General features: G+C 36.9%; 2 protein-coding genes across 2 annotated transcripts; one reads left to right on the top strand and one right to left on the bottom strand.

Moving 5' to 3' along the window:
• Nucleotides 1-325: 325 nt before the first annotated feature.
• LOC131040034 (photosystem I subunit O) lies at nucleotides 326-1233 on the bottom strand. Its single transcript, XM_057972913.2, has 4 exons — nucleotides 1076-1233; nucleotides 890-965; nucleotides 629-808; nucleotides 326-517 (listed from the first exon to the last, which is right to left on the bottom strand). The coding sequence occupies exons 1-4, from the start codon at nucleotides 1170-1172 to the stop codon at nucleotides 430-432; spliced, it is 441 nt and encodes a 146-aa protein (XP_057828896.2). The 5' UTR covers nucleotides 1173-1233; the 3' UTR covers nucleotides 326-429.
• Nucleotides 1234-194675: 193442 nt separating this feature from the next.
• Nucleotides 194676-199103, top strand: LOC131040025 (uncharacterized). Its single transcript, XM_057972898.2, has 4 exons — nucleotides 194676-195462; nucleotides 197511-197751; nucleotides 198029-198146; nucleotides 198342-199103. The coding sequence occupies exons 1-4, from the start codon at nucleotides 194921-194923 to the stop codon at nucleotides 198431-198433; spliced, it is 993 nt and encodes a 330-aa protein (XP_057828881.2). The 5' UTR covers nucleotides 194676-194920; the 3' UTR covers nucleotides 198434-199103.
• The last annotated feature ends 89255 nt before the right edge of the window (nucleotides 199104-288358 follow it).

Genomic DNA, 288358 nt, shown 5'->3' with positions numbered 1-288358 from the left:
ATTAACTTTGTAATAAATACTTAGCCATTCATGATTTCATGTACTTGCAGGTTTTGTCATATAGCAACCATTCATCACTATCACTATTTGTTTAGACATCCTTAATTATCATAACAACCATTTGTTTACCAGTATTAATAGGAATTGTTTTTAAAAAAATCAAAACATAATATTCATGAAACTCTTGGAATAGAAAATCATGTACATAGCCATACATTTCATGTAAACTTTTACTCTACAGAGATTTTTTTTTATGTTATTACAGCTCTCATGAACTTAAAAGAGGATCATACAATACAAAGGATTCAGAAAAATTACAATCACATAACAAATATTTATATATACCCATAAACTTTTACTTCTTCAGAAAATAGAGATATGGAAAAAGAAACATAGATTTACATTGAAAAGCATATGCAGGCCAAACCCTCAGAAGTAATCACCCCTTCCCTTGAAACCAATTTGCCCAAAAGTGAGGCACACAAATAATCCAAAGTGCCAGCAGACCAACCACAACCTGCTCATTAAATACCATCACAGAAGAAAAAGACATTTTTAACATTCACAAAATTAAACATAATCTATGAGACAACTTATAACAAGATTATATATAGATGAGATATATTACCAGAAAGGAGATGTGAGTGCAGGACCAGTAGGCCAGTGGGCAAGCTCATTGCCAATGCTCTGAAAGAAAAGGCCTGTCAAACTTTCCCCTTTAATGGCTGGAATGCTTGAAGGAGCTATCCACCCAATCAGACCAAATCCTATCACAGAGAAGTCTCTCCTCAGCCAATCTCTCTGAAAACTGTAATAATCCAATATTCAGTACATCATTTAGCTATAAATAGAGTCATATTGATAACAAAAAGCATAGTAAGTTCTCAACCATGTAATTGTTGCAGGTGCCCGGGTCTTTTGCTTTCTTAGAGGACTTCCCAGCCTCATGGAGGATCCTGCAAACTCTGCATAAGAAATGAACCCAGAGTTATGGTCAACAACCCAATAATGTATATTGCGGGTTTTTGAAAGAAAAAGCTTAAAAGGAAAAGACTGTGCTGGAGAAAATTCATACCAGAGGTTTGATGAAGCATGCATCGAGGAGATCTGGCATGGGTAAGGGCGGATGAGGTGGCAAGACCTGCAGGAGATGCAAGAGCTGCTGCCGCCATTGTTGCCACTGAAGATGAGAATGACAATGAATGAGAGAGGATAGCTACCCAATTGTGCTTGTCAAGAAAGGTGAGGATGAGTGGATGAGGAGAGGAGCCAATGGGAGCATTACAATTTAGATAATGCGGATAAGGTTGGGTATGCTCCTTTTTTGGCTCTTAGTCCTCTTTAACCTAAGTAGAAGTATGCACACTAGGGTATTTATAATTATAGGTAAAATGATCTATTCACAAGGGATCGAGGTGGTTGTAGATGTTGAAGGAGATAGCAAGTTATAGTCTTAAATATTGTTCGTTTTATTATCATAGATTCAAATGTTTTTTAATTAGTAATATGAGAATTTTTAGTTCTATTTGAGTCATGTTAGATAATAAATGTGGACGACATTTCAACATGAATGTATAACATTAATACACATAATCTAATCTTGTGAGTTTATTAATCTAGAAAGAGTTTGGAGCATGAAGTCGATCGCATGAACACCAATAATGTTCATACAAATGTTCAAACTTGCAAGCACATAGATCAACAAGGGCACATTGTCCACAATCATAATGATCCAGTGGGGGTTAAAACCTTCTTAATTTGGTTTGATAATTTTTAGTCTAGTTTGAGTCATGTGAGGTAACGAATGGGGACCACATCCCCAACATGAATGCACAACATTAATATGCATAATCTAAATATGTAAGCTTAGTAACCCGACAAAGGCATAGAGTGTGCAAGCATACTAGCCCAACAAGAGTTTGCAACACAAAGTCACTAGCATGAACACCAACAACAATATGAAGGTTCAATATTGCAAGCACAATACTGTCATGATTTAACCATCACATCATTCATGAATGGCATGACTCGAATGTCATTTTAGTTAAATAACTTTACATTACTATTTTACTATGATTTTAATGATTGTCACAACTTTGTTATATAATAGATTACATTCATATAAAATATGTATTTAGATATGTATGAGAGATACAAAGTATTATATGGTGTAATATTACATGCATACATACAAACATGTGAAATTACATTATATTTTGAGTAATTATGTTATGTGTAAATTTTTGACTTTTTAATTAACATTGTCCCTATGAACATTATTAATTGTTACTATACATTATAGTCTACGGAAACCTATTGCATACATTAGGTATAACCAATATTTGTCTTAATATGTTAAGATTTTAAAAGTGTTCTACACATTGCTATAGTCTAATCTACATACATTAGATTTTTTAAAATAAATGTTGATGAAAATCCACCACTGTCATGGTAGATATATCGGATCAAATTGAAATAATAAATTTTACAACTATTTTTCCCATCTAGCTATCAAAAACAATAATATTGATCCATATGTTATACTTGTTTTGCACTATACAATTCATAAATAAGAATATTATATTATATTCATTATTCCTCTCTTGCTTTGAAACGTTGATGAGAAAAATCTACACACAAATGAATCCAGAAATTTACTTATGATCTTCATCGACTATGGAAACTACATGAATTTAACATGGAACCTTACGATGGTTGAGGCATTTACCTAATACTAACATTAAATTAGAGAAATAACGTTCACATTATGCACAAGCACTTATAGTAGTTAAACAAATTGTAACAATATAACATGAAGCAAGAAAATGAGAGCCACAATAGAAGAGATTTGTCCTATAGAAATCTAATTTGAGGAAAATATCAAATAAAGATTTCAAACTATTAAAAGATATATATATATATATATATATATATATATATATATCCAAAGGGCAACTAATATTACCAACATACCATCTTCTTACTTGCATTTGATTTAGTGAACTTGAATGGATATGTATAAATATACAATCTTGAGAAAAAAAAAGGCACAAAATTCCACCTTTAATTATCAATAACCCTAAGACTAGTGTGACTAGAACAAAATTATCAAAATAAATTTATCTCAATATGTGTTCCTTTCTCTCCTTGCAATGGAATTATCTAAAGCATACCTCAATAAGTTTATTTTTGTTAAGGGGTCAATATATGAGCTACGCAAGAGAGAGTGGAAAATCTCCCATGAAAATTTGGAAGAATTATATAAATTAGATTTTGATGAGTCTTTAGTTATTTTGTTTCATCTACATCCAAATCCTTTAGCTATATCCTTGATAACCTCATATTTCTTCATAGATTCTTTGTTTTTCTAAAAGGGGTAAAAATTTATTAAACACAAAAGAGAACTACAAAGCCAAAAGACCAATAGGCCAACAAAGTACGATCAATTATACATTTATGTCCTTGCCAACTAATTTCTCAAACATATGAGATAAATCCAAATGCGATTCTCCCCTAGCTGTAACATTCCAATCCTATATATGTTCAGATGCCCATTTGGCGTAGTAATCTAGTACTCTATTCTACTCTCTAGAAATGTGAGAAAATGTTACAAATTCTAAAGACCTACTCAACCTTAGAATTTGTCTAATAACCACAGATTTAAATGCCAATTAGCTTCATTAAATTGCTTCTCATTCAACATATTCACGACCACTTGTAAATCAGATTCATAGATAATCCTTTGCCAACCCTTGCACATCCTCTCTCTGCATAGCATACAAAATGGAAAGAACCTCCATCAAGTTATTCCTTTGAATCCATTTATAAATGGAAACAAAAAACTGAACACAATGAGAACTATCTCTACCAATACCACCTACACCTACATGACCAGGATTCCCCCTAGAAGAGGCATTAGTGTTTATCTTCAAAACTCCATAAGGAGGAGGAAGCTACTAGCCCACACAATCAATATTCCTCTTAACATGTCGAACCGGTCTACATCTTGCACCAATAGAAGTACCAGGTCCCTAAGAAAAAAAATCAACCTTGTAAAAATATCCATATCAAAAGGATCCACTACAGTAGGAAGAATGTCACTCAATAGTCTCCTATAAGTGTTGAACAACTAATATTGCATCTTGAAAAATCTAATGATACTTTTCTAACCAAATATTTCATATAATGAATGTAAGCTTGAGAACCTAGGCAACCTCAAGAGAAAAGGTCTTAATTGGAGGCTTCCCCAAATGACTTCAAAAATCCACTAATGAGGAGATATGCAAACAAGCCTAATTCCAAACACCCCACCAAAGATGCCAAATATCCCAAGAGAAATTACACTAAAAGAAAAGATGAGGCAAACATTCCTCGCTATTAAGATATAACACTTATATAAAAGGTCCTTGAAAGTTTCACTTGCATAAATTATCCCAAGTGAAGCATCTACATTGAACAATCAACCACAAGAAAAAAATACTCTTGGGACAAGAAAATTCATTCAACATGTATTTCCACCATGGAACCCTTGCTCTCTCATACATCTATCTATCAAGCTCCAAGTACCCCGAAGCCATCAAGTACTTAGTTATTAAATCTTAAACCCACATGAGAATATACTTCCCTGTAAGGGAATTGTATTCCCTACTAGCAAGAATTTGAACTAACTCTTATCGATCTCCCTTTGTTCCTCCAGCTGACCATTCTTGGGGATTTACCCATCTATCCTAAATGTTGACTACTTTTATAATCAGCCACCTTTTACCATCTAGCTACAATAAATCTATCACAAAGGGACTATCAATGCAAACACATTGAAAGGATTAGAAGGTGACCATACCAAGAATCCAACCAAAAATACTCAAAGCCCTTATTATAGATCCAAAACAACCCCTATTTTATTAGCTTTGCCCCAATATTTATAGTATGTCAAATTATAGATCTCTTCTCCTTTAGGTGATATTGGGGGATATCTAAATTGTGAACCCCTATGAGATACTTATTAGTAATAATTCTAGCCTAGACATGATCTTGACTTGTGGACCATCACCAATATAATTTAGTAACTAGAACCTGCCCATTCAAAGTCGCCGAATGAAGAGAAAGCCCTCCCTCTCGATTTAGCCAACAAACACAATCCCATTTAACCAAGCTCCACTTATAAGTGATTAAATTTACACCCCAAAGGAATTTTCAAGAAAGAGCATCAAATTCCTTAATGAAATAAGAAGGATCCACCTAAACCAAGACCTATAAATAGGAAGAGCCTAAATCAATGACTACGGAAGAGTGACCTTACCAATAGTTGAGAGTCATCTATGAGTCCAGTGATTGGCCATCCAACCTAACTTATTCGACATCTCCTACTAGTAACCCCCTTAGCTATATGCCCATAGCCAGATGAATACCAAGATAAACCAAAGGAAGGGATCCAATTTTAAATTTCAAAATATTGGAAATCTGAATTTGAATAATCTCAAGAGTACTAAAAAAATAGATAGAAGATTTGTGCTTATTTACTTTTTGTCCTAAGGCAGCTAAATAAATATCCAAAGTTTTCATAAAATTATTCATGAACTCGAGCAGCACCCATTAAAGTAGTATCATCAATAAACTGCAAGTGAGGATGAATGAGAAAGTCATTAGCTCAATTCTAGCCAGGAACCAAACCTTGGTAAACTCAAGATCTAATTAATATTCATAGGCCCTACCATAATAATAAACAAATAGGGAGAAAGAGGATCCCCTTGGCGGAGACCCCTAGAAGCATCGAATAGCTGATAAGGCTTACTATTTACAATGACTGAGAAAGAGGAAGAAGTAACATGGCTCATAGTCTAGTTCACCCATTTATTACTAAACCCAAACGCTAAAGAAATTTTATGCAAGAAATGTCATTTGACCCTATCATAGGCCTTAGCCATATCAACTTTAATGAACATGGAATTTTCCTTAGACACTACCATAGAGTGAATACCCATCTATAATTTATCTACCAACAACAAATCCCCAAGTATGCTTCCAAGATCAAATAATTAAGCCAACGCTTGAGCCTCTCTACAATTAATTTAGTAATAATTCTATAAACCACATTACAAAGAGCAATGGACCTAATGTGGTCCAAACTAATATCCCCTTCTTTTTTTAGAAAAAGAACAAGGAAAGTATAATTCAAGGCATGTATTTCATTTGTATGCTACATTATGACTCTTGAACCACCTCCAATAGATAAAATTTAATTATAACCCATAACTCCTAAAAAAAAATCTATGGGGAAACCATCAAGACCAGGAGCTTTTTTTTAATCATCCCAAAAGAAAACGCTTCTAACTCTAATAGAGTGAGTGGTTTAACTAAAGCCTCAATCATCTCATTCGATACTAAGGAGGGAATATAATCTAGAATCAAATTCACCTCTTCTCCTATAGGAAGAGAATCATCAACAAACATAGTTGAATAGATTTGCTTAGCCTCCTGTGACATCTCCCTCAGGGATGTCAATTGAATTCCTTACGGGTTGACTAGAGAGGAAATATAACCACCATGCCTATGAGCTATAACAAAGCTATGCAAGTAAGGATTTTGTGGAGGAATTTAATACAATAAAGTAGTTTTTTTTATGATTAGAATAACTATAATATTTATATGTGAATTTACTATATTCATGTTTGAATTAATTTATTTAATATATATTTACTATTGTATGTGGTTTCTTTCAAGTCTTGTGGTCTCACACATATTCACATCTCTATCTAGAATCAATCATTTTCTTATTACCTTGGTTCTTATAGTTTCTTACCAATTATTTCTTAGAACCCATGGGGTTTAACTTTGCATCTACCATATTTATAATATGTTTTGTCGTGTGCTTATGACTTTCTCTTTGTTCTTGAGAATGTGTTCTTTATTTTTTCAATTGCTATCCATAATTTTCAATTATTTTTTCTTGTTCATATTTCATCTATTAAGACTTATGTTTCCACTACTAAGATAAATTCACCTTGCTCACTCAATTTCTTATGTTCATCTCCATGTACCACTACTTGATGATGATATACACTAATAGAGGGACATGGGGAAATATAGGGCTCATAGTAGTTGAGAACATTAAATTTTCATGGGGTGACTTTTGATATTCTAAATGTTAGTCAATAGCTATCAAGAAAAAAAAATAACTTAGTGGATTACACTACTACTATTGATACACTTAAATTCTTGTAAGATTGAAGTTTCTAATATGTAATTTCATCTTAATTCTTTATTAATTTTCTCCATATCAATAAGGATTGGAGCATAATCTCCTCCATTTTCATAAGTCTCATGGTTTCCTTTCCATTTCACTTTTTTTTAAACATTATTTATTACCCAATATTATAAATTTAGGATAAAAGTTGTGGTTAGTGAGACTCTATGCCACCTTAGTCCCTAGAGTTTTCCTAATTCTAAGAATTATATGGTCTTGGAGTTATATTTGAAGCTTTAATGGAACATGTATATTGTACCCCTCAAAGTGTGACCTTAAAATATTCATTCTTCCTCTATGTACTTCTTATGATTGACTCTCCATATAATTGCAGTATTCATACCTTGGGGGAATGCCAAGAACTAGTTTATGTAGGTGTAATCTAGACTCTAATAATAAATTATTATTTTTTACTAATTTTCAATTATCCTTCCTTTCCTCAACTATTAACCCACCTTATAGCTAGTGTGTTGACTTGAATTTCATCATCAGAATACTACCTGCAACATATTAGTTTCACAAAATACAAAGGAAATGCTACAGGAAATCCAAACTCAACCAATGAAACTACATGAAATTGATATTAAAAAAAAACCCTATTATTACCTTCATGATTTAAGTCTCATTGTGTCCTAACTCCATTGCTCCTAGTTGCAGATGATTTTCTCTCAGACAAGCATTGGTAGATTCCAAGATGGCATATGAAGAATGGACTGATAACTGATAGTTAACTGATACTATGATATGCGATGCAAATGATTTAAAGCTAAATGACTATGCTAAATGAGAAATGCTAAATTGCTAAATTGCTTCAAGATAAAACTCACGGATGCATAAGTTTACTCAAATTTTTAACTTGAAGACTAACTCTTTCTCAACTCAAACTCCTACTTTTATAGACTTTTGAGAGGATAAGATGATGTGTCTAAGATCAACAGTAATGATCAGATCTACAAATTTGGATGGTTGAGAGAAAGGGGGAAGGAGAAGACAAGTGTCACTCATCTCACCTTGACTGGGTTGCTGGCTGAGGGAATCTAGGGATGGTTGGAGAAGATTTAGGCATGAGAGGACAAGTGGACTCAAGTCCTTCCTAAGATATAGGGATTTTGGAGAGAATATAGAAGAAGGTTGAGAAATATGTGTATGTACACAATATTTCATTTATTCTGGAAGTTGGAGATAAGTGGCTAATAAATGTTTTATTTATTTTAATTTTGTTGAATTAATTTAGCCACATGATGGATGAGTTGGCAAAGGAAAGATGAAGTGGAGATGGAAGATGAGTTGGAAAAGGAATTAAATAATTTAAGAAATTATTTAATATTTGAGACTATAGGATAGAAGAATAACCATTAAATATTAGATATTTAATTGATTGAAGGAATAATTAAATAGTAGATATTTAATTAATTGATTAGAGGAATAATTAAATATTAGATATTTAATTAATTGGTTAGAAGAAAAAGAATAAATGAATTAATTAATAAAATATTTCAATTAAATTAATTAATAAAAGGACATGAAATGGATTAAATTAATTAATCTTTTAAAATTAACTATTTGATAGAAGAATAATTATTAAATAAATATGAAATATTTATTTAATTGCTCATAGCCATTTTTATGTGTATACATTTTGCCCCTCTTTGAAATGATATTGAGACAACATTGTTTCAAAGATTAAATCAAGTTTTGATAGTGCGCTTGATGGAGATAAAAATCCTGATTGTGTGCCTCCTCGGGAGATTGATCGTGAAATTGTTCAAAATTTTGGATAAGCGATTAATCTCACGATAATTGAAAAGGTCCTTCAATTAATTTCATTTGTGAAAAATAAATAAAATTGTCCCATTCAAAAGCATTAATTACCCTTCCAAATGATAATTATAAAATTAACCTAGGTTAATTTTATTCTCATTTGTATCCTTGTGAAGTGAGAAGAATTGTCTTGGTGAGGTGGCAAAAGGGTGATTCCGTTCGAGAACCATCGATTTGAGCACGTTCAGTGATATCAGCGACCTCCTAAGTATGGTTATCTGGTATGTACCTTATTCCAAGCTTGCTTTCAACTTTTCGTACTAATTTCCTTTCTTTCCAACACGTTTTAGGTTTTGTTTTGAATTTTCCAATTTTCGAGTTTGCATGTTAGCACTTTTGCTTTCTTGGTTTGTGCTTTTGCTTTGTAGATTTTCGCTTTTGTTAAGTTAGCGCATTTGTTGAAAAGGGTAGCGCTTTTGAATGATTTAGCATCTGTGTTTAATAGAATAGCGCTTTTGTTAAAAAGGTTAGCGTTTTTTCTTTAGATGAATTTGTTTGATTTTGTTCATGTTAAAATTATTTGAGATGATTTGATTTAGGCATTTTGATTCTCAAATGTGATTGATAGGTATTCAATTGATGTCTTGATTGATAGAAATTTTGATAATATTGATTGATAGATTAGCTCTAAGAGACCAATTCAGTTTTTGATGAAGAGCATAGCAGAGTTTGATTGGACTCATTGATTGATAGAAAACCATTATTGATAGCTTAAGGTTGATTTGATAGCCTGATTTGCTTCATTGAAAAGATTTATCAATTGTTGATGTGATAGATTAGCGATCACTTTGATTTGATAGATAGATGATTGATGATTGATAGAGATTAAATTCTCTTGTTAAACAGGAAAAAATCGATGTTCTCCAGTGTTGGGAGAAATTCCCGACCATGCACCACTTAGTGCCAGAGCTTACACAGGCTAAGGTTAGACATATAGATGCATGTGGATTATGCCATTTGTTATACATGCTTGATATTACACATAATAGGGGATTATTGACTTCCTTACCAGAGAGATGGCATAGCGAGCATAACACTTTCCACCTGCCCACTGGTGAGATTAATGTGACACTCGAGGATGTCTACAGGATTCTTCACATCCTCGTGACTAGCGAGTTAGTCCAGTATGATTTTCAAGATTGTGGAGGGACAGAGGCTTGTAGAGCCATATTTGGCGATGAGAGCATTTCCAGAGGAGAGATCCGATGGGAGGATATGATCATGTACTACGAGACTCTCCCAGTGATTCTTGCAGGTTTGATTAGCGGATTCATCTATCCAGACAGAAGATCTCGAGGTTTTGTTGTTGGTTGGGGTAAGATTCTTTAGAGCATGATTCAGCATCGGACTCGATATGCATTGGGTGTTTGCATGCTTGCTCATTTGTATCATGATCTTCATCAGGTTGTTTTCGATGATAGTGCTAGTCTGTCTACAGGATGCACACTTTTACAGATTTGGTGCTAGCAGCACAATGCTATTACTCGGCCTATCCATCATAGAGTTTATGGCGAGAGGCATCCATATGTCTATTTATATGCAGGTATCCTTACTCAGCATAAGTTGGGTAAGATGGAGAATGGGCATTGGGTTCTAGATTCATTAGATAGTATCATTTGGAGACCTTATATCAATTGTGAGCCATGGATGGATGATGCACGGACATTACCATATATTCTGCAAAGTAGATATCTGATTGGTCGTACTCCATACATTATTGAGTGGCAGTTGATTAGTCGCATTTTGAAACAATTTGGTATCATTCAGCACATGCATATTGGTGTCATTATATATGCATGACGTTACAAGGATAGGCGAGATTGGGGACATTCTTTGTCTTTTGAGATAGCACATGCAAATTTTCTGGCTACTCCTAGGGTGTCTTGTCATTTGAGATTACACATTCTAGATTCTGGGGTGACTGCGGATTATGTTCAGTACATGCTTGCACACCCTTTTCCTCATACTACTAATCCAACAGACCCTCCTCCTAGCTCAGGAGATGGGGAGGATGATTAAAATGATCCTATCATTAGGAGATGGAGACGGAGACAAGATCTTAGAGGTGCTCAGGAGGCCGGAGGTGAGGGAGGAGATGGAGGCGATAGGAGACCTAGACGGAGAGGTCGATTGAGAGTCTGTGGAGGACCTTTTGGACCGGTTGGCAGGATTAGGAGACCACTTCCCATGGGTGGGAGAGATGTAGGATGGCTTGGGAGGGACACTAGCAGGGAATGTATGAAATCAATGAGAGGATTACCCTCTACAAGAGGAGGCAGGAGCATTGGACTGGATGGGGGTTGCGGGAGAGGCATTGATTTTGGGCAAATTTAGCCAGACCCTAGGGTTATTGTAGCTCATGGTGGAGAGGAGGAGGATTCAAAGGATCATTTTCCTCTCATTAGACGATGGGTTCTGAGAGCTACTTGAGCTGAGATTCCAACAGGTGGAGATGAAGGGATTTGGGATCATGTTCCTCAGCAAGATGTGCTAGAGCAGGATACTTTGGAGTCTTAGAGAATAGATAGATCAGCTTAGAGAACAGGTGCAGACACTCATGATAGAGAGAGACAGGGCTGTTAGGAGAGAGTAGGATACTCAGGGTCTTCTTGATCACACTCAACAGGTTGGATCTAGCACTCTCTCAGCTAATACCATTAGAGCACTATTTCAGGTCGGGAAGGAGACAACACACTGGCGATGATTATATGAGTATTTATTCATAGAGAGCTAGAGGGCAGGTAGCTATCATACTACTGTGAGGATGGATACTAGTAGTGGTGGAGTCATGGGAACTCCTGAGAGGAGTGGTGATCGTGTGGGATAGGCATCTGGAGGATCTTCTCGCTCACAACCATAGAGGCGAACAAAGTCAGGTGGTAGTGGCACAGGATAACCTTGACTTGATTTATATTAATGACGCACTTGTATTATTGATTCGATATCATTATATACTTGGACTTTTTATTGTTTTATGATTATCTAAATGTAGACATGGACTCTATATGATGATCTTTTATTATGCATGTTACTCTATATGATGATCTTTTATTGTGCATTGATTACATGGATGATGATCTTTTCTTTCCTTTTATTTTTATGATAATGATGTTCTATATGATGACGCAATGAAAAATGCTTTTAAGTTTTTATTATTTTGATGATCATGGATGCAAATGAAAATGGTTACTAACTTAAATGATGCAAATGCAATGATCTATATGGGAATGCTTATGAATGTTGATTTTATTTTATTTTTGATGTGTATGCATATAATGATTTTGAAATGCAAATGATCGATATAAAATGTTTTTTATTCTTATATGTAATGCTTTCAATGATTATAATGAATGAATCTAAATGCAAAAATGCAACTAAATGACCTTAATGGATAAAAAGAACTACAATGATAATGATCCTAATGCAAATAGTAATGAAGATATACTACATGATTATGAAATGCACTTAAGGGAATGAAAAATTATGCAACTAAATGAAATGAATGATGATAATTTAAATGATTCTAAAGATGAATGCACCTACAATGATCAAATGAAAATTGTTTTTATGTGTCCAAGTATACTCAATCTTTATTTATGACCATTGATCTTTGAATAAAATGAAATGTTTATAATGCAACTGACAATGAATGCTTATAATGTAGATGAATAATGAGCTAATCTAAAAATGATCTAACTAAAATGATACTTCCATTCTTCATATGTTGTCTTATAACAGTGCTTGATTTCATCATTGAGCTTTAAAATGTTGTAAGAAAATAAAAGCAACTTGACATAATGATTCAAGCTGACCTGAGTATTTCTTACATGGATTATGATATAGAAAGTTTATACAAGCAACTTGATATAATGAATCAAGTTGACCTGAGTATTTCTTGTAGAACAGACAAGGATTATCCCCTTTCATGCATGACTCAGAATGTCCTCCTTGATATTTTGTCTATCATATCCTTAGACAAGTACATACCTTAATAAGAGATAAACCATAGACAACAATCAAAGAAAATAATCATGCCCCATATAGCTTCTCTAGTCATGAACATCCTTGAGTCGCATAGAGTACATGATTAGCAATAAAATCAAGATATAAACATTGAATCTTATATGTCATTCACATGTTCTCATAGTCATTAATTGATATAATCATCTTGATGAATGATCATTGATAATCTTTCATTACTTGTTGGTTGAATCTTTGTTTTCTGAATTTCACGATTCAATTGTCATAAAAGGCCTTGATCTTCGTTGCTTTGTTACTCATTATCTGTTTCAAAACCCTAGGTGTTTTTGTTTTTTCTAAGTTTTCCAAATTTTTGGATTTTCAAAGATTTAAAAGATCATCTTAGCAAAAGGATTTAGGATTTTGCCCCCAACGGAAATAAACTTTATTATTGATGTATGAATTGATCAAGATCCAAATCATGGTGGGATATAATTGCAAATTGATTGATTCTGATAAAATCTAAGACAGTGACTACGACAAGTATGTCAAAAATTTGATAATTGTTGGTAAGCTGCATATTTCCTGCTAGTGGTTCAGAGCATTGAATGTGAAAGTTGAAATGGATAGGTTAGGATAGATGGAAGCGGTAGATGCGATTAGGATGGAGTGGATAGGTGCACAAAGCGATCTCATAGATGGAAGGACTCACTTTTTAAGATAGCGCTTGTTTACCAGGTTTTCACTATCTAAATTTATTGTATTTTTTCCATATTTTGATTTTTTTCTCTGTTTTCACTATTTTATGCTTTTTAGGGATTTTCTGCTTTTTTGATTTTTACTGATTTCTTCAAGACTTTATATGCTTTTTATTGATTTTTTCAAGACTTTATATCTCAAGCATAGAATTTTTTGACATGGGTGGAATTGATAGGTTCATCAAACCAATCACCTTCAGAAGTAGATAACTTGTATGCTCCTAAGCCATATGTTGCTACTATGACAAAAGGACCTAACCAATTTGGTTCAAATTTACCCTTCTTTTCTCAGTCTTGCTGATTTCTTGGATTCTCCCTTAGAACTATATCTCCAATCTGAAAAATGTGTGGCTTGACTCTAATATTATAACTTCTTTCCATTCTCTATTGATATGCCTTCAAATGATCTGCTGCATTTTGACGCCATTCCTGAATCAGCTCAAGTTCTTGAAGTCTAGAGACTCATTGTTCTTCTTCTAGTATAAGACCTTTCAAGGAAACTCATAGAGAAGGTATCTCCACTTCTACTGGTAATATGGCTTCTGATCCATAGACTAAGAAATATGGAGTTGCCCCCGTTGGTGTGCGGATGTGGTTCGGTATGCCCAAAGAGCAGGATTTAGCTAAATGTGCTAGTCTTTTCCAGCTTTATTGATTGTTTTCTTCAGGATTTTCAAGATAGTCTTTTTTGATACCTCAGCTTGACCATTTCCTTGTGGATAATATGGTGTAGAAATCCTATGTTGGCTATGGAATCACTCACATAGTTCCTTCACATCTTGATTCTTAAATGGTCATCCATTATCAGTGATAATGGTCATAGGGACTCCATAGCGACAGATTATATAATTCAAGATGAATGATGATATTTGTTTTCCTATCACTTTCATCAAAGGTATTGCTTCAATCCATTTAGTGAAATACTTAGTAGCAGTCAGAATGAACTTATATCCATTAGAGGATGAAGGATTTATCTTACCTACCAAATCAAGGCCCCATTGAGAAAATGGCCATGATCCTGCCATAGGATTAAATTCTTGTGATGGTGTGTGGATGGTATTCCCATGGATCTGGCATTGTTTGCATTTCTTAGCATATGTGAATGAATCTCTCTCCATAGTAGGCCAATAATAACCCATATGAAGAAGTTTCTTAGCCAGTGTTAATCCATTTGAGTGCGTGCCACAAATACCTACGTGAACTTCGTTAAGAACTTTCTCAGATTCTTCTTGTTCGAGACATCTCAATAAAGTGCTATCTAGACCTCGCCTATATAAGGTATCAGCAATTATAGTATAGCCAGATGATTGAAGGATAAAATTTCTTCTCTAATTGTGGGATAGGTCAAGAGGAAGGATATTCTCTTTTAAGTATTGATAAGTCTGGCCATATAAGGATTGATCGGTTTCGGATATATGGAAAATCATGTGGGTATGTTGGGATTCAATGGTAGGTTTTAAGATATCTTCCACCAGGAATTCATAATGTTATTGATTCTCCTAATTCTGCAAGAGAGATGCTATTGTAGCCATTGCATCTATTGCTTTATTCTCATTTCTTGGGATTTGAGTAAATGATACATCTTCAAAGTGTTCTTTAAACTCTTCTACCAACTATTTGTAGGGTATGAGCTTGTCATCCTTAGTTTGATAATCATCATTTATTTGGTTGATGATAAGCTGTGAATCATCATAGACATGTCATTCCTTGATATTCTATTCAATAGCCATTTTGAGCCCAATAGTCAATGCTTCATATTTTGCAGTATTGTTTGTGCATGGAAACCTTAGTCTATATGATTTTGGAATTGTGTGTCCCTAAGGTGTGATGAACAAAATTCCCATGCCTAATCCATGTTGTGTATAGGAACCATCAAAGTACAACTCCCAAAATTTTGTATTTATTGTTAGAATGTCTGCATCAAAAAATTCAATGTGCAATGGTATGTCATCTTGTAAAGGTGCTTTAGCTAATTGATCAACAATGACCTATACTTTGATAGCTTTTTGGTCAACATATTCTATATCAAACTCACTTAGTACCAAAACCCATTTTGCCAGTCTACCTGTCAAAGTTGACTTGTTCAGCAAATACTTTAGTGGATCTATTTTTGCTATCAGTTTCACAAAATGAGTCAGCATATAATGTCGCAGTTTTTGAGTTGCAAATACAACTACTAGGCATGTCTTCTCTACTGATGTATAGTTCAATTCATAGCCGACAAGTGTTCTACCAATGTAATAGACTGCTCTTTCTTTACCTTCTTCATCATGTTGTGCTAAAAGAGCTCCTAATGATACATTTTTTGCCGAGATATAAAGTAACAATGGTTTCCCTTTGATTGGTGATACAAGTACTAGAGGATTCATGAGATATTCTTTGATTTGCATAAAAGCCTCTTCACACTTCTGATCCCATTTGAATGGAACGTTCTTATGTAAAAGATGAGTGAATGGATGACATCCATCTACTAATTGAGAGATGAATCTTCTGATTGATTTCAATCTCCTTTGTAGAGAACACATTTGACTTATGTTCCTAGGTGACTCCATTTCCATGATAGCTTTGACCTTTTCTAGATCTACTTCAATTTCACAAGTTGATATGATGTACCCAAGAAGTTTTCCAGAGGTTACTCCAAGTGCATATTTCTTTGGATTTAATCTTAACTATATTGTTCAAGCCTATCAAAGATCTTGCCCAAGATGTTCAAATGTTCTTTTCTTGTATGAGATTTTGCAACTATATCATCTACATAATCTTCCATCAATGTATGCATCATATCATGAAAAATTGTTGTCATGGCTATTTGATAAGTTTCTCTTGCATTCTTAAGCCCAAATGGCATAACATTCTAGCAGTCACTACCCCATGCACAGGTGACTATTGTATTTTCTTGATCTTCAAGGGCAATTCTTATTTGATTGTATCCTGAGAATCCATCCATTAATTTAAACATCTCATTTCCTACTGATAAGTCCACAATTATATCAATGTTGGGTAGTGGGAAATCATCTTTGGGACATGCCTTGTTCAAATATCTTAAATCCATGCAAACTCTTATGCTTTTATTTGGCTTTGACACTAGCACAATACTTGAAACCCATTCTGGATAGACAACATCTTATGAAACCCACATCCAATAGTTTCTTTAGCTCAACTTTTACAAGAAGAGCGATGTGTGGATGCATCTTCCTTATCTTTTGTTTAACTGGTTTTGCTTTTAGATCCACATTGAGATGATGCATGATAAGATTGGGATCAAGTCCTGGCATGTCTGCATAGGACCACAAAAAATTTATCTATCTTTGTCTGAAGAATTCTATGTATTCTTTCCTCTCTTCATCTGATAATGATGCAGTAGGATGAAGTATCTTGGGATCCTTTGGTGTGCCAATGTTTATTGTTTTTGTTGGCTCTATTAGAATAGAAGATCTCTCCTAAAAATATGTAGGGAGGATGTCAAATTTTCCATCTTTTGGTGCCTCAAAGAGGTTTTCATTGTCAGATACATCCTTTATTTTTCCTCTTGATTGATCTATTGTTGCCATGAAATGGTTTTCAGCACTAGGTCTTTTTCCTTGTTTTATTTCGATTTTGTGACTGGAAAGTTTGGCATTCTCCTGACTACAAGAAAAGTTACTTGATTCCGCGATGGAATATATATTAGGTGTTATGGGTTCGACAGCATTAAGATACATAGCTAAGTCATGGTCATTGGAAAAGACATCCAATTCAGGGTTTTCTAGGTTATCCCAATCAATTACTTATGGATGAAGAAGGGGTAAGTCATAGTCATCATCATTGTTAGGTGCTTCAAGGTTCATGACATAATAGTCATAATTTTTAGTAGAGTAGATAATGTCATAGATAGAACACTCTTGAGGATAGTCTCTCCCAAATGTTCTCCAATCAATTCTAACAAAATTAGTATTGGTATTTTGTGGTTCACACTCAAGTGAATCTTCATCTGACGTTTGTTCCTCAAACGAATGGATTATATCAACACACACATCTTTAACACCGCAAGTTCCTTCTTGATTAATTCCAATAGATTCACTTTTATTTTGAAGTTGACATACTTGTGTACATGATATAGAGGATTCTTTTGCTATCTTTTGTCTTCTCTCGAACTCAGCTTCTTTTGGACTAATAGTCAATCCTGCTTGACTATCTATTACTTCTTCCATGGATTTTCCATACCTTGGTACGCCTTGCTCATCATTTTATAGAAATCTAATATTTCCTAATACTTTATCAATAACTGTTTGTATTTCTTAGGGTGTTACTTCTTGTTCTTTTTCATCCTCTTTCTTTTGTTGTCTTGTATATGCCTCTTTTCTCTGAATTTCAAGTTCTTGTCTTCTTTCTAACTCTAGCCTTTGTTTTGTAAAAGACAAGTCTTCATTTGTAATAGCTTCTTGCTCTTCATTATTTTATTCACTTGATACACTAGATGATAGATCTGGACCTCATTCATAGTCATTTGAATCTGTCTCTCAACCATTGTCTATGATTACACCACTATACCATATTGGAATATTGTAAAGTGCAAATAGTTCTCTGATTTTGGTCATTTCTTCTTTCACTGCTTCTGGAATATCTTGCTCAGATTTAGCACTTGCTTGTATTCCTTGTTCTTTTTTACAAGATTCTTCTTCTCTTTTGATTGCAAGTTCTTCTTGTTGTTTCTCATATTCTTCTTGTTTTTGTTTATTTGCTACTATTCCTGCTGCTTGGTGTAGCTTTTCTTGCCATGGTTCTTCTTTAGGGATTGACTTCTTTCTCGACTTTGGTTATTGGTAATTATGTTGCCTTTAATTTGATTTTGGATATCCAAGTCCTAATTTATCTTCTTTAGATTGCGAGTGAGGACAAATAGGTTCTGAAATACCTTCTTGTCGCTTACCAATTGGTCAAATCCCATTTTTTGCATGATCTTATAACCATTGCCATATTTCTCTATGGGAATATTGACTTCTGCAACTGTTGCTATAGTTTCATTTTCATCTTTGTACAACCAACCAAGAATGTCCTTGTCTTTAGTTTCTTCTACAAGTGTTCCAGCTCTAACAAATGCTCCATTAAACATTTCTTTTAATTTTTCTGAGATCCGTGGTTGAACGTTTGTAGGCTTTCCATATGATTTAGGTGAAAGTGGAAAGCTATATAAAGAATATTTTCTCATTCCTTCATCATTTAATTTGAGCTTTTTCTCAAAGGTTTCCCATAACATTTTTTGAATTTCTTTTGTAGGATAGACTAATTCTCTATTATGTGGAACTCTTGTATCTTGTGTTGGCTTCAAATTATTGCAATATTGGCCGGAGTCTGCAATTATAGTGACCTCTTGTCCCTCATGAGGAAAATTTACACATTGGTGATATGTAGAAGGAACTACTTGCATGTTGTGAATCCATGGTCTTCCTAGAAGAATGTTATAAGAGAGATTCAAATCTAAAACCTCGCATAATGTATTCCTTTCCACAGGTCCTATTTTGATTGGTAACACCACATTTCCTTTAGAAGAACGTTCTTCTTCATCATAAGCCTTAATGGTTATTTTCTTCTTTGGATCTACTGCATTTTCTGAATATCCCAAAGCCTTTATTAAACTTAATGCACAAATGTTTAAGCCAACTCCACCATCTATGAGTATGCATTTGACATGAGTTTTATGAATGGTGACTTCAATATGTAAGGGAGCATTGTGAGGATGTTTCAAGGATGTGTCATCATTTTCAGAAAATGATAAGCAATGAGGGGCTATAAGGTGTCCCACCATGTTTTGGAACTGATCTACATCCAGGTCTTTTGAAACTATTGTTTCCATTAGAGATTTTTCCAAAATTTCCTTATGCATAGGTGAAACTTTGAGAAGCTCTAAAATTGACATTTGAGTGGGTATTCTTTGCAATTGTTCCACTAAGTTATATTGTCATGAAGTGGATGTTGATTCATTTGTTATACCCGGAAATGTAACCTTCACTTTGCTTCTTGTAATGACGTTGATTGGTTCTGAAGGGGTGTTATCTTTAACAATGATGACATTTACCACATCATCATATGTATAAGTGTAGTTCACTTTAGCTTTGCCTTTGTCATTTTTTATTTAGATTGTTCACCTTTTTCATAGTTTGGAAGCAAAATTTTAAAGGCTAGATGTGATTCATTTGTCTTATGACTATCCACTATAATAGTTCCATTATCGATTAAATCTTGGATAAGGTGCTTCAATCTTTGACAATCATTAGTTTGGTGTCCTTTGTTTTGATGGTAATTGCAAAAATGAATGTCGTTCCACCAATTGGGTTTGACTTGTGGTTCATAATTTCTTGCTTTTGATAAAATAATCAGTTTATTCACAAGAAGAGTTTTCAAAGCTGATTCCAAGGGTTCTCCAATGTTTGTGAATTTCCTACGAGGATTGGTGAAGAAAGACTTGGATTTATTATTTTCTTGATTGTTATTGTTTGGGGTTTGACTTGATAGATTAAAGATTGGTTGTTGTTTTGTAGAATTGTTGTCGTCATTTCCTCCATTGATGGCATTCCTATTCTTTGACCAGAATTTGGGTTTGTCATTGTTGTTGTTGTTGGTGTTGTTGTGGTTATTATTGTAGGAATTATTTTAAAGCTTTAGCTCTCCTTTCTTTACCATTACGTCTTCTATTTTTAAACCATTTTCAATGATCTTGGCAAAAGAAGGAGAACATAGCATTTTTAGACGATAACTCATTTCACTGATAAGATTATCAATGAATATGTCCATTTTTTCTTGATTAGGTACATCTCTTGGATACCTATTAAACATTCATTTCCATCATTGTAAGAAGATCATGAAAGATTCACCATTCTTTTGCTTAACATTGCATAAATCTAGCATTGTTATCTCATTTCTTACATTGTAGGAGTATTGTGAAATAAACCTATTCACGAGTTCTTCAAAAGATTTGATCCCAGATGGTAATCTTGAGAACCATTCCATCAATTGTCCATTTAAACTCCTAGGGAATAGACGTATCAGGTAAGTTTCATCGTGTGCAAATTCCATACTCATAGTACAAAAATCCCTAATGTAATCTTGAGGATTAGATTTCCCATCGTATTTATCATATTTAGGGATTTCGTAATGCTCTGGAAATGGTATCATATTTAAACTTTTATCAATAGGATACAGGCAAATATCTCTTCCAATGAATACTTCTTGGAACTCATTCCATTCTGCATATCTTCTATTTGTTGTTGTAGAGTTTACATTTGCTGAGTGAGATTTAACAAAGGATTATCCATATGGTTTCTCCTTGTCCCTTCATAAGTTCTTCTATCACTACACTCTCTTCTTGTGTCATCATGTTCTTTTCTTGTTTCTTCATGGCTTTCTTTGTTTATATCTCCGTTATTTGGATCATTTGTGTTTTGAATGTTACTTGTCTCTACATCTTGTTTCAAGCCTTTTATGTTAAAGTCTTGTGGCAATTTAGCTCCTGATTTTGCCAACATTAAAAGATATTTTTCTTTTGCTTCGCTAATAATTTTTCCTTTAGTCTATCAAACTTGAAATCTTTCTCAAGGTCTCTAATGGTGTTATTGACCACTTCTTCATCAACAGTCGTATACCCAAAAGTTTGGAACATTGAATTATCTTCTTCTTCCATTTGTTTTTGTTGTTTTTTGAATTGTTTGTATTGAGCTCTAGTCCAAACTAGTATGTGATTGTTTCAAAAAATTTCTAAAGTTTTGACCTTCTAAAAACAACTCAATAGGTGATTATTGGTTTAGGAAGGTATGATTTTTTGGTTTTACCACTATTGTTGGTTTTTTGTGATAAAGCGTCTCTTTGTTGAAAAGCACGTCCTTGCAAAATTTCTCCGTCAAATTATGTCCCGTAGCCATGTAAATAGTGATGAAAATGATGTAGGAATGTCCTATGTTTTAACAAGATCTTGCAATTGATATACAAGAATCTTATCCTCTTCTGAGTAGCTTTATAACTGGGCTTTCTTTTCTTAAGGCGATATTTAAAAGTCATATAAGCATATGATAGTTTACAAGTTTGTTTGATTCCAATGTGAGTGCAATTCTGATTTTGATATAACCTAGGTTCAAAAATAGCAAAGATATATCCAAGATAATGAACACAAGGTGGATTGATCAAGTTTCATGATAGGGGATTTGATATATCCTTATGAGAAACTGATAATGATGTTGATTTTTGCACTTAAGATGTTTGAATCACTACACTAGTACATTTGGGCCTAATTTTCGATGGCTAATTGTTGGATATGCAATGACCAAACGTTGGACTTCCAACAAACTTTACCATCGAAAACTCATCGTCGGGCTTCCCAACGATGCCATTTGCGTTAGTCATCCGACGCTGTTATGATTTCCTCCGACGGCGGCTATCTTTGCACCCCTCACCACAAATATCGACGGATTTCCGTCGAATTTCCGACAGATGATATGATTCCACCCCTCACCACAAATATCGGCAGATTTTCGTCGGATTTTCGATAGATGTTATGACGGCTATATAGGACGGACGTCGGATATACAACATCCTTGTTGGACATTCCATTAGTTGTCGTCGGAATTCTGATGGCGAGAGATGATGTGGGTCAAATGGCCTTGCCATCTGTGAATGAAAGCATTGAACAAGTTCTATTTTTAAAAATTGCATTAAACATTTTTAATTTATTTGATTCAGTGTTATTTGCAAAAAATGATTATCAATGATGTTTCCTTTCTCCAAGAATTGTCTAGGATCTTTCCGTCAGATAATATGTAACATCAAATGACTAAATCTTTTCTTTACAAATGCTTATTTTATTTAATTATTATCTGAGCGTGAATAAAATTTATATATGTACGGAAGCAGAACATACAATCTTTAGAGTCATGTGCAAGCAAATTTCCTAAAAGAAAGCAAGCAAGCATTATCTTGAATGACATGGAAACAAGCTCATCAGCTGCCTAGAAGAGAGAAATTGGAGAAAAGCAGAGGAAAGTGTTAAAGAGTGATAAATAGATAGAGAGTATGTAATACAAACAAACAATGTCTGGAGTGTCTGATGTTACATCTCTAATTTATGTCCGGAGGGACTAACTGGTTTTGGAGTTCCTGTGAAACCTATTGGGCTGCGCTTTGGAGGAAATCAATGTGTTCATGCAAGGAGCACCTTTTTTCTATTATGAGAATGATGCTTTTGCACCGAAGGATATTTGGAAGTCAATATCCAAAAATTCCTATAGTGTGGAACCAGAGTTGGTGGGCTTGAAGTAATTGTCAACTTTCAGAAGACCAAGAGGTTATGTACACAATCTCCCAATAGAAGGGCAATTTCAAGCATTACCTCTCCCCCCCATGACTATTTAGGAAGCACTTCCTCAAACAAAGGACTATTGGCCTCCATGGGATCAAAGAAAAAAATTGAAGCATAGACTCTAGATGATGTGGTGGTGTCCTTTGTGAAGAACTCTGCACTATAATTGAAAATTCATGAGGGAAACTATAAGATAGTGAAGAGAAATACAATCTTGAAAAGTGGGAAGAATGGATCTTGGTTTGGGTGGGGCCAAGTCAGGTGGCTACTCTAGAGGTTGACGAGATAGAAATCATAATAGGATTTGAAAAATATCACACTTGTGGAACTTCGTGTGCGAGTGATCAATTGCAGTGTTTGGGTAATGCATTCCAAATAGATACAGTTGCATGTCATCAAGATAAAAGTCTTTAATCAAGACATTACCCATTTAGAACGCAACTGTATCTATTTGGAATGCATTACCCAAACACCGCAATTGATCACTCGCACACAAAGTTCCACGACTGTGATCTTTTTCAAATCCTAATATGATTTCTATCTCATCAACCTCTAGAGGAGCCACCTGACTTGGCCCCACCTAAACCAAGATCCATTCTTCCCACTTTTCAAGATTGTATTTCTCTTCACTATCTTGCAGTTTTCCTCGTGAATTTTCAATTATAGTGCAGAGTTCTTCATGAAGGACACCACCACATCGTCTAGAGTCTATGCTTCAATTTTTTTCTTTGATCCCATGGAGGCCAATAGTCCTTTGTCTGAGGAAGTGCTTCCTGAATAGTCATGGGGGGGAGAGGTAATGCTTGAAATCACCCTTCTATTGTTAGATTGTGTACATAACCTCTTGGTCTTCTGAAAGCTGAAAATTACTTTGAGTCTGCCAACTCTAGTTCCACACTATAGAAATTTTTGGATATTGACTTCCAAATATCCCTCAGTGAAAAAGCATCATTCTCATAATAGAAAAAAGGTGCTCCTTGCATGAACATATTGATTTCCTCCAAGCGTGGCCCAATAGGTTTTGTAGGAACTCCAAAACTAGTTAGTCCCTCCGGACATAAATTAGAGACGTCACATCAGACACTCTAGACATTGTTTGTTTGTATTGCATACTCTCTATCTATTTATCAATCTTAAACACTTTCCTCTGCCATTCTCCAATTGCTCTCTTCTAGGCAGCTGATGAGCTTGTTTCCATGTCATTCAAGATAATGCCTGCTTGCTTTCTTTTAGGAAATTTTCTTGCACATGACTCTTCAACTTGTATGTTTTGCTTCCATATAGATATAAATTTTAATTCATGCTCAGATAATAATTAAATAAAATAAGCATTTGTAATGAAAATATTTAGTCATTCGATGTTACATATTATCTGACGGAAAGATCCTAGACAATTCTTGGAGAAAGGAAACAGCATTGATAATCATTTTTTGCAAATAACACTAAATCAAATAAATTAAAAAAATTTCATGTAATTTTTAAAAGTAGAACTTGTTCAATGCTTTCATGACCAATGGCAAAGCCGTCTGACCCACACCATTATGCATAATAGAACAAATCAATATAATAGGCTATTATAAAGAATATATATACAAAAATATGAAAGAACATTAAATTACCATTACAAACCCATAAACCATTAAATAGTGAAAATAGATATAAATTTGTAAATGTCTCCCTATAAACACCACAACCATAACCAAAACCAAAAAAATTCTTACCTGCAAAAACTAAGTAGCTGGTGAGTTGCAAGTCTACAACATCTCTCAGATGATCAAACCGTTTCTTAATTTTGTTCTTCTGATTAGTCAATGGATTTAGTTGCATGTACAAGTTTTCTATTTGAAGCCTTCCATTTCCCTAAATTTGAGACATAATAAAATTCTTGTGAGTAGGAAATTGATTCAGGAGTTACGTGTGAAGAATTTGGCAAAGTAAATGATGACAATCAAACTCAAATTTTATCTATCTTGATTAAAGACTTTTATCCTGATGGCATTAAATTAAAGTTCTTTCTCTATTTTTTGGTGATCTCTGGAGCAGAGGTTGCTTTGCATCGACCTGGGATACATTTAACTTGTGTTGTATCTATGGAAATATGTATCCTAGGACGATGCAATGCAACCTCTGCTCCACCAATACCAGATAGAAGAGAAAGTACTTTAATTTAAAGCCATAAGGATAAAATGCTTTCAAGACATATATTAGGTATAAAAGGAAGCCTACCCTGTCATTTGAAGGGGTTTACCTACAATTCAAGTGATGTCTTAATTATAAAATCAATTCAATTCCAAGTGAACAAGCAATCAAGCATTCATCAAGAATTGAAGGAGAAATCAAGTTAATAAAGATATTCAATAGAGGAGATATTTAATAAAGATGTCATCTTTTAAATTAAGAAATGGGCAAGAGATTAAGAGTACAAACCTTCCATATTGCACACTTCAAGGTATATTAAAATCAGTTTAAAGTGTATTCATTTAGGGACCTTTCATAAAATATTCTCAACTTACACATCATAAAAGGATCTTAAAATATTCATTGTTTATAATGATAAGAATTTGGTTGTTCCATACACCTTCCTTTACTATTTTAAAAATATCATTGACCAAAATATTGTGCAGTAGTAGAATGGAGTGCATTTCATCTATTTTATGCCTAAATATTTCATCATATCACTTTCTTTTCAAAGGTGACTGATTGATTGCGGTGTTTGGGTAATGCATTCCAAATAGATCCAGTTGCATACCATTTATCTGTCTTGATTAAAGACCTTTATCCTGATGGCATTAAATTAAAGTTCTTTCTCTATTTTTTGGTGATCTCTGGAGCAGAGGTTACTTTGCATCGACTTGGGATACATTTAACTTGTGTTGTATCTGCGGAAATATGTATCCTAGGATGATGCAATGCAACCTCTACTCCACCAATACCAGATAGAAGAGAAAGTACTTTAATTTAAAGTCATCCGGATAAAATGCTTTCAAGACATATATTAGGTATAAAAGGAAGCCTATCCTATCATTTGAAGGGGTCTACCTACAATTCAAGTGATCTCTTAATTATAAAATCAATTCAATTCCAAGTGAACAGGCAATCAAGCATTGAAGGAGAATTCAAGTTGGTGCAGGTGCATTTGGAAGACCAAAGGACTCAATGAAGCCATTAAAGACTTTTGAAGGTCTTAGGAGTGGAGAGCCAATAAATTATGATGTCTTAAGGGGGCAGCCTTAAACAACACACACTAAGCTTTGACTACTTAGGTGTGTTGTGGGCCCATTCCTTCCCTTGACGTCCCTTCCTGTCCGTTTCCGTTAAAAAGACAATCACCATTAGCATTTGAATTCAAACAGTGTTCTCGCATTTGACTGCATAGAACAAAGCAAATGGCATAAGACACTCTCATCTACCTCACAGCTATCATAAAATACCTCCCCGAGGAGATATTCTCATGTCCTTTCCTACTTTATGTTGTCGATGAAATACATAAGCATCCTCACAATGCAGTCGATGCAACAAATAAATTTCCATTTCAATCTGTTTTATTTGCCAACGTACTCTCTACCTGTACCAAAATGGGAGCTTTGGAATAGAGTATTGGCTTCCATCAAAGTAGAAGGTAAGGGCAATTAATATCAGATGCTTACGGTTGGAAATGCTTTGTTTGACATGTTTGGAAAATGTGGAAGTATAGACATGAATGAATGCCTCATCTACAGAAGCAAAAGGTGCCACTAATGGTTTCAAAATTTGTCAGATTAGTTATGATATACCAAATAATCAAGTGGAATATCCTTTAGGTAACTAATATTATCTTCAAACTATTTATTTTGATTTTCATCATATATGGACCTAATTGCCCCACCTTTAGGAGATAACTATAGGAGATAATTTATTACATTTAAAAGTCCATCATAAATAAATTAATTATACATGCTATGTGAATATTTACTATCACAAATTGATTTTAATTCATTTATCTACATGAATACACTCTTTATTTATTAGTTCTAGGAATGGAGCACTCACATGGGCAAACAAAATGCTAGGTTTGAGAAAAATAGTTAAGAGATTGGATATATTTTTTTATATTTTCCAAATGGCTTGAGTATAATGATAATATAATTTTTAAAATAGGTTTATATCACTTTCCTTTGACTTGGCCATGGAAGATCATCTAAACCCCGAATGCACCTTCATCTTTAAAAACATGTAGTTTAAGGTCAATCATTCATATATATCTTATCAAACATTAGAGGAGTGAGCTTCTAAAAGTAAGAAGTACCAAGATGCGTGGTCTAGTAAAAAAATTGTAGTCCTAAATCACTCAAAATCATAACCAAGGTTTTTGCATTGCATATCTATCATTTATTTCAATTTATTATTGAACCAAAGAAAATAGGATTCATTAAAATCCATAATTCCATTTAAAATATTATTCATATCTAAGAAGGCATGGAGTGGGATGAGTATTCATAGAAATAACCCTTTATCCTTTCCATGTGCATTTCCCTTGGTTTTAGTCCCATTTTTTCTTTATTTTATTCAAAACAAAATTTATAGATGCCTCTACTTGTCTCACCATTCATTAATTGTTTGGGATTTTCATTCCATTCACCAAGGTTGGCATCTATTCTAAGACTCTGTGTCATGGCCAAGCTAAATGATTTGACTCTAGTTTCTCTCCAATCTAGTCACCTAGTAGCATGTGAAATCTATCTCTTCCTAATTATTATTCTCTCCATCTTTCTAATGACCATTTCATTAATGAATCCTTCCTCATAATTTTGGACAAGTGAGACAATGTTAGCTCAAGGAATCTTTTCAATCCTCTTTCAAGATTCTTTCCCAAGTAATAATCTTGCATATTGGAAAATAAGCTACACTACTATTTTTCCAAGCTACTCTTCCTTATAATGTTTAGATTTACTCTAAAGTGCTCATTGTGACTCATGTTTACTACTCTTCCTATTAGTCTCATTCCAATATCTCCTACAAAAATATGGAATGATTACAATTATATTTTATTTGTGTCTCCTAAATATCCACAAAATTTGGAACAATAATACAATTTTTTAATAATATTTAATTGTAAAAGAAAGGATTAAAATGGAACTAAACACTCTAAATAAATTAATCAGGGTTAAAGGGATAAACTAGGATCAATTCATGAAGGCAAGATCTGTTATCTCAAAATTAATAGATTCATGCAAGAAAAGAAATATTAAATCTAGAGAAAATTCTTGAAAAATTTAGCTAACTAAAAGTGAAAGAATGTTGTCAAGCTCTAATTTTCGCACAGACTGGAAGAATGTTGGCAAAGGTTGTTGGTCATTGTAGGGTCTGACTTTATACCCACCGATCAGATTTCGTTGGAATTTTGTAAATCCATTTCAACAAACATTGTTTGTGCATATCCTGCAATCATAGCATTTCATTAGACCACATTTCTTTGAGGCATCTGACCAAACAGTTCATTTCTTAATTATAAAATCAATTCAATTCCAAGTGAACAGGCAATGAATCATTCATCAAGAATTGAAGGAGAAATCACTATTGAACTTACCCCTATCTCATATAACCCTATGTTGGCTAGGCCCCACAATAATTAGAAGATCCTAATTACTACTGTCCTAAACCTTGCATTGACCATCACAATTTCACAGTGAGTTGAGTTAATTAGTCCATTAGAGAGATTGGGAGAGAGTTTGGTATTGAGTTAGGTGTTGGTGGAAGGTTTAAGGAGGTACACTATAATCATAATTAATGTTAGAGAGTGTTGTGTGAAGAAGAATGGCCACGAAAGGAGTGACTATCTTAAGTGCTTGAGACTGTCACAAAAAGTGAGTGTTGCAGCAATAAATCTTCCTTTGACCTTTGTGTGTTTAGGAGGGTAAAGACCCATTGTGGTATATGTTGAGTGGTTGGGAGGGTAAAGATCCACATATCAACTATCTACTTTGACATCCTAGGATGGTGTCCACCTACTGTAAAACCTTGTGGGCACTCTTTGTCTGATACTAACATATACATAACATGTGCCTCTCATATAACCCTATGTTGGCTAGGCCCCACCATAATTAGAAGATCCTAATTACTAAAAACACTATATTCTCCCCTAAAAGGTTGTTGAGTCATAGAAGGCCTAGCTTGATAGCACTATAGTCTCTCATACCTAAAATGAGAGACTTTTCCATAGTTGGTTACAAACTTCTCTCATGCCTCTTGTGTCCTCCCATGTACCTCCTTTTCCATAAGAGACTTTGCCATAGAAACCCTAAAGTCATTTGGATTGGCCATGTGTAGGAAAACTAAAATTTTTGGGCTTTCCACCCCTAATGAAATAATTGACAAGTAACTTGTCTTGAATGTAATATACAAACTACAAGAACTCCAAAAACTAACTCTCATGTTGAGCCACTATGAAACCTTATTATGTAAATTTTGAAACTCATCTATGCATCTCTGTCAAAAATATTTTCAAATATAACACACTTTGAAGCACTCCAAAATGGTATCTGGAGAGGGTTTCCAATGTGAGTTGGTGCATTTTATCCTCCCAGTTTCACAAGGTGGAATCAAGTCCTCTCAAAAATTGCATTGAAAATGATGCCTTTAAGTTTCTCACATATAGATGCAACCCAAAGCATAAGTCCAAGCTAAGTAACCAAGACTTAACCTCAACCCCATTTGTGGATCTTAAAAATGTAGAGGATTGGAGATGAAGCAACTCTCGAATATGATCCTTTGGCTCATGATATGTGCTTGTTATAGTCTATACCTCTTGTATTTATGCATGATGAGGCTAGGTAATGTGTATTGATCAATATTCTATCTCCTCTGTGTATTTCCCAAATTCAAGGTGAACTCCTAATAAGCTCCCAAGATGCAAGTATATGCTCCTCTACTACAAGTTGATCCTCATGGCTTGTAAGATTTGAGGTCCATACTCGGGCTACTCATCTTGGTGAAAACTCTCAAAGTGGTATGACCCTTCCTTCCATTTCCTACACCCTATTATCTATCCCACACCTCAAAACCTTTACCTCACTTCCTATCATTATTACCTTCCATCTACCTTTCATATCCCCTATCTTAACCTCCTCCACTTTCCTACATCCTATCCTAAACCTTAACCTCATACACACTTACTTTTACTTCACCTACCTAACCCCATTCCATCCTTCACATCCTTAATTTATCTCCCCCCATTCACTTTCCTACCTTCCAAACTCCTAACATATCCTAACTCACTCTTTCACCATTACATCCTTCATCACTTAACTCCCTATCTTACCTCCCTATCTTATCATCTTTCACCATTTTATACCACCTTCCTAACGGTACACTTATGCTCCCTTCCAAAATACCAACTGTAGACACCCAAAATTGTCCAGTCTAATTAAATAAATATTTTATTTATTTAATTAATTCATTTATCCTCTTCTAGCCTTATTTCTCATTTAAATAAATACATTTATTTATTTAAATTACCCTTTTTCCTAAATTAAATAAACATTTTATTTATTTAATTAATCCCACTTCTACTATTAATTAAATAAATCTTTATTTATTTAATTAATTCATTAACCTTTTCTACCCATGACACATGTCATTCATCTCTTAATTCATACACTACCTACCCCTTTCATTATTTTATTATTTCTTTTACCTACCCTCTAATCATAGCCGACCTCCTTTTACACCTCTCAATCTTATCCCTCCATTTCATATAGTGTCTTCTATATAAGGAGATGCTTCCTTCATTATCAAACCCTAATCAATCATCCTAGTGACCTAACTACTTGATCAATTGACTATTTGGCATGGGCGATCCTACTTGCAACCACATTTCCGTTCTTTGTTGAGCTCTTGTGCACATAAAATCTGAGAGAAAATATATCAAGCAAGATCAATGGAGATAGGAAGCATGGAGATCCAAACCCTATTGGACATGTGATGGTATAATCTTTGTGATTTCGTTTGATTTGCATTGTCTTAGGTAATCTTCATATGTTATGGTGGATCTTTGTTGTTGTTAGGCTAGGGTTTTGTGGTTGAATCTATTTAGCCTTTCAATATCATTATTATTGTTATCCATTTTCACCATATACATTTTGGTACGCCCGGTGGGACTCTTGTCCCTTTTGCATTTAACATTTTGTTGCAGATTTTGTGTTTGAAGTTGCAGATCTGGCATTTTCGACAACATTTTTGACATTTTCGCGTCTGCGCACTTTCGGGTCGCGTTTTTTATTTTCTACCGCGTTTGTGACATCTGGAACTGCGTCTGCATCTTCAACATTATTTCACTTTTTTTTGCAGATTGCAGGATCGCGTTTGTGTTTCCAAATCGCATCTATGAACCTCTGAACCGCGTCTGTGTTTCTGGTAATATTTTCATTTTCTAGATTGCAGGTTTTCATTATAGGCACGTCTGTGGGCACTTTAATCGCATCTGCAAGATCTAATCATGTTTGTGATCATTTTAATTGCGTCTGTGTCTTGTAGGATTTTTTGTTTTGCATTTTTTTGCAGAAACGCGTCTATGTTGTGGAATCATGTCTGTGGGCAATTTAATCGCGTCTGTGAGATCTAGTCGCGTCTGTGATCATTTTAATCGCGTCTGTGCTTTGGAGGATTTTCTGTTTTGCATTTTTTTGCAGAAACGCATCTGTGAGGTGTTAAAATGCATCTGTGTTGTGGAATCATGTCTGTGTAGGACAGAATCGCGTCTATGTAAGGTAAAATCGCGTTTGTGTTTTCAAAAAAAATAATAATAATAAATTTTTTAGGTTTTCATTTTTCATCATTTGGTCTTGCATTTAATGTTTCAGATCCAGTTTATTTTGAGCTAACATTTTCAGATCTAGCTAACGAAATTGGTGCACCTTGTCTTGAAAGCAAAATCGTTTGGTTGAAGGCCCCTATTTTCACAAAGTCTTTTGGATTTAAAATTTACCCAACTTGTGTGCTTGTAGGAAGGGGTGATTATTTGAAACAATCTAAACTACTAACAACTCTTTGTTGTAGGTCCTTGGCAAGGGTTTTTGGATTTTTATTGTGTGCCTTGTTTTCATAGACTAGCAAACACTTCAATTGGTGTACTAAAATTGAATCATTGTCTTTTGTGTCTTGAGCAATAGGCTCTTTTTGTTTAATCTTTAGAGGGCATGTCTTCCCATGTGGTCATTAGGACTACTAGTGAGAAGAGAATGACCCAAGTGGTAGCGAGGAAAACCCACCTCTTCTGAACCACTATAAACAACTGTATTCATGGTGAAAACTATGGATAACGTGTGCTAATTAATTCATACCGACACTATGTCTCCCCATAAACCCGTTTGATCAAATTTATTTGATCAGTTGTAGGGCATAACCCCTACCGGCTGGGAGCCTTCTGTATTTATAGAATTGAAAGTGTTGCATGTATGGCCACATGAGCGGATACCCTTACTAGCACCTTTTTTTTTTAGAAGCCCAAATCCTTCTAGTTGTTGGGGCAGGAGGTCGGACCTCTGGTAGCGGCCCACACACATACGATTCTTAGTAGAGATACAAAGTTCACCACGGGGAGTTTTCGTGGGGACTGATGCTTGGCTGACCTGAGAAGTGAGTGCTGAGGGTGGAGCCAGTGAGGTCAAGCATCTAAGTATCCGCTCTGAATAGCATAGCCTCAGGGGTAAAACCCCATGTGGGATCAACAACTATTGTCTTGGCCAGCCATAAGAATTGTGCTTGACTTATGTTAAACATTCAGAACATTCCAGACCAAACAGCAAAACATTGTGTCTTTTGTGTCTTCAAGTGTATGCAAAACATTTTTACATCAAACAACACACTTTTTTTTTTGAGTCATTCTGGAGTCTAGACACTTACAAACATTGGGTCTTCATCAACACTGTGTCCTCTTGTCATGAAAAATAGTCAAACAGTCAGATTTGGTCACAACAAAATGATTTCACAGATTGGAAAAAATTGCACAAATTTTGCAGAAATGCGTCTGTGTTTGACATAATAGCGTTTGTGTTGTATAACCACGTTTGTGAAGGGCAGAAACACGTCTGTGTTTCCAAAATCAACATTGCAATTTGCACAAAAATCTCAGAAACGCATCTATGTTGAACAGAACCACGTCTTTGTTAGGAAATTGCGTCTGTGAAGTATACAAGCGCGTCTGTGATCAGAATTGAAAAAAAAAACTGTTACAGTCCAGCAAACAAACACAGTCAGTTTCAGAATTCTTGAGCTTCCTAGGTTATTTCTCCAGGGTTCATTTAGCATTCAACCTGTCTTTGGATCTCACACACTCCATCATTGCTTTACACCTTACATTACATTCACATTTGTCTAAACTTGAGTCAAAAGGTCACTTGCTTGTCCCCATCATACTTTGTCAACACACTACATACAACATTTCGCTAAGTGGTCCCTCATCAAGGTCTATCACCTTTGGGTCTCATTTGGTCTTACTTACAGTCAAGGTCAACTTACCTCATCAAGAGAAACTATCCTCTCTTTGGAAGTCACACCTACTCTACTACATACATACTTGGTCTTACACTTTGGACATTGCAAGTACACTTCAGATTCATTTACATTCCATCCAACTCTTGGTCTTCCATACTTTTTCCATTTTCATCTAGTCTAACACATCTCGGTAAATACCTAGTTCATGGTTGAAACCCGTCTTCAAAAATCTAGGAGAGAAACTAAAGAGGCTCAAGAGTCCGCAAACATGAGTGTCTATGAGTATGACAATGATATCTTTTTCAATACTGATCATAGCACATTACCTGACATGGATGCCTATAGAAACATTCCAAATGTTGAGAACATGGACACTACAAACAACAATGATACACACAATGCCAATATGGACAAATTTTTAGTACATTCAGCAGATGTGGAAGAATCCATTATGAATCCCCATTTCAATTGATTGATTGAGGAAATAATGAGGAGAGATAGACAATACTTCTTACAAATGATGGCACAAAGTGGAGCCAAGATCCCTCATGATTTTGACATGTCTCAAATAATGGAAAATCAACCTTTTCAACAACCTCACTCCAACATGGATCAAAGGAGACCTAATAGTGGAGGCAATAGAGGACCACATATGGTGCCTGAATCACCATCATCTTTGTTTTAAAAACCAGAGGTCCCACATACACATGGTCAAGCATATGATACTCACCTTCGCAGACCATTATGGAAGTCTTATGCAGAAATATATGCTCAATCACATACCAATGCTAGGGATCAATCACCAAAGCAATTGGATATTCAAAGGCATGCTCAAAATTTGGACACAAGGAAACCTCGTGTCAAATTTGGGGGCAACACATTAGAACATGACATGCCTGTAGAGTATGGTATACATGGATAAAATAGATATTTCATTCCTCAACATGAATCTATACCAAGTGGTCCATATACGTAGCATCACTATAGACCTCCTCCATATGAACATGTGTATGATCAATATCATCCATATATGCAACATGCTCCTCCTCCAATTGGTGCCTCAAGCATGGGGTATGGTCCAAGAAGTCGATCTCCACCAAAGAACAATTTGGAGCAACAAATCAGGGACTTACAAAAGAAAATGGAGGACATAAATACACCAAAGCCAACATACACAATGAGAGACATATGTCCCTATCCATTTGACAAAAGCATTCCAATGTATCCATTTCCTACACACTTTATGACACCTAAATTTGATAAGTATAGAGGAAAAGGGGATCCTAAGGCACACATAAGACAGTTTTTCACAGCTTGCATTGAGGTAGCAGCAGAAGAGACATATTTGATGAGATTATTCCCACAAAGCCTAGGTGATCAAGCTATGGAATGGTTCTCCCAACTTCCACCTGGTATTAAGTCATGGGTGACTTAGCAGAGGCATTTATCCAACATTTCTCCTACAACATAGAGACAGACATATCAGTCACTACTTTGTGCAACACCAAGCAAAAAGAGGGAGAGTCTTTTGCATCATTTTTACAAAGATGGAGGAATCTAGCTAGCAGATGCTCTTGTGAAATTTCACAAAAACAAATGGTAGAAATGTTCACCCAGAATGGTAACAAAGACATTGGTTATGATCTAAGGAAAGCTTGTTTGTCCACCTTCAAGGAAATCATTGAAAAAGGCTTAGCAATAGAAAAGGTCCTAATTGAACAAGGAGTCATTAAGATATTCAAGGAAAACAGAGATGACTTTAGAGGAAAAGACAAGCCAAGATTTTGGAATAAAAACAAGAACACAGTCAATGATGGTGTTGTGGATGCTAATACAGTGCGACCCAAATTCATCTTTTTGGGATCAAGTTCTACAAACAATCAAGTGAATACTCAAACAACTTCCAGATCATGAAGGAAGTACACCCCATTGGGAGAACCACTTGAGTTAGTCTTCAAGAAGCTAGTGGCAAACAAGGTAATCACAGTTCCAGATTTTCCTCCATATGAACCAAAGGTTAAACCAAATTGGTGGAACGATGATGAATATTGTGAATTTCATAAGAGCAAGGGTCATAAGATAGGAAATTTCCATCAACTAAAGAACATCATAAAAGATCTCATTGATAGAGGTGACATTGAGATTGAAGGACATTCCTCCAATCAAGAACATGAGATGTTTATGGAACCATTCCCAAAACATGACAAGGGAAAAGCTAAAGCCACAAATGACCAAACCAACTATACCAGAGCATCCTATAACTATGATTCAACTATCAATCACATTTCAATGGACAATTATGTCTCTACCATTATCATAAAGAACAAAATGCCTGAGAACTCTACCCAGAGACCAAAGATCATCCTGAAAGGCATCAGATCTTCTTCCAAACCTACCTCTGAATGTAATGTTACAACCCGTCGAGGTAAAATCACTTTGCAAGGTTCTTTAGCCAAGAACATCGCTTCCTCATCAACCAAACCTAAGTATGACCTTGTAGAACAATTAGGGAAGACACCCGCGCTCATCTCCATTCTTGAGCTCCTATGCATATCCACCGCACATAAAGCCATTCTTGACAAAATCTTGAGAGACACCGCCGTTCCTACTGATCTAAATGTGGACCAGTTTCAAGCCATGGTGGGATACCTTTCTGTTCCACATTCCCTTACATTCACAGAAGCCAAAGACACCTCCGTAAGTCAACCACATAATGCACCATTACACATTGAAGCCTTCATACATAAACATAGAATCAAATGAGTCCTGATAGATGGAGGAGCTGGTCTAAACATTTGTACATTGAGCACAATTAAACAATTGGGATATTTGGATGAAGCTGTGAATCCTACAAACAAAATTACTATCAAAGCATATGATGATGAAGAGCATTCATCCAAGGGTACAGTCACCTTACCTCTCAGAGTTGGGCCAGTTATGAAAGATGTGGTTTATCAAGTCCTAGACCTCACATACAACATATTGTTAGGATGCCCATGGATTCATGAGATGAGCGCAGTCCCATCTACATATCATCGTTGCATCAAGTTTCCACACAATGGAGTTGAAGTGACCATCAAAGTTGACCAAAGCCCATTCATATATTGCAACAATTTGTGACCTAGATTAGAAATAACAATTCTAGTCAATCGACAAGCTATTCCTTCATCAGCATATGTTGATCCAGAATCATTGAAAGCTTCTACATCCAAACAAGCAGAGCTCAAAGACAAGTTCAAGATTAAAGATCTAGGATGCGGTGAGTATATCTTACATGTTGATCAACTCCCACTATCTCCTAAAGTATTCAATCGACAAGAACAATCTACAAACAATTTGCAATGCCAAGGAATTGGGTGTGAACCACCTAGTGTTGTGGCTACTAAGTCTGAATGCAAATCTCCTCTAGTGGTGCAAGCAACTCTTGATATCAATAGTCCTAAGAGTGGCTCCAGTGAAGAATATATTGAGCGTATCGCCAACCCTCTTGAGAACTCACATAGCCTTACCATTTCATCCACTCATTCCATTTCCACTCCACTTCCAGACTTGGATCAACAAGAATCACAAAAGCCCTTAGTCATTGGGGATCAAAAATAAAGCTTTGAAAAGAAAAATATAAAAGTCAATAATAAAGAAAAGTCCTTTAGTCCAAATCAAAATCAAAAGCTACTGGACTCTGCAAAAATCAAAGTCAAGGATAAAAATCCTATGAAGCAAAAAGAACAAGAGTTGATCTCCCGTAATATCAAAATAACTGGGGGCAAAAGTTCTAAAATTTTAAATCAAAAAGCATACTTGTTGATCCTAAGTCTCCATCATGCTATCCTACTCTCACTTCTTTTCGCAATCACAAGCCTTCATTACTCATCCACATGTTCCACACATACTTTTCCTTCTGATGATACATCATGGACCTTTAATGGAGCTTCCTCAAAGGACTTTGTTATCAGGGATGCCCAAACTTCTTCAAGTGACACGCATATGGGCCTGTGTAGTCCACACACTAGTAATTCTATCGTAGTTCCTTCATCAAGGAAGATAGACACTCAAGCTACACATCATTCAGTCAAGGAACAATGCAGCTACAATCATAAAGTCAAGCCTCACACATTCGAGGTGGGTGACTTAGTTCTCAAAGAAAATCCTAAAAATCAGCAAGACAGAGAGAAGGGCAAGTTTGAACTAAATTGGCTTGGTCCTTACATCATTACAGCAGCAAATGGATCTGGGGCATATCAGCTCTCAACTACAGAAGGTGAACCTTTGGATGATCCTATCAACAACATGCACCTTCGTAGGTTCTACACATAGCTCTTTGGAATATCCCAATTCAAAAATACAAAAAAATCAAAAAATTCAAAAATACAAAAAAAATCGTTACTTGGTGAAAACCTGGCAAACAGGCACCTTGTGACACAAAAAACATTGAAAAATCAAAAAAAGTAAAGAGAAATAATTTCGTCCAATGGTGAAAACCACTTCGGTGGCACCCTGGGCAAGTACCATGGTGAAAACTGGGTCACTAGCACCATGTGTAGAGACATTTCTCCTCCCTCCTTCAGGATTCTCTTTCATCCTTTCACTTTGCACACACTCACAACCTATTCGTTCATAATAAACTTACCCATTTCCATCATGGCTTGTTATTGATCTACCCAAGATTGGTTAGCCATTCATAATAAATCTCCCTTTTCACCTCCCTTTCCATCCATAATAAATCAAATCATATCTATGGCTAAGGCAAATCCTATGTCTAGTGATGGTTGTGGAACTAAGAACATCACATGTTTCGAGGAGTACAATTTCTTCCAGCTTCCTTCAGTCTATCCGTGCACAATTCGCAATAAAGAAACATTTGCATCATAGATCTGCAATAAAGTTTCACCTTCTTTGCAATAAAGTATCAGTTTCATGGATTCAGTCAGTTTCAGATGAGACACAGCAGCAACAATGGGCTTCAACAAATCAAATCTTTCAACAGACTCAGACAACATATGGTTCAGTGCTATCTATCCTTTCTATGAAAGTAAACATTGTGACCACAATCAAATAAGACTTATACAAGTGACAAGAGACACTAAATTGGAGGAATACAGTGGATGTTGGTGTTGAGTCTTGGTTTTCTTTTGATTTTATCTTTTTGGTGACATGTCTTTTAGCTTTTCTAGGATGTCTCTGACTAGAGATTCTATCTCCGGGATGTCTTTGACTAGAAAGGCGAGGAAGGGGTATCGTCACCTATTTTCTTTTGCTGTCTGTGGATTGTCTCTTAGTAATGCTATGACAAGGATATGAGGACACTGTGAGTCTAGTGTGAACTGGGGCATTCCTTGTTTGAGACTGTCTTGTCTCCATGCAAATGGGTACAATGACTTTCTGGGTCGAACATATGCCTCGATTGTCATAACCTACTTGCCATAATAAAGCTTAATGATGATAACGCACAAGAAGCTCTTTCACTTTCATATCTTCTGTCTTCTATCCCCCTTTCTTGATTGACTTCCATCGTCCTTCTCAAGTCCGCGTAGCCTGCTATCACATGACTGAGTATAATGACACACCAAAAACATTTGCATTTCATGTAGTTTCACCTGCATTACCACATATAAGCATTTCATACATACATATAGATATCACAATTTCATCACATCCTGCACACAACACCTGTTAGCACATTTTACATTTGCATTATCATATTCATCTGCATTACATACATTCACATTTGCATTGGCATAACATTTTAAAACATAAAAGAAAAAAATATTGTATTGCATCATGTACATATTTGCATCCATATCATAAGCATCACATAGAAACATACATCATGAAACATCTCATCACATAGGTACGCATGCATATAGCTACCGCAAAGATGAATAATCTCATATATATATATAAAGTGTCATGATACAATGATGTCAAAATACATATGGCTACAATCACCCAAAGGTGTCTACATCATCATACAAAAATGATACAATACTAATACATAGGGAACCCTCTACAGCTATGATGAGCTCCCTCCCTCGGAGCCGCCTGGCCTCGACGGAATCTGAGCCCTTGAAGGACCCACCCCAGGATCATCCCTCCTGTCCCCTCTATCTGGTGGTGGTGGAGGACCCATAACCCCACCACTAGACGCCTATATCCTCTGGCTCCCTCTCGTAGTTGTCATTGTCCACGATGGTCTATGGAATCTCCTCACCCACTAATCAGCTGGCACCGCACCATAATAGAGATCCTGCCAGTAACCGATCTCCTCCCCTACCCGCAGAATGTAGGCATATCTAGCACCTATGTCCTCTGCCGCCTACCTCCCAGCCCTCAGTGTTGTCTCAACCTCTATGTAGCGCTGAATGGCCTGATCCCGCTCCCACTCAGTATCTTTGAGCCACCTCCTAAGCCTATCCCTCTCTCTCTCTAGGTCTTGGATCTCATCTGCCTATCCCTGGCAGATCTCCCTCAGCTTCGTCAGCTCATCCTCCTCTACCTCAACCCCTTGTGGCTCTACCTATGGCTCCCCCTATATGGGTGCCTACCCCTGTGCCTGTACCTGTACTAGTGCCTATACTGGTGCCTGTCCCTATATCTATCTCTATACCTGTCCCTGTACCTGCACCTATCTGGGACCCTGTGCTGCTGGCACATGTAGCGGTAATCCACTGCAACCCCTCACCACCTGAGCCTGCCTATCCTCTCCACCCTCCCTCCGTGGCACCACCCTCCTCTCTCCAACTGCCCCCCTCCTCCTCCATCGGCCTCTACCACCATCATCTCCATCATCATCACCATCCCCACCACCATCTCCATCTAGTAGCTCTCCTGGATCCGTCAGGCAGGGGAATGGATGCTTGGCCCAATATGCTGTGTACTTGGCATCCATGCCGCCATCCTCAATCTCTGGCCACATGTCCCAGGGTAGGGGCATCATCTCTACTAGCTATGTCACAGCCTAATCATATGATAATAAGGGCCCAAACTACGCCTGATCCCTGACAGTTCATGCATACATGCCTAAGCCCCATGGCATCCGCTGGATCCTACCGAACTGCCTGCCTATCCTATCCACTAGCTGCCTCTCCAGTACATAGGGCATCTGCCCAATCAGATACCTGCTCTAGAAGGTGTAGGGTAGCTCTACTGCATCATCCTCCCACTGCTCACATCTCAGGTATGGCCTCCATATAACCGTATCAATGTCATCAATCACTCGTCGCCAATGCTCTAACCTGCCAATCCGTCGCTACAAAGTGATCATGTCATACAAGTGTATGAAACTGTGTCTGTGACCCCTGCCCCTAAAATGTATCGGTCTCATCACTAGAAGATGCTCATAGGCCCACACCTCTAACAATGTAACCCCGCAGCCCAATCCCACTGACCCGTGGTACACAAACTGATGTAGCTCATAATAGAGGTGTGCCAGCACACACGGTCCCCAGGCATATCTAGTGTGCTGTGTCACCAGTGTCTACAATGCACCTCCCTAGCCCACAGCCAACCCTCGTGTCGCTCTATCAGGACACACGAACCCACTGATTGCTCCTCCTATCACTGCTTGCAGTGCCAATCCTGTAGCAGTCATGGTGTCCCAAGCCACATGTCCTACCCTCATCTCTAGTCCTGGGTCCTGGAACACTCATCTCAATGCATCCCTGTCTCCGTCTCGATCGTAGGGAATCAGCTCCCCATCAATCGGTATCCGCAAAATCCTGTATACATCCTCCAAGGTGACTGTCATCTCACCCATTGGCAAATGGAATGTACAAGTCTCAGAGTGCCACCTCTCTGCCAGTGCAGTCAGTAGTCCCATATTCGCCCGAAACTCAGGCACATACAGAATATGTCTCAGACCCATAGCCTCAATAGCCACTCGGTCCTCGAAGGTCAGCTCAGGTCACAATCTCTGCGTCAACAGGAATCTCTCCCATGACTCCAACATAGGCAAATACTCCTACAGTCAAGCAAATCAATCATGGCAGTCATAGTGGCATTCACTGTTCATCACAAAATGCTATTTTTTATCTAAGTGCATATGGTATTCTATCCTAGTGACACTCACTATTCATCACAAAGTGCTCCTCACATTTGCACTCACTGTTCATCACAAAGTGTTGTTCATATTTTAGTACTCCCTGTTCATCACAAAGTACTACGTGTTTGGCACTCACTGTTCATCACAAAGTGCTCCTCACATTTGCACTCACTGTTCATCACAAAGTGCTGCTCATATTTTAGTACTCCTTGTTCATCAAAAAGTACTCTATCTTGGTACTCACTGTTCATCACAAAGTGCCTTGATCTATTCTAGTCTTCCCTAGAGGACCTGTTTGAGTGTATCCTCTTAGCAGCTTATCCAATCGACAGTGTATGTTCATCACAGAACTGCCGATTTGACCTAGAAGACACAAATTCACATTTATTTATTTTTTTGACATAAACGCGCTTGAAGACTGCATAAACACGCCTGTTTTACACAGGCGCGCCTGAAACACACATACATGCCTATGCTCTGCACAGACGTGCCTGGGTGACACAGACATGCCTTCTTGGCATAAACGTGCCTACACAGCACAAACGCGGCCGCATTTGACACAGACGTGTTTTCTGACACATATGCGCCTGGCACAAACACAGACACGCCTATCGAGCACAGACGCGCCTAGCACCAACACAGACATGCCTGGACATTTTTGACATTTTTTTGGACCCTATTCTAAGCACATTTATTACACTATCTAGCATACATTAATGACAACAATAAATGCAACAAAGTACGAGGAGGTTTTGCAGTACTTACCGGCTCTCCTGCCTCTGCTGGCCTCTGGAATTGGTGAACGCGATTGAATCTGTGAACAAAGGCCATCCCTGCTAACTACTGCTGCTCTATTCTCGCTCTGCACTCTGATCTCTTGGATGTGTAGATGACAATGAGGATGTATTTTCCCTTGTGGTCTATCTTATAGACTACCCTAGCCCTAGCCCTCGTTTCCCAAGTCAGTCTTCATTATCCTGTGACTTTGTCACTTTATCTGGTCAGTCCATTCTAGCCTCTCTTTCTTATCAAGAGATTGTCTACAATCTTTTCAGGCATTTTCATCCAATCTCTCGAGGGGGCATATCATTCCCATCTTGGGGCAACTCTGTATCAGTTCATCTTATCTTCTTTGAAACAACGCGACAAGCCGCATTGTCTCAAAGAGGGGCAAAATGTAGACACCCAAAATTGTCCAGTCTAATTAAATAAATATTTTATTTATTTAATTATCTAAGCTTAATTCTTCTATTAATTAAATAAATCTTTATTTATTTAATTAATTCATTTATCCTCTTCTAGCCTTATTTCTCATTTAAATAAATACATTTATTTATTTAAATTACCCTTTTTCTTAAATTAAATAAATATTTTATTTATTTAATTATTCCCACTTCTACTATTAATTAAATAAATCTTTATTTATTTAATTAATTCATTAACCTTTTCTACCCATGACACATGTCATTCATCTCTTAATGCATACACTACCTACCCCTTTCATTATTTTATTATTTCTTTTACCTACCCTCTAATCATAGCCGACCTCCTTTTACACCTCTCAATCTTATCCCTCCATTTCATATAGTGTCTTCTATATAAGGAGATGCTTCCTTCATTATCAAACCCTAATCAATCATCCTAATGACCTAACTACTTGATCAATTGACTATTTGGCATGGGCGATCCTACCTGCAACCACATTTCCGTTCTTTGTTGAGCTCTTGTGCACATAAAATCTGAGAGCAAATATATCAAGCAAGATCAATGGAGATAGGAAGAATGGAGATCCAAACCCTATTGGAAATGTGATGGTATAATCTTTGTGATTTCGTTTGATTTGCATCGTCTTAGGTAATCTTCATATGTTATGGTGGATCTTTGTTGTTGTTAGGCTAGGGTTTTGTGGTTGAATATATTTAGCCTTTCAATATCGTTATTATTGTTATCCATTTTCACCATGTACACCGACAAGAAATAGCACTTGATCACTACATAGTGCTCTCACAGTTCTGCAGCAGGGACATCACCTCAATTTGAGTAGTAGCAGATATCGGAGCATAGAGCAATGAAGGACAACTATAGTAGTAGTTGCCCACAGGATCACGAGATGGATCTATCACCAAGGTTGCTTTCTTTGTTGCCTCTGTCAGATGAAGGGAAGCAGTGAGGAACAACTAACACCTCTCTAGATGTGTGGTGTAGGTTAGGGTCATTGATTTTGGTCACTTCACCAGTCATGTCTGCGAGAAAAATGATCAATTGATCAATGGTTTATTAGCTAAATGGACGTTGGTCGCTTCTATAGTCATGTTTGTAAGAACAATGATAAATGGAGAGAGGGGTTATGCCGAGGCCCCTACTATTGTATACCCCTACTATTCTATGGTGGAAGAAGATCTATTCCATCTGATTTTTTTCTGGTTGGAGGATTGATCCACAGTTGTTACGCTCCATCCCGAGGAAGAGAGATTGAAGCTGGTCCAAAGGATGGAGGTAGTTCACTCTGGTTGAGGAAGTTAGGTTCTTGACAGTTTAGTTGAAGGGAGGGAGGCTCTTAGGGAACCCCACTTAATTCTATTTCATTACCCCACTGGATTGTTTTCCCTCGTTATCAGTTTAAATCATAAACCCATGCACAGGGCCTAAGCACGGGCGAGTTGCCTTGTGGCAGGGTGATCTTGTGTGTAGAGAGAGGTTTCATAGTAGGAATCCACCATGTGTTGAATCAGAAACTTCCCTCTTTCTTGACCGAGTGTTCTTGGTAAGCTGAGGGATAAGCTCATGTTTCCATGTGTAGGGGCTACACCTGGTTTGGATGCTTTCATGAGATGGTCAAAATGTTTGGAAAAGCTAGTAGTATATACGTATTGAGCGAGCTTTTCTCCTAGTTCTAAAACTGGAGGATTAACCAGCAGTATTTATCGTTTAACCACAACCAGTCAAGCTAAACATCCATTCCATTTCAAGAACCATAGCCCACTGTTGTGGCATCTCCATGCATTCCAATAAGTTCTATTCCAAGATTTGCGAAGGGAGGATCCGAAACTAGCGCAACTACTGATCATGAGTTTTTGGGATATATTTTTATTTTCCAACTCATTCTCGAACGAACTAATACCAACCACTGTATGTGATCTTGAACTAATGATTGCAGAGGAGTATATCACTCAGGCCCAGTTAGATTAATTGCGGGGTGGGGGCATAGTATGGCAGTGGGAGGGATTATAGGGAGTAAAGTTCTGAGAGGGAAGGGTCATGCGTGCCGGTTTTGCCAGGATGCAGTATACCACCCACCCATCATTCAATTGACTAGCTCTCACCCTAACAAAATGCCAAACAGCTTACAAATGGGCCCAAAACATGCCCTTATTACATTAAGTAATGTAGCCCAGACTTGAAAATTCCTAACAAAACACAAAAACAAAAACATAACAAAATTCCTACCATAAAGCTGGAAAGTTTCCAGTTGCCTGGTATCCTAGTATAGCTACTACTGTAGCATCACTTCATTCCTTGGTTGGTTCCCTGCAGAGTCGAGATTTTGTAATGGTAGAGGCAGGAGGAAAAGGCGGGATTTATGAAATGACTTGGTATTTTCTTTTTTTTTTGAAGTAATGCACACGGTCATCAAAATTTTGACGAACGCAAGCACTTTTTCTAAAAAAACCGAAATGCCATTGCCAATTCCTTCTCTATTGAAACCAAATGTTGCATTATCATCAGAATTCAAACGAAATCAGGCATTTTAAAAAAAAAATCAAATTTGATCACAATATACCTTCTCTGTCGGAAACCTCCATCGGAATTTTAGGCCAAATGTATTAGTGCTAGCTTGTTGAATGTTTTATGCTTATGGAAACCTTTTGGAAATAACCTGTTGGATTAGTAACCCAGTTATCGAACTAGTTTGAAGATGTGTGATGGTTTAAAGACAATTCTACTCAAAAAGGGTTTTGATACTAACTTTGAAATTTTGGTTTGATATGCTTTGTCTCAGATGTGAGAAAGCATTTGTGCTAACTTATGGGACAAATGCGCTACTTTGTTGCTTGAAAGCGTTGTTCTGACTGTGTTTCAAGGTTTTTTCAATTTTTCTAGCAAGTTATTAGATTTTTGCTCATTTTTAGATAATGCTTTTTTTCAATTTTTGACCCTTTTGAGCACGTTATAGGCATAGAAGACACAATGTTTGAAAAACAAAATGCACAAGCAAGCACAAAATCCTATGGCATGCTGAGACAATAATTTTTGAATCTCACATGGGGTTTCCCCTGAGGCTACGCTATTTAGAGTGGATATTTAGATGCTTGACCCCACTGGCTCCACCCTCAGCACTCACTTCTTTGGGGCAGCCAAGCACCAGTTTCCATGAAAAACTCCCCATGGAAAACTTTATATCTCTACTAAGAGCCGTATGTATGTGAGCCGCTTCAGAGGTCCGACCTCCAGTGCCAACAATTAGAAGGATTTTGGCAACTAGTACAAGTGGATTTTAGTAAAGGCTTCCGGTCATGTGGCCATACATGTGGCACTTTCAGCTCTGTAAATATAGAAGGTTCACAGCCTATAGAGGTTATGCTCCATAGGGTTTATGGGGAAACATAATGTCGGTATGAACTTATCAGCACATGTTGTTTGTGACTTTTGTCACAAACACGATTTATTTAGAGTGGATTGAAAGGACTCGGTATTAGCCCATTTCCACTTTGGGTCATTCCCCTCTCACTAGCCCCCACAAGGCAGCTCGAGAAGGCAAGCCCTCTAAAGGTTACACATAAAAGAGAGTAGGTCTGGTTTTCTGATCATCGTATGAGGGTGAGAACATACTTACCTACTACTTCATCAAACACGAAAAACACAAGTTTATTTTAGCCCTCTACAATCTAATGTGCAACTACTTTAAAGAAGTCACTCAAAATGCAAGTTACATGTTGTCAATTTATCCCTTAGTTAAGCTAAATGAGCAAGATATGATGTGTTACTTTCCGAAATAAAACTCCTAATTAACTATGTAAGGAAATGCATGAAATTTTCTTTAAAACAATCCTGCACATAGATATGTTAGTAGTTTGAAATTTTTAGTTCTTGGACATTCAGACCTGTAGAAAAAGTTTTTTAGTTGCAAATAAAAGCGCTATTCTAGCAAATGCGATGTCTTCCACCTCAAAAGCACTGACCTAGAGGACAAAAGCGTGAACCTGCGATATGAAAGCACTGCTCTGCGGACTAAAATGAGAGAATTCATTGATAAAAGTGCTAACCAAAATGACAAATGTGTTAATCTCAGAGATAAAAGTGCTAATGTAAGAGTCAAATGCATTGATTTGCCAACAAAAGTGCTAACCTAAATGCCAAATGTGCTAACCTGTGAGACAAAAGTGCTAATATATTAAATAAAAGCACTATCAGAACTCACACAGGCGTGAATCTGGATTACAAATGTGTTAAAATTGTGTTTGCGAGAACTAGACAGGATATTAGAAAGATATATGTGAGGCTCCAGCCCCACGGTGGGCATCAAAAATGTGTCGACATGAATTTCATCATTAGAATACTACCTACAACATATTAGTTTCACAAAATACAAAGGAAATGCTACAGGAAATCCAAACTCAACCAATGAAACTACATGAAATTGATATTAAAATAAAAACCCTATTATTACCTTCATGATTTAAGTCTCATTGTGTCTTAACTCCACTGTTCCTAGTTGCAGATGATTTTCTCTCAGACAAGCACTAGTATCTTCCACGATGGCAAATGAAGAATGGACTGATAACTAATAGTTAACTGATACTATGATATGCAATGCAAATGATTTAAAGCTAAATGATTGTGCTAAATGAGAAATGCTAAATTGCTAAATTGCTTCAAGATTAAACTCACGGATGCATAAGTTTACTTAGATTTTTAACCTAAAGACTAACTCTTTCTCAACTCAAACTCTTACTTTTATTGACTTTTAAGAGGATAAGATAATGTGTCTGAGATCAACGGTCATGATCAGATCTACAAATTTGGATGGTTGTGAGCAAAGGTGAAGGTTGAGAGAAAGGGGGAAGGAGAAGACAAGTGTCACTCAGCTCACCTTGACTGTGTTGCTGACTAAGGGAATCTAGGGATGGTTGGAGAAGATTTAGACATGAGAGGACAAGTGGACTCAAGTCCTTCCTAAGATATAGGGATGTTGAGAGAATATAGAAGAAGGTTGAGAAACATGTGTGCGTACACAATATTTCATTTATTTTGGAAGTTGGAGATAAGTGGCTAATAATTTATTTATTTATTTTAATTTTGTTGAATGAATTTAGCCACATGATGGATGAGTTGGCAAAGGAAAGATGAATGGAGTGGAAGATGAGTTGGAAAAGGGATTAAATAATTTAAGAAATTATTTAATATTTGAGACTATAGGATAGAAGAATAACCAATAAATATTAGATATTTAATTAATTGATTAGAGGAATAATTAAATATTAGATATTTAATTAATTGATTAGAAGAAAATTAATTAATTAAATGTTTCAATTAAATTAATTAATTAATTAAATGTTTCAATTAAATTAATTAATAAAAGGACATGAAATGGATTAAATAAATTAATCTTTTCAAATTAACTATTTAATAGAAGAATAATTATTAAATAAATATAAAATATTTATTTAATCGCTCATAGCCATTTTTATGTGTATACAGCCAGACCATAATGTTAGTAAATAAAGTCATTATACATCTAGCTAGGATACTACCTAAGTGCTAGGATTGACCTATTCACACCTAGCTTAATTTTATTTAGGATTTTTCATGATTTTGTCTCACTTCATAGTATTGAGGTGTGTACTCATCACTTGAGACACCTATTTTACTCATACTTGTCACTTGCTTTCACACTTGTCAAGTGAGTTCACAAGTGTTTCACCTTTGGATAGGTAGTTCCAGATTTTTACTCCTACTTTCTCAGCTCCTCATCTTTTCCTATATATCCACGTTGGCTTTTATATGTGCATATTTTACTCTCTTAATTTTATATTGATAGACATACTATTGTGCTTATTGTTTTCACTTGTGAAAGGTTATCAATTTGCACTTTCAAATCTTGGCTGATAATGACCCCTAGCTACTAGGCCATGTTAGGTACTCGTGTATAAATTAAGATCTCTTAAAAATAGAGAAAAGGAGAAAACCCAATGGGAATAAAACTTCAACTATAAATTTATCTCTTTTGTGAGACACATATTACATTCATATTTGATAGTTTCTCACACACTTTTAAAGTGAGATCACAAGTGTTGCACCTTTGGAAGGGTAGTCAAAGTTTCATTTTCTATGTTAATGTAACTCCTCATCATTGCCTATGTATGCAAGCTTGATCATTTTACTATACACTTTTCATTTGTATATGATAAACATGATATTATTCTCATTGTTTCACTTGTCTAAGGTTATATGAATTCAAACTTTCAGCTCTTGGCTAATTCCAACACGTGTATTTGTTGCCACCACTAGTATTTTAGTAATATAATGTCAAAAATTATATAGCTTTACAAAAAAAACTCACTCTATGTCTGTGTCAACTTTGGTGCACATTCCCTTGATGTTTTTTTAGGCTCACAACCCTTGCATTAGCCTTTTTCTATTCCATGGTGCCTAGACTTTGTTTTTTGTGGTCACTTTTATTTTATCTCTTTGTTTTTCTAGGCTCTCTTCATTTTGAGCTCAAACTATCTCGACACTAGCACATTGTGTGGATGTATGTGTGTCACACTAGCATCTTATGATAGTTTCCCATTTGATAGTTATTTTCAAACATTTTTTCACTTGTCACTTCCTAGGTCAGTGAAAATGGCTTGAAATAATTTCAAACATCTCATTAGAACTTTTATTTTTCCCTCTCTCCCTTTTTGAATCTAATAATTTTTTTTTTCTTTCTCTTGCATTGTCTTACACCCTACAACTTATTACAACTCTCTCAAGCTCTCTATGTCAAGTTGAAGAATGTTAGGATTAAGGTTCCATATGCCTTGTAAATCCTATGACATGGTTCCAACATCCTTGGAAAGTGCTCTATTGAACTTGGGATGTACAAGAAAAATAATTTATAATATTTAATTCTTACCATTATCTGTAATACATTCATAAGGGGTGATGGGTTCCACTAGTAGTAGTTAAAATGGGCTATGAACATAATTATTTAATATTATTTTCCCCACTTATGGATGTCTCGAATAAGATATTTAACGAATTAAGGAAGTGAAAAAAGAGTCAACTATGGGCTTCTCCAAATGGGAGCATGGAAGAGGCAAGAGATATCTCTTGGTTTTCGATCATTTATTACATCTAATATAATGTTTATCTTGCAAGTATAGGTGTTCATGTTGGAGGAAAGGTATTGGAAGCTAAGGGTAAAAGTACAAACCTATGTTACATTTTAGGCTAATTAAAAGATTTTAGATAGAACCCTTTTGCCTAGAAAGTTTTTGGTAGAAAGCCTTTCAATCGAAACCATGTGGCTTATATAGAGCCCACAAGTTTTTGATTAAAACTCAAATTCAAATTTTTTCTTTCATGGAGATTTGGTTGGTGAGAAATTTTCTTATATAGTTTTAGTTGAAAAGCTTCTAGTCGAAACACTTTCGGCCAAAATTATCTATGTGACTACCTACTTGGCAGCCACCTTTCATTTAATAAATTTTTTTTTCAAACTTTCACTTTTACTAAAAATTTTTCAATCAAAATGAGTTTTTCTAAATAAATAAAAAATTTGCCCTTTTGTAGAGCTTAGAGTAAATAATCTAGACATGTAATTTTTTTATGTTTTGATTATTTTTAATAAGTTTTCTTCTAAAGTATTGCAAGTAGGTTGTTGAAATTGAAAAAGAGGCTAATTAGAAATTAGAGGAAAAATGTTAAACCATATTATAATGTTTTACAAAATATATGGTGCACTGGAGGAGAGAATCTTCTCTGAAAGGGTATAATTGGTTTTTTTATAATGATAAACTATTATACAAAACGGGGGGTCAAATGAAAACTATCAAACTGGTATGTTTGACTTTAAAACATTATTATAGATGGAATATACATCAATTTTATTAATTTTTTCTATGAACTAGATATTGATGTTATCTATTTGGAAAATAAGAATCAAGGTAAAATAATCTTGTTTTAATTTGTTTTGGGGGGGTCAATTAGACCACCCTTTTTTCTAAATTTTTCGACAATAAAAAATCTACCTTTAACTATAGAATTTTTTTTCATTTTTTATTTATTTTTAAGTAACAAACATAAGCTTCATGAATATTTTTACATTTCATTAATTTACATCATTTTGGAATTCAAAATATAAATGTCACTTTCATGCGGTCGAAGTTGAACAATTTTTGTTGTGTTGGCCATTTCCTTTATATATGTTTGACACAGGTTTGCACTTTTACCCTTAAACTAATGTCTTTTCAAGTTTTGTGGGGGAATTCTAAGGGTTGTGATGGTGTGGAATGAAGAGTCTTCTTTGGAAACCTTTATTGTTTGTTTTGGAGCTCTTGTCATTCTATAAATACAACCTTTTGGGTGTAGAATTAAGTAGAACAGTTGAATGCAGATTTATCTATAGGAACAAAAATTGGATGAGAGGCATAAGGAGGTTATTCATATGTGCATAAGTTCTTCTATGGTGGATAAAAAGAGGATAATGGAAGTTATTGTATTGTAAGCACATTTATTGTTGTTAATACAATCTTGTCCCCTCTTCTTGGTGTAGTGTTTTTCATAAAGGTTTCTCTATGTAAATCTTGTGTTATGTCTGGATGTTATGTTGATTATTTATTCCTTATTGCTGCTAACTTATGTTTATGTTAATAATTATTTATCATTTTTATAAGTTCACATAAGATAGGTTTATCAAGCATTGTTAACAAGCTGATTTTTGGCATCATAAAGAAGGATCTAATCATGGGTTTTTCATAGTTAAGGAAACTTAGTTTTTATATTTGCATATGAGTTTTATATTTTCATGTTGCTTCTATCTAAGACTTGAATCTCATATTTTTATTATTTTATTGGATAGAGATTGATTTTCAAATCTTTAATACTGAACCTATTTATTTCCCAACAATCTAAATAGGTGTCTCTTATCATTCTTATCACCAATATTTTCATCAATTCCACTACCCATATCACTAACCTTGACTATCTATCACCTAAATCCCCTACTGAGATCAAAAAATGTGCATCATTATAATTATTCCAAAATTATGAAGCTATCACCAAATTCATAGGATTTTAGGATAATATCTCTCCATAAGACTATATAATCCATTTTGGAATTGATTTGAATGCACATGTATATGAAGACATGAGTAGATACAAAAATCAAAGGATTACCATATCACAACACATCAACATATAATAAAAAATAAAAATTAGATCAAAAATTTAAAAACTAAATAGGACCACATAAGAACATCAATAAGAAATTAAAAAAATTAATGTGGGTCACAATGAAAAACAAGTATTGAATCCAAATGGGGCATCCAAATATACATCTCTAGAACATATAACTCCATACCCAAATCCAAAATTTCTCTCCCATATGAATCTAATTTAACCCTCGATATGAATCCAAACATCTTTATCCTAACACTAAAAATTCTAAATCCATTTAGGTCATTAAATCCCAAAATTAGAAATCCAAAAATTCCTCACCCAATCCCAACATCTAAATTATGATACACACAAAACCCCACATCCTAATCCAAAAATTTAATGTCCATCTTGATGTTTGCAACTATTGGTCATCATTATCCTATATCCCATGACCTTTCCTCATTCTTCCATCATCCCATTCTTCCATTCACCTATTTGACATAATCACATCCATTATCTAGCATATTACACCTATTTAAGTCAATAATTTTCCTAATATCTACAATCCCCCGTCTAACTTGCCTTCCATTTTTCTTAGTATCATCTTGCAAAATCAAAACTACATGATTTTACCATGTTCATTTTGGTGAAGCCAACATAGTAATTAACAAGGTTTATATCAACATCTATGAGTGTAATGATATTTGTGTAGCATTGTATATTCTTGTTACTCACAACTTCACACTATGTTTAGCACTTATTTTGGTTTGTTAGCTTGATCATGTTTTAGTGTACTTGTTTTGGCTGCTTCTTGGAAAAATTGGTTGAATTCCCTATTTTTGGGCCCTTTGAAGTAAATATTGTGGCAGGACTCTAGTGCCTAGTGCTAATATCCTTAATAAAAGATACCAAATTTTAAGATCAAAATGTTAGCCTTGTGATATGGTGGAACATGACCTTATTGTCAACCTAACCTTGAATGGTAATTTAAAAAAGGTTCTAGTTGCATATAAAGGTGACTTCCTTCTCATTTACAAATCCTATAAGAATATTATCATGAACCATCTTATCAAATTATCAAGAGAGTAATCGTCAAGGACACTAAGATCTACAATCAAAACATAGCTACACTCAAGCATTGTTTCTTGTTTATTGTTATTATCATGTAATTCAATAACACTTTCAAGACTTTAAGAGAAAACTAACTCATCACCTTGTGTGGGATCCAAGAAAGGGCTTCACATCTAAGGCAACTTTATCAAATTACAACATTTATTTATTTTGCCTCTACTCCCCTAAAAGAACAAACTCTTTATCATCATCATCATTGTTGTGGAGGGTTGTAACACCAACATGGGGTTTGACTAAGGAAAGGCCCTATAAAACAAAACCTTTTCCCCTCTTTCATGTGTACAAGAACATATTTGAGAGATTGTGACTATAATAGTGGTACACATGAACAAAGTGGACTATGATAGAAATCGTCAAACTTTGGATTGCAAAAAACTTGAAGATGCTAGCACCTAACTCTTCTATCCTACTAGTTTTACCTCATATTTTAATGACATGTATCTATATCTCTACTAATTCCATTCAAACTCATGATTCTCATCTAACACAACACTAGGACACTAGCATCTATCACTAAAGTATTAGTTAGTTAGCTCCAATTTCCTCTTTGTATCTCTTTCCTAGATCTACCTTCTATTTTTTCCTTTCTATTCTACATCATTTTAATTTTGTTAAACTTGTTTAATTAAGCCACCATTAGCTTAGTTTGTTGCACACACTCAACAATCCTCATCATACACAATTAGAAGGGGAATTGGATCTAGTCATAGCATCTCTCCTTTGAGGATAATATCTAAACCCATTCACATTCCCCAAATTTTGTATGGGAGAAAGATTGACGTAGGTTAATGGATTCATTAGTCTAGGAGATCTTTTCCCACATAACAATTTGACATGGTTCATTTAAAGTAATTATTTAGCAAGGGGTACAATGAATTAACCACAAAAATATATGCTTAAGTTTGAGTATTCTAAATCAAACGCCTATCCCCTATATAAAATAAAATATAACAATCATAAATCCAAATCTATCCATAGTATCCCAACATCCAAAAAAGAAGCAAGTTTTAAAAAGAAAAAAGAAAAAAAGAAAAAAAAGAGAGAAAAGTCATCCAATAGTGAAAACCATTCTCATGGCACCTTGGGTATGTACCATTATGAAAACTTGTTCTTAAGAATCATGTGTAATTTTTTTATCTGCAAGCACTCCACACATGGGGAAAGATTCCCCCATTCTCTCTATATATCTCATGAATACCCATCCATTACATCTATATGTCTATCCCATCAATATCTAATCCATCCTCCCTTCCTAGATCATATTTTGAACCCTTCATACACCCATCCTAAACCCCTACATCTATCAATTTAATACCCCATCCCTCCCATCCGTTATCTAATAAATCCCTCAATCATTATCCTTGTCACTAGGCTTGGTTTTCCCTTATCATTATTTCAAAGAAAATGACTATCTATGTGCAATCCTATATAGTAGGCCCCAAGAAATCATAATCCATGTCAATCTTTCTAAGAAAAATAACACATCATTTAAAAGCATCTATTGTTTTTTTCCCAATCACATTTTAATCCTTGATCAATTCTAATTAAGACATCATCACCAAGATATATCATTTCCAATCCTTCTATTATTCTTAGGATAAATCATTCTCATGCCAACAACACTATCATCAATCAATTAATCAACCTACCAATCACAACCATTGATCTTTAGCTTGACTATGGGTATAAAAAAATTTAGTATTTGCATTAGTTGTGGATACTACTTGCTTTCCTTTATGTGTAATCCTTTTGTTTGCATCTATAATTGTCTTTGCAACATACTAGGTCACAATGACATCATGGTTTTCCATATTATAGTGTCATATGACATATGCACTTACTTACAACCTTTTCTTTTGAGTCAATACTTTGCATATTTGGCACATGGTCACCATGGTCTTTATACTTTGGTGCATAAAGATAAGTGTGTTAATCTTAGAGGATCCGGTTAATACTGAGAGGGGGGGTGAATCAGTATTAACAACTGCTAATCATTCGCTAAACTAATTTATCATGTCTGCACATTAAGTGTTCATTTACCATGTATTAATTGAAAATAAACATAACAACACATAAGAACATTCACCATATGAACACCATGTTTTTCACGTGGAAACCCAAATAGGGAAAAACCACTATGGGAATCGGTACCCACAAATATTTTGCACTTTCAGAATGTGCCCTGTTAGGAGCCTAGCCTGGTTAGAAGCTTACAATGATGCCCTATTAGGAGCAGACCCTGTTAGGAGTCATCCGGTTAAGGGATTTAGATGATGAGCCCTGTTAGGAGCTATGACCTATTAGGATCAACCTCGCAAGAGGATTTAACACTTAGATGTTGAGCTACCCAGTTAAGGGATTTACACTGTAAGGCCTATTAGGACCTACCCGATTAAGGAATTTTAGTTGTTGCAATTGTTAGACAACAACAGTGAATGATCTGGGTATAGCACTTAACTACTTGCTTGATCAGATCCAATTATACTTCAAATCTGCAACACTCTAGTAGATCTCTTACACCCTGGTTTGGCTTCACACACTTCTCAAAACCACCAACACAACAAACATCAAGTATACCGACCTAAATAACCTTTTCAACTTAGTCGGTTACAAAAACCTAAGACTTGCATCATAGATCAGCACATATCTTTACAACTCATTATAGATCATCATATGAATTATTACAATCAAAACAAATCAATATCAACCGTTGAGTGATCATAACTCATCACAACAACTTGATCTGGTACAAAGTCAAACCCTTAGAACACTCCGCTAAGCACTTTGCATATTCCTAAGAAATTTGCTCTGGATCATGCCAAAACATAATTCAAACACTTCACGTGGGTTGTGCCACGTCACCACCAACATATGAACTTGGTGTAGATCACCACCAAACCAAAAATCATTACCGATTAAGAGAATTCTTTACCGGTCCTTAAACCCTAGCAAAAATATCATAAAAATCATAAACATGATTTCTAGTAACCAAAACATGATGTGATTACAATCATATACATATTACAATGATACAAGATCACATTCCAAACTGCAACACTTCAATCATTGCCAATCATCGAAATCAATCAAAACATCTCCTCATTTACCGATTAAGGTCCTAATTCTCAGTTCACTGTCTATAATACCAGTAAGGCATTTTTGGTAAACCAAAAAGACCTAGATGACCAAGTACAACATAGTAAACATCAATTGCCATCAATGATAACACAAATAACTGATCAAAGTCATCCAATCATTCAATCTCAATCTCTTCATCACAATGTCATCACAAACAATCCTTTACCAGTTTAGTCATCATTCTTCATCTGCATCAATTATGCCAAACATGCCAACATTCTCCCCCTTTGGAATTGATGGCAACACCAATATAAATATCAACATTTGCAACTAAAATCATGCTTCTCAGATCTGGAACTTCTCTAATGCTCTTCACACTTTTGTTGGTTCACTCAATTCATCTTTACCTGGAACTGAATATTCATTTCTTCTCCCCCTTTTTGTTACACATCTTCTCCTCCTTAGGCTAATATATTTCTTCTCCCCCTTTGACAACAATTCCAAAGGTGCATATGCATCACAAATCATCAAATCTCATCTTAGTCACTCCCCCTATGGAGTAGCCACCATTTCATCAATCTTTAGTGAAAAATATACAGTAAGCCCATTGGATTGATGCATCTTCTACATCCTAGTTTTTCATAAGTGGGGTTATGACCCCTAATTTACCTCTGAGGTACTCAAAGGTAGTCTTCGGAAAAGGTTTTGTGAAAATGTCTACCTGTAGCGTCCTAAAATTGTGACACTTGCAATTTCGACTGCATTTGGGTCTTCACGATGGCGATGCAACACGGAACCTGAATGGAGACCCCGAAACTTGTTCATGACATCAAAAGCTGCATTTTTCAGCACCCTGGCCTGATCCTCCTTGCACCCCACTATTCCTGGATGTGGGACCATGGTGCCCAGCTCCCTGGTCCCTCAAGACTAGGGCGCCCAGCGCCCTAGTCCCTGGCCCTATTTTGGGCCCGGTCTCTTATGGGGCTTCGGGTCTTTAAGTTTGCAAATTGGAAAATAACCTTTCCTGGTCGACCTAAGGTCGAGAAAATCAGTCTTTCAACCCTAATTGACAAGTATATAAACTGCATTTCCTCTCCCATTTGAGGAGGGACATAGATGGAAAAAAGGCGGAAACGATATTCAAACATTCAAGCATTCAAGCATTCCTTCAAGCAATTAATCATTCTAAGTCTCCATTCAAGGCTAAGTGTTGCATTCAAGACAAGGATTCAACCATTGAAGAGGAGATCACTTACAACATACAACATACAACAACATTTACACCTTCACATGTAAGAATACAAACATTTTTACAACAAGGTATCAGTACTTGTTTACATTACAAACATTTACATTTACAGCATTCTCATTTCTTGGTTAATTCCAAAATTGGGGTTTGACCTAAAGGCAAACCCCTCATCCCTCACCCCCCAATCATCCTCTCTTTTTTGTGTGTAGGTTGCAGGTACGTGGCTGTAATTGAAGATTTGGAATCCTTGTGCAGAGACGAACAGGTCCACCTTCGTTTCGCGGATTTTTCGGAGGACCGTGTGCACGCCGGGCACCATCGTCCCATCAACTTTCGCTCAAATTTGCAGAACAACACCATCTCGACATTTTACTGCTAATTCCAGGTCCGCAGCTTCATCTCATATCCCTATCTCTGTTTATAAGCGAATCTTTCCTACTTTACATGCATTCCTAGTTCAATCATTCTTTCCACATTTCTTTACAAAAGAGGGTATCCTTGCTATCACAACCCTTGAAACTCATATAGAATCCAATCTTGCATTGCGTGGGATTGGATCTTGTGGGTTTCAACCCCTCTTTTGAATGTAAAGTCTCTCTTAAGTGAAAACCATCAACCCTAGTAACTCTCCCTTCTCTCTCCTTAGAGTTGGGGAGGGGAGAACGACTAGGGTTCAATTTTTCCGCTTTACATTTTGGTGAACCCGACGTGAACATCCTCATTCTGATTATTCATGGTTAGATCTGAAAAATTTGCTTCCCTAATTACATTTCCATGTTTGATCTTTTGCAAATTTTAGAGGTTGATTGCATAAAAACCCTAAAATTTTCTTTTAAGTAATTAAGCTTGTGAAACGTTTAATTGTTAATGCTTGTTTCAGATCTACCCTTCTACTACAAATTGTCAATTCATATTTGTGCTTTAATTTTGAAAATTAAGTGGTTAAATGTCAAAACCCTAATTTTTAAGACCTTCTTGATTCAACCTTTGACTGATAATTTCACTAATCAAAACACTTCCAAATCGGCTGTAACTTTGGATTCCACAATAAAATCACAATATCTCTCATCCCTGAAAATTTAGAAAAAAGTTGCAAGGACCGTGTGCACCCCGAGCGCCATCGTCCTCGACATTTTTTTTGAAATTTCGGGAGCTAGATCTTACTGTATTTTTCTGCTAAAATCTAGAATTTGGCTGATTTTATCAATTTTAACACCTTCAAAATTAAAGTCGAAGTTGGTCTAGTGATTGCTTGGATTGAGGCTTCTAATCATTCAAAAATTGTTGAAATTGAAATTCATATCAAAATTGTGTTTCTTACAGTCCTAAATCTGAAAAGTGTGTTAGCATTCATTCGAAATTTCAGTGTTTTATTCAAATTTTTACAATTTGTGACTTTTGAAATTAAGTGTTTAATTGCAACAACCTTGATTTCCACTTTCAAATTCAAATTTTGCATGAAATCGAGTCAACTTTTAAATTTCGAAACTTGCATTGCTTTTAGTATTCCCTCTAAAATCATAAAATTCAAAATTTCAGTTTCCCTCTCTTTTTCAAAATTCAAATTTTGCATTTTTTCAACAATCTTGGTAGGGTTCAATTTTGAGATTGCAACTTTAATTTGACCTATCTACAGATCGTAAAATCACTCAATTTTTTCATATTAGCTTTAAAATCATTATAACTTTCATCCCTGAAAATTTCAAAAAAAGTTGCGAGGACCGTGTGCACTCCGTTCGCCACGGTCCCAGACATTTTTTCCGAAATTTCGGGAGATTGTCCTGATTGCATTTAACAGCTTAAATCTAGGAGATTGGCTGATTTTATTGAAATTTGCTACCTCTCAAAATCAAAATCTTCTCTCTCTCTTTAGTGCATGAGTTTTACAACAATAAGCCCTACTTACACTATTCCCGTTAGACGAAGCCTTAGAATTAAGTCTTTCCAAGGTTTAATTACTGAGGAGATGGAACCTAATTTGAATGGCCTTTTTAACGAGGACATGGTAATTCCTCTAATCCTCTTAATGATGAAGAAGCTCTCCCTAAGGTTTCTGTAGAACAACTTTCAAAATTGGATAACCAATTTGATGATTTTCGACAATGGATGTCTCAAGAATACCCCGATAGTCAAGCTCTTCCTTTAATTGAGGGTCTAAAACGTATGCTTCAAAGTGATAAGAATGGAATTGATATTTTGCATGGTATTGCACACATTGTGGATTCAAATGTGATGCCTATGAAGAGTTGTGTTGAAACTTTGGGTTATACACAACCTCCTACTCAAGTTAATCATTCTCTTCCTTTGACAACTTCTATTGCTAGTATACCTACTTTTACATCAAACATAATGACTACTTCAATACAAGACATTCCTCCTATGATCACTAATCATGGGGGCAATCCTTCTTCTTCAATCAACCCTCTTCCTTCATTCAATCCAACTTCTTCATTCATTCCTTCAATGAGTGTCCCTATTACATCTCCACAAATGAACATGACGCAAGGGGGCAATTCATTTAACCCTTCCATTCCTCCTTGTAGTGTTCCTCCTTTCCAATCATCTCCTATGACTAACTATCATAGTGTCCCACCACCTTACTCTCTACCTTCTTTCAATAACATAACACCTCCATCACAATCTAACACGTCTAATATGAACTCTTCGACTAAAGTGACCATTAACAATCTTGCACAAACTGTCTCTTCTTTACAGCAACAAATTGCCTCTATGAACCAATCTAAGTTTAGTGTGCCCACATTTGATGTTGCGAGCCCACTTTCTCTTGACATTGTTCGAGCTATTCCCCCTAAACATGTTGAAATTCCACATTTGGAGCTTTATAATGGTAAGGGTGATCCTCTAACACATGTTAAGACCTTTCAAACAATATGTACTGATTTTGCTTATGACCAAAGGTTGCTTGCAAAACTGTTTACTAGAACATTAAGAGATAAAGCCCTACAATGGTATTGCTCATTGCCTTCTTATTCTATTACTTCTTTCGAACAACTTGCAAATGCTTTCATTCAACAATTTCAAAACAATATAAGTCCTAAAGTTACTTTGATTGATTTAATGCATTGTAAACAAGGTGTTAAAGAAAAAGTGACTGATTTCATTGGTAGATATAAGCATTTGTATGCTCAAATTTCTTTTCCAGTGCCTGACAATGATATTCAAAGAATCTTTATTTCTAATTTACAAAAAGATATTAGAGAAAAACTCATGTTTTCTGAGTTTACTTTTTTCCAACAGTTGTGCGCAACTCTTCACAATTATCAACTGACTGTGAGTCAAATGGAACAAGCAAATCCTATGACTCCGAGTGATAAGGGTGATAGTAGTCAACAACCATTTGGGAAGTTTAAACCAAACAGAGAGTCCATTAAATTCAATGAAAACATCATCAACAACAATGTGAATGCAGCATCAGGTGTGCCTCCTATTTCTAAGTTTTTCAAGAAAGAAAGAAAGTTCACTCCTTTGAATGAGTCATTGCATGGTATTATGAATAAGTTATTGGAACAAAATGTGCTTACTCTTCCTCCTATAAGGCAAACAGATCATGCAAAGATTAACTCACCCTATTTTGATAACAAATCTTTTTGTCAATTTCATCGTCATCCTGGGCATGATACTGAAAAATGTTTTGCTTTAAAGGGTAAAATTCAAGATTTGATTGATAATAATACTATCTCTATTTCTGGTGTGAATGATAAAGGCAACACATCTGTAGCTCCTCCTAACCAAAATCTTCAGATTTTTACTGATCCATTGCCTTCTCATACCTCTAATGCGATTGATACTAATGATTCCTCTGTCTCACCTGATGATCTTGTGTCTATGACTCCGAATGTGATTAACTTTGTAGAGCAGCAGAAAATCCCTAAAGAACCTTCCATCACCTTTGATTCCAGTGAGACTATCAGGGCACCTGATGGTCCTTTATACATAGTTGCAAAAGTCAAGAATACACCTTGCCGTGGAGTGCTTATTGATCCTTCTTGTATGATTAATGTCATCACTGAAGAATTTCTTTTTACTTTGCAATTAAATCAAGTGATCTATGATGAAACAAATGTGGTTGTGAAATTATTTGATGCATTTTCTTCTCCTGCAATTGGTTCTATTACCTTACCTATTGAGGTCCATAACAAATCCCTTGATGTGGACTTTGCTATTATTCCATCATCCGAACAATTTCGTGTGAAGCTAGGCTATCCTTGGCTATCTTCCATGAAAGCTATTGCTTCTCCTATTCACAAGTGTTTGAAATTTCCCCATAATGGTGAAGTTGTTACTGTCAATCATAGTCTCTTTAAACCAACTGAAAGAACTTCTAGCATTCCTATTGATTACTTTTGGCCTAAACAATTCCAATCTCTTCCTCCGCGAAGTGATCATCTTTTCAAATCTTATCAAAAGTGGAAAAAAGATATGATCCTATCTCTAAGTGAACCTAGAACACCCAAACTTGACATTCCTATCATTCTTGAGAAGCAAGTTCTTCCTTTGAAAGATAAAACTAATGTCTTTCCTCAAGAAGATTCCCAACCCATCCCTATGGATGTGACTATGCCTATATCTAATAAACTTCCTAAAAGTAGACCTATACCTCCTCGTCATGATGGACTTGGTCTCCTTCCTAAACCAAATATTCCTCCCTTATATGGAGCAGTTCCTCCTCCTTCCTCTTATGGAGAGAAGAGACCTTCCTCTTCTCCTATTATTCAACCTAAGAGACCACAACCTAAACACCCAAGTGATAAGGATGAGAACATTCCTCCTCCTCAATCTTCGCAACTTCCTACTAAGACTAGACGAAATCGTTCTGCACATGAACGCCGACGAAAGCGTCGTCTTAGAGCTCAGGCAGCTGCTTCTCAAACTTTGCAATCCCCAAAAACACCTTCAACTAATGTTATTCCATTTTCTCCTCAACCAACGATTGAGCCGAAATCTCCTAAACATAAGATGCATGATGGTCTTGATCCTGTGCGAGTTAAAGATCCTATTTTTATAAATCTTGATGATGATATAGATGAAAATGTTATTCATGATGAAAATGTTACTCCTGTTCATTCTGATAGTGAATATGAATATGTTGATGTTGATAACTATTTATCCAACGAATTTTCTAAAGCACTTATCCTAGCTCCTAGACAAGAACACCGTGGCTTGGGGTATGAACATAGCCCTTGTTTGGATCTTGTGATAGCTCCATCTGTTGTGTTGGATGTTCCTCCTCTAGCGTGTTTCCTACCTTCCTGAAATATTGATCAGCAAGATCGGGGGGTAGATGACGTGCTAGACTAGTTCATTAGCATAGCAGATTCTCTCCTCCTCTCTTGATTTTTTGTTACTTCTTCTATGTGTTACTCCCATTCTTCTATTTGTTGTCCTTAATGTTGTCTACTTGAGGACGATGCAAAACATTGAGATCTCTTTTGGTCTCTCTCATGTTGACTCAAAAGACACATGTGTTCCCTTCTTCTAGGTGACTTTCCTTGATTGGGGAATGAAGAACAATTATGCATACATACATATGATATACATGAATAATCATACAGCATACTGACCCCGAGGAAAGCGAAGTCACCTTGTGCTTTGTGTTTTGTGTCTATTATCCTTGGGCTTATCTCACACTTGGGGGCTAAATCCTTATGATAACGTGCTCCTTTCTCATTTCTTATATGTATCACTACCTTAAAGCAATCACCCCCAGTGAGGCGTGTGCGATCGCTTTAACGTAGGGGGGCATACATCCCGTTCATATCTTTTCAAGATACTTGAAAATTTCTTGACAAATTTAGCTTTGCCTTGAAAATTTTTGATATCTTTCTTGCATGACTCATAGTGAGGGAACCTTACTACTGACAGTCATGGTTCTCCCTCATGATCTTCCCTTTTACTTTGTCAATCGAAGTCGTAAGATCCTTAGTCCACTGGGGGCTTGGTGTATCTTGCCTCCTTGACGTGGTGAAAGTTTTTCAATGTTGTTTCCTTGTACTTTACCGGAAGTATGAGCGTACGCTTATACTCCCGCTAAAGTGGGGGCTAAATGTAGCGTCCTAAAATTGCAACACTTGCAATTTTGACTACATTTGGGTCTTCACGATGGCGATGCAACACGGAACCTGAATGGAGACCCCGAAACTTGTTCATGACATCAAAAACTGCATTTTTTAGCACCCTGGCCTGATCCTCCTCGCACCCCGTTGTCCCTGGAGGTGGGACCATGGCGCCCAGTGCCCTGGTCCCTCAGGACTAGGGCGCCCAGCGCCCTGGTCCCCCAGGACCATGGCGCCCAGTGCCCTGGTCCCTGGCCCTATTTTGGGCCCGGTCTCTTATGGGGCTTCGGGTCTTTAAGTTTGCAAATTGGAAAATAACCTTTCCTGGTCGGCCTAAGGTCGGGAAAATCAGTCTTTCAACCCTAATTGACAAGTATATAAACTGCATTTCCTCTCCCATTTGAGGAGGGACATAGATGGAAAAAAGGTGGAAACGATATTCAAACATTCAAGCATTCAAGCATTCAAGCATTCCTTCAAGCAATTAATCATTCTAAGTCTCCATTCAAGGCTAAGTGTTGCATTCAAGACAAGGATTCAACCATTGAAGAGGAGATCACTTACAACATACAACATACAACAACATTTACACCTTCGCATGTAAGAATACAAACATTCTTACAACAAGGTATCAGTACTTGTTTACATTACAAACATTTACATTTACAGCATTCTCATTTCTTGGTTAATTCCAAAACTGGGGTTTGACCTAAAGGCAAACCCCTCATCCCTAACCCCCCAATCGTCCTCTCTTTTCTGTGTGTAGGTTGCAGGTACGCGGCTGTAATTGAAGATCTGGAATCCTTGTGCAGAGACGAACAGATCCACCTTCGTTTCGCAGATTTTTCGGAGGACCGTGTGCACACCGGGCACCATCGTCCCATCAACTTTCGCTCAAATTTGCAGAACAGCACCGTCTCGACATTTTACTGCTAATTCCAGGTCCGCAGCTTCTTCTCATATCCCTATCTCTATTTATAAGCGAATCTTTCCTACTTTACATGCATTCCTAGTTCAATCATTCTTTCCACATTTCTTTACAAAAGAGGGTATCCTTGCTATCACAACCCTTGAAACTCATATAGAATATAATCTTGCATTGCGTGGGATTGGATCTTGTGGGTTTCAACCCCTCTTTTGAATGTAAAGTCTCTCTTAAGTGAAAACCATCAACCCTAGTGACTCTCCCTTCTCTCTCCTTAGAGTTGGGGAGGGGAGAACGACTAGGGTTCGATTTTTCCGCTTTACACTACCAACTGTTCTTTGTTGGACACATACTCCATTCTGACTTGCTTCTCCTGGACTCTCTCCCTCAGAAAGTGATACTTCAATTCTATGTGTTTTGTCCTTGCATGTAACATAGGACTTTCGAAATATTAATTGCACTTGTATTGTCACAATAAATAGTTACCAGTTCAGACATATCAAGTTCAAAACATTCTAATACATATCTCATTCAGATTGCCTGTATGCAATTCATTGATGTTGCAACATACTCTACCTCTTCTATTGACTGTGAAACACAAGTTTGTGAAACCAATCTTCCTCCAAGAAGAAAAGCTCCACCGGTAGTGCTTTTCTAGTCATCAACATTGCCTACCCAATCTGCATCAGTAAACACTTCCAAAGAAAAATTATTTTTATAACGATACCATAAACCATAGTCTATTGTTCCTTTCAAGTACTGGAATATCCTTTTCACTGCTACCAAGTGAGTCTCCTTGGCATGCTTCTGAAATCTAGCAACCAAACCAACAACATGTGCAATATCAAGCCAACTATGAATAGCATAATGTAACTTACCAATCATGGACCTGTATTCTTTTTCATCAATAGAGGGTGAATCATCTTGTTTAGACAGTTTACCACTTGTCACCATCGGAGTACTAACCAGTTTACAGTCTTACATACCAAATGTTTTCTTCCTTTGCATACTTACTCTGACAGATAATTATTCCACCATCCAATTGCTAGACCTGCAACCCAATCAAAAACTTGAAATTATCTTGTGAATATTTATTGTTGTAGGTTCAATGGTTCAATAGTTGAAAGTTTCCTTCTTGTTTGTACACCAGCATTCTTATACCCAATAATTTGTTCTTCTAAATGATTCAGTTTGGCATACCTTGGTATTACCGGTTCCGGTGATGTTCCTTCTACTTCACGTTCTTCATCTCTATCTTCATTTACCGACTGAGCATCTATTTCTGCTTTATTTTGCTCATCATTCTTTTGTACCTCTGATTCAATGTACACAAGTTTATCTTCATATTTTTCAGGTTCAAATATGCTTGTCTCATCAGATTTATCAGAGAGTTCATCTACCTTCACAATAGCACTCTGAATGATTTTTTTTGTTCTTTTTTTATAACATTTGAAAGCCTTACTCTTTGTAGAGTAACCAAGAAAAATACCTTGATCACACTTTGCAACAAACTTCCCAATGTAATCATCACATTTAATGAAACATCTACTCCCAAAAGTTTTAAAGTAACTTATAGTAGGAGTCTTTCCATGCCATAATTCATAAGGTGTTTTTTTGTTACCTCTCTTGACAAGTACTCGGTTCAAAGTGTAAACAATAGTGCTAACTGTTTCTCTCCAAAACATCTTCTGTACTTCACCTTGAATCAACATGGTTCTAGCAGCTTCAACAATTTTTATATTCATTCTCTCTGCTATTCCATTATGTTGTGGAATTGTAGGAGCTAACATCTGCCTCTTGATTCCCTGTTCATCATAGAACTTCACAAATTCATCAAAAGTAAATTCTTCTCCCCGGTTAGATCTTAAACATTTCAAATTCTTCCTGGTTTCTTTCTCAACTAAAGCTTTGAGTGCTTTGAATTTACTGAATGCCTTTGACTTTTCTCTCACCCACATCATTTTGGAAAAATCATCAGTGAAAATCATGAAATATCTATCACCAAAATAACTCTTAGTCCTCATAGAACCACAAAGATCAGTATGAACCAAATCAAGAATATTTTCTGAAGAGAAAGACTTACTCTTGAAAGATATAGAAGTCATCTTACCCATCTGACAGTCTTTGCATAACACATTATCCGGTTTAACAAGCTAGGGAAAATCTCTCACAATGGTAGACTTACTAAACTTTATCAAATTGTCAAAATTCACATGAAAAAATCTCTTATGTCATAACCAGTTGTCCTCAATCTTTGCCACCAAACAACTATTCACATTAGTATTTAGATGAAAAATATTACCTCTTGTTTGCTTTCCAGTAGCAATTAATTCTCCATTATTTTCAAGAATCGTACACACTCCACAATTAAATTCTAGAAGATAACCTTTATCATTTAATTGACCAACACTCAAAACGTTATGTTTCAATCCATCAACCCAAAAGACATCATCTGCATTGCTTTTACCATTTAGTGAAATATTTCCTTTGCCTTTAACCATGTAGGGTGAGTTGTTGCCAAATCTTACCACACTGCCATCAAATTATTCAAGTGATAAGAACTTGTTTCTATCACCGGTCATGTGGTGTGAGCAACCACTATCTTGTTAGCTGGATAACTGGTGGACAACTGAGAGGGGGGCAGTGAATTAGTTGTCAATAGATTATATTAATCAAACCACTTTATAACCTTTAACTGGAGCACATAAACATTGAATACCAGAATAGAAGAAACAGATACTGGTAAGCAATAAAACTTAAGAAGGAAACAAAGAATTAACACAATGAAACCATACCACATAACATCATGATTTGTACATGGAAAACATAATAAAGGGAAAAACCACGGTCGGAAGCCTACCCACAGTCAGATGATACTTCTGCACAAAGTATGTGATACAATAAGGGGCCTGCACATGCAGGAAGGCATAGTGCCTAGAGCATACTGCTCATTACAAAGGAGTCTCACTGACTACAGAGAGGTTATAACCACCTCAAGATAATTGGATGACAATCCAAAATAATGAACTGCTAGTGATAGCATCTACCATGCCTAATCACAGTCTCGGTTAAGCTCAATATCAGAGGCCTTTGACCTCTTACATAAACCCAATTCGATCACCTATGATAGAACAAATCTCCTTCGCATATGATATTTCATTCCATGACCATGACCATTGCCACGATCTACAATGAGATCTTACATCAATTTATACAAACCCTAAGGCCTAAACCAATTAGGTCGGCCACCTAAAATATATTACAATAATATCATTACATAAATCCATATTACAATGATATGCCATGTCAGCTTTAGACCAAACAACATTAACCAATCCATAAATCATCCTGGTAGCGTGTAGAGAACATGTTAACATGATACTGGTCTATAACCTAGATAGGTACCGGTCCTAATTTGGGTCCACCACACCAAAGCGATGACTCCATTCAGTCGAGGCATGATCAAGGATCACCTCCCGCATCCTGAATTTCATCTAGAAGTCACACCAACACCACTTATGCATCCTGTCAAAGATTATATGTAAAAGATCTATTGGTAAAACCTTAAACCCTTACCGGTAACACTAGTTCTTCTATCGATAACCAAGATTTGTCTACCGGTAACCAACCATAACAGCTAGTGTTGACATCAATGACAAAACATCGATGCAACACATAATCAATTCCTCCATATTTCTAACAATCTCCCCCTTTAGCATTGATGGCAACACTAGATGTGAAAAAGAATACATCTAAGTGCCAAGAAATGTCAAACATTTCTCATAGAAGATGTAACAATGAAAAACTGAAAAATCCCAGCAACTCCCCCTGAGGAGTGCAGTCCAATCTAAAACTAATATGATTTTTTCACATATAACTCTCCCCCTTTGACATCAATGCCAACGATATGACATAGATATCAAAATTATGTGAATCTCAAAGCTGACTACTCCCCCTGAGTAGTGGCACCACTACATCAACCCTGAGCAAAGGATAAAGTGGATGATGCATATCAGACTGATGCACTACTCCATCAGTTAAGTTTCTGCCAGAGGGGTAGATACCCCTAACCTGTCTCTCAAATATTCAAATGATTCCTTAGATAGTGGTTTAGTGAATATATCTGCAATCTGTAATTTGAGTTCCTTTTCTTCCACCTTTTCCTTCAGAAAGTTATATTTTATTAAAATGTGCTTAGTCTTAGAGTGAAATACTAGATTCTTAGACATGTCAATAGCTGCATACTTATCACAATAGATAACTACCGATTCACTCGAATTTACCTTGATATCCTTCAACATTTGCTTCATACACAAGACTTGAGTGCAATTAGTTGTTGTTGCAACATACTCAGCTTCTGCAGTAGATAAAGAAATGCATGACTATTTTTTGTTGATCCATGAAACCACATTCTTTCCAAGAAAGAAAGCTCCACTAGAAGTTCTTCTTGTCATCTGTATCTCCTACCCAATATGAGTCTATATATGCACATAAAGTGAAGTTATTATCTATAGAATACCATAAGCCATATTTTGTTGTTCCTTGCAAGTACTGGAATATCCTCTTTACTGCACATTCATGATTTTCTTTAGGATTACTTTGATATCTTGAAATAGTACTTACTGTATTCAAAATATCCGGTCTAGTCTGAGTTATATATAACAAGCCACCAATCATAGACTTATAACTTGTCGATATTACCGGTGCAGATGTGTCTTTGATAGATAATTTCTCACTTGTCACCATAGGAGTACTTACCGGTTTGGAATTATCCATACCAAACTTCTTCAACAATTCCCTTAGATACTTAGTTTCATAGATAAAAATGCCTTTGTTAGTTTGAGTAATCTGCAAACCCAAGAAAAATCTCATCTCACCAATCATAGACATTAGAAATTCATTCTTCATATTATTAGAGAATTCCATGCACAATTTATCTTCACCTCCAAAAATGATATCATCAACAAATACTTCAATAATCAGAATATCAACATCAGTGATTTTGTAATATAAATTACTATCAGCACTTTAGTAAAACCAAGCTTCAAAAGATATTTATCCAACCTTGCATACCAATCTCTAGGAGCTTGTTTCAATCCATATAATACTTTCCTTAACCTACAAACCATATCTTTGTCATTTGTTAGTGAAAATCCATCAGGTTGCTCAATGTATACTTCTTCCTCAAGTTCACCATTCAAAAATGCACATTTAACATCCATTTGATAGACCTTATAGTTCTTGTATGCTGCATAGGCAAGAAATAGTCTAACAACTTCAATTCTAGATACTGGTGCAAATGTCTCACCCTAATCAATTCCTTCCATTTAAGAATATCCTTTACAAACTAGTCTAGCCTTGTTTCTTACAACTTGACCATCCTCATTTAGTTTATTTCTAAAAACCCATTTAGTTCCAATAACATTCTTATTTTTAGGTCGAGGAACTAAAGTCCAAGTCTTATTCTTCTCTATTTGATCTAATTCATCTTCCATAGCCTTTAACCAATGTTTATCTTTACAAGCTTCAATAGCATATGTCAGTTCAATTTGAGAAATAAGACATACCTCTTCATTTGCCAATCTTCTTCTTGTCATAACTCCCTTGTTCCTATCTCCAATGATTTGATCTTCAGAGTGATTTAACCTTACATACCTTGGTGTCTTCTGAACTTCAGGTTCACTATTTTGATCATGAGTCACAGTTGAATTTTCTGATTGTACTAGTTTAACTGTCTCAGTGTCTTGTACCAGTTGAGGCATTATAATCTTAGGTATATCTCTAACTGCCTTTGTTGAATTGATCTTAACAATACAATCAAAATTAACATGACACAACCTCTTATTCCATAACCAACTCTCGTCAATATGAGCAATCAAACATGTCTTATTACCAGTGTTTAAGTGAAAGATATTACCTCTAGTCTGAGTCCCGGTTGCAATCTCCAAACCAGTTTTGTTAATGATTTTGCATTTTCTATCTTTAAACTGAAGTTGGAATCCCTTATCCACCAATTGACCAACACTTAAAAGATTACGTTTTAAACCTTCTACATAATAGACATTATCTATATTAGGCTTGCCATCCAGAGAAATAATACCTTTACCTTTGATCATATATGCTTTGTCATCTCCAAATCTGACTTGACCACCATTGTATTCTTGCAGGGACAGAAATTTTGTTTTATCTCCAGTCATATGATGTGAGAATCCAATATCAATTACCCATTCATCCTCCTCTTCAACTTTTGTTGCCAGGGCCTTTTCTTCATTCTTGATAGCCGGTTTTGATTCATCTTCCTTTAAAGCATAGAACACCCATTCCTTTCCATTGTCAGATCCACTAGTAGAGTCTCCTGCCGATTCATCCTCTGAATCATCACTTACTCCTTCCGCATCCACTATGTAGCATTGTTTTTTTTTTCTTGAATCGATATATGTTCTGATTAGGCTTAAATGATTTCTTAACTCTTTCTTCAAATCTTGCATTCCTTTCAGGACATCTAGATGCAAAATGACCAATCTTATTACATGCAAAACATTTAAAAGGTTCTTTTCCTTCATACTTACTTCCTGTTGGTCCTTTAAGTACTCTTATAGCAAATAAGGCTTCAAGTTGCTCAAATTCTTCATCCTCTTTCCTCATATCTTCCAATTCTTTTGCATATAAGGCTTTCCAATCACTTTTTTTTGTAGATGATGATGCATGAAAAGCAGGTTCAGATTTTGTAGCTCCAGAGAGTCCAAATTCTTCAAGCTCAAAAGCAGATAATTTCCCAATCAGAATGTCTCTGTTAATTGAAGTGTTTGCCATTATTCTCAATTCATTAATTGCAGTAGCCTTCATTTTGTAAGCCAGTGGAAGGGCTCTCAAAACTTTGGAAACTATTTCATCTTCACTTAGAGATCCTCCACAACAATGAATTCCCATGAAAATCTCATTTACTCTTTCCATAAATGTAGCAATTATTTCAATATCTTGCATCTTCAAGTTCTTATATCTTACCCGATAACCATCAAGTTTAGCAATTTTGGCAGTAGGGTCACCTTCATTCAGAGTTTGCAATCTATCCCACATAACCTTTGCAAATGATTTATCAGTCAATCCCATGATTTGTTGATTAGTGAGTGCACACAAGAGGTCTTCTCTAGCTCTGCAATCATTTTCAATATTTTTGTCCAAGTCTGCAGGAGAAGGATTGCCAGATGTTGGATCATAAGGTGTATATCATTTCTCAGTGATCTCCCAAATATCTTTTCTAAGACATCTAAGATGAGTCTCCATTCAGATTTTCCATATCCCATAGTTTGTTTCATCAAGCTTATGGATTTCTCTTCTGAAAATAGTTGCCAGTGGATTTGAAGCATTAGTTGCCATAGGATCTACCTCAAGCGGTTAAGCTTCTGCAAAAGAGAACCAAAGCTCTGATACCAATTGTTAAGATAACCGATGGACAACTGAGAGGGGAGTGAATCAGTTGTCAACAGATTATATTAATCAAACCACTTTATAACCTTTAACCAAAGCACATAAACATTGAATACTGGAATAGCAGAAACAGATACCAGTAAGCAATAAAACTTGTGAATGAAATAGAGAATTAACACAATGCAACCATACCACATAATACTATTATTTGTACATGAAAAAACCGGTAAAGGGAAAAACCATGGTGGGAAGCCTACCCACAGTCAAATGATACTTCTGTAGAAAGTATGTGATACAATAAGGGGCCTGCACATGTAGGAAGGCACACTGCCTAGAGTGTACTACTCATTACAAAAGAGTCTCACTGACTACAAAGAGGTTATAACCACCTTAAGATAATTGGACAACAATCCAGAAGAATGAACTACCAGTGATAGCATCTACCATGCCTGATTACAATCCCCGTTAAGCTCAATACCGGAGGCCTTTGACCTCTTACATAAACCCAATTCGATCACCTACAATCGACCAAATCTCCTTCGCATATGATATTTCATTCCATGATCATGACCATTACCATGATCTACAATGAGATTTTACATCAATTTATACAAACCCTAAGGCCTAAACCAATTAGGTCAGCCACCTAAAAGATATTACAATAAGATCATTACATACATCCATATTACAATGATATGTCATGTTAGCTTTAGACCAAAACAACATTAACCAATCCATAAATCATCCCGGTAACGTGTAGAGAACACGTTAACATGATACCGATCCATAACCTAGATAGGTACCGGACCTAATTTGGGTCCACCATGCCAAAGTGATGTCTCTAATCAGTCGAGGCATGATCAAGGATCACCTTCTGCATTCTAAATTCCATCTAGAAGTCGCACCAACACCACGTATGCATCCTGTCAAAGATTCTCAGTAAAAGATCTATCGATAAAACCTTAAACCCTTACCGATAACACTAGTTCTTCTACCAGTAACCAAAATCTATTTGTCAGTAACCAACCATAACAGTTAGTGTTGACATCAATGACAAAATAGAAATGCAACACATAATCAATTCCTCCATATTGCCAACATATCTATTATCCATTCATCACTGCTATCCATGTGAGACACCAATGCCTTTTCATCAGTCAGATCTTCCTTCACAACAACAAACACTATCTCCTCATTGTCATCTTCTTCAGATTCTTCATCAGTCACACCTTCATCCACTACAACATAGCAATATTTTTGTCATTTTCCTTTAAATTTTCTGAACTTCTCTTTCTTATCAATGTTAGGACAGTTAGTAGCAATGTGTCCAATTTTATTGCAAGAGAAACACTCCAAAGGTAATTTACCTTTATACTTACTAGTGCCTCTAGGAAATCTCGTAGCCAATAATGCCTCAAGTTCCATCAGATGATCTTCATTATCATCCCCAGTTCTGCTAGTGCCATGACTCAACCTGTAGTCATGATCATGACAAATATCCTTTCCTTTCCTAACAAATGTACCGGTAACAAAATCTTTCAAAGTGGATTCAGACGGTTTTTGAAACACTGTTATCAAAACTGTTTAACTCAAATGTAGTCAACTTTCCAATGAGAGAATCAATAGTGACTTTATCTTTAGAAATAGATCTAAGTTCTTGAATTGCAGAAACTCTAATAGCATACTATGATAGGAGAGTTCTAAGCATTTTACTAACAACAATATCATCATCAATCTTACCCCTAACACTCTTAATACCACCTACAACTTCTTTAATCCTTTGACCATATTGTGCAATGTTCTCACCATCGAACATTTTCACATCATCAAATTTTCCTCTTAGACTTTCTTCCTTTGTACTTTGAACATGTCCATCTCCTCCATAAATCAATTCTAATTTCTTACATACCTCAGCTGTAGTTTCTAATCCATGAACATCTATATACTCAGAATCAAATAAGGTACTTACAATTGCTTCCGAGGCTTAAATTTTTCTTGTTGTTTTTTAAGCTCATCTAGTGTCAAGGGGTTGGTAGTAGGAGCAACATACTTGTTTACTACATGATTCCAATACTGAGCACCCAATCCTTTAATGTATATTTTCATCCGATCTTTCCATATCTGGTAGTTATCATTGGTAAACTTGGGACCCTCCTTCTTCACCATCTTTATTCAAGGTCTTTCTCTCAAGCTATTAAGATTTCTACACATAGAGGACCAATGCTCTGATACCAATTGTTAATCTTAGAGGATCTGATTAATACTGAGAGGGGGGGTGAATCAGTATTAACAAAAATTTCAAACTTTAAAACTTGACCTTCTAAAACTTCATCTAATCAACCATAAAGCAGTTAAAAAAAAATTTACTAGTACCGGTAACCATTGATAATCATTTACTAAACTGATTTATCATGTCTGCACATTAAGTGTTCATTTACCATGTATTAACTGCAAAATAAACATAACAAAACATAAGAACATTCACCATATGAACACCATGTTTTTAATGTGGAAACCCAAATAGGAAAAAACCACAGTGGGAATTGGTACCCACAAATATTTTGCACTCTTTCAAAATGTGGCCTGTTAGGAGCCTAGTTCGGTTAGAAGCTTACAATGATGCTCTATTAGGAGCAAACCCTGTTAAGAGTCACTCGGTTAAGGGATTTAGATGATGAGCCCTATTAGGAGCTATGACCTATTAGGATCAACCTTGCAAGAGGATTTAACACTCAGATGTTGAGCTACCCGGTTAATGGATTTATAATGTAAGGCCTTTTAGGACCTACCCGGTTAGGGATTTTAGTTGCTGCAATTGTTAGAGAACAACAATGAATGATTTGGGTATAGCACTTAACTACTTGCTTGATCGGATCCAATTATACTTCAAATCTGCAACACTCTGGCAAATCTCTTACACCCTGGTTCGGCTTCACACACTTCTCAAAACCACCAACACAACAAAAATCAATGATACCAACCCAAATAACCTTTTCAACTTAGTCGGTTACAAAACCCTACGACTTACATCGTAGATCATCACAAATCTTTACAACTCATTACAGATCATCATATGGATTATTATAATCAATTATAAATCAATATCAACCATTGAGTGATCGTAACTCATCACACCAACTTGATCTGGTACAAAGGCAAACCCTTAGAACACTCCGCACCAAAACATAATTCAAACACTTCGTGCAGGTTGTGCCATGTCACCACCAACATATGAACTTGATCTAGAACACTGCCAAACCAAAAATCATTACCGGTTCTAGTCAGATACGCTTCAATCATCACCAATTGTCGGAATCAATCAAAAAATCTCCTCGTTTACCGGTTAAGGGGTAAGTTCACAAAGATGGTGGTCAAAAAGGGGGGTATAAGTGGACACTTTTTTTCTAAAATCGGGTGAACCTAAACATGGAGGCAAAATTTGAAAGTCATCCACTCAAGATATGAAGATAATCAAAGAACAAATATTGTAGTACTCTGAATCTAGTTTCCAAACTACTAAACTTTTTCAAAATTGGATAAGATTAAGTGGGTCAAATCCTTCACGCACAAAAAATAGACCCTGATTTTTTTTGAAAAACATAACATAGTGTCTAACATGCACGTCAAAAAAATCATAGTTAGATTTAGTATTTTGACAAATCCTTTGGCAGAAAGATAGTTAAGTGTGAGCACTAGAAGATGTTTATTTTTTTTAATTTGTTGTCAAGTATTTTTTTTTTATGATTTTTCCAATAAAGCACATCCTAAAAATTAGGTACCTGTTCGTGCGCGAAGCATAACTTGCACTAAAAAAATCAAAAATACAATTTTTTTTTTTAAATTGTAAAGAATCAAGTGCACTACAATAATATATAAAAAAAATTAAATTTGGATAAGTATATCAAAAGTTATTAAAAAAATGGTGCATGTATGTATGTGATAACTATGGAGACACTGGTAAAAGAAATTCAATAATAATATATTATTGTTGTTCAAATTTAAAAAAAATTAAATGGTTAGAAAGCTCAGAAGATGGGTGAAAATATGGTGGCAATTTTAGAAATACTCACTTGATGAAGTGTAAACCTGATGATGACAAAGTCGAGAAACCAACTTGATAAAATAAAACATGTCAAGAAGGAGGGAAATGGAGGGAAATCAAACTTCCAAACCGTAGCTTTGTCATCCAGGCCTATTTCCAAGCCTAAACATTCAAAAGCGTGTACAGAGTACCTATGGTATAAAAAGCGCGTATGGGGTACTTATGGTGTAAGAAGTGGGCACGCTCTATCTTAACTATAAACAGTGCGTACGCGCTGTTTTTACTATAAACAACGCGTACACACTACTTTTGTTTAAATTTTGGGAGTGTGTATAATATGATATTGTATATATAATATGTGTATATACATATAATATATAATTTATATATAATATATAGATATATAATATATAATATTTATATATATGTGTGTGTGTGTGCATATAATAATATATAGTATTGTATATATTAATTATATATATACAAACATATGTGTGTATGCATGTGTATTGTCTCACTCTCTCCCCCTCTCTCTCTCTCTCTCTCTCTCTCTCTCTCTCTCTCTCTCTCTCCCCCCATACCCCATCCCTCTCTTTGTTCTTCTCTCCCTCCCTCCCTCTCCTCTCTCTCTCTCTCTCTCTCTCTCTCTCTCTCTCTCTCTCTCTCTCTCCCTTCATCTACCACTCTCTCCCTCTCTCCCCTTCTCCCTTCCTCCATACCCCATCCCTCTCTCTCTTCTTCTCACCCTCCCTCTCTCCCCCTCACCACTCTCTCTCTCTCTCTCTCTCTCTCTCTCTCTCTCTCTCTCTCTCTCTCTCTCTCCTCTCTCTCTCTCTCTCTCTCTCTCTCTCTCTCTCTCCATACCCCATCCCTCTCTATGTTCTTCTCTCCCTCCCTCCCTCCCTCCCCCCTTCTCTCCCTCTCTCTCTCCCTCCCTCCCTCTCTCCCTCTCTCTCTCTCTCCCTCTCTCCCTTTTCCTTCACATTTTGTTTACTACAAATAGCTCGTGCAGGGTACTAAGCCTATTAGTTTGTTCCCCTGCCATAACATTTTTAAGGCGTAGGAGCACATACACGCTAATTATGAGTTCTAAGTGCATACAAGGTGAAAAAAAATATCATTGGGCTTGCCAACATTTTAGAGACTAACAACACGCATGTGGTTATTAATATACCACATACGGGGTACTTAGACATAGTTTTATTTGCCCAAGAGCCTCAACGGCCTCAAAAGAAGTTTTTGAGGTCGTTGAAGACCCCATTGCAACTGTGTCTATAGTTCTATCACTATTTTATACATAGAAGTAAGTGAAGTTTTTGTTTTTGCATGATTTCAAATGATTGAATTGTTGTTCTTATTAGTTTTGTCAATATTATTGTGATTGTTTAATAGTTTTGATTCAAAAAAAAATGATAAGATGAACATTTATGGTTATTTGTTTGTTTATGAACTTTTGTTTACATATATATGTAATATGATTCTATTTAGGACAACCGATATCAACTATGGGAAAGAACAAGCGAGGAATGATGGAACAATGAGAGGCTGAAATGGAAAGACAAAGGCAATGTATGAAGAAATTACATGACATAAGACCAATGGGAGAAGAAGGCATGTCATCCTCAACATCTCAATTCGATTTACCAAATGAATATAATGCACCTAATGAAATTGAAGAAGAGACATTTGATTTACCGTATGAACCTAATGCAATTTAAGAAGATACCACATTGAATAATCAATTAAATGATGAACATATACCTTCTTTATTTGATGAATTGAATGTACACAATGCACCGATGTTAACACCTCCTAGAATCATTCATAGGAAACCAAAGTATCTAATTGACATTGATGAGAATATATTGAAGCCAATGCCTGATAAAATGAATGATTGAACTTTTAGGAGAATGATTAAAAGACTATGGAAAAACTATTTTGAAAACTTAAATCAAACCGCAAGATATCAATTAATTGTTCAAATGATTAAAAATTTGAGACAATGAAAATTCTAGGCCTAAGATCATCTGAAAGTAACAGTGAAAGAACTATTGTGAGAAATATATTTGATGCATATCAAGCTATTGGTTCAAAATCACATACCAAAGATTCTAATGCTACTCGACATGTCATTACATCAACCATAATGAGAAAGAAAATAAAAAAGATCATTTGATAAGCAAAATAAGGAAGTCATTAAATATTAGTAGAACAACATTAAGTAAAGCATTATAGAGGCAAGAAAAAATAGAGGAACCTAACAATAAATCTCTTTGGGCATTCTTGGGTAGACTACCACGCAAAGACAAGGTTGTTGTTGATGCACTAAGAACATTAATTGAAATTTTTTGGCATGACAACACAAAAGTTTCGCCCAACCAAAGAGATGTTGTTAGAAGGCGAATCAAGTCTACAAATTGTGAGCCACATGCCAAACACTATTTGGATATGACTCAAACAAAATTTTATGAAATATTCCTTCAAAAGTTTCCTCAAATAAGAATTTCTCAAAGATTTTTTGAAATGGAAAAACCTTTTTATATTAAGATTAATCATGTATGCACCACATGTTGTTGTAGGATGCATATTGAATTTTCCATGCACTATGATATTTTTCATCATATTTGTTCTACTTTGCACACTAACGATGTTTTGCAAGAATGCAATATACAAGCACCTCCTAAGTCAGTAAGAGAATTTATTTCAAGTGTGCTATGTAATAGACATGATGGTTGCATTTATTATAAAATGCCTTGTTTGGAAGGTTCTTGTGCTATATGTGGTGTTTTGCAACATTTACCAAGATGTGTACATTTGGAGAGCACACATGAAATTGGTAGGAAACTAGTTTCTTTTGGAAAATACAAGACAGTCACATATGGAGTTAAAGATGGAAAATATTTGAAGAGATGTGAGCTAGTGAAAAATGATATATGTGTAGCTGAATTTATGAAAATGTTTCAAGAGAAACTAGTTTATGAGTACATAATGCATACACATAGAGCTCGATGGTTAGATGAGAAATTAAAGTTATGTAAGGACACATTTCCTCTTGGCATCATTGTCTCTATCGTTGATTCTACTGAAAATTATACACTACAACCTGAAAATGAAGTGCAATCTATGTATTATCATTCTACACAAGTTTCTATTTTTGTACACATAACATTCATGCATGCAGATGATAGCACAGAGGAGGATGGAAAGGTTGTAAGAGAGTATCATTTTTACATAAGTGATGATCATACTCATTCATCGGAGTTTGTACAAGGATGCTTTAAAGTTTTCTATGATAATTTAAAGAAAAGAAACATACAATACAACCGACACTTAATATGGTTAAATAATTACACTGCACAATTCAAGAATGCAAGGATGTTTTATTGGTTGACAAGGATGCATATGACAAGCGGTGTACAACATTTTTGGAATTTCACTGAGGCTGGACATGGTAAGGGAGAGCACGATGGTGCAGGAGCATTTGTAAAAAGAGCCCTAGCTAGAGAACAATTGAAGTATGAAGGTGGTGCTGAGTTGATAGATGCAGAAACAATTGTGCGATGGTGTAAGTCTATGATGGGTCTAGGTAATCCAGGTGCGTTAATGGTTTGTAGATATTTTTGGTTGATCATTGAATCTAATATTGAAAACTATATAGATTGTTGTACAGCTGTAGAATCAAGTGACATGCACTCATTTATGAGTTCAAATGCAAGATCACTAGTAATTTATACGAGATAGATGGTATGTTTTTTCTCTTCATGCATGTATTGGTTGTGGGAAGAATGTGAATCACAAGAGTGGATTGACAAATGGTCTTGTAGACCATTGGTTCCCATTGATACATATCAAATTCCCAAAGCACTACAATTGAGCCAGATGGAGACATCAGTGGATTTTAACCATGTATCTGACCTAGTGGATTCAGGTGATTTTTTGAGTTAATTATTTTGCAAGTATTCTTTTTGGTTCATTTTGTTGTACATCATACTTTATTTTTGGTATTAGTTATCACTTTATAAAATTTAGGTCATCTGTATGCAATTGTTGCAGAAGAGAACAATGAAGAAGGAACGAATTCAAGAATTCTGATGTTTGGTTGTTTGAGGACTTTGAACCACAGAGACATATTCTTCATTTCTCTAACCTTGTTGTTGCGACAAATATTCATTTGATAAGTATCATGGTAGACCTCATAACAAGATTTTATGGAAAGTTAGTGAATCTGACCATGAGGCAATACCTGACACAATACGGGTTAGAGTCAATCCTAAAGGCTCACTTGATTGATTCTATGGCTCAAAGTAGAATGATTTTATAATTTTGTATATATCATCGATGAATTGATCTATATTCATTTTTTGTATATATAAATGCCCATGAGCTGACTTTTACATGTTTAGGGGCATAATTTTGTATATTTAAATGGTAATGAGCTGATTTGTACATATTTAGATGCCAAATTTTGTATATTAAAATGGTGATGAGTTGAATCGCACTTATTGTAATGCCAAATTTTATATAAAATCCCATGAGATGATTTGTAAGACATTTTTTTGTATATTCAAATAGCCAAGAGCTGATTTGGCCATATTTAGAGGCAAATTTTTGAATAATATGTGACAATGTTTTGTTACTATTTTTTCTGTCTATGTTTTGCAACTATGTTTTGAGTTTATGTGATTTGATAAGGTCAATCATGAACATTATTGATAAGGTCAATCATGAGCATTCTTGATTCTTGTATAATCATGGAGAATTATTTGAGTCATTATCGGGTCATAGGAGTCATAGATTGAATCTAGATACAATTTGAGCAAAAATTGTCATTATCGAGTGTGACTCTTGATGTTCCGATACTTTGGAATGCACGAGAGGAGAATTCCTAGAATAAACCTTCCCACCCAGATTCACTTGTGACATCAGTTTGTGCACACGATGAATCGAACCAATTCAAGCCTATCTTGCAACTCACGATTTTTGCAGCAGGCGAAAAATTGCTACCAATTGAAAATGGCTCTGAGTTGTCAAAAACTGAGATAGGTCATTGTAGAGGAGTCTCACACGACCCCATAGGTTCAAATGGATTGGTCATATGTGTCCTAGATTTGAATAAACAGTCTGTCAAAGTTTGATATTTTTTTGGACTCAGGGCACTTGAGAGATCGTGTCGGTAGGGTATGACTCTCAATGTTCTGACACTTTGGGATGCACGAGAGGAGCATGCCTAGTGTAAACTTTACAACCCAGATGTGCTCGTGACATTGGTTTGTGCACATGATGAACCAAATCAATTCTAGCCTATCTTGCAACTTTGCATTGCATGCAACTGACAGTTTTTGCAGCAAGCGAAAAAATGCTACCAATAGAAAATGGCTCCGAGTCATCAAAAACCAAGATAGGCCATGTAGAGGAGCCTCATGCAACCCCATAGGTTCAAACATATTATTCATATGTGTCTTGGATTGGAAGAAACAATCCGTCAAATTTTGACAATTTTTTGGACTCAAGGCACTTGAGAGATCGCGCTGGTAGGGTATGACTCGACGTTCTGATGCTTTGAGATGCATGAGAGGAGAATGCTTAGTGTAAAGCTACCCACCCAGACACACTTGTGATGTTGGTTTGTGCACATGATGAACCGAATCAATTCTAGCCTATCTTGCAACTTTGCATTGCATGCAACTGACGGTTTTGGCAACAGACAAAAAAATGCTACCAATTGAAAATAGCTCCAACTCATCAAAAACCGAGATAGGCCATTGTAGAGGAGCCTCATGCAACCCCATAGGCTCAAATGGATTGATCATATGTGTCTTGGATTGGAAGAAATAGTCTATCAAAGTTTGACAATTTTTTGGACTCGAGGCACTTGGGATGCATGATAGGAGAATGCCTAGCATAAACGTACCCACCCAGACATGCTCATGACATTGATTTGTGCACACAACAAACCAAATCAATTCTAGCCTATCTTGCAACTTTGCATTGCATGCAACTAATGGTTTTTGTAGTAGGCAAAACAAATGCTACCAATTGAAAATGGCTTCGAGTCATCAAAAACTAAGATAGGCCATTGTAAAGGAGCCTCATGCGACCCCACGGGTTCAGACGGATCAATCATATGTGTCTTGGATTGGAAAAAATAGTTCGTCAAAGTTTGAGCATTTTTTGGACTCGAGGCACTTGAGAGATCACGCTGGTAGGGTATGACTCTCGACGTTCCAGTGCTTTGGGATGCATAAGAGGAGCATGCCTAGCATAAACCTACCCACTCAGATGTGCTTGTGATGTCGATTTGTTCACATGCAAACCAAAATTTGACCATTGCGAGCGTGAGGGTGCTCTCGCACCACACACATATTGTTGTTTATATTCATATTGTTGATTACATAGGCAAATATTCATTTAAATTTATAAAAAGGTAGCCACCAAATACAGCAAATATACAATAATGAATTGAATACAAGGAGTTTTGTAGGGTTAATTCGATATTTTAAAAAAATTATCAAATCATATTCCATGATTGCAATGTTTTACATCATAGATTTTTGTTATTTATATTCATATTGTTGATTACATAGGTAAATGATCAATTAACTTTATAAAAGGATAGCCATGAAATACAAAGAATACACAATAATGAACTCAGCACATATTTATTGGATCGAATATCAACATTTAATATATATATATCAAAAAAAGGCATGTCTGCCAAGTCAATACAAGTATTACAAAAATGTGGCATATGCCATGTCCAAATCGATATACAATAAAAATGTAGAATATATCTACATGTATTGGTCATTCTATTACCACAACTAACACTATATGATCCTAAACTTGTGGTGGATCATCAAAATTGAGCCTCTTTGATGCAGTACGCGGCTTTGTAGATGGTTGCAAAACCACAATTCAAAAGCCAAGTTAGAATTATTTTGTAGAAAATAGTTCACAATTAACAACATAACAATGCATTTAACTATAATTCCTTTGCAATTGAAATGTAGATTACCTCATCAGCTGATCTCGGAGCTAATGTCATCGTTCTCCTCTCCTTGTCACTCTTAGGAATTTTCTTGAAGACAAACTTAAAAGGATCCATGTTATGGACGAACCGCGAAGGGGTCTATTGTAGATTAAATGTACAATTAATACAATGTACTAACATAAATACATCAAAAACACTTAAAAGCTATAATATACAGAACAATGACATATCGGTGCCTGAGATGCTTCTCCAATGGACTGAGGATGGCTCACCATCGATGGAGAAACTATCGCTATTACCTATATAAAAAATTATCAAAGATTAAATACAATTAATATAATGATAAGTATTGTAGGTTAAAAACAATTAATGTAATTTATCAAACAAAAGTGTACTGGATCCTGAGATGCTTCTCCAGTGCAGGGAGGAGGGCTTGCCATTGATGAAGCAGCTATGGATATTTCCTGTATGAAAAAATTATAAGATTATAATTTATCACAAGTTCACATGTAAACGTGCATATATTCATGAAATCAAGAAAATAAAGTAGAGATACATACCACTTCCCTCTCTTGATCCATGGGCGAATCAGGTGCATTCAACAATTCCACATAGCTCAATGGTCGATGTAAATGTAAAATAGACAAAAAAAACTATTCAATCGACAAACCCCAACTAAGACTTGATTTCAACATTTTCAAACAATTGTACAACTAAAAATATGTTCAATTACCTTCTTCCCACATTTTGGAGTCTTCAAGGAATTCTTTTTCTTAGGACGAGGCCTAGACGCAGAGGGGGTACCCTAAAAAAACAAAATTAACATGAGATATTAGTACAGATAATATATTAAACATAATTTAAAAAATCTAAAATGAAATGACTGGTATATTCCATCAAAAAAATACATTTAAAAGGTTGTACAAAATATGATACCGTATAGCCTTGTAGGCCAAAATCAATCGCTAAGAGCGTGATGTCATCAATTTGGGACATTTGGTCCCTTGTCAACACCTACAAACCAAAAATTGGACCAAGCATTAAAGATAGTTAGTATATCTTGTAATTTTTTTGAATTCAAAGTGTACTATTATATTTTAACATGTTACAAAACTTATACCTCAAGCATCGAAGTTGCAGCTATAGTAACTGCGGGAGGAGTATGGGATACCATTGCTACATCCTGAAATGCATCTTATTTGTCTCAATTTAAATCGATGTATAAATGAAAATTCATTTATGTAATTACAAATTTAAAGTGACTAATAATAAAATCCTATGAATTCAAATCACCACACCTGTGTTTATCGTTGATGGGAAAACACCATGTCCATAAACTCCTCTGTCAGTGCCAAATCCTTAGTCATGCAGGCTTGACATCTACTCCCACAAATCATGCACGAATAAGATATGGATCCATCTACAATGGTCATGTCATCCGTCCCTGAGCATATCCCCGAGCAACTGACACACATATGCTGAATGGGCTCTCTGTCACCACCTGGAGCAACTAATGACTCATCATCTAGTATAAGAGGGTGTGCTAATGACGTCCCATACTGGATGATGGCACCAATCAATGTTGTGGCCACCTGAAGAGTCTGTAGCTCCATCGACTCTTTCAGCTCTACTGGGACAGCCTGATGCACCTTGGGTTTGGGTGCTAGGGGGTGACGACTCTCTGGGGCTACTCACCTATGAGCTTCAGGTCTATCTTGGGCAGAGCTGCCACCTCTGCCATGCAACTCTCTCATGTCAAAATAGTTTGGCCGCACATTGAGGACAAACTCACAGTATACTTTTCTCAAAAAATACAATGGCACCTCATATTTATTACAAGGTGGATCATCAAAGACCATCCACCACCTCTTCCAAAAAAGATTCTTCATCTGCACATTGGTACACCAATGTATGGAAAACCTCTTTGCATTAAGAGGTAACGACTAACCAGTTTTAAGATCAACAAAAAGGGCACATATTTGTTGTTTACTAATATTTTTGTTTTTCACTCCCTCGTATGATAACCCATCAGCATAGTATTGACGATACTTATCCCTAAAGTTTCCCCATTTTGTAATTTGTGTGGAAACTATTGTGGCACCACTAGCTGATGTTTCTAGGCTAGTGGCGAGGGATTCATGATGCTCAAGCTTAGATGTTTTCAATTTATTAATCAGTCTATTTATTTTAGACATGTTTTGCCCAAATTGATTAGTTAATTGCTCCTGTGTTTTAGGTGTGCGGTCAAAAGGAGGAGCTAGAGGTGTATCTTGTGGGTTTTCTTTAGTGTTTTCAGGAGGTGCATTTTGTTGTTCTTTTTGCGGATTATCAGAATCTGGTTTTTGAAACAAAAAATAAAAAAAAACCTAATCAAAATTAACAAAATTAAATTCAAAACATAAAACAAATTGAATAAACGGGAAAGAAAGACAAATTAAGAAAAACTAACCTTGATCCATAGTGTCTAGAGAAGAAATGAGGCACCCCATTCGCGGTTTTGTGGAGGAAATGGAGGAAAAAACGTCGTGGTCACCGGAAAATAAGACCTAGTTTTGTTTTTTTTAACATTTTTTGGTAGGTACCATGTACACGGTTCTTTAGGGCTTATGAGTGTGTATGCACTCACTTTCCTAAAAGTAGCGTGTACGTGCTCACTTTCTTAAAAGTAGTGTGTATGCGCTACCTTTTTTAGGCTCAGGAACAACGGACCTAAGCATGTATGAGGTGATTTCAAATTTTATAACCGCATATGCACTGCTTGTTTTTTCATGTTTTTTTGCTGTGGTGTCCACTTTTCTGACCACCATCTTTGTGCACATACCCTAAGGTCCTAATTCTCAGTTCAATGTCTATAATACTGCTAAGGCATTTCCAGTAGACCAAAAAGACTTAGATGACAAAATACAACATAGTAAACATCAGTTGCCATCAATGACAACACAAATAACTGATCAAAGTCATCTGATCATGCAGTCTCAATCTCTTCATCACAATCAGTCCTTTATCGGTTTAGTCATCATTCTTCATCTGCATCAGTTATGCCAAACATGCCAACAAAGTCTACATAAAAAACTTGATTGCTCAATCAACTAGAATAACTATCATTTTCATCACTCTCCCCCTTCCAATGATTAGGGCATTCTGACACTAGCCCCATCTCTTTCAAAATTCATTATATTTTATCTTTCTTTCAATTGTAGTTATATCTCTTACTTATGATTTTTTTCTTTTCTTAATTCTCTTGTTCTTCTCCTTTGTTTCTTTTCATTGCCTTATTATTTTTATTATTTTTCTTGGAGTCAGTCCATGTTGTATTCTGATGTGGTTTGTTTCCCAACTCTTCTCCTTCAACCTACCTTTCTTCCTACTTATTTATTAGGTATGCAACAATTCATTCTTTCTACTCTCGAGCTCTCTTACATCCTAATGATGTATCACATAATGTGATTCAAAATATTGATGCAAATAAAGACACACAATCAAAGTCTAGAATAGCATACACCAGCATTATGGATTGTGGAAAACTAATATCACTACTCTACTATCAACACCATCTCAAAGAGGGATAAAATGTACCTAAATTTGACCATATCCTAACATCATCATATTCATCTTGCATATATCCTCTTCTAGTTCCTAGAGAATTATAACTATTATTTATGTTTTGCTTAAGTTCACTTAGTTGCACTTTAATTTTATCTAGAGCTGAAATTTTTTAGCTCCTCATGCTTTCACTTTAGTTCTCCTAAATTTATCTTAGGGAATATTTGTGCTCTCTATTAAAGCACATCATTATGCATTGTATCCTTAATCTTGTATTTTTTTCTTTTGAGGAATATGACATATTTTTCTTGTTACTCTTGTTTGTGGAGGGTGTTCTAGTTTATTGTTTTATCTTGCAAGCTTGTGTTGCGAAATTCAACATGGTAAAAATTATTTTGGGACATTTTCTTGGAGGATTCTTAGTCCTTCATTCTCTTTTTTCTCTCTTTTGGAGAGGAGTTTTCTCTCATTGGGCTTTTTTCCATTTCTCCTTTTTGTGATAGATTGCATTGCATTGGTTTGTACATGGGTACCTCATCAGACCTTTGTTGGTGAGACCCATTCTTGCTATAATGTGGTGAAAAATTAGGGTTTCCACCATAGAAGGAAGAAACCACTAATTTTTACTTGGGGACCAATTACTTTAAAAGAGGAGTGTAAACTCAATAGATCTAGCCATAAATTAGCAAAGATCAGGCTAAGAATTCTTATTGGATTTGCTTTTGGGTAAATTTGATTTAATCTTCTTTTAAATAAAATTGTTGAAATTAGGGTAAATGTGTTAGAATTGATGTAAAATCATGTAAATAGTGAGTTGTAGTCATCAAATTGAGTCACGAATCTAGATTTGAGCAATGTAAGAATGGCTGGATTTATTCCTAAAAGGATCTCCCAATTTTTCAGAATCATGGTGGTGGTCACCCTGGTCGTTCACACTTGTTGCACTCTAGTGGGGGATTGATTTGTCACTGTAAATAAAGCCAATTTTAAAGATCACAACTCCCTACCTATTCTTGTGCATAGTAGAGAAGGGAAATATGTTGGGAATAGGGATTTCTGTTAGGTCAAACCTCAGTTTTGGAATTGTAATAGAAATAAAATATGATTGAATTACAATAATGGAAATGTTCTCCTTTTGAGGGAGATGCTAAATAATAAATAAAACACAAAATTTATACATCCTTCTAAAGTTTTGTTTGTCTCCAAATGAAATTAGGGTTTTATGAAGCCTTCAACAACATAGAACATAAGTGTTAACTCAAATGCTTGAATCTTGACCTTATTTTTTGCTCCAATTCTTGAAAGAATATTGATTGCTTTATCACTTGAACTTCAATGCTTGATTGCTTGATGTCAAAATTAAATTAATGTGTATGTTTGAATGTCTCTTTTAAAATGAGAGGGGTAGACCTCCTTTTATACTTGCTCGTCGAAAAACAACTTAATTTTTTGACATGAACCGACACGAGATCTAGGTCCCCACCAAAATGTTATGATTATTAAGGGCCTCAAAATAGGTCCTAATTGGGAGGACTAGAGTGTTGGGCACCCTAGTCCTTGGGGGACTAGGGCACTAACACCCTGGTCCTAACCAATCAAGCACCAAAAAATGAGAGGAAATGAAGTGTGGGGTGAAAATAAAGACAAGTTTGCATAATGTGAGTAGAATCGGGGCTTTGATCAGGTTTCAGGACATGAATGCCAAGGTGAGGGCCCAAATGAGGACAAAATTGTAAGGGAGTATAATTTAGGACTACATTTATCCCCCACTTTAGCAGGAGTATGAATCTACGATTACTCTTGGTAAAGTATAAAAGTTCGACAAGGTTAGTGCAAGATCATGGGGGGCCAAAAAGTGGTGATGTGAAAAAAATAGCCTTCTCCACTCGCCTAAAAACGCGAAAATTCATGTTGACTTTTTGCTTGGCCTGGGTGTCAGTACACCTTGGCATGGTAATTACCTAAGCAAATCGGATATCCGATTTTTATTTGTAATTTTAAATTAAAAAATATATTATATAATATATAATGTAATATAATGTAATATTATATATTACATATTATATAGTATATAATATATTATTATATTATATTATATATTAAATAATACATAATATATAATATAATATTTTAGGCCTTGGAGGTACTACAACCCCCCCATATTTCTCGCTCTGGTCTCGATAAACAACATACTTAATATAATAATTGCAACTAGCTAGCCCCCTACTATTCGCAAAGGGTCGGGTTGGGTGGGACTATAGTTCTGGAGGATATAGTTGAGGATGACTTTAGCCTTTTGGAGCAGTCGAATAAATTAGAATAGAAGGCCATAGAATTGTAGGGCCTCCTAGGGGGGCGAAAGAACTTCGCGATAATTATGCGACAGAATAAAGAAGTAACTTATAAAGATTATAAAATATTATATTATATTATATTATATTATATAATAATATATTATATAATATATTATTATATTATATATTATATTATTATATTATATAATATAATACTATATAATATATATAATGTAATAATATATTATATAATATAATAATATAATAATATATTATATAATACGTATTATATAATATATATAATGTAATAATATATTATATAATTATATAATATAATAATATATTATATAATATTATATTATATATAATATAATATTATATAATATATTATTATATTATATCTATTTGGTAAGCCGACTGTCTGTTCTTTCTTTTGCCTAGGTAGAGACCTTTACACATAGGGCGTCTAGGGGCCTAATATGAGTATAAGAATAAAAGGCATTCGTCCTAGCCATCACCAGTCAAGCCTAGATTCATATTCTTATCCCAGATTTGGATAGCTCCAGCTTAAGTAACGGGTTACCGATATAATATATTATTACATTATACATATTATATATTATATTATTATATTATATATATGTAAAAGATAATATAATATTATATATTATATAATACGTATTATATAATATATTATTATATTATATAATATATTATATAATATATTATATATTATATAATATATTATGTATAATTATATTTTATAATATAATATAATATGTATTATATAATATAATAATATATTATATAATATATTTTTATGTTATATAATATATTATTTAATATATTATATAATATATTATTATATTATATAATATATTATTATATTATATAATATAATGTTATTTTTAAAAAATTTAAGTATAAAAATCGGATATCTGATTTTTATCGGATATCCAATTTTTTGAGACAATATATTTGGACTGTGACAGCCCGTGAGTTATTTTTAACCCACGGGCTGTGCGATTTTGTGGAAATCGGATATCCGGTTTTTCGCCCAAAAATTGCTAAAAAATACATTGAAAGGTAAGATTTTTATTGTTTTCAATCATTTTCATTCAATTTTTGTATTCTTTTAATGCTTATTTGTTTTTCATTGAAAATATGGTTTTTTCATGTAAACTAGGTTTTTTTTAAATCAAATACAAAATTATTTAAATTTGTTAACTAAATTCAATTGTTTACATTCAATTAGGTTAAAAATGGGGGATAACAATGAAAACATTGATCAACCACAACTGCAACAACCAAACCCTCCTTTGCCAAACCCCCCCTCAATTCAAGATTTGATTGCACAAAATTTGAATGAATTGAGGGGGATTGCAGATGTATATCATAGGATCCCTTGTCTAAACCCAATGTTTGATCCTCTCACATCGATCATAAAGAGTATGGAAACCATGACTGAGGAGCACAATGCCACCCTTTTGTGCCAAGATTCTATGAGGGAACAATATGCGGATGGCTTTTTGTATAAGGAGATCAAGGATCTCGAGATATCCAAAGCCACCATCGCCTCATTGTTTGTGAATCCCCGCACTGGTCAACCCGTAGACCCCAAAAAAACAAAACTTTTTATTAAATGGTGCACAAATGATGGTATTGTGAAAAACTTTTGGGATCGTTGGTGGATGGTTTTTGACAAACCACCCAACAACAATCTTGATGTCCCCTTCTACTTCATAAAAAAATTATATGCTGAGTTTGTTTTAGGCAAACATGTGAACTACTTTGACATCCAACCTTTCTAGGGTGTGGGTTTAGGTATGCCCCAAAATAGACCTAGGGTAGTCAGAGTAGTCTAGGGCCCATATGTCCCCCCTCCTCCTGTTGATCCCCCACCTCCAGTGAAGCATCCAAATATCATTTGTGAGGCGGCTTCACAGACCATATTGGCTATTCACTCTTTGAGTAGCCTTTTGGTTTCTCAGGCTGGGTCAGTAGCTCAGCCTACTTTTGATGGTAGCAGTGCATTCGATGGCGCTGACACGTCGTCCTCAGCTCCACACATTTGCATGCCCCATAGTTGTGTCATGTGTGGGCATGTATGCTTGGGTCTAGCTGGACAACCTGTTGATCGTCCTGCGGACAGTGCAGATTATGAGGTGCATGAGATGCACGATGCACTAGATGTTATGACACAGATTGGAGGATACCCTAGGGAGTCCTTGCATGCTAGAGGCGAGGCAGCACCATCATCATACATTCATGATGTAGTGGTAAGATTTGTATTTTCACAGTTCATGCCATATTTTAAATGAATATTTATAATCTAGATATTATTAAGTACTAATTTTTATTTACATGGTCTATTTAATAGTTGATGATCGAGGAGGAGTTGACACAGATTCAAGAGGGCACCTTGTCGGCCATTTCATTTGGCCTTGATAGCTTGATGGTACATATGTTATTGCACCTAGTCGTTTGTATTTTATTGTACATACATGCTCATCATTTATATCGGTATTAATTAGATTATGTAGTAACTTGCATGTATATCTTATTTTACTCTTGTAGGGCACAAGCAGCATGAGTGCGGGGCAATGTGATTTAGGATTTGGTAGTGCAGTTGGAGACAAGGGAAAGGTAATTGAATGCAAATATGATTGAATGAATAGTTTAAATAACCTATAGTGATTATACACGTCTAGAAATAGATTGATAGTTCCATATACTTGTTGTGTATATGTATAGAGAATTGTTGGCTTCACATCCTTGTTGACTACACCCAGTATACCTGAAGATGAAGAAGAAAAAGAAGAGATGCCTCAAGTACATGTGTGTTTATTTTATTTTGTGTTTAGTAGATATAATTTGTTATTATCAGTGACAATTATATGCTAACTTGTATCAATGTCATGTTTGTGAGCATATGTAGGTTGTGTATGAAAATATTGAAAACATACCTCCTCTATCAAAGACATACATCAAGAGTCCTGCAAAGCCAAAGAGAAAATGTGGAGATGAAGCAAACATGAATAGTTCAATTATAGTTCATTTTTATGTTAACTTTTCGAATGTGAATTATATAATATAACTAATATTAATCGTGGTTTGTTTTTTCTTGTGCAGGATCCTTTAGAGTTGAGTAGTGCAGCGAAGAGGATCGATTTTGATGATCCATCAGCAGCTTAGGATGTTATAGATAGTTTTGGGATGCTTACATGTCTAGTTGGCATGTATATTTTGTATATGGACATACATTCACAGATATAGACATACATTTTGCTTGAGTTGGTGTTTATGCCATATTTGTGTATGGACATACATTTGTAATCATTTGACATTTTTATATATACAGAAGTTGATATTCGATCATATAAATTGTTGCTCATCTGTGCATGGTGTTATCATGGAAATATTTAATCTTCATTCCAATAATTAACAATGGTTAATAATGGTTAATAATGGTTATTTAATGAACAATACAATTCATTTCATTTCATCGTAAGTGTTGTTTGTATAATGAATAATACAATTTATTTAATGAACAATACAATACAATTCATTTAATGAACAATACAATTTATTTAATGAACAATACAATACAATTCATTTAATGAACAATGCTTGATACAATTAATTATTACCCTATGCATGCTCCTATTTCCCCCCCCCCACTCGGTCGAACACTCGGGGTCATACCCTACCGGTGTTGTCCCTTGAGCACCCTAAGTGCTAAAAATTGCCAAACTTTGATAGGCCCTAACTTGGAATCCATGGCACCTGCTAACGATCCATTTGAACCTACAAGGCCATGAGAGGGGTCCCTGCAAAAGCCTATCTTGGTTTCCTACGGTTTTATTAGGGCAGCATTTTTTCAGTTGGTGAAAAAACATCAGTCTCATTCAATCGAATGTTGTCGCGTGGCCAATTTATCATTCTACTCATCGTGATAATGAATTGTCAGCTCCAACATGTCTAGTTAGGCATTATTACCCTATGCATGCTCCTATTTTTCCCCCCCCACTTGATCAAACACTTGGGGTCATACCCTGCCAGTGTCGTCCCTTGAGTACCCTAAGTGCTAAAAGTTTTCAAACTTTGATGGGCCCTAACTCAGAATCCTGTGGCACCTGCTAATGATCCATTTGAACCTATGGGCCCACAAGAGGGGTCCCTACAAAATCCTATCTTGGTTTTTCAAGTTTCCCTACAATTTTATTAGAGCAGTATTTTTTCGCTTGGCAAAAAAGTTGTCAGTCTCATTCAATCGAATGTTGTTGCATGGCCAATTTCTTCTGCTCATTGTGATAATGAACTATCAGCTCTGACATGTCATTATTACCCTATGCATGCTCCTATTTTTCCCCCCCGCTCGGTCGAACGCTCGGGGTCATACCCTATTGGCGTCGTCCCTTGAGCACCCTAAGTGCTAAAAATTGTCAAACTTTGATGGGCCCTAACTCGGAATCCATGGCACCTGCTAATGATATGTTTGAACCTGTATATGGTGAAAATGGATAGCAATAAACAACAATATTGAAAGACTAAAATGGATTCAACCACCAAATCCTAGCCTAACAATGAACAAAGATCCACCATAACATATGAAGATAACCTAAGACAATGCAAAATAACTCAAAAAATCACAAAGATTATACCATCACATGTCCACTAGGGTTTTTGATCTCCATTCTTCCTATCTCCATTGATCTTGTTTGATATGCTTGCTCTCAGATTTTTGTATGCACAAGAGCTCAACAAAGAACGGAATGTGGTTGCAAGTAGGATCGTAGTGTAGCCAAGTCCTCCAAAATTAGTCATTAGGGTTTTGGTAATGAAGAAAGCATCTCCTTAAATAGAAGACACAATAGAAAATGGAGGGTTAAGATTGAGAGGTGTAAAAAGAGAGGTCGGCTAGGATTAGAGGGTAGGTATAAGAAATACCAAAATAATGAAAGGGGTAGGTAGTGTAGGAAATAAGAGATGAATGACATGTGTCATGTGTAGAAAAGGTTAATGAATTAATTAAATAAATAAAGATTTATTTAATTAATAGAAGAAGTAGGGCAATTAAATAAATAAAATATTTATTTAATTTAGGAAAGGGATAATTTAAATAAATAAATGTATTTATTTAAATGAGAAATAAGGCTAGAAGAGGATAAATGAATTAATTAAATAAATAAAGATTTATTTAATTAATAGAAGAATTAAGCTAAAGTAATTAAATAAATAAAATATTTATTTAATTAGACATGACAATTTTAGGTGTCTACATTTTGCCCCTCTTTGAGACAATGCGGCTTGTCGCGTTGTTTCAAAGAAGATAAGATGAACTGATACAGAGTTGCCCCAGGATGGGAATGATATGCCCCCTCGAGAGATTGGATGAAAAAGTCTGGAAAGATTGCAGACAATCTCGCGATAAGAAAGATGGGAAAGAATGGGCTGATTGGATAATGTGACAAAATCACAGGATGAAGAATACTGACTCGGGAAAATGAAGGGCAGGGCTAGGGTAGGCTATAAGATAAACCACGGGCAAAAGACATCCTCATTGTCATCCACACCCATAGAAGATCACAGTGCAGAGCGAGAAAAGAGCAGCAGCAGTCAGCAGCGATGGCATTCGTTCATAGATTCGATCGTGTCCGCCGATTCCAGCGACCAGCCGATGCAGGAGAGCCAGTAAGTACCCGAAAACCTCCTCGTACTTTCACGCATTTCAAGTTTTGTCATTAATGCATGTTTAGGAGCAATAAATGCGCTAGAAATAGGGTAGTTTAAAAGTGCAAAAACGCGCAACCGCGTCTGTGTCAGCGCCAGGCGCGTCTGTGTCCAACAGGCGCGTCTGTGTCGGGTCCAGGCGCGTCTGTGCCTGGAACCGCGTTTGTGTTGAATGCGAACGCGTTTGTGAAATGTAGTAGCGTCTGTGCTTTTGAATAGCGTTTATGTCATGCAGGGACGTCTGTGTTCCCTGGTCGCGTTTATGTCTGGCATAGGCACGTTTGTGTTTAGAAAGCGCGTCTGTGTTGCAGAGGCGCGTTTATGCAGTCTATAAGCGCGTTTATGAGTTAAAAGCGCGTGTGTGTTGAAAAAGTGCGTTTATGTGTTTAAATGCATGGTTTTAGTCCTTTAGGTCAAATCGACAGTTCTGTGATGAACATACGCTGTCGATTGGATAAGCTGCTGAGAGGATACACTCAAGCAGGTCCTCTAGGAAGATTAGGATAGATCAAGGCACTTTGTGATGAACAGGGAGCACCAGGATATGCAGCACTTTGTGATGAACAGGGAGTGCGAATGTGAGTGACACTTTGTGATGAACAGGGAATGTCACACACGTAGTACTTTGTGATGAACAGTGAGCACTACTAGGATAAATAGCAACACTTTGTGATGAACAGTGAGTGTCACTAGGGTAGATAGCCATATGCATTTGGGTAGCGAGTAGCATTTTGTGATAAACAGTGAATGCCACGATAACTGACAAGATTGATTTGCTTGACTGCAGGAGTATTTGCCGATGTTGGAGTCACGGGAGAGATTCCCATCGACTCAGAGACTGCGTCCAGAGTTGTCCATCCAGGACATGATTTCCATTGAGGAGATGGGTCTCACATATATGCTCTATGTGCCCGAGTTTCGGGCAAACATGGGGTTGCTGACTGCATTGGCCGAGAGATGGCACTCAGAGACATGCACGTTTCACCTGCCGATGGGTGAGATGACAGTGACACTGGAGGATGTATACAGGATATTACATGTCCCTATTGATGGAGAGTTGATCCCCTACGACCGTGACGGTGACAGGGAGGCCTTGAGACGGGTTTCAACCATGAACTAGGTGTTAGACCAATATGTGAGAGACTTAGACGAAAATGACAAGGGTATGTAAGACCAAGAGTTGTATGGAGTGTAAATGAATCTGAAGTTTACTTGCAATGTCCAAAGTGTAAGACCAAGTATGTATGTTGTAGAGTAGGTGTGACTTCCAAAGAGAGGATAGTTTCTCTTGATGAGGTAAGCTGACCTTGACTCTAAGTAAGACCAAATGAGACCCAAAGGTAAGAAACCTTGATGAGGGATCACTTAGCAAAGTGTTGTAGTATGTAGTGTGTTGACAAAGTATAGTGAGGACAAGCAAGTGACTTTTTGACTCAAGTTTAGACAAGTATGACTGTAAAATGAGGTATGAAGCAATGATGGACTGTGTAAGACCTTAGAACAGGCTGAATGCTAGATGAACCTGAAGAGATAACCTAGGAAGCTCAAGTGTGCCGAAACTGATTTCTTTGTTTGCTTGACTGTTAAACTTTTTTCAAATCCTGACACAGACGCCTCTGTATACTTCACAGACGCGGTTTTAAGACACAGACGCTATTCTGTTTGACACAAACATGATTCTGAGATTTCCTGTTGATGTTTGCTAAGACTGACAGATTTTTGCAATTGTGGACACAGACGCGCCTGTATACTTCACAGACGCTATTTCCAGACATAGACGTGTCTCTGTTCGACACAGACGCTGATAAAAACACAGACGCTATTCTGTACTTCACAGACGCGTTTATCAGACACAGACGCGGTTTTAACAGACACAGACGCGTTTCTGTAACCTTAGTGCAATCTTTCCTATCTGTGAATTTATTTTGCTGTGACCAAATCTGATTTTTCGACTGTTTTTCGTGACAAGAGGACACAGTGTTGATGACCCAATGTTTGCAGACTGTTTAGACTCCAAAAAGTGTGTTGTTTGATGTAAAAAGTTTTTGCATACACTTGAAGACACAAAAGACACAATGTTTTGCTGTTTTGTCTTGATTGTTTGAGTGTTTATCATAAGTCAAGCACAATTCTTATGGCTGGCCAGGACAATAATTGTTGATCCCACATGGGGTTTTACCCCCGAGGCTACGCTATTCAGAGCGGATACTTAGATGCTTGACCTCACTGGCTCCACCCTCGGCACTCACTTCTCGGGTCAGCCAAGCATCAGTCCCCATGAAAACTCCCCATGGCGAACTTTGTATCTCTACTAAGAACCGTATGTGTGTGGGCCGCTACCAGAGGTCCGACCTCCTGCCTCAACAACTAGAAGGATTTGGGCATCTAAAACAATGAGGTGCTAGTAAGGGCATCCGCTCGTGTGGCCATACATGCGGCACTTTCAGCTCTGTAAATACAGAAGGCTCCCAGCCGGTAGGGGTTACGCCCTACAAATGATCAAATAAATTTGATCAAACGGGTTTATGGGGAGACATAGTGTCGGTATGAACTAATCAGCACACGTTATTCATAGTTTTCACCATGAATACATTTGATTATAGTGGCTTGGAAGAAGATGGCTTTTCTTTTGCTACCACTTGGGTCGTTCTCTTCTCACTAGTAGTCCTAATGACCACACGGGAAGACAGGCCCTCTAAAGAATAAACACAAAGAGCCTATTGCTCAAGACACAAAAGACAATGGTTCAATTTTAGTGCACCAATTGAAGTGTTTGCTAAGCTATGAAGACAAGGCACACAAATAAAATTACAAAACCCTAGCTAAGGCCCTGCAACAAAATTGTTAGTAGTTTGGGTTGTTTCAAATGATAACCCCTTCCTGCAAGCACACAAGTTAGGTAAATTTTAAGAAAACCCAAAAAGACTTTGTGAAAAGGGGCCTTCAACAAAAACGTATTTGTCTCCAAAGCAAGCTGCACAAACCAGGTTAGCTAGATCTGCAAAGGTTAGCCAAAAATAAACCAGATCTGAAACCCTAAGTACAAAATCCGAAAACCCGAATCGAAAAACTTGAAAAAAAATTTTGCAAAACAGAATGCACAGACGCTGTTATACCAGACACAGACGCGTCTGTCCGACACAGACGCGGCTCTGTGATTCGCAGACGTGATTTCAGAACACAGACGCCTTTTTATTCTTCAGACGCGATCAGAGGGTTCACAGACGCGATTCGGGATCACAGACGCGACTTTCGGAAACCTGCAAAAATAGAAAATGACAGAAACACAGACGCGATGAAAGATGTCACAGACGCCTCTGAAATACAAAAACGCGATCCGAACACTCGCAGACGCGAAAAAAAAACCTAAAATGTCGTCGAAATCGTCCGATCTGCAACTTCAAAAATGCAAAATCTGCAACAAAATGTTAAATGCAAAGGGACAAGAGTCCCACCGGGCGTGCCAAAATGTATATGGTGAAAATGGATAGCAATAAACAACAATATTGAAAGACTAAAATGGATTCAACCACCAAATCCTAGCCTAACAATGAACAAAGATCCACCATAACATATGAAGATAACCTAAGACAATGCAAAATAACTCAAAAAATCACAAAGATTATACCATCACATGTCCACTAGGGTTTTTGATCTCCATTCTTCCTATCTCCATTGATCTTGTTTGATATGCTTGCTCTCAGATTTTTGTATGCACAAGAGCTCAACAAAGAACGGAATGTGGTTGCAAGTAGGATCGTAGTGTAGCCAAGTCCTCCAAAATTAGTCATTAGGGTTTTGGTAATGAAGAAAGCATCTCCTTAAATAGAAGACACAATAGAAAATGGAGGGTTAAGATTGAGAGGTGTAAAAAGAGAGGTCGGCTAGGATTAGAGGGTAGGTATAAGAAATACCAAAATAATGAAAGGGGTAGGTAGTGTAGGAAATAAGAGATGAATGACATGTGTCATGTGTAGAAAAGGTTAATGAATTAATTAAATAAATAAAGATTTATTTAATTAATAGAAGAAGTAGGGCAATTAAATAAATAAAATATTTATTTAATTTAGGAAAGGGATAATTTAAATAAATAAATGTATTTATTTAAATGAGAAATAAGGCTAGAAGAGGATAAATGAATTAATTAAATAAATAAAGATTTATTTAATTAATAGAAGAATTAAGCTAAAGTAATTAAATAAATAAAATATTTATTTAATTAGACATGACAATTTTAGGTGTCTACAGAACCTATGGGGCTATGAGAGACGTCCTTGCAAAATTCTATCTCAATTTTTCAATTTTCCTTACAGTTTTATTAGGGTAGCATTTTTTGGGTTGGCGAAAAAATCGTTAGTCTCATTCAATCGAATGTTGTCGTGTGGCCAATTTCTAATTTTGCTCATCATGATAACAAACCCTTGGCTCTGACATGTCTAGTTAGGAATTATTACCCTATGCATGCTCCTATTTTTCCCCCCCACTCAGTCGAACGCTCAGGGTCATACCCTACCGGTGTCGACCCTTGAGTAGCCTAAGTGCTAAAAATTGTCAAACTTTGATGGGCCCTAACTCGGAATCCGTGGCACCTTCTAACAATCCATTTGAACCTATGGGTCCATGAGAGGGGTCCTTGCAAAATCCTATCTCATTTTTTCAAGTTTCCCTACAGTTTTATTAGGGCAGCATTTTTTCGGTTGGTGAAAAAATCGTCAGTCTCATTCAATCGAATGTTGTCGCGTGGCCAATTTCTCATTCTGCTCATCGTGATAACGAACCATCAGTTCCAACATGTCTAGTTAGGAATTATTACCCTATGCATTCTCCTATTTTTCCCTCCCACTCGGTCAAACGCTCGGGGTCATACCCTACCGGCGTCATCCCTTGAGCACCCTAAGTGCTAAAAATTGTCAAAGTTTGACGGGCCCTAACTTAGAATCCGTGGCACCTGCAAATGATCCATTTGAACCTACAGGGCCATGATAAGGGTCCCTACAAAATCCTATCTCGGTTTTTCAATTTTCCCTACAATTTTATTAGGGCAACATTTTTTCGGTTGGCGAAAAAATCGTCAGTCTCATTCAATCGAATGTTGTCGTGTGGCCAATTTCTCGTTCTACTCGTCATGATAACAAACCATCGACTTCAACATGTCCAGGTAAGCATTATTACCCTATGCATGCTCCTATTTTCCCCCCCCCCACTCGGTCGAACGGTCAGGGTCATACCCTACCGGCGTCGTCCCTTGAGCACCCTAAGTGCTAACAATTGTCAAACTTTGATGGGACCTAACACAGAATCCGTGGCACCTAAGAACTATCCTTTTGAACCTATGAGGCCACAAGAGGGGTCCCTACAAAATCCTATCTCATAATATGTGGCCCTAACTTTTTCAATGAAAAATATAGATAAACAAGCATTACACTGTAGACACTTGCATGTGACATCCATGAAGGGATATGCAAACATGATTTTTTTCATTATCAATACAACTACACCAATGTACTCATGTACAGATACATTGTATATCACCAATATAACTAAACCAATTTGCTCAAGGACATTGTATATCATCATAACAAAGTTACATCAATTCACATCCATATACAAATACAACATGCCACTTCATTTTCATCAGACATCCTCATGTCCTAAGAGAAAAGCTTACGTACAACAATGCCTGCATATAAATGAAGACCAAAATAAGTAACCTTTTTATTCAGAATGAATGTGCTACAAGAAACAAATTATAACACTTAATACAAATTAGTTTGTCAAATTATAAATAGATCATTTGAAACATTTTTAAGATGTAAAAGATTGTATAATTACAAAACTTACCAGTTTCTCTACAAAGTATACAAGCATAACTTTGAAGAAAGACACATGTTGATTAAAGCCCTTCTCACTGCATTTCTTTACATGGTTGAAGATGATGGTAGATATGGTCATTTCTAAATAGGAATACATTCATTTGACTTAATGTTTATGCACAAAATTTAATCTCATTAATGCACAAAGGAATATGTACCATCACCAAGAGAGGGTCTTGTCAACGGCAAATGATCTAGCATGAACCTGTATTTTTAAGAATTGTTAGTCTACACATAAAATGCATGGATGAACATAAAAGATTTATGATAATCACTTGAATTGAAATGCATGAATAATAAATGAAAAGGTGGGATTATATACCATAAAAATATGTCCCTTCAAATTATATCAACAGAACCCACTATGTTGACCCAAAAATCATATTGTGATATTGTTGTATATCATCAAAAAAGACCTACATGAGCATAAAGGTTCTGCGATAATTATATCATCAAAAATTGTCAAATAGTGGTCTAATAACAAAAATTGTAAAGCTCATCAAATGCATGATAATAAGTCGTGTTGCAAAAATATGTCCCTTCCAATTATATCGAGTGTACTCGCTATGTGCATACAAAAACCATGTTGCCAAAAAAAAACATTCATCAATAGACCTGCATTTTGAACACATCCTTAATATACATGTAACAAACTTGAACATTAAGGTTTAATGATCATTGTTTGACATGAAATGCATGATAAAAAAAATAAGGCACCATTAAAGACCTACTACTCAAGTATACCTGAAGGGTCATCTCTTTGCTTAAGAGTATCCAATATTGCTTCATGATCAGCAATAGTCACTGTCCATAGCTCTTTGTTCTTCATTTTTTCTTGATGCTTCAACAACTTGACATTTGTAGCTATAGTAATGTGTGAATACATTATAATAGTTTTGTGTCTCTCATAGTCTTCAAATGTAGGTATGCCATTCTTTCTAATCATGTATATTCGCAACGAAGTTCCCACAACAACAACTGAACCTATAGGATATGTGAACCCGTCATCATCTATCACTGGTTGTGTTAGCTTTTGTTTTCCCTGTGCATATCGGGCCAACCAATATTTTGATCTCTCTTCATTCCCTTGTGATGCAACAACTACAAAAAACATGTCCTAGATGTACAAGATCTGATAGACGGTCATACTCAAGTGAACTTTCCATGTCATCATTTGACAAGGATATTGTTTGAGATAAAGGAGTTAGATATTGGGGAACCCACGTATCAACCCACTCACTTGACTCACATTGATCCCAATAACACTAAACACAACTTTGACAAAAACAAGCCAATGCTTGTGTCCAAATGGTCCATGTACTTGCATCTGAGCTGAGAAATGAATGCATCTTTGAAGAATCTTTAATTGTTTGACAATCCAATCTATCTCCCATTGTGCCCTCCTCAACCAACCAAAATAATTTGGTCTCTGCTGAATCAAGAGTACCTCCATGTGACAATGTTGAACTACACCAATCAACAATAGAACATGCATCAAAGAAATATGTACCTAAAATCCTCAATTACTCCTTAACTAGAGATCTCTTCAAACATGCACCTACTCCATCATGCTCCCCCTTCCAATGCCCTGCCTCAAAAAAACACCAAATATGAGGTATAAACCTCTCTACATGCATTCTACTCAACCAATAAAACATACGGGCATTCTTGAATTGACCCGTACAGTTATCTGACCATATGATATGTCGATCAATTGCAATATCTTTCTCATGCAAGAACTCAAAAAAAATCTTGAAAGAATGTTGCACATACTCGGAGGAGTGTGATCTATCATCACTCGTATAAAAATGATACTCCCTAATTATCTTCCTATCCTCTTCTATACTATCAGGAGCATGTCTATATGTAATGTGAACAAAAATAGCAATCTGGATTGAATTGTAGTACTGAGACTGTACCTGATTCTATGGTTGCGATGTATAGTTCTCTGCAAAATCAACCACCGATACAATAGTGCCAATCAGGAAAGAGTTCTTACACATCATGAACTATTGATCCAACCACTGAGACCTATGGGTGTGCCTTGCATACTTGTAGAAAATATTTTCCTTAAAATCCAAAATAAAATCAGCAATACTCACTTCTGTTGAGACTAATTCGCATCTAGAACCTTCACCTCCACTCTTCAAAGTATATTTCACTATCTCATATCTTTTTTTCTCAACATAATTCTTTCCAAACTCATGTTCGCTGCCCTCATGAAAACATGAAACAAACTTTGACAACCCACCACATTCTGAGCACTTCTCATTCAAACAATCATTTCTATAGAAATAGCAGCCATCATCTCTAGGGCATAAAAATAGATCTTGGAAGTCTCTTGATGATCTCGGAAATAGCATTGCACCACACTCCTGCAACATCTCATTAGTATGCATTGTAGAACGAATATGACATAAAAGTTCATGGTACATTAAAAACTCCACATGGTACTTGAAACAACAAGTATTATGAATCTTAAGAGGAACACAATAATTCAAATATTCAAAGGCCCTTTGTGATATTTGCAAAGTTGGATGTACTTCACAAATTTTTTTGTACAACATTGTTTGGCTTGATTCCAAGAAATGTTTGGGATGCGGTGTGTGGTATCGGTTGCCGATTCTTAATTTAAAAATGTCCTTTACATTGGGTGACACTCTAGAATTAGAGTGCCAAAATTGTTGAATCTCCTTCTTCACATTGTCAGTCAACTTTCCATCAACACGTGGAAGCCTCCTACCAAAAGCCCATGTATCATGTTGAAGTGGATCATCATGTCTTTGTCTTCATGCAAGTGCTCTATCCAAAGTTTTATGGTTAATGTTAAAATCAACACAAGTTTGTCTCATTTGATGAGCCTTCCTCAATTGATGGCTTACTAAGGAGGTTGTAATCACTCTTAGAGCGGCTCTCTTATCTCTTTCTTTGGTATTCTTTCCAATAGAATTGAGAGCATCAAATAGATTTTTGGAAATAATAGAATTTCTCTCCATCTTCTTTTTCATTCGAATGTTCAATTTGTTTAGCAATGGTCTCATCTTTATCATCTTTAGCAATTGAACAAAGAGTTGGCATTGCTCGGTCAATGTCTTATTGCTAAATTTTTGGTCGAAAAGTTGTGTAGCCCACAACCGAATGGTTCTTGTTGACCTCTTGCCTTCAAGATTCGCAATAATGTTCTGATCGATTTCAAGTAACCATTTTGGGGTTCTTGAAGATCTTGGATTTGGAATTTGTTGGAAATGTGCCTCGAATTAACTTGACTTGTGTTCAGAATGATTGGAGTAACCTATCCCGCTGGAACCCTCTTCTTGTGATCGACTATCAGGTGAGCAAGTCTAAGATGATCCAACGGATGTCGTTATACCATGATGGGAAGATGATCGAAAGCTATTCCCCATGGCTTGGTGACAAAGCACGTGCAAAAAGAAGCGAGCTAAAGACCGAGCAAATCAAGGTTGATCCAATAGTGGTCACTAGGTCGTGATGGGAAACTGCTCGTTAGAATATCCATCGTGACCCAGCAACAAAGAACAACTTCATTTCGAGCGGTTAGTGAGGTTGTGCTAAGGTGGCAGGACAAGGACTCCGGAGCCAATTCGGGAGTGACATGTGGCATAAGTGAATGGCCCATGTGAGATAAAGGTCGTGCAAATTAAGAAGATCCAATGGAAGATCCAAGGAAGATCAATGGTGGAGTAAAATTTTGGGACTATCAGTGAGTTTCATTGTATTGAGGTTGTGAGGTGCCCGAAATGTTATCCCTCGTGACATGGCGACCAAGTGGTGGGACCCAGCAGAAGAGCGGCTAAGGCAAGTTAAAGGTCGAGAAGATAGTAGATGATTAGATGATGATTGCAGAAGATCCGACGGTGGTCTCTAGGTCACGATGGGAAATTGTTCATTAGACTTTCCATCGTGACCCAGCAACAAAGAAGAGTTTCATTCCGGACGATTAGTGAGGTCATGCTAAGGTGGCAGGGCAGGGACCCCAGAGCCAATTAGGTGGTGCCACATGGCGGGGCCGCATTAGTGGAGTCGTTGGTTCATCGGGAGATTGGAGCAATGCTTTTGTGGTCTTTTCGATGATCGATGGAGTAGAGACTGACTACGGGTGTGCGCTCGAACTGGAGTCCAAAAGGTAAACACTTGGACACTGAAGATGGTCTTGTCGTTGTATATGAATATGAACCGACCCGACTTCCTGGTGTATGTGGGATATTGTGTTTCTCATGAATACACACCGACGCACACAGTTAGACTTCAAACTATTGGTGCATTTGCTTAGATGAATTGTTGACAATCTGATATATGAAGCCATTAGATAACTATGGTGAAGTGATCGATAACCAAGAGCCGATTGTAGTGTCGAGTTCCTTAGATTCTGAGAATGAATGCATGTAGTTGCAGACTAAAACTTTACTGTAAATTCATTTACTGGAATAAAGTGTTTCAACTGTTGGTGGTGGGTTTTTTGCCGAAAGGGTTTTCCCACGTAATTCTTGGTGTTCTGTCTCTATGTTGATTCTATGTGTTTTGTCTATGTTATTCTTAACATTCTGTAAAAGTTTGAAACTGCATCCTTGCATAATTTTCCTTGTTAATTGACATTAGGAAGGCATTTCCGCATTGTGCTTTCCTGACAAGTGGTATCAAAGCTTGGCCCGTTTTGTTATCCTTGTTGGGTAGGGTTGATTTTTTGTGTCAGTTTTGTTTCAGTGGGAGTCTTGCAAAGTGTCTACTTGTTTGTTTTACAGGTTAAGATGGCGAGCACCTCAAGGTGCATAGACATGGAGAAGTTTAATGGTTCCATTTTTGAACTATGGAAACTCAAGATGGAAGACTTGTTGGTCGACTGAGACCTTTGGACTTCTATGTCTAGGAAGAAACCTACAGGCATGAAACAAGAGGATTGGGAATTAGCTGACCGGAAGGAAAGGGGTCTAATCAGGCTATGTCTTGCTGATTTTGTTCTATTAAACGTCCATGAGGAGAAAACTACACATCTTCTTTGGAATAAGTTGGGAGATATTTATCAAGGAAAATCCTTGGTGAATAAACTTTTCTTGAGGAAGAAGTTGTACTCTCTGAAGATGGATGCAGGAAAACCATTGGCAGACCACTTGAATACATTCAACATGGTTCTTGCACAGTTAACTTCTATTGGTGTGTCCATTCAGGAAGAAGAATGTTGCATGTTGCTATTATGTTCATTGTCTAACTCTTGGGATCACTTAGTGATGGCTATCGATAGTACTACAACCCAGTTCAAGATGGATATTGTGGTTAATACTCTTTTGTCAGAAGAAATGAGAAAGAAGTCTTCTGAGATGACAAAAGATGCACTCTATGTTCGAGGAAGATCGAAGGACAAAGACAAGAAGAAAGGAAAGAAGTCCAAGTCCAAGTCTCAAGAGAGATCAAAATCTCCAGGCAAGAAGTCAAAGGTGAAGTGTTGGAACTATGGGTGGAAAGGGCATATCTGAAAGGATTGCAAAGAGGAGAAGAAGAAGAAGTATTCTAACATTGAATCTTCTTAGAGTGATGCAGATGCATTTGTAGCAGCCCTGGCAGTGCCTACCTCAGATGACACTTGGTTAGTAGATTCTAGTGCATCTTTTCACATGACCTCCCACAAGGAGTGGTTCTCGAAGTATGAACCATATGGTGGTGGAAAGTTATACTTGGCTAGTGATTCTATGTTGGAGATTGTAGGGAGAGGCAGAATTAAAATTCAATTCCCAGATGGTAGATTGAAGGGGATCAATAGAGTTCTTCATATACCGGGTTTGGCAAGAAACCTTCTCTCTGTAAGTAAACTTAATGATGTTGGAGTACAAGCTACATTTGTATCTAGTAGTTGCAAGATGACTAGGGGTTCCATTGTATTGGCAAAGGGTGATCACATTGGTACACTATATAAGTTAAATGTTGAGCCTATATGTTGTAATGTAACCTCTAAAAAGTCTGTTAAGACAACTGTAATGATGCATAATGCTAATTCATTGGAAGCTAAACTTCCTGCTGAGAAAACAATGCTCTGGCATAATAGGTTAGGCCACATAGGTGAAAAGGGTTTAAAAGATTTGAAGATTAAGAATCTAGTTGAAGGTCTGGATGATTGTAGTTTTGAGGTCAATTTCTACAAACACTACATATATGGAAAACATAACCATGTTTAGTTTTATTTCAGTTCTCATAAGTCTTTTGACATTCTCGATTATATTCACTCTGATGTGTTTGGTCCAGTGGATGTTCCTTCTCTATCTAAGTCTAAGTACTATGTATCTTTTGTAGATGATTATTCAAGAAGGGCATTTGTGTACTTTCTTAAAAGTAAATAACAAGTGTTCAGTCCATTTAAGGAGTTTAAGAACCTTGTTGAAAATCAGACTGGGAGAAGGATTAAATGTTTGAGAACAAACAATGGTGGTGAATACTGTAGTGCAGATTTCGACAAGTACTGTGTTGATCATGGAATTAAGAGACATAAGACTTTACCTTACACTCCACAACAAAATGGAGTTGTTGAAAGGTTGAATCAGTCTCTAATGGAGAAAGCAAGAAGCATGTTGAGTGGAGCTGGGCTGGGCTGGAACAAAAATTATGGGTCGAAGCAGTTGCTACAGCATGTTACCTGCTGAATCATTCTCCTACTTTAGCATTGGTTGATAAAACACCTATGGAAGCATGGTCTGGTAAGAAACCTTCTTTAAGGCACCTTCATGTTTTTGGTGCAGAGGCATATTCTCATGTGCCTGATGTTAATAGATCTAAGTTGGATAACAAAGCTGTGAAATGTATCTTCATTGGCTATGGAGTTGTTGTGAAAGGATACAAATTTTGGAATCTAGTGACTGGTAAGGTTATGTATATCAGAAGTGTGATTTTTCATGAATTGAAACCTATGTCACTAGATCACAACATAGGAAAGCAAGGAGAAGCTGAGGTTGAAATTCCTCCAGCTAAGGAAGAATCTCCAGAGATACCTAAAGATGAGGAGATTTCAAGCAGTTCAAGTAGTTTTGAAGAAGAACATGATGATGAGCCTTCTATTGAACCTCAAGAAGCCTCAACACTAGAGTTGAGAAGATCTACTCGAGAGAGGCGGAAACCTAATAGGTATACACCTATTAACAGTCACTCTATGTTGAATGTTAATTGTGCTTATGCTTTACTTGTAGATACTGATGAGCCTAGGACTATCAAAGAATATATTAAGATGTCAAATTCAGATTCATGGTTGGAAGCCATAAATGATGAAATGTCATCATTGGATAAAAATGGAACTTGGGATTTGGTGTCATTGCCTAAAGGTAGAAAGCCTATAGGCTGCAAGTGGGTATTCAAAAGGAAGTATGGTCCAGATGACAGCATTGACAAGTACAAAGAAAGATTGGTTGCAAAGGGGTATTCTCAAAAGGAAGGTATTGATTATGGAGAGATCTTTTCTCCTATGGCTAAGCTAACATCTATCAGATTTCTCTTGTCACTTGCAGTAGCATATGATTGGGAGATTGAACAGATGGATGTGAAGACAGCATTTCTTCATGGTGACCTTGAAGAAGAGATTTATATGTCTTAGCCTGAGTACTTTGTGGAAAAAGGTAAAGAACACTTGGTTTGCAGACTCAAGAAGTCTTTGTATGGTTTGAAACAGTCTCCCAGAATGTGGTATCAAAAGTATGATACATTTGTTTTGTCCTTGGGATTTGTGAGATTGAAAGTTGATCATTGTGTTTGCTACAAAACTAAAGGTGATAGGATTCTTATCATAGCTTTGTATGTAGACGACATGTTGTTCATAGAAAATACAAAAGGTATGATCTCAGATTTAAAATCTCAGCTACCTATGAAATTTGAAATGAAGGACTTAGGAGCAGAAAATTACATTCTAGGAATGGAGATCAAAAGGGATAGATCTAAGAAGAAGCTCGGGCTCAGCCAGAGAAAATATATAACCAATGTTCTTGACAGGTTTCATATGTCTGACTATAAATCACAGGTTGTTCCCATCTTGTAGGGAACTAAGTTGTCTGTGCTTGACAGTCTGAAATCTCCAAAAGAGATTGCTGACATGAAGAACATCCCTTATACAAGTTCTATTGGCAGCTTGATGTATGCTATGATCTATACAAGACCAAACATTGCCCAACCAGTGGGAGTTCTTAGCAGATTTATGTCAAATCCAGGAAGGCCGCATTGGGATGCTGTAAAGAGGGTGTTTAGATATTTGAAGGGAACTTCAGATTTTGCTTTGTGCTATCATGGTCATTCAGATGATTCAAAGAAAACTCTCAGTGTATATGGTTTTGTGGAATTTGATTGGGCAGGAGACATAGATAGCAGAAGATCCACCAGTGGATATGTTTTTGTCATGAATGGTGGAGCAATTAGTTGGATGAGCAAGCGGCAATCTGTAGTTGCTTTGTCCACTACATATGCAGAATACATGGTGGCCACACATGCTTGTAAAGAAGTTGTCTAGCTTAGGCGTTTGAGTTCAGATATTGGTTTTGATGCAGGGTAGGTTGCAATTTGGAGTGACGATCAGAGTGCCATATGTTTGGTGAAGAATCCTACTTTCCATGCTAGATCAAAGCATATTGATGTTCAATATCACTTTGTTCATGACATGGTGGAAGATGAAAAAGTTTATCTTAACAAGGTAGACACTCTGGAAAATGTTACAGACGGCTTGACGAAACCTATGAGAACTCATAAGTTTAGGTGGTGTTCTAATTCTATGGATCTTGATACCCATGTTTCTTAGTAACGTCTGGAATGGTAATCGGTCCAGTGAATTCCTCATCAAGTGGGAGTTTGTTGGAAATGTGCCTCGAATTAACTTGACTTGTGTTTAAACTAATTGGAGTAACCTATCCTGATGGAACCCTCTTCTTGTGATCGGCTATCGGGTGAGAAAGTCTAAGATGATCCAATGGATGTCGCTATACCGCGATGGGAAGATATCGAAAGTTATTCCCCGTGGCTTGGCGACAAAGCACGTGCAAAAAGAAGCAAGTTAAAGATTGAGCAAATCAAGGTTGATCCAATGATGGTTGCTAGGTCGTGATGGGAAACTGCTCATTAGAATATCCATCACAACCTAGTGACAAAGAAGAGCTTCATTCTAGGCAGTTAGTGACATTGTGCTAAGGTGGAAGGACAGGGACTCTGGAGCCAATCAAGGAGTGACATGTGGATTAAATGAACAGCCCAGGTGAGATAAGGGTCATGCAAATTGAGAAGATCCAATGGCAGATCCGAGTAAGATGAACGGTGGAGTAAAATTTTGGGACTATCATTGACTGTCATTGTACCGAAGTTGTGAGGTGCCCGAAATGTTATCCCTCGTGACATGGCGACCAAGTGGTGGGACCTGGCAGAAGAGCGGCTAAGACAAGTTAAAGGCTGAGCAAATCGCAAATGATTGGATGATGATTGTAGAAGATCTGATGGTGGTCGCTAGGTCACGATGGGAAATTGCTTGTTAGACTTTTCATCGTGACCCAGCGACAAAGAAGAGTTTCATTCCGGGCGATTAGTGAGGTTGTGCTAAGGTGGTAGGGCAGGGGAGCCAATCAGGTGGTGCCACATGGTGGAGCCGCATTAGTGGAGTCACTGGTTCATCGGGAGATCAGAGCAATGCTTTTGTGGTCTTTCTGATGGTCGATGGAGTAGAGACTGACTACGGGTGTGCGCTCGAACCGGGGTCCAAAAGGTAAACACTTCGACACTGAAGATGGTCTTGTCGGTGTATATGAATACGAACCGACTTGACTTCCTAGTGCATGTAGGATATTGTGTTTCTCATGAATGCAGACCTATGCAGAAGATTAGACTTCAAACAATTGGTGTAGTTGCTTAGATGAACTATTGAAAATCCGATATATGAAGCCATTGGATAACTATGGTGAAGTGATTGACAACCGAGAGCCGATTGTAGTGTCCAGTTTGTTAGATTCTGAGAATGAATGCCTGTAGTTGCAGACTAAAACTTTATTGTAAATTCATTTACTGGAATAAAGTGTTTCAACTATTGGTGGTGGGTTTTTTCCCGAAAGGGTTTTCCCATGTAATTCTTGGTGTTCTGTCTTTGTGTTGATTCTATGTGTTTTGTCTATGTTATTCTTAACATTTGTAAAAGTTTTAAACTGCATCCTTGCATGATTTTCCTTGTTAATTGACATGTGGAAGGCATTTCCGCACTATGCTTTCCTTACACAATTTGTCTTTCATCCATGAGAGGGTCTTCATTTCTAAAGTAATTAGGTGTTACATATGGTTCACTTGGGTGAGCAATTCCACCTGCAATGTCAAAGTTTTCCGCATTTTCACCTCCAATGTCAAAATTTTCCACATTTTCACCTCCAATGTCAAAATTTTCCACATGTTCACCTCCAATGTCAAAATTTTCCACATGTTCACCTCCTATGTGAAAATTTTCCACACGTTGAGCATTTTCATTATCACTTTCAACATTTTGAACATTTTCAAAATTTTCACTTTCAGAATCTACATTTTCATTTTCAATAACTTGTGACACATTTCAAATTCAATTTCCTCTTCACTTGAAGTAACATTAGCAATATTTAACATACCTTGTCTTCTCCTCCTATGACATTCTCTATCTCTTTCTCTATACACTTTAATTTGGTCATTTGAAAGTTTTTTTTTGCATTTAGACTTCCAATGACTACTACTCCCCATTTACCTCCACAAAGATGCTCCTAAATGATTGACAATGTAAGAATTGACTTTAAGAATCTCTCAAAAGTACAAATTTGTCTCAACCTATCTGAAAAACCCGTGATCATCAACAAAAAATAGAATATGCAAACTATGGGCTGTTGGAATCCACAAAATGGCCCACAAGGCTCTTTTATATTTACAAAAATTGGATATCTAATAAAATCGGATATCCTATTTTATCGGATATCTGATTTTAATGTATAAATTTGTGGTCCCAAAAAATTTTCCCGTTGCTTCCTTTTTTTTAACTGTTACCACATTAATGGCAATGACAAAAATCGGATATCCGATAAAATCCGATATCTGATTTTATTACTCATATTTTAGAGAGAGAGAGAGAGAGAGAGAGAGAATATGTTGTTCTTAGCAGTCATATGGTGTCGTTAGGGGTCATACGACCCCTTTTGACACCATATGGTGTTGTTAGGGGTCATACAGTGTCCTAAGGGGTCGTTGGATACCATATGACCCCTAAGGACAACATATGACCCCTTATGACACCATATTGGGTCATTATGGGTCCTATGGTGTCCTAAGGGGTCCTAAGGGGTCGTTATGGGTCCTATGATGTCCTAAAGGGTCATATTGTGTCCTACGACCCCTTAGGACACCATATGACCCCTTAAGGCACCAAATTGGGTTGTTATGGGTCATATTGTGTCCTAATGGGTCATATTGTGTCATATGACCCCTTTAAGACATCATATGACCCCTTAGGACACAATATGACCCCTTATGACACCATATTGGGTCGCTATGGGTCCTATGGTGTCCTAAGGGGTCATATTGTGTCTTAGGACCCCTTAGGACACCATATGACCCATAACGACACAATTTGGTGTCTTAAGAGGTCATATGGTGTCCTAAGGGGTCCTAAGACACAATATGACCCCTTAGGACACCATATGATCCCTAACAACACCATATGGTGTCATAAGGGGTCGTATGTTGTCCTTAGGGGTCATATGGTGTCCCATGACCCCTTATGACCCCTTATGACACCATATTGGGTCGTTATGGGTCTTATGATGTCCTAAGGGGTCATATTGTGTCCTATGACCTCTTAGGACACGATATGATCCCTAACGACACAATTTGGTGTCTTAAGGGGTCATATGGTGTTCTAAGGGGTCATAGGACTCAATATGACCCCTATGGACACCATAGGACCCATAACAACCCAATATGGTGTCATAAGAGGTTGTATGTTGTCCTTAGGGGTCATATGGTGTCCTACAACCCCTTAGGACCCCATATGACCCCTAATGACACAATTTGGTGTCTTAAGGGATCATATGGTGTCCTAAGGGGTCCTAGGACACAATATGACCCCTATAGACACCATAGGACCCATAACGACCCAATATCGTGTCATAAGAAGTTGTATGTTGTCCTTAGGGGTCATATTGTGTCCGAAGACCCCTTAAGACACCATATGACCCCTTAAGACACCAAATTGTATCGTTATGGGTCATATTGTGTCATATGACCCCTTTAAGACATCATAAGCCCAATTAGGACACAATATGACCCCTTATGACACCATATTGGGTCGCTATGGGTCCTATGGTGTCCTAAGGGGTCATATTGTGTCCTACGACCCCTTAGGACACTATATGACCCATAACAACACAATTTGGTGTCTTAAGGGGTCATATGGTGTCCTAAGGGGTCATATTATGTCCTACAACCCCTTGGGACACCATATGACCCCTAAAGACACACCCTTGAGGACACCATAGGACCTATAGTGACCCAATATGATGTCATATGGTGTCCTAAGGGCTTCTAGGACACAATATGACCCCTTAGGACACCATCTGACCCCTAACGACACCATATGGTGTCATAAAGGGTCGTATGTTGTCCTTAGGGGTCATATGGTGTCCAGTGACCCCTTATGACACCATATTGGGTCGTTATGGGTCCTATGGTGTCCTAAGGGGTCATATTATGTTCTACGACCCCTTAGGACACCATATGATCCCTAACAACATAATTTGGTGTCTTAAGGGGTCATTCGGTGTCATAAGGGGTCATAGGACACAATATGACGCCTATGGACACCATAGCACTCATAACAACCCAATATGGTGTCATAAGAGGTTGTATGTAGTCCTTAGGGGTCATATGGTGTCCTACGACCCCTTAGGACACCATATGACCCCTAACGACACAATTTGGTGTCTTAAGGCATCATATGGTGTCCTAAGGGGTCGTAGGACACCATATGACCCCTATGGACACCATAGGACCCATAACAACCCAATATGGTGTCATAAGAGGTTGTATGTTGTCCTTAGGGTTCATATTGTGTCCTAAGACCCCTTAGGACACCATATGACCCCTCAAGACACCAAATTGTATCGTTATGGGTCATATTGTGTCCTAATGGGTCATATTGTGTCATATGACCCCTTTAAGACATCATATGACCCCTTAGGACACAATATGACACCATATTGGGTCGTTATGGGTCCTATGGTGTCCTAAGGGGTCATATTGTGTCCTACAACCCCTTAGGACACCATATGACCCATAACGACATAATTTGGTGTCTTAAGGGGTCATATGGTGTCCTAAGGGGTTATATTGTGTCCTACGACCCCTTAGGACACCATATGACCCCTTAAGACACCAAATTTTGTCGTTAGGGGTCATATGGTGTCCTAAGGGGTTATATTGTGTCCTACGACCCCTTAGGACACCATATGACCCCTTAAGACACCAAATTTTGTCGTTAGGGGTCATATGGTGTCCTAAGGGGTCGTAAGACATAATATGACCCCTTAGGACACCATAGGACCCATAACAACCCAATATGGTGTCATAAGGGGTCGTATGGTGTCCTAAGGGGTTAGGAGGGGTCATGGGACACCACACGACCCTTAAGAACAATATATGACCCCTTATGACACCATATGGTGCCATTAGGGGTCATATGGTGTCCTAAGGGGTCATATTGTGTCCTAGGACCCCTTAGGATAGCATATGACCCCTTAAGACACCAAATTGTGTTGTTATGCATCATATGGTGTCCTAAGGGGTCGTAGGACAAAATATGACCCCTTAGGACACCATAGGACCCATAGCAACCCAATATGGTGTTATAAGGGGTCATATTGTGTCCTAAGGGGTCATATGATGTCTTAAAGGGGTCATATGACACAATATGACTCATTAGGACACAATATGACCTATAACAACACAATTTGGTGTCTTAGGGGGTCATATGGTGTCCTAACGGGTCGAAGGACACAATATGACCCCTAAGGACAATATACGACCTCTTATGACACCATATTGGGTCGTTATGGGTCCTATGGTGTCCATAGCAATCATATTGTGTCCTACGACCCCTTAGGACACCATATGATCCCTTAAGACACCAAATTGCATCATTAGGGGTCATATGGTGTCCTAAGGGGTCGTAGGACACCATATGACCCCTAAGGAGAACATACGACCTCTTATGACACCATATTGGGTCGTTATGGGTCCTATGGTGTCCATAGGGGTCATATTGTGTCCTACGACCCCTTAGGACACCATATGACCCCTTAAGACACCAAATTGTGTCGTTAGGGGTTATATGGTGTCCTAAGGGGTCATAGGACAACATATGAGCCCTAATGACACCATATTGAGTCATTTTGGGTCCTATGGTGTCCTAAGGAGTCATATTATGTCCTATGGATGCTTATGACACTATATGACCCCTAACAACACAATTTAGTATCTTAAGGGGTCATATTGTGTCCTACGACCCCTTAGGACACCATATGACCCCTAACAATGTCAGCTTGATGATGATTGTAATGTATTCATCACTTGTTGTCATTGATGAAACACTCTCACACACACATATGATTACATTGACTACCGGTGTAACATCATTGGTTTACATTGTTAACCAGTATATTTAAGGTCTATCTCTAACTGGTACTCTGTGTCAACCAGTATGTGCTTAAGAGATAACATGTGGTTACATTAAGTCGGCATCAAAATGAAGATGGAGATCAAATGGAAGATTCCAGGACAATGGTTCACATGTTTTGTTCCAACTAGTATTGACTATTCTAACCAATATCTGATTTTGTGATGAGTTACCATCACCGTTTTCTTGACGGTCATTTTTGTGATGAGTTATGTTTACTTGTCAAGATACACTACACCTAGGAAATTGTGTTTTGATTTCCTATGGCCGCCATAAGATTTATATGTCTATTTAAAGACATCTTAGTGAATCATTTAAAAGAGCAAACTGATATAGAAGAGGATTTTATGTGAATAGTGATATGCATAAAGAGTGAAAGCTTTTGTTGAAGAGTGATAAGTGTTAAGATGAAGAGCAGTGTTGAATGTACTTAGAATAATCTAATCAAGCAAGTCTTGTGCTACTCAGAACAGATCAAACCTTTCTTGTTGTTTTCTAATCATTACAACATAATCAAATCCCCTAACCGGGTAAGCTCTAACAAGCTTCATTGTACAAATCCTCTAACAAGGTGATCCATTAGTTTGGATTCTCAAATCCTCCAGCGAGGTTACTCTTAACAAGGTAGTACTCTTAATAGGGTATAAGCTTCTAATCAAGCTTGGGATCTCTAACAAGATTCGCTCCTAGCAGAGCACTTTGTAAGACCTTAACTGGTCAGTTATCTATTACTGTAGATATTTAACTTGTGAGTTCCATCTCACCATGGTTTTTACCTATTTGGGTTTTCCACATATAAACACTTGTGTTATGGTGGATGTTCTACTTTATGTGGATGTTGTTATTTCATTTTGGATAGCATGTATTTTGTTTAAATGCTTGGTTAAGTTTATCTACTGGTTAGTCTTTGAAGTTGTGTTTGTTTTGGTGTCACTGCTTCACCCCCCCCCCTCTCAGTGCTTTTCAAGTCCATCAATTGGTATGAGAGCCTGACTTGTTTGAAGCCTAACCGCTTAGAAGGGAATCTTGAAACTACCATGGGGGACAAGAGCTACTTCGAGATGGTTAAAGAGTTAGAAGCTAGCAGAAATGAAATTGAATCCCTTAGGGGCAAACTGAAAGTTTCTCAAGTCAAAAGGAGAGAGCTATTTGAAAAACTACTAGAAATATCTGATAATAGTTCTTCAAATGAAGCCAATATTGAAGCTTTAGCTGATGAAGTTGAAAAGGTGAATGGTGAAAAACTGAATCTAAGAAGAGAGCTAGAAGGTCTCACTATCCACATGAGTCAGGAACTAGAAGCTAAAAGAGTTGTTAAAGATCTTATCAAGGTAAGAGATCAAGAGATCATAAAGATCAAACGGGAAAAGGACACTATACATGAGGACTTGATTGTTGATATAGAAGAAAAGAAGAACCTAAAGCTAGACCTTGAGTTGGAATCATCTCTAAAAGAGAACCTGTCTAAGAATAATGAAGATCTTGTCAAAAAGCTTACTAAAGCCAATGAGAAATTAGAGAAGTTCATCAAAAGTTCTACCATGCTGGAAGAACAAATTTAATCACAGAGAATGAAGGGTGATATCTCTAGACTTGGTTTTCATACAACTGAAAAAGGTGAATCCTCCGATACAAAGAACAAAATTGCTCCTAAAGTCAAAAATACTACCGGTAAGAAAGTTTTTAAACCTGTCTGCTTTGTTTGTCACAAGCCTAGTCATACTGCAAATGTTTGTAGAAACAAACCTAACATAAATGTAAATTACAATACTAATGATAGGTATGTGTCTAGAAAGTTTGAAGATCATCGCTACACGTGGAATGTATGGGCATAGACATATTGAGTGCAGATATGGATCAAACAATCATGTACCACACATGCATCCTAGACCAAATGGTGATTGGATAAGGAATTTTGATAACTGGGTAAACTGGAACTAGCAAAGATCCTATGGCAACTGGTTTAGTCCATTTGAAATGGAAAAGGCAACAAATGTTGTTTGCACCTTTTGTAATAACTTTGGTCATGTGGCTATGAACTATAGAAGAAGAATAGGAAGAGGAAATGCAAGACCCTGGAGATCATATGGTATGGTTTGTTACCACTGCAACAAATCGGGGCACTTAGCAAAGTTTTGCAGATCAAGAAATAATAGACCGGTCAACTCCTTTAAGGATCAGAAAGGCAAGTAGAAATTTGATGTTGAGGAAACCAGTGAAGATATGAATCAGATTTGGAAAAAGAAAGGTGATGACTTGCCTGGAGAAGAAACTGTTTCTTCACCCAGTGAAGAGAATCCAACACCGGTGACTTAAGCCTGTCTAACATGACTAAGGGGAGCTTAACGGTAAAACATCTTCGGACCCCTTGTAAAATGAGCGAGAAAGAATTTTTTTTTTAATTATAAATTTTTAGTGACTTTTTGTTAACGTGTTATCAACTAGTATTTCACTTAAGCGGTAAATAAAAATTAGGGTTTGTAACCTAAAGTGCGAGCATTTATTACAATTAGTAAAGAGGATAAAAAAAAGTTTTACTTTATCATTTTTACCCTAACTCTTTCCAAAAAGAAATTTGAAAAAATTGCAGAGCAGAACAAGATTGTCTTGTTGTCAATTGGAAAATTGTTTTGTGTTTAAAGAAATCAAGTTGAATCGAAAGTTGCAGAGAGGCGAACAGGTGTACATTTAGACATTTCAACTGGGAAACAAAGCAACGTGCAAGATACAAGGTATTTCTTTGTATACCACTTCAAAACTTGTTTAACTAGAATGGCATCTTCTTCTAAGTTTGTAGAAAGGTTGATGCTCACTGTTGAGCCTGAGGAAGCTCTAAAGGTAGATGAAATTATGTCTTATAACGCATTATCACAAATCCCAAGCGGTGTTGTGGTCAAAGGTGACTTGTCCAGCTATATAGATTGCAAGATAGAAGATTTAGGAACTCTACACATCTATACTTAGCTGAAATCACTCTGTGATAAGAGCAGAAAGATTGAAACCAAATATACTAGGGTTTTTGAAAAAGGGTTTCATAATGCCACATATTTTCTTGAAGATTTTGAGGAAGAACACATAAGAGTCATCTTGAGTTGAGTCGACAGAGAGAATATGTATTTGGAAAGGACCCATACAATAACCAAGGAAGCTATTAGGGTTGTAATAGGTTATTGCTCAACCGATGAAATTCTTGCGTTAAGAAGAATTTCAAAGGATACTGCCTTCAAGTTAATTGGTTCTACATCTGATAAGCATGCTTTCTCTATCAACAATATTAGAGACCCTGTGGTGAAACTTGCAACAATGGTGATAGGCTATCGAGTATCTACTCTAGTAGACTTAATAGTGTTCCATCTGCAGCAATTCACACAGCACATAGAATGATTGTTGATAATGCAGACTATGATATTTGTGAAGCCATCAAAGACCAATTATTTTAAAATTTGAAATCCATTAAGAAGAACAACACACAAAAGTTCAAATATGATCAGCTATTAGCCAAGTTATTTTTCTATTTTCAGAACTTCCTACCGGGTATTGGAGATATTGAATGGTCCAAGGAACAACCGGTCAATGCACAGATCAAGAACAACATTAAGGAAGTGAAGAATACTTTTTCAGCTGCTGTGAACAAGTATTTTAATGAATTTCAGAAAAAGATGAGCATGAGAATGAGGTTACCTGAAGATGTTGTAAAACACTTTACAAAAGACATAATCTTCACGTTTACCACTGACTTTTGCTTGATGCAAGCAATTGAACCTAGAGAGGAAGAGATGGAAGATATGAGCTATGAGGTTAATCATGATTTACTGGTCAACTATGCTAATACCCTATTAGCATCACCTAAATATAAAAAGAAGGCAAAATTGGACATTGTGGCAATCCAAGTTGCACCAACTGAAACCGGTACTGCACTTGTAGCTAAAGTGAAAGGAAAGAAAAAGAAGTCTGATGAAAAATATCATCTGAAAAAGACCACAAGGGTGACTCGAAGTGTCCTAACCAAGAAGGAACCAACACCTAAAGTATATGTAAAGAAGGAGAATGCACCTAGGAAGAGAAATCGGAAATTGATTTTGCAACCAGAGTCTGAGGGTACAAATTTTGAAGAAGAACCAAAGAAGGAAAAAGTGACCGACATAACACCCAAGAACATAAAGGTAGTGTCGAAGACAACTACACCTATAGATATTGCTACCTACAAACCTAACATAGTTTTTGAGAGGACAATGAAGACATTAGGAAGAAATAGGTTTGATAATGTCAAAGAATATTTTGATTCTTTCACTGAAGATGAGCAGAAGCAAGTAATCCAACAGGTAATAACTTATTTGGGTCATCACAATAGATTTCTGCATGATTTAGAAAAAGATATTTCAATCCCTTTGTATAATACTTTGTTAGATAAATGGGAAGAAGCAATTCAATTGGAAAAGAAGATTATTGATAAAATATTTGTACAGTATTTTCCCAATCTATCATCAGATGGAATTAGTGCTTTAATTGAGCAATACAAAGTATATTTTGATTTTAAAGTGAGAAGATTGAAGCTTCTTAATGCAAAAAGTTCAGTTGTTGAGTCTGAGACACATCAGCTAGCCCGTGTAATCAAAAAGAGGGAAGAAGTCATCCACTCTAGCAATAAGGATGATACTACAAATGATGTTCCTTGACCGGAAATGGATGAAGAGGAAATTGTTCAAGATGACGTAGTCTATCCAATCAAGAAGAAGGATGATTCCATTATTCTTGTTGATGAAGATGTTCAAGACATAGTAGACCTATCTGGAGACATTACTGCACCAGATATGGATCCTCCTACAATCACTAAAGTACATGTTACATTAGTTGAACAACCAGGTATTTAACTAACAGTGGACAATGAACTGGCAACAGAACAACTGGAGAAACCCCAATCTCCACCGGTCAGTGAAACTACTCAAAAGGAGTCTACTGAGGAAGCTATCACTCAGCTAACTGAAGATACAACAGAGAAGAACATAGAAAGAGCTATCATTAAGAGTGTAGCCCCTAAACCGGTGAAGCAGAAACTACTTGAAGATGATGATGATGATTCTTTAAGTATCTCAGGACCCATTGACATGAACACTTTGAGTGCATCAGAAATGATGAAGATTTCTAATGTTATGCAATCTTGAGCACACAAGAAGAGACTGAAAGAGCAAATGATTGAAGCAGAGACAATCCAAAATGGAATAGAAATTTTGTCTAGTTTACTACTGGAAATAGTTGTTGCACATCTTCCTACACCCATCAGCAAACTTGGTCAGTTAGTTGCAGATGCATCTTATCAAATCAAATCGCTTGAAGATGTTGCTCAAATGTCTACTGAGAAGAGCCACAAGAAGAAATATGGAGATAAACTATCTAAGAACATTGAAAGTGGCAAATTGGCTTTATCGCATAATGGAAGTTTGTTGAAGAAAGCTATTGAATCTAGAGGGGAGTATCTTGACTCTACCTCCAATGTTACTTTCTTTTTCTTTGACATTTCTAAAAGTCAAGATGAAACCGAGTAGGAAATGGAAAGGTTATGCAAGGCATATGTCTCACTCCAAGACTCCATTCATGCCTTTAACCGGTCTATAGATGATTTGCATGATAGACTAAATATGAATGATAATGAGAAGTCTAAGAGATTCTGATCTCTAAGAGAGCTCAAGAGTCAGCTCACCTCATAGGTCAACATTCTTCAGAGAGCCTACTCCAATGCAGAAGCTATTCTTGCTACTCCTAAAACCTACACACTAGACTCAATGGAAGAATTCTATTCCCAGTTGATGTCTACCTTTGAGTATACTGCTAACATACTAGAATCATGGGAAAATGATTTATCCTAGATGAAGTAGAATTTCAATGATATTTTTATGAGACTAGCCAATGCATGAACTTTTTAAAAAAATTATAATATATGTTGAACATTTTGATACAGATTTTCTATATCTATGTATATATTTTACTTTATCATTTTGGCATTATTTTCAAAGGGGGAGTAATAATATGTGTGTGTTTTTTGAAAATTTTGCATTTATGCATGCATTAAGGGGGAGTATTGCAATAAAAGGGGAATATGAGTACATATGTAAATATGTTGTGTATGCACACTTAGCGGTATTGTATTACTCTAAAAAATTTCTAAGTGTTGCCATCAATGCCAAAGGGGGAGATTGTTGGCTTGATGATGATTGTAATGTATTCCTCACTTGTTGTCATCGATGAAACACTCTCACACACACATATGATTACATTGACTACCGGTGTAACTTCATTGGTTTACATTGTTAACCAGTATGTTTAAGTTCTATGTCTAATCGGTACTCTATGTCAACCGGTATGTGCTTAAGAGATAACCTGTGGTTACATTAAGTCAGCATCAAAATGAAGATGAAAATGAAGATGGAGATCAAATGGAAGATTCCAGGACAACGGTTCACATGTTTTGTTCCAACTGGTATTGACTATTCTAACCGATATCTGATTTTGTGATGAGTTACCAGCACCGTTTTCTTGACAGTCATTTTTGTGATGAGTTATGTTTACTTGTCTAGATACACTGCACCTAGGAAATTGTGATTTGATTTCCTATGGCCGACATAAGATTTGTATGTCTATTTAAAGACATCTTAGTGAATCATTTAAAAGAGAGAACTAATATAGAAGAGGATTTTATGTGAATACTGATATGCATAAAGAGTGAAAGCTTTTGTTGAAGAGCGATAAGTGTTAAGATGAAGAGCAGTGTTGAATGTACTTAGAATGATCTAATCAAGCAAGTCTTGTGCTACTCAAAATAGATCAAACCTTTCTTGTTGTTTTCTAATCATTACAACATAATCAAATCCCCTAACCGGGTAAGCTCTAACAATCTTCATTGTACAAATCCTCTAACAAGGTGATCCATTAGTTTGGATTCTCAAATCTTCCAGTGAGGTTACTCCTAACAGGGTAGTACTCTTAACAGGGTATAAGCTTCTAATCAAGCTTGGGATCTCTAATAAGATTCGCTCCTAGCAGAGCACTTTGTAAGACCTTAACCGGTCAGTTATCTATTACTGCAAATAGTTAATTGTTGGCATTATAACAAACAAGGAGAGATTGTTGGCATTTCAATAAGGATATTGAGAAGGTTGTTGATGATTATGGATATAACTGATTAAGGATGTTTACTATCTTAATACTATTATTTTGTCATCGATGTCAAGAAATTGATTTTCTAATTCAGTATGATGTTGCCATATCTTAAGAAGTATGATTTGATGAGTATAAAGATGTCGGTAAAAGACACAGAAAGAATGTGATGAATAAGGGGAGAAATAAGTTATTCAATGGGCAACTATTACCAAGTTAGACAATGATGAGATCATGATGTTTAGATTGTTTTGATATCCTACATATGTTGTTGATTGTAAGGTAATACTATACTATGTTACTGAGCAAAGAACCTAGTCGATAAACCCTAAGGAACCTAGTCAGTAAACCCTAAGGTTATCGCTATCGGTTAATGAAGGTGGAATGTCTACTGAGTGAAGTTAAGTATTTACTGAGTTGCAACCGAGCTGTAATAGAATGCATTAAATAATTAAAAGTGTTATTTAATGAAGGAAGCTGATGAGCTGGAATTAATTAAATGATTGGTATGTTGTCCATGAAGTTTGTTAAAGAATCTATGGCAATGGAAGATCGGCAGGAAGATCTATAGCTCAGATTGAACTGCAATACCTTAGCACAAGTTCCAAGGCAAGCTAAAACATTTTCAGATCAAAGGATACATTGAACCTGGTCAAGTTTGAAGATCTAATGGCTATGATTGATCATGGGATATGTGATCAAGGAGATTCAACGGTTAGCAAATTGTTTATAAATAAGGAACTATTGATAAACAATGCATGCGGGCAAGTGTAAGCACAGGGATGCTACATAGTGATTACCAAGCATAGAAGCTTGAAGACCTGTTTGATTAACAAAGTATAGAGCCTAGCAGAGGGACAAGATAAGTCCTATGACTAGATTGTATTGAGCAAATAAGAATCTGCTTTATCATTTTTAGATGTGAAGTTGCAGATATATTTTTATTACTGTTATTTTGTAAAGTGATAGAAAATCTCTTAACCGAGTGGACTTAACAGTCTTATTTGTAAAACCCTCTAACAAGGTGACATTATAATTGAGTGTTTGAAATCCTTTAACAAGGTCACTTCTAACAAGGTGAAGATCCTAACATATCTGAGGGAAATCCCTTAACCGGGTCACATCTAGCAATGTGTTTGTAATCTTTAACTAGATTTGCTTTTAACCGAGCATACTCTAGAAGAGTATATTTCTTAGTGGGTCTGAAATCCCATAGTGGTTTTTCCCTATTTGGGTTTCCATGTTAAATCTGGTGTTAAATGTGTTGTGATGTTTTCTATTTATGAGTTTGCAAGTTTTACAGTTTTGGTTACTTATATCTGTCAAAGCTATTGAGGTTGAATCTATTGATTTTATGGAAGATTAAGTTTGTATGATTCACCCCCCCCCTCATCTTGTCAACTTGGCATCTGTACTTAACATTTAGTATCAGATCACAACAATATAACATTAACTTGTGATTTCCATCTCACCGTGGTTTTTACCTATTTGGGTTTTCCATGTATAAACACTTGTGTTATGGTGGATGTTCTATTTTATGTGGATGTTGTTATTTCATTTTGGATAGCATGTATTTTGTTTAAATGCTTGGTTAAGTTCATCTACCGGTTAGTGTTTGAAGTTGTGTTTGTTTTGGTGTCATTGACTCACCCCCCCTCTTAGTGTTTTTCGAGTCCATCAAATGACACAATTTGGTGTCTTAAGGGGTCATATGGTGTCCTAAGGGGTCATAGGACACCATATGACCCCTATGGACACCATAGGACCCCTTATGACACCATATGGTGTCGTTAGGGGTCATATGGTCTCCTAAGGGGTCATAAGGGGTCATAAGACACCATATAACCCTTTAAGACACCAAATTGTGTCGTTATGGGTCATATTGTGTCCTAAGGGGTCATGGGACAACATATGACCCCTAAGGACAACATACAACCCCTTATGACACCATATTGGGTTGTTATGGGTCCTATGGTGTCCTAAGGGGTCATATTGTGTCCTACGACCCCTTAGGACACCATATGACACCTTAAGACACCATATTGGGTCGTTATGGGTCCTATGGTGTCCTTAGGGGTCATATTGTGTCCTACAACCCCTTAGGACGACACCATATGACCCCTAAAGACACCAAATTGTGTCGTTATGGGTCATATTGTGTCCTAATGGGTCATATTGTGTCATATGACCCCTTTAAGACATCATATGACCCCTTAGAACACTATATGACCCCTTATGACACAATATTGGGTCGCTATGGGTCCTATGGTGTCCTAAGGGGTCATATTGTGTCCTACGACCCCTTAGGACACCATATGACCCATAATGACACAATTTGGTGCCTTAATCTCTCTCTCCCCCTCCCTTGATCTCTCTCTCTCTCTTTGCTAATCTCTCTCTCTCTCTCTCTCTCTCTCTCTCTCTCTCTCTCTCCCCCTAATATCATATACTAATTTATTTATAAATTAATATATTAAAATATTATATATTAATAAACATTAGATTAATTATGTGCAGATTTAGTTAGTGAATTTACTTATAAAAATTGGATATCTGATTTTTGTTTGTAAAATTTTCAAATTTCAAATTTTGGCTTGGGAATGCTTTCAGATTTGGCTTGGAAGTGACAAGCCTAGAAAGTCAACTGAAAAAACGTGTTTTTTAGTATTCCTTGATTTTCAAGACTTTACACTAGTGGTCGATGACTTTTTTTGTAGCTAAAATTGATAAAACAAAAAGGGTTTTTTAAGGATGTCCTTATCTTTCCAACAATATAAGGCTTGTCTCATTTCGACTTTAATAAATAATTATTATTTATTTTCTAATTGAATTCTGACAATAGTCCCGATTGATAGACTGATTGAAAAACACTCAACTTTCAAACGGTATAACATTTTTTGAATCCGAAACATGCATCACATCCTATGCTTCGTCTACTATAGGGAAAAATTAAAAAAAATTACATTTCATAAGGTTTTGACCAAGTTAAGGTGGTCAGACATAGGAGTTTCTGAATTTCTAAAAATTTGTAGTAAAAAATTCATAAATAATTATTTACTTTATAAAAAATTATAAAAAAATATGTGTCACATCCGGACATGAGTCTAATACTTATATTATAAATATTACAAAAAAATATTATGATTTGATTGTGATTAGGGTGGTCAGACATACATCTACTTCTTATCTTTTTCCTGAAATTTAAGTACCACTGCATTGAAATTTGAAATTTTCATCAAATAGGATTTTTTTTTCTAAAAAACAACTAGTAGCCTAGAAACTAAATTCAATTTTCTATAGATTCTCTTCTTACATATTTTAAAAATAATGTTCACAACTTATTCAAATTTTCATGTCAAGTTGCATAACTCTAATTTTCTGAAAATTCATTGCCACTTAAGGGCCTGTTTTGGTAGACCATGATCCTACACATACCCTTCACATTGAAAAATCTTTCACCAAGATGTCATAGGGACAAGACACTCTAAGCCCCCAGTGGACTTTAGGATCTTACCACTTTAATAATCAAGATAAAAGGGACACCAAAAGAAAGAGAAATAATCATGACTACTAGCTTAGTAAGGTTCACTTAGTATGAGTCATGAAAAGAAAAATACCAAAATTACAAAGAAAAAGACTAAGTTTGAAAAGTAACTTTAGTATAGAGAGAAATATTGAGCCGAGTGTATGCCCCCATGTTAAATCGATTGTGTATGCCACAATGGGAGGAATTGCTTTAAGGTATTATATATTCAACCAAAAGAGAAGCACGCTACCATAATGAGATGCCCCCAAGAAAGGACAAATCAAAGGATAATGATCACAAAACACAAAACACATAAGGGTTCTACTTAACTCTAGGGTTAGTATGCTCTTATGATAGATCATGTATATTATGAAGTATATTTACATTGAATTGTCATCATCCCCCAAAGAAAGTAGCAACATAATGGAAGAAGGGCACATGTGTCTTTTGAGTCAACTTGGGAGAGACCAAAAGAAATCTCAATGCTTTGCATCGTCCTCAAGTAGACAACACTAGGGACAACAAATAGAAGAATTTGAGAAACAAATAGAGGAAGGTTACAAATAAGTAAGAGAGAAGAGAAAATCTATGACACAAATGAAGCTAATCAAGCAAATCATCCACCTCCCAATCTTGCTCGACATTGTTTTGGGCAAGTGGACAAGATGCAAGAGGACTGACTTCAAGCACAATAGATGGAGCTACCACAATTTCCAAACAAGGACCATGCTTTAATGATGGATCACTTTGTCTATTACTAGGAGCTAGGATTAATGCTTGTGAGAATTGTTTAGATAAACCATTGTCAAGGTTAACATATACTCATATTCATCACATGAATCACTAACATTTCCATCATGAACATCATTTTCATCCATCTCTTTGACGTTAAGATTAATAAAAATAGGATCTTAAATTGGAATAGAACATGAACCATAATTTTTCTTAAGCATTTTATGTCTTGGAGATTTAGGTTGAACTCCCTCCCTAGGGTTAGGTGAAGGGTAGACAAAAGAGATTATATCAACATTTGGTATCTTTGAGGAGGAAATTGGTTGAGAAGCAAGTTCACGAGCCTTAGCTCAACATCTCCATCAATGTTCTCCTGCACAATGGTTTCTTTTAGTTTTAGCTGATGGTTATGAAGGTTTAGGATCAATAGAAATAGTCTTCTTATCTTCCTTTAAACAAGGATGCTTTGGAGAAGATTTTTTAGGTTGAAAGATAGGACATGTTGGGTGCTTCCCTTTTTAAGATGTAGGAGGTGGAACTACAACATAAAAAGGGGGAATAAATGGTGTAGGAAGAAGACCAGGTCCATCATGAGGCGGAGGAGGAATAGGTCTAGGATCTTTAGGCTTATTCAAAGATAATATTATATCATTCTTCGATTTTTTATAAGATTTAAAAAGAGCATCACTTCTAGGTTTAAGAGGCTCAAATTGTTTAGAGAAAAAGTAATCAAGATTAACATCTCCATGCCTCACTATGGGTTGGTACATGCTATGATTAATTGTTATAATTTTGTCATCAAGAGGCAATTCGAAACATTTATGAATGGTATAAGGGATCGCTTCCATGGAAGAGATCCAAGGATGTCCCAACTTCACATGAAATTGATCAGATGTAGGAATGATAGAAAAAATGACATCTAAGCATTTAGTATCAACCTCAATGGGAAGAGTAATAGATCCAATAGTAGGACAAGAAAAACCATGAAATATTTTAATCACAACATCAGATTTATCATATATTACTTGATGTAATTATAAAGTGTAAAGATATTCTTCAGTTATCATATTCACCATACATGTTGGATCAATGAGCACCCCTCATGAGAGTATGTCTTTGATCTTCGCACTGATATATAGTAGGCCATTAGGTGCTTCAATAGTCTCACTAGGATCAAAGGTAATGCATAGGTCCTTAGAAGGTGTAGGTTTATCAATAAAATTTACCATATTGTTAGAATCAAGGCCAAGATCATTAGGAGAAAAGGCAAGATACTCAAACTCAATCACATTAGTAGAATGACAAGGCAAAGGATTAGTAAATATTTTGAGTTTTGATTTGGGAGAGCTATGAATTTGTTTCCCTTGTCATTCATACCAACTACAAATATGGTATTGTTATCAATAAGGTCTTGAATTCTACAAGCCTTAAGGAATAACACATTTCACTGTCATGACCTGGTTGATGCTAATATTGGCAATGAGATTTGGATATATCAATGGGTTTAATGGGAGGAAGCTTCAACACATTTTTTCTCAATAATTATGTCATAATGCTATGCAAATATTCAGAAAGAGGAGTAAATTCTTTTCTAAAATACTTGGATAAAGGAGGCATACCTATTGTCACAGTTTCTACCTAGGTATTGTTAGCAGCAAAGAGGAGGAAGACTAAGAGGGGGGGTGAATTAGTCTTCATCGGATCTACAAACTTAATCACAAAAATAGATTTGAAAAACTGCAACAATGATAAAGATAAGAAAATTAACAATACAACACACAAAACCAAAATTTTGACGTGGAAAACCCAATTAAGGGAAAAACCATGGTGGGAACCTACCCACAGTAAGATGATACTCTTCAGTAGTATGTGAAATATTACAATGGGGAATGCACATGCATTTAGACACATTGCCTAGAGCTCATTGCTTAAAAGATAATGGCCTGGAAGGCTACAACCCTTAGGGAAGTCTCATTGACTTACAACAAGATTCAGACTACAATCTGGATGAAATAAACTGAAGGAATAGCATCTCCAAATGCCTGATTACAGTTTCGGTTAAGCACAGTTATCTACCCAGCAACACCAATCTCTCCTTAATCACAACTTCGAAGGATAAATCACTTGTTCACACTTACACCACTCTCTGATAATGTAGACACAACATCAACACCCAAATTACATGTATATATCACCTATATATACAATTCATCAACCTTAACAACAAGGTTGGCAAAACCCTTAACCATCAATTACAAAATTACATCACACGATACAAAGATCGACCACCGAACCAATATAATGATTTACATGACATAACATGGACCTAAATCAAATTCCCAAATGCTTTACTCCACTGAAAATCTCGCCAAGATCATGTTAGACACAATGTACCACTGAGAGGGGGGTGAATCAGTGGTTCTCAACTTTTTCCATTTAACTGACTTATGTGTGCATACCGGTTATGGGATCTAACACAATGCAGACTTACCGGTTAGTGGGGAGACTAAATCAAAAATGCAATCATACAAAAAGGGACATCACATAACACTAGCATGAACGAGGAAAACCCAAGATGGGAAAAACCTCGGTGAGCAATGTTGTTGGAGTCTACTGCTCCAATCTAGCCTCACAATAAATCTTTGTTACAATGTTTAGGGCTACAACCCAAGGAGCTACAACCCCTGATTTAGGGCACCAACCCAAGGAGCACCGACCCCTAATTTAGGGCACCAACCTAGGGAGAACCAACACCTAACTGATTTATGGGCTACAACCCCAAGGAGCTACAACCCCTGCACCGAGCTACAACTTAGTGATCACAATGATCATTCAAATACAAAAGTAATATCCTAGTTACAAAAGAGTTTTGCAACCGCTACTCACAACTTATTTCTTCCGGTGAGATACCTTCTCTACAACATCAGTTCACTCATCTGCTGCTACATTTCCAGTAAACTCTACCGGTTCACCTCTCTTCTGTTCTTCTCTACTGGATCTTCTCCTCACTTCTTTGCTCTTTACCGGTACTATACTCTATTGGTTATATGTTTGCCTTCTCTGTATCTTCATTCACTTCTTCTCTGTCGGTATGGACACTACCAGTTCTGCACTGCTACCAATTGAACACTTCAACCTTGTTCTACCTCACACTCAGTCTCTTCTCAAATACTCATTGAGTACTTGACTGATTTTCTCTCACATGCAGAAGTAACACTAAATCACTTCATAGTAGCACTATCTTCTTCTGTTGTGCAACCCTACTCTCTCATCCAGCGGCAACCTTCTCTGATTTTGGCTTCCATATTTATAAAATGGTTTTCTTGCCAAAACCAATTCAAACCTCACGCGGTTAGGGTTTCCTCATCAACCTCAAGGAAAACCAAATCCAATTAGGTCATATCCAATCTGATCGCCCAAACAATTGTTTCCATACCATCATCATTGGCAGGCCTTCTTCATCATGTCTTATATCTTTGGCAATCTAGCTTTTTACCCTATCAGTTGATTTCTTGGTCAAACACCAAGATTGATCTTGTGGTTTCCTTCATTTTCCTCGATCTCCTCACTCACTCTGAGCTATCTCTTAGTTGTCCTTCATACCTCGAGCCGCAAACCTCTACAACACATCCTGTGATTTGTGGGATCTACCATTAATGTTGACCAACTCTGCAACTACTCCGTCAATGCATACTCCATCAACTATTGTAGCAAGTCCACCACCTTGAATCCATGTGGAATTCATGTTGACCATCTGCCAGCTTGGATCTTCATGTCAGTCCATATAGGATCATCGATCAACCCTGCCAGTATCTTACACTGTACCGATTAACTCCTCGTGTTTGTACTATGTTGAACTGTCGATGGAACTCCTTAAGCGATCATTAGACATGTCTATCCAAAGAATGCTCATCTTCAGTAGGTAGGGAGTCTTCTTCATCTTCAACTTGTCCATATTATAGGTGACCATTCATATCGGTAAACACTCTTGATGACACCATGTCATCAACCTTCAACAAACTCTATTTTCAATCTAGCCCTTCTACTTTGATTAGCTCAGACCATATCTCAATTGGTTTTTCAAGTTGACAAACCCATCACACTTCATTTGTATCGGCATCTCAACATACCTTCTCAGTTGGTCTAGTGCATATCCCTGATTTCATGCACTTGATGCACACCTCTTCTTCCTTATCTCAAAAAAAAATGATGCACACAATGCATAATAAGAGATAAGTTCCACGTACCAGTGGAGTGACACCTTGTCTTCTACATCCTATAATGTACTCATGTGACTTCCCTATTTGTGTAGCATATCTTCAAATAGGCACATGTGATCTGGTGTTGGCACTTTCACTGTCAGTCATCTCTTCCCATAGTAACTACATCTTCATTCGGTGGGAGTCCTATTGTTCTGCAACCTCATAGCATACCGGTGACCTGTTCATTCTTCGCTTCCCTGTGTTGATGTGATTTAGGTAACATTGTGCCTCTTCATCACAAACAATATCCAAGCATCTTGCCCATTGTCAACACTTGTCATGAGCTTTGCAGGATGACAGCCACTCACTTGGTTGATCTGACTTCTCCATGTCAACACATCACTTACCAATTGACATCCTTTCCTTACTGGTGATACACTATATCAATAACCTATCCATCTCATCCACATAAGTCAGGAACTAACTTGTGTACCGGTAACACCAGTGGTCATCCATCTGAATGACATTCTTTCCTTACCTTACCGGTGTCCTGTAACATAAAGTGATATCAAAGATATCTCAACATGTACTCCTGCATGATAGTGTTGCACATACATCTCTCATACTGGTAGTCATTCCATACCGATTGACATCAGTGACAACACAATGCCAACAATCTCCCCCTTTGGCATTGATGTCAACTCATGTAGTATCCGGCATACTACATAATCTTTCTCCCCCTTTCTCTAATCCATGGATTCTTAACACATGTAGTTTGTTGTTTACTATAGAATCCTTCTCCCCCTTTGACAACAATGGCAAAGGGTACTATCAGGGTATCATTCCTCCTTGCATTTTCTAGGCACTGACATAATTCTTTCTCCCCCTTTTTCTTTACCGGATCTCTCTCCTCCTTTGATACCAATTGTTACAAATTATTACATCTTCTCAAGTCACAGCACTTGAGATGGAGGACTCAACTATCAACTGACACCAATTGAGCATGCAAATTTTATACCATTTGTTAAAATACTCATTTGCAGAGGGATGTGTCAGTGAACATTACTCACTTGTCGGTCAAACTGCATCACCTCCCGTTTGATCCCAAATTTCTTTAGAATCAAATGTGATTGTACTATCAATACAACCAACCAAATGACAAGTAGATACCCATAACCATGAAATTCTCCTGGGTACTCCTACTATAATTTCCATCATCTACAGTTTGGGCAATTACTGCACTTATAGTTTCAAGTTCAAGCATGTTGGCCTTGCATTATAACCAATTGAACTCCCCCTGAGTCATACATCTCAGGTCCTTATCTCTGATCAAGTCCAATATCGGGGCACCAATCATCTTCACCATATACTAGTTTAGTTGTGCATAAGTGATCATCTAATAATCTTTAGCTCCATCATATCCACCACAACCTATGACATGATCTTGAATCCACACAATGCCATATATTGACATCACCATACCATAAATTAAACCGGTTAGCCCAAAAGCATGCATGCCTGCATGATTAACCACTAGGCCAACATATGTCACTCAAGTCTTCATCATCACCACCTAAGACATAACTTCACATTTCATGCTACCGGGGCTATTGCAATGATCTCCTGCCTCATTGTCTTACATAACCTATAAGTTCTTGTTAGCATTCATGTCAATAACATCCTGCACATACCGGTCCATCATCACTATCGGAGCACCTTCTTGTGACTCTTGATCTTTTGTGTCACTTTGTATCTAATTCCAATTGTTATCTCATCATACTTTGACACAATAGTAGTGATCCAACTTTCATCTATAGGTGTGTAGTCAAGGCAGCCACTACACACACATATCTTCTCATTTCCATCTTTCAAGCCGGTAGCAGCTTGTTCCTCCAAGTGTCCTTCTTCACTGAGGGGGGGAATTATTTAATCAATATGTTACTCCCCCTAAGGTCCTACATCTCCTTTAAGCCTTAGGAGATATCACTTGTGCATTGAATGCAGAGTGCCGGTCCATGGTCTCCTTCCTCCATACCTACTTGGTCTCATTCTTCTTCCCATTTTCAGATTTGGGAGAAGGTCTTACCATCTTCTCCTAATGGGAGTTTTCTTTTTTGGACTCTGTATCACAACCGGAAGTAGTTCTATAGTAGCACACATCATCCATCCCAACTTCATGATTTGGGAATCTCTTAGTATACCGGTTTGACCACCTTCTCTTGGGCATGTTGTTATGACTAGCAACCAAAACCGGTAGACCTCTTGCTCCTGCTGGGACATTTCTCCTTTGGTTCCATGTAGGGCTCTGACTTCCATATGCTCTGTATCCACCTTTTTATAAAGAAAAGTTTCTATATCGGCCTCCATGTGATTGCAAGTTCCTCTTCCTACAATCAAACTCCCTATGGCCTATTCCATTGCAGTTATGACAAACAATATTTGCATAACCAGAGAGGGGGCATGCATGTATCTACTCCTAGATACATTTTGCTTATATGCATGATGTTCACGAGATCCTATATTATTCTTTCTAGATCTCTTTCTACATTCTCCTACCCTATGGCCATAAGCATTACATGCAAAGCAGTAATCGACAAATGATGGCATATGATTTACAAATTTATTCTGCCATGCATGGGGAGATCTTACCGGCCTAGCATCTCCATTTCTTCATCTTTAAGAATGGATCCTTGGTTGTCCATTTTATGCAGCTCTTCCATCTGGTCTCTTCTTCTCCCACACTTGCTTTGCCCTTTGGTTGGTAGCATTTCTTTGTCCTTTGTCGGTAGGAGGTCTTCTTTATTGCTTTCTCATTTTCTTGCTTCCAGTGAAGCTTTCTTCTCCCATCTTCCCTTTACCTTTGGGATCTGTATTGTTCCTTCTTTTTGTAGCACTGGTCTTCATTATTGTCTACAAGTCTTCACTGGTTGTGGTTAGGTCAACCTTCTTCCAGGGAGCATTTTTAATTGAAAAGGTTTGTCCCTTGTTTTCTCCATTTGAGGAGACAAACAAAATGTCATTATGGGGGACATTCATGCTGGTGGAGCATTCACTGGCACCACAACCTAAACCTTTAGTGTCCTTGGTATGCTTTTTTTTCTTGAGCATTTTGTCCAAGGCATCACTATTGCCATCGAACTGGATTCTTACCTTGAGCTCATCTTGACACTTCTCAAGGTCATTTCAGAGAATCTTCATTTCTCCAAGCAACTATTGATATTCTTCATTTTTTACTTGTAGCCTAGATGCTAGATCTTCACACTGGCACTCCTTGGTGTCTTCTGCCTAAGATTGCAACTCTGAGATGCATTTATCAGATTCCTCAAGGCATTTTGTCAGTCGGTTCTACTCCACTATAGCAGCATTCTTGAATAGCTTGTATTCCTTTCTTACTTTGTTGAGTTCTTCAAGTGCATTTACAAGGTCTCCTCCAAGATCAACTTTAGTTTCATCTTCTTCTTCTCCTTCACTATCAAATAGATCTTGATGGCTAGATCTATCTGCCTTGTCTTCTTCTTATTCATCATCACTCCCAAACACATCATATCGGTGGAATCCCTTTGTCTTATCACTATCAGATGTGTGTCTCTCATCTTCTAATTCTTGAGCCATGAAGAGGTGGGTTCCTTCTTCATCAGTGTAGTAGCTGTTGGCCAATCTGCCTTCATCATCTAGAGATGCATGAGATATTAATCTCATACTATCTTCATAAGATGATCCTGCAGTAGTAAGTTCATTTCCATAGAGCTTCTTCAATCTTTCCCATAAGCTTTTTGTTGATTTGCATCTCTCCACCTATGAGGAGACATCACTAGTAAGTCCACTGAATATAGCCTTCATGGCTTCTTCATTGCATAAGCATATCCTTTCTTCTTTAGATCTGGAGGGAGGACTGACATTCTTAGGGAGACCATTAACAACCGAAATCCATACATCAAACCCTAGAGAGAACATGAAGACTTCCATTCTACAACTCCAAATAGCATAGTTTGATCCATCAAAAACTAGAGTAGGGATTGACACTAAACAAACCATTGTGTCCTTAAGCCAAAATCTACCCAAGCTGGAGAAAGCTCGTCTGACTAGGAACCTATGCTCTGATACCAATTGTTAGACACAATGTACCACTAAGAGGGGGGTGAATCAGTGGCTCTCAACTTTTTCCCTTTAATTGACTTTTGTGTGCATACCGGTTATGGGATCTAACACAATGAAGACTTATCGGTTAGTGGGGAGACTAAATCACAAATGCAATCACACACAAAGGGACATCACATAACACTAGCATGTATGAGGAAAACCCAAGATGGGAAAAACCTCAGTGAGCAATGTTGCTGGAGTCTAATGCTCCAATCCAACCTCACAATAAATCTTTGTTACAATATTTAGGGCTACAACCCAAGGAGCTACAACCCCTAATTTAGGGCACCAACCCAAGGAGCACCAACCTCTGATTTAGGGCACCAACCCAAGGAGTACCAACCCCTAATTGATTTATGGGCTACAACCCAAAGGAGCTACAACCCCTGCACCGAGCTACAACTTAGTGATCACAATGATCATTCAAATACAAAAGTAATATCCTAGTTACAAATGAGTTTTGCAACCTCTAATCACAAATTCTTTCTGTCGGTGAGACACCTTCTCTACTACACCGGTTCACTTTTATAATGCTCTCATCTGCTGCTGCATTGCCAGTAAACTCTACCAGTTCACCTCTCCTCTGTTCTTCTCTATTGGATCTTCTCCTCACTGCTCTACTCTTTACCAGTATTATACTTTGTCAGTTCTATGTCTGCCTTCTCTGCAGCTTCCTTCACTTCAGCTCTGCCAGTATGGACACTACCGATTCCGCACTGCTACTGGTTGAACACTTCAACCTGGTTCTCCCTCACACTCAGTCTCTTCTCAGATACTCATTGAGTACTTGATTGATTTGCTCTCACATGCAGAAGTAACACTCAATCACTTCACAGTAGCACTATCTTCTTCTGTTGAGCAGCCCTACTCTCTCATCCAGTGGCAACCTTCTCTGATTTTGGCTTCCATATTTATAAACTGGTTTTCTCACCAAAACCAATTCAAACCTCAGGCGGTTAGAGTTTACTCATCAACCTCAAAGAAAACCAAATCCAATTAGATCATGTCCTATCTAATCACCCAGACAACTATTTCCTTACCACCGCCATTGGTGTGCCTTCTTGATCACGCCTTCTATCTTTAACAATCTGCCTTTTTACCTTGTCAGCTGATTTCTTGGTCAAACACCAAGATTGATCTTGTGGTTTCCTTCATCTGCCTTGATCTCCTCACTCACTCTAAGTTGTCTCTCAGTTGTCCTTCAGACCTTGAGCCACAAACCTCTGCAACAGCTCTGCAACACGTCCCGTGATTTGTGGGATCTGCCTTTAATGTTGACCAACTCTGCAACTACTCCGTCGGTGCATACTCCATCAACCGCTATAGCAAGTCTGCCACCTTGACTCCATGTGGCATTCATGTTGACCATCTACCAGCTTGGATCTTCATGTCAGTCTAGATAGGATCATCGATCAAACACTCTATCAGTTCCTCTTTTCTATTGGATTACTAACCCTACCAGTATCTTACACTATACTAGTTAACTCCTCATATCTGTACTATGCTAGACTACCGGTAGAACTCCTTAACTGGTCATCAGACATGTCTATCCAAAGCATGCTCATCTTCATCAGGTAGGGAGTCTTCTTCATTTGCACCTTGTCCATATTACCAGTGACCATTCATACCGGTAAACACTCTTGATGACACCATGTCATCAACCTTTAACGAACTCCATTTTCAATCCAGCCCTTCTACTCTAATCAGCTCGGACCATATCTCAGCTAGTTTGTCAAGTTGACCAAGCCATCACACTTCATCTGTACTGACATCTCAACATGCCTTCTCAGTCAGTCCAGTGCATATCCCTGATTTCATGCACTTGATGCACACCTCTTCTTCCTTATCTCACAAAAATATAATGCACATAATGCATAATAGGAGATAAGTTCCACTTATCAGTGGAGTGACACCTTGTCTTCTGCATCCTGCAATGTACTCATGTGACTTCCCTATTTGTGCAACATATCTTCTAATAGGCACATGTGATCTGATGTTGGCACTTTCACTGTCAGTCATCTCTTCCCATAGTGACTACATCTTCATTCGGTGGGAGTCCTATTGTTCTGCAACCTCACAGCATACCAGTGACCTCTTAATTCTTCTCTTCCAGTGTTGATGTGATTTAGGTAACATTATGCCTCTTCATCACAAACAACATCCAAGCATCTTGCCCATTGTCAACACTTGTCATGAGCTTTGTCGGCTGACAACCACTCACTTGGTTGATCTGAATTCTCCATGTCAACACATCACTTACCAGTTGACATCCTTTCCTTACTGATGATACACTGTATCAGTAACCTATCCATCTCATCCACACAAGTCAGGCACTAACTTGTGTACTGCTAACACCAGTGGTCATCCATATGAATGACATTCTTTCCTTACCTTACCGGTGTCCTGTAACATAAAGTGGTATCAAAGATATCTCAATATGTACTCCTGCATGATAGTGTTGTACATACATCTCTCATACCAGTATTCATCCCATACCGGTTGACATCAATGACAACACAACGCCAACAAATCAACCACAACACGCTACACCACCAAAAATACTGCATAACACGAAAGTCATCACTAGATCATAGAAACCACCAAAAACATGCACAACGATCAATGTAGATCACCAAAATAAATAGGATGAGATTGGGAAACACCAACAAGCAAGTTAGAATCATTAATAATAGCTACACCAACACCACTTATCAAATCTTCATCGATCAACATCTGAAACTCAGGAATACAACTAATCAGCAACTGTCATGAAGAAAGATAACTTGCGGAGCACCAAATCATGAAATATCTGAAATGAAGATACACAAGACCATCCCAAACAACATCCCAAAATATCAGCACAAGATTTGATCACATCGGAATATACCGGAGGAAAGACTGACCTCTGCAAAACAATGATTAGCAAAACAACACCGCAAACCAGATCATAAGATATTTACAATTAGCAATCACTGAAGAAAATCATAGGAATATGTTCACATCAATGACAACAACATATCCTAGTAGTAGAAATGCACAACAATATCCAACAATCTCCCCCTCTGGCATTGATGGCAACATATGAATGTGAAAAACAGTCAATACAAAGAAAGAAGATATCTCCAATAAACTCCCCCTAATATCAAGACATATAAAGAAGTTTTTCACATGATCTCTCTCCCCCTTTTATAGCAATGCTAAAGATCTCAAAATGGAAAACCAAAACCTTGCTCCCAAAAGTAAAAACATGAATATCAGGAATCTCTCTAAAACACAAACTAGTCCACCAAAGGAGCAACACCAACTCACCAATCCAAATAAAAGGATATAGCTCTGCAGTGCACCAGATTGATGCAACTCGATGCATCTAGTTCTCATTAGGAGGGGTAAATACCCCCAACTTGTCTCTCAAAAAGACAAATGTATTTGGAAGCAAAGGCTTAGTGAAAATATCAGCTATTTGTTCCTTTGTAGATACATACTCTAGCTTCATCTTCTCTTCACTGACTAGAATTATCACAATAAATGACACTAGGCTCATCATAAATGATTCTGATATTCTTTAATATTTTCTTCATCTAGGCTACCTGAGTGCAATTACTAGCAACATCAATGCACTCAACTTCAGCAGTAGATAAGGACACTAAATCTTGTTTCTTACTAGCCCACAAAACTAATTCCTTTCCCAAAAAGAATGCTCCACCGGTAGTGTTCTTTCAGTCATCAAAATCACTAGCCCAATATGCATCAGTGTAGGCACATAAAATGAAATCATCATTCCTCGGATACCACAGACCATAATCCAGAGTTCCTTTTAGGTATCTGAATATCCTCTTAATAATAGTGAAATGAATCTCTTTTGGATCGGCTTGATATCTAGCAGCCATGTACATAGCATACATAATGTCCAACTTAGTCTAAGTAAGATATAGAAATCCACCAACCATAGATCTATACAAACTCTGATTAGCTTTTGGAGATTCATCATTCTTGGACAATTTAAACCAGTCACCATTAGAGTTCCAATCAGTTTGGAGTCATCTAACCCAAACTTCTTTAGCAATTCTTTCACATACTTAGTTTGAGTTATAAATATACCTTTTCCAGTCTATAAAATCTAAAAACCTAAGAAAAATTTCATCTCACCAATCATAGACATCTCAAATTCTTTCTGCATATCACCAACAAACTTCATACTCAAGAACAAAACCCACATCAAAAATACAACCCACATCATCTTGGAATAATCATCAATTAGTAGCATAAAGTATCTATCACCCTACACACTTCTAACATTTGTAGTTCCACATAGGTTAGTATGCACAAGATCTAGCAATCCATAAGATGTATACTACTTTCTCTTGAAAGAAATCCTTGTTTGCTTACCCAACTAACATTGCTTATATACCAGGTTTGCAGGCTTAATAATCTTAGGCAGATCTCTAATAACTTGTGTAGAATAGATCTTAATCATTGAATCGAAATTAACATGACACATTCTCCTATGCCACAATGAGCTTTCATCAGTCTGAGCAATCAAACAAATTTTCTCATCACCATTCAAATGAAAAATGTTACCTTCAGTCTTAGTTCCAGATGCAATCTATATACCAAAGGCATTTAGGATCTTGCATTTTCCATTCTTGAATTGTAGATCATAACCTTTATCAACCATCTATCCAACACTCAAAATATTATGCTTCAAACCTTCAACATACAAGACATCATCAATGTTATTTTTACCATCAAAAGAAATAGAACCTCTTCCACGGATCACATAGGCTTTGTCATCCCCAAATCTAACTATTCCACAATCATACCTTTCCATACTCACAAATTTTCTTTTATCACCAGTCATATGATGTGAACAACCACTGTCAATCACCCATTCATCTTTCTCTTCAACTTTAGCAACTAAAGCCTTCTCATCAATAGAGCAACTTGTGGAATCAATAGGTACAGGTCCATCTTCCTTAATGGAAAGGAATACAACTTCATCTCCTTATGATTTTTCATCTGTAATACCTTCATCAACAACATAATGATGGTTCTTCTTATTTCTATACTTTTGGTTAGGCTTGTAGGGCTTATCATACTTCTCATGCTTCTCATATCTATCATTCCTATCATGCTAATCAAATTTATCATGCTTGTCATACTTAGACATCCTCTCTAGGCATCTAGAAGCAAAATGTCCTATCTTATTACAAGAGAAATATTTCAGAGGCAGTTTTCCATCATACTTATTGACTCCTTTAGGCAATCTCTGGGCAATCAATGCTTCAAGCTCATCCGACTCTTTTTCTTTCTCTTCCATCTCTCTTCTCTCTCTTTCATATCTAGATATTTTGCATTCATCGAGATCATACTTCTTCTTACTGGATACAGATGCTAATGCTCTAAATGTTGTCTCAGACTTTCCATTTGATTCTCTAAATTTGCTCAGCTCAAATGCAACAATCTTTCCAACCAACATATCTCTTGTCACTATAGTCATACTCCAGATCTCATCAATAGCAGCAACCTTATGTTTGTAGGCAGGAGGTAAACATCTTAGCACCTTAGAAACAATTTCATCTTCTTCAATGGTTCCACTGACACATCTGATACCTAGAAAAAGGTCATTCACCTTATCCATGAAGGAGTGTATGTTCTCATCATCTCCCATCTTCAATGTCTCATACTTTCCATTCAAGCTTTTCAACTTAGCAACTTTCACCTTGTTACAAGCTAGGGTTGTCATTGCACCAAAAGATCGACCTATCAATGCCCGATACAATCACTAGACTTATAGAATCCATAGGAGGTTGTTAAACCATGTCATGAATTCCCATAAGGGATGTTGGCCCACTACCAACAATCTGCCTCCCAATGTCACTTGTTGTGGCTTGTGTGATTTGAACCTATGACCAAGCTCTGTTACCTCTTGTTACAAGCTAGGATTGTCGTTGCACCAAAAGATCGACCTATCAATGCCGGATACAACCACTAGACTTATAGAATCCACATGAGACTGTTAAATCATGTCGTGAATCCCTGTGAAGGACGCTAGCCCACTGCCAACACACTTGTTTATTACCTTCATACAAAATTTCAAGCTTCTCCCAGATCTCATGTGCGGTCTGAAGTCCCATTACATTTGTCATTTCAGAATCAGTCAGAGCACTAAGCAATGCTTCCTTCACTCTAATATTATGTTCAGCTTCCTTGATCTCATCAAGAGTAGTCGGTCCATTCAGAGGAGCATAATAGGCATTCCTTGTAATCTTCTAGTAATCTTCACCAAGACATTTCAAGTGCACTTCCATCTGGTTCTTTCGTATAGCATAGTTGCTTCCATCAAACCTCAGACTTTCCTTCTTAAAGATAACACCTCGAGCTGCCATCCTGGATCTCCTCAAGTGGTTAAGCTTCTACTGGAGGATCTAGCTCTGATACCAGTTGTTAGTAGCAAAGAGGAGGAAGACTGAAAGGCAGGGGGGGTGAATCAGTCTTCACTGAATCTACAAACTTAATCACAAAAATAGATCTGATAAACTACAACAATGATAAAGATAAGAAAATTAACAACACAACACTAAAATTTTGACATGTAAAACCTGGTTAAGGGAAAAACCACACTGGGAACCTACCTACAGTAAGATGATACTCTGCAGTAGTATGAGAAATATTACAATGGGGAATGCACATGCATTCAAGCACACTACCTAGAGATCACTCCTCAAAAGATAATGGTCTGGAAGGCTACAACCCTCAGGGAAGTCTCGTTGACTTACAACAAGATTCAGACTACAATCCGGATGAAATGAACCGAAGGAATAACATCTCCAAATGCCTAATTACAGTTCCGGTTAAGGACAGTTGTCTGCCTAGTAACACCAATCTCTCCTTAATCACAAATCTGAAGGATAAATCACTTGTTCACACTTACACCACTCTCTGATAATCCAGACACAACATCGACACCCAAATTACATGAATATATCACCTATATATACAATTCATCAACCTTGACAACAAGGTTGGCTAAACCCTCAACCATCAATTACAAAATTACATCACACAATACAAAGATCAACCACTGGACCAATATAATGATTTACATGACATAACATGGACCTAAATCAAATTCCCAAATGCTCAACTCCACCGAAAATCTCACCAAAATCAACCGCAACACGCTACACCACCAAAAATACTGCATAACACGAAAACCATCACCAATTCATAGAAACCACCAAAAACTCACACAACAATCAATGCGGATCACCAAAACAAATAGGACGTGACTAAGAAACACAAACAAGCATAGTAGAATCATCAATAACATCTACACCAACACCACTTATCAAATCTTCGTCAATCAACATTTGAAGCTCAAGAATACAACTAATAAGCAACTGTCACGAAGAAAGATAACTTGTGGAGCACCAAATCACAAACTATTTGAAATGAAGATACACAAGGCCATCCCAAGCAACATCCCCAAATCTCAACACAAGATCTAATCACACCAGAATATACTGGAGGAAAGACCGAACTCTGCAAAATAGTGATCAACAAAAAAACACTACAAACCGGATCATAAGATCTTCCCAATCAGCAATCACCAGAGAAAATCATAGGAATATGTTGACATTAATGACAACAACATATCCTAGCAGTAGCGATGCACAACAATATCCAACGGGTATTGTTGTTGTCATTGAAATTGATGAATCCCTTATTTGATTTAAACTTTGTAAAAGGTTGTTGAGCACTTCCATTCTTATCAACCGGAGCCATTGAAGCATATTACTCAAATTGACTCACTTGAAGTTGATAGTTATGAAGTACCTATGCACAAGTGCATAAAGGAAGTAAACTTGGAAAAGAGAAGCTTGTCCCTAATGTCTTTTTACAAATTAGAAATAAAAATTATTTGAACATCATGATCAGGCATAGGATAAGAAATTTGAGAAGACAAATAGTTATATCTACCAATAAAATCAGTCACTTTTTCTTTAACACCTTTCTTCAATGAATCAAATTAGTCAAAGTAATCTTAGGACTGATATTATTGTGAAATTGTTGAATGAAAACATTAACCAATTGTTAAAATAATGTAATAGAATAAGGAGGCAAAGAACAATACCATTGCAAAGCTCTATATCTAATTGTTCTAGTAAACAATCTAGCCAAAAGTCTTTGATCATGAGAAAAATCACTACACAAAGTTTGAAATGATTTCACATGAGTCAAGGAATAAAAATTTTCACTATAAATCTCCAATTGAGGGACTTCCACATGTTTAGGAGGGACAACACAAACAATGTCATTCGTAATGATCTTGCTACATCAAATGTGGGCACAATAAACATTGATTGGTTCACAAAAGCTATTTGTTGTTGCAAGGATGACACAGTTTGAGCTAGGCTCTTAATGGTTGCTTCAATGGATGGGTTGAAATTAGTCATGTTGGATTGGGATAGAGGAGTAACATTGTTAAATGAAGGAGGAGGTTGAGAATAAGGAGGTGGAACACTATGCTAGGTGGGTAAGGGAGATGATTGGGTCACAAATGGAAGACTCACGAAAGAAGGTATGAATAAATTTTGATTATTAATGTTACCCCCTTGACTAACATGCATAGGATTAACATTTTGTGTGGAAGTAGCCATAATGTTGGATGTAAAAGTAGGCAAACTAGGCGTAGAAGTAGTCATAGGAATAAAGTAATTAACTTGACTAGGTGCTTGAGTGTAACCAAGGACTTCAACACAACTTTTTATAGGCATGATATTAGTGTCAACAATATGAGCAAGGTCATGCAACTTTATCACTCCGAACCATTCTTTTTAATCCTTCAATCAATGGGATAGCCTCACTTTCTCGGTATTGTTGACTCATCCATTGTTTAAGATTTTTTAGATTCATTATCAATCTTCTCCAATTGGCCAATGAAAAACCCTAGTTAGTGATTCACACTCATCATGAGAATTATGTAAAGAATGAGGATAAAAAACATCAATTGTTGGAATAGAAGCGTAGACACCTATTTCTGTCCACTTAATTAAATTAATTTTATTTGTTTAATTATCATTTATCCAACCATTAATTAAATTAAGATTTAATTAATGTCTCATTTCTTCTATTCAGCTATTAATCAAATTTTATATTTGATTAATTAACCTTTCTTTTGTTAATTGAATAAATCCTATTTATTTGATTAAACTCACTTTCCACATTTAATTGAATTTACATTTAATTAAATCCATCTTCTGATATAAATAAATTAATATTTATTTATAAATTACCCTCCCACTTGTGTTTCCCTACAAATGCCAATTGCACCCATTAATTGAAATAAATCATTTTATTTTAATTAAATATCCTAATTTCTCCCACTTCCATTCTCTACAAGATCCACTTGCAGCCTAATCATTCTTCTAGAACCTCCTAAATCCCACTTAATTAAATCAAATCCTATCCTAAACATTGTCACATTCCTCCGTAAAAACAAGTCACTTATCAAACCCCCAAAGTTTCTTAATTAATTCAAATTAATTTATCCTCCCCCCATTCAATCAATTCTTCTAATCCCCTAATTAATTAAAACAAATCAATTTATGAGTTGTTGAAAATAAATTAGTCTTTTCCTATTTTTTGAATTTTTAAATTCAAATTACCCACATGCCTCCTAACTTCTAACCACCTAACCTAACCACCCTTTTCACCTAACCCATTCCACCTAACCTTGGGTTTAACTAACCCTATCCTATCTTGCACATTCTAACCTACTTTTCCTAACCTCCTATGGTGTGGATATTTTCCCCTTCAGACACATGGCACTTTGGCCACATGTATCCTCTCTTGGACACTTGCCCTCTTATGAGAAAGGCTCCTTGACACTTGTCACCACAGAGATGACAAGTATCCCTTCCTCCAACTTCTTCTCCAACCTCCTCCAATTTCACCTTTGATATCTTCAGACTTAATCTTGACCGTTGATTCATGCCACCTCACCCCTCGCCTTGGAAATCCTATAAATATCCCCCATTTTGGAGCACAAAGGATCCCATCTCATTATCAATTTAGACATTGTTACTATAGGCATATCATTTGAGCATTGTTATTATAGGCAATTGCATCTTTTTTTTTGCTTGATAAAAGGCCTAAGCCATATTTATTAATAAATAGTATTACAATCTCCACTCAGTGCGAGCACCGATAGGAAAGAGCGGAGAGGAGAAAACATCCAGCCTTGCCTGGGACCATAGGTCTAGTCAGTGACTAATAACATTTAATGATTTACATATAATCTTTTACAAATTCTGCAATCTAGCTTATCAAAATCCCTTAATAGGTAGCATCTATGATTTACATGAGATAATATATTTCTACCAAACTTCCTAGTTCACTGGTGCCATATTTGCCATCTTCTGATTATCTTGCAAAACAAATTTTCAAAACAATCCCTCTGCAAAACCACTTTGTTAAATGATAGTGCCAAAGAGAAGAATAAGAGCCAATATTATTTCTGCATACTTACCCCTGTTGTTATTATAGACTAGGTTTCTTTCATATTAAGTCAACATCAGAAATTGTTGGCTATATTATGAAAGATTATCCAGTCTACAATAATATTAGGGGTATAAACACTAGTCAGCAAAGGATTGATACTAATACAACCTATCTAGTCTGTACTTCAAGCTCTTACCATGATATTCGAGACTTATACATGTTTAAATATAAATTCTAAAGTAAACCAATATGCCAGAATTACTAAAGTACTCCCTATTACTGTATTATAGTATATGTCTGATTCAAAAACCATCTGCATTCTAAACTTCACTTAATTAGTATAACTATATGTTTTGAAATTGTCATCAAGTGAGTATCTTATCCTATGCTATTTATGATATATCAAAGTATTTAATAAATAGTTCAATATGTGTCATGTACTAACTGTGGATCCTATATCTCTATGTATAAGATTAGTTATAGTAGTAATAGCAAACAAAACTATGTAATGAAAACTTATTCTTCCTCCTTGTCATCTACAACTTCCATGCCAAAGGCCTGTGTTTCATTGGGATTATCAACTTGAAAAGGGGTCCATCCCTCTTCTACCATATAACTCACCCGCCATTCCCCTTTTGGTTCTTTTACCACTCCAAGCCATTGCTTAAGGAATGCAATGCTCCTTGCAATCTTTGTTTGTCTTTGACGACAAAGTTTTTGATCCTTGCTACTTAGAATAGGCCTTGTGAACTCTATATTGAGCACCTCTTCCTTATCAATAGCTTCCACAACTTTGGAGTAATCTTCTGGGTAAGGTATTTGAAGCTTATCATCCACACATTTTATCATTATTTCTAGGTTGACCAAGTATTCTTCTTTCAAAATCAACCTGCATAGTGTGACTGTGACTGCTTATTCTTCTCCCATTGTGAGTAGTATTGTTGCAAACCCTACTGGGATGCTTCTATTAACTCATTTCTTGTGTTCCGACAGTATAATCTCATCACCCAAAATCCTTTTGGTCGCATGTAAGACCAAATCATCTTCAGATCTCAGAATAACCGACCACCAATTGTTAGAGATCTCTCCAATGAAGGACATTTCACGCTTCTCAGGGAATAGACAAATAACGGAATCCATTTTTAAACAAAGCTAAGTGTTGTCAACTGGTATTGCCGATAATAAAAGTTGTGACCCCGGTTGTGCCAGGCTAATCTCATGATGTTTTCCTATCTACCTCTTAGTATATATTATGATTGCTTACCGATATCTCTGACATATTTCCATCCCCAAAATGTCGTGTTGTAATGACTATGGGGGTGATGATTACTTTTTCATGATTGTTGGTTTGCCTTACTCCCTAGCCTTATCAATGTATGATTGCTCAAGCAGTCGAGCAGTATCATCATGATGATTTCTAGCTTATGATGTTTAATCATTTTTATATACTACATTTGCTCTGTGAAATTTTTGTCTATGTACATGTATGCGTATATATATTTGCCTTTATGCATATATATCTATATACATATTTATATATCTCTATATACATGCATGTATATATGTACATATGTAGATTTATGTATACATATTGTAGACATATAAAAATGACCATATTCCTAAATGAATATTTTATGTTCATTTCTCTATTTGATTAAATCCAATTTAATTAAATTATCCACATTCTTCTATTTTATTAAGTAAATTACTCAATTTATTTAAATTAAATTCACCATACCCATTTAATGAATAAATCATTTTATTCAATTAAATTCCCCTATCCACTTTTAATTAAATTCAAATTTAATTAAATAGTTATCCTAAATTGAATAAATCTAATTTATTCAATTTCCCCAAATTGCAACCAAATTGAATTAAATTACTTTATTTCAATTAAATCCTATTATCCCTCCATCCACTTGTAAAATCCCAAACCCTTTCTAATCCCTTGTAGAATCTTCTAATCACTTCTAATTAACCTAACCCCTCCTCTAAACTTTGTCACATACCTAAGCAAAGGGAAGTCACTTCTCAAAACCCTCAAAGTCTTTGATAACCATTGAAGGCTTTCAACCTTCAACCACTAAATGCCTCAAAGTCTTTGATAACCATTGAAGGCTTTCAACCTTCAACCACTTAATCCCCAAAGTCTCCAATAACCATTAATGGTTAACTCAAACCCTCCCACATGGTTAAAACATTTGTTTTGACTCAACCTCTACCCAACCCAAGGGTCTCATCAGGCCATTAATGCTTTGACCATGATTATCTCTTAATCATTTGCATAAAGGTTTATCCTTGGATTAACTCTTAATCCAGTGGGTTAGCCTAACTTAGACTTGACCCTTAGCCTTTAGATAACCATGAGGTCTTCTCAGGCCTTTAATGCCTCCAACCTCTTCTCTCAACCCAATCCTATGTTAACACTTGTCACCATTTCATTGGTGTCAATTGTGCACATGGATCCCCAACTTTCAAACTCAACCCTTGATTAAACCATTCAATCTTGACCATCCATTGCCCTGTTTGTGCTATAAATAGAGCTCTCATTCCTCCATTTTAAAAACAATCCTCTTTCAAATTTGAAGCATTACATTTATGCTCAAATTCTTTCAAGCTTTCATATCATTTTTATGCTCATCCTTTAGCCTTGTTTAGATCAAGAATTAGACTAAATATGCATGTTTAGAATAATTTCTTTATCATTTTAGTTCAATCATAGACTAAATATAATATGCTAGGATAATATTCATACTAATCTTGTCATCTTATCATTTAGTTTATTGCATTTTAAAATCATACCTAGCTTATAACACATCTCATACTAAAATCTATCAAAGCATCCCTCGTTCTTGCATTTGCCATCCCTAAACCATTTTGCTCAGTGATCTAAGAGAAAAAGCATTGGTTTGAGGGACATTGTGAGATAGAGAACCATGGGACCCACCTTGGGAAGCTGAGTAATACTACGTTACTCCATAGCTTGCACCAAGAAGTCCTCTGTGTGTGTGTGGACTAGTATTTTGAAATATTTTCACATATTAAATTTTATCAGCCCACTTTTCCCGCATACATTTCTGGCACCCACCGTGGAGCCCGACCCCAAATAACAAATCGATTTTTCAAATTAATCACTTTTGCAGGTCTGTGAGAAACAAGAATCAGCGCGTGGGAAACACTCCCTAGCGCATCTGGTTAACAGTCTAGTGCATCCCGCTTACTGTTTAGCGCGTAGGGGCTATACTCTAGCACGTGAAGACCTTTTCTCAACGCATGACTCCCTCTAACATTTTCCTGTAGGTCTCGACACGGGTGAAACACAGAGTAGCGCATTCAATAAACATAATAGCGCATACGATCCCCAGTTCAGCGCTTATAGTCCATCATCCAACGCGTGCAACTTAAAAGTTAGCGCATCGAATTTTTAATTTTCCTGCAGGTCTCAGCGCGGGAAAGAAAAAAAAATAGAGAAGCGCTTCCAACTCACAGAGTAGCGCATCCAGGCAATAGTATAGCACAGTGGAACATCAGTTTAGCGCATCTAGTTTTTATTGTAGCACGTGCAGTCCATTCTGTAGCGCATCACAGACAGAGAAAAAAAAAATTGTAACCGAACTAAAATTTTAGACTTATGGAAGTCCCCCAAATTCTCTAACATTTTCCTTTTCTGGTTTGCTTGCAGGACTCTAACAAATTTCTTGTAGGTGGAGCGGACTCCTTTTCTTTTAACCGATTTCTTTTGTTGACCGCAAAATCAAAAATTTGCTTTGTTGACCATTTCCTTTTCATAGATTAGAAAATCATTCTTTTAAGGTAAAATGAACACCATGTTTTTGTGGAGCAACATCTCCGCATAGATTTTAGCAAATCACTGATTTGAAAGGATAAAATAAACCAAATTGATTGTCTTGTCTCGAAAGTGGAAGGAATATGCTCTCCCCTTAACTAGGTGATCAAAAATCCAGACCACTCTTAAGCTTTCTGTACTTCAAGCAATAAAACCTTTAGCAGGCCTGCCTTTCTGAGGAGTTGCAATCAACTCTTAAAGCCATTTATGGCCGGTGTGAAGGGAATGACCTAAGTGGGGAATGACTTTGATGCCAAGAATTTTAACCCACTATAATCAAATGTGGAAAGTGATGAAAGTCCTTTTCAATGGTTGCGCGCAGTGATTAGCCTTCTCCCAGTATCCTTGAGATACGTAAAGCCTTTGTTCTAAAGGTTGGGAAGCCTCCTGAGGGAGTTTATCACTGACGGCCAAATGGGAAGCCTAATTATGAACCATAGAAATAGAAACTTTGAGCTGAGTCAGTAACCAGACATTTATAACATCATAGTGCAAGGGTGGGGAAGAATCCGCCCCCAAGATTACTCACCATATATCTCTCAAGATAACTACTCAACTGTGAAGCGATTCACTTTGAGTTAATTTTTGGCAAAAGGCAAAAAAAATGGGCGCCCTCTAGGGGGTGACACGACTGTTTGAGCTAACGAAGTATCGAGACTGGTGGGCTATGATGTTATTTATGACCCTTGACTAAAGAGTCTTTCTGAAGTGTCTTACTTGTATCCAAACCTGTTAAAACATTGGGGATTTGAACACATCCTTGCAAGAACATAAACTTTTTTGTTGGATTAGGCAAAAATGGTTGTACTTTTTGTGTCGTGCTTGCATTTATTACTTCAGAAAATCATCCATCACACTTGAAAATTTCACAACAAAATTCAAAATCCATAAAAAACTGAACCAAAGAAAAATCATCAGGGCAGTTTAGCGCATAAGAGCAACTTCTTAGCGCGTGAAGACTTTCTGTTAGCGCATCCAAACCTCAAATTAGCGCATTAGTCCAAAACAGTAGCGTTTTCATCTTAAGGCAAAACAGTGCAAAGTCCTTTAGCGCATCCCAACAACAGTCTAGCGCGTGGAAGCAACATCTCAGCGCGTAGGAACAAAGAATTAGTGCATAAAATCTAAAAGTTAGCGCGTAACAGGCCCAGTATAGCGCGTAGCATTTTCAAATAAATTCGACAACAATTTTCAACAAATCCAAACATTGGCACGTGGAAACAACAGCTTAGCGTGTAGCATACAAACATTAGTGCATGCAGTCGAACAGTTAGCGCGTCAAAGATCTAGGATAGCACATAAACTTTTCAACTGTTAGACAGCCATTTTCAGAAAATCCAAACTTTAGCGCGTGTCTAGGGGCAGCTTAGCGCGTGTGCTCACTCTTTTAGCGCATCAAGTAAATTCAGTAGCGCATCTAGACTCTGTTCTAGCGCGTGATCTAAAATAGAAAAACAGAGAGTCAAAACCGAAGAAAATTTTGAAATTTCAAAAACATTTTTAGAAGCCCTTTTCATCAAAATTCATCTTTCATCAAACCAGAGTGACAAAAACAAACCATTAAAACTATTTCTTGAGCAAAATTTGTGTCAAACAAAGTTGTCAGAATCTTAAACGAATCGTGCAATAGAGGATGTCTCTCCTATTCGGTAAATTTCATCATCAGTATCAACAGAATCCTTTACCATCTTACGGATTTTTATCTCAACACACTTGTTTAAAATTTTCAAATTGTAAAATCCAGTTTCCAGATCGGGAAGCTTTTATCCATATCATTTGACACACTTTGTCATGAAGGGGCATCTAAACCTTCACTCTGATAAAGTAAGATTTGAAATTTTCAAAAACAAGAATCAACTAAATCCAAACAAATCAAAGGAAACCATTGATCACTCATGCATGACTAATCCCCTTATTTTGAAAAGAAAGGACCTCTATTGTAACATCACGTTGAAGAAACAATAACCTAGTTTTTCCAAATTCATCAAGAGAAATAAGTTTTTATACATCAATCGTCAACTCTTCAAATCTCATCGGGTATTCCTTCATCACGTCAAAAAAATATATCCAAAACAAATCTAGCGAATTTGACAAAGAACCCTTGAAGACGAGAGCATACTGTCAAAAGTTTGTTTTTAATCAAACCATAAACCACGGCGGAAAAATCAATCTGGCATTCTTACCCGACGAGTGCATCACATATAACACATCTCGACCAGAACCACCAACGCCCGAGCAACACATCGAAGAGGATTTTGTTCCTTTCATCACTGAAAGTTTCTATTAAAATGTCTGTCACTCGCTCTCAACTAGACAAACAAAGCAAGACACACGTAGAATCAAGTATGAATCGCAGATTATCAAATCCTTTTGAAGTTCAACCCATAGAAGAAACTGAAATTACTGAAGCACTTCTTCGGGAATGTCAGGAAAACCCTTCATTCCAAAAGCTTGTAGAAAAGCTCATGGAAAATGACAAAGAAAAGTATCTGCTCATGCTTACAAGTAAAGGCGTTAAACTTCCTGAAGATTTCGACGCAAATATTTTTTAAACTGGGTCTCAACAATATACATATCAAGAACAACAAAGAGAAGAAGAAACTCACATACTTGAACAACATATTCCAGAACAACACATACCAGAAATGCGTATACCTGAGCTCGAAACTCCAGAACAAAACATACCGTTTACCACACCTTTTCAGCTAAGAACAAATACGAGAGAAGAACTCTTCCCTCGGCAAGATAATGCGCCTTTGATTGCTCTTACTCAACAAATGCAAATGTTGCAAAGGCAAATACAAGATATGCAACAAGGGACAACAGTACGGTACTCTTTAAACGAAATTTGTCCTTATCCATTTGACAAAAGATTGAACATGGTGCCTTTTCCTCCAAACTCGGACGTTCCCAAATTTGATAAATACGATGGGAAAAGTGATCCCCAAGATCATGTTCGAGAATTTTGCACATTGAGCCTTGAATTTTCTCATGATGACACCTATTTGATGAGGTTATTCCCCAGAAGCTTGGGAGGGCAAACCATGGAATGGTTATCCAAAATTTCGCCACCTGTTAGATCATTTGATGAATTGGTTAACAAATTCATCACACACTATTCCTACAACATCCAACATGCCATAACCATTCTAGATGTTTGCAACACCAAACAAAAGAACAATGAAACATTCATGGTGTTCCTTCAACGCTGGCGACGCATGGTATCTAGATATCCTCGAGATATTCCTGAAAAAGAGAAAATGGAAATCTTCATCGATAACCTGAATGGTGAAATGAGTTACAGACTAAAACTTCAATGTATACCATCTTTCGCTAAATTAATCGAGAATGGCATTCAAGTAGAGGAAGCATGTGTCAAAAAGGGAACACTCAAATTCTACAAGGAAGGAACAAACTCATCAAATTACAATAATCAGAACAACACCAACCTTGACAAATCTCAATTTTGGACTCGAAACAAAAACGAAGGCAACAACGAATCATATGATCCCAAATCTAAGCAACCAGTACTTGCATTATCCAGAAATCCTCAAAATACGAAAAATCCTAAAAATGCTACTCCCAGTGCTAACACATATGCACCAAAAAATGATCAAGGACAACTCAACACAAACAACACCAACGATATTCAAAGCAAAAACATGAATCCAGGACCTAACAACAATCCATGCAACAACACGAACAATTTCCAAAAGCGTATCTTCACACCACTGGGACAATCATTAGAATCCGCATTCAGAGAACTTTTGGCAAATAAGATTCTTTCTTTTCCTCCAATCAACAACTATGAACCCCCAATCAAACCACCTTGGTGGAATGATTCACACTATTGTGATTTCCATCGCAACAAGGGTCATAGAACAAACGAGTGCATGCGATTGAAACACATAGTACAGGACATGATTGATCGAGGTGACTTAACGGTGGATGGTCTTAAAACAAATGGTGATCACGGAGCCTTCAAAAATCCTCTCCCAAATTACAACAAAGATGGAGCATCAACTTCAGAAGATACACGCGGAGCTCGTATTAATCACATCTACAACAACACCATCAACCACATATCAGCTGAAGATCATCAAGTCAATGTCATCACCATTCGATATCGGCATGATCATGAATCTGTCAATGTAACAACCCGAACTCAGAAATATGTCTTGAAGGGACATACTGCAACTACAACTACCACACCAAAAATCCAATATGACTTGGTTAACCAACCGCGCAAGACTCCAGCTCAAATATCTATACTAGAATTGCTGAAACTATCACCAAGGCACAAAGACATATTAGAGCAAGCGCTATTGGAAACCAATGTCCCTCAAAATCTAGATACAGACAGATTTCAAGCCATGGTCGCTCATATGACAGGACCTCATAACCTCACCTTCTCAGAGCATGATAATACTTCCTTGAGTCATCCGCATAATACTCCTCTCCATATTGAAGTCATTGTTTGCAAACACCGAGTAAAAAGAGTCTTAATAGATGGAGGAGCCAGACATAATATATGTACTTTAAAGCTTATCCGTGCATTAGGCTTCTCAGAAGAATCTATTGATCCTTGCAAGAAAATTACCATAAAGGCATATGATGATGAGGAAAGGTCCTCTAAAGGCACAGTGATATTGCCTATTCAAGTAGGACCAGTACAAAAGGATACTATATGTCAGGTCTTAGATATTGATCTCACCTACAATATCTTGTTAGGACGACCCTGGATACATGAAATGCAAGCAGTACCTTCTACATATCACCAGTGTGTCAAGTTTCCTTATGATGGACAAGAAATCTCCATATCAGCTGATCACAATCCATTTCAACATTGCAACGCAATGGGGGCAGCCCAAGACAGTTTGGTTCCCCATAATAGAGAAAAGCAGCGATCCTTGACATCAGATCTACAAACAGCAAAACCCAACTCCTTATGGGGAGACTTCGAGCAGAAAATGCAAATCAAAGACCAAGGCATGGGAGAATATTCTCTGAAGCCTTTATGTTTGGCAAAATTGCCAACCTCACCTCGATCGCATGGTTTACCTACTACATCAACACAACTGGCTACTCAGCCCATCACTAAATTTGATGGTACCTTCATCCAATTGGGTACTCTAGCACATGAATCAGAAGACAAGGACATTCTTAGCTGGCTATACAAAGATGAAGAAGAAGATCGTAGAGCAGCCGCTCTGGACATTGTTCTACCAACACACCTATATGGAAAAGGTTACATAATCATGAAGCAAATGGGCTATGGTGGTAAAGGACCTATTGGGAAATGCAAAGAAGGAGTCACTGAACCCATAGATCTTCCTTCACAACCTAGTAGAAACAAAGCAGGATTGGGTTCTCAACTCACGTTCCTATTGAAATGGCCACCACACACAACTACAAAACCTCAATGGAAGGAAAAGAAGAAGTACAAAGAAGAATCCTGACAGGAAGCACTCTTTGAATCAGCAGAAACAATCCGCAAGACACGAGAATGTCAAGATCAGAAGTTACATCAAGGGAAGCTTCTAAGTCATAAGAAGGCCCTATTTGCAGCAGTAGCTCATATTCAAACACCAATATCTCAAAAACAAATCATGTCATCTCCAGATACCGTTATTCCTCCTCGAGGAAGCACAGTTTATGAACAAATCCAGCAAGTAGAAGACGGATCTAATACAAAATCAACAAAAACCATCAAAATGGTATCCATCATCAAAGATTTGTTTTCACCATACAACATACCTGTTTACAGCATAGATAGAATCTAGGATGATGCCTATGAGACCGATTCAAATGAATATGAATGGGGTACCTGCTCTAATGCTACTATAGATATCCCTAGTGATACTGATTCTATATCTATCTCCCACGAAGAACATAATGCAAAAGATAGACCTCTTGAATTTGGACCATAGAATATCTATGATGCCAAGGAAAGCGAACAAGAACATTATGAGCAAGTCTATGTAGAGGATAATACCATCGAAGACCTCGACAAAATCTTGAACTTCTTTAAAACCATGAACAATCACGATGAAAACTCTATCCTAACACTCACAGTAGCCGAACTTGATCCACCCAACGATTCCTTACCACTTGTCTTTCCTGACCTCATTGACTGGGATGAACTTGAAATCCATGATATACCAATTTTCCCAGATGATGAATCTATTATCCATTACCTATATACTATAAATCCAGAAATAAGCTCTACCAGTGAACAACGTAACGATGTATGTCCATCAGGAAGTGCCAAGTCTCTCAGTCGCAAAAATGAACTAAATCAAGGATTTGATGCGGAAAACCAGTCAATGGCAGCTCTAGATCACAAAAAAGTAAAAATAAAGGACGCGTCTGAGGGTGAAAACCTTTTTAAGGCACCTAACGATGGGAGACTTGACACTCTTCCTGAGCACTTTCATAAGCGATCACCCATCTTAATTGAGCCCACTCAATCAATCAACATTGGTACCACAGAAGCAGCCAGAAACATACACCTTGCAGAATCTCTGATAGAGGAAGAAAGATCGGCCTTCATCATCTTCTTTAAAGGACAGCAAATCAACTTTGCTTGGTCATATGCTGATATGCCTGGAGTAGATCCATACTTAATCATGCATCACTTATCCATCTCTTCAGGAGTTAAACCAGTCAAGCAAAAGCTATGAAAGATGAATCCATAGGTGGCACTCATGGTCAAAACTGAACTAAAGAAACTATTAGACGTCGGATTCATTCGACCCATTGACTATGTAGAGTGGATTTCCAACATTATTCCAGTATCAAAACCAGAAGGTAGTATCAGAATATGCACTGACTTCAGAGACGTCAACAAAGCTTGTCCAAAGGATGACTTTCCTTTACCAAGTATTGACATAATTGTAGATCTTACAGCAGACCATGCAATGCTCTCACTAATGGACGGTTTCTCAGGCTATAATCAAATCAAAATAGCTCCTGAAGATCAAGATAAAACCACGTTCACCTGTCCTTGGGGAACATACTGTTGGAATGTTATGCCTTTTGGCTTAAAGAATGCAGGGACCACCTATCAAAGAGCAATGACCACAATATTCCATGACATGATGCACACATTTATGGAAGACTATGTGGATGATTTACTAGCTAAATCCTTCACTAGAGCTGAACATCTTAGCATCCTAACAAAGATTTTTTATCGACTGGAGAAATTCCAAGTCAGGCTCAACCCTAAGAAGTGTGTCTTCGGGGTTACATCAGGCAAATTATTAGGCTATATTGTCTCAGCAAAAGGTATTGAAGTAGATCCGGAAAAGGTACAAGCCATTATGGACATGCCACCACCAAAGAATATCAGTCAACTCAGATCTCTACAAGGATGACTTCAATCAATCAGGTGATTCATCGCTCAGCTAGCAGATAAAAGTCTACCATTTAACCATTTACTACACAAAAATGTACCATTCAAATGGGAGGCCAAGTGTGCAGAATCTTTTTACCAAATCAAACAGTACCTGATGAATCCACCAGTTCTGGTACCACCAGTCGCAGGAAAGCCTCTTATTTTATATATCTCAACAATAGATATATCATTGGGGGCACTATTGGCACAAGAAGATCAACAAGGAAAGGAATGCGCCATATATTATATCAGTAGGACATTGAATGGCTATGAACTCAACTATACATTCATTGAAAAGGCTTGCCTAACAGTGGTCTTTGCATCTCAGAAGTTCCGTCATTATATGCTAGCACACACCATCAAGTTAGTCGCAAAAATTGATCCTCTCAAATATCTACTCAGCAAGGCAGCTCTTACAGGCCGATTGGCTAAATGGGTCATGATTCTCAGTGAGTTTGACATCCAATACACAGAAAGACGAGCCATCAAGGGACAAGCAATTGCAGATCAGTTGGCTGAAGCACCACTACTAGGAAAACACACCATGGAGATTGAATTTCCAGACAGGGATGTTCTTACTCTTTCTACTAAACAATGGACCCTATACTTTGACGGATCCTATACACAACATGGTTCAGGAGCTGGCATTCTGTTCATCACTCCTGAAGGACACATTATACCAAGATCATATAGGCTCATGTTTCCATGCACAAATAATGTGGCTGAATATGAGGCACTGGTCATAGGCATCAAAATGGCCGTAGAGTGGAAAATCACAGAGTTAAAAGTCTATGGAGACTCGCAATTGGTTGTCCATCAAATCAACAACGACTATCAGACAAAGGATGACAAGCTACTACCCTACAAATGAATGGTGGATGACTTCAAACAGTATTTTGTGCACATCACCTTCGAGCAAATACCAAGGTTGAACAACAAAGCAGCTAATGCAATGGCTACTATCGCTTCATTACTACAAATTCTAGAGCAACAGAATCATTACGAGTTCCTGGTAGAGCAACTATTCTCCCCCGCCTATGACCACTCTGAATCCCAAGTTATTTATGCCCTGACTGGTTCAGATTCTCCGTTATATGGACCAATATATGACTACCTCAAACACAATATCTTACCCATTGACCAATCCCGTAACCAAAAATGTAATTTTATCTGACAAGCTGCCCGCTACACCCTTATCGTGGATACTTTGTATCGTCGAGGTCTCGATGGTACTCTTCTTCGTTGCCTTGATCGTAATGATTCTGATTTTGCTTTACATGAGCTTCATGAAGGTATTTGTGGCACACATTCAAGTGGCACTACTCTTGCTAAAAAGCTTCTAAGGATGGGATACTACTAGCCTACAATGGAGAAAGACTCATATCATTTCGCCAAGAAATGTCCTAAATGTCAGATCCATGGCAATCTGATACATGCACCACCACAAGAACTATAGCCATTTACAACATCATGGCCCTTTTGTCAGTGGGGACTAGACTTGGTTGGCAAAATTCATCCTTCATCTTCAAATGGACACAAGTTCATTATAACTGCAATAGAGTACTTTACCAAATGGATAGAAGCAGTTCCCATGACCACAGTAACCGGGAAACAAATTGCCTCTTTTATCCTAAATTATCTGATCTGCAGATATGGTATTCCAAGTTCAATCATCACAGATAATGGACAGCCCTTCAAGAATCAAGATGTCCGAGAACTATGTGAAAAGTTCAGAATCCAACATAGGTTCTCTACACCATATTACCCATAGGGCAATGGTCAAGCGGAAGCATATAGCAAAACAATACTGAAAATCCTCAAAAAAATGGTGAATGATGCAGGCAAAGATTGGCACGTACAACTCAATCCATCTCTTTGGGCATATAGAACTAGCATCCGCACACCTACAGGAGCAACACCATACTCATTGGTATATGGATCAGAAGCAATTTTACCCCTAGAGGTAGAAATTCCATCTCTTAGAGTTTCTTTGAAAGGCTTAATCCCCGATGAAGAGTATCGAGTTAACCGACTGCAAGAACTTGAGCTATTAGATGAAAGATGCCAACATGCTTATACTCATCTCAAAGCATACCAGCAATGCATGTGCAGGAGCTACAATCACAAGGTCATTCCCCGCAACTTCAAGGTTGGTGACCTAGTCCTCAAAGAAAATCCAAGAAATCAACAAGATAGAGAAAAGAAAGGGAAATTTGAACCTAACTGGTTGGGTCCCTATGTTATCATATCAGTCTATGGATCAGGTGCTTATCAACTAACAACTTCAGACGGAGATGTGCTCGACGAACCAACTAACAACATTCATCTGAAGAAGTATTATACTTAAAGTAGCTTAATGCACGGAAAAAGCCAAAAACAAACAAAAAAATAAAAAATCCAGAAAAAGCAAAAAAACACAAAGTACAATAAAAACAAATGGTGAAAACCTGGTAAACAGGCGCCCTTGTGAAAGAACGGCTTCTCTATCTATCTCCATGCCATTTTATCCATCAAAACACTATCGGCCATTGACCGACACTTAGCATATATTCATTCAGGATATACTTAACGTAGTCACTATCCTGGGTTATCCATCTATATCTATTTTATTACTGCAGTCCACCATGGCTTGGAAATCATTGTACATGATCATATCCAGAGGCACACTCAGCTAGGGGCATTAGTTGGTTCAAAAAACTTGCAAAACATTCAAGACATCAAGGCTATCTACAAAACTCAACAACTTGACATCCAACAAACAAAACTATACTTCATCGCAAAAACCAAAGCAAAACAATTCACAAAAATACCAAGGATGGATGATTTTCTGAAGTACTAAATGTTGCATTTTTGTATAAGGTCTTGACTAGTTTTGCATTTTGAACTTTTTTTGAATTATTGGATTCTCTTCCTTGTCCCACTAAATGCTTCACAGCTAGAGGTCAAGGGGAACTTCCAATATTTTCTTAGTCTTCTGTCTGGGAGGCGATCGCTTGTACTATGTGAACACATACCTTGAGACATGATACATCACTGAAGGTCTAATTCCACTTCATGCATACAAATGATCTAATCTTGTATGTTTACGCAATACGCACTCTGGTCGTCCTAGTTCAATTATACCTTGACGCTTGTGCTATCTTGCAAAATCAAATATCATGTAAATTTTTCTCAGGTCATTATGGTTCAATTATACCATTATGCTTGTATGAATTTTCAACATGTCCTAACAAATCAATGCTCAATGATGAAACCTACAAAGAAAGCAAACATATGGTTCTATCGGATGGCAAATATAGAATGAGGGATGCTCCAAAAACAATTAGTTGCATATCATTTTACAATTAATTGCATATCATTTTACAATTAGTTGCATATCATTTAAACATGTTTGCATATCATTTTAACATCATTTACATATCACGATACATTTAGTAGCATATTAAAACATACATCTCATTTTCAAGATACATCTCACAGCATATAAATAGCATGCATCCTACATCATACATTACATCATATATTTAAACATTACATCATCACATAAAATAAATGCATCCATATCAACACATCACATGATCAAAAATGGTGTCGTATATATATCTCAAAATGATCAAAATCTACAAAATGTGTCCAAACACTGTGTCCAGTACAAAAAATAACAATGATCCAAAAATACAAACAGAGACCATGTCTCTCAAGTATGACTATCTCCTGACGGAGATGGTCTCGCTCCAGATACACCCGCCCCTGGATCTCCAGGAGGGTCCTGTCTCGGTGGACCAGTGACACCTCGGCTCTCCGACCGTGACCTAATAGCTCAAGATCGACTGGATCTCTACTACATGAAGCTCTCAACTCGTCGGTCCCTGGGTACTACAGCCTCATAATGCCGCCTATAGTACTCTGCCTCCTGGGCTCTCAGTGCCAACTCTCTCAGGGTGTCTCTCATGGGACCACCCGTCGCTGCTCTCTGCATGCTCGCCACCACCTCCTCCGCTCGTCCTCACCGCTCTATCTCGGTATCTTGCTCAATGGTCAACTGAGCAATTTGTCACTGATAAGTCAAAATCTGTGCCTGTAGCTGCTACACAGTAATCTATAAGGTCTAGATCTGAGCATCCTCCATATGCCCTGGAACTCGAACCCATAGTGGTACCTGTGTTGGAGGAACCCCTCCCACTCGACCTATCCTCGGTACTGGAGGTGGGAGTGCATCTGTCCTCCTCCTCTGAGCTGGTCGAATAGGCTCATCATCGCCCCCCACTGTAGCTAGCACCTCCCCCACTCTACCCTCTCCACTGGCTCTGATAGCCAATCCCCCTCTCCCCTTGTCTATCCTCCCCTGTCTAACTGCTCGATCCACACCTCTCTCTCCTCTCCTCACTATACCTCCCCGCCTCCCTCTAGCTCCTCTACCTCCTCTACCTTCTCCTCCATCCTCCCCATCATCTCCATCATCTCCCCCATCTCCCTCCTCCTCATCTGAGTCAAATGCTGGCCTCATCGCCTCCGGATCCGAGATCCTAGCCACCGCCCGCGCAGAAAACAATCGAGCGAACTCGTCTGTCATCCCCGCATCCTGGATCTCTAGGGCATAATCCCAGATCTGCCCCGCCAACCCCACAAACTCCTCCACTACCACGGCACTATCAATAGTCGGCCCCCAATCGGCCACATCCTGCTGCCGTCGTGCATAAAGGCACGCTCCCTGAGGAATACCCTGCTGGCGCCCGAACTGCCTCAAAACTCGGGTCACCACAAACCGCTCAATCATGAACGGAGTCCTCCCAATCAGATACCTCATCATGAATACAAAGGGCATCTCTAGCCCATCCTCAGCCCACACCTCACAGTCTGTATACAGTCTCCAGGTGACCGTATCAATATCATCAAAAACCCTCCTCCAATGCTCTAGTTTGCCCAGCTTACGCTGGACAACTAGACCTCTGTATCCGTAGGCATATGCTGCACCTACGGGCCTGCCTTGTCTGCCAGTGGCCTCGCTACTAGAATATGCTCCTAGCACCATACCTATAACAAAGTCACACCAGCTGACAAACTGTCGTAACCAAGGTATACTGCCTCATGTAAACTCCTATATAAATGAGCCAGCATCACTGACCCCCATGCAAACCTTCTGCCCTGAGTAACCATCTCCTCCAAAACCAGTCCCCATCCCACCGAGAATCCCTTTGACCTGCGATCAGGACAAAGGAATCCCCCAATGAATCCTGCCAGTACAGATGGTAGCGGTGCATAATCCAAATCTAGAAACTTCTGCCATGGAATCTCGTAGCCGCAGACTGTATCATCATGGAAAATCCGGCGTAGTGCCTCTGTGCCACCCTCCTCCGACTGCTCGTATGGTAATAGTGCCCCTACCACAGGAATGCGCAGAATTCGGTAACAGTCCTCAGGTGTGACTATCATCTCTCCAGTGGCAAAATGGAAGGTGTTGGTGTCACTATGCCACCTCTTTGCCAAAGCTGTCAAAAGCCCCCGATTCACAGTGAACCGAGGCATATCTAGGAGAGAAATCAATCCACATCTCTCAATAGTATCCAAATCCGCCTACGACAACCGCGGTATCAATGTCCACGGTCTAGGGAATCTCTCCCTCGACTGTACCATGCCCAATCGCTCCTATCAACATACAAACCATATCCAATATCAGTTTCCCCATCGTATCAAAGCTATCAAAAATCAAACTTACATCAACAACATGAACCAATTTGCTGTTCAAAATCCTATCATTTCATATCAACTTGTAAAACAACTCAAGTTATCAAAAACCATATTAAAACTTGTAAAACAACTCAAGTCTCCACAATCACATTAACTTGTAAAACAACTCAAGTTTCCCACCCATATCAGCTTGTAAAACAACTCAAGTTTCCAACCCATATCGGCTTGTAACACAACTCAGGCTTTCACACACATTGAACTTGAAACAGACCACGCAAATAAATCATATTCTGATCATTACAACAGATTGATATCTATACATAACTTGAAAATTCGCAAATCCAAACAAGTTATACCAACACTCATATTGGATAAATTCATCAAAACACGACAGGCAAAGCACAACAAATTTTCAAATCGGCCCATTCTGCAAATTTTATTCAGATGCGCTAAAACAGTTATTCAATGCGCTAAAAAACCCCCACGCGCTAGGCTGTCTCTCCTACGCGCTAATCTATTTACCCTATGCGCTAGACTCTATCTACGCGCTAAAATTTTTCCCACATGCGCTACCTAACCCACCCCATGCGCTAGACTCTGCCTACGCACTAATCTACTCCTCCTAGGCGCTACCCGTTTAGCCCTATGCGCTAGGTTAGTCCTACGCGCTAAACCCCCTTCCCTATGCGAACCCCTGCGGCCCCTATGTGCTAGATCACCCCTACGCGCTAACCTGCTGAATGGACGCGCTACCCGACACTTTCTATGTGCTATTCTACATGCACGCGCTAACCTAATAATTTTATGCGCTAGCCTATCTTTTTCGGACGCAACCCCTAAATTTGAACTCGATGCGCTACTTCACACTTCGTATGCGCTACTATAGACCCTAGATGCGCTAAAACGTCAAACCCGAACTTTGAAAATCAAAAAAGCCTAAAAATGACAAAATAAAAAGTCAAAAAGGGGTCAAAAACATTGACTTACTGGTGGTCTATGCGCTGCAGGCCTCCGATACCTCCGAATGCGCTCGAATCGGTGTCTATGATAAGGAATAGGCATTTTCTCTCTAGAGCAAATTCTCTTTCTCCAAAGTCAACAAAGCACAAATGAATCTAAATCAAGCCCTTTTCCCCTTTTATAGGAAGAAAATGAAATTAGGGTTAGCCAAATGGACCTGTAATATGGTCGCGGTCTCCCCTATACCATAACATTTGTAACTTATCGGGAGATGAATCAATTTGCACACTTTTCACATGCACGAAATCATACACATCATACGCAACTCATCAACTTACATCAAAAATTTTTATTTTTTCAAAATATTGATTCATCTCCCGAGGGGGCATCACCATCAAATATCAAATCTGGGGCATCACATCAAATCTGGGGCACGACTTGCAAATCAAAAGAGTGACACAAAAATTGCATTGATCATAAATCATGATAAGGCATCATTTTCTTTGAAATAACATGTGCACACACGTCACTTGAAAGAGGGGCAAAATGTAGACGTATAAAAATGACCATATTCCTAAATGAATATTTTATGTTCATTTCTCTATTCGATTAAATCCAATTTAATTAAATTATCCACATTCTTCTATTTTATTAAGTAAATTACTCAATTTATTTAAATTAAATTCACCATACCCATTTAATGAATAAATCATTTTATTCAATTAAATTCCCCTATCCACTTTTAATTAAATTCAAATTTAATTAAATAGTTATCCTAAATTGAATAAATCTAATTTATTCAATTTCCCCAAATTGCAACCAAATTGAATTAAATTACTTTATTTCAATTAAATCCTATTATCCTTCCATCCACTTGTAAAATCCCAAACCCTTTCTAATCCCTTTTAGAATCTTCTAATCACTTCTAATTAACCTAACCCCTCCTCTAAACTTTGTCACATACCTAAGCAAAGGGAAGTCACTTCTCAAAACCCTCAAAGTCTTTGATAACCATTGAAGGCTTTCAACCTTCAACCACTAAATGGCTCAAAGTCTTTGATAACCATTGAAGGCTTTCAACCTTCAACCACTCAATCCCCAAAGTCTCCAATAACCATTAATGGTTAACTCAAACCCTCCCACATGGTTAAAACATTTGTTTTGACTCAACCTCTACCCAACCCAAGGGTCTCATCAGGCCATTAATGCTTTGACCATGATTATCTCTTAATCATTTGCACAAAGGTTTATCCTTGGATTAACTCTTAATCCAGTGGGTAAGCCTAACTTAGACTTGACCCTTAGCCTTTAGATAACCATGAGGTCTTCTCAGGCCTTTAATGCCTCCAACCTCTTCTCTCAACCCAATCCTATGTTAACACTTGTCACCATTTCATTGGTGCCAATTGTGCACATGGATCCCCAACTTTCAAACTCAACCCTTGATTAAACCATTCAATCTTGACCATCCATTGCCCTGTTTGTGCTATAAATGGAGCTCTCATTCCTCCATTTTAAAAACAATCCTCTTTCAAATTTGAAGCATTACACTTATGCTCAAATTCTTTCAAGCTTTCATATCATTTTTATGCTCATCCTTTAGCCTATTTTAGATCAGGAATTAGACTAAATATGCATGTTTAGAATAATTTCTTTATCATTTTAGTTCAATCATAGACTAAATATAGTATGCTAGGATAGTATTCATACTAATCTTGTCATCTTATCATTTAGTTTATTGCATTTTAAAATCATACCTAGCTTATAACACATCTCATACTAAAATCTATCAAAGCATCCCTCGTTCTTGCATTTGCCATCCCTAAACCATTTTGCTCAGTGATCTGAGAGCAAAAACATTGGTTTGAGGGACATTGTGAGATAGAGAACCATGAGACCCACCTTGGGAAGCTGAGTAATACTACGTTACTCCATAGCTTGCACCAAGAAGTCCTCTATGTGTGTGTGGACTAGTATTTTGAAATATTTTCACATATTAAGTTTTATCAGCCCACTTTTCCCGCATACACATATCTGCACCTATATGCATATATCTATATATATACATATATGCACATATATATACATATATGCATATATGTATACATATATGTATACATATATGCATATATGTATGCATATATGTATACATAAATGCATATATGTATGCATATATGTATACATATATGCATATATATCTATATCCATACTTGTATATCTATATATATATGCATATATGTGTATGTATATATAGATTTGAGTATATAATCTTGTTGTATGTGTCTAGATGAGCATATGTATTTCTGTCACGTATGTGAAAGTTCCAACCCTATTCTATCTTGTCATATTGATTGTGAGATTGTTGATTGCACTTTCATTTATTCTCTATTTGTCTTATATCCTAGTATTTCCTACTTGCTAAGGGTTCGAACCATGTCTAAGTGATAATGTCTTGTCGTATGGTGATGTCTATGCAAATCGATATATTATATAGATCTATCTATATATAGGTCTGCATATATGTCTATATATACAAATATTTATGTATATCTCTATGTAAGTATGAAATATGTATATGTTTGTGTATGTATATACATGTATACTTGTGTGTATATAACCCTATATGCCTACCAACATATTTTGTTTATCTTCGTTTGCATCTATAAAGGGGAGTAATCTCTACTCTAAGAATTCTATTGATAGGTATATATATGATTATATGTGCATATATATGTATATGTGTCCGTGTATATCTGTATATATTGTTATATATGTATACGTGCATCTATATATGTCTCTACTACCATATATATGCACATGTACACATATAATTATATAAATACAAATATATACGTACATATATACTACTATCTGTGCATATACATATGTATACCTTCTAATATGTATGTGAATGTGTTGTGAATGTGTTGTTTTTAGGATTATGTCTAAATCTCTGCCCGCCTATGAGTATCCTTATCTGATTGCCTGTATGTTAATGATGTGGTTCTATTTATTCCATCTACCCCTAAATTGGCTAGCTTATCTGCCAATGTGTTAGCTTCCCTATAGATGTGATTCAATGTGTAATCTGAGAAGCTTTCCATTAGAGAGAGGGCTCTATCCAATAAACTCTTGAGCTCCCAGTTTGGCATTGTCCTGGTCCTCATTGCATTAACTATGATGGTCGAGTCCCCTTCTATTTCCAATTTGGGTATTTTTAATTATTTGCATAGGTTTAAAACTTCTATTAGGCTCAACAATTCTGCCTTATTTGTTAGTGCTATGCCCTAGATATCGGGATCTTGATCCAATACATATCCCTTCATGTGAGTGGATTATACATCCTGCCCTTTCCTCCCCTGAATTGCCTCTAGATGCTCCATCAAAATTGAGTTTGCACCATCGAGTCTCCGGGGGCACCCATTTGAATGCTTTTCTACCCTCGGTCTTATCTTTGTTCCCCTTCCCAAAGAAAGGAGGGATTTTAATCTCCTTCCACTACTTTATGATATAGTTATCCCAATCTATAAATGTCTTATCATGTTGCAGAATGGTCGTATTCCTATTATTGGAGGTTTCTATGATGGAGGCTTCTATTTTTGCTATCAAATTTTCTACCTTCATTACTGTCTCTTGGAAGATTCTCCTGTTCCTCTCCTTCCAAACCTCCCAGATTACTATTGTTGGGCTGCATATCCATAAATTGTGGAAGATGCTATTCATTTTGATGATTGGCCAATTTCTGAGCCAATCCTTTAGGTAAGGGATGAGGGCACCTGACCAACCTAATTGTGCCATAAGCCAATACCAGCATTTATATGTGTAGTTACAGGTTGTGAATATGTGGTCATTTGTTTCCTCATCTTTCTTGCATAAGACACAAATTGAGGGTCCTTCATAACCTCTAAGTTTAAATTGCTTCACAGTTAGGACCTTCCCTTGAAATGCCACACAGGCCAAGAAGCCAGCTTTTGGGAGACCAAATTTGTCCCAACAAATTGTGTTAGGGATATAGTCCTTGATATTGTTTTCCTCATCATATATGGTTCTGAAACCATCTTTGTAATTGTATTGTCCATCCTTTGATCTTGACCATATAAGCTCATATGGCCTAGGTTTGAGTGTTATTATTCTGCCCTCAAGAATTTGCAACAATTCTTGGTCTTTGTTGTCCACCAAGAATGGAAGCATGTTTTTCCATTTCCATCCCATTGTCGATTATGGTGCCAATGTCGTATAATCCCTTACATGATTACCCCATAAATATTTTGTTTGGTTTTTTATGTCGGTTGTGTTCATTATACTATCTATTGAGGGGTAACCCCCCCAGGAATCCTACCAGAACAAGGCGGTTTTACCATCGTGAATATCCCAAGATAGATGGTTCACTATGAGCGATCGACTTTCTTTTATAAAGTTTCAGATTCTAGATCCCTTGGGTGGGTTTGTTTCCCTAAATACTGCCTCTCTCTAATTTTGTGATATGTACTTGCTCCTAAGGATTTTGGCCCATTTGGCTTATGAGGATGTGTACGTTCTCCATGCCAATTTTTCCTCTAAAGCCTTATTTTGCCATAGTAATTTTCTTATTCCCATGCCTCGATCACTCTTTTCTCGACATATCTTTTCCCATGATATCAGTTTCATTTTGTTTTTATCCTCTGCACCATTCCAATAGAAGTCTCTGATTATTTGCGTTATTTTTTTATAGGCCCCTTTTGGAAATGGTATACATGATAGAAGATAGATAGGCATTGCTGCTAATACTATTTTTATGAGGGTTAATCTTCTTGCCCCTGTCAGCCATAAGGATTTCCAAGATGATAGCTTCGTCCTCACTTTTTCAATCAGTGGATCTCAAAGTTTATTGGTTTTGATACCTTAGTCCAGAGGCATCTCTAAATACATGAATGGTAGATGCCCTATTTTGTACCCTAGATACGAGGCTATCCTATATTCCTCTTGTGCTTCCATATTAAAGAAGAATATTTTTAATTTCTCCTTTTTTAACCATCTCTCCTGAAGCCAGCCCATAAGATTGTAATATGTTCTTGATTTCCTTAGCTTCCTTTAATTGTCCTTTCCTCAGAATCATTGTGTCATCAACAAATTGTTGATGGGTGCATGGTTCTACCCCACCAGTAATCTGAATCCCCACCAGTCTGCTAGACATCCGTGATGCATCTAGGCTTCTACCTAAGGCTTTAGACATAATTATAAATAAGAATGGGGATAAAGGGTCACCCTATCTAAGTCCCCTGGATACTTCAAAGAAGCCTTATGATTTCTTGTTTAGTAAGATAGAGAACCTAGGGTTTGATATGCACAAGTAAACCCAATTGATCCATTGTTTGTTAAAGCCAAAGGCCTTCATGCAACTACAAAGGAAGTACCAATCCATTTTGTCATAAGCCTTTTTGATAATTAATTTTATCAACATATTAGGTTGCCCTTGGAACTAATAGGAGTGAATGGCTTCCTGGACAATAATAATTCCATCCAAAATTGATCTATTGGGTACAAAGCCTGTTTGTTCTTCTGATATTATGGTGGGCAATAATTTTTTTAGTCTATTGGCCATGACTTTAGCCAGTAGTTTATAAGTCATGTTACATAGAGAAATGGGTCTGAACTCTTCCCACTTTGAGGGGTTCTCCTTCTTTGGAATTAAGGCCAAAAAGGAGTTATTGATTTCTTTTAGGAATTTCCCTGCATTGCAGGCGGATTCCAAGGCATTAGTAACCTCGTCCCCTAACATGTGCCAACATTTTTGAAAAAAGATAGCAGGGAAGCCATCCAGTCCTGGGGCTTTGTCTCCCTGAAACTATGCCAAAGTCATTTTAACTTCTTCATGGGTGATTCTAGAATTTAACATTCTATTATCACCCTCTGTTATTAGTTTGGGTATGTTATTTAGTAAGATTTTATTGTTAGGGAGGTCTGAGTGTTCCTAGTTGTTGAGGATATTTTCAAAAATAAGCAATTGCATCTTAGATCTAGTTTAATTTGATCATTTTCTAGCATAATTGTTGAATCATGTAGCTTAATCAATCTCTTTTCTAGCTTAATCATGCATATCATTAGCTTAATTAGACTCTTGGATCAGCATAATCAATCTCATCTAGTTTTCATATCATCATCATTTCAAATCCTCCATCTAGGTGTAGTCAAGTCACTAGGATTGCTTATCCAGATCTGAAAGAAAATCCATACTCACATCTCTTAGGAGGCAATAGGTCACTTTGTCATGGTTCACCTATCATTTGCTTTTAATTTGCTAACCATGCTTATATTGATCTATTGAGTGTTTGTGTTGCATTTGCAGGTACCACACTTCACAGGCATGACATTTTGGCACCCACCATGGGGCCGAAAATCTCATTTTTGGCCTCTTAGCATCATCAAATTTTCAATCTAACAGGTTTATGGCCGGGTCTGATTCAAAATCTCGTACAAGTTCCTTTGCATTATCATACGAGTTTCTTTGTTTACTTGTATGAGAATGTGAGAATACTCGTACGAGTAGGTGAGAATACTCATACGAAATTCTGCTTCTGTGTTTTCAAAACAGATTACATTTTAGCGTTTTCATGCTTCAATTTGGCTATTACTAATGCTAACCCTGGTCTGTTTGTGAAATTTTCTAGTAGCCTAACTGGTTTTTGCAGGATGATTGTCGAAGATTATGCTTGTCAAAGCTTCATTTCATCAAAACAAACATCACTACTAATGCATCTATTTTGTAGGTTGCCTAAAGGAGAACTCAACCAAACTTTGTGTCTTCTTTAAGTTTTCTAGGCACACTTATTTTGCTAATGGTAGATTAACATCTTGTTTTCTATGTTTGAGAAGTTGTCTAAAAGGTAGGAGAGTATGGTCTTGTCCATTTGGACAATCAAAAATCTCGACCCTTGAAGCGCTTCTATGTTTGAGATTTGATTACCTTTAGCGGGCCTATCACAGTGGGAAAAAGTAATCACCCTATGAGAACGACCCAAGTGAGTACAACTAGACCTAAGATTTCTAACTCACTCTAAAAAATAGGCCTCTCGAGATTAAAGTCTCGGAGGATGGGATTATTTGAGTTTTCTCTTTTGAGATCTCTCATATCGTACATTTAGTAGGGCCTCGTGGTCTCAATCACGCTTGCGTGAATACTCATTGTTTTGGTACCTTGTAGTGCTATAGGCCTCAATCGTGCTTGCATGACTGCAAGGGGTAATTTCAAATGAAAACCCTTACTACGAACCCTAAGATAGAGGCTACCTGACTCACCTTCGAAAGGGGGATAATTTTTGTGCAAGAGAGATAGTAACTCTCCCAAGACACTTGCCATATCATGCCCCCATTAGCATTTGGAGTCGGATAATACGGCATTGAGAATCCATTGCGTGAGACTCAGTGGACGTATTCTAATTAGCTATTGGGTGTGTACCTAAGTTTGCAAGCAAAGGTTTTCTCTCTCAGCCAACTTCCTTAGGATTTAGTGTGTTGTGCTTGAGGTCACTTATCATATCATGTGTTTGTTGTGTCTTCATCCCTATGGCAGAAAATAAGACATCTAAAATTGGAAAATAGAAGCAAAACATCAAACTTCATTGATAAAAAATTTGTCCAAACAAAAATTTTGTCTCTATTTTGTCCTCAGTCGTACGAGTTTTCTAGTTTGTCATACAAAAATCTAGTTTATTGTCTGGTCTAGTGAGAATTGTCATACAAGTCAGTTTAGCAGAGGATTTTGTGTTATCTTTTGTCATCTGGTTCTATGAGAAAGCTCGTACGAGTTTATGCCTTTGTCGTGTGAGATTTCTAGTTTGTCATATGAGCCTGTCTAAATTGTCGTTTGAGGCTGTATAAACTGTTGTACGAATTTCTGTCTCTATTGGTCCAGAGTTGTCTTCTTGCATGTCTTTTTCAGTTTTGTCATGTTTGCTTGGTCAATTTATAGTGAGCATAAACATCTGATATTTGTCATTTTGTTCTTAGATTGTCTTCTTGGTTTGCTTGGTCAAGTTATCATTTGTCAAAACGGATTCTAGAAATAGACACCTCAAGATTTTCAAGTATTCACCTTCAACAAGTTCAAGATCTAAACATCTCAAAGTGCATTATCACCCTCTTTGATAAACTGATCACTCAAAATATCGTTTCTCATCAAGATCTATCATCCTCTATCATGAAACTACAACGTTTGGTCAAGACAACCTTGTCCCACATCATAGGATATATCATTCCTATTGGACTTGGTTTTATCAAAATCATCATCATTGCACTCCAAAATTGAAAATCGAAAAACTTGCAAACTTTTAAACACTTGAATCATCTTTTCATGTCATATCACTCTATCACATTTACATTGACGGTTGATCACTTATGAAACACATTTTAGACAATCAAATCCTTGCACAATATCTACCACACATGTATGCTCGTTTTAACTAGAGCGCAGAAACGGAAATCGAAACATTGGAAATAACTGAAGATTATAGAAATATGGAACCCAAAAATGAAATACAAGAAGGGGAAATAACAGAACAACATCTCCAAGAAATCAAACAAGATCCTAAATTCGATAAATTTATGGCAAAAATATTGGAAGGAGAAAAAGAAAAATACTTCCTAATGTTAGCAAAATCTGGTGCTACACTCCCCCAATATTTTGATGTGAGAAAATTAGCACAAAAGAGAAGTGACTATTCCCTTGATAATGAATGACATGAGGATATTTTTGGTCTCAAAATTAACAACACATCAATTCCTGATAACACAAGATCTAATGAGGAAACTTCCATTCCCAAAAAGGATGATGTAGAAATTCTTAACCATGTCAAATCTAATGAAAACACAAGAAGGGGTCGAGATGACACAAGAAAAGATCAAGATCATACTAGAACACACACTCATACAAGGACAAAACATGTTGATAATCCTATCATAGCTCTTACACTACAAATACAAACGCTGCAAACACAAATTCAAGATATGCAGAGAGGAACTGTTAGAAGATACTTGCTTCAAGAAATTTGTCCTTACCCCTTCAATAGAAATCTAAACATGATACCATTTCCTACAGGTTGTGAAACTCCTACATACGATAAATATAATGGAAGCACTGATCCTAAGGATCATATATGAGAATTTTGCACATTGAGTATGGAGTTTGCACATGAGGATACCTACCTAATGAGATTATTTCCAAAGAGCTTAGGTGGACTAGCTATGGAATGGTTCTCCAAACTTCCACCTATAATTAGATCATTCACAGAATTGGTGGATAAGTTTGTTTCACAGTACTCTTACAACATTCAACATGAGATAACAATGCTCGATTTATGTAATACTAAAAAAAGAGTGGAGAACCTTTCATGATGTTTCTACAAAGATGGAGACGATTAGCTTCACTATATCCTTGAACGGGTGCCGGAATACGAGAAGATAGACATATTCATTGACAACCTAAATGGACAAATGAGTTATCATCTAAAAATGCAATGCCATCAAAATTTTGAAAAGATGATTGATAATGGTATTAGAATGGAAGAAGCTATGGTAAAGATGGGTGAGTTGAAGCTATACAAAGAAACCATTAATCCTCCTAACAACAATGTTAGCAAAAATAACAATGATAAGCCTAAATTTTAGAATAAAAATTGAAATTTTGTCAATGATGGAGTAGTGGATAACAATAATGTAACACCAAAATAACTAGTTTTCAATTTATCCACTCACTCAGCAGTAGCTCAACAAAACAACAATCACCAAAAATCAACTTTCAACAATTTCTTTCAAAGGAAATTTACAAACATTGGTGAACCACTTGGGTCAACACTGAAGACACTTCTCACAAATAAATTGATTACTTTGCCAGAAGGAAGGAAATACGAACCTCAAGTAAAACCCTCTTGGTGGAATGATAACCATTATTGTGATTTCCATCGAAACAAGGGACATCACACAGATAATTGTCAACGGTTGAAACATGTCATCCAAGATTTGATTGATAATGGAGTAATAACTATGGATGGACATACGACAAACGAATCTCATACAGCTTTTAAAACTCTGCTTCCAAACTATGAGAAGGGTGAATCATCAACAACACATAATGGTAAGGGTAAAGCAAAGGTAAACTGTGCTCATACATATGATAATGTGGTAAATGTGATTGTAGTTAAAGAAAAGAAACATCAAGAACCTGCTCATGCTATCACAAGAAGCAGAGCTAAAGTTGTTTTGTCGGGTCCTACCACTAACATATCATCCACTGTAAAACAATATTATTTAGTAGAGCAATTGCAGAAAATGCTCGCTCAAATATCCATCTTAGAACTTTTAAAGCTTTCACCTGCACACAAAGAAATTCTTGAACGAGCATTAGTAGATACATCAGTGTCTAAAGATCTTGATATAGATCAATTCCAAACCATGGTGGGACACCTCACAACCCCTCATTGCTTATCATTCATCAAAGAAGACGACATGTCCTTACAACATCCCCATAATGCTCCCTTGCATAACCAAGTCCTCATTCATAAGGCACAAGTTAAACGTGTCCTAATAGATGGTGGAGTTGACTTAAACATTTGCTCATTAAGTCTTGTCCATGCTCTAGGTTATTCAAAAGATGCAGTTGATCCTCGGAAAAAGATCACCATCAAAGCATATGATGAAGAAGTGTGTTCCTCTAAAGGAATTGTGATGTTACCCATCAAAGTGGGACCTTTGCAGAAAGACATAGCATGCCAAGTTCTAGACTTGGACTTATCATACAACATACTCTTGGGATGACCCTAGATACATGACATACAAGTTGTTCCATCAACATATCATCAGTGCCTGAAACTTCCCTACTATGGGCAAGAAATCACAATCTCAGCAAATTCAAATCTATTTTAGTATTCTAGTAATCTCAAACCAATTCAAGAGGTCATTGTTCCTCATAATAGGGAGGCATCATCTTCAAACACACAAACCAAAGAAAAATCATTTGCCTCAATTTTGTCAAGTATGGAAAAACAAATGTAGCTAAGAGATCGAGGGAATGGAGAATATTCAATATCACAATCACCACTCTCTCCTAAGTCTTATGGAAAACCATCAAACTCTAAACAACAACCAATTGTGAAACATCTTCCAATATTTGACGGAGCATTTGTTAGTGTTGGGACCTTGTCAAAGGAAACAGAAGACAAAGATGTGCTACAGTGGCTATACAAGGATGAAGAAGTCCAACAAAAGATCAACAATGTATGCATACCCACTGAAAAGTATGGAAAAGGATTTAAAATTCTTCAAAAAATGGGATACACTTGAACCAGCCCTATAGGAAAAAGAAAAGAAGGTATCTCAGAACCTATCCAACCTTACACTCAGCAGGCTACAGACAAAGCAGGCTTAGGGTATGGTCAAGTTACTCTACCAGAAGACACATCTTCTTGCCAACAATAAGAGGAATATGAAAATAGACAAGAACAACTTGCAATTGAAAGGGAAGAAGCATCAGCCAAGAAATAAGAACAAGCAAACATGAAATGGCAAAATAAGCAAGCTTCAAATCAACAGGAAAAACAAACTAAAAACACCTCCCAAGTAGCATTAACTCTCAATCAAAACAAGCACAAACCTAGTACTACTCAAGGAGAACTCATAGCAAGGTTGACAGAACTCAATCTCAGTCCAGAAGAGGTTGAATATGAAAGAAGAAAAGATATAGCAAGAAAATCAGAAGAAACAAATCAAACACTATATGAACAAATCTGTCGATTGCAAGCTGCAAGTGAGATAGATTATAATGAATGGGAATGGGATTCCTATCACTCTGAAGAATCCACTAAAGAAAATTTCTTTGAAGAAGATGTAGGAGTCAATGTAGTTCACACATATGTAGGGAAAACGTTAGGAACTAGCCCACTTGAATTAGAATCATATTCGGTTGACTTGGACTTAATCGGGACGATCAGGAGCTCCTTGTGTGAGGCCATTTTGAAGATAGCACCATTCTAGACATTGGCATACATATCGAAATATTTGACACATCTATCATGACCCTTGATATCCTCAAAAAATCTCAACCTGATGACCCCCCACCTCTAATCGACCCTGAACTTATGGATTGGGAAAATGAAAGACATACTACCATTGATACCTTTCCTAATGACCATGCCATATCTGTATATCTTAATGTAATCGAACCTACAACAACTTTAACCAGGAATTTTAACAACACATCTTCCAGTCAAGTGGGTGCCAAATCTTCTAGTCGCAAAAGTGAAAATAAAGAAAACAATATTAGGTCTAATGCTGAAAACCATTTCTTGACAACATTAGATCAGGAAAAAGTAAAAAGAAAGGACGCATCTAACAGTGAAAACCTCCTCGATGCGCCAGAAGATGGGAGATTTGACACTTTACCTGCGCACTATCAAGTAAGGTCATCCATTTTGATCAAACCAATAGAAGCAGTTAACATTGGGACAACAGAGCAACTAAAGATCCTACATCCAACAACTTCTCTATCAGAACAAGAAATGCAACAATATATGGAATTATTCAAATGATGGCAAATCAATTTCACCTGGTCATATGCAGACATGCTAGTATTGGATCCAGAGCTTATTATGCATCACTTAAATGTCAGTCTAGAAGCCAAACCAGTTAAACAGAAATTAAGGAAGATGCATCCACATATCGTTCTCCTGGTCAAAGCAGAACTAAAGAAATTATTGGATGTAAGATTCATCAGACCTGTGGCTTATCCTCAATGGGTATCCAACATCGTTCCTGTTTCCAAACCAGATAAAAGTATCAGAATATGCATAAACTTCAGAGATCTTAATAATGCATGTCCAAAGGATGACTTTCCTTTGCCTAACATTGACATCATTGTAGATTTAACTACTGGACACTCCATGTTTTCTCTAATGGATGGTTTCTTTGGATACAATCAGATTAAAATAGTACCTGAAGATCAAGAAAAGACAACTTTCACATGTCCATGGGGTACTTTCTGTTGGAATGCCATGCCCTTTGGACTAAAGAACGTAGGTGCTACATATCAGAGAGCTATGGCAACGATATTCCATGACATGATGCATACATTCATGGAAGATTATGTGGATGACATATTGGCCAAATCATACAACAAAGAAGACCATATAAGAATACTATAAAAGATCTTTGACATGTTAGAATAGTATAAGCTATGACTCAATCCCAAGAAATGTGCCTTTGGTGTCACTTCAAGCAAGCTATTGGGATACATTGTTTCAGCTAGAGGTATCGAAGTAGATCCAGCTAAGGTCAAAGCAATCATGGAAATTGCATCTCCCCAAAATATCTGTCAATTAAGATCACTTCAAGGAAGACTACAGTCAATCAGAAGACTTGTTGCTCAACTAGCCGATAAATGCCAACCATTTACTGATCTATTGCATAAAAATGTTACTTTCAGGTGGGACCATCAATGCAAGGATGCATTCAATAAGATCAAGGCCTATCTCATGCAACCACCCATCCTAATGTCACCAATTCTAGGAAAGCCATTGTTACTCCATGTATCAACCACCGAAGTATCATTAGGAGTCCTGTTTGCACAACAGGGCAATGAAGGAAAAGAACGGGCCATCTACTACATCAATAGAACATTAGTAGGATATGAGATCAATTATTCACAAACAAAAAAAGCATGCTTGGCAGTAGTTTTTGCTTCTCAAAAATTAAGACACTATCTACTATCTCACTCCATCAAGTTGATTTCTAAAATTAATCCATTGAAGTATTTGCTCAGCAAGGCAACATTAACAGGATGACTAGTAAAATGGATTATGATTCTAAGAGAATTTGATATTGAGTATTTTGACAAAAAAGCTATAAAGGGGCAAGTCATTGCAGACCAACTAGTAGAGGCACCACTTCAAGATGATCATCCTTTACACATTGAGTTTCCTAATGCTGATATCCTAACAGTCACCACAAAAAAATGACAATTATACTTTGATGGTTCATATACACAACATGGATCAGGAGTAGGTATTCTATTCATCACACCACAAGGTCATACAATTCCAAAAGCATATAAATTAAGCTTCCCATGCACCAACAATACAACAGAATATGAAGCTTCGGTTACAGGTATCAAAATGGCTATAGAATGGAACATTACACAACTTCAAGTCTTTGGAGACTCTCAGCTCATCATCAAACAAATCAATGATGATTATCAAACAAAGGATGAAAATTTAATGCCTTATAAGAAGATGGTTGATGATGTCAAGAAATACTTTGTAGAAATAACTTTTCATTAGATTCCAAGGAATGACAAAAAAGTAGCAGATGCCATGGAAACACTTGCTTCTCTACTTCAGACACAGGAAAATCAATAGCGTTACGAATTCCTGGTGGAAGAGTTGTTTTACCCTGCACACAATTATCCTGATTCCCAAACTATTTGTCACCTTATTGGGCTTGATTCCTCCCGCTATGGCCAAACTTACACATACCCGAAAGATAATATCCTCCCTCTTGACTTATCAAAAAACCAAAAGAGAAACTTTATTCACCAATCCTCCCATTATACTCTCGTTGCAGATACCCTTTTTAAATGAGGTCTGGACGGTACTCTTTTAAGATGTCTCAAACAAGAAGAATCTGAGAAGGCCTTAAATGAAGTCCATAAAGACATTTGTGGCACTCATTCTAGTGGTCTTACCCTTTCAAAAAAAATCATACGCTTGGGCTATTATTGGCCAACTATGGAACACGGTTCTTTTTAGATAGCTAAAACATGCAAACAATGTCAGATCCATGGAAATTTGATTCATACACCAGCACAAGAACTTCATGCTTTTGCAACATCTTGGGCTTTTTGCCAATGGGGTCTTGATCTAGTAGGAAAGATAAATCCTTCTTCATCCAATGGTCACAAATTCATCCTTGTAGCTACAGAATATTTCACACAATGGATTGAGGCAGTACCTCTCATCAATATCACAGGAAAACAAATTGTTGCATTTATCTTGAACTACATCATCTATCGCTATGGAATACCCATGACCATTATCACTTATAATGGGTGACCATTCAAGAATCAGGATGTCCAAGAGCTATGTGACAAATTCAAGATCCAACATAGATTTTCAACACCCTACTATCCACGAGGGAATGGGTAAGCAGAGGCATCAAACAAAACCATTTTGAAAATCCTCAAAAAGACAGTGAATGATGCTAGAAGAGATTGGCATATTCAATTGAACCCTATTCTATGGGCCTACCGTACCAGTATCTGCACACCTTTCTCTCTTGTCTATGGATCAGAAGCAATACTACCAATAGAAGTAGAGATACCTTCTCTACGAGTATCATTAAAAGGCCTTATCCTAGATGAAGAACAACGAGTATCTAGATTGCAGGAGTTAGAATTAATCCAATGAAGACAAAATGCCTTTGATCATTTAAAGGTATATTAGTAAAGAATGTGTCGAAGTTATAATCACAAGGTCAAACCATGAACCTTTCAAATTGGGGAACTAGTACTAAAGGAAAATCCACAAAACCAGTCAGATCGAGAAAAGAAAGGAAAGTTTGAACCAAACTGGTTAGGTCCATTTGTGGTCACAACAACATTTGGGTCAGGAGCATATCATCTATCAACACAAGCCAGGGATCAGCTTGAGGAACCCAGCAATAGCATGCATCTAAAGAAGTTTTATGTCTGAAAAAGTAGAAAATCCAAAAACAGTGAAAAAGCAGAAAATCCAAAAATACTGAAAAAGCAGAAAAATCCAAAAATAGTGGAAAAGTAGAAAAATCCAAAAATAGTGGAAAAGCAGAAAAATCCAAAAACAGTGAAAAAGCAAAAAATCCAAAAACAGTGAAAAAGCAAAATATACAAAAATAGTGAAAAACAATGAAAAAAATAAAAAGAAATCAAATATGAGAAAAAGTGCAATAAAAATAGATAGTGAAAACCTGGCAAATAGGCATTATCTGTCAGCTAGCTCTTCCATCTATTGGTTCATGCTTCCTTCCACTTGCATTCATTTTCCGTCAGTGTTGTTCATATCCATAATAAGCCTTTGTACATACTCAGGCATTGCAAGTGATTTCTCACCATGGTTTGGATCATTGGGCATGTCATAATGAATTTGTTTCTAGGTTTGGGGCAAAATCCTACACTTAGCTGGGGGCAAATTTATCGATCATTTTGAGCTTAATCAAACAGGTAGAACAACAGTTAGAAAACACTGGTCAAGCAAAAAATTGAGACACATCCAATGTTGAACATGAGATCAAATTGTCCACCATCAAACTATCACATGTCAGTCTAAGCACATCAGACTCTTTTCAATGGATGATATATTTTGGATAATGATTTTAACATGATTGTTCAACTTTTCTATCTTGATTTTCGCTATCATGATTTCTGAGTGACTCTAGGATGTCTCTAACTAGAGAAACAAGGAAGGAACATGATATTTTTCTTGTTTGTTGTCTGTAAATTAATCATTAATATGTACAAATTTGTCTCAGGACATGATCATCAGAGTATCATCAAAGACATTTCCAATTTGCATATAGAAATGGTTAATACTGGTTGTTTTACATAGGCAACACTTAGGTCATCTTGGTTCAATTATACCTCGATGCTTGTGCTAACTTGCAATATCAAAATCCAGGAAAGTAGTGCTCAGGTCATCATGGTTTGATTATACCATTGATGTTTACACTCACTTCCCACATTTTAAAAGCAAAATTTCAATGATGACAAAACGCAATAACCTAGTGACTGGTTCGGTCGTAGCTTTCCATTTCATTTGCATTGGCATTTGCATTTAGCTAGCATTTCATTCTTGCATGGGTTCCCGCAAGCTCATCTTATCCAAGGTTAAATCTATCGCAGGAATCATCAAGGTATCATCATAAGTGTATACACAATCAAACTGATGACTCATCTCTCTCCAAATATTGTCAACCCAATGCAAAATTTATGTTACCCCCTCAACAGAACCAACATCAACATATCTGAATCTTCCTGCAACCTGATATCAACAAAATGTCAATTCTTTACCCAATCAACCTTATCAATTCTATCAATCAATCACATCTAAATCTATTCTATCATGTCTTATACAAGATGTATCTGTTAGGATAACCAGTGAACAACTGAGAGGGGGGGGTGAATTAGTTGTTAACAGATTATAACTTTTAATCCACAATACAACCTTAAACAAATCAAGTACCGGTAAAACACATACAGATTCCAGTAGGAACAGATACCGGTAAACAATACAACTTAACATTTAACCAGATAATCAATGCAAAGCAACCATACCACATAGCACCATGATTTGCATGTGGAAAACCCAGAAAGGGAAAAACCATGGTGGGAAGCCTACCCACAGTTAGATGATACTTCTGCAGAAAGTATGTGTTACAGTGAGGGGCCTGCACTTGTAGGAAGACACACTACCTAGAGTGTACTGCTCATTATAAAAGAGTCTCACTGACTACAGAGAGGCTACAACCATCTCAAGATAAATGGACAACAAGCCAATAGAGTGAACTGCCAGAAATAGCATCTACCATGCTTGATTACAGTCCCGGTTAAGCTCAATGTCGGAGGACTAAATCCTCTTCTGAATCCAATTCGATCACCAATGATCAATCAACTCCTCTTCCTGAATGATATTTCAATATTCACACATTACATTCCTTGACCATGACCTTTTTCAATAACCATGATACTTTACAAAGAGTTTCTACCTCTTATTTACACAAACCCTAAGGTCTAAACCGATTAGGTCGGCCACCTAAAAGATATTATAATAAGATCATTACATAATCCCATATTACAATGATATGCCATGTCAGCTTAAGACCAAAACAACAATTACAGATCTGTAAATCCTCTCGAAACATCCCAGTAACGTGTAGAGTACACGTTAGCATGATATCGGTCCATAACCTAGATAGGTACCGAACCTATTCAGGGTCCATCACGCCAAAGCAATGTCTTCAAGCAGTTGAAGCATGATCAAAAACCATCTTCAACATCCTGAAATCCATGAAGAAGTTGCACCAACACCAACTATGCATCGTGTCATGATTCCTTAATGAAATCTCTACTGGTAAAGCCTTAAACCAGTGTTGGTAAGGGTTTACCAGAGTGTATGATAGCATCCGATTACAAGGCCAATACCAACTAACCAAAACATGCTCATGGAGCATATAACACATGAAATCAAATATACTTCACTTATACAAACATGTCAGAAGTGTCCAACAAATAGTCTCTTCTGTCAGTAACACTAGATCTTCTACCGGTAACCAAAACTTGTCTGTCGGTAACCAACCATAACAGCTAGTGTTGACATCAATGACAAAACATCAATGCAACACATAATCAATTCATCCATTATGCCAACAATCTCCTCCTTTGGTATTGATGGCAACACTAGATGTGAAAAACATCTAAGTACCAAAAAATGCTAAGCAAGTCTCCCCCTGTGGAAGACAACCAACAATCAATAGCTCACCCCATGTGAATGATATCTCTGTAAAGTTCTAAATGATTTTTCACATTACTATCACTCCCCCTTTGACATCAATGCCAGAAATCTGATAAAAATATCAAAGCAATGATATAAACCTCTAAAACTCAAAGCTAACTACTCGCTCTGAGTAGTAGCACCACTCATCAGTGCCGGAATGAATAATGTCTCTAGTAATGCATGTCAGACTGATGACAAACTTCATCAATCAAGTCTCTGCCGGAGGAGCACAAACCCCTAATCTATCTCTCAAATACTCAAATGATTCCTTAGACAATGGTTTAGTGAATATGTCTGCAATCTGTTCTTTAGTGTTCACGTAAACCTATTTGACTTCCTTTGCTTCTACCTTGTCTTTCAGAAAGTTATAGTTTATTGAAATATGCTTAGTCTTAGAGTGAAATACCGGATTCTTAGACATGTCAATAGTTGCAGAGTTATCATAGTAGATAACTACCGGCTCACTACAATTTGCCCTGATATCCTTCAACATTTGCTTCATCCACAAGACTTGAGTTCAGTTAGTTGTTGCTACAACATACTCAGCTTCTGTAGTAGATAAAGAAATGCATGACTATTTTTTGCTAATCCATGAAACAAGTTTCTTTCCAAGAAAGAAAGCTCCACCAGAAGTGCTCTTCCTGTCATCAGTATCTCCTACCCAATCTGAGTCAGTATATGCACATAAAGTGAAATCGTCATTTTTAGAATACCATAAACCATATTTTGTTGTTCCTTGCAAATACCGAAATATCCTCTTTACTACACATTCATGATTTTCTTTAGGATTAGTTTGATATCTTGAAACAATACTTACTTCATTCATAATATCAGGTCTAGTCTGAGTTAGATACAATAGACCACCAATCATAGACTTATAACTTGTCGGATTTATCGGTGTAGAAGTATCCTTGATAGATGATTTCTCACTTGTAGCCATAGGAGTACTTATCGGTTTGGAATTATCCATACCAAAATTCTTTAACAATTCCCTCAGATACTTAGTTTGACAGATAAAAATGCCTTTGTCAATTTGAGTAATCTGCAAACCTAAGAAAAATTTCATCTCACCAATCATGGACATTTCAAATTCATTCTTCATGTTGTTAGCAAATTACATGCACAATTTATCTTCTCCTCCAAAAATGATATCATCAACAAAAATTTCAATAATAAGAATATCATTATTAGTGATCTTATAATATAAATTACTATCAACACTACCTTTAGTAAAACCAAGCTTCAAAAGATATTTATCCAACCTTGCATACCAAGCTCTAGGAGCCTGTTTCAATCCATATAAAGCTTTCTTCAATCTGCAAACCATATCTTTATCATCTGCCAGTGAAAATCCATCAGGTTGCTCAATGTAAACTTCTTCCTCAAGCTCACCATTCAAAAATGCACATTTAACATCCATTTGATAAACCTTATAGTTCTTATAAGTTGCATAGGGAAGAAATAGCCTAACAACTTCAATTCTAGCTATAGGTGCAAATGTCTCACAATAATCAATTCCTTCCATTTGAGAATATCCTTTACAAACCAATCTAGCCTTATTTCTTATAACTTGACCATCCTCATTCAGTTTATTCCTAAAAACCCATTTACTTCCAATAACATTCTTATTTTTAGGCCGGGGAACTAAGGACCAAGTTTCATTCTTCTCTATTTGATCTAATTCATCTTTCATAGCCTTTAATCAATGTTTATCCTTACAAGATTCAATAACAGTTGCCGGTTCAACTTGAGAAATAAGACATACCTCTTCATTTGCCAGTTTTCTTCTTGTCATAACTCCCTTGTTTCTATCTTCAATAATTTGATCTTCTGAATGATTTAATCTTACATACCTTGGTGTCTTTTGAACTTTAGGTTCACTGCTATGATCATTAGTCACAATTGAATTTTTTGATTGTGCCGGTGTAACTGTCTCGGCTTCCTGTACCAATTGAGGCATTGCCGGTTTAGTTATGATCATTTCCACTGTCGGTTCCCTGTCATATGATATAGAATGATTTATGTATTTCTCATCCACTTTCACATTAGCACTCTCCGCAATTTTATGCAATCTTTTGTTATAATATCTATATGCTTTGCTCTAAATTGAATAACCAAGAAATATCCCTTGATCACATCTAGGATCAAAATTTTCAATTGAATCATCCCTTTTGATATAGCATTTACTTCCAAAAGTTCTGAAATATTTAACAGTAGGTGTATGTGCAAACCATAGTTCATAAGGGGTCTTACCGGTTTCACCTTTGATGTGAACTCTGTTGAATGTGTAAACTGTTGTACTCACTGCTTCTCTCTAGTAGATATGAGGCAATTTGGCTTCCATCATCATAGATCTTGCTGCATCCAAAATGGTTCTGTTCTTTCTTTCCACTACTCCATTTTGCTGAGGAGTTATAGTTGCAGATAGCTATCTCTTGATTCCATTTGTCTCACAATAATTATTAAATTCATGAGAAGTGAACTCACCACCATGATCTGATCTTAGACATTTGATTTTCAATCCAGTTTCAGTTTCAACCTTCACTTTAAAGATCTTGAATTTCTCAAAAGCTTCAGACTTCTCCCTTAGAAAAGTCACCCACATCATTCTAGAATAGTCATCAATAATCAGCATGAAATACCTATCACCTTGAAAGCTTCTTGTCCTTGCTAGACCACATAAGTCACTATGAATTAAATCAAGTACATCATTAGATTTATCATGTATGCTCTTAAAATAACTTCTGACTTGCTTGCCCAATTGACATTCCCTACATACCGGATTATGAGGCTTCATAATCTTAGGTATATCTCTAACTACCTTAGTTGAACTGATCTTAACAATGCAATCAAAATTACATGACACAACCTCTTATGCCATAACCAACTCTCATCAATACGAGCAATCAAGCATGTCTTATTACCAGTGTTCAAGTGAAAAATATTACTTCCTGTCTAAATACCGGTTGCAATCTCCAAACCAATTTTGTTTATGATTTTTCATTTTCTATCTTTAAACTGAAGTTGAAAACCCTTATCAACCAATTGACCAACACTCAAAAGATTATGCCTTAAACCTTCTACATAATAGACATTATCAGTATTATGCTTGCCATCCAAAGAAATAATACCTCTACCTTTGATCATACATGCCTTGTCATCTCCAAATCTGACTTGACTGCCATTGTATTCTTGCAGGGACAAAATTTCCTTTTATCTCCAGTCATATGATGTGAGCATCCACTATCAATTACCCATTCATCCTTATCTTGAACTTCTGTTGCCAGGGCCTTTTCTTCATTTTTGATAGCCGGTTCTAGTTCATCTTGTTTTAAAGCATAGAACACCCATTCTTTTCCATTTCCAGATCCACTAGCAGAGTCTTCTGTTGGTTCATCTCTAGAGTCATCAGTTACTCCTTCCTCATCTGCTATGTAGCATTGTTTACTCTTCTTGAATCTATATCTGTTCTGGTTAGGCTTAAAAGATTTATTAACTCTTTCCTCAAACCTTGCATTCCTTTCAGGACATCTAGATGCAAAATGACCAATCTTATTACATGCAAAAAATTTAAAAGGTGCTTTTCCTTCATACTTACTTCCAGTTGGTCTTTTAGGTATTCTTCTAGCAAATAAGGCTTCAAGTTGCTCAAGTTCTTCATCTTCTTTCCTCATGTCTTCCAATTCTTTTGCATATAGGGCTTTCCAATCACTTTTGCTAATAGATGTTGATGATGACGCATGAAAAGCAGGTTCAAATTTTACAGCTCCAAAAGATCCAAATTATTCAAGCTCAAAAGAAGATAATTTCCCAATCAGAATGTCTCTGTTAACTGAAGTGTTTGCCATTGTTCTTAACTCATTAATTGCAGTTGCCTTCATCTTGTAAGCTGGTGGAAGGGCTCTCAAGACTTTGGAAACTATTTCATCTTCACTTAGAAATCCTCCACAACATTGAATTCCCATAACAATCTCATTTACTTTTTCCATAAACACAACAATTCTTTCATTATCTTCCATTTTCAAGTTTTCATATCTTACCCGGTAACCATCAAGTTTAGCAATTTTGACAATAGGATCACCTTCATTCAAAGTTTTTAATTTGTCCCACATAACCTTAGCCGATGATTTATCAATCAATCCCATGATCTGTTGATCAGTAAGTGCACACAAGAGGGCTTCTCTAGCTTTGCAATCATTTTCAATATTCTTATCCAAGTCTGTAGGAGCAAGATTGCCAGATGCTGGATCATAAGGTGTGTATCCTTTTTCAGTGATCTCCCAAATATCTTTTCCAAGACATCTAAGATGAGTCTCCATTATAATTTTCTATATCCCATAATTTGTTCCATTAAGATTAGGGATTTCTCTTTTGAAAATAGTTGTCGGTGGATTAGAAGTGTTAGTTGCCATAGGATCTATCTCAAGCAGTTAAGCTTCTGTAAAAGAGGACCAAAGCTTTGATACCAATTTTTAGGATAACCGATGAACAAATGAGAGGGAGGGGGGTGAATCAGTTGTTAACAAATTATAACTTTTAATCCACAATACAACCTTAAACAAATCAAGTACTAGTAAAACACATACAGATGCCGATAGGGACAAATACGGGTAACCAATACAACTTAACAATTAACCAGATAATCAATGTAAAGAAACCATACTACATAACACCATGATTTGTACATGGAAAACCCGAAAAGGGAAAAACCACGGTGGGAAGCCTACCCACAGTCAGATGATACTTCTGCAGAAAGTATGTGTTACAATTAGGGGCCTGCACTTGCGAGAAGACACACTGCCTAGAGTGTACTGCTCATTACAAAAGAGTCTCACTGACTATAGAGAGGCTACAGCCATCTCAAGATAAATGGACAACAATCCAATAGAGTGAACTGCCAGAAATAGCATCTATCATGCCTGATTACAGTCCTAGTTAAGTTCAATGTCAGAGGTCTAAATCCTCTTATGAATCCAATTCGATCACCAAGGATCGATCAAATCCTCTTTTTGAATGATATTTCAGTATTCGCACATTACATTCCTTGACCATGACCTTTTCCAATAACCATGATACTTTACAAAGAGTTTCTACCTCTTATTTATACAAACTCTAAGGCCTAAACCGGTTAGGTCGGCCACCTAAAAGATATTACAATAATATCATTACATAATCCCATATTACAATGATATTCCATGTCGTCTTAAGACCAAAACAAGAATAACAGATCCATAAATCCTCTCGAAACATCCCGGTAACATGTAGAGTACATGTTAGCATGATATCGGTCCATAACCTAGATAGGTACCAGACCTATTTTGGGTCCATCATGCCAAAGCAATTTCTTCAAGCAGTTGAAGCATGATCAATGAACATCTTCAACATCTTTAAATCCATGAAGAAGTTGCACCAACACCAACTATGCATCCTGTCATGATTCCTTAATGAAAGCTCTATCGGTAAAGCCTTAAACCAGTGCCAGTTAGGGTTTACCAGAGTGTATGATAGCATCTGATTACCAAGCCAATACCAACTGACCAAAAAATGCTCATGGAGCATATAAAACATGAAATCAAATATACTTCACTAATCCAAACATGCTGGAAGTGTCCAACAGATAGTCTCTTCTGCCGGTAACACTAGATCTTCTACCAATAACCAAAACTTGTCCGCCGGTAACCAACCATAACAGCTAGTGTTGACATCAATGACAAAACATCAATGCAACACATAATAAATTCATCCATTATGCCAACAGTAGCTTTCCTGGAACCAGATGTTTTGATCAAGTCTTATACAGGATATATTGTTCCTGAAACAAGATGCTTTGATCATCTTTGTCTTATACAAGAGGTGTCATTCCTGAAACTAGACTTAATCTTGATCTTCTCAATCTAATCAATCAAGCTCTATCAATCATCAAGAATCACATCATCGTGATCAAAGAACTCACATTTTCATCAATCAATATTGTAGAAATCGAATCATTTCTAATCAGGATATCAATTTCACAAAAATTCACACACTCCAAAAGTCAATTATCTCAATTGATCTCCCAAGGGAGCATCATTGTACCGCAATTTATCAATCAATGTCTGGGGCATCCTATCGAACCAATATCATCATCAAAATGAGATTATTCTTTGAATCAACGTGTCATCACACCTCGCTTCAAAGAGGGGCAAAATGTATACACCTAAAAATGGTCTGAAGATAGTTAATTAAATAAGCAATTATTTAATTAATCCCTCTTCCTAATTTAATTGAATTCATTAGCAATTTGATTAAATTCTCCCTTTCATCTACTTATTAATAAATCTAAGGATTTATTTAATAGGTTCATTTCAATAAGTCCCCTTTGATTAATTAATTCAAATTAATTAATCCTCCCCCCATTCAATCAATTCTTCTAATCTCCTAATTAATTAAAACAAATCAATTTATGAGTTGTTGAAAATTAATTAGTCTTTTCCTATTATTTGAATTTTTAAATTCAAATTACCCACATGCCTCCTAACTTCTAACCACCTAACCTAACCATCCTTTTCACCTAACCCATTCCACCTAACTTTGGGTTTAACTAACCCTGTCCTATCTTGCACATTCTAACCTCCTTATCCTAACCTCCTATGGTGTGGATATTTTGCCCTTGAGAGACATGGCACTTTGGCCACATGTCTCCTCTCTTGGACACTTTCCCTCTTATGAGCAAGGCTCCTTGACACTTGTCACCACAGAGATGACAAGTGTCCCTTCCTCCAACCTCTTCTCCGACCTCCTCCAATTTCACCCTTGATATCTTTATATTCAATCTTGACCATTGATTCCTATCACCTCACCCTTGCCCTTGCAAATCCTATAAATATCCCCCATTTTGGAGCACAAAGGATCCCATCTCAGTATCAATTTAGGCATTGTTACTATAGGCATATCATTTGAGCATTGTTATTATAGGTAATTGCATCTTAGATCTAGTTTAATTTGATCATTTTCTAGCATAATTGTTGAATCATGTAGCTTAATCAATCTCTTTTCTAGCTTAATTGCATCATCATCATAGCTTAATCATGCATATCATTATCTTAATTAGACTCTTGGATCAATCTAGCATAATCAATCTTATCTAGTTTGCATATCATCATCATTTCAAATCCTCTGTCTAGGTGTAGTCAAGTCACTGGGATTGCTTATCCAGATCTGAGAGAAAATCCACACTCGCATCTCTTAGGAGGTGATAGGTCACTTTGTCATGGTTCACCTTTCATTTGCTTTTAATTTGTTAACCATGCTTGTAATGATCTATTGAGTGTTTGTGTTGCAGCTGCAGGTACCACACTTCACAGGCACGATAGTCTTCAATAACCATTAAAGGCTCTTACATAAGCCATTAAAGGTTTTCTCCCTTCAAACAAGTTAACCTCCAAAGTCTTCAAAAAACATTTACTGCTCTTACAAGACTTCACTTCTCAACACACTAACCTTTGCACAAGAGTTTGTCCATTGGACAAAGTTTTTATCCTTGGATAAAAGCTTTATCCAATAACCTTGCCCACATGGGATAAACCACCATGTCTACTCCAACATTTAATGTTTCTTCCCTCTCCTCTCAAACAATCTCACGGTGACACTTGTCAACATGGGGTTGGGTTGAAAATCTCACATGGATTGAAAACCATTCAATCCCAGCCCTTCTTAAGCCAATTCAATCTTGGGCATCCAATTGACCATTTCTTCCTTAAATAGCTCCCATTTCTTCAAAATCTAGATCCCAAGTTATTACATCCTAGTTTTGTGCATCCAGGTTATCAAGAACTTGCATTTTCCTCTCTCATAAGCTTAAAGTATTTTAGATAGCAATAGCATTATCATAGCATTTTGATCTTATAATAAATATTTAGCATATCATGTTAATAGTATATCATCTTAATATCATCTTCATGTTAGTTTAAATATCATCCTAATCTCATCATCTTGCATCATATCATAGCTAGTTTTATCAATATCATGCTAAGATCTTAGTTGCACATTGCATTTAGATCTTTGATCATCTATCCCTCATTCTTTGGGTAGTCATCCGCTAGAGATCAAGTGCTCATATAATCTAAGAGATATCTTGGTTTGAAGGATCCTTGGAGATAGAGAACAATCGAACAATCTTAGGATATGCATGATTTTTATTTATTTTTGTCATATAGATCTTTGTTTTGTTATGTTTCTTTGGTATACTTTCTTGTCTATGTTGTTGATTGGCTAACCCTCATTTCAAGTATACAAGAAGAACCACCCACATTCTCATGAAACAAGTTATCTAAATTAGGATCCATATCCTTAGTAATTAAACATTGGGAAGCCTTAATTATACAACTTCTTCTCATGATAATATTATAGGTAGGATTAATGGTAGTAAAACTCATGCACAAAGGAGGGAAATTAGAATTTGAATTTGAAACTAATGATTAAGCAATAAATTTTTTTATGAAAATGATTGATTAACCAATTTATTAAGCAATTTAATTTGTGAATTTGGAAGATAAATGCATCTAGGTCATAACATAACATTCATAAAGATCAGATCTGAAAATTGATTTGAAAAATTATGCAATCCACATAATAAATTTTAGAAATATAAATTAGGGTTTTTGTAAATTCAACCACTAAATTTATGTAATTTAATTTGAAAATGAGATCTAGGAAGGAAAATTTTAATTTTAAATTAAATGAATAATGAGATCTAAAATAATAAATCCAAATTAGACAACCCACAAGCTTAATTTTAGAATTAAAAATTAGGTTTTTTGTGAATTTAACCCCTAATTTTTTTAAATTCAATTGGGAATTAAACTTGTAAGTGTAAAATTGAATTTGAAATGCATAAACACTCTGACCTGAAACCATAAACCAAAAAATAAAGAGTAAGACGCCGAGCTCACCAAAATGTAATGTTGTGAAAAATTAGAGTTTCTACCATAGAAGGAAAAAAGCATTGATTTTTACTTGGGGACCAATTACATTAAAATAGTGCAAACCCAATAGATCTAGCCACAAATCAACAAAGGTTAGGCTAATAATTCTTATTGGATTTTCTTTTGGGTAAATTGATTTAATCCTCTTTTAAATTGAATTGCTTGAATTATGGGTTATGTGCTAGAATTCATGTAAAAATGCGTAAATAGTGAGCTACAGTCATCAGATCGAGTCACAAACCTCAATTCGAGCAAAGTAAGAGTGTTCGAACATGTTCCCAGAAGGAGCTCCTGATTTTTAGGACCATGGTGGTGGTTGCCCTAGTCCTCTACACTTTTTGCACTCTAGTGGGGGATCGATTCATCACTATAAATAAAGCCAATTTTGAAGATCGTAGCTCAGTACCTATTCTTACACACAGTAGAGAAGGGTAAACTATTGGGAATAGGGGTTTGTCTTAGGTCAAACCCCAATTTTGGAATTAACCATGAAATAGAAATAAAATATGATTGAATTGCAGTAATGTAAATGTTCTCCTTTTGAGGGAGATGTTGAATAATGACTGAAACACAAATGTTATATCTCCTTGTGAAGTTTTATTTGTCTCCACATGGAATTAGGGTTTTATGAAGTCTTCAACAATATAGAACATAAGTGTCAATTCCAATGCTTGAATCTTGACCTTATCTTTACTCCAATGCTTGAAAGAAGATTGATTTCTTGCTCACTTAAACTTGAATGCTTGATTGCTTGATGTCAAAATTGAATTGATGTGTGTGTGTTCAAATGTCTCGTTTAAAATGAGAGGGGTAGAGCTCCTTTTATACTCACCCGTTGAAAAATAACTTAATTTTCCGACATGAGTCGACACAATATCTAGGTCCCGACCAAAATGTTATGACCATTAAGGGGCCTCAAAATAGGTCCTAATTAGGATGACTAGGGTGCTAGTACCTTGGTCTTGACCAATCAGGCACCAGAAAGTGAGGGGAAATGAAGTGTAGGGTGAAAATATTGACAAGTTTGCATAATGTGAGCAAAATCAGGGCTTCGATTAGGCCTCATGACATGAACGCCAAGCTGAGAGACCAAATAAGGAAAAACTTGTAAGGGAGTACAATTTAGGACGCTACACTTGCATTCATACATTTAGAGGTTTTTACTTCTTCGTAAATTTCACTTAAGAAGGAGTGTTAGAGCACTTTAACTATTAGTTATGCATTTTTTGCTTAATTTCACTTATTTGTGCTTCTAGTTTAGCTAGAGTTGAGATTTTTTTAGCTCCTCATGCTTTCACTTTAGTTCTCCTAAATTTGTCTTAGGGAATCTTTGTGATCTTTATAAAAGAACATCATTATGCATTGTAATCTTAATCTTTTAATCTTTTCTTTTGAGGAATGTGGCATATTTTGTTTGCTACTCTTGTTTGTGGAAGGCGTTCTAGTTTGTTGTTTAATTTTGCAGGCTTGTGTTGCAAAATTCAACACTAGTGTTAATTGAATAAAGCCAATTATTTAATCAACCAATCCAATCATCTACCTAGCATTAATTAAATAAAATTTAATTAATTATTTAATTAATATCAATTATTTTAACATTTAAGATTGTAAGATAAAGGGCGCTCATTAACCTAACACCTTTAGGACTAAATTAAGCTTTATAATCATGCATAACTAGCTTATAAGACAAGCATCATGCCTTTACACCATGGAAAATCTCCTCCACTTACAACAATTAAAAATTGAACTAGTACAAAGGTTAAAGTGATAGCTCATTCCTTTCCCATGTTTGTCTTGTCTTTTATGCTTTTCGCCTACCCTTCCTAGGCATTGAAATAAAGTTCTAATGTTAAGAAATATTAAATTATTAAAAAAAACACTTCAAATTCTAAGCTTTATTTTCACTTTGACAATTTTGCCACTTGACATAAAGAGTATTAGGGCGTTTTAAAAAATTCCATAATAGAGAGAAAATTATTGCTCTAGTAGAGAGGTGATTGCAAAAACATTGGAGTGATTGCAAAATTGCCACTTATAGAAGCAAATAGTTTTTTTTTCAATTATTTTTCTACTTACTTTAACCATTTGAGCACCCACTATGAGACTTCCCTTAAATGCATTAAGTCGCCACACACTTGCTTCTTTCATGAGATCAAAGTTCTTGGCAACAAAACACACCTGAATGAAATTTGATTATATAATCTAAGACAACTTCATGATTGAAAATGACAACTTTGACCTCTTGGTCCAACAACCATGGTCCATTTTTTAGATCAACTTGTGCACACATTAATGATTATCTTAAGTATTGATGAACTTGATGTTGAACTTTTAAAGGCGTCATCCTTTATTAATAGATTTAATCTTCATTTTGTTCCAACATAAAAAAATATCAAATCTTTTAAATATGAAAAAAATTATTACTTTTTGTGAATAAAATTTTACCTACATTAACATATTATAAAACTTATAAAAAAATTCATTCTCCAAAACAAATATATTTCCATAGTTTATAATAAGAAACATAACAATACTTCTAATGTTAATTATACTTCCACACAGGCTTGGAATTTGACAGGCTATATGGCCGTTTTTGCACTTTTAGACCGTATATTACAACTAATAAAATTAGTGGACCGTAAGTATCGACATGCTATTTTTTCCACAAACCGTATATATGACACTTAAAATTATTAATAAGCCGTAAAATATTATAATAGGTAATATATATTGATATATATTATTTTACAATGTTTATTATAAATATATGAATTTATTTAGAATATTTTAAAATGGTATGATTAAGATATAATTATTTCTAATTTTATATTATTTTTATATGAATTTTTAGTATGTTTTTCTTATATAAATTTAGAAACTTTGTCAATTTAGTTTTTAATATTTTTTAAAGATTGTCTTAAATATCAATATAGAAACTTCTAACAATTGAAATGATAAGATATAATCATTTCTAATTTTTTAAAATATTGTAATAAAAAAATCTAAAATGGTTTCTATTTTTATAATAAACAAGATTTTTGGGTTGAATTTAGAAACTTACAAGTAAATTTAAAATTTTTTAAGTGCATTACTAATTTATCATTGTTTTTCAAAGTTTTACTTTTTTTTATGGAATTATTTCTTTTCACCTCAATTGAATTTTATTGGAACTTCAATTCTATGAAGCTTAAAGAATTTATATTAAACTATTCACAAATTAAAAAAAAATTGACACTTAACATTTTTTTTAAAATGTAAAATGAAAGGCATTAAAATTACTAAACTGTCATAAAAAATTATATGACAGGTAGGGGTGGCCGTCAAATTCCAGGCCTGCTTCCACAATCCTATTTAAAGATACTTCTAAAACAAATTAACTTTCCACAAGTCATAATAAGAAACATAACAATACTTCTAAATTTAATTGGCCGTGAGTCTAGTTTCCATACAAAAAGACACGTGAGCAAAAACACAAATTTGCATAATACAATTGTTTTTGAACAGATTTTTTTGCATTATTTTTGAACAGATTTTTTTGCATATTTAAAAATCATGTAAAAATCCGTTGTGATCAGATACCAATTTAATTATATGATAATTTTCCAACTAAACATTTCAAATCACTATGTAATCCATTTAATAGGTGATTGTTTCATTTATCACATCATTATTTCCCTAGAATATGATATTGTTTACATTTATGAGCTGTTTATTGTCCTTTAAAACTAGTCAAACAGAACTTCAAAAAAAAACATTGAATGATAGGGAAACCAAAGAGTCCCCAACTCACTGGGAAAGTCATCACAAATCCTAATAACAGCTCAACGTGGGCCACGTGGCAGTTGCAGGTCACACCTAGTCTGACCGTTTATTCAAACGGCTCCTTTCAGGGGGAAGGCATCAAACCCAGGGTTAAAACTACGCGCATATGTCTAACCCCGGGGTTAAATACGAGGGTTAAAAATACATGGTCAGCGCAGCAACTACGCAGAAATTAGTGGCCGATAGATGATGGGCCTGCGTAAATGCCAAAAAGACAATAAATTCAAGTTAATTTTTTTCCTCGTTTCTGAATAATCCGTCACACAGTTGTCTGTTATCTACTCTTGTTTAATTCTGTCGCGCCTGTATTTGTAGCAATTGTTTTCTTTCTGTCATTCTTTCATTCTTTCTTCTGTGTCTTTTAGATTTTTCAGAGAGTTGTAATATAGCCGAGATCTGTTAGTAATGGGAGGAGCAGTGCTTGATGGGTTTCATCCCAGTTCTCCAATGATGAGGGGAAATCCAGCGGAACTTGACGGCCAATTTGAAGCCAATGATCTGCCTAGCGTGGAGAAGATCGAGTGGGAGAATGTTAAGGGGCTTGCAGATCAGCAGAGGCGGGCATTAATGAGACTGAGCTCTCGGGGAGTTTATTGGAAACACCCCTCAAAGTCATCCTCTGTATCTGCTCTTTATACGCTCTTTCATGGCGGTGATGTGGAAGCCGATGGGAATTGCCTCTTTACAGCAGCGCTGAAGGCAATGCGGCTCAAATATACGCCTCAGGATTTGCGGAAGAGGGTTGTGAAGAGATTTAGGGAGGATTATGAAAGGGGTGTTTGTTTGAAGGAGGAGACTGATTTGGTAATAAAGCATTTGTATGCAGCAGATCTGAATGATGGGTGGGGGGTGCACATTGTGCAGGAGGTGAAGCTGTTGGCCGTGAAAGCCGATAGAGAAGCTCTTGATGAATCCATCAGTGATCTCGTTCGAGTGGGTGTTTCGAGGTATGGTTATTGCTTTATTTTTTGAAGTAATGTCTGGAATTCAATATTAGAGATTTCATTTCTGTCAGATGAAAGTGGTTTTTTTGTTTCCCTTTTTTAAAGATTCGTTGGCTCTAGAACAGAAGCCCATATGAATTTTCGCTTTTAACAGTTGAAATCCATATGGGTTTTATTGTTGACGGTTGAAGTTTAAATGGGTTTTGATGTTACTTGTTAAAATGCAAATGAGTTTACATTTGAGCAGTTAAAATCCGAATTGGGGCATTACTCTGTTGTTAAAATCCCAATAAGTGTTAAATTTATCAGTATTAACGTAATGGGATTCAATTTTAGCAGTCAAATGCCAAATGATTTTATGTTTAACCTGTTAAATTGAAATGGGTTTTAATTTTTCCTGTTAAAACCCAACTGGGTTTGCTGGATCCAGGGCCTCCTATTTTGGGTGTAAATTTGCTTGTCACTATAAATTTTCAACTTCAAAATTTTAGGGTTTTCGCAATTACTGTAGGAGATTCTCTACTTAGATTTCCTGGAATTCGAAAAGGCTTTTTGTTTTTTGCTGATCTATGGGCAATCTAATTTTAGTGTCCTTCAGTGTGGTATGTCTCTCTGTTCTTTTTCGATCTGGTTTCCTTTTTCAGCTTATTGCAATTTTGGTAATTTCAGGGCATTTGATTTTGTTGTTATTTTGTTATTTGTACTCTTCTTCTAAGGGTCTCTATACTGAAGCTGGAGTTTCGGATTTTAGTTTGATGGAATATACACAACGTGTTTTGATGAATCTAACGTTATATCTGTTAAATGTTAGTTGGTTTCAGCTATGCATTATTTATGTTCTATTCAATTTCTTTAAATATAGATATGCTTATGGCAGGTTTTCCGATTGTGTTATCATTTCGTTTGCTTTCTGTCCTTGATTCTTTGTATTTTCTGATAATGGTTGAAAACAGGGGTTAGCCTTTTTATTTTAGTAGTTATAAGCAGTGCCCTGGTAATTTGGACGTGTTATATTCCACGATACATTAAAGGATGGTTTATAGTTATACATCCTTTCGTGTGGTCTAGTTATTTGCGATTGGAAACTCTTAAAACAGCTGTTTTTAAAATAAATAGTATGTTTATCCTTCATTTTTTTTGGTCTTCTTGTCACTTCCTCCCTCCCTCCTTTTTAAGACTCTGCAATCCAATTTTTTTATTTTCTTCTCGTTGATAATGCATGATTCTAATAATAATCTTTTCAAATTCTTCATGAATTATAGGAAAATTATGTACTTGTCAAACTAGAACTGTTTTTAGGATTAAATTCTACATGAACTATAGAAAAATTCTGTACGTGTCAAAGTAGGGACTGTTTTTAGGATTAAAATTTTGGGTCATGCATCATTGCTAATAGAGAAGACAAGTTTTCTAGCAGTTTAATGAATGTCGGGTCTTTTACACCACCCATCCTGAATAAGGTGTCAGTTTATTTGGCTTGTAGTATTCCCTTTTATGAAAACACCATTTTCAATTTTGCAAACGGTATTTGCTCTTAATGCTTTTCAAACTATATATCATACTGTTGGTCTGGTTTTTGGTATGTCTTTGAAGAAAACTATGATATCTCTTTCATATGATGATCAATTAGAGAGAGACTGATCCCAAATGTTTATACAAAATAATCTACACTGTTTCTGCCAAAAGCCTATATTATCAAAGCATTCCTTTGTGATCTATCTTTATTTTCTTTTGTGGCAGCAAACATATATCTCTAACTCATGTAAAATTGAAAATATGATTTGGGCGTGTTTCCGTTTTTAATTAATCTTAATTGCCTTGTAAAGACATTTCAATATGGTTCCCACTTTCCTAATCCTCTAAATCTGTTTATTAACTGGTGGGACTTTTGATGTGATTCTGGAAGAGAATTGTTCCTAATTAGGTCAACTTGTGTTTTCTCTTATCTAGTATTACACATCGGTTCTCTGTTTTTTCTTTTCTCAGAAGAACTTTCTAGTTAATCATTCATCTGGGATTTGTCCTGATTGGGTTATTTTTAACTTTTCCAGAGAAGCTGCTGCCGAGGCTGTCTACAAGGAAAGATGCATTGCTGTAAACGATGGTAATAGCTGGGCCAAGTACATGTCTGTTACAGGGAATGCGGATGATGAATATGATATAATCACCTTACAGTACACTCAAGAAGGTCTAATGAATGTGGAGGAGAATAGGGAAGGCCATGCAGCAGCATTTGGAGATGATATTGCCATTGAGAGTTTAGCTACAGAGTTCAAGCGAGAAATATTTGTGGTATGTCAAGAAAAATTCTAGATCAATGTGTGATGGGTGACGCAAGAGGGCAAATGAAAATTTTGGGTATTCTTTAGTTTGATTGAGGTTTTCTGAATTAGTTTTTATCAAAAGCATAGGAAAAGAGAATTTTTTATTGTAGTTGATGTATAGAATTAGTTTTTTTTATTCATAACAGGACAAATGTACAGAGCTATACTTATGGTATAATGTTGTTTATATTAAGAGCACACAAATGTGAGTGACTTATTTGTTCACTTGGTTTTATTGATAACAGGTTCAAGCTCATGGATCTGATGCCATGGTAGGAGAAGAAAATTGTCTCTTCTTTCTTCCGCATAGTCCTAGAGAGGAAGTGTTCGGGCCTCCTGTGTTCCTCTTAATGAAAGGCACAGGTACTCTTCTATTCTGTTCCGAAATGTCAGAAGTGTTTTGCACATTTTGTGTGATATTGGTGTTGAAATTAATAGAATGGAATTTAACAGAACTTTTCAGCCTCTACCAATTACAACCCTCTTTGCTCAAGGTGATTTGGGTTGGCTTGTAAATTTAATCTCTCTTTCCTTGTTAATTGGATTTTTGAATTGCAGGGTGGTGTGGTGCCGGTGCTGATCACTACGAGCCATTGATTGCCTTTGCTGCACCAGTGGCCTCACAGGAGAAAGCTGCTATTGTTTTGTGATAAATGTTGAGGAACTTAGTTTGAAATGTTAGAGGATTGCTCAATCTGTTTTTGCTGAAAACTTTCAATGCTTTTGCTGTGGAGCCATTTTTAATTTCCACAGAAGGTTCTTTGTATTTTTTTTTCTCGGCTCACTTCTTTGTGAGACTTCTATCCGCAGAAAGTATTCACAGAGGTTCTTGAAGCGACAAATATTGAGAAGATTCTTCAAGAGTTTTAAGATTTTTTGGTTTTAAAAAGTTTTGGGCGCTGAAAAAATTGCACAATCTGCTTTCTCCACAATATGCTTTCAGCCTTTCTGCAAGATTTGCAACGGAAAATATTTTTTTTCCAGTGATTTTGAAGAGAGGAATTGTTTTTATTGGGGGTTGGTAGAATAAAAGAGTGTAGCTATGGCTCCAAAATTATGGGGCAACATTCTTTTAAACATCGTGGGAGTGACATTGTATTTTGAAAGTGGAATTTCAACTATTGATGAAAGTTTTCAAATTCCTTGGAGCATATCAATATCAATTTTTGAGTTGGAACTTTTGAGTTGGGGATGGTTCTCTACTCTATACTACTACTGATTTGGAATCAACGTTCACTGTTCAATGTTAATAAGTTTCTTGTAACTGGGGTTTTATACATCTTTGCCGGTTGCCCCATTAATTTATTCATACTTTCACAACTTTTGCCTAAATAAATTTCTTTGGCATCATGATATAGAGAGCTTAATAAGTACTATACTTTTAAATATTTATAAATAGTTTCTAAATTTCTATTATGAATTGAGAGGAACAGAAGAAGCATTGGGACTTCCCAGGAGGTCATTCATCTCAGTACTACTCCAACTCAAGTGCGCTTAACTATGGAGTTCCCTCCAAGGTTAAACTCAATTAGATGTATGAAATCTAAAGAAGAATGGACAGAAAGAAGTTGTTTACTCAAGAAGTGATGAAGATAGAATGACATACCCATCATGGAGTGTTCAGAACTTAAGACTACAAAGATATTCGGATCAATTACATTGAGCGAACACCTTGAGTAATCTATTTGAAGAAGAAAAGATAACAAGAGTAGCTGATTTTGTGATCAAGATGCAAAAAGAAAAAGAGATTTAATTGGTGTGGTGTTTTGAGCTTTTTTGTTTGAGGCTTTGCATGCTTATTTGTTTGCTGGCTATCCGTGGATCCCATAGACTGTTCATTCATTCATTCAATGATACAAATGCTCATATTTTCCAAAATTGAAGAAATAGAACATAAAATGTTTTCAAACATTAGACATATTTTCAGGGATTAGATTGTTCTATCTGATTGAAACAATTAATAGTCAGCAAAGAGAAGCAAATTATTATTTTATATTAATTAAAAGATTCTGAACAAATAAGCAAAACAGCTCTTTAATAGACTAACATATAGGTATCTCAAGTAAATCAGACTAAAATTGTTCTATACTACTTGGAAACTATTTCATATACCATATACATATAAACATAAATTTTATATGTCATTTATTTTTAAAATATTATATTTATTTATTTATTATTACACTCCAACCTTTGTTTCTATTGTAAAATACCTTTAATATTAATAAAAATAAAAAATATAAAAGATAATTTTAAATTAAAATAAAATAAATTTTAAATAATATTTTACAAAGATGTTTCATTGTAAGAGAGAAAAGACACAATGGTTAATATAGATCAGATCATTAACAATTTTTCAAATCTAGTGATATGATTTCTTTGTTTGAATGCTCTAATAATTTATTATACAATTTATTTTCAACTTTTAGAGACAAATAGAAATGAAGTGCTCAGTATCATCAACGCAACCACAAAATGGGGTTGTAGAGGATCAAATAAATACAACCACAAAATGGGGTTGTAGAGGATCCAATGCATACAATCACAAAACCCATAACAGTCCAACCTTATTGCAACTTGTTTGATGGTGGATGAGGGATGAGAAGTTATTGTGCAATAGATGCACCATTGAAGTACTTGTATTGGTGTGGTGGGGGACACGTGTCCACAACCAATCCATGCCATGAAATGCTTCCATTACAACGTGTCATAAAAACGCGTGCTATCACGTAGGAGAACCAAGGGGTTGACAGCTAGAAGGAAATTGTTTGCTGCCATGTCATAAGCAATGTGGATGGGAATTCAATTTGACTGTCGTGCCATCTAATGACGTGGACGGTTATCTCGACCTAACCCGCACCATGTATCACTCCGTTTCCTAATGTATATCTAAACGCTTTGAGAGGACAAAAACACCTTGTGAGAACTTTTCCCCGAATATTCTAAAAAGATACCAAGGTCAACACCAGCACTCTTACGCGTGTTTTGATTGAATGAATATTCAGCTCCTAAGGACGTGAACACTTCATTTTAAAATTCTAAATAAACAGTCACAACCACCAAAAGGATTTTTAGACACGTGAAGATAAGTGAAAAAGGAAGCATCGTGTTTTAAGTGAGAAATCTCTTTGCATGAACCTTTTAAAAATGATGATTCATATTCTTTGAAGAAGTCTTTAGGAAAATATTGTGTGAAAGTTTCTCAAGATCAATTTGACTCACATTATGAATTGTAGATATTTGATATGATTATTTTTTAATTATATTTAGTTGAATTAATTTTAGAATATATAAATATATTAATAAATAAATAAAAAGAAAATCAATAAATATTATTAATTAATTTTGCAGTAAAAAAATATTTATATATATTTAAATTTCTTTTAAATTAATGAATATTTTTGTTAGTTTTTAGATATAATGTTATGAAAATTTTATAGATTTTACATATATAAGTAATAGTTCACAAATCATGTATATTAGGTAAGCACAAGCTTCATAGTCAAACCCGAGATCAATTGGGAACAAACCCATGGTCCAAGCCAACTCCACTATTCATGCATGCCAGTATTTTTTATAATATTTTAATTATATAATTTCTAACTATTTAATTTTATATTTATTTTAAATATATATTTAATAGCATTTTTAATTTGTTGTTAATATGTATTATGGACTCCTCTAATAAATATACCATTAAAAGTTATATTATTTTGTAATATCAAAATATGCTATTTTGGATGAAGCATTGACACAATTTCTAAATAATCTTGATATATAATTAATCAAGTAATAGATTATTTGAATGAAGATACTTCTGTTGATAAAAGAAATTAAAACTTTTATATAAAAATTAAAAATATGAATTTAAAATTATGATTATTTGTAAGATTTTTAATTTGAATTTAACCTCAACAATCTGCTTATGTAATGCTAGACTTATTGTGGAGTTGCTAGTATGACTCTTTATTAGTAATGTTATTAAGTCACTAGTCACAACTATTGAAGCACAAACTTCAATGGGTATTTTGTAGACATAGCAACTTGGAATTGAATTTTCTAATAAATCTAGCTAAATTATACACTAGCCAATTGAAAATTCATAGTTCATTATGTGAATTTATTTTACTAGTTTTAATTCTTCTCTTCTGTTTCAAAAGGTCAAAACTACTTTTTACAATTTGTGTGATATTGATGTTGATATTATTGCAATGGAATTTAACATAACTATGAGCCATTGATTGCCTTTGCTGCACCAGTGGCCTCATAGGATAAAGTTGCAATTGTTTTGTGATAATTGTTGATGAACTTAGTTTGAAATGTTAGAGGATTGCTCAATCTATGTTTGTCGAAAACTTCAATACTTTTTGAAGTGTACAAAGTCGAGAAATCAAGTTGATAAAACAAAACACATCAAAAAAGAGGGAAATGGAGGGAAATCAAACTTCCAACCTGCAGCTTTGTCATCTAGGCCTATTCACAAGCCTAAATAGTCAAAAACGTGTATGGGTTCTTTGTACTATAAACAACGCGTATGGGGTATTTTTAAAACAAAACCGTGTACGGGGTTTCTTTACAATAAGCAGTGCGTATGCGGTTTTAAAGCTAAAACAACGCATACACGATTCTACTTGTGTTTAATATGTGGGTGTGTGCATACATATATGTATACATGTATAATATGTAAAATATGATATTTCATGTATATATAATGTGTGTGTATATATATATATATATAATATATAATATACATATATAATATATATGTATATATATTATATAATAATATATAATATATTATGTATATATACACACATATTTGTGTATGTATGTGTATTGCCTTTTGATATTTTATGTGTATTATATGTATATGTGTGTATGTACGTATATTGATACATATATTGTCTTTTGATATCTTATTGTATTGTACTGTATTCCTCTCTCTCTCTCTCTCTGGACCCCACACAACACCTAATGACCTCTTCAGACCATGTATGATATCTCAAAGGGTCAAATGATGTCTTAAGGGGTCATATGGTGTCCTAAGGGGTCATAGGACACTGTATGATCCCACATAACACCACATGACCCTTTAGGAGCATATGACGTCCTAAGGGGTCATATGGTATCATAAGGTGGCAAGATGAACCATTATTACAATATAAAAAGTAGTACCAATACTACTTAAAAGAATAACAAACCAACATGGTCCCCCTCTCTCCCTTCCTCCATACCCCATCCCTCTCTCTCTTCTTCTCTCCCTTCGCACTCTTTCTCTCTCCCTACCTCCTTTATCTCCCTTACTTTATATTGCTCTCTCTCTCTCTCTCTCTCTCTCTCTCTCTCTCTCTCTCTCTCTCTCTCTCCCCCTACCCCGTTTAGCTCCCTTACTTTATATTGTTGTATTGCAATTAGGTCTACCATGTAGTGGTCACCATTTGGATGAACAATAGACCTAATACTCCGAAGGTCCACAGTTTGAGCAACAGAGGCTATGCTTTCCCTGATATTCTTAGCATTTGAATTAGTGTACAAAACCCATTATGCATCATCCCCTTTCCACCCTCTCTCTCCCTTTTCCATTCTCTCTCTCTCTCTCTCTCTCTCTCTCTCTCTCTCTCTCTCCCTCCCTCTCCCTCCCTCTCTCTATCTCTCTCGCTCCCTCTCTCCCCCTGTCCCTCACTCTCCCTCTCTCTTCCTCTCCCTCTCTCTCTGCCTCTCTGCCTCACCCCCCTCCCCCCTCCCTCTCTCTCTCCCTCTCCCCCTCTCCCTTTTCCACCCTCTCTCCCCCCTCCCTCTCTCCCTCTCTCTCCTTTCCACCCCCTCTCTCTCTCTCTCACTAACAGTCCCTCTCCCTTTTCCATTATCTCTCTCTCCCTATCTCTCACTCTCCTTTTCTCCCCCATCTCTCTCTCTCTCTCTCTCTCTCTCTCTCTCTCTCTTCCATTCTCTTCCTCCCTCCCTCCCTTTTCCACTCTCTCTCTCTCCCCCTCTCTCTCCCTTTTCCATTATCTCTCCCTCCCCCTCCCTCTCTCTATCTCCCTCTCTCCCCCTCTCCCTCCCTCCCTTTTCCACCCTCTCTCTCTCTCTCTCTCTCTCTCTCTCTCTCTCTCTCTCCCTTTTCCATTCTCTCTCACTCCCTCCCTCTCCCTCCCTCCCTCCCTCCCCCTCACTCTCTCTCTCTCTCTCTCTCTCTCTCTCTCTCTCTCTCTCTCTCTCTCTCTCCCCCTCCCTCCCTTTTCGTTCACATTTTCTTTAATACAAAAAGTGTGTACGGGGTACTGGGACTATCAGTTCGTTGTTCTGCTAAACCATTTTAAGGCCTAACAACGCGTATGAGGTATTTATACATTTAAAGCACATACGAGGTACTGGAAATATGAACATTGGTCTACAAACATTTTTGGGCCTAACAGTGTGTATGTGGTTAGTAAAAATACCGTGTACGTGGTAGTGGGATATATACTTTTAGTTGTCCAACCGCCTCAACGACCTCAAAAGAAGTTTTTGAGGTCGTTGAAGGCCCCACTGCACCTGTGTTTGCGCTTTTGTGACTATTTTGTACATAGAAGTAAGTGAATTTTTTTATTTTTGCATGATTTCAAATGATTGAATTGTTCTTCTTATTAGTTTTGTCAATGTTATTGTGATTGTTTAATAGTTTTGATTAAAAAAAATGATAATTCTCAAATTTATGGTTATTTGATTGTTTATGAACTTTTGTTTACATTTATATGTAATATGATTCTATTTAGGACAACTGATATCAACCATGGGAAAGAACAAGTGAGGAACTATGGAACAACAAGAGGCTGAAAAGGAAAGAAAAAGGCAATGCATGAAGAAATTATGAGACATAAGAACAATGGGACAAGAAGGTATGTCATCCTCAACATCTCAATTCGATTTACCAAATGAACATAATGCACCTAATGCAATTGAAGAAGAGACATTTGATTTACTGTATGAACCTAATGCAATTGAAGAAGACACCGTATTGAATAATCAATTAAATGATGAACATACACCTGCTCTATTTGATGAATTGAATGTACCTAATGCACACAATGCACTGATGTTAACACCTCCTAGAATCATTCGTGGGAAATCAAAGTATCTAATTGACATTGATGAGAATATATTGAAGCCAATGCCTGATAAAATGAATGAACGAACTTGTAGGAGAATGGTTAAAAGAATATGGCAAAACTATTTTGAAAACTGAAATCAAACCGCAAGATGTCAATTAATTGTTCAAATGATTAAAAATTTAAATTTAGAGAGAATGAAAATTCGAGGCCTAAGATCATCTAAAAGAAATAGCAAAAGAACTATTGTGAGAAATCTATTTGATGTATATCAAGCTATTGGTTCAAAATCACGTACTAAAGATTCTAATGTTACTCAACATGTCATTACATCAACCATAATGAGCAAGAAAATTAAAAATGATCATTTGATAAGCAAAACAATTAAGTCATTAAACGTTAGTAGAACAACATTAAGTAAAGCATTAGAGAGGCGGGAAAAAATAGAGGAACCTAACAATAATTCTCTTTGGGCATTCTCTGGTAGACTACCACACAAACAAAAGGTTGTTGTTGATGCACTAAGAACGTTAATTGAAAATTTTTGGCATGACAATACAAGAGTTTTGCCCAACCAAAGAGATGTTGCTAGAAGGTGAATCGGGTCTACAAATCATGAGCCACTTGCCAAACACTATTTGGATATGACTCAAAATTTTTTTTATGAAAGATTCCTTGAAAAGTTTCCTCAAATAAGAATTTCTCAAAGATTTTTTGAAATGAAAAAACCTTTTTATATTAAGATTAATCATGTATGCAACACGTGTTGTTGTAGGGTGCATATTCAATTTTCCATGCACTATGATATTTTTCGTCATATTTGTTCTACTTTGCACTAACGATGTTTTGCAGGAATGTAATATACAAGCACTTCCTAAGTCTGCAAGAGAATTTATTTCAAGTACGCTATGTAATAGACATGATGGTTGCAATTATTATAAGATTCCTTGTTTGGAAGGTTCTTGTGCTATATGTGGTGGTTTGTAATGTTTACCAAGATGTGTACATATGGAGAGCACACATGAAATTGGTACGAAACTAGTTTCTTTTGGAAAATACAAGATAGTCACATATGGAGTTAAAGATGGAAAAGATTTGAAGAGATGTGAATTAGTGAAAAATGATATGTGTAGCTGAATTTATGAAAATGTTTCAAGAGAAACTATTTTATGAGTATATAATGTGTAGACACCCAAAATTGTCCAGTCTAATTAAATAAATATTTTATTTATTTAATTATCTAAGCTTAATTCTTCTATTAATTCCTCTTCTAGCCTTATTTCTCATTTAAATAAATACATTTATTTATTTAAATTATCCTTTTTCCTAAATTAAATAAATATCTTATTTATTTAATTATCCCACTTCTTCTATTAATTATATAAATCTTTATTTATTGAATTAATTCATTAACCTTTTTCTACCCATGACACATGTCATTCATCTCTTAATTCATACACTACCTACCCCTTTCATTATTTTATTATTTCTTCTACCTACCCTCTAATCATAGCCGACCTCCTTTTACACCTCTCAATTTTATCCCTCCATTTCATATTGTGTCTTCTATATAAGGAGATGCTTCCTTCATTATCAAAAAAACCCTAATGAGCTAATGACCTAATTACTTGATCACTTGACTACACTATGATCCTACTTGCAACCACATTCCGTTCTTTGTTGAGCTCTTGTGCACATAAAATCTGAGAGCAAATATATCAAGCAAGATCAATGGAGATAGGAAGAATGGAGATCCAAACCCTATTGGACATGTGATGGTATAATCTTTGTGATTTCGTTTGATTTGCATTGTCTTAGGTAATCTTCATATGTTATGGTGGATCTTTATTGTTGTTAGGCTAGGGTTTTGTGGTTGGATTCATTTAGCCTTTCAATATTGTTATTATTGTTATCCATTTTCACCATATACATTTTGGCATGCTCGGTGGGACCCTTGTCCCTTTTGCATTTAACTTCCTTGTTGCAGATTTTGTAATGCGAAGTTGCAGATCTGACGTTTTCGGCAGCATTTTGATATTTCTACGTCTGCGTACTTTCGGATCGCATTTTTTATTTTCTGGCACGTCTGCGACATCTAGATCCGCGTCTGTGTTTTGGCAATATTTTATTTTGCAGGTTCCAGCAAAATGCGTCTGTATTTTAAAGTCGCATCTGCGCTGATTTTAGCCGCGTCTGTGTCCAGAAGACGCGTCTGTGTTCTTTAGCCATGTCTGTGTCTCATAGAACCGCGTCTGTGTTGAGGGTAACCGCGTCTGTGTTCACCAGTTTCAAAATTTTGGGTTTTCATTGATTTAGTTTTTCGGATTTTGCATTTAGGGTTTCAAATCTGGTTTATTTTGAGCTAAAATTTTCAGATCTAGCTAACGAAATTGGTGCAGCTTGTCTTGAAAGCTAAATCGTTTGGTTGAAGGCCCCTATTTTCACAAAGTCTTTATGGTTTAAAATTTACCTAACTTGTGTGCTTGCAGGAAGGGGTGATCATTTGAAACAATCCAAACTACTAACAACTCTTTGTTGCAGGTCCTTGGCAAGGGTTTTTAGATTTTTATTGTGTGCCTTGTTTTCATAGACTAGCAAACACTTCAATTGGTGCACTAAAATTGAATCATTGTCTTTTGTGTCTTGAGCAATAGGCTCTTTTTGTTTAATCTTTAGAGGGCCTGTCTTCTCGTGTGGTCATTAGGACTACTAGTGAGAAGAGAACGACCCAAGTGGTAGCGAGGAAAACCCACCTCTTCTGAACCACTATAAACAAATGTATTCATGGTGAAAACTATGAATAACGTGTGCTGATTAGTTCATACCGACACTGTCTCCCCATAAAATCGTTTGATCAAATTTATTTGATCAGTTGTAGGGCGTAACCCCTACCGGCTGGGAGCCTTCTGTATTTACAGAGCTGAAAGTGCCACATGTATGGCCACATGAGCGGATGCCCTTACTGGCACCATTTTGTTTTAGAAGCCCAAATCCTTCTAGTTGTTGGGGCAGGAGGTCGAACCTCTGGTAGCGGCCCACACACATATGGTTCTTAGTAGAGATACAAAGTTCACCACGAGGAGTTTTCATGGGGAGTGATGCTTGGCTGACCCGAGAAGTGAGTGTCGAGGGTGGAGCCAGCGAGGTCAAGCATCTAAGTATCCGCTCTGAATAGCGTAGCCTCGGGGGTAAAACCCCATGTGGGATCAACAACTATTGTCTTGGCTAGCCTTAATAATTGTGCTTGACTTGTTTTAAACATTCAAAACATTCAAGACCAAATAGAAAAACATTGTGTCTTTTGTGTCTTGAAGTGTATGCAAAATTTTTTTACATCAAACAACACACTTTTCTTGGAGTCATTTTGAGTCTAGATACTTGCAAACATTGGGTCTTCATCAACACTATGTCCTCTTGTCACGAAAAACAGTCAAACAGTCAGATTTGGTCACAACAAAACGACTTCACAGATTGGAAAAAATTGCACAAATTTTACAGAAACCCGTCTGTGTCGGACATAATAGCGTCTGTGTTGTATAACCATGTCTGTGAAGGGCAGAATCGCGTCTGTGTTCCAACAGTCAACATTACACTTTGCAAAAATCTCAGAAACGTGTCTGTGTTAAACAGAGCCACATCTGCGTCAGGAAACCGCGTCTGTGAAGTATACAGGTGCGTCTGTGTCCAGAATTGAAAAACTGTTACAGTCCAGCAAACAAACACAGTCAGTTTCAGAATTCTTGAGCTTCCTAGGTCATTTCTCTAGGGTTTTATCTAGCATTCAACCTGTCCTTGGGTCTCACAAGGTCCATCATTGCTTTACACCTTACATTACATTCACACTTGTCTAAACTTGAGTCAAAAGGTCACTTGCTTGTCCTCATCATACTTTGTCAACACACTACATACAACAACATTTTGCTAAGTGGTCCCTCATCAAGGTTTCTTACCTTTGGGTCTCATTTGGTCTTACTTAGAGTCAAGGTCAACTTACCTCATCAAGAGAAACTATCCTCTCTTTGGAAGTCACACCTACTCTACTACATACATACTTGGTCTTACACTTTGGACATTGCAAGTACACTTCAGATTCATTTACATTCCATCCAACTCTTGGTCTTCCATACTCTTTCCATTTTTCATCTAGTCTCACACATCTTGGTCAATACCTAGTTCATAGTTGAAACCCGCCTTCATAAATCTAGGAGAGAAACTAAAGAGGCTCAAGATTTCGCAAACATGAGTTCTTATGAGTATGACAATGAGATCTTTTTCAATTCTGATCATACTACATTACCTGACATGGATGCCTATAGAATCATTCCAAATGTTGAGAACATGGACACTATAAACAACAATGCCATACACAATGACAATGTGGACAACTTTTCCGTACATTCAGCAGATGTGGAAGAATCCATTATGAATCCCCATTTCAATCGATTGGTTGAGGAAATAATGAGGAGGGATAGACAATACTTTTTACAAATGATGGCACAAAGTGGAGCCAAGATACCTCATGAATTTGACATGTCTCAAATAATGGAAAATCGACCTTTGCAACAACCTCACTCCAACATGGATCAAAGGAGACCTAATAGTGGAGGAAATAGAGGACCACATATGGTACCTGAATCACCATCAGCTTTGCATCAAAAACCAGAGGTCCCACATACACATGGTCAAACATATGATACTCACCTTCGCAGACCATTATGGAAGTCTTATGGAGAAAAATATGCTCAATCACATATCAATGCTAAGGATCAACCACCAAAGCAATGGGATATTCCAAGGCATGCTCAAAATTTGGACACAAGGAAACCCCGTGTCAAATTTGGGGGCAACACAATGGAACATGACATTCCTGTAGAGTATGGTATACATGCAAAAAATAGATATGGTGTTCCTCAACATGAATCTATACCAAGTGGTCCATATACGTAGCATCATTATAGACCTCCTCCATATGAACATGTGTATGATCAATATCATCCATATATGCAACATGCTCCTCCTCCAATGGGTACCTCAAACATGGGGTATGGTCCAAGAAGTCGATCTCCACCTAAGAGCAATTTGGAGCAACAAATCAGGGACTTACAAAAGAAAATGGAGGACATAAATACACCAAAGCCAACATACACAATGAGAGACATATGTCCTTATCCATTTGACAAGAGCATTCCAATGCCTCCTTTTCCTACACACTTTGTGACGCCTAAATTCGATAAGTATAGAGGAAAAGGGGATCCTAAGGCACACATAAGACAATTTTTCACAGCTTGCATTGAGGTAGCAGCAGAAGAGACATATTTGTTGAGATTATTCCCACAAAGCTTAGGTGCTCAAGCTATGGAATGGTTCTCCCAACTACCACCTGGTATTAAGTCATGGGGCGATCTAGCAGAGGCATTTATCCAACATTTCTCCTACAACATAGAGACAGACATATCAGTCACTACTTTGTGCAACACTAAGCAAAAAGAGGGAGAATATTTTGCATCATTCTTACAAAGATGGAGAAATTTAGCCAGCAGATGCTCTTGTGAAATTCCACAAAAACAAATGGTAGAAATGTTCACCCAAAATGTTAACAAAGACATTGGTTATGATCTAAGAAAAGCTTGCTTGTCCACCTTCAAGGACGTCATTGAAAAAGGCTTAGCAACAGAGAAGGTTCTAATTGAACAAGGAGTCATTAAGATATTCAAGGAAAACAAAGATGACTTTAAAGGAAAAGACAAGCCAAGATTTTGGAATAAAAACAAGAACATGGTCAATGATGGTGTTGTTGATGCCAACACAGTGCGACCCAAAGTCATCTTTTCAGGATCAAGTTCTACAAACAATCAAGTGAATACTCAAACAACTTCCAGATCACAAAGGAAGTACACTCCATTGGGAGAACCACTTGAGTCAGTCTTCAAGAAGCTAGTGGCAAACAAGGTAATCACAGTTCTAGATTTTCCTCCATATGAACCAAAGGTTAAACCAAATTGGTGGAACGATGATGAGTATTGTGAATTTCATAAGAGCAAGGGTCATAAGACAGGAAATTGTCATCGACTGAAGAACATCATACAGGATCTCATTGATAGAGGTGACATTGAGATTGAGGGACATTCGTCTAATCAAGAACATGAGATGTTTAAGGAACCATTCCCAAAACATGACAAGGGAAAAGCTAAAGCCATAGAGGATCAAACCAGCTATACCAGAGCATCTTACAACTATGATTCAATCATCAATCACATCTCGATGGACAATTATGTCTCTACCATTATCATCAAGGACAAAGCGTCTGAGAATTCTACCCAGAGACCCAGGATTGTCCTAAAAGGTGTTGGATCTTCTCCTAAACCTACCTCTGAATGTAATGTTACAACTTGTCGAGGTAAAATCACTTTGCAAGGTGCTCCAACTAAAAACATCGCTTCTTCATCAACCAAACCTGAGTATGACCTTGTAGAACAACTAGGGAAGACACCCGCGCTCATCTCGATCCTTGAGCTATTACGCATATCTCCTGCACATAAAGCCATTCTTGACAAAATCTTGAGAGATACTGCCATTCCTACTGATCTGAACATGGACCAGTTTCAGGCCATGGTGGGATACCTTTCCATTCCACACTTCCTTACTTTCACCAAAGCCAATGACGCCTCTGTAAGTCAGCCACATAATGCACTGCTACACATTGAAGCCTTCATACACAAACATCGAATAAAAAGAGTCCTGATAGATGGAGGAGCAGGTCTAAACATTTGCACATTAAGCACTATTACACAATTGGGATATTCTGATAAAGCTGTGAATTCTACAAACAAAATCACCATCAAGGCATATGACGATGAAGAGCGTTCATCCAAGGGTACAGTCATCTTACCTCTTAGAGTTGGGCCAGTTACAAAGGATGTGGTTTGTCAAGTCCTGGATCTAAATCTCACTTACAACATATTGCTAGGACACCCTTGGATTCATGAAATGAGGACAGTCCCATCCACATATCACCAATGCATTAAGTTTCCTCATAATGGAGTGGAAGTAACAGTTAACGGTGATCCAAATCCATTCATATACTGCAATAACCTGAAATCAAAGATTGAGACCATCATTCCCAGTAATCGTGAGGCTGTTCCTTCCTCGGCATACATTGATCCTGAGTCATTAAAACCTTCGACATCAAAACAAGGTGAGCTTAAAGGCAAGTTTCAGGACAAAGGCATGGGGGAATATACTTTAAATCAGACCATGTACTTACGACAAGTCATGAGTTCCCCAAAAGAATATGGAAGACCACATCCTAACAAGCAAATCTCCATCATGATGCTTAAATGGGACCCTACTACCTTTCAAAGATGGGGTGAACTAGAAGAGGAAGATTTATACCAAATTCTTTTTAGAGACAATGAAGAGGAAACACAAGATCACATTAGTCTACCATGTGAGAAATATGGCAAAGGCTTCAAAATTCTACAAAAATTCGGGTATGATCGAAAAAGCCCTTTGGGATTACGAAAGGAAGGCATCATTGAACCTTTACAACTTGAATTGACTATCAAGAAGGAATGCTCGAAAGGACTTGGTTTCTTAACTCCTAAGGTCCACACCCAAAGGACAGAAGAAGCCTTACAAATCAAAGCTGCCAAAATTCAACAAGAGGATCGCTATTCCACAGATTCCAATGAATGGGAATGGGGTTCCGACAAGTCTTCCAGTGACTACGAGCTCACCAAGATATTCAGAGAGCCAGATGAACCAACAAAAGAAGAGGAGTTTTATAACAAGTTCAAAGTTGGTCAAGAAACAACCCATGAGGATTCCACACAGTCCTTGTCTCAAGGTTCTAGGTTGAAATCACATAGGATGAGAACACCTGTCCCAGAATGCGCTACTAGTGATGATAATTTGGATTCGCTCGCGATCGAGACTGATGAGGAGAGTGCCATCGATGACCTCGATAATTACCTTGACATACCTGAATATAACTGCATCTTCACTCTTAGCCCCGCTAACTTCGAAGACATTAACGACCTTCCCCTTGTTCACCACCAACTCATTAACTGGGATCATGAAGGACCTGCACAGTTTGACACATTCCAAAATGATGAAGCTTTTATTGACTATCTGGGTATATGAGATGATCTTCCCCCTGGAGACCATAAAGCGGGATACACTATAGAACTCAATAGCGTGGCATATTTTGGTGAGGGTGTCAGACCTTCTAGTCGCAAAAATGTGAAAATAAGAACAAATCAAGGATCCAATGGCGAAAACCACACTGTGGCGCTATCTGACCCCAAAAAAGTAAAAAGAAAGGACGTATATGAGGGCGAAAACCTCTCTGAGGCACCTGAAGATGGAAGGCTCGACATTCTCCCAGCATCATATGAGGAAAAGTCATCCATGTTGGTAGAGGAGACTATCAAAACAAACATTGGTACAGAAGAGGTTCCACACAACATATTCCTAGCTCAATCACTGACAGAGTCCGAAAGGTCAAAATTCATAAGTTTCTTCAAAGAACGACAAATCAACTTCGCCTGGTCATACGCTGATATGCCTGGATTAGATCCAGATTTGGTAATGCATCATTTGATAGTCAAACCGGGGGCAAAACCAGTAAAATAGAAACTAAGAAAAATGCATCCATAAGTGGCATTACTAGTCAAAGCAGAACTTGAGAAATTACTCGATGTTAGATTCATACGCCCAATTGATTATCCTGAATGGATCTCCAACTTGGTACCTGTTAGTAAACTGGATCGCAGCATCAGAATTTGCACAAATTTTAGAGACATCAACAAAGCTTGTCCAAAGGATGACTTCCCATTACCAAATATTGACTTGATTGTTGATCTCACAGCAGGTCATGAAATGTTATCATTGATGGATGGATTCTCTGGTTATAATCAAATAAGGATCGCACCTGAGGATCAACACAAAACATCATTTACTTGTCCGTGGGGAACTTTCTGCTGGAATGTCATGCCTTTCGGGCTAAAGAATGCAGGTGCTACATATCAAAGAGCCATGACTACTATCTTTCATGATCTCATGCATGTAACTGTGGAAGATTATGTTGATGACCTCTTGGGAAAATCAATAGACAGAAGTACACATTTGGACATACTTTCAGTCATCTTTGATCGGTTGGAAAAATACAAAGTAAGATTAAACCCCAAGAAATGTGTCTTTGGAGTAACCTCCGGGAAGCTCCTAGGATTCATTGTATTCAAAAGAGGAATTGAAGCTGATCCAGCAAAAGTCAAGGCCATCTTGGAAATGCAACCACCAAGAAATATTAGTCAACTTCGGTCCTTACAAGGTAGACTCCAGTCCATTCGAAGATTCATAGCACAACTGGCAGATAAGTGTAATCCTTTTCAGTACCTGCTACATAAAAACATCAAATTCAAATGGGATGATAACTGTCAACAGGCTTTCTAGACGCTCAAAGATTATCTTCTAAATCCGCCAGTTCTGATGCCACCAGTTCCAGATCAACCACTGTTACTATACATATCAGCTACTCCAACAACACTGGGGGCACTCTTAGCACAACAAATGGCTGAAGGCAAGGAAAAAATAGTATATTATATCAGTCACACATTAGTAGGATATGAGCTAAACTACACACCAATTGAGCGTGCATGTCTCGCCGTGGTCTTTGCTTCACAGAAATTACGACATTACATGCTTACTCATAAGACTAAGTTAGTTGCAAGAATAGACCCATTGAAATACCTTCTCAATAAGGCAACACTTACTGGGCGACTAGCCAAATGGGTAATGATCCTGAGTGAATTCGACATCGAGTATGTGGATAGAAAAGCAATAAAAGGACAAGCCATTGCAGATCAATTAGCAGATGCTCCCATGATAAATGATGTTCCTCTAAGTTCAGAATTTCCATACGAATCCATTTTGACAATGTCACATACAAAGCCATGACAACTGTACTTCGACGACTCATACACACAACATGGGGCAGGAGCTGGCATCCTCTTTATAACTCCTCAAGGGGATTCTATACCAAAATCATACCGCTTATAATTTCCTTGCACTAACAATATAGCGGAGTATGAGGCATTAACAATAGGATTACGAATTGCAGTTCAATGGAAGATCCAGGAACTTCGTGTTTTTGGGGACTCCCAACTGGTCATCCGTCAAGCAACTGATGATTACCAAACAAAAGATGAGAAATTAATGCCTTATAAACAAATGGTGGACGACTTGAAACAACACTTCACAAAGATAGACTTTGAGCAGATACCAAGAGAGCAGAATCGCGCCGCAGATGCCATGGCTACAATTGCTTCCTTGATTGATTTACCTCCAAATGAGACCCGCTATGAGTTCTTGGTGGATAACCTTTTGGTTCCTTCATATGAGATCATGCCTACTGAGATGATATGTGTTGTCGGTCCCGAATCCCAGTTATATGGTTCCATTTTCACATACCTACGTGACAATACTTTACCTCCTGATCTATCAAATAACCAACGTCGTACTTTCATTCACCAATCCTCTCGATATGTCATTTTAGCTGATATCCTATACCGATGAGGTCTAGATGGCACTCTTCTTAGATGTTTAGAAAGCGACGAAGCTCAAATTGCGTTATGGGAAGTGCATGAAGGGATATGTGGTCCACATGCTAGTGGTCCTACCTTGGCCAAGAAACTCATCAGGACTGGATATTATTGGCCCAATATGGAGAAAGACTCATATCAGTTTGTCAAGAAATGCAAGCAATGCCAAATTCATGGAGATCTCATACATGCGCCAGCACAAGAACTTCAACCACTTGTGTCTCCTTGGCCCTTTTGTCAGTGGGGACTCGATCTCATAAGCAAGATTCACCCCCCTTCTTCCAATGGTCACAAATTCATTATCACTGCCACAGAGTATTTTACAAAATGGATTGAAGCCGTGCCTCTCACACAAGTCACAGGAAAACAGATTGCTACATTCATCATCAACTATATCATTTGCCGATACGGTATTCCTGTTTCCATTATCACTGATAACGGGCGTCCCTTCAAAAATCAGGATGTTCGTGAACTCTGTGACCGCTTCCATATTTCCCATCGTTTCTCCACACCATATTACCCCCAAGGTAATGGCCAAGTTGAGGCGTCTAATAAAACAATCCTGAAAATCCTAAAGAAGATAGTCGACGATGCTGGTCGTAATTGGCATATTCAACTTAATCCTGCACTTTGAGCCTACCACACAAGTGTCCGCACACCTACAGGAGCTACACCCTATTCACTTGTCTATGGTGCTGAAGCTATCTTGCCTATTGAGGTCAAGCTACCCTCTTTACGGGTCTCTTTACAAAACATCATCAGTGACGAAGACTATAGGGTCTCTCGCTTACAAGAGCTGGAACTATTGGATGAACGAAGACAAACTGCTTTTAGTCATCTCAAGGCTTACCAACAACGAATGAGTCACAGCTACAATCACAAGGTCAAGCCTTGCACATTTGAGGTAGGGGACTTAGTTCTCAGAGAAAATCCTAAAAATCAACAAGATAGAGAGAAGAAGGGCAAGTTCGAACCAAACTGGCTTGGTCCTTACATTATTACAGCAGCATATAGATCTGGTGCATATCAGCTCTCCTACAGAAGGTGAACCTTTGGAGGATCCTATCAACTGCATGCACCTTCACTGGTTCTACACATAGCTCTTCGAAATATCCTAATTCAAAAATACAAAAAAATTATAAAAACATAAAAATCCTTACTTGGTGAAAACCTGGCAAACAGGCGCCTTGTGACAAAAAAATAAATAAATAAAAACATTGAAAAATTGAAAAAAGTAAAGAGAAATAATTTCGTCCAACGGTGAAAACCACTTCGGTGGCGCCCTGGGCAAGTACCATGGTGAAAACTGGGTCACCAGCGCCATGCGTAGAGACATTGCTCCTCCCTCCTTCAGGATTCACTTTCATCACTTCACTTTGCACACACTCACGACCAATTCATCCATGATAAACTTACTCATTCCCATCATGGCTTGTTTTTGATCTACCCAAGATTGGTTAGCCATTCATAATAAACCTCCCTTTTCATCCCTTTCCATCCATAATAAATCAGATCCTATCTGTGGCTAAGGCAAATCCTACATCTAGTGATGGGTGTGGAACTAAGAACATCACATGTTTCGAGGAGTACAGTTTCTTCCAGCTTCCTTCAATCTATCCGCGCACAATCTGCAATAAAGCAACATTTGCATCATAGATCAGCAATAAAGTTTCGTCTTCTCCGCAATAAAGTATCAGTTTCAGATGAGACACAACAGCAACAATGGGCTTCAACAAATCAAATATTTCAACAGACTCAGACAACATTATGGTTCAGTGCTATCTATCCTTTTTGTGAAAGTAAACATTGTGACCACAATCGAATAAGACTTATACAAGTGACAAGAGACACTAAACTTGAGGACTACAGTGGATGTTGGTGTCAAGTCTTGGTTTTCTTTTGATTTTATCTTTTGGTGACATGTCTTTTAGCTTTTCTAGGATGTCTCTGACTAGAGATTCTATCTCTAGGATGTCTTTGACTAGAAAGGCGAGGATGGGGTATCGTCACCTATTTGTATTTGTTGTCTGTGGATTGTCTCTTAGTAATGCTATGACTTGTCCAAGGATATGAGGACACTGTGAGTCTAGTATGAACTGGGGCATTCCTTGTTTGTGACTGTCTTATCTCTATGCAAATAGGTACAATGACTTTTTGGGTCGAACATATGCCTCGATTGTCATAACCTACTTGCCATAATAAAGCTCAATGATGATAACGCACAAGAAGCTCTTTCACTTTCATATCTTCTATCTTTCATCCCCCTTTCTTGATTGACTTCCATCGTCCTTCTCAAGTCCGCGTAGCCAGCTATCACATGACTGAGTATAATGACACACCAAAAACATTTGCATTTCATGTAGCTTCACCCGCATTACCAGATATAAGCATTTCATACATACATATATATATCACAATTGCATCACATCCTGCACACAACACCTGTTAGCGCAATTTACATTTGCATTATCATATTCATTTGCATTACATACATTCACATTTGCATTGGCATAACATTTTAAAACATAAAAGAACAAAAATATTGCATTGCATCATGTACATATTTGCATCCATATTATAACCATAGCATAAAACAAACATCACATAAGAGCATCTCATCACATAGGTACACATGCATATAGCTGCCGCAAAGATGAATCATCTCATATATATATAAAAGTGTCATGATACAATGATGTCAAAATCATATGGCTACAAAAGCACCCGCAGGTGTCTACAATACAAAAATGGTACAAAAACTAATACATAGGGAGCCCTCTATGGCTATGATGAACTCCCTCCCTCAGAGCCGCTTGGCATCGATGGAATCTGAGCCCCTGAAGGACCCACCCCAGGATCATCCCTCTTGTCTCCTCTATCTGGTGGTGGTGGAGGACCCATAACCCCACCACTCGATGCCTGTCTCCTTCGGCTCCCTCCCATAGCTATCACTATACGCGACGGTCTATGGAAGCTCCTCGCCCGCTGATCTGCTGGCACTGCACCATAGTAGAGATCTCGCCAGTAGGCAATCTCCTCCCCTGCTTGCAGGACATAAGCATACCCTGCCCCTGTGTCCTCCACTGCCTATCTCCCGACCCTCAGTGCTATCTCAGTCTCTGTATAGCGCTGACTAGCCTAATCTCACTCCCGCTCAGTATCTCTGAGCCTCATCCTGAGCCGATCCCTCTCCCTCTCCATCTCCAGCTCCTAGATCTCATCTGCCTGGCCCTGGCAGATCTCCCTCAGCTCTAGCAGCTCATCCTCCACCGGGTTAGCCCCCTCCACCTCTGCCTGTAGTTCCCCCTATACCTGTACTGGTACCTATCTTTGTCCCTGTCCCTACACCTGTACCTATCTGGGACCCTGTGCTACTGGCACCTGTAGTGGCAATCCACCGTGACCCCTCACCACTCGAGCCTGCCTCTCCTCACCACCCTCCCTCCGAGGTGCAACCCTCCTCTCTCCGACTGCTCCCCTCCTCCGTCGGCCTCTGCCCCTATCGCCTCCACCATCATCATCATCCCCACCCCCATCTCCCTCCAATGGCTCTCCCGGATCCGTCAAGCGTGGGAAGGGATGCTCTGCCCGGTATGCTGTGTACTCAGCATCCATTCCAGCATCCTCGATCTCTGGCCACTGTCCCAGGGTAGGGGTATCATCTCTACCAGCTGTGTCACTGCCTGATCATATGACAGCAAGGGCCCAAACTGTGCCTGATCTCTAACTGTCCGTGCATACAAGCCTGAGCCCCGCGACATCCTCTGAATCCGGCCAAACTGTCGACCAATCCTGTCCACCAGCTGCCTCTCTAGCACATAGGGCATCCGCCCAATTAGGTACCTGCTCCAAAAAGTGTAGGGAAGCTCAACTGCATCATCCTCCCACTACTCGTAGCCAAGATATGGTCTCCATATGACCATGTCGATGTCATCTATCACTCGCCGCCAATGCTCTAGCCTGCCAATCCGTGGCTATGATGTGATCATATCATATAGGTGCACAAAGCTGCGTCCATGTCCCCTGCCCTTGAAGTGTATGGGTCGGGTAATCGGCAGATGCTCATAGGCCCATACCTGCAGCAATGTCACTCCGCAGCCCAATCCCACTGATCCATGGTACACGAATTGATGTAGCTCGTAGTAGAGGTTTGCCAGCACACACGGTCCCCAAGCATATCTAGTGTGCTGTGTCACTAGTGTCTCCAGTGCTCCTCCCCAACCCACAGCCAACCCCCGTGTCACCCTATCCGGACACAGGAATCCACTGATCGCTCCTCCTATCACTGCTGGTAATGCTAATCCTGTGGCTGTCATGGTATCCCATGCCACATATCCTACCCTCATCTCCAGTCCTGGGTCCTGGAATACTCGTCTCAGGGCCTCCCTGTCTCCATCTCGATCGTATGGGATCAGCTCCCCATCGATCGGTATTCGCAGTATCCTATATACATCCTCTAGGGTGACTGTCATCTCACCCATTGGCAAATGGAACGTGCACGTCTTAGAGTGCCATCTCTCAGCTAATGCAGTCAGCAAACCCATGTTCGCCCGAAAATCAGGCACATATAGAACATGTCTCAGTCCCATCTCCTCAATAGCAGCTCGCTCCTCGGCTGTCAACTCAGGTCGCAACCTCTGAGTAGATGAGAATCTCTCCTGTGACTCCAGCATCGACAAATACTCCTGCAGTCAAGCAAATCACTCATGTCAATCCTAGTAACACTTACTGTTCATCACAAAGTGTTGCTATTTATCCTAGTGACACTCACTGTTCACCACAAAGTGTTGCTTCTATCCTAGTGGTACTCCCTGTTCATCACAAAGTACTACGTGTGTGACACTCCCTATTCATCACAAAGTGTTACTCACATTTGCACTCCCTGTTCATCACAAAGTGCTGCTCATATTTTAGTACTCCCTGTTCATCACAAAGTACTCTATCTTAGTACTCACTATTCATCACAAAGTGCCTTGATCTATCCTAGTCTTCCCTAGAGGACCTGCTTGAGTGTATCCTCTCAGTAGCTTATCCAATCAACAGCGTATGTTCATCACAGAACTGCCGATTTGACCTAGAAGACAAAACTAAACACAAACACGCTTACCTGACATAAACGCGCTTTCAGACTGCACAGACGTGCCTGAAAAACACAGACGCGCCTGATCAACACAGACGTGCCTATGCTCTGCACAGATGCGCTTGGGCTACACAGATGTGCCTTCTTGGCACAGACGTGATTGACCATCACAGACATGGTCGCATTTGACATAGATGCGGGTTCCAACGCAGACGCGCCTAACACAAACACAGATTCGCTTCGCGAGCACAGACGTGCCTGGCACCAATGCAGACGTGCCTGGATGTTTTTAGATATTTTTTGGACCCTAGTCTAAGCGCATTTATTACCCTATCTAGCATGCATTAATGACAAAATTAAATGCGTCAAAGTACGAGGAGGTTTTGCGATACTTACCGGCTCTCCTGCCTCTGCTGGCCTCTGAAATCGACGAACGCGATCGAATCTGTGAATGAAGGCCATCGCTGCTGACTGTTGTTGCTCTATTTTCGCTCTGCAATCTGCTCTCATGGACGTGTAGATGACAATGAGGATGTATTTTCCCCCGTGGTCTATCTTATAGCCTATCCTAGCCCTCGCCTTCGTTTCCCGAGTCAGTCTTCATTATCCCGTGACTTTGTCACTTTATCCGATCAGTCCATTCTAGGCTTTCTTTCTTATCGAGAGATTGTCTGCGATCTTTCCAGACATTTTCATCCAATCTCTCGAGGGGGCATATCATTCCCATCTTGGGGCAACTCTGTATCAGATCATCTTATCTTCTTTGAAACAACACGACAAGCCGCATTGTCTCAAAGAGGGGCAAAATGTAGACACCCAAAATTGTCCAGTCTAATTAAATAAATATTTTATTTATTTAATTATCTAATCTTAATTCCTCTATTAATTAAATAAATCTTTATTTATTTAATTAATTCATTTATCCTCTTCTAACCTTATTTCTCATTTAAATAAATACATTTATTTATTTAAATTATCCTTTTTCCTAAATTAAATAAATATCTTATTTATTTAATTATCCCACTTCTATTAATTATATAAATCTTTATTTATTTAATTAATTCATTAATCTTTTTCTACCCATGACACATGTCATTCATCTCTTAATTCATACACTACCTACCCCTTTCATTATTTTATTATTTCTTCTACCTACCCTCTAATCATAGCCGACCTCCTTTTACACCTCCCAATCTTATCCCTCCATTTCATATTGTGTCTTCTATATAAGGAGATGCTTCCTTCATTATCAAAAAAACCCTAATGAGCTAATGACCTAATTACTTGATCACTTGACTACACTACGATCCTACTTGCAACCACATTCCGTTCTTTGTTGAGCTCTTGTGCACATAAAATCTGAGAGCAAATATATCAAGCAAGATCAATGGAGATAGGAAGAATGGAGATCCAAACCCTATTGGACATGTGATGGTATAATCTTTGTGATTTTGTTTGATTTGCATTGTCTTAGGTAATCTTCATATGTTATGGTGGATCTTTGTTGTTGTTAGGCTAGGGTTTTGTGGTTGGATTCATTTAGCCTTTCAATATTGTTATTATTGTTATCCATTTTCACCATATACATAATGCATACACATGATAGAGCTTGATGGTTAGATGAGCAATACAAGTTATGTAAAGACACATTTCCTCTTGGAACCATTATCTCTATCGCTGATTTTGCTTAAAATTATACACTACAACCTCAAAATGAAGTGCAATCTATGTATTATCATTCTACACAAGTTTCTATTTTTGTACACATAACATTCATGCATGCAGATGATAGCATAGAGAAGGATAGAAATTTTGTAAGAGAGTATCACTTCTACATAAGTGATGATCGTACTCATTCATCGGAGTTTGTACAAGGATGCTTTAAAGTTTTCTATAATAATTTAAAGGAAAGAAACATACAATACAACTGACACTTAATATGGTTAGATAATTGCACCGCACAATTAAAAAATGCAAGGATGTTTTATTGGTGGACAAGGATGCATATGACAAGCGGTGTACAACATTTTTGGAATTTCACTGAGGCTGGACATGGTAAGGGAGAGCATGATGGTGTAGGAACATGTGTAAAAAAAGCCCTAGTTAGAGAAGAATTGAAGTACAAAGGTGGTGCTGAGTTGATAGATGCAAAAACAATTGTGTGATGGTGTAACTCTACAATGGGTCCAGGTAATCTAGGTACGTCAATGGTTTGTAGATATTTTTTATTGATCACTGAATCTAACATTGAAAACTATCTAGATTGTTGTACGGTTGCAGGATCGAGTGACATGGATTCATTTATGAGTTCAAATGTAATTTCACTAGTAATTTATACGAGACAGATGGTATGCTTTTTCTCTTCATACATGTATGTTTTGTGGGAAGAATGTGAATCACAAGAGTGGGTTGACAAATGGTCTTGTAGACCGTTGGTTCCCATTGATACATATCAAATTCTCAAAGCTCTACAATTGAGCCACATGGAGACATCAATGGATTTTGACCATGTATCTAACCTAGTGGATTCAGGTGATTTTTTGAGTTAATATTTTTGCAAGTATTCTTTTTGGTTCATTTTGTTGTACATCACACTTTATTTTTGGTATTAATTATCACGTTATAAAATGCAGGTCATGTATATGTTGTTGTTGCATAAGAGAACAATGAAGAAGGAACAAATTACTTTTTGTGTCATTGTGTTGATCCTAAAAGAAAATTGGCAACCACAATTATTGACAGAGAGGGTATTGAGTACCCAATAGGGTTTGTTGTCGTGATAGGAACATGGCTTAGGAGATACCCTATCAAGAATTTTGATGTTTGGTTGTTCGAGGACTTTGAAACACACAGACATATTCTTCATTTCTCTAACCTTGTTGTTGCAACAAATATTCATTTGATGAAGTATCATGGTAGACCTCATAACAAGATTTTATGGAAAGTTCATGAATCTGACCACGAGGCAATACTTGACACAATACTAGTTAGAGCCAATCCTGAATGTTCACTTGATTGATTCTACGGTTCAGAGTAGAATGATTTTGAGAATTTTGTAAATATCATCAACGAATTATTCTATATTCATTTTTTGTATATATAAATGTCCATGAGCTGATTTGTACATGTTTAGGGGCACAATTTTGTATATTTAAATGGCCATGAGTTGATTTGTACATATTTAGATGCCAAAAATTGTATATTAAAATGGCGATGAGCTGAATCGCACATATCTAAATGCCAAATTTTGTATAAAAGCCCATGAGATGATTTGTAACACATTTTTTTGTATATTTAAATAGCCAAGAGTTGATTTGTCCATATTTAGAGGCAATTTTTTTAATAATATGTGACTATGTTTTGTGTCTGTTTTTTGTGACTATTTTTTGTGAGTATGTTTTGAGTTTATGTAATGTGATAAGGTCAATCATGAGCATTCTTGATAAGGTCAATCATGAGCATTCTTGATTCTTGTACAATCATGAAGAATTATTTGAGTCATTATTGGGTCATGGGAGTCATAGATTGAGTCTAGATACAATTTGAGCAAAAATTATCATTATTGTCAAAAAAGTTATCAAGCAACTTTTACATTGCGTCGGTAGGGTATGTCTCTCGATGTTCTGACGCTTTGGGAGGCACAACAAGAGCATGCCTAGGGTAAACCTACCCACCCAGACACACTTGTGGTGTTGGTTTGTGCCCACGATGAACGAGATTAAATCTAGCCTATCTTGCAACTTTGCATTGCATGCCACTGACGGTTTTTGCAGCAATAGAAAAAATGCTACCATTTGAAAATGGCTCCGAGTCGTCAGAAACTGAGATAGGTCATTGTAGAGGAGCCTCATGTGACCCTACAAGTTCAAATAGATCAATCATATGCATCCTATATTGGGAGAAATAGTTTGTCAAAGCTTGATAATTTTTTGGATTCAAGGCACTTGAGAGATCGCGCTAGTAGGGTATGGCTCTTGACATTCCAACGCTTTGGGAGTCACAACATGAGCATGCATAGTGTAAACCTGCCCATCCAGACATGCTCGTGATGTTGGTTTGTGTACATGACGAATGGAATCAATTCTAGCCCATCTTGCAACTTTGCACTGCATGCCACTAATGGTTTTTGCTGCAAGTGAAAAAATGCTACTATTTGAAAATGGCTCCGAGTCGTCAGAAACCGAGATAGGTCATTGTAGAGGAGCCTCATGTGACACTACAAGTTCAAACAAATCAATCATATGCATCCTGTATTGGGAGAAATAGTTCATCAAAGTTTGACAATTTTTTGGACTCAGGGCACTTGAGAGATTATGTCGGTAGGGTATGGCTCTCGACGTTCTGACGCTTTGGGAGTCACAAAATGTGCATGCCTAGCATAAACCTACCCAGCCAGATGCGCTCGTGATGTTGGTTTGTGCACATGATGAATGGAATCAATTCTATCCTATCTTGCAACTCTGCACCACATGCCATTTACGATTTTTGTAGCAGGTGAAAAAATAATACTATTTAAAAATGGCTCCGAGTCATCATAAACTGAGATAGGTCATTGTTGAGGAGCCTCACATGACACTAAAAATTCAAACAGATTAATCATATGCATCCTCGATTGGGAGAAATAGTTGTCAAAGTTTGACAATTTTTTGGACTCAGGGCACTTGAGAGATCACCTCGGTAGGGTATGGCTCTTGACATTTCGGTAATTTGGGAGTCAAAACAAGACCATGCCTAGCGTAAACCTTCCCACCCAGATGCACTTGTGATGTTGGTTTGTGCCCACAATGAACGGAATCAATTCTAGCCCATCTTGCAACTTTGCACTACATGCAACAGATGGTTTTTGCAGCAGGTGAAAAAATGCTACCATTTAAAAATGGCTTCGAGTCATCAGAAACTAAGATAGGTCATTGTAGAGGAGCCTCACGTGACCCTACAAGTTCAAATAAATTAATTATATGCATCTTTTTTTGGGAGAAATAGTTCATCAAAGTTTGACATTTTTTCGGACTCGGGGCACTTGAGAGATCGCGCCAGAACGGTATGGCTCTCGACATTTCGATGCTTTGGGAGTTGCAATAGGAGCATGCCTAGTGTAAACATTCCCACTCGGACATGCTCATGATGTTGGTTTGTGCACATGATGAACGAAACCAATTCTATCCTATCTTGCAACTTAGCATTGCATGCCATTGATGATTTTTGCAGCAAGTGAAAAAACAATGGTAAAACAAGATGAGAACCAAAATTTGACCATTGCGAGCATGAAGGTGCTCTCGCACCACACACATTGACAAATATAAATGAAAGGAATCAAAATAATCCACTGATCATTACAATGGATCAAATCTAACCATTACCATTGAATTTCATTTTCATTGAAACAAAGAGTTTGGTAGGGTTAATTTGACATTTTAGAATGTTTATCAAATCATATTCCACGATTGAAATGTTTTATATCATAGATTTTTATTTTTTATATTCATATTGTTGATTACATAGGCAAATATTCATTTAACTTTATAAAAGGGCAGCCACCAAATACAACGAATACACAATAATGAACTCAATATAAGGAGTTTTGTAGGGTTAATTCAACATTTTAGAAAGTTTATCATATCATATTCCACGACTGCAATGTTTTATATCATAGATTTTTGTTGTTTACATTCATATTTTTGATTACATAGGCAAATAATCATTTAACTTTATAAAAGGACAACCACCCACTAATACATTTGGTCTAGAATTCCGACGGAGAAGGTATATGGTGACCAAATTTGATTTTTTTTTTGAAAAAATGCTCGAATTTGTCAGAATTCCGACGATAAATTCACATTTGGTTTCAATGGAGAGGGCATTAGTAATGAAATTTTTATTTTTTTTGAAAAAAAGTGCTTGCGTTTGTTGAAATTCTGACGACCACGAGCATTACTTAAAAAAAGAAGAAAAGAGCGCAAGTCATTTACTCAATCACTCCCGTGCAAGCTGCTTTGTTGACCTCTGGCAATTCCCTGTGTGCAAGCTTCGTCGACCTCGACAAACTTGCGTCTCCTAAAAGGTTAGGGTATTTTGCATATGAATTTTTATTTTAAATTTAATCTTCTTCAGTCTTAAGGTTTCTATCTTGAATATACCCTGGTGCCCAATTTCTCCTTTATCTAGCTACATCCACCTGCCATGGCTTCCTCTGATACACCCTCCTTAATAGATGCCTCCACCAATATAGTGGATTGAAATCAATGAAAGAGGGGAAGAGTGGATAGAGATATCGTTAGAGGGGATCGAGTTGTGCGTGATCATTTAATGAAAGAGGGAAGAAGAGAAGAGGGCACAGTTAATGGAGGAGGTCGGCAAGTGTCCCAACTAAGTTTTGACCTAATAAAATAACAAGTTCTTACTTCCATTGTCACCTAAGACTTCGCCCTACACATTGATCTATACTAACCAACATTTTCCCAAGGCTAAATTTTCTTGGTTGTAGGATTTTGGAGACAACAAATTTTAGTAGCCAGGTTTGTAGAATTTGATAAGATTATATGTACTATCAATGTAAATGAGCTTGATAAATATTAAGAGATGCAACAACTGGAAAATTGTTTCCACATTTCCACAAGAATTGCTTGGATATATGGTTTGATAATGATTATAAAACATGCGCTCTTTGCAGAACCTGCCTAATTCCTAGTATTCTTGGCTAAATCTCATGTAAATATTATATCAAGTGCCTAGTATTGCTATAATTTCTCTTTAGCTTGCAAATTTCTCAACCTTTTGACTATAATTTTCATCTTTTTTCACTTCATTTTTGTTACCCCAAAAAATACCATAAATTTTATCAAAAGACATCCAAATAATATGCAATATTGTTAAAAAAAATCTACAATGGCTAAAGAAATGACAACTAAACTTATTTGAGAATTTTCATTTATGTAGAACTAAATAATGCATTTAGTTTCTTTTTGCTCCAATGTCTTTCTTATCATATTGTGTATTTATTTCCATGGGTTGGACAAACTTTCATGGAAAATCCATCAAGATAACAACAAATTGATTTTTAGGTAGAGAGCAAGCAAACCGAGACAAAAAAATTGTCTCTCAAATGTACCACATGCCTATAAGTCTTAATCTTAGATATCCATTTCTTATCTTTATCAAAATTTGATTAATAAACATTCCAATAATATAAAATTCAAATATTATTTGAAGAATTTTATGGTTTCAACTCAAATAGAAAGCATTGCTAAAAAAAAAAATGAATACACATTTGTCTAAGAAAATAGTAATGAGCTCAACATATTATTAAATTCCATTATCAAGGATATGGCACATGTAGAAAAATAGATTTTGGATAACACAAAGATAAAAAACTACAAGGAAAGGTTTACAGAAAGCACCTATAGACTTTGCTACGTGATGTTACTAAAAATGAGCTTACCAATTAGAGTGTGCATCTTAAAGTTTATTTCTAAATTGACACACTCATTGTCATTGATCTATGGAATAGTTAAGAGAACTTACTTGAATCAAAATTATATTCAATAACATAACAATTCCATCATATTAATTTTAGTATAGTTTGGGTTGCTCTTTGGCCTTAGCTTCTTTTCTACTAGCTTCCAGGGACATTGGGCCTTCTTTCATCTTTTGGTAGATTTGGTTCACTAGAGGAATTATTGTAATTCAAAACATGAAAGGGTATCAAATTGGAGAAGATACAATATAAGAAGTATCGACCAAGGATGTGGAGGTGTGTGGGCATTAGCCAAGATTGGCCAAGAGAGATAGAGGTATTGTGTAGAGAGGATTGATTGGAGATTGTTAATTGCATATTTGAATAAATATTTTGTTGTACTCTTTATGTCAATTCAATTTGTGTGCAAAGAATCTATACATTTGTGTTAACTATTATTTAGTTTCTAAGTTAGGTAGAGGAATATTTATGTGCTTGCATCAAATAGTATAAGAGATTAGAAAATTCAAATGCAAATGTATACTATCTATAATTCATAAGATGGCATACTTTAGTACTTATAAAATAGTCCTATGGGTTAGAAAGTATCATGGTTTTAGAGCATAACATGTCTACCCAATTTAGACTGAGGAGAGATCGATTTGCAGTAGCAAGAGATCAATCTGCATAAATTTTGTGCTTTGGATCGATCTGCAACAGAATGCTAGAGATCGTTATGCAGATTTTTTGTGCTTCAGATCGATCTCTACCTTTTGCAACCATTTCTCGATGAACAATAGGGTGGGGACTTAGGAGAAATATAACCCCCCAATGGCTATCTCCTAACTATAGTCCCTAGAACAATTTAATACAATAACTAGAGTATAAAATTCTATCAAGCCAAATAAAAGAGTCATTAAAATAGGCTCATAATTTTGATCATGTGTTTCTCTATATGATTGTCATTGAAATGTGGTGTTATATTGCAGAGTCAATATGTCAAACAATGGTATGCTTGGGATGGACACACCTAGATGTACTAAAATAAATGAGATCTTGTTCCTTCTAGATAGGGAGAGTAAAACTAGAGGTAACTTGTCACCCTTGGTAAGTAGAGACTAAAGATAACAATTAGGATTTGAATCAAGGACCATTTTAATTACTTGCATCCCTTTAGTATATTGTAAAAATTCATATATGTCTTCCAATATAGAAACTCGATGAAGATCTTTTATCAGCACCTTTGAAGATGAAAACAAAATATTTTGAGATTCCTCTAGAGATAGTAAATGTGAAGGCATTCCACACTTAAATTCCTATTGAATTACCTCCAAGTTTTTCTTATGTTTTAATTGTGTGGTTGTCAAGTATAAATTTCAAGTTTGCAAGTTTGAAGTTTGTTTCCAAGTGTCGTTTCAAGTCTAGTTTGTCCAAAAGTTTCCTATTTTATAGGTGTGAAGTCATGATTGTGTGCATGATTTGGAAGTTTTATAAAAAAGAATGATATTGAACAAAAGCACAACTAGATTGTACAAAAGTGTAGAAAAATAGCACAAAAACATCATTCAAGGTTACAAATGCATAAAAGAACTAGACAAAGGAGCAATTATAGGTTACATATGTGCTCCTTCCCTTGAGACATTGAGCTTAAAATGCAATTAACAACCCTCTTAGATGTGTCATCAAATGTTAAAATTAAATTATCCATTGGAAAAGGAATTCACTTGACCCTATTCTCGATTTTGGACCACTAGTGTCTTAGTCACCAAGCTCAAGAGATTCAATCAATTATTGATAATATCATCTTAATGGCAGTTATAGACAAGAGTTATGGCCTTGACAAATGGGGGTGCCAAATAAATAATTTTTCAACAAACATTTTCAGTTTTCCATTAGGTTTGTCCTTATTTGAATTCTCATTTCAACTTCCAAGGATACTAGTTAGTACTAGGTGTGATGATTCTTTGGTTCCACCAAGATCCCTAATATACTATTTTAGTAACTTTTCCTTTTTTTGAAAGCTATATAGTGGCTGAATTTGAATCATGTAACAAGAATAGAAGGCATTCATCTCTACTAAAAAGTTAACCCATTTTGTAAACAGACTTGATTAAAATAAAGATCATTTTGTTCAACTAGATTTTAATTATCAGTTTTGTGTTTTATTTTGTTCAGCTATATTGATATTGAAGAACTAGCTACTAACTCCTTGAATTCCTTCAAGTTGTTGATCTAGGTGGCTTGAGGAAAACAAAGATCAAGGATGATAAACTGATTTGTGTTGATGCTCTGAAGTAACCAAAATAAGCAGTGAGCCCCATTGGAAAGGTCATTTGGCAATTGGACTCCCTTTAGAGCCTAGGTAATTTGTGACATCCCTAAGTTTGACAGGAAAATTGATGTAGATGTTGTTGATGATTATATTTCTAAATTGGAGATGTATTTCTTTGTAATTTCTTAGATTAGAGAAAATTAGTAAGGCCCTACTTAAATTAGAATTCCAGTTCAACAATGTTGGATTGCTAGCTTGCTAGCCAAGGCGGAGTTGGAGGAACTCCACTTGATTTAGTGATGGAGGTGAATTTCAGTTTGGGTGAATTATTAGACCTGAAAAAGAATGGAAAGTTGCAATAGATACATGTGCTCAAACACCAACAATAACTACACAATAGAAGTAGATGGAGCATATGCTCTCAAGGTATAAAGGCGTGTTTATTTTGTTGATGGGTGCACCTTTGCATTGTTAGGTAAAGATTTCAATTGATAATGTCCTTGACACACCACTACTAAACTGGCCACCATATAAATGACCATTTTTGGACAATGATGATTTCTAACATAGTGTGTAGGCACCTAAAATATGACAGAGATTTATGCTATTGTTTAGGTATACATACAATGAAAGGTCTACATATTGGAAGGAGACAATCATCCATACTTATCACAAGCTTCTGCAACTCATGTATACTCAAGGTGAGTTGCAAAATGACCATGAAATGTGCTCCATTTACCTACAACAGTGAGCCATTTCTAACCTAGTGTCATCTAAAATTTTTTCTATTTACCATAACAAGATGTTTTATAACATAGTGGGTAAGTACCTAAAATATAACAAAGAGATATATGCTATCATTTAGGTTTGCATGCAATGAAAGAATTACATTTTGGGTAAGGACACAGTCATGCACACTTATTACAAGCCTCTACAGTTCATGTAGACTTGAGGTGAGTTTTAAAATTACCATCATCAAAGGTGCTCCATGTACTTACAACATTTTTTTTCAATTGAACATTTGACACAAGAACAAGAGTATTGATAAGGTTGTTGAATGCTTGACTTATCTTTCATCTGCAACTTTGATAATAACACTTGGTTCTTGAAAGCATGAAACATTAGAATGACCTTAACTTAACATTAGAGATCTTGAATTCTTTGACATATACCAAAAATTCACAGTTGGGTGGTAGGTTCTTGATTTTCACATATAAAATGAGCTCCTATGATACATGAGACACATTTGTATTCCCACTAAGGAACCACCAAAGATGATTTGGGACTTTCACTATAGTTGGGTGAAAAGATAGTGCTATTGCTAATTTTATAAAATTATTCCTATTGTCTGCAATAGGGTCATATAAGTGTAGTTTCAAGTGAAATATGCAAAACAAGAAATTGTAGATATAGAGAAAAACAAATGACTAGGGCTAACCTCCTCCTCTTAGTTGTCTTGTTATAATTGTTTTTTGTTTTGAGCTATTGTCTTATTTGGACTTTGGGATGTGACTCTTTCCACTTACCTTTCTTTTTGTGAATATGCATAACACTATTTGGGAAATGATAATATAGATCCTCATCCATTAAAAAATAATTATAATGGTAAAATTAATAAACCTTGTGTAGGGTCCTCCAAGCCTAGAGTAAGGAGTGTGAAGTGTAGATACATTGATTTGGCATAGTGGCCATCAATGAGTATTGACCCAATAGGAGATGTCTTGAGACTAACAATTTTGGAAGTGTGGCATTGTTGAGAGCCAACACTTAGGTGTGAACCCTATCTTCATAAATTATGATTAGTTTCCATGATACTTGACCCTATCCTCATGGTGTTAGCTCAATTCATATTAGTTTTCCCAAGCCTAGAAGCCAAGTAATGTATCCAAGGGTGTCTAGAAGAATAGAGTGTATGATCATTGACTTTGTATGTTGAAACCATTATAGATGCCCCTCCATTGAGGGTATGGAGGAAGATTGGGAATAGTGTGTTTTGGTGAAGAAACATGATGTGAGAAGTTTGATGCAGAGGCAAGGGTAGAACTCAGTATTTCATATTAGGATAGCAACCACATTGACTAGGCAAGTCAAATAAGGTCTCTCAAATGTTTAGGATACACAAGGGCAACATTAGTCATGTAAGTATGAATGAGAATGGGAATGGATAGTTACTTTACTTTTAGACTAACTTGGTTCTATGACTCTCAATGGTGTTCATCCCAAAAGTACATGCTATACCATTCACTTGAACCCAAGGTGTGACTGAGAATTTTGTCGTGCTTGTCACTGATTTGGATAGTATTGAGAGGATCCTATAAGGATGACAATCACCATACTCTCGATGAATTCACAACATTGATAATGAATTCACATTAGACACTCATGGATTACCCCAATTAGACATTAGTCAACTTAAGATATGATACAAAGGATTGCATACCACAAAGCCATTAGCATATCACCTGCTCTAAATCACCACAAAACCATTAGATATGTTTTGAGATGAAAAAGAAGAGTTAATTGGTTTTGGTTCAATTTGCATTATTTCTATGTTCAAGTAATTTAATATGGTATATTATACTGAAATGCGATTTCATTACTAACATTTCAACTTCTATATAACTAGTTCTATAGCCCATTTTTTTTGCCTGTGAAGAAAGACCATGTCAGACAATATAATTAGTGAACAACAAAATAAGGAGACAATTGCTAGACTGTGGTCTAGCTTTAAAAGAAAAGGTGATGTAAAATGTTTTTGTCCCTACAAAATTTGTAAGGGGTTAAAGACTAGAAGACTTCTAATCAAAATAGCTAAGAAACATTGTAGGCTACATGGTCACATTGAAGGGTGCCATGATTATCATCCATTGGTAAGTTTTTCATTATATCATTTTAACAATTTATATACATAAGAAATCACTTGATGATGAGATCATGATCATGGTTTATTTATGTTTATCAATTTTATATAGGTCGAGCACCCTGGAGCACATGATATGGATCAACACAACCTGAAGAATATGGTTTTCGAAGTGGAGGAACATGGAGGTGTGAATATTGAAGTTGAAGATAATGATCCCATGGAAGATGACGATCATGAGCCACAAAACAAATTGAAGATGATGGTTTGTTTTTGCTTTAAAAGGTGGAATGACCAAGAAAAAAGGTTAAAAGATGAATTGACAAATCGCATGGTTGAGTAGTTTGGAAATGACACCTTTGACAAAACCAAGCTCCTTGAAAAAGCTGGCACATATCTAAAGTATGTGAGGGACCAATACATGACCCATTTAGAGAAGAACGTAAAGTACAAGCATCCCCCCATGATTCCAGAGAGGGAGTGGAAGGACTCGATTTTGGATGCCAAGGAGAGAATTGAAAGGAAAAAAGGAAATACACCACCAAATGCCAAAAGAAGGTATGAGATACTATTAAGAATTTAATTATGTACTAATTAATTACTCTTTATATTTATATGATCTAACATATTTCAAACTTTTCATAGACCGAATGACACGTCAAAGGCAACCAAGGCAAGACAAGAAAAGCATGGGGAACACAAACTCGGCTCTGGTGGTTATATGAAACTTGCCGCATGAATTGTAAGTATCTGTAAATGAAATATCACATTAAAATATTTATAAATTGTAAACGATTTTTTTTTATCAAACAATGCGAGAAAAATTCACAATACCAAGCAAAAATATAGGGCTCTGAATTCAATAGAGTGCCCACAGAAGATGACAAGAGAATTTCCTACAAGAAAGGCTATACAACCGTGACTGATCAGCTACAAGAATTGAGTGGGAAAACACAAGATTCTGGTGCATCCGTCACACAGGTAAATAAGCTAAATGAAAATTGTTTCAAATTGAATACTTTCCCTGCAATAATCTAATTGATGTTGAGCTCCAACATAAAGTGACTATATTTGTTTTAAATAAGCAAGCGATGATAACAATGTGCATGACATTGGAATGCAGTCTGCTAATCATGAAACACCACCTGCACATGAAGGTCCAGATGTGCATCCCAGTAGTGGAGGTATTCATTTGCTATTAAAATTTATTTATGTAATAATTAATACAATTAAACATCTTAATTTGTAATTAGAGTAGTAATTATTGTAACCTGTTTTGTTAATATTTTAGAGCATGTAGTCGGTGGTGACCAAGTGGAGCATGATCCAGGTACACAACATCAGGAACATGATGTTCCCCAATCAAGTAAAGAGGACCACTATTATTCTTTTAAACAAATTTAATTGCAATTGGTGTTCAATATTAATGTAACCTTTAGTATTTCAACTCTAGAGGATCTAGAGGGTGTTCAGCATGTTGAGGTTGAGGCTAGACAAAATGATGTGGCCCCGTCAGGTAAAGAGCGCAACAGTTATGTTCTCTAAATTAATGAAATACTTGTAACAATAATAATTTTTTTTTTGAATTTAACCCATTTCTTTGTTATTACAGAGGACCCCCCTTTGCTTCAGTGTCCTCGTCCTCAGTATAGGTCTAGGCATACATCGAGATCATGAGCAGAGGGCAAAACAACTGAAGAGGAGGGAAATGATGAAGAAAACGATGTTCCACTTAGTCTTTTCATAGCTTCAAAGATAAAACAAAAAAAGAAATGATTGTAATCTACCTTATTTGATAATGACTGATTTTTATGTGTTAATGAATGTAATTATGTGCCAATGAATGGTTATGAATGATATGTGTTAATTAATATTGATGAATGTTGTGTGTTAATTAATGTTAATCAATGTTATGTGTTAATGAACATTATGTGATATTAATGAACGTTATGTGATATTAATGAATGAATGTTATATTTTATTAATGGTAGAAAGAATGAATGAATGTAAGATGTTAATGGGGAATTTAGATTGATGTTAAGGGGGGGGGGGAATCCACCTTCATGTGGTTGGCTCTGTTCAGTAGAGAATATTAAATTATTCTCAAAACCAAGCGAAGCTCAATAAGATAACACACTTTTCAATATTTCATTATGTTGCACAGTTAATCTTATTGAATAATGTATATTGAATCTTAATTGCAAGGTCCAACAGAGCCAACACGAACAACAACACCACAAGTTGTTGGGTATAATGAACTCCCATATTGTCTTGTATGTACACTAATAGTATGAGTTGCTTCTAGTGTTGATATCCATGGCAGGACTGCAAAAGTTATGAATATGCCTCATCCTTATAAGTTTTTTTATTACTTGACATTTTCTTTAGCATTTTTAAATTTTCCTTATCATTTTAAGTCTAACCACTTTTATATGGAATTTATTGTTCTAGTTTTTATTACTTGACTCCATGGTTTCTCTCTGTGAGGATTATTATGACTATATGCTACTATTACTTAGTGATTCATATGGACTATTATTTAGGTATTCTTCTTATCATTGTTGTATGATCTACATGGTTGCTATCTTATATATGTCAACCAATCTTAGATTTTCCCTCAATGATCATGTATTTTCTTGCTATTTGTATTCCCCATAATTTGAGTCTTTCTCATACTATTTTTTATATGCTTTCTCATTGCCTAGACTAATGCATAAAGTTCTATCATAAGCTAGATAGTCCCTCATTGTTGAAGAGAAAACCTTTGAATAGTAGCATACTATTTTACCATCTTATAATAAGATGGCTCCCATGACATCCTCAGTAGCATTTGTGTAAGCTTCAATGAGAAACATGAAATTAGGTAAGGTCAACATTGGAGCATTGTGATGCAGAGCATGAAAATTATATTGTCAAACATAATTGACAATATTCAGAGCATGATTCTGTTAGCCTATTGGATGAACTTTCTTTAACAACTACTCAGTTAGAACTAATGATTCAACCCTCTTCTTAAATAAATCAAAAATTGAATTGATCTGGCTAGCATTGCATTCTTATGAGCATGCCTTTAACTGCTAAGTGTCTAATATGTTTTGAGCATGCCTACTCCATGGGTGTTTTATAAGTACACTTCCCTCATGTATACCTTGTGCTTGCACCATGTGTCATGTGTCTGACATATGTGTTTTATATCGTATGTGTATTTGTGTTACTTCACGAATGAGATGTTTTTCAAATGTCTATTCCATGAATACCTCTCTCTTGTATGCTTCATGATCGATGTGTCTTCAACATGTCCACTCCGTGAGAACCTTTCTCATATATGCTTGTACCTTATGTGTATTTATGTATTACTTCATGGTTTACATGTATGATTCATGCCTTGCATGTATTCATATGTATGGTTTGTGCTTTACATAGCTCCTTCATGCCTTAAGAGAATTACTTCATGCCTTGCATACATTCATGTATGCTGATTCTTTGCTTACATGTATCCATTATCTTATGCCTTATGTGTACACTTCACATCTTATGGTATTTATGTATACTTTATGCTACGTGTATGCACATCTTATGATATTTATGTATACTTTATGCTACGTGTATGCTACATGCCTTAAGTGAATTCATGCGTACACTTCATGCTTTACATATATTTGTGCCTTATGTGTACACTCTATGTTTTGCATGAATGCTTCTTTCCCCAAGTATATTCATGTGTATGCTCTATATGTATTCTTTATGTTTTATGTGCATACTTTATGCTTTAAGTGCATCTATGTGCCTCATGTATATTTCTGTTAAATTCATGTTTTATGTATATATACCTGATAAATTGTGGATATTAATGTGTTTGTTGTGTCTTCAACATGATTTCCTCATTGTATGATTTATATGTGTACTTTTTCATATATGCATTGTACCTTAGGGGGTATCTTTGTGTATTACTTCATGTCTTGTGTGGGTGCTTCATGCTCCTACCTTGCATGTAATGATATGTATGTTTCATGACTGAAGAGAATTCATGCTTTACATATATTCAAGTGTATGCTTTATAACTTCAGTGGATTCATCCGAATGCATCATGCTTTATGTATGCTTCCTACTTTATGCATTAAGTATATTCATGAGTATGCTTCATGATTTAAGTATTCATTGTATGCTTCATAATTCAAGTGTATTTGTTTGTATGATTCATGCTTTAAGTTCTCATTGTATGCTTCATGCTTCAAGGAATTCATTTAATGTATGCCTTATGACTCATGTGTATTCATGTGTATTCCTCATGTTTCAAGTGTACTCTTCATGCTCCATGCACAACATGTGTGCTTAAGTGAATTCATGGACACTCTATGTGTTACAATGAACATCCCAAGCTTTATAAGATACATATATTCACATGTATGATCCTTAATCAAATCATTCCTTAAATATATTCATGTATTTATATGTACTTGTTTATTGGTATGATCCAAGATTTATGTTTGATCGATATCTTATGTGTATTCATGTGTCTTGCGCACTATATGTGTCAAAGGTATTGGTGCAGGAGCACCTCATGACTAAGATAATAAGAGAAATAAAGGATAAAGGACACACATGAGAATGTGACCTTTCAATCTATGTAATAGGGTAGTCTTGTTTGTTTGATGTTTGATTTGTTTGTAATAAACCCCACCTTGTTACCCAATGACATGGATTTGGCAAACTCATAAGCCACCATGGGCATATGGGCCTAGGGGTATTTGGTTGAGTATTTTTCTAGGTGTTTATGTGTTGGATATGTCTTAGGAAGTTTTAGGACATGTTGAAGCACCTCTAGGTAGGCGGATTTAACATATGTCAAAAGTTCCTTAAACTTGACAACTTTTAATGACAACTTTTGGTTGCAAATATCAACTTCCTTCCAATGGTCACATAGGTTCAAAAGGTGGTTGATAACCATTGAGGAAGGTATAAAATTTCATCCCCAATCATCATTGGGGGGAGAGAATGACTTTGTAACTTTTGGCATCATTGAAGTAATATATTTCTGAGAATTTCGTGCAATTTTGTTATTCTACACGGTGTACCATACTGTACGATCATTTTGGAATTAGGAAACTAGTGGGATGTGTTAGAGTGGTCAATCAACTTTCAGATGCATCAAGTTTGAGGTCCTAATTCACCAAGACAAGGAAGAAATCGACAAATTTCTGGAAGTGTTCTAGATTTGACAGTTTTGTCTAGGGTTTTGCAAAGAAATGGCCTTACCTTGCTGATCCTTCATTGGTGGCTCACGAATTTGGAGGGGATGCAAGTATGGACAATATATTTTAGGATTTTAAAGGACTTTTATAGGTTAAGACCAATTGGAGGTGAGGGTTTGATGCATTAAGGTGGGCAACTCCATGTGGCCATCAACAAGTGTAAGCAAACATGTCTCACATCAGGGGTTAAAGGTTTGATCATGGCCTAAGACATAGGAATTGGTGTACTTGATATGGATTAAGGGTGTTCCTTGAGATGTTTGGTGAGTTAAGGTCTGTGCCTACACACTCCTTTGTAAAATAGGCCTAATTGGGCTATACCGGTCTCCTAACCAAAGTAGGGTTTGGATTCTTGTGTTCCCTACCGATAAGAAACCTTAGGATATGTTTTGTAACTCCCAAAAGGGTATCCAAATCCGAGTTTTTTTTTCTATTCTTTTGGAGAAATAAAGAGTTGTGTGGAAAATTGGTCTGGTAGGGCTACTAGGTTTTGTAGGCCTTGTTGCAGCAATTACCCAAACCGGTAGAGGGAACCTAAAGTCAATGACTGAAGGAGGTCTCCTTGACCTAGGGGACTTCAAATCCAACCTTAAATAGCCATTGTTGCATTGGAGAAGGGACCAAACCATTGTTGACTATAGGGTCCTTGTATTGGTCAATGAAAGAGACCATGTACCAGTAGTCTTTTGTTTGGAAGAAAGGGATGTGGGACTTGTCAAACTGGTATTCCTTAACCCCTGGGAGTGTTGTGTGATTGCTAGGGTCCTTGTTGTGTTCTTAGATTAGGGGAACCTATCCTGTACCGACACTGGGACCTTTGCATCATATTGGAATCAGAGCATAAGAGGAATCCTTTTGGGAAAGAAGAATAGTACATGTCAATAGGAGAATCAGAGGGTGAGGCTAGAAGAATGGCTCGAAAGATGACAAATGTGGAACTTGCCAGGATGGTGCAAGAAAATAGAGAAGAGAATGATCGGCTTAGGAAGTTGATAGAGAACTTGGAAGGTAGGCTAGAGAGAGGCCCTGATGGCTCAAAGGAAGTGGGAGAAGAAGAGCAGAACCCATGAGGGTAGGAAGAAGAGGAAGTTCCTGCAGAGCATAGGTACCTAGTCAATGCCTTGAAGTCTGCGGAGAGGAGAACCATGGACCAGAAATAAAACCTTCCTATTTTTAGTGGGAAGATGGATGCTGATGGAGTGATGGATTGGATAGAGTCCTTAAATAACTTCTTTGAATGTGAAGACATTGCTGACAACCAAAAGATGAAGATTGCCGAGTCAAAAATGCAGGGAGCAGCCCTGACATGGTGGAATTTTGTGCAAGGAGAAAGAGTGAAAGAGGGAAGAGGAATGATCACCTCTTGGATGAAGATGATTAAAAAGATCAAGGGAGTATATGTACCTAAGGACTATGAATTCCAATTACACAAGTGAAGGCAAAATCTTAGACAGAAAGAGATGGATGTGTGTGCCTATACTAAAGAATTTCAGAAATTGAGTATAAAGTCTAAAAAGGTTGAAGATGAAAGTGAAAGAGTGGAAAGGTATCTAAATGGCCTAAGGTGGAACATACAAGAAGAGTTGAACTTCTTGTGCCCTGACATTGTTCATAGATGCTATCAATTAGCATTAAAGGTAGAGGAGAAGATCAAAATAAGACAAGAGTAGAGCAATAGAGGAAGAGGTAAGCAACCAAGAGGAAGGAGCAACTTCAGATGAAGATCAAATTTTGAATTTTAAGGAGAGCGAAGTAAAGAATCCTTAAGGAATGACAACAACAATAAAGGCAAATTCAGAGGTAGAAGGCCAAATTTCAGAGGAAGATCATCAGGAAGAGGAGCAGGACCAATAAAATGTTTTAACTACAACCAAGAGAGACACATTGCCAGCAAATGCCCGAAGAAGATGGGGTCTAGTTCCCAAGGAGAAAGGAGAGCCAATATAACCCAAGAATCAGATTACCAAGGCAGTAGTAAACTTGATTCATATGGTTATCCAGAGACTGGAGAGGCACTGATGTTGATGTTAGGCCCAATATAGAAAGCTAATGTACTGAGAGGGGAGGGGTGAATCAGTACTCCAAAACTTTTCTTTTGTAATAACCTTACTGTTATGCATAAACAGAATAGTGCAGTAACATAAAATAAAAATATAATCGATAGATAATAATCATACATGATTCACTCCATAACACATATATTTTGGTCACGCAGAAACTCTTGGTTAGAGAGAAAAACTGCAATGGGGATGGCACCCACAACTTCACTACTGAATTAATAAAGAATGCTCGGTTAGAGCTACTTTTAGCTATTTCTGATAGCTTACCCTGTTAGGAGTATTAAGATCAGTTAGATCTACCTTACTAAAGGATTTTTACAACACTATATAAGTGTAGCACTTGGTTAAAGGATTTACAATTCATAGACTTGGTTAGAGTCTTTTACCCTGTTAAAGGTGTCTCTTACAACTTCAAAATATTACAATATAATCATTACAAATATCTACAACTTTACATCTGAAATGTTAAAGCAGGATCCTATGTGCTCTGAATAAGATTACCTAGCTTGTAGCATACCTCGGTAACCCATAATGAAACGCGGTAAACCCTTCTGTTTACTCTGTTCTTCGACTGTTCACTGATAACCTTCTCGGTGACCTCTCTGTGTCTCTGTAATAGTCTTCCTTCATGTATACACACTACTATATCATTGCATCTCTTATCACATCATATCATGTCATATATCTAACCCTAGAATCATGTTGTATAAATAGATGATGAGGAGGGATGATAGAAGGTTAGTCTTCTTTTGAGGTTGGTGGGCTTTTGTTCTCAATGTGTTTCCCAAATCAATCCCTAGGCACAAATGGGATTCTTCTAAACCTTTCTCCTATCTCCTCCTCTCTATTCAACACTACTTGCACTCTATTGTATTGGACATCACTCCTCCTAACCTTCCATGCTAAGGCATTCAAATCTAAAATGAGGTCCTCTTGTGTGTCACCAAAAATGAACAAGTTTGGTTGTCCAACTGGCTGAATCTCTTCTCTTCCAGGAATGGGCAACTGTTGGAGAACCATGGTTTACCTAACCTTGTTTGCACCTTTAAGGATTTAAATCATATTAATGTGTTGACTGAGCATCTAAACAGGTCTGCAAAGTGTGATGACTGTCCTTCACCTTTCAAGAATGAAAATTTCCAAGTTGGGTGCAAAGAACGTTGGTTTACTCAAGGCAACTTCTAGGTTCAAATGGTCATTTTGATCAAATGACTTAGTGCCATGCTGAGGAGCTTGTAGTAGGGTTTCTCGGGTCTTAACTTATCAATTTTGATGATTTGAAACCATCACTTACTCCTCCTTCCTTACCGATTTCATGAAATTGTCAAATTTGCTCCAAAAAGGCTACTAGAATTAGCCCTAGTTTTTAGTGAAATTTGTTCACCCTGCTCAATCTGTTATACTTCATGGAAAACCCTTGGAGATGTGGTCTATTGATGATGAAGAATCAAGGATTTTTGCTATGGCAAGTACTGTACGGACTGTTTGAGGACTGCCCCACAAAATAGGTACTTTTCAAGGGTTTTTGAAAGTTTTAGTGAGGGTTTGCAATTTACAAGTTTTCTTCATGATACTAGGCCAACTTAAATGCTTCAATCCTTGCTTTAACATATGCCAAACACCTCCAAAGATTCAAAACTTGTCTTCTAATATTGTCATTATATCAAACAAGTGCCACACTGCTGCCCTTACACAAAAAAATAGTCTAAAGGACTGGGACAGCAATGGTTTTAAGATTTTGCATACATTTTGAGCATTGATAAACCAAACACAATTAAAGTATGATAATTAGGGATGCAACAAAGCCTTGATACACGTTGGAACACCCTGCAAAGCAGATAAGAAGGGAATTTTGATGACTGTTACTCATTCACCGCCTCACTACATTTTAACACTATTAAAACTGTTTTATCTTCTTTCTTTGTTTTGATGCACTTCTTTACTCTGTCCCTGGCCTGCAAGAAGGTGTTAAAGGCATGATAGAATAATGCATTTATCCCCTTCAAATATCTTGAAGGTTAGAATACTTAAAGGATGAGACAAATCAAGACAACCTTATATGACTGTGACAAAAAGTACACTGTTTTAGGATCCTTATTTAGGTCCTTTACAATCAATTTGTGTAACTTGTCATCTCAACATTGAAACCACTTGCAAATACATTTTCATGATGCAAGAAAGAGGAATACATCATTTCATACTACCCATTTAGAGAGGTTGGCAATGAGGATCTAACAATGAAACAGTGACTCATTGTTTTGCAGTCCGTTTTACACCTTTGCCTCTTACATCCAACCAAGTCATGAGAGAGATAAGGATGGTAAAGTGCAGCAATAAATCTTGCCAACTTAAGTCTACTTCAAAATTTCAAAGTACAGTGCTATGAACAGCAAAGTATCATTCAAACAAATCTAAGAATACCGAAGCCAAGTTGCTCACTCCACATACTTGCCATGGGTTTACAAACACCTATGCATTGTTAGAAAAGGAAAATGGATGTATGGTAAAGTATGTACAGATCCAACAAATTCCCTCAAAGCCATGGATGAAGAGACTTTGAAGAAATTAGTTGGACCATGAATGGTCTTCCATTGGAACCACAAAACAATGCCTTTCTCAAGAGCACTTCAAACAAAACTTGTTCCAAACCCCAAGAAAAGATCAGAGATCACTACTAAAACATCAAAGGAGATCACATCAATCAAAAAAAGGTTCAGTACAGACTCATGGAGCCATGGTACGGACTATACTCTAAAAAGTGCAGAAAACTAGTTAAAAACTCACAGAAAACAAGAGCAAAACAAGCATTTTTCTTAATTTTCCAAAATGAACAACCCATACAATGATTGGAACATGATTTTTATACATGTGCCAACTTATTGAAGCCCTTTTATGGAAAGGTACAGGCTGGAACTAACCAAAACCACCAAAAACCACTTTTTGACAACTTTTGACAACTTTTTGACAACTTTTTGTTGCTCAAAAATTGCATTTTGACTTCCGGTGACTTGGCACTCAAACCAATGACTCAACATCATTTAGAAACACTAAAAAAACATTCTCCAATGCCTTTGAAGGCTTTACAACATCAAAAAAATTCAAAAATGCTCATTTGGACCCAAAATTGACAATTTTTAGCCTACCGAGCAAAAAACCAAAAAAATATTGGAAACTCACAAAATGAGTTCCAAACCTTATTACACCACAAAAAAAACCTATTAAACCTACTATAAGCATAAAATAAACACACATGCTTAATTTGCAATAAAATGTTATACCTGCTAGGATTTGAGCATTCAGGTGCTCAGGTGCTCCTGCACCATACTCCCCTAAGGACAAAGAAGTCATGTGACTCCTTTGGGTAGTAAAGAAAGAGGAATTACTGCTTTGAGAAAGTCACTTTCAAGTATCCATGTGGCTTCAAAAGCTGGTTTATCCTTCCACTTGATGAGATGCTCCAAGTAGGTATGGTGTCTTGTCTTTTTGATGATTCTTGAATCTAGTACCTGCTGAGGAATGGGAGTAGAAGAAGAGGGGAGAGAAAGATTAGAAAGGGAATGAGAAAGATCTAAAACTCTTTTTTAATCTGATGGTAGCTCCCCTTTGAATGGCACCAAATCTACAACATTGAAAATAGGAGACATAGAAACTTCATTAGGCAAATCAACTTTGTAAGCATTATGGCCATATTTAGCCAAGATTTTGCATGGTCCTACTCTTCTCATTTGCAACTTAGTAGGCACTCCTTTCTGTAACCATGACTTGTTGAGATGGACCATCACATAATCACCCACTGAAAATTGAACATGTCTTTTTGAAGCATCAACTCTCTCCTTAACTTTTTGAGTAGTTTCCTGTAAAGACTTCTGTACTTGCTCATAAATTTCTTTCATAGACTATGCCATATCTTCTGCTGTACCACTCACTTGCTGCAAATTAGTTACATCATTTAACTCAAAAACATCTTTAGGATGCATTCCATAAACAATCTGAAATGGGCTCTTACCAGTGGATCTGTTTACACTGTCATTGTATGCAAACTCTGCCTGATGGATGAGTTGATCCCAACTTTGCCCATATTCTTTGGTAAGACATATGAGTAGATTACCCAATGTTCTGTTCACCACTTCTATTTGGCCATCTATCTGTGGATGGTAAGCTGAGCCAAAAGACAAGTTAGTACCCAATTTCTTCCATAAAGTTTTCCAAAAATGACCCAAAAACTTAGCATCTCTATCAGATACAATGCTGGATGGCAAACCATGAATTCTTACAACTTCCTTAAGAAAAGAAAAGCAATGTGACTAGCATCATTAGTAGTTTTGCAAGGTATGAAATGTGCCATTTTACTGAATCTATCAACAACCACAAAAATACTATCGCATCCTGTTTTTGTTTTGGGCAAACCTACCACAAAATCCATACTGATGCAATCCCAAGGCCTAGATGGTATGGGAAGAGGCTGATACAAACCAGCATTCATGCTAGTACCCTTGGCTTTCTGACATACCATGCATTGCTCAACATATTTCCTGACATCTGCCTACATCTTAGGCCAAAAATAGTGCCTCTGAACCAATTCCAAAGTCTTATTAAGACCAAAGTGACCACTCAAGCAACCATTGTGCTTTTCCTATATCAGATTCTCCCTCATTGAACCTTTTGGCACACACAGCTGTCCACCCCTGAATAACAATCCATTCTGCAAAGTATAGTCAGCATATTCACTATGAAAAGTATTATGAAAATCTTGACAAACCTTGTAAATATCAGCAAAATCAGAATCATGTGGATATAAATCCTTAAAACATTCTATACCAATACTTCTAATCTGAATTTCTTGAACAGTAAGTAACCTTCTACTCAATGCATCAGCTACTTTATTGCACTGTCCTTTCTTATGCTTCAAAGTAAAGGTATATGCTTGCAAAGACTCTATCCATTTAACATGTATGTGACTAAGCTTATCCTGTGAATTGAGAAAACTAAGTGCCTGGTTGTCAGTGTAAACCACAAATTCTTTAGGAAGAAGGTAATGCCTCCATTTCCTAAGTGCCTGAACCAAAGCATACATTTCAAGATCATATGAAGAATATTTCTTCTTAGCATCATTAAGCTTTTCACTGAAAAATGCAACAGGTCTATTATCCTGACTCAAAACAGCACCAATAGCAATATTACTTGCATCACACTCTAAGGTAAACAATTTGTCAAAACTAGGTAGAATCAACACTGGTTGGGTAGCAACTTTGACTTTCAACAATTCAAATCCCCTGTTGGCTGCTTCTGTCCACTGAAATTTCACTTTCACACCACCCTTAATGGTTTTTAACATAGGTGCACATATTTCACTGAAACCTCTGATAAATTTCCTATAAAATTGAGCAAGTCCATGAAAACTCCTGACATCACTAGCATTCTTAGGGGTTGGCCAATGAACTATGGCTTCTACCTTATCTGGATCCATCTTCAAATCACCCCCTGAAACAACAAAACCCAAATAGACCAGCTCTTGCTTAAGGAAATCACATTTTTCTAGGTTGATAGTAAGTTGTCATCATTCAATCTTTGTAAGACAATCTGCAAATGTTGGAGGTGTTCTTCCTTGGTTTGATTGAAAATTAAGATGTCATCAAGGTACACAACTACAAACCTGCCTATGAAGTCATGTAACACCTCATTCATCAATCTCATGAATGTACTGGGTGCATTTGTTAACCCAAATGGCATGACCAGCCATTCATACAACCCCTCATTTGTCTTGAAAGTTGTTTTCCATTCATCTCCCTCTTTGATGCGGATTTGATGATAACCACTTTTTAGGTCTATCTTACTGAAATATTTTGCTCCCCCTAAACAATCCATAAGATCTTCTATCCTAGGAATGGGGAATCTATACCTGATTGTGATCCTGTTTATTGCTCTTGAATCTGTACAAAGTCTCCAAGCCCCACCTTTCTTAGGTGCTAACACTGTGGGTACTGCACATGGACTAATACTTTTTCTAATCAATCCTTGGTCTAATAGCTCTTGAATTTGTCTTGCCACTTCCTGATTTTGTTCAGGTGTCATTTTGTAAGCAGCTTTGTTTGGTAAGGATGCACCTGGGATGAAATCTATCTGGTGGCTAATGGCTCTCTGAGGAGGTAGAGAGGTTGGTTGACCATCATTAACAATTGAATTAAACTGATCTAGAAGTTGCTGCACCTCATTTGGGATTTCTATCTTCTTTTCTTTCTTTTCATCAACTAGTTTAGTTACTAATGCAAAACCTATGCCATCACCTTCTTTTAGGGTATGAATGAACTCCTTTTCACCAACTAACAAAATGTTGGGAACTTTTGGTTTTCTGCCCTCACTCTCTTCATTAAGGGACTGAATTTTATAGTTGATACCATTCTTGAAAAATGAGTATGAGTTCTTTTCTCCATCATATTGTGCTTTCCTGTCAAATTGCCAAGGTCTTCCTAAAAGCAAATGACAAGCATCCATAGGTAGTATATCGCACAAAATCTTATCTTGGTACTCACCTATGTTAAACTCTACCCATGTTTGTTCGCTCACCAATACATGTTGCCCTTTTTCCAACCATGTGACCTTGTAGGGCTCATTGTGTTGTATTCTAGGTAGATGAAGTTTTGTAGCAGCTTCTTCTGATATGATGTTATCAGTTGATCCTGAGTCAATGATAACTTTGCACACCTTTCCTTGGATCTTACATTTGATCCTGAAAAGAGCTTTCCTTTGAGACATATCTTTCTGAGATGGCTCTTTCATGAGGATCCTCCTAATCATGAGGTTTTCCCCTTCTTCTAATGGTAGACACCTTTGATTTGGTGTAGTTTCCTCTTGCACAAAATGGACTCTCTTATCACCTCCTTGAGATGAGCTTGGCTTTTCCAGGGCATCTATATGCCGGATGGCCTAGTTTCTGATAGTTGTAACACTTCATTGTGGAGAAGTATGAACCTCTTCCAGGTCCATTAGATCTACCCCTTCCTGGGTTGCCTGATCCCCTACCCCTATAGTTGGGTCTTTTATGAGAATCCTCGCTTTGCTCAATAAGCTTAGACTCTCCCTGGGACCTATGATCTGTGTATCTTCCCCCAAAACTGCCTCTATGACTGCCTCTATTTCCTTTGCCTCTGCCTCTACCATTATGTTCTTGTTTCTTCTTGTTTCTCTCTTCTACCTTCAATGCTAATTGATAACACTTCTGTAATGTGTTGGGACACCATAGGCTTAACTCTTCCTGAATATTCCATCTTAACCCATTGAGATACCTAGCTACTCTGACATTTTCATCTTCTTGTACCTTAGATCTAAGGCTTAGTTTTTGGAATTCTTTAGTGTAACTACTGACATCTAGGTCTTTCTGTCTCAAGTTTTGTCTCTTCCTATGCAACTCGATTTCATAATCTTCAGGCATGTAGGTGTCTTTGATCTTAGTCACCATTGTCTTCCAGGTGGTTATGGGTTTCTTTCCCTCTTTCACCCTTTCCTCTTGGATGAATTTCCACCAAGTTAAGGTTGCCCCTCTCATTCTGGATTTGGCTACCTTCACTTTCTGTGCTTCAGTAATGCCATCACATTCAAAGTGATTCTCTAGACCCTCTATCCACTCCATTAGTGCTTCTGGTTCCATCTTACCACTAAAAAGGGACACTCCATCTAGGGCCTTTCCAATCAAAGCTTTCAAAGCTTGTAAAAAGGTTTCTTGTTCTTTATCCAAGATTGGATCTGGTTCTGGGATTTCTTCCTCTAAGGTTTCCTTCTTATCTTCAGCACTTTCTACTCTCTCACTGACTTCTTCGGTCTTGACTTCTACTTGGTTCAACTTTCTTTCAAGTTGTTGTAATCTTTCCCTAAGGAGTCTATTTTCTTCACCCTGATCCTCCATCCTCTTTGCTAACTCTGCATTGATCACCATGTTGTCGGTGTTGTCTCCCACTGACTCACTACCAGACATATGCTAATCTCTCAAACCAAATCTGAATTGGCTCTGATACCACTATGATGAGGAGGGATGATAGAAGGTTAGTCTTCTTTTGAGGTTGGTGGGCTTTTTGTTCTCAATGTGTTTCCCAAATCAATCCCTACGCACAAATGGGATTCTTCTAAACCTTTCTCCTATCTCCTACTCTCTATTCAACACTCCTTGCAATCTATTGTATTGGACATCACTCCTCCTAACCTTCCATGCTAAGGCATTCAAATCTGAAATGAGGTCCTCTTGTGTGTCACCAAAAATGAACAAGTTTGGTTGTCCAACTGGCTGAATCTCTTCTCTTCCAGGAATGGGCAACTGTTGGAGAACCATGGTTTACCTAACCTTGTTTGCACCTTTAAGGATTTAAATCATATTAATGTGTTGACTGAGCATCTAAACAGGTCTGCAAAGTGTGATGACTGTCCTTCACCTTTCAAGAATGAAAATTTCCAAGTTGGGTGCAAAGAACGTTGGTTTACTCAAGGCAACTTCTAGGTTCAAATGGTCATTTTGATCAAATGACTTAGTGCCATGCTGAGGAGCTTGTAGTAGGGTGTCTCAGGTCTTAACTTATCAGTTTTGATGATTTGAAACCATCACTTACTCCTCCTTCCTTATCGATTTCATGAAATTGTCAAATTTGCTCCAAAAAGGCTACTAGAATTAGCCCTAGTTTTTAGTGAAATTTGTTCACCCTTCTCAATCTGTTATACTTCATGGAAAACCCTTGGAGATGTGGTCTATTGATGATGAAGACTCAAGGATTTTTGCTATGGCAAGTACTATACGGACTGTTTGAGGACTGCCCCACAAAATAGGCACTTTTCAAGGGTTTTTGAAAGTTTTAGTGAGGGTTTGCAATTTACAAGTTTTCTTCATGATACTAGGCCAACTTAAATGCTTCAATCCTTGCTTTAACATATGCCAAACACCTCCAAAGATTCAAAACTTATCTTCTAATATTGTCATTATATCAAACAAGTGCCACACTGCTGCCCTTACACAAAAAAATAGTCTAAAGGACTGGGACAACAATGGTTTTAAGATTTTGCATACATTTTGAGCATTGATAAACCAAACACAATTAAAGTATGATAATTAGGGATGCAAAAAAGCCTTGATACACATTGGAACACCCTGCAAAGCAGATAAGAAGGGAATTTTGATGACTGTTACTCATTCACCACCTCACTGCATTTTAACACTATTAAAACTGTTTTATCTTCTTTCTTTGTTTTGATGCACTTCTTTACTCTGTCCTTGGCCTGCAAGAAGGTGTTAAAGGCATGATAGAATAATGCATTTATCCCCTTCAAAGATCTTGAAGGTTAGAATACTTAAAGGATGAGACAAATCAAGACAACCTTATATGACTGTGACAAAAAGTACACTGTTTTGGATCCTTATTTAGGTCCTTTACAATCAATTTGTGTAACTTGTCATCTCAACATTGAAACCACTTGCAAATACATTTTCATGATGCAATAAAGAGGAATACATCATTTCATACTACCCATTTAGAGAGGTTGGCAATGAGGATCTAACAATGAAACAGTGACTCACTGTTTTGCAGTCCGTTTTACACCTTTGCCTCTTACATCCAACCAAGTCATGAGAGAGACAAGGATGGTAAAGTGCAGCAATAACTCTTGCCAACTTAATTCTACTTCAAAATTTCAAAGTACAGTGCTATGAACAGCAAAGTACCATTCAAACAAATCTAAGAATACCCAAGCCAAGTTGCTCACTCCACATACTTGCCATGGGTTTACAAACACTTGTGCATATTTAGAAAAGGAAAATGGATGTATGGTATAGTATGTACAGATCCAACAAATTCCCTCGAAGCCATGGATGAAGAGACTTTGAAGAAATTAGTTGGACCATGAATGGTCTTCCATTGGAACCACAAAACAATGCCTTTCTCAAGAGCACTTCAAACAAAACTTGTTCCAAACCCCAAGAAAAGATCAGAGATCACTACTAAAACATCAAAGGAGATCACATCAATCAAAAACAGGTTCAGTACGGACTCATGGAGCCATGGTACGGACTGTACTCTAAAAAGTGCAGAAAACTAGTTAAAAACTCACAGAAAACAAGAGCAAAACAAGCATTTTTCTTAATTTTCCAAAATGAACAACCCATACAATGATTGGAACATGGTTTTTATACATGCGCCAACTTATTGAAGCCCTTTTATGGATAGGTATAGGCTAGAACTAACCAAAACCACCAAAAACCACTTTTTGACAACTTTTTGTTGCTCAAAAATTGCATTTTGACTTCCGGTGACTTGGCACTCAAACCAATGACTCAACATCATTTAAAAACACTAAATAAAAATTCTCTAATGCCTTTGAAGGCTTTACAACATCAAAAAAATTCAAAAATGCTCATTTGGACCCAAAATTGACAATTTTTAGCCTACCGAGCAAAAAACCAAAAAAATCTTGGAAACTCACAAAATGAGTCCCAAACCTTATTACAACACAAAACAAACCTATTAAACTTACTATAAGCGTAAAATAAACACACATGCTTAATTTGCAATAAAATGTTATACCTGCTAGGATTTGAGCATTCAGGTGCTCAGGTGCTCCTGCACGAATAGATCTCTTACAGAGGTGATTTGATTCATTGCTTCAATCTTACAAAAAGATTCTTCGAATGAATAAATAAAGAAAATATGTTATAGGTTAGATTGGCCTTGTAATCATACACAATCTCATGGTGCAATTTCCAATGCAGAAACCGTTAGATGTGCCTCGATCTTGTAACACATTTTTATGTGCATGTCCAGGTTCAATGTATCTAGTAAAATATTTCACTCAGTGAATATCAACTCGGTGAGTTAAATTTACCACTCGGTAGCCATGAACCTTTACTCGGTAAAAAACTCGGTGAATACTGTGTTCTGTGGCTGCTTTCTTCAGTAACCGACTAGACAGTTCATACTGACTTCTCTGTGTGTACCGACTGCATGATTCGGTAACACTAACTGACTAGAATATAGTATGACTTTGGATATGAAACTAATGGCAATTTGATAAGTAGTAACTGTAGTCACATAAATCTGTCCAACTTAATTAAATGAATATTTCGTATTTATTTGATTAAAAATCCACTAGCCATCAATTAATTAAATTAATATTTAATTAATTTATCCCCAAACATTCTTCTATTAATTAAATAAATTATTCAATTTATTTTAATTAATTCATTAAATCAAATTCCATTCAATTAAATAAATAAAATCTATTTATTTAATTAAATCCCCCTTTTCTTCTTTTAAATAAATTAAATAAAACATTTATTTAAATCATTATCCCCACCCCACTTGCATTTTCCTACAAATGCAACTTGCACACATTTTGAAATAAATGAATTTTTATTTTAAATAAAATCCTATTTTCCCTCACCCACCAAATCCACTTGCAAAATCTAATCCCCTTCTACATTCTTCTAACCCCTTCCTAATTAGCCTAATCCATCCCCTAAATATTGTCACATTCCTAAGCAAAGGAAAGTCACTTCTCAAAATCCTCAAAGTCTTGGATAACCATTAAAGGTTTTCAACCTTCAACCACTAAATGTCTCAAAGTCTTGGATAACCTTTGAAAGCTTCCAACCTTCAACCACTTAATCCACAAAATCTTCAAAAACCATTAATGGTTAACCCAAACCCTCCCACATGGTTAAAACATTTGTTTTGACTCAACCTCTACCCAACCCAAGGGTCTCATCAGGCCTTTAATGCTTTGACCATGATTATCCCTTAATCATTTGCACAAAGGTTTATCCTTGCATTAACTCCTAATCCAGTGGGTAATCCTAATTTAGGCTTGACCCTTACCTTCTAGATAACCATGAGGTCTCCTCAGGCATTTAATGCCTCCAACCTCTTCTCTCAACCCAATCTTATGTTGACACTTGTCACCATTTCATTGGTGCAAATTGTGCACATGGATCCCCAACTTTCAAGCTTGACCCTTGATTAAACCTTTCAATCCTGGCCATCCATTGCTCCATTTTTCCTATAAATAGAGCTCATTCCTTCATAATCCACATCCTGAAAACTTGTAAGCATTTAGACTATAGCCATTTTAGAGAGCATTTAGCATAGCATAACTAAATCTTGTCTTTTTGGTAAAATCAATCATTTTAGCATTAAAAAAATAGCTTTTCATTTCATGTTTGGAGCTATTCTACAAATCTCAATCCTCCATAAGCATCCATAGTGCAAAAAGCTGCTGAGAGCTACACTATTTTGGAACTTGGAGAGGAGAGGAACAAGGGAGAAAGAACTAATATCATGTTAAGAGATAGTTGGAGATATCTCATTGTCTTACTTCTTTAGTTAGATTCATTAGCATGTTTTTAGTGTCTCTCTTGGAATGCCTTCATATGTTTTAGTTTTTGATTGACTAACACTAATGTTTTGTGTGTTTTGTGTTCTTTGATCTTAGACTAACCTTGTGTCATTTAGGAGGGCATCAGTAACAATCTAACTTTTTGACATTAGTTGAGATGTTTGACAAAAACTACTTACAAAGTCATAACTCAAAAAAAAACTATATACTTGACAAAATGACTATACTTGACAATATGTATAATAGTCAATAGTATATGCAAATATACTCCCCTTATCATTATCCTGTACATAATTCTGAATTTTGCATGTTCAGTTCTGTTTTGTACTTGTGTGCTCTGAATGCTCTATATATTCTACATGATATACTCCCCTTGTATACAATACTCAAAATTGTGTTATCAAAACTGTACTACTCTCCAAGTGTAGAATTACTTTCCCTTTGTTGGGCTTTCCTCTATGTAGTAACATAATATTACTCCCCCTTTTTGACAAACATTAAAAACTTAATTTGCATCCAGAGGCAGTAACTATAAAAAATAGTCTTATACTTGGTCCGGGCATCAGTGAGGGCGACTGAGAGTGAGTCCTTGAGACTTTCCATTAATGAGTTTTGTGCTTGAATATCAGATAAGAGTGATATCAAGCCATCAAGAGTGCTTCCCTCTTGGGTAGTTGATAAGCTTGTAGCTCGGTTGAGCTGCTCTTGGACTGATGAGAGATGAGGAAGGAATAATGTTTGAAGGGTCATTATGTCCATCCTAATTTTATGCTCTTCATTCCTCAGTTCTAACTGTTGAGCCATGAGCTATTGTAGCTTTTTGTAAAAAGTTTGAACCGAATTAGGCTCAGTGGTCAACTTGGATGAGAGATCAGTGATCTCTTTCTCAATTGCATCAGTTTTATTTTTGATGTCTTTAATAAATAAAGAAAATGTACACAATTTCTGGAATAAATAAAGAATGTGCTTGAGTTGAGGGGACAACTCAGCAATGAATTTGACAAGTTTTACCTTGCCAACAACAATTGATTTTTGGACTTCCTCTATGATTTTTGTTGTGAGCTCTTTATCCTTGAGCTTGCTTAGGTATTCGGATGCATCAACTCCAGATGTTTCAATCTGATTAAGGAGTTCATCCAACCAAATATGGATGGCTGCATCGGTTGACACTGTTGCTGATGGTAGCATTTATGTGAGCAGTGTCCTAACCCTTTGAAGTACCTTGTTCTTTTTCTATATGGCCAGTTGTTTCTTCTATTTGGCCTTTGCTTTGCATAGTTCACCGAATTCAGTGAGTGCTTGCCCTTTTAATTTGGAGATGTCGACATTGGGCAACACGATCGGTTTAGATAAGTCAAATTTAAAACCATGCTTTCTCATCTTCTTCTCTTTTCCTTTTGTCTGGGGCACTAAGACAAGTGCTTGTGAGGCTTGCTATCCCTCGGTAGGTTGCGGGGTAGATGCAACACTTTGCACTGTTCCTATAGCAGTTGTAGTGTCTTTGGATGGCTCGGTGCTAGGGGTCTCTACTATAATAGTTGTTGTGCTTGTCTATGCTTGAAACGATTGATCTTTTGTTGTGAATCGAACACGCAACCTTCTGATATTTTTTTGTTACCTAACATGTTTGAATGTTGAACTTGACACACAGGTCGCGCTTTGGCGCTTTTGTCGCATTTTAGCGCTATTGTTTTTTGTCTTTTAGCACTTTTGTCTCGTTTTAGCGCTATTGTTTTTTGTCTTTTAGCGCTTTTGTTCTTACAATAGCGCTATTGTCAAAGAATTAGTGCTTTTGTCAGTATTTTGGCGCTTTTGTTCATTAATTAGCGCTTTTGTATTGTTGTAAAAATCTTTTATTTTAGCGCTTTTGTAATATTCTAGCGCGTTTGTGTTAAAGTAGCGCTTCTGTTTTCACACAGACTAGCGCTATTGTAACAGAACGTTGTAAAAAAAAGGCCTTGTAATTGATAAAATTATTTTTCTTAGGTTTGTGAGAGGCAGAATATATATGGAATATAACATTTAAGTATAAGTGACATTTCCTCTTCTCTTTTCTCTTTCTTATACTTTAAGTTATATTCCATATATACTTTCAAGATGTTTGAGAGGGGTTTCAGACCTCTAGGAGTTGTAATGCAAAATCTAGTTTTTGGAAGATCCTCCAAATTTCAGACTTAGTCAAATTTCAGGGCATTTCAGAATCAGGATTTATAAAATTTGTAACCGAAAAATTGAGTATCTTAGGCTTGTGGAAGCCCCCCTTGAACACCGATTTTTACTAATTTGTTTTTGTTGATACAGGTTAACAACTCACCATAAAAATCACAAATTTGTCATTTAGTGCTTAAAAAGAACTTAAAACTACAAAACAAAAAAAAGAGAAGTTTCATTGTTTTCTAGTTAGGACTCATCTTTATTTTTGGTGCTTAAAATCAACAACACAAATTTGATTTCCTTGCATCAATTCGGACCTAAAATTTACAAACCACACTTCAAATTTTGGTGCAAATAAAATACACAATCCACTTGTTTTGATTTTTGCAAGCGATTTTTACTTCATGCAAACGTGTTTTCTATTAAGTTGACCAGGATTTCAAATTCTAGAATACAAAAACACATTGCTTTTTGAAGTTAAAAAGAACACCATGACTGTTGGAGCAACATCTCCAAATAGTTAGATCACATTTGCAAATGCTGGATTAAAAAGAACAAGTGTTTTACGTGTTTGGCACGCTTGTGCACAAAAGTCAGTCGAGTGGTCCTACCTCTAACACACACTATCCTCTCCCTTGGCTCTCGTGGTCCTAGGTGCAAGAGAAAAGTGTTAGTAACGCTCACATTTTATCTTTTTAAGAGAGGCCTGCCAAGGGATCGATACTCTTGGGAACGACCTCGAGCGGTAAATCCTTCGAGCCGCTATAGAAATCAGGTGAGAGCGAAAGCTGTAGCCTTGGGTATAGCTGTTCCTAAAGTGTAACTGGCCGAAAGGACAAATGGGCCCCACCACCAGTTACAAGGCTCTTAAGTGAGTCACTGCAGAATGAACTTATGTCCAAAAACATCGAACATGACTAAACACCTTTAAGTAGTAGCCCACCTGTTCTATTGATTGAGGATATTTGAGGTATAATTTAGTGCAAGAGCATAGAAGGTTTTGCTCCCAAGATACTCACCATACATATTTCCTTGAGTAGAAACATAGCTTTTTGAAAAGTCACTTGTGGCTTGATAAAAGTGGTGACTCCCCCATCATAGGGATCATCTATTTGTTATGCTCGTGCAAGACTTAGTATATCACATCCTTACCTGCCACGGCGGGATTCATAAGGTATGTAGTACCAAAGTCAAAGAAATATCAAGATGTGGGCTAAATTTATCACAACTGGCCATTTGACCTTAGGGATAAAAAGTGTTTGAAGTGTGTTCGTTTTACAAACCTAGTGCAAATTGAGCCGACTTCAGGCTTTGGAAATACACCTTAAAATAAATTTAAAGGAAGGGTCAAAAACAAGTTCAAGGATTGGGTTGATCTAGACCCATACTCATTTGTGCCTTTGAGGCTACAATTTTGTGTTTGTGTGCTTGCTTTGTTTTCTTGTCAAAGAAAAAAAAAAAATCAGAAAAACAATCCCAAAAACAAAGTATTCATCCAACATCTGTCAACACAACCAAAAATACCAAAAACAAAGTGCAAACAACACAGAGTCACAACTTTTATGACCATTCTTCACATCTTGCGAAAGAAGAAGTGTCATCAGAGTATCACCTTGAAAAGGAGACCACTAAGCTCAAAGGCTTTAATCAAAAGGAGGAAATTCTTCTATCTCAATAGACAAATCTTTGTCTCACATAGAGTCTTTCTACATCGCATGCATCTCTATCTTCAAGGTAAAACAAACGAGTTTGATTCCGAATCATTGAACCGCAGAGCTTTTATGCAATATAGAGCTTTGAGTTATCACAAAAATCAAGGAGGAAAGATTAACCCCAAATTCTTCCCAAACATCTGTATCACCTACAACACAGCTCGAGAAGTGCCACCAACGCCTGAAAGGGAAGAGATAGAGTTTGTCCCATTTGTAACACAAAGTTTTTATTGAAGTTGAAAACATTTTCATCCATCATCTCACTCATACATCATCACTCCATCATCAATTCGTCCCAACTCTCAAAACATTAAGAGGTTCTTGTCCCAAGTTCTCTTTTAGATATTGCTTGAAATCAAACACATCACATCACTTTTTAGATTGTTTCTACATCTAGGATAAGCTCATCCTAAGAGACACATCTACGCAAGTTAAAACTAGTTCATGAGTGAATCCTCTCATTGCTAGGTAGTCAAAATCTGTAACACATCTCAGATTTCTCTACACCTTATCACATCCAAACTTATCAAACAAACAAGCAATTCAAAGAAAGGAATTTTGGCTACATCTACCTTAAAGTGCTAGAGATCCCCATACAACACAAATCACCAACCAATCAATCTTTCATTTCATCACCACTCATCATCATCTTCAATCAACTTCGAAAACAAACTTGCAAACAAAATGGCTCAAACCCGATCACGATCAAGGCAACGAGAAATAGAAATTGAGGAAGAAGAGGACAACCTCAATGAATTTCAAGAAGCACTTGGAGGAAATGGGAATGATGAAAACCCAGGTACACCCACTCCTTCAACAATCGAAAGGGTTCAGCATAATCCTCATTTTAACAGATTATTTGATGAAATACTAAGGAGCAACGCAAATGCTCACTTCTTAAAACTCGCTCAAGAAGGAGCCAAACTCCCCTCAGACTTTGATCTTGCCCAATTAAGACAAGCATCAGAAAGACAAAGTCGCCATGAGGAGGAAAGGCGTAGAGATCCCATCAGATATAACATCCCTCGAGGTAACCCACCACCTCCTCCTCCTAATGAAATGGAGATGTTGCGGCAACAAGTTGAGAATCTCGCCCAACAACTTCATAGTGGTGTTAAGACCAATCAATTCCCACTTAACGACATCTGTCCCTATCCATTTGATAGGAATCTTTATATGCCACCCTTTCCACGCGGGTTCGAAACACCAAAATTCAAAAAATATAGAGGAAAGGGAGATCCCCGCGATCATGTCCGAGAATTTCATTCCGCTTGTCTCGAAGTTGCATATGAAGACACATACTTAATGTGCCTTTTTCCCCAAAGCTTGGGAGGAACAACCACATCATGGTTTTCCTGACTACCAGGTGGCATTAGAACATTTGAGGAACTCATCCAGAAGTTCCTATCTCATTACTCTTATAATATTGAACGCGACATCACCATGGCTGATCTGTGCAATACCAAACAAAAACCAGGTGAATTATTCTCAGTATTCCTGTAACGATGGCGCCAAATGTCTAGCAGACGTTCTCTTCAGTTACCTGAACGAGAACTAGTGGAAATTTTCATTTCCAACTTAAACGAAGAAATGGAATTTCACCTGGATGTCAAAGATACATATTCTTTTAACGATATGATCACCAAAGGTATAAAATGTGAAAGGGCACTCATCAAAAAAGGACTCATCAAAATCTTTAATGAACCCAAAGATGGTCCTCGCCCGCGCTTCAATAGTGATAAACCGAACTTCTGGAACAAGAATAAGAATATCGTCAATGATGGAGTTGTGGATGCTCGGACTATCCAAAATGCACAACCTGTGGTTCGGTTTGCAGGACAAAATCCTCCACCTCAAAATAACACAAATGTTCCTCCTAATCAAGGTCACATCACATCTCATGATGAACCAAGACCCCGTCCACAAAAACAAAAACGCACATACACTCCCTTAGGGGAACCCATTGAAACGGTGATGCGACAACTCATTTCTCAGAATTTGAGCACTCTACCTAAGTTATCAAATTATGAGCCCCAAGTCAAACCAGCATGGTGGAAGGATACTGAACATTGTTAGTTCCATCAAGGAAGAGGACACAAGACAAGTAATTGTCACTGATTGAAAGATCTCATTCAGGATCTTATTGATCGAGGAGAAATTGAAATTGAAGGGCATGACCCAAAAACAACCAATAATGATCATCAGATGTTCAAGAATCCACTTCCATCACAAGATCAAAGGGGTCCTTCCACTTCTCGGCGAGGTCCTGATACCACTGATTATACGCAAGCTGCGTATAATTACACTGTCAATCACCTGTATGATACCAGTGAACAAATTGCAACCATAACCTTCAAAAATCCCACCTCAAATTGCAATGTTGTTACACGTCATGGCAAGGTCACCATAAAGGCAGCTCCATAGGGCACCACCTCCGTCTCGAAGCAATATAACCTTGTGGAACAATTAGACAAAACCCCTGCGCTCATATCCATTTTAGAACTATTACGCCTATCACCATCTCATAAAACAATCTTGGATCAAGCACTCCAAGAAGCGTTAGTCCCTGCAAACCTGAACATGGACCAATTTCAAGCCATGGTTGGAAATCTAAAGTCATCACCTTGTCTCACTTTTTCTGAAAGTGACAACTCTTCTTTCCAACAACCTCATAATGCTTCGCTACACATTGAAGGCTTTGTCAACCAACAAAGGATCAAGCGAGTCTTGATTGATAATGGAGCAGGCCTAAACATTTGTACACTACAGTTGGTCATAGCATTGGGATATGCAATAGAATCAGTGGATCCTCGCAAGAAGATCACCATCAAGGCCTATGATGATGCAGAGCATTCATCCAAAGGAGCTGTGGTACTACCAATCCGAGTAGGCCCCGTGGTAAAGCACATCATTTGTCAGGTTCTGGACCTTCCTCTGCCATATAATCTATTATTAGGGAGACCTTGGATACATGCCATGCAAGCCGTTCCATCTACCTACCATCAATGTATCAAGTTCCCACATAATGGTGTAGAGATCACAATCCTGGGTGATGCAAATCCTTTTGCTTTTTGCCATAATATCAGCCATCAACCAAAGATTACTGTTCCTAATAATAGGGAAGCCATTTCCTCCACATCATATGTAAGTCCCGCCTCTCTTGCCAGTTCGAACACCCCTATACCCAAGCAAGAAAAGCTTAAGATGAAAGTAGCAGAGGAAGGTCCTGGAGAATACAACTTGAGTCAGCTCTTTTGTGTGGGACAAATGCCCACTTCTCCTAGAACACATGGTAAACCACAACAGTTACTCCAGCAACCACTAATCACGCCTGCATGTGCCTTGATGCCTTTCATCCTTGGAAAGAGTCAAGAGGAAGAGACACAAGATGAGGACCTAGCAGAATGGATCTATAAAGATCCCATCACCACTGACAAACCGCAAGTTACACTTCCTACAGAACAGTATGGCAAAGGCCTCCTCATTATGCAAATAATGGGATATGATGGTCAGAGTGCTTTGGGATCCTGTAAACAAGGACGACATGAACTGCTGTTGCCAGAGTTCAAACCCAAAGGTAATACAGGCCTAGGCTTTGAAAAAGAGATCCTTCCTAAACTCAAATTCAAAGGAAAACCTGGCAAACCATTTTTCCCACCTACTGCAAAGAGGACACCTTTCATAATCAAAGCACCATCAAGCACTATCCCCACTACCCCATCGAGGCTCACAACTCCACCATCTACAATACCAATCATCCCACCAATCAAACCAGTAATCCCATTCGCAACAGCCATTACATCCATAGTACCATTAGCAGCAGCAACTGTATTAGAATCCGCAGCCACATCTATGGTACCAGCCGTTCCAATAGAAGCCACTAAATCAACACTGTCGATACTTCCAGTGACAAATCCTTTAAATCCCATCACAGTTCCTGCAGCACCGATCACTACAAAGATACATAAACCAATCACACCTGCCGTGTTTAACTCCAAAGACATCCCAGTATGGTATAGCAATCGGATGCTAGAAAGTGATTCAGAGACCGACTCACATGAGTGGGAATTTGATTCTGTATAGCTTAACACTTCAGATGAGGAAGACACATCACCACCTCTGCCACGCAAAGACATCCCTGTTTACGGAGAAGCACAGATAAAGACCACTTGGGTACCTGAGCTGGAAACATCTTCCACAGACCCTACGTCTCATCCTACGCCTGATTCTGTCAGGGAGAGTACCATCAACGACCTTCACCACACTGTCTTAACCCTCACTGATACCTCTAACGAACTTAATCTAATCGATGAAGTAATGCCCATTATCCACCCTGAACTCATCAAATGGAACCAATCAAATCCTCCATGTCTTGACCTCTTCCAGAACGATGAGGCTATCATTGACTTTTTGGAATTAAGGGATAATCTACCAAACGGGGATCACAAAGCTGGATTCGCCATTGAACTTAATAGCGCAGCATACTTCGGGGCGGATGCCAAACCTTTCAGCTGCAAAAATATAACATTAAAACATGGATCTTCCAGTGAAAACCACACTGCGGCACTGTTTGATCTGACAACAGTAAAAGGAAAGAGTGTATCCAACGGTGAAAACCTCTCTGAGGTGCCTAAGGATGAAGGGTTTGACATTCTCCCTGCTAGTACACAACAGGAACGATCCATGATTCTTATCGAGGAAACCAATGAATACAATGTGGGGACTCCTGAAGATCCTCATATCATACATCTGGCATCTCTTCTCACTCCAGAGGAACAGCCTCAATTTATAGAGTTCTTCCAGCAGCGTCAGATCAACTTTGCATGGTCATATGCAGACATGCCTGGGCTTGATCCTGATTTAGTCATGCATCACCTCACCGTTGCAGAAGGAGCCAAACCTGTCAAGTAGAAGCTTCGTAAGATGCATCCTCAGATTGCAGTGCTAGTCAAAATAGAACTCAAGAAACTCTTGGATGTTGGTTTCATTAGACCAATTGATTATGTAGAATGGATCTCCAACATTGTACCTGTCGGCAAACCAAAAGGGGGCATCCGCATTTGTACAGACTTCAGAGACCTGAATAAAGCATGTCCTAAGGATGACTTCCCCTTACCAAATATCGACATCATAGTGGATTTGACAGCAGGACATGCCATGCTTTCACTCATGGATGGCTTTTCAGGATACAATCAAATAAAGATCGCACCAGAGGACCAACATAAGACAGCCTTCACATGTCCATGGGGCACATACTGCTGGAATGTAATGCCTTTCGGTCTAAAGAATGCAGGAGCGACCTATCAGAGAGATATGACCACCATCTTCCATGACATGATGCATACCATGATGGAAGATTATCTGGATGACTTACTAGCAAAATCACTCACCAGAGAAGGACATCTCCACATCTTAGATCAAATCTTTGATAGACTGGAACAATATCATGTTCGACTCAACCCAAAGAAATGTGTCTTTGGAGTAACCTCCGGGAAACTTCTAGGATACATTGTCTCAAGCAAAGGCATTGAGGTCGACCCAGCAAAGGTAAAAGCAATCATGGACATGCCACCTCCAAAGAATATCAGTCAGCTAAGGATACTACAAGGACAACTTCAATCCATCCGAAGATTCATTGCACAATTGGCTGATAAGTGTCACCCATTTACACATCTGCTACACAAGAACATCCGCTTTCAGTGGGATGCTCGATGCCAGCAAGCATTTCAGACACTTAAAGACTATCTCATGAATCCACCATTGCTGATGCCACCAGATCCAAGTAGACCATTGTTACTCTATATCTCAACGACAAGTACGACATTGGGTGTACTACTGGTACAACATAATGTAGAAGGCAAATAATGTGCTATATACTACATCTCTCGCACACTGGTTGGCTATGAACTCAATTACACACCTATTGAGCGAGCTTGCCTAGCAGTAATCTTAGTAGCCACTAAACTGAGGCACTATCTATTAACACACAAGGTACAACTCATTGCAAAGATTGATCCACTCAAGTATTTACTTAACAAAGTAGCATCGATAGGCTGCTTGGCCAAATGGGTGATGATTCTAAGTGAATTTGACATTGAGTATGTGGACCGTAAAGCTATCAAAGGTCAGGTTATTGCAGATCAGTTGGCCGATGCACCACTCACAGGTGACCATCCTCTTATTTCCAATTTTCCAGATGAAGAGATATTCATGATCACAATAGCACAACCATGGAAACTATATTTTGATGGGTCATACACTAGGCACGGCTCGGGGGCAGGCATTTTGTTTATCACACCTCAAGGTGATAGCATCCCAAATTCTTACAGGCTCACATTTCCATGCACAAACAACATAGCAGAGTATGAGGCCTTGATCACAGGACTCAGGTTAGCCGTACAGTGGAAATTACAAGAACTACAAGTATATGGCGATTCCCAACTAGTCATTCGACAAGCAACAGATGAATATCAGACCAAAGATGATAAACTCATGCCATATAAGCAAATGGTGGACACTCTAAAGACATCATTTACTACTATCACTTTTGAGCAGATACCAAGAGATCAGAATCGAGCTGCTGATGCTATGGCTACCATCACATCTCTACTAGATCTTCCACAGAATTCAACACGCTACGAGTTCTTGGTAGAACAACTTTGGATCCCTGCTTATGATATCCCTGAATCCGAAATGATATGTCACCTTGTTGGTTCTGAATCCCCATGGTATGGTGAGTTCTACACCTATCTTCATGATCATACCCTTCCTCCCAACCAATCGACTAACCAACGAAAAACCTTCATTCGCCAAACTGCTCGATATACCATTATTGCCGAAACCCTATACCGACGTGGTCTTGATGGTACTCTCCTTCGATGTCTGGAACAGGATGAGATAACAAAGGTTTTGGAAGAGGTACATGAAGGAATTTGCGGGACTCACTCAAGTGGTCCATCACTAGCCAAGAAGATCATGCGAGCTAGATACTATTGGCCATCTATGGAAAAGGATTCCTACTACTTTGTCAGGAAATGCAAGAAATGTCAAGTTCATGGTGACCTAATACATGCACCAGCACATGAACTGCAACCAATCACAACACCATGGCCTTTTTGTCAATGGGGCCTTGACCTTGTGGGTAAGATTCATCCATCTTCATCCAATGGCCATAAATTCATTATTACCGCTACCGAATATTTCACAAAGTGGATCGAAGCTGTTCCACTTACCCAAGTCACCGGCAAGCAGATCGCCTCATTCATCCTCAACTACATCATCTGCCGGTATGGTGTACCCATGTCCATCATCACAGATAACGGTCTTCCTTTCAAAAATCAGGATGTCCGTGAGCTTTGTGAGAAATTTCATATCCAACATCGCTTTTCCACCCCCTATTACCCACAAGGCAATGGTCAGGTCAAAGCATCCAATAAAAACATATTGAGAATCCTAAAGAAGACAGTCAATGATGCCGGTCGTGATTGGCATGTTCAATTGAATCCAGCATTATGGGCATATCGAACTAGCATTCGAACCCCTACAGGTGCAACTCCTTATTCATTGGTCTATGGTGCAGAAGCTATCTTACCTATTGAGGTCGAGATACCATCCTTACGGGTTTCCTTGCACAATCTCATCGATGATGAAGCCTACAGAGTATCCCGTCTTCAGGACTTAGAATTACTTGATGAGAAGCGACAAGCTGCATACAATCATCTCAAAGCCTATCAGCAGCGCATGAGCAGAAGCTACAATCACCGAGTTAGATCTCGTACATTTGAGATAGGTGATCTTGTTCTTTGAGAGAATCCTCGCAACCAACCGAACAGAGAACATCAAGGCAAGTTTGAATCAAATTGGCTCGGCCCATATGTTGTCACTGTTGTATTCGGGTCCGGAGCATATCAGTTGGCTACATCAGACGGAGAACCGCTTGCAGATCCAATCAATAGCATGCACCTCAAACGGTTTTATACCTAAGGTGTACAAGGCATCAGGCTCCCCTATATATCAGAAAAATACCAAAAACATTCAGAAAAATGTCCTAAAGAAAATACAAAAACATTCAAAAAAGTAAAGAAAAATCATGCATCCAAATGGTGAACAACCACTCCAGTGGCACCTTGGGTAAGTACGGTGGTGAAAACCTGGCAAACAGGCGCCACTCGTAAAGGCAATGGCTCCAATATCTTTCAGGCTCGTTGCGATCACATTCATACATACACACATCCATCCATCTAACCATGGCTTGTTATTTGATCTGTAATCCAAGAAAGTACTTCATGCGTCTGGCATCCCGCTTTTTCATAAATCATGTCCAACTTGGGGGCAATGCCCTTACAATCTAGATGATGGAAGTGGATTCTACATTACTGGTGATTCATTGGCAAAAACATTCAAAAATGTCTTGCAAAATACAAAAACATTCAAAAATGTCTCGCAAAATACAAAAACATTCAAAAATGTCTCGCAAAATCCAAAAACATTCAAAAATGTCTCGCAAAATCCAAAAACATTCAAAATGACTCATAAAATCCAAAAACATTCAAAAACTATTACACAAAATCCAAAAACATCGAAAAACCCATCGAAAATCACACAAAAACATGGCAACACCTTGTACATATTCATTCAAGCAGATGCAAAACCAACATTAACACAGTACTCACACAATGACCATTTATCAATCGACCACACAATCCACATCCAACCAATCAAAAAATGTCTTTAAAAACAAGGATGCATCCTTCCTTACCAAAACAAAGACAAAAGTGACGTTTTCTTTGACAAGAAAATTATGTTAAGCTATCAAATGCTTGGTTGATTCGTGAGTAATTCATTTGTTTATCTGTATCGGGATCTTTCAGCATTGTTTTGTATCGTTTGCGCATTATTTCCGATGAAGTTTTGGGGCATGTACTAATGGTGTCTATGTGGGAAGTTCACTAAGCTACGTGATCTTATGCAAAAAGCAGTCATAGATCACTACGGCTTGCTGACTACAGCATATACCTCGACCATATGAGCATGAACCATTACCAAGGATCCTTATTCTTTATTCTTTATGTATATACTGTTTGTTTGCAGGTACAAATGCTCTTCCTTTGGTTCCTCCTACCTCATCCAAACTGGATAAAGGTGTTATCTCTTAGTACGGTATGCACTTGTCTCAGGATCTGATCAGCCTAAGATCAAGGAGGACGATCCAAGTCATGCATGAAAGGAGATAATCCTTGTCTGTTCCGCAAGCAATACTCTGGTCAACTTGATCCATTATATCAAGTTGCTTGTATTAACTTGCTATATAAAATCCATGAAAGGAATACTCAGGTCATCGTGAATCTTTATGTCAAGTTGCTTGTATTCTCTTCCAACATTTTAAAGCTCAATGATGAAAATAGAGCACTATGGATCGTCATCTCATCTCATCTGTATATATTGCATTTCGTTGCATTCCACCCATCCATACATTCATAATAGCTACATATCATGCATACATAGTCATAATAATGCATACTCTATTTTCCTCTTCTTCCATAGGAATGAGTCATAGGTTTTCCATTTCTTCTATCTAACATTGAACCCCCCCCCTCACCCTCCCCATCTCGATAATCAGCATCGCATACCTTGCATCCTTTCTCAATCAACCCAATCAAGCCACGTTCAACACCATCCATCTCTAAATAGGAGGGATTGTGTTTCCTATCCTAAGTCATCCAATAAGCCAAGCAAGTTACTCTGTCTGCACAGGTACATTGACTCACACACACCTAGACTATCAACAGATACTCTGATCAAGTATCTTCGGGTCTCAACAGGTAATCGATTATGGCAAATCCTAGACTACATCAGGCATTTATCATAATGACCTAGTCTTAATGGGGCTGCCATGATTCCCCACAACCATCCATCACATGCACACACCATTAATTGATCAACCAATCAAACACAATCACATCGGACAATTACATCAATTGTCTAAGTCTCAACGAGTATTTTTGCTTCATATACCTTGACTTCATCGGGCAATTGCATCAATTGCCTAAGTCTCATCAGGTCACTTTGATTCACTTACTCAGACTTTATCTTGTCCAAGCAAACAACTGGCATCAACTGTCATGCTTTGACTTGACCGGGGCAATTAAACCGATTGCACCAGATTGTCCAAACAATTTTGATCAATTGTATAGCATCAATCCAAACCCCACACTACATCTGCTATGTATCTCTTGCATGACCTCAGGGTACTCGCTGGCTTGTTGTTTCTACGTATTCACTCTATTTTTCTTCCATTCTTTCACTGTTGTTGCTAGTTTCTTCTATTCTACCTCCCCTCCACTTTTCATTCTTTTTCGAGAGATCGCCCGATTTTTCAAAAAAATTCGGCCCATCTCTCGAGGGGGCATACCACCCATTAAATTAACATTTTATGGGGCATTTCTTCACACCAGTTTTTCTTTCTTTGAAACGACGCGATAAACCGCACCGTCTCAAAGAGGGGCAAATGTAGTCACATAAATCTGTCTAGCTTAATTAAATGAATATTTCGTATTTATTTGATTAAAAATCCACTAGCCATCAATTAATTAAATTAATATTTAATTAATTTATCCCCAAACATTCTTCTATTAATTAAATAAATTATTCAATTTATATTAATTAATTCATTAAATCAAATTCCATTCAATTAAATAAATAAAATCTATTTATGTAATTAAATCCCCCTTTTCCTCTTTTAAATAAATTAAATAAAACATTTATTTAAATCATTATCCCCACCCCACTTGCATTTTCCTACAAATGCAACTTGCACACATTTTGAAATAAATGAATTTTTATTTTAAATAAAATCCTATTTTCCCTCACCCACCAAATCCACTTGCAAAATCTAATCCCCTTCTACATTCTTCTAACCCCTTCCTAATTAGCCTAATCCATCCCCTAAATATTGTCACATTCCTAAGCAAAGGAAAGTCACTTCTCAAAATCCTCAAAGTCTTGGATAACCATTAAAGGTTTTCAACCTTCAACCACTAAATGTCTCAAAGTCTTGGATAACCTTTGAAAGCTTCCAACCTTCAACCACTTAATCCACAAAATCTTCAAAAACCATTAATGGTTAACCCAAACCCTCCCACATGGTTAAAACATTTGTTTTGACTCAACCTCTACCCAACCCAAGGGTCTCATCAGGCCTTTAATGCTTTGACCATGATTATCCCTTAATCATTTGCACAAAGGTTTATCCTTGCATTAACTCCTAATCCAGTGGGTAATCCTAATTTAGGCTTGACCCTTACCTTCTAGATAACCATGAGGTCTCCTTAGGCATTTAATGCCTCCAACCTCTTCTCTCAACCCAATCTTATGTTGACACTTGTCACCATTTCATTGGTGCAAATTGTGCACATGGATCCCCAACTTTCAAGCTTGACCCTTGATTAAACCTTTCAATCCTGGCCATCCATTGCTCCATTTTTCCTATAAATAGAGCCCATTCCTTCATAATCCACATCCTAAAAACTTGTAAGCATTTAGACTATAGCCATTTTAGAGAGCATTTAGCATAGCATAACTAAATCTTGTCTTTTTGGTAAAATCAATCATTTTAGCATTAAAAAAATAGCTTTTCATTTCATGTTTGGAGCTATTCTACAAATCTCAATCCTCCATAAGCATCCATAGTGCAAAAAGCTGCTGAGAGCTACACTATTTTGGAACTTGGAGAGGAGAGGAACAAGGGAGAAAGAACTAATATCATGTTAAGAGATAGTTGGAGATATCTCATTGTCTTACTTCTTTAGTTAGATTCATTAGCATGTTTTTAGTGTCTCTCTTGGAATGCCTTCATATGTTTTAGTTTTTGATTGACTAACACTAATGTTTTGTGTGTTTTGTGTTCTTTGATCTTAGACTAACCTTGTGTCATTTAGGAGGGCATCAGTAACAATCTAACCTTTTGACATTAGTTGAGATGTTTGACAAAAACTACTTACAAAGTCATAACTCAAAAAAAAACTATATACTTGACAAAATGACTATACTTGACAATATGTATAATAGTCAATAGTATATGCAAATATACTCCCCTTATCATTATCCTGTACATAATTCTGAATTTTGCATGTTCAGTTCTGTTTTGTACTTGTGTGCTCTGAATGCTCTATATATTCTACATGATATACTCCCCTTGTATACAATACTCAAAATTGTGTTATCAAAACTGTACTACTCTCCAAGTGTAGAATTACTTTCCCTTTGTTGGGCTTTCCTCTATGTAGTAACATAATATTACTCCCCCTTTTTGACAAACATTAAAAACTTAATTTGCATCCAGAGGCAGTAACTATAAAAAATAGTCTTATACTTGGTCCGGGCATCAGTGAGGGCGACTGAGAGTGAGTCCTTGAGACTTTCCATTAATGAGTTTTGTGCTTGAATATCAGATAAGAGTGATATCAAGCCATCAAGAGTGCTTCCCTCTTGGGTAGTTGATAAGCTTGTAGCTCGGTTGAGCTGCTCTTGGACTGATGAGAGATGAGGAAGGAATAATGTTTGAAGGGTCATTATGTCCATCCTAATTTTATGCTCTTCATTCCTCAGTTCTAACTGTTGAGCCATGAGCTGTTGTAGCTTTTTGTAAAAATTTTGAACCGAATTAGGCTCAGTGGTCAACTTGGATGAGAGATCGGTGATCTCTTTCTCAATTGCATCAGTTTTATTTTTGATGTCTTTAATAAATAAAGAAAATGTACACAATTTCTGGAATAAATAAAGAATGTGCTTGAGTTGAGGGGACAACTCAGCAATGAATTTGACAAGTTTTACCTTGCCAACAACAATTGATTTTTGGACTTCCTCTATGATTTTTGTTGTGAGCTCTTTATCCTTGAGCTTGCTTAGGTATTCGGATGCATCAACTACAAATGTTTCAATCTGATTAAGGAGTTCATCCAACTAAATATGGATGGCTGCATCGGTTGACACTGTTGCTGATGGTAGCATTTATGTGAGCAGTGTCCTAACCCTTTGAAGTACCTTGTTCTTTTTCTATATGGCCAGTTGTTTCTTCTATTCGGCCTTTGCTTTGCATAGTTCACCGAATTCAGTGAGTGCTTGCCCTTTTAATTTGGAGATGTCGACATTGGGCAACACGATCGGTTTAGATAAGTCAAATTTAAAACCATGCTTTCTCATCTTCTTCTCTTTTCCTTTTGTCTGGGGCACTAAGACAAGTGCTTGTGAGGCTTGCTATCCCTCGGTAGGTTGTGGGGTAGATGCAACACTTTGCACTGTTCCTATAGCAGTTGTAGTGTCTTTGGATGGCTCGGTGCTAGGGGTCTCTACTATAATAGTTGTTGTGCTTGTCTATGCTTGAAACGATTGATCTTTTGTTGTGTCTACTGCAGCTTCAGACTTCTTACTTGTATCTTCTGCAGCTTCAGATTTGTTACCTTCGGTAACTTGTTCGGTGTCCTTGGGAGCTTCAGTTGGGACTATTGGCTTCACTGGTGGATAAGGCTGAACTTGTTCTAAGACCAATTCACTAGACACAAGTTTTGCATAAGTGGTGCCTTCAATCATTTCCTACTCTGGTGCGGCTTCATCCATTACATCTTCATCAATTTGTATTGTGTCAACCAGGTCTGGACCTTGCTCGGTGACATCTGGATCTTTCCCGGTGACATCAACAATTTCAATTTGAGATTGTTCACCGACATCCTTTTGCTTGAAGATCTCCTGCCACTTGGCCTTAGTCTCATTCTCCACATCAATATATAGCCCATTCATCAATTTTAAGGCTCTCTGTTTCACAAGAAATTTTGCATTGTATGTGGACAAATGCTCCTTGATTTTAGCTACGGACATGTCAGGAAATAAATGGACAAGACTTCTTTCTCTTATTTGTCTCTCTAAATCCATTGCATATTTCCATCTGTTATCAATATGTGAGTAGAGTTCACTCGAAAGTGACTTTGCTAGTTCTAATGGTGCTAACCGAAACTTCAGAATTGTACATATGACAGCTTCTTCAATCTATCGTTTCTCATCATTGTTCCTAGACTCATACTTAACATATCTGAATCCTGCAAATCCACCATATTCCTTAAGATTTGCATAAAAGTTTTCAACACTGTGAATGTTTACCTTTTTGCTCTTCACAATCTGGAATTTGTTAGCATCATCAAACTCTGTATCACTCGACTCTTTTGCCAAAATGAGTCTCTGAGTAGATTTCTTGTAAGTATTTGTTACCTTAGGAACGGCAACAGTCTTTTGTTTCTTTCTTAATGATGCAGTTGATGCTGTGGTGTTGGGTCTCTTTGTTGGTGGAGTCAGTAGGGCCTTTGTTGTGTCTTGTTTCTTTCTTTTTAGAACTTTTCCCTTTGGCAACTCTGTGCTCAATGTTATTGCAGCCTTCTATGCTTCTGATTCTTCCTCAGTAATGGCAAGATTGCCTTTAACAGGTGTAGATGAGGATTCTTCTCTGAATTTCTCAGATAAAGCTTTTATCAGCTTTGTAGCTTTCCTTGTAGCCTTAGGAACTACAATGCTCATTTTTACTTTCTCCTTCACCTCTTCATAGGTTCCATACCTTAGTTCAGTTGCATGCCTTGGCAATGATAGGTAGGCATCAATTTGTTGTTGTGTGATATCATAATCAATTTCATAACCCATTGGTTGCAACGACTGAATCCTTGGTTCAACAACATTTACATAGCAATAATCAGTGTTGACTTCAAAACATATATCGTCCTTGTATTTTTCGACTAGTTGTGGTGGGATCCTGTACCTGTTGTGCATTTTCTCTTGGAATTTGCTAAAGTAATCATCCATGACATCATTAAAGTTATCTCCTAACTTCTTGATGTAATCATTGATCTGATGGGTGATAGGTCGATGTAGCTCCCATACTACTTTATCGACTGAGGGAAAGAACTTTTCAAAATAGAAAAACATACAGACAAGTAGTGAACCAAAATTGAGTGTGTTTGTTGAGTTGTTCTTCTTTGGCTTCCTTATTGTGTTCAGGTTCTCAAATAAGTTCTATAGTAGTACTTCACATAAGTCTACTTTCATTCCCTTCTTTACTATTTTGTAGGTCAAGTCCACTGCAACACATGGTACACTGTTTTCCCTTGCAGATTGGAAGAAACACTAACCAATGACTCTGATTGCAAATTTTAGTTCAGCATCAGTGACATTATTCAATTTCAGTCCTCGGTAATTGGATTCTACTCCGGTTAGACTGATTAGCTCCTTTTGTGATATCATTTTCTGTGCACGAGCATGATCGTAGATGGGATATCCGGTGATCAGGTGAATGACTTCCTTCATGATCTTGAACGGTTGCTCTTGTAGCCACATGAAATCATCATGTACTTTGCTCAATACAAACTTAACCCATTGGGGTTTGAACACATGAGGATAGGCTAGGGCTTCAGTTAATCCCTTGATTCTGATATGTTCAAATTTACTATCCAGTTTGCCGTCAGTGCACAGTTCATCATATGTGTCACTAATCTCTACATGACCAAGTTCCTCAACATGACACTTAGTAAAGAATCTGACATCTTCTACCAATAAGACTCGATCCGGGATGAGTGAAAATGCAGTTTTATCATCCGGTTCTGAGGTGACTTTAGGAGTTAGGGAATACTTCAGAGATGGCTTCTCTACATTTTGGACAACTACAGGGTCTTGGATCTTGGGCGCCATGGTAGATCTCAAGTAAAATTCGACAGGTTATCCTTAGGGTTTACAAGTGACTTACTCTTCACACTCGGTAGACACTAGCAATTTGACTAGATCAAAAACCAGCTAAATAGTGTGAATAGATTGATGTAAATACCTTGAAATTCGCTCTAAGTGAAGTTTGGTCACTTTGATTTGCTCTGCTTTGCTTCTCGAAAACTTGGGTGAATGACTACGAAAACACTTTTAAGTACTCAAAAATACCTTATCGGGCTCTATGCAAGTTAGGTCAAGATATTAAATGCACTCGGTTCATCTTTTACCGATTTACTTCATTTTTTGTTTTCACCGAGTACCCAACTTTGCTTTGTTAACCGACTTGACAGGTTTCCTGTATAGTATGCAAACTTTTCTAATTGCATCTTAACTATGCAGATTTTGAATTCTGTTCATAATAAAATAGGAAATGTTATGATTTAACTTTTAAAGAATGCAGTCCCTTCATACCTTTTCTTGACTAATTTGAAATAGGTGCACCTAACTCGGTAGGTAAGGTGCTTTCTTCATCAGACATAATTTCTTTCTTTTTCCAAAACATCTTGAATTTTTCCTTTATCTCCTCAGTGTTTCTTCTCGGTTGATCTCTACAATCTCTAGCTAAATGTCCAGCTTTGTGACAATGAAAACATGCCATTCCGGGATTTCTCCATGATCTCCAGTTGTTCATTCCAAACCTTATAAAACAGTTGGCACTTATATGTCCATATCTTCCACAACATTCACACCATATCCTTGTATTGTAAGCCCATGGTACTACTGCATATTGTTGGTAAGAATATGTGTGAGTTCGGTAACCTCCAGTGTTTGCTCGGTATGGATACTTCATGTAGTTCTTTTTCTTAAACCAGCCCTTCTCAGTACTCTGTCCATATCTATTGCAGTTTTTACAAAATCCTTTGAATTTTGCCAACTGATGGTTGTTAACAGACTTTGTCCTACATTGATTAGGTATGTGACCATATTTTTTGCAATTATAACAATATCCATTGGACTTAGAGATATTTGGTTGCTTACCTTTTCTGATCTGGCATATGTTGGCAGTATGACCTTGATTTCCACAGTAGTAGCAGATAGGCTTCTTCCTTTTAATGTTATTTCTTTTTCCAGCTTGTTTTGATGATTCTTCTCTCTCGGTAGTATTAATTCCTTTCTCGGTAGAGTCTTTTCCTTTGTAACCAAGTCCTCCATCTTTGTAGAGTCTTCTTGTATTCAGTTGCTCATCCAACATCTTTGATGCTTCATAACTTTTCTCCAATGATTCTTTGGATTTCTTTTCTATTTCAAGTTTCAATGATTGATTTTCATCATTCTTCAGAATTGCTTCATGATGAGCATAACCTAATTGATCTGTCATATTTTGTTGAATACTAGTTAACCTTATGATTTCATCATCCTTATCAGATACTAGAGCTTCAAGTTGTTGTTTCTCTCTTTGTAGATCTCTTGCTTTATCCTCAGCTCTCCTTAATACATCTAGATTTTCAGTCATTTGTGTACTGAAATGTTCATGTTCTCTTTTCATTGCTTTTAGTTGTTCAGCCAATGCTTTGTTCTTTTCTTTCAACATTCCAATCATTTCTTCAGTTTCTTCAGATATACTGTTCTCAAATGATGTCTCGATTTGTTCCACTAGCTCTTGAGAATCCTGCAAGTCATCAAATAATCTTCTCCTTACTTTCAGAGATTTTTGTATTTTCCTATGCATGTCTGAAATCACTTGATTTGCATTATCTAGCTCTTCTTGAAGATGCAAAATCCTCCGAGATTGTTTGTAGCCTTCCATTGCTAAGATCTTTCTCTTTAGGTGGTTAAACCCTTTTCCAAGATTCAAGCTCTGATACCAATTGTTAGGCCCAATATAGAAAGCTAATGTACTGAGAGGGGAGGGGTGAATCAGTACTCCAAAACTTTTCTTTTGTAATAACCTTACTATTATGCATAAATAGAATAGTGTAGTAACATAAAATAAAACTATAATCAACAGATAACAATCATACATGATTCACTCCATAACACATATATTTTGGTCACGTAGAAACTCTTGGTTAGAGAGAAAAACTGCAGTGGGGATGGCACCCACAACTTCACTACTACAGTAATAAAGAATGCTCAGTTAGAGCTACATTTAGCTATTTCTGATAGCTTACCCTGTTAGGAGTATTAAGATTAGTTAGATCTACCTTACTAAAGGATTTTTACAACACTATATAAGTGTAGCACCTGGTTAAAGGATTTACAATTTATAGACTTGGTTAGAGTCTTTTACCCTATTAAAGGTGTCTCTTACAACTTCAAAATATTACAATATAATCATTACAAATATCTACAACTTTACATCTGAAATGTTAAAGCAGATTCTATGTGCTCTGAATAAGATTACCTAGCTTGTAGCATACCTCGGTAACCCATAATGAAACTCGGTAAACCCTTCTGTTTACTCTGTTCTTCAACTGTTCACTGATAACCTTCTCGATGACCTCTCTGTGTCTCTGTAACAGTCTTCCTTCATGTATACACACTACTATATCATTGCATCTCTTATCACATCATATCATGTCATATATCTAACCCTAGAATCATGTTGTATATATAGATCTCTTACAGTGGTGATCTGATTCATTGCTTCGATCTTACAAAAAGATTCTTCGAATGAATAACTAAACAAAATATCTCATAGGTTAGATTGGCCTTGTAATCATACACAATCTCATGGTGCAATTTCCAATGCAAAAACAGTTAGATGTGCTTCGATCTTGTAACACATTTTCATGTGCATGTCCAGGTTCAATGTATCTAGTAAAACATTTCACTTGGTGAATATCAACTCAGTGAGTTAACTTTACCACTCGGTAGCCATGAACCTTTACTCGGTAAACAACTTGGTGAATACTGTTTTCTGTGACTGTTTTCTTCAGTAACCGACTAGATTGTTCATACCGACTTCTTTGTGTGTACCGACTGTATGATTCGGTAATACTAACCGACTAGAATATAGTATGACTTTGGATATGAAACTAATGGCAATTTGATAAGTAGTAACAGTTGAGAAGAACCCTCTTGAAGGTGCCAACACCTATGGAGCCAGCTCAGAGGAAGACTATCTTTCTCACCACTTGCCAATCATGAGGAAAGGTATGTAAAGTTCTAGTTGACTCAGGGTCTACTGAGAATTTTGTGTCAATAGAAATGGTAGAGAAGTTGAAATTGAGGAGGATACCCCATCCATACCCCTATAAGGTGTCTTGGCTCACAAAAGGGCAAAAAACTCTTGTAGAAGAGCAGTCATGGGTAGAATTCCAAATAGGAGCATATAAAGATAAGATTTTGTTTGATGTTGTTAACATGGATGCTTGTCACCTCTTGTTTGGAATACCATGGCAGTATGACCTCAAAGCACACCATGATGGCTTTAGGAATACCCATTCCATCACAAAGAATGGCAAGGTCATAGATCTATTGCCCCTAACTGAAAACAATGAAGACTAGAAAAAAACTAAGTCCAAAGTGATGATGATGGAGGGAAAACCAATCCTCATGGAGATAAATATGGAAGAAGGAATATGATTTGAATTGCTTCCAATACCAACCTCAAAGGGGAAGCCTATTGTAGACGATAAGGTTGAAGGAAAGGACAAGGATCTCAGGCCGGAAGTGAAGGAGATCATTGGCAAATACCAAGGAATAGTTGTAGATGGAGTACCAATGAGTTTGTCGCCAATGAGAGATATCAGTCACTGTATTGACTTGATCTCAGGGGCCACATTACCTAACAAGGCTGCATACAAACTCACACCACAACAAAATGAGATGGCAAGGAAGATTCAGGAGTTGCTAGACTCTGATTTGATTGGAAAGAGTTTTAGCCCATGTGCAGTACTGACAGTTTTGGCACCCAAAAAGGATGGAACATGGAGGCTTTGTACTAACTGAAGAGCTCTCAACAAGATCACCATAAGGTATAGATTTCCAATGCCTAGGATAGAGGATTTGCTTGACTATTTGGGGGGTGCAAAATGTTTTTCTAAAATTGATTTAAAGAGTGGATACCACCAAATTAGAATTAGGCCTGGTGATGAGTGGAAAACAACCTTAAAAAAAATGAAGGGTTGTATGAAAGGAAGGTTATGCCATTTGGTTTGTCTAATGCCCCAAGTACATTCATGAGACTCATGAATGAAGTTTCGAAAGAATTCACAAGGAAGTTAGTAATAGTGTATTTGGATGACATCCTAGTATTTAGCAGGACAAAGGAGGAACACTTGAGGCATCTAGACATGGTTTTGAAAAGATTGAGTGAATAGGAATTGATGATTAATATGGAGAAGTGTTTGTTCATGCAGGAAGAGCTCATCTACCTAGGATTTGTGATCTCCAAAGATTAGCTGAAGATGGATCAAGATAAGGTAACAACAATTCTTTCTTGGCCTACTCCTAAGACTATTGGTGATGTTAGAAGTTTCCATGGATTAGCCACATTTTATAGAAAGTTCATAAGAGGTTTTAGTCAGATATGTGCTCCAATGTTGGAAACCATAAAGGTGGTCAAAAGTGTAGGTTTTCTTGTACAAAGGAGGTGGATGATGCATTTTAAACTCTCAAGAAAAAGGTAGCTCAACAACTGGTACTTGCTTTACCTGATTTTAACAAAGTGTTTTAGATTGAATGTGATGCTAGTCATGTGGCCATATGAGCAGTCATAAGCCAAGAAGGCAAACCTATAGCATTCTTTAGTGAAAAACTCAATGAGGCAAAGAGAAAATATTCTTCTTATGACCTAGAAATGTATGCACTAGTTCAGGCATTGAAAAAATGGAGACATTATCTGCTACCAAAGGAATTTGTGGTCTATACTGACAACCAAGCCTTGAGTTTCATTAATAGCCAAGAAAAGATAAGCCATAGGCATATGAAGTGGGTAGAATCTATACAAGCCTATACCTTTTCCATAAAACACAAGAAAGGAGTAGCCAAAAAAGTGGCTGATGCACTGAGTATGAGAGTGCTAACCATATCTGAAATCCAATTGGAAAGCATTGGGATTGATGCAATGAAAGATATGTATGTTGCAGATGAGGACTTTAAGGAGATTTACAAGGCATGTACTGAATTTGGTGAAAAATATCATGTGGAGTTTTCTGATTTTCTAATCAAAGATGGACTTCTTTTCAAAGGTGGGCAATTGTGCATACCAAAGTGCTCAATGAGGACTAATATCATCAAGGAAAAGAATAGTGGAGCTATGGTAGGTCATTTTGGTTTGGACAAGACACTTGAATTGGTAAGAAGGCACTACTTTTGGCCCAAATTGTAGGTTGATGTAAGAAAGTTTGTAGATACATGCACCATTTGCCAAAAGGAAAAAGGAAGAAGTACCAATGTTGGTCTCTATCAACCCTTACCCATTCCCTCAAGACCTTGGGAAAGTGTTTCAATGGACTTTGTAATGGGTTTACCTAGGACCCAAAAGGGGTTTGACAGTGGATAGGTTTAGTAAAATGGCACATTTCTTGCCGTGTAAGTCCACTAGTGATGCATCTTATATAGCAGATTTGTTTTTCAAAGAAGTAGCAAGGATTCATGGACTTCCATTGAACATAGTGTCTGACAGGGATGTCAGATTTGTTGGCCATTTTTGGAGAACTCTGTGGAGGAAACTTGGCACCAATCTATCCTTCTCATTAGCCTATCATCCACAAATGGATGGGCAGACATAAGTAGTGAACTGGTCATTAGGAAATATATTGAGATGTCTTAGAAGGCAACATGGTGAAAAGTGGGGTTCAATCTTACCTCAGGTTGAGTTTGCCTACAATGACACTATAAACAGAAGCACAAGGAAGCCACCATTTCAGATTGTGTATGGGTTGCATCCAAGAGGGGTATTGGAATTGAGAGAACTACCCCATATGGATCCCATAAGTGCAGATGGTGAGAGGTTTGTTGAAGCCATAAAGGAAATTGATGAGTAGGTCAAAATACAACTTCAAAAGTCATCAGAAAAATACAAAGAACATGTATATCAAAAAAAGAAAGAGGTACAGTTTCAATTTGGAGATTTGGTTTGGGAAAATTTGAAGAAGAAAAGGTTACCCAAGGGCAAACACACTAAGCTCATGCAAAGGGAAGTAGGACCATGTCAAATCTTGAAGAAGTTTGGCACCAATGCTTATGAAATTCAATTACCATCAGACCTTGGCATATCTCCTATTTTTAATGTTTGTGATCTAACTCCTTTTAAAGGTGACTCTAATGCAGGTAACTCACAACAGGTCCTAGAAGAAGCAGCAGATATAGATTTTCCCAAACATGAGCCACCTAAACTTGAAAAAGTGTTGGACACCAAGATTGTAAAGAAGACCAGGAACAATGAGTAAAAATAGTACTTGGTCAAATTGAAAGGAAAACTAGACTCTGAAGCCATTTGGTTGAATGAAGATCAGATCAAAAAGCATGGCACTACATTACATGACCTCATCTCAAGTGGACTTGAGATTCATTCACCCTGGGAGTATGGTGCAGGAGCACCCCATGACTAAGATAATAAGAGAAATAAAGGATAAAGGAAACATATGATAATGTGACCTTTCAATCTATGTAATAGGGTAGTCTTGTTTGTTTGATGTTTGATTTATTTGTAATAAACCCCACCTTGTTACCCAATGACATGGATTTGGCAAATTGATAAGCCACCATGGGCATATGGGCCTAGGGCTATTTGGTTGAGTATTTTTCTAGGTGTTTATGTGTTGCAGATGTCTTAGGAAGGTTTAGGACATGTTGAAGCACCTCTAGGTAGGTGGATTTAACATATGTCAAAAGTTGCTCAAACTTGATAACTTTTAATGACAACTTTTGGTTGCAAATAGAAACTTCCTTCCAATGGTCACCTCAGTTCAAAAGGTGGTTGATAACCATTGAGGAAGGTATAAAATTTCATCTCCAATCATCATTGGGAGGAGATAATGACTTTGTAAACTTTTGGCATCATTGAAGTAATATATTTCTGAGAATTTCATGCAATTTCGTTATTCTACATGGTGTACCATACTGTACGATCATTTTGGAATTAGGAAACCAATGGTATGTGTTAGAGTGGCCAATCACCTTTCAGATGAATCAAGTCTGAGGTCCTAATTCTCCAAGACAAGGAAGAAATCGGCAAATTCCTAGAAGTGTTCTAGATTTGACAGTTTTGTCTAGGGTTTTGCAAAGAAATGGCCTTACCTTGCTGATCCTTGATTGGTGGTTCACAAATTTGGAGGGGATGAAAGTATGGCCAATGCATTTTAGGATTTTAAAGACCTTTTTTAGGTTAGGACCAGTTGGAGGTGAGGGTTTGATGCATTAAGGTGGGTAACTCCATGTGGCCACCGATAAGTGTAAGCAAACAGGTCTCACATCAGGGGTTAAAGGTCTGATCATGGCCTAAGACTTAGGAATTGGTGTACTTGCAATGGCTTAAGAGTGTTCCTTGAGGTTTTTTGGTGAGTTAATGCCTGTGTCTACACACTCCTTTGTAAAATAGGCCTAATTGGGCTATACCAGTCTCTTAACCAAAGTAGGCTTTGGATTCTTGTGTTCCCTACCGGTAAGAACCTTTAGGATATGTTTTTTAACTCCCAAAAGGGTATCTAAATCCGGTATTTTTTGTATGGTCTTTTGGAGAAATAAAGAGTTAAGTGTGGAAAACCAATCTGGTAGAGCTACTAGGTTTTGTAGGCCTTGTTGCAGCAGTTACCCAAACCGGTAGAGGGAACCTAAAGTCAATGATTGAAGGAGGTCTCCTTGACCTAGGAGACTTAAAATAAAACCTTAAATAACCATTTTTACAGTGGAGAAGGGACCAAACCATTGTTAACTATAGGGTCCCTATACCGGTCAATGAAAGAGACCTTGTACCAATAGTCTTTTGTTTGAAAGAAAGGAATGTGGGACTTGTCAAACTAATATTCCTTAACCCCTGGGAGTTTTATGTGATTTATAGGGTCCTTGGTGTGTTCTTGGATTAGGGGAACCTATCCTATACTGATACCGGGACCTCTGCATTAGGTATATTTCATACTTTATGTAAATAATTCATCCTTTATGGGGTTGACTCATGTTGTTCTTTCAACATGATTAATTCATGGATGTATGGTCCTCCCTAATGCATACTCATGTTTCTGTGCAATTATTTGAGTTTGCATGGGTATGCTAGGTATCATGTCACCTTGATTTTTTAAAGATCAACTTGAATGGGAGAGTGGTTGATAATGTAACTAAATTTGCATGGTGCCAAAATTTTATTTGTTGAGGTTGGTTTGCAACTTGTGTTGGCATAGCTCCCCAGCTCACTTAAAATATTAAATCCTTTAATTGGACAACAACATGTATAGTTGACTGTTTGGACTTTTGGAAGCTCGAGGGTCTTATTCAACTTTGTAATGCAATAAATTCTAATATTGGAGCTTGTGTAAAGTAATGTCTTATTCAGCTAGAAGGTCTTATTCAATTTTGTAATCCAATCAACTCCAATGTTCAACCTTTAGAGTAACATCCCATACAACTGCAACACTTCAGCATTAGATGAGCTATCAATTACAATACTATTGGCTGGAGTACTGGAATGGCTTGCAGTGAAATTATATTTTCTGAGTTTGTTTTTCGTTTTATTTCATTCTTAATTGGTTTGATTAATTTTTATATGTCTGCAAAATGTTGTGCTAACAAATTTGATTGATAAAGAGGGAGAAGTCAGCCTAGTGGAAAGTCAAAGAAATGAGTCCGAAATTGCTGGACTTGAGCAACTTTTGAAAAATAAAACACTCTCGAGGTAGGCAAGTATTTTTAATACAATGTTTATTGTTTTAAGTTTGTCTTATTCCAGTAGATCTTCGTACGGTTCATTCTTTTCTATCTTCCATTATCATGCTTGTTTGTCATATTGTTTCTTTTCAATCATTGTTTTTTCTTCTTGCAACTTTTATCAATGTAGTTATAATGGAAAGGAGGCAAATCACTTTAATACAATCTCAGTGTCAATTGTATGTCTAAATAAGTTTAAATATAAAATGCAAAATAAACATTCTATCTATGATACACTTCTCTTGTCTATGTTAACTTCATAGTGATTCATAGTGTTGCATTTCCATGGAAAGTAACATTACACTGTAGGATGGATTTCTAGATCCAATTGTATAATAACTTTTTCCCAATGTTTTTGAGATTCACTAATACACTCATCATTAGGTAAGAACTAAGAATTTATTGTCATTCATGTTACATGGGATTAGTTCTAAATTTCTAATCATTCTGCAAATGTTGTATTTTTTGCAAGTCTTACGACTTGTGTCTGAATGAATAGTGTAGACACCCAAAAATGGTCAACGCTTGCGGAATCATACTTTAACATTTGCGCATTGCCTCATTTTAGGTTTTTGCGTCGCATTAACATTTCTCCTATGTCACGCACTTGGTCTTTATCATTTGCGAACATCGAGTCATTCTTCTATATTCTTCAATCATCTCGTCTTCGAATTTGGTCTTGTCGACAATATTATCCAGTCATGATTTTGATCGATTTTATCTTATTGCATCAATGAGCATGCTTATTTGTCATCATTTTGGACATCATCAATCCTAATTAGGGTTTTTTCCTCCTGTCAATCTTGCGATCAATTTGTCATCAATCATTGTTCTCTTATCAATTTTATCATCAATCTTATCATTTCGAACATCGTCAATACTAATTAGGGTTTTGTCCTCTTGTCGATTTATCATCAATCCTTCAATCTTGTCATTTTGCGATCATTTCGCTATCGATCATTGTCTATCTCAATTATGTCAATTTGGATCAATTTGTCATTGTTCCTCGTCAATTGGCACATTTATCAATCAAATTATTTTGTCGCATTGGTCCTTTATCAATTCAAAATCATGACATTAATTATCTTCAATCATTGTCATTTTCGCATTTCTAATTCATCTTCTAGGGTTTTATGATTTAGTCATTTAACCTAATTTGCCATTTCTTCCTCTAGGATTACTAAATTATTTATTAATCCTAAGTCTTCTTATTACAATTAAATCTCTATTTAATTGGCTAATTATTCCTCTTTGTGAATTGATTAATAAATGAAAAATTATTAATTAATTCACTAATTCCTAAATCCTATTTTTTTCATCAATTTCTAATTCCAATTTCCTAATTTGTCATCAATTTCAATTTCCTAATTTTCAAATTTCTAATTCCTTTTCCCTCCTAATTCATCTCCTAATTCTATGGGAGTGGCATTTCAATTTGTCATGAAATTGTCATAATTGATTAATCAATCAATTTTGACATGAAATATGTCATAATCAATCAATCAAATTGTGCATGGAAATGCATAATTTGTCATAATTGACATATTGATTTGCAATTTCCATTTGAATTGCATCATGCCAATTTTGTCATTTATCCAATTTCTCTATAAATTGGATAATTTTCTTCAATCAATCCCCTTGAATTGCTTCATGAACCCCGAATTGCTATCAAACTACCGAATTTTCATTTCTAGTACTCTTGAGCCTTTTGCTTTCAATTGTGTGAGTACTTGTAGGTGAGATCCACAAACCCATTGAAGAGGAAAGAACAACAATGGAGCTGCATGGAAGAAGCATCTGAATTGTTATATGGTTTGCATGATATTTTCTTTTAGATGCTTTGTTTTCATACCTCTATTGAATGTGTTTAGGATTAGGTTCATTTGCAATGAGTGCTCTCATGATTAAGTTATCATGTCTTGTGTTTTGATTGATCTACTTATCTTTTGATGATTCCTAATTTCTATGCCATATTAACTGGTGAACCCGACGTGAATACTAACCTTCTAACCATCTTACTGTGTTTTGGAGTGCTTCTAAGTTGATTTGCAGGTCAAAAACTCAAAGACAGGGCCGTTCAGTGCATTCTGGACACACCTGCGCCTGTGTGAAGCATTCTGCGCCTGTGTTGAAACATCTTGCGCCTGTGTTGAAACATTCTGCGCTTGTGTTTGACATCCTGCGCTTGTGTCATAACTTCTGCGCCTGTGTAAAGTCCAGATCAGAGGTGAGAAATGCAATTTTTACTTGAGATCTTTGGTATTTTTGCTTTATGTTTTAGTAAATTGCAATTTTGAGGGTCTTCGGTACATTTTTGGACAAATATGGTGCCCGTAAACATGATGAGACATCATCGATTTTTCTAAAATTTGGTTCTAGATTATTTGAATACCTTTCCAACGCATCAAACGGTTTGTAATTTGGAGCTAGGATGAGAAAGTTATGCCTTCTCAAAGTGGACTGAAATTGTAATCTGGTTTTCATAAATCAGATCATCTATGCTTTGGATTTTGGTACTGATTATTTGTGCAGGATCTTGGCATACGCATGACAAAGACTAAAAATCAAACTACTAACATGTGTTATGCAGATTCGATGGTCAAAGACAACAAATCAAACTTCTGACATGTGTTTTGCAGGTTGCCTTGGAGAAACAACCAAATTGTGTGTTTGAGATTTTTAATTAGGCACTTAGTGATTTATAAATAGGTGGGAATGAACCTTTGTTTGCTTTGTTTGTTAAGTATGACATTGGAGTAGGAGAGTATGCTCTCATCCTTCATAGGGTGATCAGAAATCCAGATCTTCGATACCATGCTTGAGTTGTTGATTGTTTGTCTCCATTAGAGGGCCTGCCTTCCCGACCACTTTGCTTTAGCAAGCGAGTGATAATCGTGAGAAGGGAACGACCCAAAGTGAGTACGGCTAGAATTCCTTGGCATTCTAACTCACTATAAAAAATACCCGATGAGCGAAAGCTTTGAAGGAAGTGTTACGTGGGAATTGTAGTTACTTGGGAAGTGATGACCCTTGGACTCTTTCTCATATCAACATCTAAGTAGGGCCTCTTGGTCTAAATCGTGCTTGCGCGACTACATTTGTTTGGTATCTTGATGGGCTTAATGTCTCAATCATGCTTGCATGACGTCAAGGAGTAATGCTTAACAGAAATCCTTACTACATACCTTGTTTTTAGAGGCCAAAAACCCTTCTAGCTGCTTGAGAAGGACAAATTCGGATACTTGGAAGAGATACTAAGTTCGCCATGGGGAGATTCCATGGGAACTGATGCTTGGCTGCCCTGAGAAGTGAGTGCCGTGGAGGGGAGCCCGTGGGGTCAAGCATCTATGTATTCTCCTTGAATCTCATAATGAGTCTACCTCTCAAGTACCTAATGTCTTTGCCTACCCTAAGGAATGTGGAAATGAGCATGATTGTCTTGAGTCTAAGTTGTAACATCTTGTATTCTTTGATTGTCAAAAGTTGAATGTTATCTCATTTCAAGAACAAAAAAAATTGATCTAACATAAAGTTAAGCATAAGAGACATTCATCCAACAAAAGTTCAACAAGATTCAAAGATCATACTTCAAGCATGGTTGTCCAACATTGGTCAAAAACTTGTCTCAACTCTTATGTCACTTACGTTTAGGTTCATCCTAGGTTGCATTTTGCAAAGTCATTGTCAAATATCAAGGTTAGGTTTCACCTAAGTCATACTCCTTTTGCATATTAATAAGAGTCATCCACTTGCATATGTCCTCTTGCATTAAAGTCATATCATTGTCATACATTTGCATTTGCATATCCCAAGTCTCTTCATTAAGCCTAAGTCATTGTCATATCATATTAAGATCATTTGCATATTATTTGTCCTTTTGCATATAGTGTCAAACCTAGGTCTTGTCATACTTGAGAAATCCCAAATCTTTGATAAACCCTAAGTCATTGTTAAGAAGTCTAGACCTCATCAAGTCTTTTGTCCTTTTTGTCATCAATATCATTTCGTCAAACCTAGCTTAGTATCCAAGCATATAGGTGAGACATTGTCAATTTGTCCATTTGTCACTTGGTCCTTTTGTCCTTTGAGGCCTAGGCATCATTTCAATTTCCTAAGGGTCCATCTCTTAGATTTGCATTTCAAAAGTTTGTCAAAATCTCCAAAAACAACCAAAAACATAGATTGCATTTTCATATATCTAGTTTGCATTTAGTTGCATATCATACATTATCCTTGAAAATTTCCAAAAAAAAATTGCATTTGCATAAGTGACATGCCTGTTGAGATAAGATCAAGATCTAAGAAGATGAGTGAATCAATGTATCAATCCATGGATAACATAGTAAATTCGCAGTTTCAAACTAGTCAAACAGTGCAAGTTGAAGGTTCATTAAACACATCTCTACCACCATATGGAATGGTTCAACTTGGACCACCTCTATTATATGAACCAGTGTTTGTACCTATGAAACTAGGACATGGGAGTGTTCCACCAACTCCAAGAGGAAATGCACCTTTCGATTGGAATCAGTCCAGCTTGCAACAGGAAATACAAACATTGTATGAAGAACCAACTCTATCTCAAGGATTTGGTTCAGATCAAGGCATTCACCAAGAAACAAATCCAAATGTCCAACCAGACTCTTCATCCGATTTCAATGTCTCTGATGATGTTGTTATGTACCTTAAGGATCCAAAGTTGACAAAAAAGATGGATAAATTCTTGAATAAGCTCTTTAAGAGGTTCCCACAAAAATATCTTGACATGATGAGTAATGTGACCTCCTCAAGTAAGCAAATTAATGTGCAAAAACAACAAGGCGGTGAGTTGTTAGGTTTCTCTCTACATCCAAATGATGAAAATGTGCAACAAGAACTCCAACCCACCTTGATGAGTAAACATGCTTCAAAGGCATTGACAGTGACTATTCCTCAAAAGTCCACACTCAAAATAATAAACAATCCATTGTTTAATGCAACACCTTTAACACCAGATCAAATGAAGGCCACAAAAATGTTGATGACAGGTGTCCCTCAACAAGAAGTGATTCCTCGAATACCAAAAAGTGGATCCAAATCTAAGATGTAAGAAAGCTTTACGATTGGAATGTCTGATCTTACAAATGTTCAAATTGCCTTTCCTTCATGCCAAAGCATTAATCCCTTGCCAAAATCCCCCATGCATATCCAAAGTCCAACCCCATGTCAAAAGGATAATTTAGAACATGAAGAAACGTGTCTTAGAACAGATCAAGATCAAGATCCTGAAACCTTATCATCCCATCCAATTGTTGACCAGGACTCCATGTTCCTAGACACTCACAATGATTCCCCTATTCTTGTCCATCCTATCCAAAGTCCTATTGACACTCCATTCCCTGAGCAAGATCAAGATATCCCAGTCCATCCAATCCCAAATGATGCCCTTCCATTTCATGAACACGATGTCCTTTCAAATCCCATTGACATTCCACTTCCTAAGAAAGATCAAGATATCCCTTCCATCCTTTCCGATGATCCCATTGAAAGTCAAGAGCAAAGCATCTTTAAAGAAGATTCCAATGATCTTCCTCCTTGTCAAGATCAAAGTATCCTTCCAAATTCATTTCCAACACAAGACCCTATCATTCCTTCAAATCCTCCACAAGATCTACTTGTCCCTCCATCTCCACGTCCTAATGCTCCATATCCACTCCAAGAGGGCATTTCTTTTGATGATCCCATTATTTCTCCCATTCCATCTCTTGAAGAGCCTATCATTGAACCTTGTCCAATACATAATCCTAGTCCCCCTCATGATCCTGATACTCCTCATGATTCTAACGTGTCAGTGCAAGATGTTCATGAACCCTTAACATGCATAATGGGTTCTTCCACTTTGGTGCAATCAGATCCACTTCAAGATCTCATTATTTCTCTCATATCATATCCACATCATAATGGACTCGCGTCTTCTTCCCAAAGAAAAAAGAATCCTACAAGTCAAGATATTCATAAAGGCAAAGGGGTAGACCTTCATGAGCAAGAACCCCTTCATATCAAAGAGAATACTAATGGTCATGGTTACAAAGCTCACACTCAAGGCGTTGGTATCCCTTCAAAGTCAAAATCCAAATGTCCACCTTCCCCATCATCGCTTCCATCCATTCTAGGTCCCTATATCCCTCCATCTCCTATGCAACATCAACAAAGGCAGACATCTTGGAGAACTTTCCATCAATCCCACAGGCCTCCATATCATTCCCATCCACACCAACATTCCTTTCCCCCTCCAAGCAATTTGGATGCCAAGTGTAAAAGTCATAAGTCTAGCAATCCACATGTATTCAAGGATCAACATGTCCAATATAATCGACATGTCAAAACAAAGAACAATATGATCTATAAAGAAAAAAATATATCCAAAAGGCCACAAAGGCCCACAGAGCAAAATAAAGCAAAAGTCAAAATATATATGGGTTCCTAAATCCCTTGTGCAAGCAATGCACTCTAAGGAACCACAAAAGCATGAAAAATCAAAAACCATGTGGATCCCTAAGCGGCTCCTTGAAGCACAAAAGCCGAAAGAAAAATCCAACTTGGCATCCAAAATTGCTATTCCTCCATCCAAATCTCCCAAGTCTATTTCTCCACCACCTTCTTCATCCATTTTGGGCCCTTATGTCCCAAAATCCATAGTCATTCCTTCGTCAAAATCTCAATATCCAACATACATTTCTCCTCCATCAGTCCATCACCCCTCAAGGTGTGTGCCAATGTCAATCTTGCCTTCATTTCCATCCACTCAAGCCCACTTCTTCCAATACCCTACCCATTATCCAATGCATATTTTCCATCCTTCGATCCCTTTGATCCCATCCTTTACATAAATCCTTGCCTTAATTTCATCTCATTTTCCATGTCCTTATCCTACCAACATATTTGAGCATACTTTTAAAGGTCATGGTCCATTTCTTTCCCAGGCTACTATCCAAATAAAAAGACGCTTGAGTCCTTCTTCCATCCCCTATCATGTGTCCGTCTTCTATTGAAAAAAGTCAAAATACAAAAAGAAAAGAAAAAGACAAAAGAAAAAAG

The sequence above is a fragment of the Cryptomeria japonica genome, chromosome 11 (assembly GCF_030272615.1).
Source record: "Cryptomeria japonica chromosome 11, Sugi_1.0, whole genome shotgun sequence".
NCBI lineage: Eukaryota > Viridiplantae > Streptophyta > Pinopsida > Cupressales > Cupressaceae > Cryptomeria > Cryptomeria japonica.
This window is presented reverse-complemented; position numbering and strand designations above follow the sequence as displayed.

What these genes read in the sequence shown, in the direction of transcription:
- LOC131040025 (XM_057972898.2), top strand. Translation starts at nt 194,921, where the DNA reads ATGGGAGGAGCAGTGCTTGATGGGTTTCATCCCAGTTCTCCAATGATG. An exon ending in GTTCGAGTGGGTGTTTCGAG is followed by an intron (nt 195,463 to 197,510) that starts GTATGGTTATTG and finishes TAACTTTTCCAG; the next exon opens with AGAAGCTGCTGCCGAGGCTG. An exon ending in TCAAGCGAGAAATATTTGTG is followed by an intron (nt 197,752 to 198,028) that starts GTATGTCAAGAA and finishes TATTGATAACAG; the next exon opens with GTTCAAGCTCATGGATCTGA.
- LOC131040034 (XM_057972913.2), bottom strand. Translation starts at nt 1,172, where the DNA reads ATGGCGGCAGCAGCTCTTGCATCTCCTGCAGGTCTTGCCACCTCATCC. An exon ending in GCACCTGCAACAATTACATG is followed by an intron (nt 809 to 889) that starts GTTGAGAACTTA and finishes GGATTATTACAG; the next exon opens with TTTTCAGAGAGATTGGCTGA. An exon ending in GCACTCACATCTCCTTTCTG is followed by an intron (nt 518 to 628) that starts GTAATATATCTC and finishes TTTAATGAGCAG; the next exon opens with GTTGTGGTTGGTCTGCTGGC.